Source organism: Orbicella franksi, chromosome 9 (assembly GCF_964199315.1).
Source record: "Orbicella franksi chromosome 9, jaOrbFran1.1, whole genome shotgun sequence".
Taxonomy (NCBI): Eukaryota; Metazoa; Cnidaria; class Anthozoa; order Scleractinia; family Merulinidae; genus Orbicella; species Orbicella franksi.
In genome coordinates, this window is record NC_138153.1 from 11,506,079 (window position 1) to 11,794,436 (window position 288,358).

Genomic DNA, 288,358 nt, shown 5'->3' on the forward strand with positions numbered 1-288,358 from the left:
TTATTCCTCTTTCTAACATAAAATTCTGACCAACAACTCGAATATGTCTTTCAGTTTTTGGAAAACATTTTTCCACTTGTTAAAAGCGTTACAGATCTTTTTATTTCATGATTTTACAGTTTGAGGACCATTCCTCTTTCCAACAATACCAACAAAAGAGTTTAAAACCTTTTATCACTCCATGTCGGGATAGGGAATAAAATCTTGATACAGATGATACTCACATGATGTTATTATGTTGCTTATTGTTGTGGGAGAGCTTTCATGCAAGGCAGATATCATGTCTATTCAGATCAAGAACGTCTTAACAGTAATTTCTTAAGTTTACGATACGAACTTGATATCAGACTTGCCAAGATGCATTTTAAGCTTGCGAAAATAGCCAACTTTTGAACTTTCACATTAAGCTAGTTAAAACTGATGATAGCACTTCTTCAAAGGACACAGAAACCATTTATACAACTGCAGAACTCTCAACAGTGCCATTGGTGGAAGGTAGAAGAGTTGCAATTTTTTTTCAGAGTTAATGTATGTGTTTTTCCTAGCCTTGCAAAGTGTTTTAACACAAGCGAGTAGAATTTGGCCAATTTTCATATTAATTTCAGTGTGCATAATCAATGAGACAAAACTTGTCTTTTGCATTTCTGTTTTTTTTTTTTTTTTCGGAATAAAAAAATAAAGTTTCGCAAAGTGGCAATAGTATATTCGAAGATACTTCACTAAAAGGGTTACTTAGGCAAAGTATCACTGAGGATTTTCAATTTTTGCGAGCCCGACCGACGATTCTAAGCGGCGATTCTTTATAGCTAAGCGTATGTTCAACGTTAAATAAGTAGTGTATTTTGTTGTATTTCAGTGAGGAATGTACCTCCGAAAGTCGTATCCAAACAAAATGTGTATGAATAGGCCATTTCCGAGTTACCTTGTGCCTCTGTTTCAAAATGAGTCCTCGTGCAAAACCTGTCATATGAAAACGAGTTTGATTCGCTTGGAAATGAAACACATTCTCATATGAATGATTTCGCCCAAAGACTCGGTTTGACACCGAGGCAAAAGGAAACTCGGAAATCTCCTATTGAGGTTTCTGTAGCGTGAGATGTGAAATGGACCAGAAGCCCGTTTCTCGAAAGCCCCGAAAACTTTTCGGGCCCGGAAAGCCATAGCAAAACCTCGAACGCTACGATTATAGAGCTGTTTTAGACACATATTGTTAATATGAACAGAGGTTCAATTCATACAAGAAGTTTCAGGCCTATACACTTCTCCGTTTTTACCTACAGATGAACTAAAAACGGCTTTACGGGCCCGAAAAGTTTCCGGGGCTTTTGAGAAACGGTCACCAGGACGCATAAAGAGTGTGGCCTACAGAGCAGAGTAATACCGGAAAATGTTCATTTCACTTGTCAAACGCATTGTTGTGTTGCAATTCAAGTTTAAAAGAGTTTCTGCGAGTATTACTACTTGTGCTGCATTTTGCCGCGACAAATTGTGCGAAGAATGCACGAGTTCAGCCTTGTTGAGGCATGTCTGTACAACTTGAAAATAACGAAACAACGTTGTGCTATCTGTTGAAAGAAAATGTTACCTAATATTAAGGCTTTAATTTAATACTCAACAAGATTCTTAAACGGTGAAAAACAACAAGTCTAATTATTATGACATAGAACTGTTTCCAGTTGGTCAGTTTCTGAATAGACCATATACGGACCTCGGTATTGGACTGGAACTAGCCTACAACTGAGGCTACTGTGGGGAGTCTTTTCAATTGCAAATGAGCCTCCATTGCAAGCTCGTTCCATTCCAATACCGAGAATACGAATATGGTCCATTAGAATTCACCTACATGATTCACTTAACTGTAATGTCACTTAAATGTTATTCATTTCCTTTTCAAAGGAAAACCATAAATTAAAATATTGATTTAATATTTATCAGTTGTTTGGTGTATAATCTTACAAAGTATACTCTCGTAAGTCAACAAATTGTTTAAACATAAAATACAACAACAGTATACTAATAAAGCTATCGCTTCTCTTTGGTCTCTTATGAAATACAAAAAAGGTTAAGAAAGAATTCACCAGAGCAACAACTGGACAAAAACTTTGTACGGAGCCGGATTAATTACATTGTATTACAAACTTCTGTGCGACTGTTTTAAATACCGTCTCAAAAAATATCATTTCCAACAACACCAAATCTCGAAAAGAAATTTGAACTTCGTATGAAGCACTTGAAATATGTACTGTTAAAATGAAACTGATGATGAAATTTTATCTGCGTTTGCACAGTTTCTCTGAACTTTGAAATTTATTTTCTCGAGTTCCTATAAGAAATCGTTCTCGGTGTTATTTCAGGAAACTATTTATATCTTTACCGTTAAGAAGAAGTAAAACGAATTCTAAAATACCCCAAATTATTCTGGTACCAGGTTTTGTCCACTAAATACTGAAATTGCTCGATTTCATATTGTACTTCGTCCTAATTTTTTTTTTTTAATTTCTATACTATGCGGCTTCATCTAACTTTTACTAACGACGTATACAAATAAATAGTCAGAAATTGACAAGGAAAGCCAACGAGAGCGTAAAATATTAGGCTATATTCTAATGAACTAGCCAAGAACGTTTAGACTCAAAGATAGAAGACAGTTTCTATATGTCAGGTTGCTGTGTAAGTTACTGTTTGTTGTCGTGGCCCTGACTTATTATACCTGGCGAACAAAACAGCTGCTTAGGACCATTCTGCTAAAGGGCTTATATTTGTAGTCTGTCCATTATATACCAACCCTAAAGAGGATGAAAGAAAAAGGAGTTTAAAATCCCTCATATAAGACTTTGGTGAGGAGGTCATCAGGGGGGAATGAGACTCGGTTTCGAATACGGCAGAGGGAGGGTAGTCGGACACCGGAGGGCAGCCGTAAGCGGGGCAGACCGATAAATACACGGCGACGCACTGTCGAGAGAGAATGAGAGGCTAATGCCACAGCTGGAGCTCCATCCACAGGCTAGCCGGGGACAGATAGCTGTGAGGTCCTTTGTTGCTGCCCTGTGTCCCAGTGGGCATCACGGGAAGTGAGTGAGTGAGTGAGTGATATAAGACTTAGTCCCCAGTTAATCTCTCAAGTTATTTTTATAGGAGAATCTTTGTTTATAATATTTGTCTCATTAGCCTAAGCAATAGAGTTTCTGTTATAGCTACAAAAATGTCAGTTCTAGACGTTGAAAGGGGACAACACGAGTAATTGTCACAAGGAATTTGAGCTGGCCCGATGTATTAAAAACTTTTTTGAGCGACGCGGGTTTAAAACCTCAAATTTTGCGAAGAATGTGTGAGCTCATTAGCACTTTTGCCACCCAGAGATTTTGCAGTTTTTGAAAGCCAATTTTTCCTCGAATGTTACATCCAAAGAGCAACAAATTTCACCAGTCACGAAGTTTCACAAGCTCTTTCAATGTTTGTATTCAATTCGTGGTGGTATGTTAAAGAGGAAAAATACAAACAATGACGTCAGCAAAAGACTGTCCTATTAGGCTATATCCAGCTGGTATCTTGTTCCCACGCGGATGTTAGCGCGCGCGTTGCGTAGATTTTAACTTGGTGGATGAAAATGCGTGTAGAGCCGCGTACGTGTAAATTCTTGTCTAAGGACTAGCTATGTCTAAATCCTCCTGAGATTTAAAAAGTCGGGTGTAATCTTGGAATTGATAACGCGAGAGGAACTACCATGATTCGGAATAAGCCCTGCGTGAGGGACTACCTCTCTTAACGTTCGTCCTTTACTGATAGTAACTGAAGATCATTTGTATCTTTCTGTTACAGATCTGCTAAATGGTGGATTTTGTTTAATTCCAATATTCATGTAGGATAAAAATAAAATCAAACAAAAACAATGGAAATTAAAAAACAATGCAAAGCAAAACAATGATAATAATAGACCTTCTATTACCTTTACACACAGTGGCAGTTATAATTCAGGGCAAGATAAATATTACAACCTTCTCGAAAAACATTCTGAACTCAGTGGATTTATGAAATAAGTGCACTGCTTTTTATTCCCTCGACATTACTGTTACCGTGACGATTTTTTTTATAGCCACCAGGACTGTACTACTTTTCTTTGTTTCTTATCCGCTAGTTAGATGCCCACAATTCATTAAGTGATACACTGAATAGTTTAAACCAGTTTTATTCGTTTCATACCCTCAATACATGCCACATTTCAGGAGTTTTTAATTCATCTTTGATTTCATCAAAATCAGCCGAAAATATCCATGTATTTGCAAACAGCGCTTTCACAGCTACAAAGACAACAGGAACTGAGTGTATTGCAGATGGCACCTTGGCATATATTATACTGGCCGCAGTGTTCTGGGTGTATGCATTCACAGTTCCCTGCAGAGAGTGATAAAGTTGAGACATGTATAAATATTAACAGTCATGTTAAAACTACGGATGGAAATTTACTAAAGAAAGTGATAACAACAATAAAAAAAATATTGATTGAAAATCGTGTCAGGGAAGGATGAATGATTCGCCATTCCTATTCATTCCGATTTCCAAAGGCAAGACAGGATTAAGGGTAAAAGAGTTAACCCTCCCCCCCCCCCCCTCCCCAACCCTTATTCCTAAAGGACTCCCTCTCAAGTTATTTTAGGGCGCGTTCCTTTGGGTGATCTGTATCAGGATCATTGATCCAAGATCGCTCAGATCATGGTGCATCAAAAGAACCAGTAAATTCACTCTGGTAATGGATTCATCGGTTCCTTTGATGCATCACGATCCGAGCGATCTTGGATCACTGATCCTGATCCAGATCACCCCAAAGGAAGGCACCCTTAGATAACTCCCGGCTTCAAAAGTAGTTTAAAAGTAGGTAATTCTGTCACGAGAACTTTCCTCACGTGGACTGCCGAAGCTGCTTTGCACGCATATTTCATCTAACGGTTGGTTCTCACTGCGATAGTGTAGCAGCTCTCGTAAGCTTGTAATTCTATTTGTCGTTTGGGGCTAGGGGGAATTGTTTCTGTTTTTGTTTTACTGTCCTCTCAAGGGGTTTCAAGCCATTCATGTCAGACCTCACGCCCTCTATATCAAAATGAGAATCACTGTTGAACTTAAACGTCATTATAGAGGGTCTTACATCTGATAAAACATAAACTTCAGAAGGATTGTTAATTTTAACTTTTAACCAGCAATACGAAATCAACGTGGTAGAGAATTGGATGCAATATCTAAAAGTAACTTGAGAAAAATTACCTTGAGAATAAGGTCTTTAAAAGGGATTAACTCTAGTTAATTAACCTCCATGCTCACTTAAGAAAGGTTATTTCCCTATTGTGGGAGAGCTTGACTCTAATTTCCAACCAATGTTCACCTTTGCACAACATTTCTGTGAAATGCATTGCTCTATCATTTCCTTTATGAGGGATTAACTCTCTTCAGTTAACCTTTAATTAACCTTCATCCCTTCCTGGTTCTATTTCCCTATCCTGGTTCTAGCTTGACAATAATCTCCAACCAATTTTCGCCTTTGCATACTGATAACCTTAAAATAGAATAACTTTGTCAACTGTTGGGAGTGATATGAGTGGAGAGTTCAAGACGGATTCCGACTAAAGTTCGAGCAGTAAGTGCAAAAATTATTTACCAAAAATCTACTCATAGCAAGGTAACTTTTGGAATACTATTTAAAACAACTCACTTTAGTTAATTTCTCTAAGTGACCCCGTGATTAAATTCTCTAGCGTTTTCGAGAAAGTTAAAGCCAAACCTCGTAGGAATGCTTAAAGCGTGTGTTATTGTGTTAACGCGAAACGTCTGTTTTAATTGAAATATGGATAACTTTAACTTAAGGTCAATTTTCTCTTGCGGGGTCAGCTTGAGAGCTTTATTCTCGATAAGTTCTTCTTTGCTGTGTTTCAAATATTACCATGCTAAGAGGTCTTTTGGTAACTTTATTTTTGCCATTTTGCTCGAATGTTCTGCAGAAATCATCCTAATAAAAGATTGAAATGACTGAAACAAGTGTCTAGCCTAACCTAAATCAAGAAATTATACAGCCTTAACTTACCAATTGGTGGTTGGAATAAAAACTGCGGATTGAAGTGAAAACAACAGTTGGTTAACTAAGAAAAAACATGTAATTCTGAATTACAGTTTGACCCAGCCAATTCGTACTCTGTTAATTCGAATTCCCTGTTATTTTGAACTTCAAAACCATTTGCCTTGGATTTGCCCCTCAGTCGTATACTATCGGCTATTTTGAACTCCCACTATTTTGAACAATTTTTCTTTTCCCCTGCAAGTTCGAAATAGCGGGATTCAACTGAATTTAATGCGTTGATTGTAGACTAAAATCTAATAAATATTATAACAACACTCGTTAAGGGGGAAATATGATGTAATATATGAAATAAATAAAAGAAATTCAAAGCAAATCTCAATGAAAGTTTGTGCTTGCCGTAATTTGTTGGGTAAAACGGAGAAAGAAGAAGAAGAAAAAAAGAGCCCGCTCGCAGGCTAACTAAATTGTTTCCGAATTATTACAAGAAATGATTTGTACTTCTCCCGAGCAACAAACTAGGTAATATTTTCTCTCAAGCTAAACACGGTTATATGTCCATGTCGTATTTAATTTCTCCTTCCTGGTTTTCTTCCTGGCTTTCACCACTAACTGCACCTTTAATGATCTTTAGAGAAATTTAAGGAAAATAAAGGCAGCACAACGTTAACATGAAAGCGTTTTTATAGTGTGAATTCTTACCGGGGAACTGTACACAGATGCGAAGCATACGATCATCAATACAAGCAATATCTTGGACATTTCGGTTCTGGTCTGTTAGAATGCTAAAAATAATATAAATGAATGCCACAGTCAGTTGTCTGTGAACAAGAAAAGAAGTAAGAAAGCAAGAAGCAAGAGAGCAAGAGAGCAAGAGAGCAAGAGAGCAAGAGAGCAAGAGAGCAAGAGAGCAAGAGAGCAAGAGAGCAAGAGAGCAAGAGAGCAAGAGAGCAAGAGAGCAAGAGAGCAAGAGAGCAAGAGAGCAAGAGAGCAAGAGAGCAAGAGAGCAAGAGAGCAAGAGAGCAAGAGAGCAAGAGAGCAAGAGAGCAAGAGAGCAAGAGAGCAAGAGAGCAAGAGAGCAAGAGAGCAAGAGAGCAAGAGAGCAAGAGAGCAAGAGAGCAAGAGAGCAAGAGAGCAAGAGGGCAAGAGAGCAAGAGAGCAAGAGAGCAAGAGAGCAAGAGAGCAAGAGAGCAAGAGAGCAAGAGAGCAAGAGAGCAAGAGAGCAAGAGAGCAAGAGAGCAAGAGAGCAAGAGAGCAAGAGAGCAAGAGAGCAAGAGAGCAAGAGAGCAAGAGAGCAAGAGAGCAAGAGGGCAAGAGGGCAAGAGAGCAAGAGAGCAAGAGGGCAAGAGAGCAAGAGAGCAAGAGAGCAAGAGAGCAAGAGAGCAAGAGAGCAAGAGAGCAAGAGAGCAAGAGAGCAAGAGAGCAAGAGAGCAAGAGAGCAAGAGAGCAAGAGAGCAAGAGAGCAAGAGAGCAAGAGAGCAAGAGAGCAAGAGAGCAAGAGAGCAAGAGAGCAAGAGAGCAAGAGAGCAAGAGAGCAAGAGAGCAAGAGAGCAAGAGAGCAAGAGAGCAAGAGAGCAAGAGAGCAAGAGAGCAAGAGAGCAAGAGAGCAAGAGAGCAAGAGAGCAAGAGAGCAAGAGAGCAAGAGAGCAAGAGAGCAAGAGAGCAAGAGAGCAAGAGAGCAAGAGAGCAAGAGAGCAAGAGAGCAAGAGAGCAAGAGAGCAAGAGAGCAAGAGAGCAAGAGAGCAAGAGAGCAAGAGAGCAAGAGAGCAAGAGAGCAAGAGAGCAAGAGAGCAAGAGAGCAAGAGAGCAAGAGAGCAAGAGAGCAAGACAGCAAGAGAGCAAGACAGCAAGACAGCAAGAGAGCAAGAAAGCAAGAGAGTAAGAGAGCAAGAAAGCAAGAAAGCAAGAAAGCAAGAAAGTAAGAAAGCAAGAAAGCAAGAAAGCAAGAAAGCAAGAAAGCAAGAAAGCAAGAAAGCAAGAAAGCAAGAAAGCAAGAAAGCAAGAAAGCAAGAAAGCAAGAAAGCAAGAAAGCAAGAAAGCAAGAAAGCAAGAAAGCAAGAAAGCAAGAAAGCAAGAAAGCAAGAAAGCAAGAAAGCAAGAAAGCAAGAAAGCAAGAAAGCGAGTTTATTTCGTATAATTATAGGGAAAATATAATCTGTAGACATTTTACTGATGTGACAATAACTCTACGTTCTACGAACACAAGTTTAAACTTAAAGGGCTGATTTTTCCAAATCACAGATACAAATTTACGAAATAATCATGCCACGTGTCGTCAGGCCGCATTGTCGAATAAGACGACTTTTATACCTGAATCTTGTTATTTAGCACCTCATATTTGTATTGAAGGTCTCCGGCGAATTACAAAAGTTTTAAAAGAAATAAAACCCTTTTGATATTGAAAACAGAACAAAACAAAACAAAACGTTAAACGTGGTGTTCGACTTACCAGCTTTTAATGCTTAATGTGAGTCTCCGTCACGGAACAGTTCTCACCGCCGGCTATTATTACTAACTGTTGAAGACTGCGCAGCAAGGCATTCTTATCTTGAATTCGCATTCCGCGCTCGCGGATAATCACCATTGGCATCTCAAAGCAGCTGAGAACATATTCTAATGTTCGATAGAGATGGAAATGTTTTATACTTTTGCATGGCACCTTATAATTGGTCTTTCGCACTCTTGGAGTTAGCAGGGTGCAGCTAGGGTGCATGACTAGTGGTTCAGGCGTTGTGGGTTGCAAGATTTATTATGGTGATTTGCAAATTAAACCACGTGCTGTGTTTTCTGGGTAACTTGCCCATAATGTTCGAAAATTTTAAGTTGAAATAGAATTAAAGTTATATCTCTTTATTTTACCTCATGAGTGAATATGACTTGCTAATGAACTTATTCAACCCGATATATAAGATTTGTCAACTCTGTGTTCGTTATATTTTTGACTTCATTTTTTAATTCTTCATTCAAAAAACGAATGAATAATCAAACAAAAGCACGAACGAGAAAACGAACGAAGAAATAAATCATATTCTCATTTTTATTCGTCCCATGGCACGACAAGGACGGACGATTCTCATTTAGCTCACACTTCACAATCGACTCCTTTCTCCTTAAATACATCTGAACAAGGCCTTGATTCAGATAATCAATTTTATTGCTGCTTGTCTGATCTTCTTCTAGACATAGCATGCTATAACATTTCAGGCACGACTTTCCCTTTTTGAAATAATATCGAGTCGAGATGCCTAATACATTGTTTGTAAACACATGTTCTGTTGCAAGCAATGATTATTAAAACGTTCCCAGATCATTTGTGACGTGTGTAAAATTCTATTAGCTAGAAAAGCAAATTTACCTTTTGGTGACAAAGGAGGCGACGAGTCGTCGAGGCTCATTGATTTAGGGCGTGAATTCTGAACTAATTTCCTTCCACCACTTACGAATAAATCAAAATGTGATGAATTTCTTTTTAAAAAAACACCCTCCTAAGTTACTTACATGTTTTTTATCATATGCTTTCACTGTTGCTATACAGCGACCAGTAATGAGTGGAAATTGGGCAGTGCTTCTATGTTTTCAAATAAATCGTGAGTAGTAAATATATAATAAGGGTTGAGTGGTTAAAGGACTTATCCTCCTATACTCAACCATGCCACTTTACTATTTGGTATGCCCTTTTCGGTCAGCAACAAAATCTTGAGAGAAGAAGAAAAAGAAATCTATGGAAATTTCAATGTTGCGAATCAACTGTACGTTTAACGAAAATTTCTGTAGTCTTCGAGTGTTTTTAGGAATGTTTCATTGTACTTACATATCAACAAAAAATAGCTACTTAAATCTGATGACAGCAAAATCCAAAGAGTTTTACTTGTTCTCGGCAGATTTTCTGATCACAAACACAAGTTATATTTTACTAAATTACAACATGCCACGTGTTGGCGCTATTGTCGAAAAAGACGAAATTTTCTTGTAAAGAATATCTGATATTACTTGAAACTTATTATTTAAAATCGTTTTCCGGCGAATTACAAACCTTTTAAAAGAAAAGAAAAGAAACCATATACAATGATATCGCAAAACGGTTGCCCACTTTTCAACTCACCAGTTTTTGGTACTCAAAGTGTGTCAACTTCACGGAACAGTGCTCAACAAAGGTTATGACTGACTTTGGAAGAATACGAAGTAAAACATTCTTGTCATAAATTCTAATTCCGTGCTCGTGGTTAATATGTTTGGCAGCTTAAAGCAGCTGAGTACAGTGTTACCCAGCCCTAGGTCACCTCATTACAACAGCCATTTTCGTACTGGATATAAGAATATTTCTTATAAGAAAACCCTGTTAATGCGGTCGCCATAAAATACGGCTAACGGTCTTATTTTGAAATGTCAACCTATATAATAATCCTGTACAATTTTACCTCTTTCATACAGCCACTCGAACCAAATACGCATTGATAATTCATCAAACAAAACAAATGTTGAAAAACAATATCATGTCATTTACCTCTGTTGTTAACTTTAAGAGGTCACTTAAAAGAATAGACCTGTCATGAAATTTGACTCCACCCAGTAAATTCACAGTAAAATTTTCACGGCCCATTGGTGACCGAATTGATAGAGTTCCATAATAATGTACGCATAATGTGAAACACTTATTGTTGATTTAAGCTTACTGACTGTGTCCCTTTAAGTGGTAAATATATGATAAGATTTGAGTGGTTAAAGGCTAGTCTTCTTATACTAAATCCCGCCACCGTCCTATTTCGTATGCCTTTCATGGTAAGAAAGAAAACCTTGAGAAAAGAAGAAAGAAAAAAAGTTGGGCATTTCTATGTTGCGAATATAACTCTACGATTAACGGAAATTCTGTAGTCTTCAATCGTTTTCAGGAATGTTTCATTGTACTTTCATATCAACAAAAAAATAGCTACTTAGATGTGATGATCTGATTGGCCTTCCGTGGTCTGCAAGTCATCAGAGTAGGGGATGGAGCGCCAAATCGCATGGGTGAGTGGGCCCTGCATATGGGTCGTGGTTCTGGTGATTTATTATGGCGATATGCAAATCCAACAATATTTTTCAAAGGCGCGCTGTGTTTTCAGTGTAATATGTCCATAATTTTCAGATATTTCATGTTCAAATCGCTATTTAGCACTATTTCATGAGATACAAGGGAATTTAAAGACAGGTCTCTCGGCTTACAACTTGGTAAATATGACTCAGTCTTAATGAAGTTATTCAACTAGCTAAATGGGACCATTTAACTGTCTGTTTGGAATGTTTCTGGCTTCCAATTTTTTAACTCCTCATTAGAGCCTTCTACAGAATAGGTCAGTGAGATTTTATGAGAAAGAAGATCGAACGAACGAATATATGAATTCTGTTCTTATTTAGCTAAAAAAAAAACGCGATCGACTCATAGCGCCTTAAATGCAAAGTTTAAGATAACGTGCAACGGTCGTGATTCAGAGAATCGTTTTTCTTGCTGTTTCTGATCTTCTTGACATAGCTTAATCGAAATTTGATCAAGTTGACACACCTTATGCATTGTTTGTTAACACCTGCTCTGTTACAAGAATTGATTATTAAAATATTCATAGAGCTTTTGTGATGATGATGCACGTAAAGGCTATTACCTAAAACAACAACATCTTAAAGAACGATGACACAGGAAGCTACGAGGCGGCGCTATTGGACTTAGAGCGCTCAATACTGAATCACTTTACTCACAGTTCTTTATTGGGAGAATATATTTAAAGGAGCATTGAATTATTATTATTTTTTTGCAGTGTACAAAATCGCCTTGAAATTGAAGGGAACCTCAAAATAACACTTGGATAAATTAGAAATACACCAACTTCTTGCTCCTGTTTTGTTTCGATTAAAAAAAAAATAATCAGTTCTCTACAACTAGTAAGATACGGATTTGGTGACGTCAAGAGAATATGATCATAGTAATCTCTTGGTGACGTACGTTTGGAGTGCAATTTCAGGCTTTCGCATATAGCGTCAAGGATACAATCAGTCCGTGCATTGATGTAACACGTTCTGGTTTTCTCTTCTTCTTCTTTTTTTTTTACTCGTTTTCGCCGGATACTTTCACTCTTTATCCAAAATTAAATCTGGGTTATCACTGCGGTGAAAATTCAACAGAGCTTCCAGTTCCCACGTCCATTTTTAAGTGCCGAATATAGAGCATATCTTCAAAAAGAGAGAGAGAGAGAGACATTGTTTTCCATGGATGTACAAATCCCCTCCTCTAAAAATTTTTTTTAACAGAATGTCAAGAATCTACGAAAAGTGCTAAAGAATCGGAAGAAATAAGTTGCACATCGTCTCAGTCTTCGAAGAGCTCGTTTTGCAAAATACAGATCTTCGAATTTACAAATTATACACTTCCGTTGTGTTTTTTTTTTTTTTTGTCTTGTTTAGGTTATCACACGGAGGAATCTGACTGTTCTGATACTTGACATGTTCATTTCAGTACAGGTTTACTGTTTTCGTTTCGCTTCATTTCTTTTCGCAAAATACAGTAAGCCAAATTAATAGCTTCATTGCGAGTTTTCGTTTATGCCAGTACGAATATCGATTGCCCAGATTTTTTATTTCATAATTTTACAGTTTAAGGACCATTCCTCTTTCCAACAATACCAATGAAAGAATTTAAAAGATTTTATCACTGTATGCCGGGAGAGGGAACAAAATCTTGATACAGATAATACTCACATGATGTTATTATGTTGCTTAGTGTTGTGGGAGAGCTTTCATGTCAGGCAGATATCATGTCTATTCAGATCAAGAACGTCTTAACAGTAATTTCTTTATGATACGAACTTGATATCAGACTTGCCAAGATACATTTTAAGCTTGCGAAAATAGCCAATTTTTGAACTATCACATTAAGCTAGTTAAAACTGAAGATAGAACTTCAAAGGACACAGAAACCATTTAAACAACTGCAGTACTTTCAACAGTGCCATTGGTGGAAGGTAGAAGAGTTGCAATCTTTTTCAGAGTTATGTGTTTTTCCTAGCCTTGCAAAGTGTTTTAACACAAGCGAGTAGAATTTGGCTAATTTTCATATTAAGTTCAGTGTGCATAATTAATGAGACAAAACTAGTCTTTTCCATTTTTGTGTATTTTTTTTTTCGGAATAAAACATAAAGTTTTGCAAAGTGGCAATAGTATATTCGAAGATACTTCACTAAAAGGGTTACTTGGGCAAAGTATCAGGATTTTCAATTTTTGCGAGCCTGACCGGCGATTCTAAGCGGCGATTCTTTATAGCTAAGCGTATGTTGCACGTTAAATAGGTGTTGTATTTTGTTGTATTTCAGCGAGGAGTGTACCTCCGAAAGTCGTATCTAAACAAAATGTGTATGAATAGGCCATTTCCGAGTTACCTTGTGCCTCTGTTTCAAAATGAGTCCGTGCAAAACCTGTCATGTGAAAACGAGTTTGATTCGCATGGAAAAGAAACACATTCTCATAAGAATGATTTCGCCCAAAGACCCGGTTTGATACCGAGGCAAAAGACAACTCGGAAATATCCCATTGAAATTTCTGTGGCGTGAGATGTGAAATGGACCAGGAAGCATAAAGAGTGTGACCTATAGAGCCGAGTAATACCGGAAAGTGTTCATTTCACTTGTCGCGCGCGCTGTTGTGTTGCACTTCAAGTTTTAAAGAGTTTCTGCGGGTGTTACTACCTGTGCTGCATTTTGCCGCGACAAGTTTTGTTGAAATTTTGTGGAAGAGACTACCTTCAGACTCACGGCACTGCGATGGGCACTAAAATGGCAGTTCCTTTTGCCAATATCTTTGTGTCCGCAGTTGAAACCGAAATCATCAACAAGAGCAAAACGAAACCACTCGAGTGGAAAAGATACATCGATGATATATTTTCTTTGTGGGATACAACAAAAGAAGAGATTGATCTCTTTATCTTAGAAGCCAACAGGCATCATACTACCATTAAATTCACGGCTAATGTATCAGAGAAAGATACAAACTTCCTAGACACTGCAGTATTTAAAGGCGAAAGATTCTACGAGGAGTCAATCCTAGACCTTCGCACACATTTCAAACCTACTGAAACCTTTCAGTACACGTATTTCTCTTCTTGTAACGCCCCCGGTGTGGCGAAGGGCTTCATCAAAGGGGAAGTCCTCAGACTTCTTAGAACTAATTCTTCAAAGGCACTTTTTGAAGAAAGCATTAATAATTTCAATTAAGCAATTACACGACAGAGGCTATCTAAACAACATAGTTGAAAAGACCCTCGCAGAAGTCAAATTCTTAGAGAGAAAATACGCGCTACAGGAAAAACAGAAGGTGCAAAAAATCATATTGCCTTTCGTCACAAAATACAACCCATTAGTGCTCAAAAAGATTTTAATGAGCAAATGGCATATCATTGAGAAACAACCCCTGCTTCGAGAGATTTTTCGGGAACCACCCATTATCTCTTACAAGAGAGGCAGCTCTCTAAAAGATATACTCGTTAGAACAAAACTATAAAGGTCAAACTAATTATATACAACATCACGAAACCCGCAGGAGTCGTGTCAGGCCTGTCACACTTTTAACAACATCGAAGAATACACGAGTTCAGCCTTGTGAAACATGTCTGTACAACTTGAAAATAATGAAACATATGTTGTGCGATCTGTTGAAAGAAAATGTTACCTAATATTAAGGCTTTAATGTAATGTTCAAAAAGATTCTTAAACGGTGAAAAAAAAAAACAACAAACAAACAAACAAACAAACAAACAAAAAACAAGTCTTATTATGATGATATAGAACTGATTCCAGTTGGCAAGTTTCTGAATGGACCATATTCATACTCTGGTATAGGACTGGAACTAACCTACAATTGAGGCTAATTTGGAGTCTTTTCAACTGCAAATGAAATTTATCCCTTTTTTTAAATTTCATTTCCTTCATGAGCCTCCATCGGAACCTAGCTGGTTCCAGTCCAATGCTGAGAGTAGGATCCCTCATATAAGACTTAGGTTAGGAGGTCATCAGGAGGGAATGAGACTCGGTTTCGAAAACGGCACTCCACTGGACACCGGAGGGTAGGAACAAGCGGGGCAGACAGAAAACAACATGGCGATGTACTGTCGAGACAGAGATGAAAGACTAATGCCATAGCTGGAGCTCCATCCAAAAGCTGGCCGAAGACAGACGGCTATGGAGGTCCTTTGTTGCTGTCCTGTGTGCCAGTGGGCATAACGGGCAGTGAGTGAGTGAGTGAGTGATATAAGACTTAATCCCCAGTTAATCTCTCAAGTTATTTTTGTAGGAGAATATTTGTATATAATATTTGCCTCATTAGCCTAAGCGATACAGTTTCTGTTATAGCTACAAAAATATCAGTTCTGGATATTTACACACACACACACACACACGCACACGACAGGTTTAATTGTCCCAAGGAATTTGAGCCCAATGTATTAAAAACTTTTTCAGCGACGCGGGTTTAAAACCTCAAATTTTGCAAAGAATGTATGAGCTCATTAGCGCTTTTGCCACCCAGAAATTTTGCAGTTTTTGAAAGCTTATTTATCCTCAAATATTACACCCAAAGAGCGACAAATTTCACCAATCACGAAGTTTCACAAGCTCTTTCAATGTTTGAAGTTAATTCGTAGTCGTATGTTAAAGAGGAAAAATGTAAACAATCACGTCAGCAAAGATTCTCCTATACCCGGTACCTTGCTCCCACGAGGATGTTAGCGCGCGCGTTGCGTATATTTTAACTTGGAGGATGTAATATAAATGCGTGTAGAGCCGGGTACGTGTAAATTCTCGTCTAAAAATTAACTAGATCCTCCTGGGACTTAAAAAGTCGGGTGTAATCTAGGAATTGATAACGCGAGAAGAACTACAGTCGGAATAAGGCCTGCAAGAGGGACTACCTCTCTTAACATTCGTCCTCAGTTTTTATCATTCTGTTACAGATCTGCTAAATGGTGGATTTTGTTCAATTCTAATATTCGTGTAGGATAAAAACAAAACAAACAAAAACAATGGAAATTTAAAACACACTGCAAAACAAAACAATTATAAAGTATTGAGACCTTCTATTACCCTTACACACAGTGGCAGTTATAATGCATAGACAAGATAAATATTACAACTACTCTTGACTCAATGGTGTTATGAAATAAGTGTCCTGTTTTCTATTCCCTCGACATTACTGTTACCGTGACGATTTTTTATAGCCATCAGGACTGTACTACATTTCTTTGTTTCTTATCCGCTAGTAAGATACCCACAACTCATCTAGTGATACAAATGGTTTAACCCAGTTTTATTCGTTTTATACGTTCAATACATGCCACATTTCATGAATTAGTTCAATTCATCTTTGATTTCATCAAAATCAGCCGAAAATATCCTCGGCTTTGCAAACAGCTGTTTCACAACTACAAAGACAACAGGATCTGATTAGAGAGCAGATGGCACCTTGGCATTTGTTATAATGGCCACAGTGCTCTGGGTGTATGCATTCACAGTTCCCTGCGGAGAGTGATAAAATTGAGCCATGTATGAATATTAACAGTCAGAACTATGGACGGAAATGTACTAAAGAAAATTATAACAACAATAAAAAAAATTGATTGAAATCGTATCAGGAAAGGATGAATGATTCGCCATTCCTATTCCTTCCGCTTTCCAAAGGCGAGACAGGATGAAGGGCGAAAGATTTACCCCCCCCCCCCATTCCTAAGGGACTCCCTCTCAGGTTATTTTAGGGTGCGTTCCTTTGGGTGATCTGGATCAGGATCATTGATCCAGGGTCGCTCAGATTATGGTGCATCAAAGGAACTAATAAATCCACTCTGGTCATGGATTCCTCGATTCTTTTGATGCATCATGATCCGAGCGATCTTGGATCACTGATCCTGATCCAGATCACCCCAAAGGAAAGAACCCTTAGATAATTCCCGGATTCAAAAGTAGTTTAAAAGTAGCCAATCCTGTGACGAGATCTTTATTAACGTGGACTGCCGAAGCTGCTTCGCACGCATATTTCATCCAATGGTTGGTTTTGACTGTGGTAGAGTAGCAGCTCTGGTAAGCTTGTAATTATATTTGTCGTTTGGTGCTAGGAGGAATTGTTTCTGTTTTTTGTTTTATTGTCCTCTCAAAGGGTTTCAAGCCATTCATATGACACCTCACGTCCTCTATAACAAACTGAGGATCGCTGTCGAGCTTAAACGTTATTATAGAGGGTCTTACATCTGATAAAACTTAAACTTCGATTTCAGAGGGATTGTTAATTTTAATTTTTAACCGGCAATACGAAATCCACCTGGTAGAGAACTGGACGCCATATCTAAAAATAACGTGAGAAGAATTACCCAGAGAATAAGGTCTAAAAGGGATTAACGCTCGTTAGTTAACCTCATGCTCAATTAAGAAAGGTTATCTCCCTATGATGGCAGAACTTGACTCTATAATTTTTACCAATGTTGACCTTTGCCCAACACTACTGTGAAAATGCATTGCTCTATCAAGGCCTTTATGAAGGGATTAACTCTCTTAAGTTAACCTTTTTAAATTGACCTTCAGCCTTTCCTGGTGCTATTTCCCTATCCTGGTTCTAGCTTCTGAATAATCTCCAACCAATTTTCGCCTTTGCATACTGATTAGCGTAAAGATGTATAACTCTGTCAACTGTTAGGAGTGATATAAGTGGAGAGTTTAATAAAAGATTAAAATGACTGAAACACCTGTTTAACCTAACCTAAATCAGGAAATCATATAGCCTTAACTTACCATTTGGCGGTTGATATAAAAACTGCGGATTGAAGTGAAAACAAAAGTTGGTTAGCCGAGAAAGAACATTTAATTCTGAATTACAGTTAGACCCAGCCAAGTCGTACTCTGTTATTTCAAACTTCAAAACCATTTTAATTGGATTTGCCCCTTAATTAATCATATACTATCAGCTATTTTGAACTCCCGCCATTTCGAACAATTTTTCGTTTCCCCTGCAAGTTCTGAATAGCGGGGTTCAACTGTATTTTAATCCATTGATTGTAAACTAAAATCTAATAAATATTGTAACAACACTCCTAAGTTAAGGGAGAAATATGATGTAATATATGAAATAGGTAAGAGAAATTCAAAGCACATCTGAATAAACCTGGTAAAATTACGTGCTCGCCGCAATTTGTTGGGTAAAACGGAGAAAGAAAGAAAGAAAAAAGAACCCGCTCGCAGGCTAACTAAATTGTTTCAGAATTATTTCAGTAAGGATCTGTACTTCTCCCGAGCAGCAAACTAGGTAATTTTTCTCTCAAGCTAAACACGGTTACATGTCCATATTGTAGTTAATTTCTCCTTCCTGGCGTCTCCCACTAACTGCTCCTTAAATAATCTTTAAAGTAATTAAGAGGATAATAAAGACAAGACACCATGAAAGTGTTTTTATAGCGTGAATTCTTACCGGGGAACTGTATACAGATGCGAAGCATACGATCATCAAGACAAGCAATATCTTGAACATGTCGGTTCTGGTCTGTCAGAATGCTAAAAATAATATATATGAATGCCACGGTCAGTTGTCTGTGAACAGGAAGAAGAAGCAAGAAAGCAAGAAAGCAAGAAAGCAAGCGAACAACCTAGGGTTATTTGACGACCTTTTAAAATTAATCATGGTAAGTGTTCAATTAATCACACATCATTTTTATTCGTTAAATCACTGATATGATGGTCGGTTCCAGTCAAGTGGCCAAAAAAAAAATAAAAAATAAAAAAACGTTGACAAGTTAAAGATACCAAATCACAAATACAATTTTACGAAATTACAATCATGCCAAGGGGCAGGCCGTATTGTCGAATAAGGCGATTTTTTCTCGTACATATGGAAGTAGTATATCATTTCTGTATTACTTGAATTTTAATGTTGTGAATATGATTGTACGTTTAACGAAAATCTATAGTCTTCAAAGGTGTCCAGGAAATGATTTGAAAAAGGTTGGACTTTTCTAGACCAGAATTACAATTTTAGGAACTTACAATCATGCCTCGTTCAGAAGAAGTTACTTAGAACCTAACCTTTTGATGGACGGTTTAATATCCGGCGAATTACAAACCTTTAGAAAGACGTGATGCTCTATCGAATTATATTGAAAAACGGTTTCCTAGAGAATCATTTTTCGTGCTGATTCTGATCTTTCCCTTAATGACTGCTCCCTCGAGAAATAGTGAGTTTTGTTTCACCTCGATCTCGATGTTCACCGCGGCGAAGGAGAACAGGACTTAGTTGAATCGTGTTATTTAACACCTCATGTTTCTATGGACGGTCTCCGGCGGATTCCAAAAGTTTTAAAAGAAATGAAACCCTTTTGAATGATATTGAAAAAAAAAAAACGAAAATCGTTTACCTACTTTACAACCGATGCTTAAAGTGAGTCTCCGACAAGGAACAGTTCTCACTGCAAAGGCTATTATTACTGACTGTTGAAGTTTGCGAAGCGTTCTTATCATAAATTCGCATTCTGTGCTCGTGGTTAATTAAATTTGGCAGCTCCAAACAGCTGAGAACATATTGTATTGTTTGATAGCGATGAAAATGTTTTATACTTTTTTTATGGCGCCTTATAATTGGTCTTTCGCAGGCTGGGAGTTATCAGAGTGCGGCTGGGGTGCGTGACTAGTGGTTCATGCGTTGTGGGTCGCAAGATTTATTATGGTGATTTGCAAATTAAACCACGTGCTGTGTTTCTAAGGTAACTTACCCATAATTTTCGAAAATTTTATGTTGAAGTAGAATTAAAGTTATATCTCTTTGTTTCACCTAACGGGTAAATACGACTTGCTAATGAACTTATTCAACTCGATAAATGAGATTTGTCAACTCCGTATTCGCTATATTTTTGACTTCATTTTTTAATTCTTTATTGAAAGAAAGAATGAACAATCAAACGAAAGAATGAGCGAAAAAACGAACGAAGAAATAAATCATATTCTCATTCTAATTTAGCTCACACTTGACGCCTTTCTCCTTAAATACATCTGAACAAGGCCTTGATTCAGAGAATCAATTTTATTGCTGCTTGTCTGATCTTCTTCTAGACATAGCATGCTATAACATTTCAGGTACGACTTTCCCTTTTTGAAATAATATCGAGTCGAGATGCCTTATACATTGTTTGTAAACACATGTTCTGTTGCAAGCGATGATTATTAAAACGTTCCCAGATCATTTGTGACGTGTGTAAAATTCTATTAGCTAAGAAAACAAATTTACCTTTTGGTGACAAAGGAGGCGAATTTCCCTCCGCCACTTAAGAATAAATCAAAATGTTATGAATTTCTTTTTAAAAAAACCCTCCCGAGTTACTTACATGTTTTTATCATATGCTTTCACTGTTGCTATACAGCAACCAGTAATGAGTGGAAATTGAGCAGTGCTTCTATGTTTTCTAACAAATCTTGAGTGGTAAATATCTAATAAGCTAAGAGTTGAGCGGTTGAAGGACTTATCCTCCTATACTCAACCATGACCTTACCATTTCGTATGCCCTTTTCGGTCAGAAACAAAATCTTGAGAGAAGAAGAAAAAGAAATCTATGGAAATTTCAATGTTGCGAATCAACTGTACGTTTAACGAAAATTCTATAGCCTTCGAGCGTTTTTAGGAATGTTTCATTGTTTAGCTCTTATTAACCGAGCTGGAGGTCTGTATGGGAGAATCTTGACCGAGGTCGTGAGTACAGACCGAACGCAGTGAGGTCTGCTCACACGACCGAGGTCAAGACTCTCCCATACAGACCGACTTAGCTCGGTTAATAAGATGTTTATCATATGGCAAAGAAGAAAACTTCAATTCGTTTAATGTAACTGGTTTGCAGACATTTCGCTTGCGAACGACGATGAGCTTAACTTAAACCTGCCGAAATTTGCTCGTTCTCTTTACTTTTTTTTTTTTTTTTTTTGTCATCAGGCTTTTCGGCACTTCCATAAATGATTGAGAAGAATAAAAAAAATATGGTGACCATTTTTGTACTTCAGTTTGCCACTTTTTCAACGCAAAATAAAACCGGTCTAGATGCCGGTCTAGATGGGAAAATCTAGACCGCGGTCAATATCGATTTCAGCCAATCAAATTCGTGAATCCGGTAGTTCCCAGGCCTTGTGAGACACAGCTATATAATAAACTTTCATATCAACAAAAAATAGCTACTTAGATCTGATGAAAGCAAAATCGAAAGAGTTTTACTGGTTCTCGGCGGATTTTTCTAGATCACAAACGCAAGTTATATTTTACTAAATTACAATATGCCACGTGTTGGCGCTATTGTCGGAAAAGACGAAATTTTCTTGTACAGAATATCTGATATTACTTAGAATCGTTTTCCGGCGAATTACAAACCTTTTAAAAGAAATGAAACCATATACAATGATATCGGAAAACGGTTGCCTACATTTCAACTCACCAGTTTTTGATACTTAAAGTGTGTCAACTTCAAGGACCAGTGCTCAACAAAGGTTATGACTGACTTTGGAAGAATACGAAGTAAAACATTCTTATCATAAATTCAAATTCCGTGCTCGTGGTTAATATGTTTGGCAGGTTAAAGCAGCTGAGTACAGTGTAACCCAGCCCTAGGTCACCTCATTACTACAGCCATTTTCGTACTGGATATAAGAATATATGTTATAAGAAAACCCTGTTATTGCGGTCGCAATAAAATACGGCTAACGGCCTCATTTTGAAGTGTCAAGCTGTGTTATCCTGTACAATTTTACTTCTTTCATACGGCCACTCGAACCAAATACGCATTCATAATTGACCGAACAAAACGAATATATAAAAACAATATTGAACGATGTTCTTGTTCTTTTTAAAGCACCCGTAACATCTCATGTCATCGACCTCTGTTGTTAACTTTAAGAGGTAACTTAAAAAATAGACCTGTCATGAAATTTGACCCTACCCAGTTAATTCATGGTAAAAGTTTCATGGCCCATTGGTGACCGAATTGATAGAGTTCCATAATAATGTACGCATAATGTGAAACACTTATTGTTGATTTAAGCTTACTGACTGTGTCCCTTTAAGTGGTAAATATACGATAAGAGTTGGGTGGTTAAAGGCTAGTCTTCCTATACTAAATCCCGCCACCGTCCTATTTCGTATGTCTTTCATGGTAAGAAAGAAAACCTTGAGAATAGAAGAAAGAAAACAAATATGGGCATTTCTATGTTGCGAATATAACTCTACGATTAACGAAAATTCTGTAGTCTTCAATCGTTTTCAGGAATGTTTCATTGTACTTTCATATCAACAAAAAAATAGCTACTTAGATCTGATGAAAGCAAAAGCGAAAGATTTTTACTGGCTCTCGGCGGACTTTTCTAGATCAAAAACACAATTTGCATTTTACGAAATCACAATCATGCCACGTGTTGGTGCTATTGTCACAAAAACAAAAGAAGAAATTTTCTTGTTCAGAGTACGTTCAAATTCCGCGCTCTTGGTTAATGTGTTTGGCAACTTAAAGCAGGTGAGAAGATATTGTGACTTTGTGATGGAGCTGAGAATATTTTAGACTTTTTTTGAATGGCGCGTCATAATGGGCCTTCCGTGGTCTGCAAGTCATCAGAGTAGGGGATGGAGCGCCAAATCGCATTGGTGAGTGGGCCCTACATATGGGTCGTGGTTCTGGTGATTTTTTATGGCGATATGCAAATCCAATAATATTTTTCAAAGGCGCGCTGTGTTTTCAGTGTAATATGTCCATAATTTTCAGATATTTCATGTTCAAATCGCTATTTAGCTCTATTTCATGAGATACAAGGGAATTTAAAGAAAGGCCTCTCAGCTTACAACTTGGTAAATATGACTCAGTCTTAATGAAGTTGTTCAACTAGCTAAATGGGACTATTTAACTGCTGTTTCTGATCTTCTTTACATAGCTTAATCGAAATTTGATCAAGTTGACACACCTTATGCATTGTTTGTTAACACCTGTTCTGTTACAAGAATTGATTATTAAAATATTCCTAGAGCTTTTGTGACGATCACGTAAAGGTTATTACCTAAAACAACAACATCTTAAAGAATGATGACACAGGAAGCTACGAGTCGGCGCTAATGGACTTAGAGCGCTCAATACCGAATCAATTTACTCACAGTTCTTTAATGGGAGAATATATTTAAAGGAGCATTGACCAATTTCTTTGCAGTGTAGAAATCACTTCGAAATTGTAGGGAACCTCAAAATAATACTTAGATAAGTTAGAAATACACCAACTTCTTCCTCCCGTTTTGCTTCGCGTAAGAAAAAAAAGAAGATAATTAGTTCTGTACAACTAGTAAGATACAGATTTGGTGACGTCAAGAGAATATGATCATAGTAATCTCTTGGTGACGTACGTTTGGAGTGCAATTTCAGGCTTTCGCATATAGCGTCATGGATACAATTAGTCCGTGCATTGATGTAACACGTTCTGGTTTTCTTTTCTTTGTGTTCTACTCGTTTTTGCCGGATACTTTTACTGCTTTTTCCAAATTTAAATCGGGGTTATATATCACTGCGGTGAAAATTCAACAGAGCTTTCAGTTCCCACGTCCTTTTTTAATGTTAAGTGCCAAATATATAGAGGATACCTCCGAAAAGAGAGAGAAACATTATTTTCCATGGATGTACAAATCCCCTCCTCCAAAGATTTTTTTAACAGAATGTCAAGAAATATAAATCGCCATTCTAGTAATTCTGGTCTAAGCTTGAATTTTCTGGTCATTAGTCACTGTTCAAACAAATTGATACATCTTTGCATTCACCAGCTGTTGTTCATCATGTTAGTCCATGAATATGCACTGGTATTTCTGCCAAATGTCACCAATGGGAACAGGATTGGGCAAAAAATAGGTTCGGAAATGGGATTTTGGCAAAATTTAGGCTGAGCATTAGGATTTTGTATCCTTCACCTTTCTTTCACGAACGTTAACCCGTTGACAATGATTCTTTTAATGTTATAGTTCAGCAATGCTTGTGAAGACAATATGTCGTGGAAATGCCAATACCTCAAAAAAGCATACACAAGATCGAGGCATGCGACTTGTAAGCTAGATAAAATCTACGACATTTTCTGGAGTACGTCTGAAGTGACTGCTCGTGCCATGGATTATAAAAAAAATGTCAATAATTCATTTAACGTCTTAATTTCTGTTTTAGTTTTTAATCCTTGTAACATTTCTGACAATGTTTGTCTCCAGTTCCACAAACATCTATCCATTTGGCACTTTCTGTAAGCTCAGGATGATGTCGTTTGGTTTTATGATCAAATGCTATTCGCATAGGAATGTATTTAGCTGTTAAGACACCATTCCTGGAGAGAGAGAGGAAGAAAATAATGTTATTTATGAACTAACCAGTGCGGCCATAACAATGATTCAATACTGCGTTTTATTTAAAAGTATCCAATAACAATAATAATAATAATAATAATAATAATGATAATAATACTAATAATAATGATAAGGATAATGATAATAATAGTAAATTTAATAAAATAATGTTTGTTAAGAATAGTTAGTTTTTTTTTTCATGTCATTGTAGGTAGCATACGAACAGTGTCTGATTCCTAAACTTCAGCCAGTATTTCATAAAATACAGAATATAGGCAATATTCGTATTCCTAGTTTTGGACTGGATCTACCTTGCAGCTGAGGCCAATGCGAGGATTCTTTTAAAAAGCAAATGATTTTTTATCTCTTTTTAGTAATATTCTCCCGCCTCCTTTGCAGGCTAGTTCCAGGTCAATACGGAGAATACGAATATGGTCTATTCAGAGAACCATGGAAAAGACTCTATTGATTCTTTGGACATGGCTTGAGATATTTAAAATCTACCCGCCTACTTTCACAACACATATGGCTCTGTGTTGTTAGAATAACCTGGTCTGTGTTGTACTATTATCTCATCCACTGAGAGTGATAATTTGATAAGTCGTTTCATATCACAGGGGCGGGATATTGGCACCAGCGTAAAAGGGTCACAGGGTTCAGAAGCAGACTTTGCCTGGTGATGTTCACCTAACTATGGCAAAGGATCCTTAGAGCTAGAAACTGAATAAACAATGGAGCGAATCACTACACCTTGAAACTGTAACTTGAAGCATCCGACTTAACTTGAAATTTTCACAGTGTTCAAGGGTATAGCTCTCGTATGCTTTAATCCGCTGTACATCAGGTTTCACTCCAGGTGCTCCATACAGTTTCTGTATTGAAAGACATACCAAATTACGTCGTGTGACGTTCCGTGAAATAATGATCAGATGTTGATCAGCTTGATACGACCTTAGGACAATCGGAAAAGCCATCCCCAATGACAGATCAAGTCCCCGATATAGCAACCCAAACCTTTGCTAGTTAGTACTAAGGATGCGTTTGATTGAGTTCATTCCTGAATGAGTACAGTTGCTTCAGATTATTTCATTAAAGACATGCCTCCTCTAACTGTATCCCAGAAAATGGTATCTGGATTCTCGGGTAATTCAGAATGGCTTGCATTGTTGGTTGAGCTACGTTATTCATACCTTTTTTTCGCATTTCTTAATTCCGTAACACCTCGCGAATTTTACACACGCAACAATTCATAACTCCGCAATGACTTAATTTGCAAAATCAAACAGCTGCATTAAAAATCGTTCTTTTACAGGAAAATGGTGCCTGAAAAAAGTAGCAAATTTCGTTTCTTTCGCTTTCCTAGCTACAGTATCTTCCTCTGAATCGCTTTCTTCTGTTGTAATCTTCAAATTAAAATGCCTGTATTTAACTGGGTCCTTGTGGTTATCATTAAAAAGCTGCCAGGCCGTCCCTTAGCGGTGCAGTGACAACTACAGTTGCTCCATGGCATTGCAATTGTTATGGACTTCAGTTGTGCCGGATTTATTTGATGAATTCGCTCTGAGGGCCATCGATCCCATCGATCATTTTAAGTTTTTTCTCCATTCACTTTTCACAGTAAGATTCATTAAATAAAGCAATTCAATACTTTTAAGCTATCTAGCCACCAGTCGAAATACCATCTACGGAAAGATCCTAGAACTAGTAGAACACTTTCCCTATCTTGGAGTCGAGCCTCAGTCAGACCTGAAGTGGGACCGCCACATAAAAAACATGACAATACGCTCACTGGCATTCCTGAGAAGGAACCTCTCAAAATGTCCACAACAGATCAAGGAGCAAGCATGTATAGCCCTGGTAAGACCAAATGTAGAATACGCACCAGCTGTGTGGGATCCCCATCTTAAGAAAGACGTGAAGAGTGTGCAAACCATCCAGAGCCGGACAGCCAGATTCGTTAAGGGGGGAAATAGAAGGGAATATGGAATTGTGACCCAAACGATCTTGAATGTCTCCCCTTGAATTAAGAAGGGAATGTCACCGAATAGAAGTTTTTCACGAATAGTTGCATAGGAGGAACACGAATTCCATCGCAGCTCACCTAGTGAAGGTGCCTTCAAGTTACAACACAAGATCACAAGCAACATACATCAACTCAGGGAAATGAGGAGAAATCTGCAAGAACAGCTTCTTCCTAAGAACAATGACAGAATACAACAGCTTGCCATGCAACATACGCCAGTTCAAACCAGAGACTCTTTTCAGACTGGCCCCACGGCCACATTTTAACATTAAACAATTTTTTTCATTATATTGTTTTTGGAAGAGCACCGTGCACAGCAAAGTATTACTTTGCACTACAATAAATTGATCACATACACCTGCCCCAGCACTCTGTGCGGGATGGGCAACCCATTCCTTGTAAAAATGTAAAATGTAAATTTATTTAATTTTCTCTAGGAAAATTCCATCCTATTCCCTGCTTTTGTTTATGCAAGATCATTTGCGGTATTGGCATCAATTCTGGCATGCGAATCATTTGTTTAGTCGGGATCATTTGCGGTGCCGTGCAAGTTTGAAAGTGAGATGGCGATGGAGTTTGTGGATAAAGACAAGTCTGGTATAGGGTAGGGATGTTTGCTAAATAATCCAGCACAAGGTAGTAAAATGCAATTTAACATGACCTACTATAGGTTAAGATTTCGGATTCGAAGGGCGCACCCCTCAACAAAATGCTTACCGAGCATCCCCCTTTCCCACCAATTCTACAAACGTTCTTTGTTTTTTGAAAAAGTCGGGATGCAAAGAGGAAGTGACATTATTATTATATTCTTCCGGTTTATTTCGAGTATCCTGTTCACTGAACCTCGGCTGAAAGAAATCTCGCGAATTGCGGAATCGAAGCAGTAACTCAATCGAAATATCGTTATATCACTTGACATTCAGTTGTTGCTGTTTTGTATAAAAAATGCGGGAAGACGATTTTTGTCTACTCAAGAATAAAATCGATCAAAAACATTCTCAATTTGCACACCTTACCGGATCATTTCCACCTGGTGTGCGGCTCGGAGGAAACAGAAAATTTCCCAAACTGTATGCTATAAGCTTGTTTCCGTGGATACAATGTGGCTGCAGCACATGAGGATGTGATCCAATGATAACTTGTACACCAAGGGACACAAGATGTTTAGTTATATGAAGCTGGTAAGGCCGTGGTTGTAAGGAAAGTTCTTTACCCCAGTGCATGTACACCACTATAACGTCGACGTTGGCCTTGAAAAATAAAAATAGGCAAAAAGGTCGCGTTACTATCTGAGAGACAGGTCGGTGAGGACTGGTAAACACGACCCAGTTTTTATCAAAATATTCACGATAATAATCCATCAAATATTTTCCCTCGCGCGCGATTGGTCTAAACGCGTCACGTGACCGAATATTCCCCAGCTAAAACTGGGAAAAATCCGAGAATATTCCCCAATTTTCATTACTGCGCGTGTTGCGTAAAATATATGAAGGATAATAAATACAATAGTCTCTAGCTGACTTTGAAAATATGTTCGGATATTTGTCTGCTTCTCGGAACAGATAATGTCCGCGGAGAAATATCCGAGCATATTTTTGCGCTAAATGGAAGCTATTGTTTATATAATTCAGTTATCTTTTCAGAAAGCATTAAGCTTTTTTTTCTGCATTGGATGTTTTCAATGGATGTTAGATATTGATGTCAGATAGTTCAAGAGAAAACTGTTTGTGGAATAACTTTGTCCCAATTTTTGTTTGTATTTTCAACCATTTCCTCAAGTCTGTCCCCTCCTTTAGCGGTTGGAGTTGCACTCCGTAGGGCTGCTAAAACGGAACTGAATTTCCGCGATTTTCTACGGGTTTGCCAAGACAAGAGTCAATGGATTTTGGCGAAACAGCCTTATTGCGCTTCTGTTCCAAAGAAAGGATCTTTCAATGAATAAGAAAGGGTTCAAATCTCAGCTATGCTGGCAAAAATTATTTAAAACTTTGAATAAAAATACCTCCTTGAGCTTTTTGACGTCCCTGGTGGCAATGTCATCTCGATAAACGGCAGGGCCAGCGTTAAACAACAACCGCATCTCGCTACAATTTTTAAACTTGTAATCGGTTTCAAATTCACAATAACCTAGGAACCCAATTCTGATGCCGTTTTTGGTCATGATCAGAGGCTCCTATAAAAGAACAACAACGACAACAACAACAACAACAAAGAAATTGTTTGCTCGACGTCTGTCGATTTGAGAAAGGTTTTCACAAATAATGCATCGCTTAAGTTTGTAGGTAGAGTCTGCGCTGGACCACGTTATCCGCACAACGACGACGGCGACGGCGACGGCGACGGAGTCGCGCAAGATGACGGCCATACTCCACCTAATAGGCTGACAGAGACATGCAACCTTGGTTTATAGCGTCCTTCTTTGATATTAGACATCCATGTTATGGTCAATTGACACCTGTCAAAACAAGGTATCCACCGACCAGTATCATGTGATCATATCGCGGGCTCAAGTTTAGAGCTTATCGAGGTCACGTGTTTTCTGATTTTTGACCGCTGACCAGGTGCAGGTTTTTGACTGGATGGCGGGCTCATGTCAGGTTAATTTGTTGCAAACAGGGTCGCATTGTTCGGAAGCCGGTTAACGCTAACCAAGAATTATAAAAGTTCACAGAAGTACAATTTTTTCTCATACACAAATGTTTTTTACTGCTTTTGTTTTGTGTATTTTGAGGACCTTAAGATTATTCAAACTCAAAACAGAAGGCCAAACAGCATAAACAGAAAACCTCACAGCAAAACTCAAATCAAAATTCTCGCTTATCGTAGGTTAGCTTAAAGTGTCCATACGGCCAACAGGGTTTTTTTTGGCTTTAGTATCTCTATAACATCTAAAAATGTAAATTAAATCCGGTGCTTTTTTGCCATGAAATCAAGCTTTAAATTTCCCGCTTCGACCATGCCCAATGAAGTTGACTGCGCAATGAAAGATTGGTGACGAATGACGCAACTTCAGGAGCATTTCAAAGCCTCATGTTTTTATTTTGCTTGATTGACGACCGCATTGTTTCACCAACTTTGGTTCGTTTGCTTTTTGTCGACGAAAACTCCTAACCACCACTGAAACAGCAGTGACCTGAACTAGCAGGCTTTGGCAATTCCTGACTTGACGTCACGACGCATTCAGAAACCCAGACTCCTTTTTGCACTGACTCACGGTCAACTTCATTGGGCGTGGCTGAAGCAGGAACTTTAAAGTTAAATCTTTGGGTGCCAATTTTCTTTCTTAGAATACCTTTTTACACATTATAGAGATACCAAAACCACAAAAAACCCTGTTGGCCGTATAGAAACTTTAATCGGGCTTTGAACAACCCGACCCAGGGGCTCCGCTGTTAGGCCTGACTAAATCTATATATTACTTATGTTGAGCTAGAGTCACTGTGAGAGTAAAGTGCCTTGCCCAAGAACACCACACAATGACCTTGGGCAGGGCTCGAACCAACAGGGCTCTACATGGTTCAAGGTTCACTGCCCTAACCATTAGGCCACCACGTGTAGGTCTCGTGAACAGCCTGATCCTAATTGGAATTACAGTGTCAATTGTATTCTTAGCAGAATTATAATGTTCGGTACTCGCCTGAGAGGAATTCAATGTCCCATAATTGACACCAAAATATTTTATGCCTACTCTCTTGAGAACTTGTACAGTAAAGTTTGCTCCTTTAGATGCAAAGTCATATAGGTGATTGTTAGCCAGTGTAACCACGTCAAATCCTGCAAAACTAACAAACCACACAAGCAGAATTTGCTGTCATCACGATTGGCAAAGGATGAAATAGGCAGTAAAGTTCGTAGCAAGCGCCCCTGCGTGTGTTGGTAAGTATAGTATATGCTGCAATTTCCTCGGGTAATGTTGCAAAGACACGTCGCCTCGTTTCCACTTATACTTCGAGGTAGTTGAACTCGAACTTCGATATTTGATAATTAACATTTGATAGTGAGATCCATTGAAATGTACAGTTACTGTCTGTTATTTTCAAGAAGGTGGATAGAGGTTCAGAATGGGGGTGCTAGGGCCTCAGCTTTCATCATCAGTCAACATTACAAACTCAGTCATCATAATCAGGAAATTTTGCAGGTTTGAGACCTAGCCTATCAGATTAAAAACGCGATGTGTACCGGCCACTTGTTACTAAGAACAACTGACAAAATTTTTCTGATGGAGAGAAAAAAACCTGCGATGGACTTCCAGTCGTTTCAGTCTTGTTTTCTTTCAAGTCATTTTCCTGCAGCATGATGCAGCTGAAAAATCATTAACAGCCGACAATTTGTGATTGGCGGCTGTGATTGTTGTGATTGTCTTAATCTTTCTCCCGAAGTTTGAATAATCGATTTTTGTGTAGATTGCCTTTACATGCTCAGCATTGTGTTGTATTATTCTCTACGGATATATTGCAAAGTCAAAAAATGAACAGCTCCCACTTGTTTGGTAACAAAATTGGGAGAAGAATGCATCGGTATCGCAAAGGTCATGACTTCAAATCCCGTTCGGGTCTGTTTTTATTTTTCATTTTTTTTCCCCCAGGGTTTATTTAACTGCCTACATCGTAACTACCTACATCGCTTACTGCTAACTGCTGAGATCCCTCATTTCTTTCAAATTTTCTCCCACAGATCAAAATATTTGGTGTATCATTTATTTCTTACAGTTTATGCTGTCTAAGAAAATTCAACTGTTATGATTAATAACTGCTGATCTATCGAGGAGATGGATCCACGACCGAAATTACTAATTGTGGCTACTGTACCTCAACGCCGAGGCCGCTTCAGGACTTGAATACAGGTAAGCACCCTTTTTTCCTTTGTACTTGTAGCGATACACGTCTTTGCTGACAAAAGGAGACTCCAGATTTGCGACTGAAATGTCCGCGTCTCTGATGAAAGGAGCCACATCTCTGAACGAGTCGTTATATGACTGGTAATTATGTTCCACGTAATATTTCACCGGACCACAGAAGGAGATGTCACCAACAAACAACAGGGTGACTTGCTCTGAAAGAAAAGAAAAAGGTAACCTTTTTTTTTCAATTTCCTGAATTCGTGCGCTTTAACCAGCTGAAGGTTTGAGTACGAAGTGGTTCAAAATGGAATCATTAAGACTCGATAGATGACATGCAGAGACTAAACAAAAAGAGAACAAAGAACTACACCTGAAGAATAGACAAAGGACATCAGCATGGAGTAAAGACATAAACTTTACCTTTCCGAGCGGTGACGGTTAAAAAGGACAGAGCTGCATGTAAGATATACGTTACGTAAATCATCGCGAAATGGCACAAAACCAGTGCCGAGTTATTTGGCAAACACACACAAAAATAAATAAAATTACCTGGTCACTGTGTGCCACCGGTGAAATGAATGGCGAGGCATGAGTAACAGGTAAACAACAATGCGCCACCAAAGTGTCATTTCTCAGCAATTTGAACTTACGGTGAACGTTGTGAAAAAAAGAAAATAGTATGATATATTGTAACGTCTAAAGGATCACGATTTCAAGCACTTTGCCTCATTTGGATCTGCGACTGAATCCCTTTGGTGAAGAGTTTAGGAAGACAAACAACAATTTTATACAAGTCTTCAAGGTACAAGTAAGTGACGCAAAAGACAACACGTTACATGTATTTTTTTTTAGATTGGATTTTTTAAAATTCCCGTTATTTTATAATTTCACTGAGTTATAACAAGGTAAGTCCGATGCCAGGTGAAATTTTACTCGTTTTACAAGTCTGTAATAATCGCAATCTTTCCGCCCCTCCACCTCGTCAGAATACGCTCACCATAAAATAACCAGTAGGAAATTCAAAAGCTATTTGGTCTTCACTCGACATTTAACAATAAACCTGCTCCTCCCCCGAAAGGGGAGCGGGCAACATTACAATATCTATGACTTCTTAGGGTAATAGTGCACTGTTGCCCGAGAATAGGGAGCATAAGCAATGAAGACATTGAGGTCAGGGAGGAAGGCTAGCAAAAAATGGATTTATATATTATCCTCGAATTTCGTAACCATCTGAACCTGTTTAGTTCTCAAATCTGTCTAAAGAACTGCTCAAACTAAATATACAATGCCAGCGATCAATTCAAAACCGAATTTTGCCATCGTGGTCTGAGTTCTCCTAAAGGAACAGAACTTGGTCTTTTCACGTTGCATTGCTGTTTTGCAAAGGGTGGCTACGAAATGGACTAAAATTTATAATGCGCGTGCAAAGCTATTGATCCGCTCATGAAACCTTCTATTTGGTGACGACGAGTGCCATTGCATGTGAGTTATTTTCACGTGTTCGTAAGGTTGTTTCCATATAATCGCTTCGATCGCTGCAAAAAATGAAATAAAATAAAGGTTTAGCGATCATAGCGGTCGATAAGGGACACTAGGGAGTTTCAGAAGCCAAGACGCATGACGACGCCGAGGACAACGTCGATTAAAAAGTACAGTTATGTTTTGCCTATGAATCTTGGAATACTCTAAAGTCATTTTGTTTGTTTCTCTCTGTTAAAACTACGGCACGAAACTAAATGAACACGGCGATACATTTGAACTAGAAACTTAAAAAAAATAGCCACCGTCGTTCACGTTCTCCAGACAACAAAGAATTTGGTCATTTCACGTTTTTTTTTTTTTTTTGGAGGACGGCAAAGAAATGTACTAAGAATTATAACGTGCTTGCGCAGCCATTGTTTTGCTCATTAAACCTTTCGTTTAACAACGTTCCCGTTGCTGTTGCCGTTGCCGTCGTGAGATTTTTTCAACTTCCTACTCCGTGGCAATCAGAGATAGTAACTGAGATAGCCTGGAGATTTCGGTTGCAGACAGGATGATGTCCTTGTTCAGTTCATTTGATGTCAGGCCATTTCCTACTTTTTTAACATTTTCTTTTGTAAAGCATCGGATTAAAAGCAAAAGGCCTACCAAGAAAATCAAAAGGAATCTGGAACTAGGAGGCCCGGTACCTCAGCATCATTGCCGTGGAGTCTGGGAACAAGAAGATTAACTTAGTGGCGGTGGGAAAGTGGCACTAGACAAGTTATAAGCGTGTTCTGTTCTTCTCGAGTTTCGCCACGTACAAATCAACTTGTTTCTTGGAAACATCAAACAAAGCTGAGAGACCAACATGAAATCAAAACAACCTGGTGTTTTTCAAATAACGTTGTCAAGTGCCAATGTGGCAATACTTCGTGAAATCCGTTGAAAAAACGCTCGATCTTTCCCTTCTCAGTTAGTTTAGGAAACAACACAGGTAATAATAGTAAAAAAAAAAACGAAAAAAAGAAAACCTCATTATTTACGCCTTCCTTGAGCTGCCGGACCGAATAGAAAATTCTAAGACTATTTTTTTTTTCATAAACCCTTGAATACCTGGATAATGTTTCTTCCTTCGATGGCCGCAAAGACATGCGCTTCTGGATGTGTTTTGAGTAGACTTTTCTCGATTTAAGGCAGCTTTTGAGACTTCAGGAAACAAAATCAGTGGTTTTGTGCGGGATTGCTTTCAAGCTGGATTCGATCTTTTAACGAAATGGTTATTAAGCTACGACCAAGAAAACGACTGGAAAGCCTTTAGCAATGAAATTCAAATTAGGCTTAATCGTAAATAAGTAACTTGAACACGCTGAATGCAATACCGCACGTTTTTAATACTGTGGACGTTTTCCTGATTCTGAATGCATTTTTTGGCTTTACCTTGAATGGTGATTATTCTTAAATAAGTTTCTTTAACAATTCTTTCATTCGGTCACCTTTCGTTAAAGTCGACAGGAAATTCTAGTAGACACTCACACGTGGTGATTTGCATGTAGTGTGTATAGCAATTTCCTTGGTTTGCTCGTTCAATTCATTTGGTTTGGTGAAATGTTTATTATTGAATTTCTTTAACCAGAAATGCATATGCTCGATTATCGGCCCAAATTTTGCTCGTTAGCGACTTAGATAGGTCAATCAGGCAGAATTATCGAGAAAACAGAAAGTTTTGGAAAAATGTGCTTTTCTCTAAACCTCATTGTTTAGGGAAAATGATTGATTACTTTTTTAGTGGAGCGCCGCTTTTAGGCTTAGCTAAATCTATACATTTTCCTCCAAATCAATTGGCAGGCCGCTAAAGGTCGTAAGGAAAGAATCAGCAATAACAGAGAAAGTGGAATATTAGGAGTTTCCAGTATATATTTCATTCGATAAAACAAACAGAATGAAAGTCCCATAGAGATGTCAAGCAATAGAATATTCTTTAATATTTAATCTCTTATTGCTAAGAGGAAACGACAAGTACTCAAAGTGAATTGTTTGAGTAGGTACGGAGAGCATTATTGCGCTGTTCCTAAGCAAGTACGCACCTGACCACTTTGACTAATTCACATTCGATTCTGATTTCTCCCAAAAATCTCGATTCTTGGCGCTAAGAAAAAGGATACCAGCCTCAGAGAACAATATTGTAAACATAGCTCAACAGAGAAGCGATTTCCTCCACTTATCTTATTACAAAAATTTTTATAAAAAGAAGCAATGTTCTTCATTATGTAACACGTCGGATCCGCCTCTGGCACTGCCGTTGCTACAGCCACTGCCACCGCCGCCACCACCGCCAGCACCACCAGCACCACCACCGCCACTGCCACCGCCACTGCCACTGCCACCGCCACTGCCACTGCCACTGCCACTGCCACTGCCACTGCCACTGCCACTGCCACTGCCACTGCCACTGCCACTGCCACTGCCACTGCCACTGCCACTGCCACTGCCACTGCCACTGCCACTGCCACTGCCGCCGCCACCGCCACTGCCACTGCCACTGCCACCGCCACTGCCACTGCCACCACCACCACCACTGCCATTGCCACTGCCTCCACCACCACCACTGCCACCACCACTGCCACCACCACTGCCACTGCCACTGCCACTGCCTCCACCACCACCACTGCTACTGCCACTGCCACTTCCACTGCCACTGCCACTGCCACTGCCACCGCCACTGCCACTGCCACTGCCACCGCCACCGCCACCACCACCACCACCACTGCCACTGCCACTGCCTCCACCACCACCACTGCCACTGCCACTGCCACTACCTCCACCACCACCACTTCCACTGCCACTGCCACTGCCTCCACCACCACCACTGCCACTGCCACTGCCAATGCCACTGCCACTGCCACCGCCACCACCACCACCACCACCACCACCATCACCGCCACCGCCACCACCGCCACTGCCACTGCCACTGCCTCCACCACCACCACTGCCACTGCCACTGCCACTACCACTACCACTACCACCGCCACCGCCACTGCCACCACCACCGCCGCCACCACCACCACCACCACTGCCACTGCCACTGCCACTGCCGCTGCCGCTACCACTGCCGCTACCACTGCCACCGCCACCTCCACCGCCACCGCTGCCACCACCACCGTCGCCACCGCCACCACCACCGCCGCCACCACCACTGCCACTGCCGCTGCCGCTACCACTGCCACTGCCACCTCCACCGCCACCGCTGCCACCACCACTGCCGCCACCGCCACCACCACCACCGCCACCGCCACCACCACCACCCCCTCCACTGCCACTGCCACTGCCAGCACCACTACCAATGCCACTGCCACTGCCACTAACACCTATGCTGCCACTGCCAATACCACTAACACTGACACTGCCACTGCCACTGCCATCACCACTGCCACTGCCGCTGCCACTGCCACCACCACCGCTACTGCCCCCACCACCGCCACTGCCACTGCCACTGCCACTGCCACTAACACTGACACTGAGACTAACACTTCCACTGTCACTGATACTGATACTGCCACAGCCACTGCCACTGCCACTGCCACTGCCACTGCCACTGCCACTGCCACTGCCACTGCCACTGCCACTGCCACTGCCACTGCCACTGCCACTGCCACTGCCACTACCACTACCACTGCCACTACCACTTCCACTGCCACTAAAGCTGATACTGCCACCGCCAGTGCTACTAACACTTGCACTGCCACTGCCCTTGCCACTGCCACTGCCACTGCCACTGCCCTTGCCACTGCCATTGCCATTGCCACTGCTACTGCCACTGCCACTGCCGCTGCCACTGCCACTGCCACTGCCACTGCCACTGCCACTGCCACTGCCACTGCCACTGCCACTGCCACTGCCGTTGCTATTGCAAGGCATAAGTAACTTCTAAAATTAAGAAGTAATTAATACAGGTAAACAGCAATGTTCCAGCAAAATAGTAAAGATGTAATGATATATTGTGACATCTAACTGATCAAGATTTCAAGTACTTTGGTTCATTTAGATTTGCGACTGATTCCCTTTGGTGAAGAGTTTAAGAGGAGAAACAACAATTTTATACACTGTCTTTAAGGTGCAAGTAAGTGACGCAGAAGGTATCACGTTACATTTACTTAATAGGAATGTTTTTTTTTGTAATTCGCGTCCTTTAATAATTTCATCGAGATAAGTTTAAATGTACGTTTTACACGTAGAAGTCTATGATAATGACAGTCTTTCTGCCACCCACCTCGTCAGAATAGGCTCACCATAAATCAGCCAGTGAGACATTCCATGGCTACTTGGTATCACTTGACATTTCACAATAAATTTGCTTACGGTCATTTAATCATGAGCTCTGAAGCGGCAAATTCGAATGCGAACTCACTATGAATAACCGACAATAAGAAAGAACGTGAAAGCCGTTATTGGCCTGTGGATCACTGACGAAAATGGCTTTTCTGACCTTCTTGAACACCGGAATTTCCAAGAGGAAAGTCGTATCTACAATTATAGCCCCCAAAAGATACATTTTTAGGAAGCGTTCTACCGTTTCCAAATTCATTTTGGCTTGAGGCCATGCCGTTCTCAAATTTGTTGTGAACGGCAATTCGGCAATTCAATTGAGCGATCAGTTCCAAAAGGAATTACTAATTAGGAATTAGAAATTTGTTGGTTAATGCTATATTTCTTCTCTTTACATTGACTGTTTGGAAACGACAACGTGCTTCGCAATCTCGAAAACATGAAATTCCTCCACGTTAACCCGTTTTGTAACAAGCTATCTTGATCTAAGTTTCGCTGAGCATTTTCAGTGGCTGTAGTTACCTGGTTATTGTCGTTGCTTTCCATTATAGCTTCCTTCTGTCTTTCTCGAGTTCCTCCACGTTCGTTATGGAGTATTGGACCTACTGGATTAAGTTGCTGTTCAAATTAAACAAATCAACCTTTCCCTTACAGACATCACACAAAACTGAGAGAAAATATGAAATCAAAACTACCTCGTGTTATTTAAATAACTTTGTCAAGTTGCAATGTGGCAATACCTCGTGAAACCCGTTGAAAGCGCTCGATCTTGCATTTTTAGGAAACAACACACCGTTAACAAGAGTAAAACAAAACAAACACCTCATTGATAAAAAGTGACAAAAGTTCAAATGAGGCCTGAAACTACTGTAAAATTGATTGATGTTAAAACCTTCTAAAATCCAAGCTTTCGCCGATCCACGGCATCATCGGGGATAAGGAAAATATTCCGCGTAAGGCTTAATTACAAACGTAATGTAAAAACGTGTGAAAAGCGAAAGAATGCCGAGAGTAAAATGTATAAGATAAATAATAAGGTACAAATATGAATAAAAAACGGATAAAATCATCTAATAGGCGGGTGGTATTGTACAAAGAGCCTCTCTAGATATGATAAAACAGTCATTAGAACAAAAGGTCCACGAATTTGCTGCATTCCTCTCGGGAACTGAGGGTATGTGTGTACTTTCGTATGTAAAATGCTTCGAACAGGCGTAAGTTTGCGGGGTCGTTTTCCAGTACATGGTATTGATTTCGATGCCTTTGTGGACTTCGTTTTGGCACTTAGAAATATGTTTCTTTACAGAGGAGTTTTTTGTTGTTTAGGTGGCTTCCTCTAGTTTTACGATCGCACGTGCGCATAGGACGAAAGCTCAAGTAATCTGCGCGCTCTCAAAGGAAAACGTCAGTGTTTTTTCGATATTTAATGACGTCAACATGAGCACAAAAAGCAAAACTGACAGTGAATTTTGTCGCGTTTCCTACTGTGAAATTTCGTAAAATTTGGCAGATTGGTAATAAATATTTTACTTTAGTTAGAGCTCGTTTTTCAGCGGAATCTATCCGACCAGTTTTTCTGCAGCGGTAAAAGACATAAATCTGCAAAAATCTAAAAAAAAAGCTGTCCGCACAGACCCTACTTTTTTCGTGTTTAAAATTCGTATCCCGCCGTATTCAATGTACCGTAAAAATTTTGGACAACTTCACAGAAGGAAATTCAACCAAATCATAAATAAACCATAAAAACGGTGAAAAACGCATTTGTTTCGGTATTTATAATTCAACAATTAAAGCCAAAAAAATCTAAATCCAAGATTTTAACAGAGATGATAGTGAATCAACATATCATCATTGCTTAATACATTTAATAGGTTTGAAAAGACTGGGTGTGAAAACGAATGCAAAAACAGCATTCAAAACATAACACTAGCGCGCGCAACGTGATGAATGATTACCCTATGGAGCCACCTTAACACGATCGTGGATAAAGCGTGTAGTGCTCCCGATGTAGTGTTGATTGCAGTTGTTACACGTGATTTGATAAACACCGTTTCTATTTTAGTAAGCACAATTTAGTGTTGGAGGTAGGGCAGTTGTCCCTCGTGCATGTCCGTTCCGTGGTGTTGTGGGAGAGAGCTTGTCTGAGGGTGTATGACTTGTGCGTGAAAAGTACTGGTATTTCCTCTTTTCGGAAAATATGCTAGTGATCCTGTAGTCGAGTAGTTCAGAAATATATGGAATCTTGAGGTACGACCATTCTGTTTTGAAAGGTCGATTGTCTTTCGGATAGCTCTGGGGGTGTTTCGTTTGTTCTATGCTGATATCTGAATACCCATGAAGACGGAGGATGTCCTCAAACATGTTTAGATGCTTTGTGGTTGTCGTTTTTGTAGAACGTTTATCTTGGATATGTTTCCGTTCATTACTAATGAAGTTGATCCTTGATTTTCTTGGCCGGGTATTGCTGATTGATGGTGATTGAATAGTGGTTTCTTTGCTGTCTTTTTTTTTTTGTAAAATTCGAAAGAGCTTTTGCCGTCTTTAGAGACGGTGACTTTGAAATCAAGTAGTGACAGTGAGAGGCCGTTGGGTGTTATTTCTAATTTCTCAATTTTAAACGTCAATTTAGGCTATAGATTGTTCATTGTATGGTGTAATTGGTCTGCCATTCCCTCTGATCTTTCGAATTGTACCATTATACTGGAAAACAATCCTGTAAACCTACGCCTGTTCGAAGCATTTTACGCACGAAAGTACAAACCTACCCTCAATTCCCGAGAGAAATGCAGCGAATTCGCATATCTAGAGAGACTCTTCGTGCAATGACACTCGTTCATTAAATCATTTTATCCAAAAATAAACTCTCGCACTTAGAGGTCGTGAAAAATTCGACAGTTCATTTTATTCCAAAATTCTTGGTACAGTTTGATAGCCAGGTCTGAAATCTTTAATTTGATATAGGGGTTAAGGTATCTACAGCTTAAAACGAACGCGCGCGCTACATCGCTTGGTCACGAGAAACTTCTAAAGGTATACGGTAACCTTACAAAGGTTTCACGTCCAATCGTGTTTTTCACAAAATTCCGTAATTATATTATAATTTCACCAGTCTACGTTGCATAACGTTGGCCATATGTAAGAAAGACTTTATTGTCTTTTTTATTCTTTTGATGTTTAATTTTTGTGTTAGTTTTTAATTCTTGTAACATCTCTGACAGTGTTTGTCTTCATTTCCACAAACATCTATCCACGTGGCGTTTTCTGTAGGCTTAGGGTGATGTCGTTTGGTTTTATGATCAAATACTATTCGCACAGGAATATATTTAGCTGCCAAGACACCATTCCTAGTAAAAAATAAGAGACAACAAAAGGGTGTTACTGTAGAATTCAATAATTTAGTTTGCAAGTCAGGCTTTCAAACTAACCAGTGTTGTCATAACAACAACCAAATTTTGCATTTTATTCAAAAGTAACAAAAAATAAGTAAAGAGATAAATTAAAAATTCGCGATCTTTTTGTCATAGTAGGGAGCATACCAACAATGTCTGGATTCTAAACTCCAGCTAGTATTTTATTTAAAATACAGAATTATGATCCTAACAGCACTGCGACCCCTTCCCCATCCCCTTCTTAAGGTAGTGACTTGGAATATTGAAAACCTTCCCAATTACTTTCCTAATTACTGAAGGTTTAGTTCTGTGTTGTTAGAAATACGTGGCCTGTTGCACTAAGATCCCATACAGGTAAATGAAAATTCCATAATACGTTTCATATCACAGGAGCGGGAGGTGCCAAAGGATCCTTGAAACTACAAACTGATTAAACAATGGTCAATTCATTACACCTTGTAACTGTAACTTGAAGAATCTGGCTTAACTTGAAATTTTCACAGTTTCCAAGAGTGTAGCTTTCGTACTCTTTGATCCGCTGTTCATCAGGTTTCACTCCCGGTGCTCCATACAGCTTCTGTTGAAAGATAATATCGATATCGAATTAAACCCGGGATGAAATCATGGCAAATATGAAGGTCGCTAAAATACACGACAAAGAGGGTCGTTCAGGGGTATTCTCGTGATGTGTTGAATTTATTTTCTGTGAAACGTGAATTTAAGAACGTTTTCTTCGGGATCCGTTGCCTCAAGGTTTTGCATGACCCGCAAAGAACTTGATTTACTAGCCGATATTCGTGATTTCACCTCTCTGTTCTACGTGATATTGATAACTGAGTCCTCCGAATGGTTAGAGTCGTCTGTTGAAAGTGATTTGGGTATGCGATTTGCAATAAGGAGCCTTTACTTAGTCTTTCACCATTTTGCTTTCTCTAAACACTCTTTCTAGCGTGAGAGCAGGACGTTAAAAAGACACCTTACCTGCTCAAGTTCGTAATTCGGGAAAATGAGATTTTGACATTCCTTATCCGTGATTCGCTATTTTTTCCATTCGTGAGCCGTGCCAGAGACCTCCCCCCACCCCCCCCCCCCCCCCACGCCCTGTTCGACCTTCTGACAAGATGCTGATCAGCTTGACACAAGCGTGGATTAAAAAAATGCGTCAGATTGGAGATCAAGTACCTGATAGGAATCAAACTATAATATTATCTAGAAGTGTAAGCTATGTTACTCAGTAACAAGGGTGCATTCAGTTGACTTTATTCGTGAGTAACAAATTATTTTCCGGATTAGTCCATGAACGCCGTGCCTGTTCTGACTTTGTCAAATAAAATAGTTTCCTTCATAGTCGGGATTCTCAGGTTATGCTTTGTTAAGTGAGCTACTTCCCATAGTATCATATCTTAAGTACCCGACGGCTCCTGCCGATATACCGTAGAATTCCGAAAGTAACGGGCCCCGTTACTTTCGGATTTAGCAGGCAAAAGGGGCCGCTACTTTCGGGTAGCCGTTACTTTTGGCTGTATTCCTAAATGGTCGTTTGTCCCGTCTTTCCTATGTTATTCTTATGTTATTTCCATTGTTGTAATTAGTTGTTCCGCTCTTGATGTATTATGTTTGTAACATTTATTTACAAACATAATACATACAGCAACGACATGTATAGTTAAGAGTTCGAGTTCTCCACAATTAAACCTCTTTACGACCTAAAATTATTGCTGGTGCGTTGGTTATAGACGTTATCCCGGGGCACTTTGGAGGTTATGTCTGCATTTGGGACTTGTGATTCATGACATAAAAGTCTTCGCCTTTAATCAGTCCTGTACACCCTCATGGAAAAATTAATAAAGAAGAGTCCTTGAGCGCGAGTCAAACGCAAGAAGAAACGTAGCCCCTAAAAATCAAACACAAAGTCAGAAAAGCGGACAGCGAGGAATTATGTTTTTTAAAAATGATTAATTCGCTGGAAGAGTCATCGACCGATCATTGTAGTTTTTACCCCGTCCTCTTTTCACAATATTATGCAATAAAATGTATCATTCAATATTGCTCGTACGCGTTTCCCTGCGAGATCATTTGCGGCTCAGTTTTGACAACAATTCTGGTCTGAGAATCATTTGACCGGTCGGGATCATTTGCGGCGCTGTGCAAAACTTTGAAAGTCACTGGGTTCATAGAATAGAGTGTAGGAGTATAGAGTAAAGTGAAATGCAACTGAATATTATCTAGTGTAGGATAAAAGTTCAGATTATAGGGCACTCCCTATCAAAATGTTCATCAAGTAGTTCCCCACCCCCCCAATTCTACCGATATTCTTTTTGTTTTGAAAAGACGAGAAGCAAAAGAGGAAGTGACGTTATTATTCCTGTTTATTCCGGGTACCTGCTACCTAAGCCACGCTTGAAATGCATCTCACGAATTTCGAAATCGGAGTAGACCCTTGTAATAAATGGCTGCAATACTCACAAAAGAATTTTTATTTAGTAGCCAGCGAGTTTTAAAAGCTTCTATAGTCACTCAATCGAATGGGTGTTGAACAATCATCGCACAATCGTGCGCTGGATATGAGATTTTGGATGATCAACGAGTGATTTAGCGCCAAGTTGGCGGGGATCAACCCTTATGCAAAAAGTAAAACAAACTTTTTTCTTGAAAATATTTACGAAATATCACTAAATCTTTTTTTTTTTTAAATTTGTTTTGGATAGAAAAATACCGGAAGACGATTTCTGTTTATTCACGAATAAGTCCAATCGAACGCAGCCTTTGGCAGTGCACATTACCGGATCATTTCCACCCGGTGTGCGGCTCGGAGGAAACATAAAATTCCCTAAACTGTACGCAATAAGCTTGTTTCCATGGATACAGTGTGGCTGCAGCACATGGGGATGTGATCCAATGAGAACTTGTACACCAAGGGACACAAGATGTTTAGTTATATGAAGCTGGTAAGGCCGTGGTTGTAAGGAAAGTTCTTTACCCCAATGCATGTACACCACTATAACGTCGACGTTGGCCTTGGAAAAGTAAAAAAAACAAACAAACAAACAAAAAAACAAAACAAAACAAAAAAAACAAAAAACAAAACAAAACAAAACAAAACACAACAGCAAAATAAGCAGAATGTGTTACCATCTGTGAGGTAGGGCGGTGTGAATATATTATGTTAACTGCTACACACCGCCCCCTTTTATATTTATCATTCCATTTATAATTTAGCTTCATTAATTTTTATCCTGGATGCGATTGAGGGCCGGGAGGGGTTGGGTGGTGCAGTTTGGCACAAGCTAATATTTGAGGCTTCTAATGCAAGAAATGAGGGACATGCAGTGACTTCATACTGATCACCATCAATCCTATTACAAGAAGAGATTAGGTCATCTTTTCCATCTGGAAGAACATAACTTTTTTCTTGCATAAGATATTAGTGGTGAAAGAAGAAACTATTTGCGGTATAACTTTGTTTCATTTGTTTTTTTTTGAAGGGGGGAAAGGGGGGGGGGGGAGTTCGACTATACCCTCAGCTGAATTTAGCTCTCTCCTATTGCAGTTGGAGATGTCCTTCGGTGTGTTGCCGTATCGAAAAGGAATTGCTTCAGTTTTTTATGGGTTTCCTAGGGCAATAGTCAATGGGTTTTGACCAATTGGAGCACCTGTATTATTTATGATAATGATAATTATTCTTTTACAAAGATATGATTTTTTCAATAAATGAATTAGGCATTCGTACAAATCTTAGCTATGTTGACTAAGATTCTTGAATATTTTAAATAAAAATACCTCCTTAAGCGTTTTGACGTCCCGGGTGGCAATGTCATCTCGGTAAACAGCAGGGCCAGCGTTAAACAACAACCGTATCCCGCCACATTTTTTCAACTTGTAATCGGTTTCCAATTTACAATATCCTAGGAATCCAATTCTGATACCGTTTTTGGTCATGATCAGAGGCTCCTGTACAATAACAAAACAAGAAAGAAAAACGAAATGACAAAGATAGCATTAAGGGGGCTTACTATAGTTTTGATGGATTATAACAGCCCAACTTCTAACTCTTTTGAAAAATGTCCCAAGATGTTTTTCCTTTCTATATTTACTGTTTACTTAAGTCTTTTACCATTCTATGTGAAACTTGAACAATTAAACGTCAACAAATGGCCAAAATGGACGACTGAGTACCTAAGGAAAGACTGGGCACTAGTAGGTTAAATCACGTTTTTCGCAAAATCTACCTGTATGACCCCACCTCAAAATTTCAGGAATAAGAAATTGGCTCTGATTTAACATTCATGCAAAGTAAAATATAAATCTGAGCTATTTTGGATTTCACATTTTCTTAGTTTGCAAAAAATCTGTCTTGCAGATTTTCATTTTACTTTGCATGAATGTTAAATCAGAGCCAATTTCTTATTCCTGAAATTTTGAGTTACGGTCATACGGGTAGATTTTGCGAAAAACGTGATTTAACCTACTAGTGCCCAGTCTCTCCTTAGGTACTCGGTCGCTTATTTTGGCCATTTGTTGACGTTTAATTGTTCAAGTTTCACATAGAATGGTAAAAGACTTAAGTAAACAGTAAATATCGAAAGGAAAAACAGCTTGGAACATTTTTCAAAAGAGTTAGAGGTTGGGCTGTTATAATCCATCAAAACTGTAGTAAGCCACCTTAAGCGATTCGGAGTATATCTAGTTCTCCTTGCACGGATTTTTAGTTGTCTATCGCGGGTTTACTTCGCTGGTACCCATTTATACACCTGGGTGTCTTGCTCAAGAACACAACGCCGCAGTGACCCTGGGTAGGGCTACGAAGTTCAACCATTAGGCCAGCACATCTCCAATGGAGCTTGTAGGTCCCGAGAAGAGCCTTATCACGAATTGAATTAAATAACAGTTATATCCTAAGCCGAATTAGAATGGTCTCTACCTGCCTGAGAGGAATTTAATGTCCCATAATTGACACCAAAATATTTTATGCCTACTCCCTTGAGAACTTGCACCGTAAAGTTTGCTCCTTTAGATCCAAAGTCATTGAGGTGATTGTTAGCCAGTGTAACCACGTCAAATCCTGCAAAACTAACAAGCAATACAACACAATATTTGCTGTCATGGAAAATGGCAAAGAATGAAATTGGCGGTAAACATAGCTGCCTGGAGGCCATTGTTAACAACAGAAAAACAGAAGTGTTAAAACTGTTCTAAAATCCGACAAAACGGTAAACTTAATCACGTAGCGAAATATACAAATTCTCAAACTAGCGAGCGCTTCGAAAAAAGACATTATATTTCTTACGAAGACAGAAATTATACTTCAGAAGTAACAGGACAGAAACACCACTTGAGCCGTGTCTGTTTATGATAAGAAGTCTTATTTTTGAAAAATACTCAAACAACACTGACATGCATGCGCAGTGTAGTAACGCATATTCGCTAAATTAAATAGCGATCTCCAGTCATCTCAGCGAAGTAAAACTCAGCAATTACAACGCTCACTACCCGACAAGCGATCAGTTGAAAGCGTCCTGTGACATTCTCGGATTAGAACCAGTGGAAGTAGTTTAGTCTCTCCAACTTTGACGCTAGTTCGGACAATCTTGCTTACCGCTGTGAGCCGTAAATATATCTAGCTCCTTTCAAACACAGCTCAGTATTTCGCATTTTCACTGTTTTTGTTTCGTAACTTCCATTTGAAAAGTGTGCGTTTTCATGAGCCACAATGCGGCGGCATTCCTCTGAACTAGAATCTTTTAGATCCCTATTTTCAAATCAAACTAAAAAGAGAACATTGAAGCGATCGTATTTCCCATCTTAAAAGCAACTCGAAACCAAAAGTCCAGCTTTTGATTGACAGCTTTTGTCTCGATAGCTAATCATCTTATTTGAACAATTCTAACAAGGATTGTGATTGGCTCATTTTAGCGTGTTTTATCAGAGAACAGATGCACGCTGACGCCACGTTTCCTCGTTTGGAAAATAACGTTTTTAGACTTTGAGAAAGCCTTTGACACCGTGGAGAGGCCCTTAATTTAAGAAAAAAAAAAAGAAAAAAAGAAAAAGAAACTTTCAACAGTTTGATTTTGGTCCCTCAATGATCAAATGGATTAATATCTGTTATAACAACATCAAGAGCTGCTCTCTAAACAACGGGTAGTCCACTGATTTTTTTAAACTTAAAAGGGGAGATAGGCAGGGCTGCCACCTTCCGCCTTACCTCTTCGTTCTTGGCGTCGAAGTTCTTGCTGAAAAAATTCGGAAAACGAAAACATAAAAGGAATAATGGTATCCAAAAACGAAATTAATTTAGCCAGTACGCCGATGATACAATACTTATTCTTGACGGCTCGAAGTAATCTCCGATATCTGCTTTAGAAGTTCTAGAGAGTTTTAGTAAGGTTTCAGGCCTAAGATTAAACAACAAAAAGGGAAGTTCTTTGGATCGGGGCCAATAAAGATAGAGGTGACAAACTACGCCTTGAAAAAAACTTAAAATGGAAATGGAAAAGCATTAGATGTATGGTTTTCTACAAGCCCAGAAGAAACTTTGGGGCGAGTTATACTGATAAATTGCAAAAGAGTCCAACTCTTTAGGTCGTTGGGAACTTCGAAGACTGTCCTTGCTTGGAAAAACAACGGTACTTAAGAACCTGATAGCTTCTCAACTAGTTTACATCTTGTCGCCCCTTCCAACAAATCAACGCCGGTGTGATGGGAGAAATAAATACTCTATTTTTCAACTTTTTTATGGAGCGCCAAGGGAGACAAGGTCAAACGAAACACAATGATTAGCGATTACCCAGAAGGTGGTCTGAGAATGATAGAATTAATAAGCTTTAACAAAGCTCTTAAATCCACGTCAGTAAAGAAGTACCTTGATTTACAAAATCACGGCAAATGGAAGTACTTACTTGACTGGCAGCTGCAACATTATGGTGGCCCTGCCGTTTTCGCTAGAGGGCACCTTAACAAACATGACTTCTCTAATTTTATCAGCACAACACATGCCTTAACGACGGAAATTTTACAAATTTGGTCAGAGACAAGCTACGAGGTGAATGTGAGCTCTACCAAACTTTTTTTTTTTTCATGACCTCTATGGAATAACTCTCTGATACGAATCGACAAGAGACCCGTATATTGTAAATCGTGGAGCGGTAAAGGTATCCAGAACGTTACAGACCTGTTTTAAGACCCGAATACCTTTTTATCTTCTCATGAACAATGTTACAGCAAACTTTCTAGTTCTTAATGGTCTAAAATCTTCTTTAAAATCTCTCGAGAGAAATAAGCAAAGACAGCCGGTTGCATAGTACCACCACCTCTCAAAGATTTCATCAAAGTTTCTTAGAAGCCAAAAAGTCTACCAAGGTTCTTTTTTTATAAAAGACTGGTTACTACAAAGAAAAAAAAAAAAAAATGCCCTTTTCGAAGTCAGGAAAAATGGTTGGCTGAATGTGAATTAAAAAATAGCGAAACAATCGACTGGAAATCGGTTTACCTACTCCCGTTTAATGTTCGAAAATTAGTAAACTAATCATTTTTCAAGTTAGACTTTTATATAGCAGACTTGCCGCGAATTCTTTTCTCAAGAAAGTATGAATAAAACATAGCGACCTATGCACCTTCTGCAAAACTGAGGTGGAAAGTTTGATTCATTTATTTTGGTCCTGCAGTGTAACCTCGCTTTTTGGCAAGAATTTAAACAATGGATAAAAACCAAAGCATGTAAACGTAACCAGTAATTTTAGTTCAGCAATAGTATGACGCTTTAAACCATTTTTCTTTAGCAAGAAAACTCGTCTTTTCTGCTTACTTGCCAGATATTACATATGGATCTGTAGAACTCGAGAGAAGATTCTTAGATTAGAGAATTTCTTAACTTTTCAACTTAACAAATTGACGTCAGTTTATCATGCCTCTGTCCTGTTATTGATGATGAATTTCGTCATAACATTGTCAAAGTAGCTGTGGATCCGCAGACTACCTTGACAATTTTATGACGAAATTCATTGTCAATAACAGGACAGACGTATGAAAAACTGACATCAATTTCTTTTTTACGATAACAGACTATCAAGTTGTCCGCTCTCGCTCGTTGACGCATAGCACAAATTATAAATTCATGTGTCAGTCCACATATTGACGATGAAAATTAGCCAATGAGCGCGAGAGAATTTCTGCAGTTATCGTAAAACTCGTTTGTTACCTGTTAATTTGTCACCTATGCCTCTTGTCAACTTAATAACACCAAAACGTTATTCACAAGGCAGTGTGGCTGCTCTATTGTTATAAGTAAATATCATATAAGTAGGAGGGTATTCTAATTTACGCATTAAAATGCAATTGTAGCGGACTGTAATATCACCTCTTGTTATTAATGTATTGTATTGTACTTTAATGTAAAGTCATGTCATATAATACAATGTAGTGCATTGCATTGTAGCGTAATGCAACGAAATGTAAGCAGAGTAAGTATTGTTTGGCAAAGAATAGAGTTAATCTTGTATCTTATCAGTAGCATAAAAATCGTGCCGTATTGCAAAAGAAAAAAAAACGTTTGGTTGAAAATATTAGCTGAATGTATATGGAAATTAATGGATTCTTTATCATAAAACAAATAAAGAAGCCTCCAGTGTGCTCTGTTCCGTTGTCAAGCACTTGGAAAAAGGGTACAGCACTCAAGAAATAGAAAGAAACACTCGACTACGTCTCGTGTTTTCTCCTAAACTTCTTTCGTGCTCTAACGCTTCCTGTGTGCTTTACAACAGGGCAGAGCACAGACGAGGCTTCCTTATTAGTTAAATACAGCTCAAAATCGATTTACAGCTGACAATTTATGATCTTTCCTGTCTGTTGATCTTTCTCCCGCAGTTCGAATATATGATGCATCAAAACGTTTCTTTACATCTTTTCAATATACGGCGGGTATATTACGAACTCCAACATACCTAGCAACATTACTTTTCTCTTTTCTTATTTTCCTCTCACAGTTAAAAGATAATTAACAATTATTCCATGAGCGCACGTTGGATATGAGTTGGCCATAACCAATCTCATATCCAACAAGCGCGAATGGAATAATTGTTTTATTAAATTCGGTGCGTTTGTATGCTTGGAAATTATAGCTTAATTTTATTGGATTTTAATTTTACAAAGCGACCGGAAGTCGATGTGGCAAAAACAACAACAAGTGGGAAATCACATGACATGCGCGTCGTTTGTAAAATAGCCCTTTTCACGGTTAATTTTTCTCATTTGCATTACAATGTAATCCAACGTGGATGCGAGGCAATCTCGGGCTAAAACTACAAAATAGCCCGAAATTGCCTCACATACATGCTAGATTTTATTGTAATGCAAATGAGCAAAGGTAACCGTGATAAGGGCTATTAGTTGAATGAAAAATTTGAAAGCGAAGCAAGCGAATTTGTGAGTGAAATTACAATCAAGTAGAATTCAAGGAACGTCTATCAAATGAAGGAAATATATCCCTGGACAGAAAGTTTGAAAAGTGTTCAAGCTCGAGTCATGGAGAAGAGCCGAATAATTGTCCACTTGCACATTGCCGTTGTAATAATGCTGCGGAAAACTTTGATCGCCCTGTGACAAAGACGTTGAGCCAAAATTATCCTCGACAAGACCTCTTTCAGAATTCTCTTACTTTGAAAGCCTTGGCATTTCGAGCTGTATGTGTGGAGCTCATTGTTGGCCAGATTCAGAGTCAGGGACAGAAACTCAGCGTCAGGTTCATCTTCAGAATCTCCGAGGCCGCCCTGATGGTTTTTCGTGGCTGGTAAAGAACCGGGCTTACTTCGGTTCACTTCAAAACACTCAACTCCTTGAGGTGTTTTTCGCAAGGACAGAATTGTTGGCGCAGCTGTCGTCGATTCTCCCGTCCTCTCGGCCAAAAAAGAGAGCGAGTTAAAACTCGGGTCGTCCTCTGTAACCGCGCGGGATTTTTGCTCTCGGCCGATCCGAGCTCGCTCTAGTCGAACAGTTTCCTCATCTGCTCATTGGAAATTGGTTTCTTATGGACTACACCGGCAATTATGCCTGTTTTCCTGAGACCTTTTACAAATGCTCTAATAATTTATTTGCCTGGTCAGAGAAAATGGAAAACGGTTTGTTGTGCGGCGGCGTGCGAAGGAAATGATCAATGGCGGCTCTAAGGGATTTCGCAATACGTGCCATCTTTCTTCCTCGCGGACGTGTAAAAACATTTCAAACAAACATTCAGTCCTACCTTTGACGTTTCTTATATCGGTTTCGAAATTTGGTGCCACCAGGACTAACAAGCCATTTTGTTAAGGTAAACATTGTTTTTGTTACATAATCTTCATGAATGTGTAAAATCTCGACGGTCATATTTTAATTTTGCAACTTTTAAAGGAAACTTAACGTGCACGTACCGTTAAATAAGCTAATCTCGAACTTTGTGGCTTTTTTGTTGTTACTGGGATGGCATTGTCCATAATTTTCTGTATTTCTTCGGTAGATAGCTTACCGAATCTGCTTTTTTTCATCCATTTTTTTTGTCGACGAAACTTGGCTTCCAGCGAAAAAGTTTATGCCGAGCGACATTTACCGCATTCATTTCCATATAAGATCAAACGTAGGTATACTGGCTGGTAACCGAGATCCAGCGAACCAATCAGAAAGCTAGAATTGCATTATCCGAGGTTTAGAATTTAATAATGTATGATATCTTCCCTTACAGTTTGTGCCGTCTAAGAAAATCCACTTGTTATAATTGATAATTACAGCTGGTCTATCGAGGAGATGCATATATTCACGACCGAAACTACTAAGTGTGGTTACTGTACCTCAAGGCCGAGGCCGCTTCAGGACTTGAATACAGGTAAACCCCGTTTTTTCCTTTGTACTTGTAGCGATACACGTCTTTGCTGACAAAAGGAGACTCCAAATTTGCGACTGAAATGTCCGCGTCTCTGATGAAAGGAGCCACATCTCTGAACGAGTCGTTATACGAGTGGTAATTATGTTCTACGTAATACTTCACAGGACCAGAGAAAGAGATGTCACCAACGAACAGCAAGGTGACTTGCTCTGAAAGAAAAGAAATGGCAAAACCTCACTTTTTTCATTTTACTGATTTCGTGTGTTTTAATTACCCAGCTGACTTTTCTCGTACAATATGGTTAAAATAAAAATAAGGATAGAAATAAGAAAAAAATAAGAACAAAAATAATCCGCCACAGGGACTCAGTAGAAGACAGGACAGAAACGGCACAAAAAGAGAACACGGAATTACAACTGCAAAATAGATACTGAACATTAACATGACTCTACCTCCTCGAGCAGTGACTGTTAAGAAGGACAAAGCCAGGATGTGCGCAGCGAAAATCATTATTAGATGGCACTAATGGCTGAATTACTTGGCTACAAAAAACTAAAATGATCGAGTGCAATGCCATGCAGGTGATATTTTTCACGGCCAAGTCAATGAAAGGGATAGTTTTTCCGCCCCCTACGCCACCGCCACATACGGTCACCAAAACATAACCCGTAAGACATTCAGATTTTACTGCCCTTTGTTGTCTGATTATTTGTCAAAACTGTCCCAGACTGGAAATGTTTCAAACAACATATGAAAAACTAGGGCGTTTGCGGTGCTTCAGGGCGGGTTTTCGTATCGTTGATGGCGATCGCTGCGGAAGAAGTTAAGCGATTCATATGCTAGCCATTCTCCATACAGATGATCGCCACGTTATGATCGTAGCGATCATTAAACTCGTACGGAAATCAGCTTGTATAGAGACTATGCATTATAAATATGTGTGGTTTCCACGACAGAAATTTGTAAAATGGGGTAAGTTCTGTGAAATAAATATTCTCTGTTTTGTAATTTAATCGGCGAAAACTGTCATAAATTGTTGTCAACGAATGGACTTTAATTGAAAGCTATAAGGGACCACTTTTTCCATTGTTAAAGTCAGAATTTAAGAAAATAATTCTTCTTCACTTACGCCTAACAACCTCACACAGTTTGCAAACTAGTAACAATAATAATAATAAATCGATTCATTAAAATTCGCGTCCAAGGTCATTTCCAAACTATTTGTCAAGGGACAGGGCGATCGGTTGTTTGCTACTATAGTTTTTAACAAGAAATAATATATAGATTTAGCCAAGTCTAAAAGCGGAGCTCCTGGGCTGGGTTGTTCAAAGCCCGATTAAGCTAACCCAGGATGAGCGAGAGTTTTGATTTGAGGTTTGGAAATTTGGGGTGAGGTTTTCTGTATATTGTTTGCCCTTCTGTTTTGAGTTTGAATAATCTCAAAATACACAAAACAAAAGCATGAAAAATATTTGAACAAATGAAACATTTACACCTTGGTTAACATTTAATCCTGGGTTAGCGTTAACCGGCTTCCGAACAACCCAGCACTGTTTACAACAAGTTAACCTGACAAGAACCTCGCGGCGATCCAATCGAAAACCAGCACTTGGACATTAGTCAACTTCAAAAAAAAAAAAAAAAAACCGTGAACGTAACGAGCTCTAAACTTGAGCCCTCAATGTGTTTGTTAAAAGTTTGTTAAACGCCAAAGTTTTCTTAAAGAGTTGAATATCATTACATGGTATTCCAATCTACATGTTATGATTCAAATGTACTAAACATTATTAAATAATTTCGGCCCAATTGAATCTGATTGTTATTGCGATTGTTCAAGATCTTAAGGATGTTCGCGCTCATTGTTACTGCGCATCCTTTCTGCGCACGAAATTCCTGTCCATGGTCACCGATGTCATACATCAAGCGCGCGCACTAAGGAATAGATATAAGCGCGTATGGGGCTTGGCACCGGGAGCGCTAACTTCGCCTGCAATTTAATCTCTTGGATGCCCGTTGAACCCCATTTTTCTTTCCGTAGATCAATTCTTTTCCCGATTTTATCCATTTTTACAAAACAACAAGAAAAGTCAATTCGTGAGAAGTTATAATTATTTTACTTTTTCTGTTCTTGCGTGAGAGGAGTTTTCTTGGAATGTGGCGGGACAAGGCTAATATTTCCTATTCGACCTCAAACAAAGGGATTAGCTCCAAAAGTAAACTTAATATACTTAGTTGTGTTTAACTGAGTACGTTTACCTGATCTAAATTTCACTAATGGAGCTCTTTTTTATGTCTGATAGTTGTAAGCTAACTTCGTCTTAAAATTAACAAAACCTCTGAAACGCATGGTCTTTAACGAGCATGGTAACCCCATAGTTTTGTTTTTGTTTTTTTTTTTTTTGGCAAAAGTTGACCTTTACCTTAGTTCATGACAAGTTAAAAAAGATATATTCGTTGAAACATTTTGAGCGCGAACGACCTTAAGCTGGCATGTACGGGCGTACGTTGATATAGGTGCCGATTTGTGAAACCGGTACAGTCCATTTTGCTCAGACTACACTTGAATAATATGCCAGGCATTGTCCGTTTACGATCTTCGGTTTTTGTTACATAGTCTTGAAGACTATGTCGATTATGTCGGACCGCCAAGTAAAAAGGGTGAATGTGGTGCATTCATCTGTACTGGCCGACGACTGCGGAATTTCTTGTAGAAGCTGACTGGACATCTCTCCGTATGGGTGGCATGAAGTTTAGGCTGGAATGCTCTTTGGTGTTCTTGTTTCTGACCATGTCGGGTCTTCGTACCTCGCTCGGCTAACAAACCAAGATATTTCTTGACCGTCATTCTGCTGTTAAAGCTGAACGTCTCCCCAGCGTAACTTACGACCTTCATTTCTTGCTCGGAAACCAAAGTGTAGGGTTAAAAAACACCATACAGTTCTTTCAAGTGCAACTGGATTGAAGTCACCGAGTTCTCCCGCTTCAAAAATAGCATCTTCTTCGTTATCGTCAATCGCCTGAGCGGCTTTTTTCCTTTCCCGTGCTCGTGAACCAGTGACTTGCACTTCGCAGCTAGTATGCTTCTCGATTTTTCAAACTCATTGTCCTTGTGTATCTTGAATGGATATTTCTTCTGAAAATGGGAAATTGCTGCTGGCTCGTACTCTTCTCCATTTTTCCTGCGTACGTTCATAAAACATTTGGACAAAAGGTGGTCAAGCTCCGATACAGGAAGGCTTTCAATTTATTTGCCATACCGTTAGTTTCCATGTAGCGGAGAAGAGTTTTCATATCAGAAGCTGTCTTCTTATTTGTTTTTACACTTTTCTGTTTGTTTATAAAATCGTCTATGACCTCCTGACTTTCGCTGATGCCTCTTTCAATTTCTACATCAGACTTTTCCAGATCTTCAGGATAATAAAATTCGCTAGGTGAATATTCGTCTTCCTCTTCGATGTTGTAAGCTCTGTAAAATATCAATCTTTTAGGCAATTTCTTCGCGAAATCCCGACCAAGAAAGAACCAATCAGTAGGCACCGATTTACCCCAAGACTACCTTGCCATATAATAAATACTAATATCGTGATTTTTGGCTTTTTTAAAGTTAAAGTATTAGGGAATTAGTGCTTATTTAAATGTTTGCTTACTCAGTTCAGAACATCAGTCGCATAGATTTCCATAGTAAGTTCCAGATATTTACGCTATTTTCTGGTCGCCATGTATGTGTACAACGGAGGTACACCGAAATTGGCGGCTCCATATTTGGCTTTGTAAGTTTGTGCAAAATATTTCGACGAATATCTCTCACAATGCCTTGAACTTATACACTGAATGGTCTTCGAAATATTTTTCTTATTGCGTGACAGTGCAAACGAAGAATATATTGAATTTATTTAAAGGTCATTGTTTACAGTAAATGATTGATTAGTATTTTACTGGTGTTACGCTTTTAGGCTTGGCTAAATGTATATATTTCCCTCCAAATCACCTGGCAGGCCGTTAAAGGTCGTCAGTAAAGAATTGGCAATTACAGAGAATTTGAACTATTAGGAGTTTCCACTAAATTCCATTCGTTGAAAACAAGCATAATGTAAGTACCATGAAGATGTCAAGCAATAGAATATTCTTTTAATATTTAATCTCTCATTGCTAATTTCTGTCGAGGAAACGACAAGTACTTAGAGTGAATTGCTTGAGTAAGAACAGAGAGCATTATTACATCGTACGTAACCACGTACGCACCTGACCACTGATACTAACTCACATTCTAATTTCGCCCAGAGGTCTCGATTCTTGGTGTAAACAAAAAAGATCGCTGCCTCAAAGACGAGATTTAAAAAACAAACAAACAAACAAAAAATCGCAGCGGGTGTCCATACGCATATGCACAAACACATCTGGTATATCAAAAGTGATTTCCTTGAATTATCTTGATTTATTAAAAAAGAAAACAAACTCTTCCACTGCCACTGCCACCACTACTACCACTGCCGCAACCACTGCTGCTGTCTCTGCCGCTGCGACTATCGCTGCCGCTGGAACGGCCGCTGCTATTACCACTGTAACCGCCACTGCCACTGCCACTGCCACTGCCACTGCCACTGCCACTGCCACTGCCACTGCCACTGCCACCACTACTACCACCACCACCACTACTACCACCAGCACAGCCATCACCTCCACCAAAACTTAAAATATCGATGCCACCAACAACGACGCTGCCACTGCCACTGCCACAGTCACAGCCACAGCCACCAACACCGCCACCACCACTGCCACTAACACTTAAAATGTCAATGCCGCAAAAACTGATACTGCCACTGCCACTGGCACTAGCATTGGCACTGGCACTACCACTGCCACTACCAATGCCACCAACACCGCCACCACCACTGCCCCCACCACTTCCACTAACACTAACACTTAAAATGCCACAAACACTAATACTTCCACGGCCACTGCCACTGCCACCACCAGTGCCACCGACACTGCCACTGTCACTGCCACTGTCACTAATACCACCATCGCCACCACCAACACCTCCACCACTGCCACTAACACTTAATATCTCAATGCCACCAACACTGATATTGCCACTGCCACTTCCTCTACCCTTTCCCCTACCACTTCCACTTTCATTGTCACTGTCACTTTCACCACCAACACCACCCCCACCACTGCCTCCTCCACTTCCACTGCCCCTGCCACTGCCGCTAACACTTAAAATGCCACCAACACTAATACTGCCAAGGCCACTGCCACTGCCACCACCAGTGCCACCGACACTGCCACTGCCACTGTCACTGCCACTGCCACTGTCACTGATACCACCATCGCCACCACCAACACCTCCACCACTGCCACTAACATCTAATATCTTAATGCCACCAACACTGATACTGCCACCGCCACTTCCTCTACCCTTTCCCCTGCCACTTCCACTTTCATTGTCACTGTCACTTTCACCACCAACACCACCCCCACCACTGCCTCCTCCACTTCCACTGCCCCTGCCACTGCCGCTAACACTTAAAATGCCACCAACACTAATACTGCCAAGACCACTGCCACCGCCACCGCCACCGCCAACGACACTGCCACTGCCACTGCCACTGTCACTATCACTGTCACTGTCACTGTCATTGCCACTGTCACTGTCACTAATACCACCATCACCACCACCACCGCCTCCACCACTGCCACTGCCACTTAATATTTCAATGCCACCAACACTGATACTGCCACTGCCACTTCCTCTACCTTTGCCCCTGCCACTTCCACTTTCACTGTCACTGTGACCACCACCAACACTGCCCCCACCACTGCCCCTGCCGCTTCCACTGCCCCTGCCGCTTCCACTGCCCCTGCCGCTTCCACTGCCCCTGCCACTGCAACTAACACTTAAAATGCCACCAACACTTATACTGCCACTGCCAACACCACAGCCACCGCCACTGCCCCCAAAACTGCCACCGTCATCATCACGGCCACTACCAATAACAACGCCACTGCCACTGCCACGGCCACTGCCACCAACACTTAAACTGACACTGCCACTGCCAACACCACCGCCACCGCCACTGCCCCCACCACTGCCACCGTCATCGTCACCGCCACTGCCAATACCAATGCCACTGACACTACCACGGCCACTGCAACTAACACTTAAAAGGCAACCTACACTAATACCGCCCATGCCACTGCCACTGTCACTGCCACTGTCACTGCCACTGTCACCGCCAGCAGCACTGCCACTGCCACTGCCACTGCCATCCCGACTGCAACCATCACGGTCGCTAGCACTTAGAATGTAACCGTCAATGCCACCAACACTGATACTGCCACCTCCACTGCCACTTCCACTGACACTGCCACTGTCACCACCACCGCCACTGCCCCCACCACCACCCCTGCCACTTCCACTGCCTCTGCCACTGCCACTAAGAGTTAAAATGCTATCAACAGTGATACTGCTACTGCCATTGCCATTGCCATTGCCATTGCCCTTGCCATTGCCATTGCGATTGCCACTACCACTACCACTACCACAACCACTGCCACTGTCACTGCCTCTGCCACTGCCACTGCCACTGCTACTACCATCGTTACCACCACTGCAACCACCACCTCCACCACCACCAACACTGATACCGCCACTTCCACCACCATTGCTACTTCCACTTCCACTGCCACTTCCAATCCTACTGCCACTGCCACTGTCACTGTCAATGCCACCAACACTGATACTGCTTCTGCCAATGCCACTGCCACCGGTACTACCCACAACACCATCACCGTCACCACCACCACCACCACCACCACCACCACCAGTTCCACTTCCACCGCCACTGCCACTGCCACTGAAAATGACACGGCCAGTGCTACCAACACTGATACTGCCACCACCAGTACCACTGCCACTGCAACTTCCACTTCCACTGCCACTGTCACTGTTGCTGTCGCTGTCACTGCCACCACCAGTGTCACTGCTGCTGTCACGGCCACAGTCAGCAGCGCCGGCACTGCCACTGCCATTGCTATTGTAGGGCACGAGTAACTTCTAAAGAAACAATGAAAACAGGTAATTAATGAACCATCAGTAGTAAATATATGTATGATATATTGAAACATCCAAAGGATCGTGATTTCTACCACTGCTTCTTTTAGATTTGCGATTCATTCCCTTTGGTGAAGAGTCTCGGTGGATAAACAACATTTTTTTACTGTGTACAAGGTACAAGTTAGTGACGCAGAAGGTAACACGTTACATGTACTTAATTAAGAGTATTTATTTGTAATTCACGTTACTCAGATATAATAAGGTGGGTCCGATGCGAGTTAAAATTTTAAGCCTTTTACAAGTCTATGATAATGAATATCTTTCCGTCACTCACCTAATCAGAATACGCTCACCATAAAATGACTAGTTAGACATTCAATGGGTATTTGAATGTCACATGATAGTTTACAATAAAACCGCTTCACCCCCCCCCCCCCCACCCCGAAAGGCTCTGGGTAGACAACATTGCAAAATCCAGGACTTCAGAGGGTATTACAACAGCGCACTGTTGTCCGCGAATAGGGAGCTTAAACAATGACGACATTGACGCTAGGGAGGAAGCCCAGCAGAAAAACAAAGATTTATATTTTACCCAGGAATTTCGTCACTCTCTGAACCTGTCCGGGACTCAATTCTGTATAAAAATCTGCTCAAACTAAGTATGTAATGCCAGCGATCAATTCGCAACCGAATTTTGCCGTCGTGGCCTAATTTCTCTAAAACACGCAGAACTCGGTCATTTCACGTTGCTGTTTTGCAAAGGGGGACTACGAAATGGACGAAGATTCATAATGCACATGCATAACTATAGGTCGGTTCTACGTGGTGTCACGGCAGCCATATGGATGTTCCAAAACAATGAAGCGGCGACCATGTTGGTGTACCAAACGAATGCCGTCCGAGTTGAACTCGTCTTTTTGTAAACACTTCCTGTTTTCCAATAAATATTCATGTCTACAGGCCACGTGAGTGGAAACGCTTTATTGCTCTGTTCATGAAACCTTTTGTCTGGTGACGACGGGCACACCTGAATTCTTTTAACTTGGTAAGGCTGTTCCCGATCGTAGCGAAATTATACATACTTGTAATCTTAATAATAATAATGATAATAATAATAATAATAATTAATGGTAGTAGGACTGAGTAGAGTCCAATTCTGTCGGTTATCATAAGAGTGATAACAAAATCGGACGACCGCGCAGCGGGAGTCCGATTTGTTTAGCACGAATATGATTACAGACCGAATTGGACGACACGAAGTCTTATTACCAATTAATCATAAAAATTACAATTTCCGAGAAAAGAAGAATAGCCAAGTTATGAATGAAAGGGAAAATTGGCATCAAAATACCTAAACAGGAGATGTAAACATTCTAAAGCCACCGCGCCTCCTACCGGGAATTAGGCACCAAAAACGCAAACGCAAGCGCAAGCGCGCGCATACACGCACGTAACTACAACATTGAATGTATTTGGTTGATTTAAACTACAACTTTGAATGTGATTGGCTTATTGAACTGTCCGATAGCAAACTGTCCAATAACGAAATGTCCAATAACAAACTGTCCGATGACAACTTGGCAAGTGAATTAGTGGAAAATAGGTGTTATTTAAACCAAGCACAATCGAGGACATGGTAATTTTTTTATGATTAGAATAATGATGATGATGATGATGATGATAATAATAATAAACTTTTATTGAGGGTAGCACGCAACAGTGATAACTGAAAAACCAATGGCCCTTATATAAACATTTACAGAATAAAAAAGATGACTTGTTAAGAGGCTGTCTCTGTAAAAACCGACCACTGATTTTACTTCGAAAATTCGATTTTTCTCATTAGCCGGGATTTCGAAGCCCTTACCTAGTCAATCACTAAAATGAGTTTTATTTGATTAAAAATTCGCATTGAACTTTTCTACGATTGACTGAAGTTCGGTCCGCTCGACACAAGTTGCATGGCTGCCGAAACTGAAAAAATAGCACATATTGCCGGCGCTGTAAAAAATTACTATTCGCTCAAAAGTCCCAATTCTTTTTTTTAACTATAGATATATCACAGCAGTTTGTTTAGCCATGTTGCAATTATAATTCAATGTTGTTCCTTCAACGCTTAAAAGAGGATTTTCTACCCGTTAAATCGAGTTTTGAACCAAACACAAAAATAACTCTACTTTGAAGGCACGTTTTAAAAATGTGACACCTGTTTGAAACTGCTGAACTACATCAATAGAAATTATAAATGGCCCTTAATTTAAAACAATAATAAAATTTGTCTGCTCACTAAGTCAGTTTTCAAAACTAACGACCGCTCAAAGTTCACGAAATTTTGAAAATATTCCAGTGAGTAACTAACATACTCGCCTTCGTAAAGTGCTCCGATAAATTCACGTAAATCTCTTACCTGGCTTCAAGATTTAAGTATGTGATACTCACGGGAACTAGAATACCTGTTGTAAACACCAAAAGGCCGTGGCATTTATCAATCCTTCCTTGGATCCCCGGATCACTGTTTGCTGTTCATACATGTAGGTGTACCGAGAGTTGTCCAAAAGAGTGCTTCTACAAACCTTACAAGAGGACTCTACATGATTAAACCGGCTTCGAGGAAAACAATGGTCAGAAATACAACGAACATCGAAGTATGTGACCGTCACGCTCGACACAGATGAGAACGTATAAATGCACCTTGCATACAAACCTACCGCTGGAAGGAAAAGCCGGCAGTTTTAATGCTACCTAGGTTTCAAGGATCGCTACAAAGGATGAAAACTTTAATCTTTAAAAAAGAATTGGGACTTTTGAGCGAATTGTATTTTTTTTACAGCGCCGGCAGTATTTGCTATTTTTTCAGTTTCGGCAGCCATGCAACTTGTGTCGAGCGGACCGAACTTCAATCAATCCTAGAAAAGTTCAATTAGAATTTTTAATCAAATAAAACTTATTTTAGTGATTGACTAGGTAAGGGCTTCGAAATCCCAGCTTATGAGAAAAATCGAATTTTCGAGGTACAATCAGTGGCCGGTTTTTACAGAGACAGCCTATTAAAAATTAAAAATTAAGAAACTGATTCTCAAATATGCAACGATTATATAAAAAAACTGAGATATTAAAAAGCAAAGCATTGGATCAAGTCTAACAATTAAAATACGAAAATTGAAAAATTAAAAATTTACGTGATAAAATGGCCCAATTCCTTATATTTGTCCATAAAATGTTCAAAAATGGATTATTTTTTAACGATCATAGAATGTTTTCTATAGTACTGTTATGGCAAAGATCGTAGCGATTATTTAACAATTATTCGCCAAAGGCTCAGTTAACATTGGTGAATATTCACCAAGACAAAGTCGAGGTGAATATTCGCCAATGTTTACTGAGCCTGAGGCGAATAATTGTTTTAGTATAATTTTCAGAGGTGAATATTAAGGACTAGAAAATAACGGACTAAAACATAAAAACACAGACGCAATTGTTCGTGCGCCTACGCGTATGCAGCCGTAGTTTTAATGATAAGCTTACATGTACTTCGATAGTCAATCAATTTAATCATCGAGTTCGGCACTAAAACAAACGAGTGAAACACTGCGAAAAACAAATTGATCCGGTACCTTTGTTTTATCGTTATTGACTTCATTCACAGTTGTCATCATCACCTAAAAATGAGTCGCTTTAGTTTGAAGGAAAATAAATTTCGGTCGATCGATCTGACCTGCTGGCGACCGACGCAACTACTGCGTTCACGATTCTTAAAAGCCTTGAATGCGAGTTCTTGAAAAGATTTTTGGTCCAAGGGCGACAGTAGTCATTTTGAAAATTCTCCATCCTTTCGATTAAATATCCTGTACTTGGAGTGATGTCTTTCGAATAAATGAAAACTTCATTCAGCAACTTTCCGCCATGTTAACTTGCCGAGTTGGCAATTAAAAGATGGCGAGCTTAGTAACGAAGCTCTAGCGAGGTGAATATAGCGTCATATGATGAGCTTTTCGACCAATCAGAATGTTCAATTCTTATATTCATCCCTGGAAATTATACTAAATCCGGATTTGTTGAAGACGGGATGATGCCCTTGTTTCATATGATTTCAGGCCATTTTCTACATTTTTTTATTTTGTTTTTTCGCAAGACATTGAATTTAAAACAAAAATGCCAAAAAATCAAAAGGAATATTGATCTAAGAGGCCCGGTACCCCAGCATCATTGTCGTGGAGCCTGGAAACCACAGGATTAACATGGAGACGGTGAGAAAGTGGAACTGGCGTTTTATTAACGGGATCATTTTCGTGCCATTATATAAGAAGTAATATTAAAGTAGTAATTACTCGTACAACAAACTTGCTGTCGTATTTTTTTTTTTCTGTAGCACTGTTTATTTCTCAAATTGAAGGTATAAAATGCATTCATTACCTTCCTCGTAATGATTAATTTTTTGTAAAATGCTGAACATTTACATCCATCGAACGGCGTTAAACGGAGCAAGTGGGAAAGCGGCTAAAATCGAACCTGATAATATCAGGGAGCTTATGCAAACCACGGCGAAAAAGGCAACGAAAACGTCGCCAAACTGAGCAGAAAAATGGCTATATACGTGCGTTCTAAGTAACTGTACATTTCGTAGCCGTCCTTTGCAAAACAACAACGTGAAATGAACAACAGTGTATTTTTGGAGAATGTAGCAGGGAAGATCGGGATAGATTGAGTTTGTCATTTGAAATGAAGGACTTACGCATTTACCCTGAAACGAAGGATCTATGTTTATAAGGAATCACATTCTTACGCTGGACCAGTTGAAAACTAAGAGAAACTGAGAAAACTAGGCAGGAAGTCACATAGCTCAAATAATCAATTTTGCTCAAACTTGGCACAAAGGTTGGGTTGGGGACTGAATGATTATAGCAAAAACAGAAGATCAAAATATTTTATTCCCTTGCAAAAATGGCAAATCTGGCACTAATTTATGCATATTTAATTAGCTTTCTTTAATTTAGTATTTCAATGACAAGAAAGGCAATGTGAAAATGAAATCCACTGGATCATGTTCTACAATTATCAGTCTCAAAACACAGATATTCATTTAAACTAGGCAATTTGATTTGCACATCTTTTAAAGTAAGGTTCATATTTCGTAGTGTTTTGAATAGCTTTTAATTAATGGCAGATATCTACAATGGGAAACAGCAAATACACATCATTCTAACATGGCTAGTGAGAGCAATCACCAAAGAAGTTCCTAAACAAGCCACAAAATGTTTGGGGACTTTAATACCTTTTTTCTGTGCTGGCGTACCGTTAACATAGGAATTAACGATTTATAGTCATTTTATATCCTCAAAATCCACAAAGAGCAAACATTGCTGCTATAACACTGATACAGACCTCTTTCAAAACCCACCACAAAACTCCGTCATCTTTGACGTCATGTATAATGATGCAAATTGTACCGCATAATATCGTCAAAAATGGCGAAATGTTTTGTGGTGGGCTTTGAAAGAATTCTGTATGTTACAGCAGCAGTTATGGTTCTCTCTGAATTTTAAGCGGCCGTTTTAAAGAGCTTTTTCGACAACCTGCTCATATCTCTGACGATGAAAGCGGGATGGTAATGGCTATCCTTTTTTGAAAAAGAAAAAAAAACAACGTGCGCCGAGGTTTGTTACGAAGGCACGACACAAAACTGAACATTTTGAAAGAGAATCAAGTTGAGGGAACTCGTGAGTTGAATCTTCTGCTGCAGTATTTACATTGATATCGTGAGAATGCCAGATATTATAGCTCCGAAAATATTTGAAAGCAATCTCAAGCAGTTAAAGGCCTGGGCAGGAAAGTAAAGTGGGCAGCTATCTCTCTTGTTATATTTGTTTCTTCAAGCTGAAATTTGCCTTGATTATAAAACTCGGCCTCTTGCCTTGCCTTAACATATTGTTTTGATCACGTGACGAGTGTGTGTGCTAAATGGCTCACGTGTCAAAGGCATCCGTCTCGATCGATACCTCGATCAGCATCTCGATGGATACTTGTTCGAGATCCCGATCGATGCTCGGTCGGAACTTGATCATCATTCTGTCGATAGACAGCTGAGTGTCGACCGACTCATATGCATTGATCGAAAATTAGTCGACTCTCGAGCGCCGATTGTCGACCTAGATGTCGATCGAGAATATCGATCGATCGAGGAATCGATCGACACTCGACCGCGGATGCCTTTAGTTAACACGTTTGTTCTTGGTTAATACTCTAATCCTCCGTAGGAAAAAATATGGCGGCTGAACATTTTACCTCAGTACCATGCGAACCTAATACAGCCCATTAGGTACAGGGTAAGCCATATTTTTGCAATATTTGTCTCTGTACTTAAGATATAAAGTATACTAGATTTGAAGATGTTGAGACTTTTCTGTAAGTTTTTATGAGTGTTGTAAAGGTTTTCGTGCGCTTAGAGTTATGGGTAAATGTACCAGTCGGCATCTTTTTTCCTGCGGAGGATTCTTCTCTTTACATGGACTGTTTGGGAACGAAAACGCGTACGCGCTTCGTAATCTCGAAAACATGAAATTACACCTGAACAGTTTCAGTGGCTGTAGTTACCTGGATGTTGTCGTTGCTGTCCATTATAGTTTCTTTCTGTTTCTCTCGAGTTTCTCCACGAACGTTTTGGTCTGTTCTACTGGATTAAGTCGCTGTTCAAAACAAATCAACTTGTTTCTTGTACGGCAATACGCAAAGCTGAGCGAACAACATGAAATCAAAACCTTCTGTTATTCAAATGATGACTTCACCATTAATACGCCATTTTACTAATGCTAGCTCCAGTCCATTGTGATCTATTGTATTGTATTGTATTGTATTGTATCTGTTTAATAAATTAATGAGGCCATTCTTGGCCGAGTGATCACTTCTTGCCCCAACAAAGGAAAGGAACTAGGAAATATTTGCATTAGCAAAATGGCCTATTTATGTCAAGGCATTATTTTCACATTATTTTCCGTTCTTGAAGGTTGCACCAGGTAAAAAGCTAAATAGACCAATTTCGATATATTAAAATTCAGCCTAACACAATAGACCTCAGCACGAGGCTCTGGGGAATAAACCCCGCAAACTCTGTAGTTATTCCCCAGAGCCTCGTACTGAGGTCTATTGTTTTAGGCTGAATTTTAACATACCGAAATTGGTCTGACAGGAGGCGACCTCAAAGGAGAGCCTGTCGCGTACGTTGAATATTCCATCAGTATACGAAACGGCGTGCTTTTGTTACAAAACTAGGACAATTGTTCCGTTTACGAACTCGACTTTGAATCGCCTTGGCTTTGGGACGTTAACCGTGGAAACAGCTATATTTCACTAGCTGTATTTTGATTGCATTTGTTGATTAGTTCCAGTGGCGACAAATAATACAGTATCCAGCCAAGGTTGAAATTGTTTGGAATTGATGAAAAGTACTCTGAAGCCAAGATTTATTAGAGTAAGCCGGAACCAAAGAACGGCAATGTAAATGCTGCCTATTTTGTTTTTTAATTAGTTACCAGTGGAAATATTGGAATCAGTCGCCAGAACCGCGGAGTTTGTTTACGATCATGAACGAGCACGCAATATCAAATGTTAGCTAATATTCGCGCTTCCAGCCTTAATCTGTAACATTTAATAGAATACTGTATGCAAAAATATTCATATTCTTTAACAAATGCTTAAACATTGCCATTAAAAGTACAATGGTTAGCATGAAGTTTGAAGGTAAATGTAAATGTTTTGGTCTACAGAAACTGGCGCTGTCACGCAACGAACGTATCGTTCAATCCCCCTAGCTTTTTATTCGCTCACTCCAGGCGCGTTCCTTCGCTCGCCCGCTTTCTCGCTAGACGTTGTTCGATCTCTCCGCCTAGAAAAGGAAAGGAAACGGCTGCTACGCAGGCTACGTCCATGCTCATTTACGGTCATACACTTTTCATCGCTGTTTATTTTATGTTTCTTGTTACAACGAAAATAATATTGTCGAGAAGAATTCTTTATGCTTCGGGGATCCTAATCCATTTATAGCCCCCGCAGAGGCCAAAACCCGAGGAGGCACCCTAGGATTCCCCGCGTGTATACATACAAGGAATTTCAAAAAAAGTAAGAAATGTGTTGGTAGTATGCGTAGCGTTCTCGATTTGACGAAACTAGGCGCGCACGGTGGTCTTGGGTAATGTGGGGCAAGGAACGCGGGCTCTTGCTACCACGAGTTCGCGTTTCGCCATCTTCTAGCAGCATTTCAAGGTTCTTGTAACCACGAGTTCGCGTTTTGCCATGTTCGAGCAGCAGCATTTCAAGGTCAAAAATACACTCCAATTACAATATGACCTGCACGACGATTTTAGCGCGATCAAATAAATTCGCTTCGAAATGGGCGAGATTCTCAACTAGGACAAATTGAAGACGATTTCAAAGATCCTGAAGATGGATTTTTGGAGAAAAATTAAACAACTCAGAAGGCATCGTAAGAAATTCTGAAGAACACTAGAAATTCGAGGCCAGTGTGGTTCAATTGTAACTAAATAGCTAAATGGGATAAATACCCTTCCGATCGCCAGTTTTACCTTTGACTACCTTTGGTACCTCGTTTATTCCGATCGCTTATTTGTATTGAGTAATCCTACGTTGCGTAGAGCTCATTTGATGGCTGGGTGACTTTGCAGGGATCCAAATGAAAATGGAAATGTTTTGCAGCGTTTTCGTTGAGGTAAAAAAGCTCGACTCTAATTTGCATATATGGTGAATGTAACGCGATACTTCTGCTTACGTCGCGGAAAAAAATTCGACTTCCGTTCTGCTTTCAAGATACGTTTGCTCGTATATCAAGACAAATGGTTTGTTTCAGCATCAAATTGGAACAGCAGAGTAGTTTGACTTAATTTTTTGTTTCGCTATAACTTTTTAACCTTTTTTCCCCTATAAAGTTCTACTGAGTGAATTTTTTGTAAAAGAAATATTAGTTTCCATGAAGGCAACCTATTTTTTTTTTCCAGAAAGTACTTTTTGCGTCCTTTCTAACGAGATATGGTAAACTGCTCTGCTGTAAATGCTTCGTGAGAGTATTATGTAAAGAATATCATGTGATAGAATGAGTTAAACAGAATGTGTTGGTTTAGTTAACTTAGTCGATTGTTTGGATCATATTCATGGTAAGAGGCCTAAGTTAGTGATATAGCTTACAAAAAAAAAATAAAATTTTTAGTTCATACAATAATGATCAATACTATTGTTTTCAATCAGCAGAAATAAAAGAAAACGGGGGCAGATTTAGTGATAACTATTACTAGTAATATCAAAGAACGGAAACACATACACCTTATTCTAAAATGGCGGCCAATTTATTATTATTTTGTTTGCAAGTCAATTAGCCCTCTTTGCCTCATTTTCACTTCAAAATTCTTTTGTATTTTGTACATGTTGACGAGGCAAAGAGGACTAATCGCCATGCATGTAAACAAAAGAATAATAAACTGGCTGCTATTCTCGAATGAGGTGTATACTGAACTTAAAAACGCAAAGCAAGATACGGCATTTCGCCTCGTTGGTACTTGTCGGAGGGTACAACTAGTTAACTGTTTAAACTTGAGAACTCATGTAGTTTCAAGTGATTTTCCCTCTTCGGGGCTTTTGCCATCTTATGGGGCTGGCGAAACATGCTTCGGCATCCGTCAGTTCCCACGGTGGCTTTCTAGGCCATGTTATCCCTTTTATTTTTCTTGTTGATTAAGTGCTTTCGAGACGTATTTTTCCTCTTGCCGTGCTGGTTGTGGGCAAGATGTAAGTCAAGTTCATAGGCTTTCATGGTTTGCACCTTGCGTGCTAAACATCGGACATCAATCGGACAGGCTTTATGGGTTGACAGCTTACAACGTTTCATCATGCACGATTAATGGACAATGGATTTTTTCTTTAATCAGGTTTGTTTATAGGAGATCACCTGAAACATTGGTAAACCTTTTAATTGCACGCTTTATTTTTTGCTACATCACACGTCTGCGCTAAAACGTGGAACTTCAAGGAATTAAACTGGAGCTGGTCTTGGACAAGATTAATGGACGCGGATTTTAAAAACATTTAGAGCTCAAACATCTTTGGCAAGGATTTTATCCTCCAGACCTTTTTGGCTCAATTTACCTGTTATTGCCAGGTTATAGACCATTCACAGCCTCTCCATTTTTGAACGCACGCGAAAAAGAAAGCGAGCAAAACAAGTGCGAAGCATGAGGGGGCGGGGACGGAGAGGCGAGCGAAGCGAAACAAACGAAGTCCCCACCTCCTACCCTACCCACCCCCTTACCCTGTCAATGATGAAATAAAAATACGAGAATAAAGGGCTATGAACAGTCTACCAGGCTATGGATAACCAGATAATTTAATTAACTTTGGAGCTGTTTACTCATTAATTTTGGTTACACTCATTGTAAACCGGACTAGACTTGTTAGAAATATTTAAAAACTCCCATTGAATATTGTATAAATACTTTATCAATTGTGGAACCCAGAAAAGATATTTAAAAGGCTACAAAAGCTGCGGCCCAAAAAAAAAAACAACCTTCCCGCCTCCTCTCCTGTCGCTACTAGTGGATTATTAGTTTCTCGCTCCGATATATTGTAGCTTTTGGTGGACTTTTTGTCACCCCATTGTTTATTCGTTAGATTTATCTGCCGTGTTGTGATTCTCTTGACTTTGTTACATTAAACCTGCCACTAAGATGACGAAATTCATCTAACACAGTTGACTGGTTTATTTAGACCTCGCCTATCGGCAATTAAACTAGATTTCAAGCAAAGCTCGCGCTTGAGGGCGTCCTTGCGATATGACCCTGTGTTTTGGCAAAACACTATGTTACGAGTAGTTCCCTCTTTCGCTTAGTCCGTCGAGCGTGACGCGAAAGAAAACTGCGCGAAAAAAATGGCCGCTCGAAATCCTACGCGAAAGAGGGACTACTTGTAGTCAAGCAAGCACACGCCTTGACATAAATAACTTTGTCAAGTAGCAATGTGGCAATCAAGACTTCGTGAAATCCGTTGAAAATATTCCATCTTACCATTTTTAGGAAACAAAACACCGACCGAACAATAGTAAAAGAAAACAAAAACCTCGCCATTTGCGCTTTTCTTGAGCTGCCGGGTTTGTAAAGTTAGTTACTATTTGTATCCAACAAGGTTAAGAAAACTACCAAGTATTTTAAGGGAAAAAATGCTCTTAGTTTGATCTTGAGTAGACGTATTCACAATAAAACAATGTAAATTCTTCAGAAATGCCTTATTGCCACCGCCACCGCCACCGCCACCGCCACCGCCACCGCCACCGCCACCGCCACCGCCACCGCCACCGCCACCGCCACCGCCACCGCCACCGCCACCGCCACCGCCACTGCCACCGCCACTGCCGACTGCTACGGCCACTACCGACTGCTACGGCCACTACCGACTGCTACGGCCACTACCGACTGCTACGGCCACTGCCGACTGCCATGGCCACGGCCACTGCCACTGTCCCTGCCCCTGCCCCTGTCCCTGTCCCTGTCCCTACCATTGTCCATGCAACTGCTACTACCGAGCGAGAATCGCATTACGAAAATTTGTCAACCATCTTGAGAGGGAACGCCAGCCATTACAGCTTAAACAATTTCCTTCAATTGAAGAAAACAGACAACGTATGGAACTTACTTATCAAATCACAATTCTTTTACTTTTTCCTTGCTTACCATCTACAAGTAGTTTACAGACAACTTATAACTAACACTTTTTAGTCCCTATCTTCCGTGTTGAGAAAAGTTACCAGTAAATGCGAAACATTTAGTAATGCTTTCCATAGGGAACGGCCTCGTTAGCTAGGTTTGCACACTGCTTTATTGCAGTTACAACGGCAGCAGAAGTTTCCCACTAGGCAGGTTGTGAAGAGACACGGGTTAACGTTGCTACATTTTTCAGGATTCTTTAAACACTTGCAATTTTTCATTCCTGGGGAGTAAAATTATAGTAAATAACAATAGTTAGCTTTTGCTCAAGGAAGAATATTTTATACTGCATGATTGACTTATGAAAAATCGCGCCACTTTTTCATCCATTCATAAGTAAAACCAAAGGCAAACGTAACTTTTTCGCGAATGTTCTCCCGTGCATTGCGTCAGCTACATGTAATTACCTCAAGTTTTGATTGGCTCAATATATTGTCTGTGTCCTTCGTGATTGGATAGAGTGATCTGACTTTGGTTTTGGTCTTCGACACTTAATTGAAAATCGTTCTACCACGGGAAGAGTTAAGTCTTCATTGCTCGAGCCTTCATAGATAAGACATTTGTTACATGACTGACAAAATTAAGAACGCGTTCATTGGCACTGAGAGCAAATTAGAAAAATTTAACATGATAATTTTGCCTACTGAAGTAATTTATGTCATGAGAAACGCAGAAATTATTCAAGGTGCATGGCATATTACTGAAGCGGATACTAACTCTCCCGCTCCCTCCATGGGGAAATTTGGTCTTTGCCGGTACCACATTCATGTATGCTCAATTTATTTAGGATGACCACAATCTCTTAGATAATTCTTACCTTTCGACGGCGTTTTGAACTGCGAGGAAAGGAAAAAAGGAAATTAAAAGGTGTTGTTATTTATGAAGGTATATTTAACTAATTTTTTAAATGGTTTATCAAGATGATTGAAGATAAAATCAATTCTAAAAAATCTAAAAAGAACCATTTATTGATGCGTAGGGTATGTTCAAAAGATGTTATCTTCAAAATTTCTCGAATTGTTTTAGTTTACGGGGGTTTTTTAGGAGTCTATACGCATATATATCTGTCCCAAAAGTCACTGTAATTTCGATTCCAATTTCTCTGCCCCCCCCCCCCCTAGAAAATTGATTTTGTAACTCTCCTCTTGATGCTTTATTCCCTTGGAAGTAGTATTCCTTCCTCACAAAAAAGGAAAAAAACAAAAAACAAAAAAAAAAACAAAAATAAAATAAAAGGAAAAATGTCCAGCCCCAAATATTTCAGGCAAATGTCATATCGATCTAGAAATAGATCCTCTCCATCAATTATTGGTAAACTTCCTCAATGACTAGTCTTTACAGTTATTTGGATTTTGTTCTTAAGGAAGCAACCCTTTCCTTCGATTATACAGCTACATCGTTGCTGACTTGCTTCCATTGTGGGTCATATGTCAAAGATTTTGACACATATTTATTTTCATATACGAAGATTCTTCCAAATAATAATAATAAAAAAAAAAAAATTATGTAAATGCCTATTCTGGAAATAAGCCCGCTTAGAAAAGTCTTTTCCAAAGAAAAGAACAACAACAACAAAAAACGAAAAAACAAAACAAAAACAAAACTAAACAAGCGTTAAACAAATGAGGCTGGTTTTGCCATAAGCATTTTGTGGTATTGTTCGATAAGAGCCCTTACCGGTGATCCAAGAACAAATGCAAGATTTACGATCAGTAGGACGATTAAGATCTTCGACATGTCGGCTCTCATCAGATAACAGGACTCTGAAGGTAAAAGGTATTCCTCGGTCATTAGAATTAGGACTCGCGGGGCAATTCATTTGTGTCTTATTTCAGTTTATCATGGAAACATTTTGTGCCACTTTAAAATTTGGTCGCGTAAATCACAATAAGTAAGATTTGCATATCTCAGCGGTATTGTTCTTTGACGCAACCAGCCAAAGATAACGTTGCATATACATGCCAGTAAATTAAATATGATGCCTCAAATCCTTTCGAGTTTTCTGACGCTTTCTTCAACGACAGAATCAAAACAAAAACAACCACCCACAATGCATGTCGTTCGAGAGAGTCTTTAAATCTTTTTTCTAGAAGGTACCTATTGGTTGTACATGCGCATGGCGTTGAAAACTTCCTGTCATGTTGGCACTTTTCGTGCAGGCACATTGTTCATCTACAAAAAGACCTGATGTGCTTCTAACTGAGCACGGATTTGTCTGAAACATGATAAAGCTCAACAGTACAGTCCCTCCTAACCTGAAATCTCGTTTAAAAAAAAGTTAAAATCCGACGTACTTTCTCTATGTCACAGACTTATTTGCCAAAGCAAGATGGCAGATCGCAAAAAAGCCAACTACCATTTCCCAAGCTCCTGGGCTCAATTGAAGGATCAATCTAAACCACTCGTTCCGTCGCTTACCAGCATAAAGCGATTGACTTACGTCAACGCCCTAAAGTTAAATTTCCTCATAATAGTAATTACTTCAAGAGCTACTTTATATGAATGACTGATATGAGCCCTCTAACTTCGTTCTCGGGCTAATATTTTATTTTTTCAGAACATAGAATTTCCACTGGCAACTATCAGATAATAGGCTCCAGACCAAAAAACACTAGTGTTTATAAAGGAATCGAGAACGAACAATCTAATTGTTTTTGTACATAATTTCCTTCGTATTACGCTACAGTTGAGCAAAACCTGAATACGCGTCACTAAATGAAAAAAAGAAAAAGAAAAAAGAGAGAGAGAGAGAGAGAGAGAGAGAGAGAGAGAGAGAGAGAGAGAGAGAGAGATAATGATTTATGAACCAAGGAAGCTTTTTGCTAAACATAAATTGTTCTCTGGTATTAAATCGGCTCGGACAAGCGTACCTAGCATTTATATTACCGACTGCTCGAAGCAAAACGGACTGCTTGTAGTCTTGAGCCGATATCGATCACGTCATTGATGGATAATTAGAATTCCGGTACCACACGAAAAATTAGAATAGGAAAGAAAAAAGGGTTTGAAACCAGATTAATAAGGAATTCACCACAAGCTCGCGTAAGAGGCGGACAAAAACTTTCTACCGAGGTTATTCAGATTGTATTGCAAACTTCTGTGCGACTGTTTTAGATATCTTCTCAAAAAAAATCATTTCTAACGACACCAAATGTCGAAAAGAAATACGGAAGTTCATATGAAACACTTGAAAGTACTGGGGAAATGAACCTGATGATGAAATTTTACCTGTGTTTGCACAATTTCTCTGAACTTTGAAACTTATCTTCTCGAGTTCTCATAGGAAATTGCTTTTGGTACAATTTCAGGCAACTATTTAGCCTTTAGAAATCCAGAAAGGACTGTAATATACTTAAAGTTATTTTGGTACATGGCTTTCATCCATTTAATAATGAAATTGCTCGATTTCCTATCGGATTTCGTCTTAATTTGTCTAATACATTTCAATATGTATCGGGCGATTTAAGACTTGATCATGAATAATTCTAAGTTTCCTAGTGATTTAGTAGCAAGGTCCTATGGTGAATTGCTGTACAATAAACTGTTCTATAATAATAACATAGCATTAACTGGTGATTAAAATCGAATGCAAACAATTCCGCCGTGTTTGTACATCCAGATTATACTAACTGAAACTCGTTACTGACCACTTTCACTCTTAACCACCATACAGAGAATAAACTGTGATACATAAAAACAATTCTTACCGTCTGATGTTCTCCGCGAAAGACAAATGAATGAGCTTCTGACAAATGAATGATTAATTTTAAATTTTGATATTTATATGATTTAATTGAGTCTTTGAGCAATATTTCTATGACGTTCGAGATCTTCAGTGACCTTTAACAGTTTTCAAAAAAAAAATTTCTTCTGGCGTGCACAATAGCTGATCGAAGCGGAATAACTAGATATTGAATTGGTTGTAAGTCTCGGTTTTAAAAGGTATATATATTCCGTGGTTTACTGTATACTAGAGGCGCTCTGGCACGCGAAGAGAGCCAGCTGATCACCATACTTAGATCATACGAACCCATGAATTGCTTTTCTCATGGTCATCGTGGCTAACGGAATTGCTCATGGGCACGTGCGCGCGACGACGAAGACGACGACGACGACGACGACTTTAACGAGATCGCGCCACACGGCGGCCATACTCAGGCTAATAGGTTGACCGAGGCAAGCAGCCTTGGTTTATAGCTTCGATACATTTAATTTGCCGTATAACGTTTTCACCTAGTTTTCATTATTTTTGTCTGGGACTCTGGGGCTCGTCTGAAAGGAATATTCAGATGGCTGCAAGCTTATCATCCCAAAGTCTTATACTAAGGTTAGAAAAAATATTCAAGCCATGAAAATCTCTAGGTTTTTATAGCAGCAACGAACCCGAGGTCGAAGAACTCCTTGATGGCTCCCTCTTCACACATGTCAGCACACTTCTTTCGTCTTCTTCTCGCTTCTGGACGAGCGTCATCGAGACAGAGGTGTGGGATGAAGAGCCTCTTCTAAGCTTGTTGTATTGCTACAGCCTCCAGCAACACAACTTCTTTGTATTCTGCAACAATTTGGAATCACGCTATCGCATGTTCGCACTTATTCTTCTCAGAAGCATAACATTGTTACTCCTGGGATGACGTCCCCGAATAACCTGCTCATTTTTCGCTATTCCACGGTCTTGGCCGTGGAAAACGCCAATTTTACAAAATTTGATAATTCATAGAAAATTAAAGAGCTACAACTAGCTACATCAAATTTTTTTTTCGCACTGGTGATCAGGAAAACAAGGAGATTCACATTAGGGAATAAAAATTTGGGGGTTAGTTGCACTTTAAGTTTTTAACTAGAAAAAAGAAACAGAGAAACCGCAAGCCAAAGAACTACATACTCACAATCGATCAGTTGTTGAGTCTCTGGCCCAAGAAAAACAAATGCTTTTTTTCCCTTTATGGTTAATTTATTAAAGTAATCAGGAAATCCGCTTTTAGGCTTGGCTAACTCTATATATTACTCGCTGGCCTCCAAAACACACTACAGCTGCCCGAGAGTTGCTCACGTATAATTTTTCGCTCCGCTATGAATCGCGTTATCGACGGTTTTGATACGCGATTTTATTTTCAATGCCATTTAAATCAGCCAGGAAAAACAAGCAGACATTCAGCTAAAGGTATACAGGCTATGTTAAAGCAATATTTCGATTCAGTCTAAACACCATTAGACCATTGATACAAGAAAGCAGCTCCCACGGGGGGATGGTGGCAACTGAACGAGCGAACTTGCCGAGAAACACAGTAAAATTGGCCAGGAGGAAAAAAAAAACGTCGTCAATTGTATCGAGGCCAAACAATATTTATTTTGAGCTGTTACATAAACAGTCTGATTCATTTGCAGTAAATTTAGCTGCAACTTCACAAACAAACTGACCGGCTCGGTTGCTGCCCTTGGCGTAACGCAATAAGGCTTCAATTATGGTAGAGAGAACGGCGAAGCTGTTGGATTTTAATCCTCCACATTCCTTTCGGGACCCTCCCAGCAAGACCAATTTGTTTATTGTGGTAAACGTGAATTATGCGAGTGAAAACAATCTGGTGAGGAAATGATATGTCAGTACCACAAAAACTCATACACAAAATTAAATCGGAAAAAGTAAGCTGCGAAACAATCTTCGACATAATCGGCGAAAGAATGCATGGTAACTAAGGAAAGTATTTATGAATGAGTTTCAAAATGGCCATGGTTGCACTTCCAATCGAGTTTGTCACAAAATTCGCGTGATTTTATTTCTATTTTACCCGTCAACGTTGCATTGCGTTGGTCAGATGTACTTCTTTTAAGGTTTTAATTTCCGTTGTAGTTTTTAATTCTTGTAACAATTTCTGACAGTGTTTGTCTCCATTTCCACAAACTTCTATCCACTTGGCGTTTTATGTAAGCTCAGGGTGAAGCCGTTTGGTTTTATGATCAAATGCTATTCGCAGAGGAATATATTTAGCCGCCAAGACAACTTTCAAACTTTCAAACATTAATCTCGTGTGACCATAAGAATAATTTAATGTTGCATTTTATTCAAAAGTAGCAAAAAATAAGCAAATAAATAAAATAAAGTTCATTAAGTACAATTCGTGATTTTTCTGTCATTGTAGGGAGCATGTGAACAATGTCTCTTTTCTAAACTTCAGCCAGTGTTTTATATACAATACAGAATTGTGATTCTAAATGGAGGGTTCTCCCTTAAATGTGCTATATAAGTATGTGCGTGTATGGTTTTTAACCGTTTTGATCAGAGATGGGTATCGATTTTGGTCTCCAATTGGGTATGGTTTTAGCACCCTAGTCTTGAGTTGTATTAGGTATGTTTATTAAAAGAAGCTACTTTTTCATCACTATCAATACGACCATCAACAAAAGCCCTTCTCGGTCTGAACTAGGGAGCTAATTCTAAGCGGGTCTAAAACAGGGTGTTCATTTAAGGTGGCCGAACACAAGTGCCTATGCCTAATTCACCATTACTTTTAAACTATTTATGCTTTGGCGCCCGCTTTTTGCATGAGTCAAGGTTAACCACAGGAGGGTTTATTTTCGCATTTGGCTAAGGTGTGTGCTGTTGCAATGGCAACGGGGCTGGTTAAAAACAAGGCTTAAAAAATGTTTTTTGTTCATTTAAAAAAAATCCAGTCGTTAGATTTTTTTCATCATTTGCCCACCACGAATTGATATCAAATCCCTTCTGCCAACACTGCTCTAATAAAATTTTGACATAGATGATTTTCGTCATGATCTCTCTCATTTCATTCGAACTTTCTCCCTCAGTTCAAATACATGATGTTTTATATATTTCGTTACAATCTATGCCAGCTAAGACAATTTCCTTATTACAACTGATGGAAATTGATCTTTCTTGAAATTAGATTGCAGCAGAAATTCCTATTGTGGTTATTGCACCTCAACACTGAGACCGCTTCAGGACTTGAATTCAGTTTAACAAACTTCCTTCCTCTGTATTTGTAGCGATACACGTCTTTACGGACAAATGGAGACTCCAAATGTGACGTAGATCGGAAGAAACTGCGTTGAATTACTTCTCACTGCGCGTTACAGGTATTAAAAAGGTATTAAAAATGCTAAGTGATCGCATCTGTTGTCCTTGTAACGCATCGTTTTGGCAATTGTTTTCCAGGTTGTCAGTGAATTCGAGGGAGTTTTTTCTCGAACAGAGCTTATTTACTGTGTAGTCTGATGTCACGTGCTTTTTTTTTTATCTAAGACTGCGAAAATTATTTTTAAAATCGATATTTTTTTAATTTTATTATTATTTTAATCCTTATAATTTCTTTATGAAATAATTTGTGGTCATCTTTAACCATGAGTGAGCAAGTATAGTCACGAGTGATTCAAATGATAAGCGTTTCTACACTTTGCCACTCGTTTCACATTCACTTGATAACGTTCGTGAAGGTAATAGAAGAGCAAACCGTTAGCAGTCGTACATGATGTAGAATTTATTTGCAAAATGGTAATAATAACGGAGAAAGTGGACAATTAGGACTTTCTTTGATAATATTACTAAAAGTCCCACAAGGGAATGTTTGACTACCTCTCTTTGTGCTAATTTCTGTCGAAGAAACCACCAAGTAGTTACAGTGAATTGTTTCGGTAAGTAACAAATGCACCTGACCATATCGAAGGCCTTTCTCGAAAAAAAAAAAAAAAAAGAAAAAAAAGACAGTTTTAAATGGTGAACGCACGAAAAGCGCTGTAGACGTTTTCGCTCAAAAGAAGTTCTCAAAAGATATTTTTAATTCCGAAATTTGTTATAGATACGATTAATTAGTAATTGGACCTCGTGTCGTACAATTAAGAGAGTAATCGTGCTCGTAATTTCATATCGCCCCCCCCGGGGGGGGGGGAGGGTGTACTTAACAAAGTTTAATACGGGGAGGCTCCGCCCCGAGGTCCAACCACCCCTTACCCTTTTATATACCATTTTGGCGGAAAAGGTACGCCTTTTATATACCTTGTATTGAAAAAAGGTACTCCTTTCACACACCCACTTTGGAACACTGCACCCCCTTTCTAAACTCTTGTAACTTCCACTCGAAAAAGGCCCTTTTAAATACCTAAATGACAGATTTCCCTACCCTTTTATCTACCTCAACTTGTGAAATCCCCACCCTGTTATATACCTGAAGCCTGAAAAAGGCACCCGTTTTGGGCGGAGCCTCCCCGTATAGGCCATTATAGGGAGTACCCCCCCCCCCTCCCTCCCGTATCGGCCTCGCGCTTCGCACTCGTCCGATTTTGAAATTAGTCGCGCGATTACTCCCTGGATTGAACTCCACTCGGTCCAATTACTATTTATTATTATTATTATTATTATTATTATTATTATTATTATTATTATTATTTTCAATCCGTTAGAAAACAAAGGACGGTAAAATCTGATTGTCTAATTGAAACGGATGCCGTATATGGTAATGTGTTAAGGTTATTTTAAGGTGAGTGTGTTATCTGACTCAGCGGGTGTCGCAAACGGTCGCCGTCATTGTTCTTGTTCAAGCACGTTTGGCACATGGGAAGGGATCTCTTTAAATATAATCAGTTATTACGACAAACTAACGCTTCATAAAATTAAATTCGCTTTAGTGGATAAACATAAGAAAATTTGCACCGTTTCGAGGTCTTTACCATGATGACTACTCGATTGTTTACATCAAGAGGCACCCTTTCACCTGTAGAACGTGGCTTACGCGACGCCATCTTGGATTGGCTATGCACGCGCCTAAGGCTTGCAGTCTCCTATGGGACAAATATAACACCAGAACGAGTGCTCTTCCGTCTTTAAAATGATACTGTTGCCAGTTTTCGTACCAAGATGATATTGTGTTCATTGTCAAACCAGAGACGGGATTCAGAGGCGGCCTTGCAAAGGGCAGACACCTGTTTTAAAAAATGCACTTAACTTGTGGCCCAGTGATTGAACAGTTATTCAAAGCTACGACCTTGGCAGTTATCGTGACAGATGATTTTGGCTGGGTACATCCTAGCTCTGTCATTTTCGATACTTGTCGCTCAAAAAGGTAAGTAAAGTAAAGTAAAGTAAAATCCTTTATTTAAAACACGATTATCGTTTAAGCACTACGTGCTTGAGGGGTAGTATATCTAGTTAATTTTCTAATTATCTAATTGCCTACTGATAAAAGGAATGAAATATAAGAAATTAACTTACTTTATCGCAAATCTGATTTCCCTAAATATCGGACTAGATTTTGCCTTTGGATAAAATTGTTTAAAATTACAAGAATCATTGAAATATTCTGAAACACAGTTCCACAGTACAGCTCCTCTGTAACAAACAGAATTTTTCATGAAATAAGTGGAAAATCGTGGAACGACGGCCTTATTATGTCCTCTTAAGTTATACTTAGCTCTTATTAACCGAGCTGGAGGTCTGTATGGGAGAATCTTGACCGAGGTCGTGAGTACAGACCGAACGCAGTGAGGTCTGTACACACGACCGAGGTCAAGATTCTCCCATACAGACCGACTTAGCTCGGTTAATAAGATGTTTAATATATGGCAAAGAAGAAAACTTTAATTCGTTAAATGTAATTGGCTTGCCGACAGTTTGCTTGCGAACGGCGATGAGCTTAACTTAAACCTGCCGAAATTTGCTCGTTCTCTTTACTTGTTTGTTTTGTCATCAGGCTTTTTGGCAGTGCCATAAATGATTGAGAAGAAAATAAAAGAAAATGGTGAACATTTTTGTATTTTAGTTTGCTACTTTGTCAACGCAAAATGAAACCGGTCTAGCTAGATGCCGGTCTAGATGGGAAAATCTAGACCGCGGTCAATATCGATTTCAGCCAATCATATTCGTGAATTCGGTAGTTCCCAGTCTTTGTGAGACGCAGCCATATAATAAGGACTATTACGCCATACAACTAAATCTGAAATCATTGCGGGCATATTATCGCTAAAAGGTGGAGTAGCCATGTACATCTTGACTTCAAAACGATGTTTGATTTGTAGTTCTGATCGTATTTTATTTGCATGTCGTCTGGTGGCTCCTCGCGCTGTTAGACTGGTTTAATTTCAACAATGTTGTGTACGAAATTAAACCACTTGAAAAGTTAATATTCCGGAATTTGAGAAGAAAGTTTGATCTTATTCTCTTCTTTCAGAGCAAGTCAGCTTGCTGTTCGTTGGTGACATCTCCTTCTCTGGTCCGGTGAAATATTACGTGGAACATAATTACCACTCATATAACGATTCGTTCAGAGATGTGGCTCCTTTCATCAGAGAGGCGGACATTTCAGTCACAAATTTGGAGTCTCCGTTTGTCAGCAATGATGTGTATTGTTGCCAGGATAAGGAAAAGAAGGTTGTTTTGGATTTCAGTCCTGAAGCTGTCTCAGCCTTGAGGTAGTATTGGAAATGTCCCTTAATTTTGCATGATGTTTATTTGAATTCCTCAGTAAGCAGCCTTTGGTCAGTTCTTCAATTTTTTTCTACAATGAACTTCGTTTTTTCATCATCATTCTGGATTTTAACAGATTCTATTAATCTACGTTATTAAAGAATTAACGTTTATTTAACAATGGTGTTTACGACAAAGGCAAAAATTGCCTCTGATTTTGTTTTGTTTTCCACCAATCCGTAAATCAGGGCAACAAATAAGTGCAAAAAGTCTTATTTACGCTAAAAGCTATACATATATATTCTTACTGCAGTGCAGAAATTTGAGGTTAAATCAGGTGCGGCAAAAGTTTGTCGTTTGCCAAAAATCGCTAAATCCAAGATGGTGAATTCCATATCGCGTCTTTCCATGCAAAACAACCTCATTTTGTAGACCAAGTTGAGTATTATTTACTCAGGCCCCGTCCGTACTATGCCGGAGGGATCTGAAAACGGAGGTTTCATTCTGAAAACGCATCAAATGTTTTCTGTCCACATTATGCCGGAGGAATTTTGCATTATTTCATGTTTGAGTAAAACTCGGGCAGGGGGAAATCAAGATTATTGTAACGTCATCGTTTTCAGAGAACTTCGTTTTCAAAATGTTTTTCGTCCACGCTAAAGTTCACTAAAACGGAAACCCGGCGTTTCCAAATTCCCCGGTTTGAAGAGCGTTTTCGTAAAGCCCCGTTTTCGTGACGGATTAGTGTGGACGGAAGGCCTAACGGAGAAATAAAGCTCCGTTTTCAAATTTCTCAAGTGTGGTGTGGACGGGCCTCAGCATGAAATAAGTTTGACATCTCTAACTAGAGCAAAGAACCGGCTCTGATTATATAACAAACTATCATTTGCTTCGCTTTTTTCAAAGGCAAGCAGCACGTGACAATTTGATTCTCAGTTGTACATTGCGAACTGCGGTACGTTAACTACGCGGAGTGAACACAGTAAATTGATAATGAACTAGTATGCAATAGCACCTCGTGAACATATTTACATTCATTGACTAGTTCATGGTCACATGACATCTAACAATGAAACTGTTCCCCGCCAAATGCCATGAGCGGGCAACATTGCGAAAACTATGACGTCAAACGGGAAACAGTTCACTGTTTCCCGCGAAATGTTGACCGCTGTTGCACGTCATTTGTCAATAAAGTGATTGTTTCGACCTCGTCTCGGGAAACATTGAGATTCTCGGGGAACAAAATTCACTGTTCCCCTCGGGACCAGTCATTAAGTGTTAAGTATACCCGTAGTGGTAGGTCGAAGAAGAAAAGGCTGGCGACGACATTCGTTATTTTTGAACACGTCTTCCTGGATTTATTAGGGAGTTTGAGTAACCACGACGGCTACGTCGAGGACAACGTCGCCTAAAAAATGACTTTATATTTTACCTACGAATCTCGCGATACTCTGAAGTAATTTTCTAATCACTGTCAAGACTATCACAAACCTAAATCTGGAACTCAGCGAGAAATTCTAATAAAATTAGCCGTCGCGGCTCACGTTCTCCAGACAACGCAAAATGTAGTCATTTCACGTTGTCGTTTTGCAGAGGACAGTAAAGAAATGTACCAAGAATTATAACGTACGTGCACAGCCATTATTCTGCTCATTAAATCTTTTGTTTAGCGACGTTCCCGTTGCCGTTGCCGTCGAAGTTTTCTGAAACTCCCTCTGAATGTCTATGTTTGTTCAGAACCCGGCGTTCAGTCGAGGAAATGCGTCTGTCATTGTTTATTTTTGTTATATATGGGCCTTTCGGATTCAAATTTCTAGTGACTTTCTTTATACTAGGCCACTTCTTCGGCAAGAAAATCACCCATCAGTTATTCACAATTGCAACCATGCATTGCATGTTAGTTTTGCAGGATTTGACGTGGTTTCACTGGCTAACAGTCACCTGAATGACTTTGGTTCTAAAGGAGCAAACCTTGCCGTTCAAGTTCTCAAACAAGCAGGCTTAAAATACTTCGGCGTCAGTTACGGGAAATTCTCTTCCTCTCAAGTGAGTAGCTTAGACAGACACAAACGACACTAATATCCTCTTTACGTTTTTTCTTTCTTTCCTCCTAACTCTCTTTCTTTCCGCCAAATTCGGATTTCCGCGGCGGCGGCGGCGGCGGATCCAAAGCATTGTTAGGCTCAGGTCAAAGGTAGTACTTCACATAAGACGAACTAAATTTCAAATTGAGTCAGTCCAAACGGGTAAAGCTCGAGGACCAACACGGTCTATCCGTCTAAAGCAGACGGATACATGTGCATGAACGTGTTGGTCAATCTAACTTTAGTCGGACAAACTCAGTTGAGTAAAACGTCGAACTTATCATGAACTCATTTCGCTCAGTTTAGTTCGTCTCATGTGAAGTCCGACGTTTGACCTGGGCTTTAGTGCTCTCATTTCGGATTACCTGCGAACAATCGGTAGATAATACTTTGCAAATCTTCTTCGAAATTCTCAGACAAAAACATGCAAAGAAGCAACTCCATAAATCCAAGGTTGGATTTTAATCGCAATCCAGAGACCCTGTGCATAAATGGCGCCTATTTTTGAACTACAATACTTATACACTCTAAGCCTCACATTCATGTGAAAAATCTTTTGTCTTGAAACATGAGTACGAGGCTAAGGATGTATTAAGTATTGTTATTCAAATTTAGGCACCATTTATGCAAAAGGCCTATGTTTTATTGAGAAATCCGAAATCCGATTTTCAAAGTCAAAATCGAAGGTTGCCTTAATTGTTCAAATAATTTCTTTGTTTTCATTTTTTTCATATAGGAACCTCTCATTATGGAAACAAAAGGACTCAAAATTGGGTTTTTAGGTTACTGTGACGACGTTCTACACAGCGGCAAAAATAATTGTACTGGGATTAGATTATTGTCCACTTCTGGTCCAGCTATTTATCAAGACGCAATTGCCACCAAGGACATAGCCAAGCTAAAAACGGTATAACTCAAATTAAGCTAAATAAGTATAATATGACTTGGTAAAAGTCCCTTCAAACTATCATGAGTTCTCGGTAGCTTCTTCTCATCCGCCGACCACCTGTTCCGAGCATGACACGCCGTAAATTTCTGGAAAACGTATTTTTACAGCCAGTTAGTTAGCGTGCATTATTGACCATTTCCGAGTTGCCTTAGGCCTCTCTATCAAAGCGAGGCGCGGTGCACAACCATTCATATGAAAATGAGTTTAATTTGCATGTGACTGAAATTTCATTTTCATATGAAAGAAAAGAGGCTAAAGGTAATTCGGGAATGAGCCATTAAGAACGGCTGCATCATTAATCTGTTTGTTAAATAAGAAATTGTTTCTATTGATTCACAAATTAGGTACAGGAGTGCATTTGGGAAGGATTAAGCCTCTAACCGAGGGTAGAGAAAGTTAGGACCCTCAGACGTTTCGTTTAACAACATGCTTGAAATCCAGTCTTGACGCTGTAAGTCAGTGGTCGCCTTCACACTATAAGGTGTCACTCACAAATATGTTTCTCGTTCTTCCAAGGTTAATGTCGACATTATAGTCGCATTTATGCACTGAGGTAAAGAACTTCTTTTTGAACCACTTCCTTATCAACGTCATATAACCATACACCTGCTGTCTCTTGGTGTGCATGTTATAATTGGATCACATCCCCACGTGTTGCAGCCGCATTGTATCCTTGGCAACAAGCTTATAGCATACAGTCTAGGAAAATTTTTGTTTCCTCCAACCCGACTTCTTGGAGGCAACGACCCTGTAAGTAAGCACGTTTCGAAAATACATTGTAATTTTACTGCAAATTAAATATGGAACATTACCATACCTTGAAGAATACAGCCAATCAGAAGGTTAGTGAACCGTTACATATTTGCATGCAGTTTCCGATGAGTCGCATCCCCAAACTTTTACCGGCGCTCATCGCGGCGTCTAGATTTTCCCCAGAAGACGTAGCTGGCGGAGAGCTTCAGCATTTCGACTTTCTAGACAGAGAAGTTTATTTTAAAAAAGCTTTCAGAAAACCCGATAAGAAAATGTTTATTACTCTGATAGCAAATTAATTTCGCTTGTCTTGCAATCCTACTTTCAGAACTTGTACGGGAGACTAGGCAGGAAACCTGATAAAGACATGATGCGATTTTATGAGAGAGATAGTCTTGGAAATAAGATATTCAGAGATTTGAATCACAGCCAGATGTTTAAAGTAACTGTGACTAGGTATGGTTCATTCCTAGCTGCTTGTTTAATTTTAATTATAATCCATATCTAAGTCCCTCGGTGGAAACAGAAGTGTTTTTCATGCCTCCCATCCCTCACCTGACTCTTTTTAGACCTCAACCTAGGATGGTACGTAGGCATCTTTTAGGACCATCGCCCTTACTGGATTAGGAAAAGTTATTCGTAGATATTAATAATGAATGAAAATTTGAGACTTTGCGAAGACGGCTATGGGCTTTCGTTCATGCACATTTTCATTCCACTCACTGTGCTTAAATTACTGTAATGAGTCCATTTAACAAGCTTCAGGCTATGTATCATGGATTTGTAGCGGACAGAAGAGAAGAAAAACATAAAATACTCCCGAGCTGTGTTGTCTCTTGAAAAACGTGCAATTTGTATTTCCGTGTCACCTACCGACACAAATTTCATTGTTTTATATTTTTTTGTAGAGTTTAGGTTTCTTATCTTTTTTCACTAAACCCGGACTTGGCTATTACCATTTTCTCCTGTGTTGTCCCAGTTTTGTTATTTACAAACTATTTAGCAATTATTCACCGAAGGCGAATATGCACCGAAAGCATTATGCACCAATGTTCACTGAGCCCGAGGCGAATAGTTGGTTTAGCTATGATAATTTTCAGAGGCAAATATTAAGAACTACAAAATTGTTTGGTATATTGGTATGCAGCCGTCGTAAGCTCAAATGTACATCGATTGCGAACAAACGAAACTTAACGAAAAATAAATTGATCCGGTTCCTTCGTTATATCGTTGTTGACTTCATTCACAGTTGTGCTCAACGTCTAAACATGAGTAGCTCCAGTTTAAAGAAAATTAATTTCGGTCTCTTGATCTGACCCGCTGGCGATCAACGAAACCAGAAAAACGCGAGAAGCGCCTCCAGGATTTAGCGCGGCCAGTTTTTTTTTCTCGAGGTTTTCTTTCGCGTCTCTCTCGACGGACTAAGCCAAAGAGAGACTAGTCGTGGTCAATTGCTAAATTTATAATGTATATTTATTTCTTTTCAGGAATGGCGTCATCGAAGCTAAGTACTTCCCTATGGATATGAAATTCGATCCAACAACCAAGCGACTTCACCCCGAACCTACAGAAAACGCTAAATGGAAAAATGTTTTTGGAGAAACGGACAAGGAGTGTCAGAATTGCTTCTAAATCATAAATTAATTTATGTTTAAAAGCAACCGTGGGGTATTTCATTATAAAATATATGTATCTATCTTCAAGTTCTCGCACCGAACTAAAATATGCTTGACGTATCAACTTTTTTTATATCACAAGTTTCAATAAAAAAAAAAACAACAAAAAAAATAGGATCGCAATGCGTGCGTGTGCGCCTTGAAAGTCAGAAAAATTTCCCGCTAGCACCAGAAACCCTCTTCACAAAACGGTTGAAATAAATAAACTCTAGCCTGGGCTACCCGTGTCAAGTATGACGTCATATTACACCTAAATGAGATCAATTTTCGAAACGATCGCTATCCTGGATCTGCCATCTTCGGTGGAATTTGGAGTTTTACATCTTTTTTTTTTTTTTTTTTTTCAGTTCTAATATTGATTCAAAGAATCTTCAAATATATATATCAAAAAAATGGGAAAGATCGCAAATTATTTTATTCCCAATTTCTCAAGCCCTCGATGACTCGAAACTTCCCAGCTGCAAATTAAATTAAACCAACCCTTGGCCGTCGTACAAAAACTGACTCTTGATCCATGTAGCTTGAACCTCTGAACGCTTTACACCTTGAATAAATGTTGTTATTAATATATATATATATTTTTTTGGTAAACGTCCTTTAGGCCATGGAAATGTATAGATTCAAGTGAGAATACGAAAAATAAAATAGATCTTCAACTACGAATTGTTATGTATAGTCACTAGTATTCCAAATAATAGACGTGTCTACACATTGCCACCCGTTTCGCATTCCCTTGATCACGTTCGTGAAAGTTTTAGAAGAGCAAACCGTTAGTGGTCGTACATGATGTAGAATTTATACGTAAAAATGTTAATAATAACGGAGAAAGTGGACAATTAGGGCTTTCTTTGATGATGTTACTGAAAGTCCCATAAAGGAGAAGAAGTTTGACTACCTCTTTTTGGGCTAATTGCTGTCGGGGAAACCATCAAGTGATTATAGTGAAATGATTCGGTAAGTAACGATTGCACCTGACCATAACAAAAGCCTGTTTGGCCTGCTGATTGTTTTTTAAATTATAATCTGACATTTTTATTTTTATTTTTTCAGTTCACCAGAAAACAAAGGTATGTTAAATGTGATTGTCTAATTGGCGCTGATAGTGAAAACTGAAACGGACGGAACGCATGGTAATGAGTCAAGGTTATTTTATGGTGAGTGTATTATCTGACTCAGATGGCCTCTAAAGGAATGTCATCGTTATTTTTTAAGCGTATTTGGCTGGTATATGGAAAGGGGTCTCTTATAATGACAAACTAAACCCTCATGAAGTTAAAATTCGCTTTAGGGGGTGTTCAAGGAGCTCAGTCACGGCATTTTGAGTTAGTTTGGCCATGTACAAAATCACTTTAAAATTCAAGAAAACTTAAAAAAAAAACTGTAATCCACCAAGAGAGATTAACACCCAAGTGATGATAATATGCCATAAAGGAAAAAGGAGGGTCAAGGATGAAGAAGATTAACACGGATTACAAACGACGAACTTGAAAAATTTAGGCTAAACGTTTCAAGATGAGCAAACCGCGACGTAGCTCCTTTAACATGAGAAAAACCCACACTGGTGCGAGTTCTTTACCGGGATGACTCTTCATTTCGTACCTCGTTTACATGATGAGACACCTGTCGTGTCAAACCTGTCAAACCTGTCGTAGCTTACACGACGCCATTTTTGATTGAGTGATAAAAGCTGCGCATGCGCCATCCGGTTCAAGCCTCCCATGAGACCAATGTCACACCGAAACGAGTGGTCGTTGTTCGTTGCGAGATTTCGTACCGGAATGATTTAATTCTCGCTCCGGTATAGTACGGTAGCGACTGTACGACCTGTTTCGGTGTGACACTTGATGGTGCTATGATGTAAACAAATACAAAGCCACGAGAGGGAACTGGGGTGAACTCGCCCCGGTATGCCCTTGTTAGGTGTTACTCTCCACAAGAATTACATTATGTTATTTTGAACGTCACGGTTTCCTAACTAGACCTTCTAAAAGTACCTTCCAATAATTCTTCCCTGTTGGTTTCCCCGTTGAAAAGGACTTTTCCCACTTGCAGCGCGCCAAATTTTACCGGTGGATTTTCCACCGGTGACAAAAATACACATTAACAAATAAACAAACAAGCACTGAGTGTACGTCATGGCGTCGCGCGCGATCAACGACACAAGTCGCAGAGTAAAATAAGTGTCTGCTGAGCTCAAGTACTATAAAAATCTTTTTCGTTTAGCTTTTGTTGTCGGATATGCTTAAGGCTATGAATTGTATGGAAGCAATTGAATATGGTCCATCCAACTTAATTTCAAGTCTTTGAAAGAAGAACAGGGAAAAGCAATGGAAGGCTATTTATCCGACCAATACGTGTTTGTTTACGGACGCGATCTTAGCTCCTGCGTGATCCGGATCATTTGAGAGAATTAAGTTTGAACCTTTGCAATTTGTAAAAAACCTATTACTCTGACAGCAAATTCATTTCGCTTGTCTTGTCTTTCAGAACTTGTACGGAAGACTGGGCAAAAAACCTGATGAAGATATGATAAGAGTTTACGAGAAATATAGTCTTTGAAATAGAATATTTAGAGATTTGAATCTCAGCCAGATGTTTAAAGTAACTGTGACTAGGTATGTTTCATTCCTGCTTGTGTCTTAGAGTACTTATTTTAATTTCCGAATAATTTGTTGTTTTATTTAATTATTACTACTTTTTATCACGTGCACCTTATTCGCATTACTCTTCTTAGGATTTGTAGCTTGTTTATCGTCTGATGTAGATGTAGCTCTTTTAATACGGGAGAAGTAAATAAAATATTTGCTCGCGAATAGAGTTTTATGCTTTTTTTTTTTTTACTGGCTGTGGTATTCAGTAATTATTTTGTGATGCCTATAGTGTGAGAGCATTCGGGTATATGCCAAGGGGTCATCGCGTATTCAGTAAGATGATGCCCCCTATGCCCCTTATCTCTGTTCCTCCATGGAGACAAAATGAAAAACGTGCGAATGAAAAACCACACAGCAACAACAACAACAACAACAACCACAGCAATCTCTATTTGAACTCTCTCTCTCTCTCTCATGTGTACTAATTACAGAAAGTATACATAAGAACATTAGAGTACTGGCTGCCTAGAACAACCATAGGGGCTAGTGGAGCCAAGCAGTCAGTTGACATGAGACATCAAGAGACCTAAATCTTGGCGAGGTTGTTTTTTCATCAACAGTCAATCATATCACAGATTCTTGTCTTTTTCATTGAAAGGTCACGATTTGAATTAGCAATTACAATTTCTGTCTTAGCAATTACGATTTGTATTAGGAGTATTTGCAATTAGCGAATTTCAAGTTTCACGTTAGTTTTTCTTTCCGAACGCATGCAATAATATCGAGTTTCTGGTTTTTGTTCGAACAAAAAGCCTTCGAGCGAAACAAATCACCCTAGATTTCTTTGTCCTCTACTATATCAAAATTTAAACGTGACAAATAAAGTAAATTCTGTGCCTAATGCTCGAATAAAATTCCTGACTTTTTTTAACGATTCCAGCCTCTAGCTTCACAATAGACCATTTTACAGTTGCCTGCTCAGTGACCTGGCCTTTGAATGGCAGCGAGGCTGGAGGTGACCTTGTTTTGATACAGATCTCACTGCTGTTGTTGTGTCAATCAAATTGTTCTAATGCTAACTAGGGCATTTACGTGACCAAACCAGAGAGGTGTGAATCAAAGCAAGGTCACCTGCAGCCTCGCTGCCATTCAAAGGCCAGGTGAGCGAGCAGAGAACTGTAAAATGGTCTATCCTTACCCGCTTGTACAACACATTGTCTTATTAATAAGTGTTTTATTTTCTTTCCAGGAATGGCGTCAACGAAGCCGAGTACTTCCCTTTGGATTTGAAATTCGATACGACAACCAAGCGACTTCACCCGGGGCCTATAAACAACGCCAAATGGAAAAATGTTTGTGGAGAAGAGGTGAAGAAGTGTTACAAGTGCTTCTAAATCGTAAATTAATTTACCCAAGCATGCAGTCTTGGGAGAATATCTTTAAGTTATCGCACCGAAATGAAATTTCCTTGATGTATCACAGAAATAGGCTCGCAATGCGTACACGTGCGACTTGACAGTCACCTATTTTTCTTGAAATAAATACCGCCAGCACCAGAAATCATCTTCAATAAAAGTGTGAAATAGAAATGCGTGCTAGCCTGGGTTAACCCTCGTTAAAGATGGCGTCATATTACGCCTAAATGACGTCACATTTTGAAATGTCCGCCATCTTGGATCCGCCATCTTCACATGAATTTCAATCATTATTTTAGGGGCTCTAAAATGGTTCAAAGAATCGGAAAAAAGGTGCAACAGATCGCAAAATTATGTTATATCCAAATGTCAAGTTTTAAATAACTTGGAACTCCCCAGCTTAAATCAACTCTTGGCCCTCGTGGGAAAAGTGACCCTCGATTGACGATGTAACTTGAACATGTGAACGTTTCGCACCTTGATGTAAATTAACATTTCCTACGTATCCTTATTTTTTGCATGACATGACGAGATTCATGAGACTTTGAAATACCCAGCAGAACATGGGTTCTAATTTCTGGTGACGTCATTGTGGTTTTGCTTATCAGATTACAAATCTGTCATTAAACACAATTTGGGAGTGTTTGTGGTATATAAGCCGTTTGGCATTTGACAGAATAACTTAATGTGGTAAACCAACCATATATAGCCTAGTTAAAAGAATCTTAAAATAGTTATATTACAACCAGAGGCTTCGTTGTATATGCATTACGCGAAATTCGATCAAAAATCGTGTGGCGCGATCTAGAACATGGCGGCAAATTCATGTTCTGTTCGCCTCTATCGATCAAATTCGCGGACCGTCGCTCGATCCGAGCCAAATTTGATTCACCGTGTCGAGCGAATGGTTCATAAGCCACGAGAGTTCACCGAAAGTGATTCCTTTTCGTTTTTCAAAAACTAACATCGCGGAAGTTTATATTTTTTAACTGTCTGATACAAATGGCTGGTTCGTGGATCCATCGTGGTCGTCAACATTTCAATCTTCAAGAAAAAAGACACAGTCATTGTTACTGATGCTGCTCGGAATAGTTTGAAGAGCGTTACAAAGAAAGACCCTGAAAACCCATAAAATACAGAATTTCAAGTGACCGAAGCTCGAGATATTTTTCAGCGAAGATAAGCGACAGTCAGAAATACGTCTGCGTTCGCAGGCTAAGTGATACGCGGATTTTTGTGAGACGTGCTTGAGCAAAATTGCCACCAAACACAAAAAAATGGGTTACATATGGAAAAATGACTCGCACTTGGAAAAATAAATAATACTGCTTGGAAAAACTGGTCAAACTTGGAAAAAAAAGTCACACTGGAAAAAATGGGTCACACTTGGAAAAATGGGCCACACTTGAAAGAGAGTCAAACTTGGAAAAATGGGACACACTAGAAAAAATAGGTCACACTTGGAAAAACGGTCACACTTAAAAAATGGGTCACACTTGGAAAAAAAGGGGGTGACAATTGGAAAAAAGGGTCACACTTGGAAATTTGGGTCACACTTGGAAAAATGTATCACACTTTGACAAAAGGGTCACAGTTGGTAAAATGGGTCACAGTTGGAAAAATGGGTCACCCCTGGAAAAATGGGTCACATTTGGAAAAAAATGGGTCACACTTACAAAATTGGGCCGGACTTGGAAAAATGGGTCACAGTTAGATAAACGAATCATACTTCGAAAAAAGAGTCACACTTGGAAAAATAGGTCACACCTGGAAAAATGGGTCACACTTGGAAAAAAGGGTCACACTTGGAAAATTGAAAAATGGGTCAAACTTGGAAAATGGCTTACATTTGAGAAAACGGTCACGCTTAGAAAAAAGAGTCAGATCTAAATGGAAAAATGGGTCACTTTTGAAAAAAAATGAGCCACACTTGGAAATAAGGGTGAAACTTGGAAAAATGGATCACACTTGGAAAAATGAAACATAATTGGAAAAACTGGTCACAGTTAGATTGAAGGGTCACACTTGAAAAAATGGGTCACACTTGGAAAAACGACCTTTTGAGGCCAGGAAGACTAGTTTCACCGTCTTTTCTTTGAATCAGGAATTGTACAATTTAATTAAGAGTGCTTTTAACATGAAATTGGAATCTAAATCAACACGATCGTACAGATATCAAAACCGCGGCGGAGAGCTGATCTATAGCTTTCTAAAACCTGCATCGTCCTAAATGGACTGAACAAAAGCTTCCTACATGGAGAATCGATTGAGCTTCAAACAAAGTAGGCCATAATTATGAGTTAGGGAGCACTCAACATGTTGTCGTTATGTCAATTATCGCCCGGAAGCCAGGCAAATAACTTTCTTCCGCGCTTGCGAATCACAGACAGTTCTGATAGTTAGCTAGGCCGAGAACGCCTAAAATTGATAAAACAAGGATATTATACTCACGATCAGCGCTTGACCTCATGTTCTTCACTCTGCTCGTGGCCATGTTTTGCTCGCAAATAGCAATTAATGTTCCGGATGTACTTGAATTTTGTCGAGCGCCAAATGTGTTTAGCCACGTCAAAGTTCAGAGCAAATAACGCCAACAGCAGCTAGGAATGTCTAGTCCATTGCACGTCTAAGCCCTAAATTGATGTGGCTAAAGCTCTTTGCTGTCTAAAGGAAATGATCAGAGAACGCTTAAGTTTTGAGATTTACAGGCTGCTGCCACAGGGAAAGCACAATAAATAAATAAATAAATAAATAAGTAAATAATACTGTTTTCATAAATCCATACATATATTTCAACAGATTATGACTGGATGACCCAGAAAGGCCGAAAAATGAGCGTTTCTACTTACTGTCGATCGTTCTGAAGCATCTGGAGTCAAACTAGCGCATCCCCTGATCATTTGGGACATTCTGTGCGAATATACTGATGACTGGATTTATCAAAACCGAATTAAGACTTTGCACCAAAAGAGCGAGCATGTATATTTTGAAAAATCGGTCAGATATATATAGATATACTTTGAAATCTCGCGTATTCACGAAATGATTTTTTCTTCGTGTAGGAAATTTCGAGAAATTAGAATTCAATGTAAAACAAAGACGGATTCATCAAACACAAATGCTCACCCACATCTTGGCAGATGATTTTCTTAATTCTACCGACCTGTCCGTGTGACATTGTATTGTTGTTAATGAGAAATTTGATGTTAACCACCCATTCACTCTATCGTGTCTCCGACACAAAAGTATTCCCAGTATAGTGAAATTTAAAAGTATTCCCTGTATAGTGAAATTTAAAATTGGTGAAATTAAAAATGCAAGAAGTGTGAGGAATTTGAAATAATTCGTTATAAAATCTAAATTTGATCTCAAACATGCAAAATGATAAGCTTAAAACACCAAATTTGTTTAAAGAACTCTTTGAAAAAATTGTTGTGATAGACACCTCAAGTGACGTGACCAAACAGTTGACACACCAAAATGTTCCCTGATAACGTTTACTGGAGAAAAGTCAAAAATATTGACTGCTATAGCCTGAGCTGAAAGCTGTTTTTATAATAAAAGACTAAAATCAGCTAGGTAAAGCACATTGTGACTGCCCCTTCTCACCCACCCAGGCTAAATAAGGTTAACGTTTGCAATTTACACAGCTGTTTGTAAAAGTAAAGCAATTAAGATAAATATCTGATGAAACTAAGATTTAAGTGTTTTCTGGAATGAGCTTTAACGTATGACATTTATACAGCTGTTTGCTAAAGTAAATTCATTAAGATCGTGATCTGACTGACTGAGTTTGAAATATTCTCCCGAAAATCAACATTTTCATTGCAAGCTTCCTTTTGCTGCACCAACAGGTATGTGTACTGATAAATTTGTGATTTAACAAATGATCACTTCAACTAGAAAACTATTAATGGACTCTATAAGATTAAGTCGTGTTGAAGAAAGGACAAGCGCCGAGTTGGATTGATTTCAGTAGATTGAATTGCTTGCATGATATTCTTGCCACATGCTCATACAATTTGTCTTTCTCGTTTTAATATTTTGTTTTGTTCTCGGAGAGATCCAGCAAACACTCTCTCCTATTTTATGATTATGAGGAAAATCTCGCTTTTCAAAAAAGTTTAATGCTACGCTGCTTTTCTAACACGACAGTTTATCTAAATCACGACAGTTATGGGGTATCCAATCGACCTAATTAACTTGTATATATTTTCATCGACTTCTACAGGTTGCGGAATGTGAGAAAAATGCTTTACTTGAAAAAATAGAAAATAAAGAATAAGAACTTCTTTCGTTTGACAACGAATTGATCATTTGAATCGCACACATTGCAACTGAACTACAAATTACAGTAGCTTCTGAATAAAATTATGAACTAAAGACGCAGTATTCTGTCCAGCCACAAATTTCTGCAGTACTTTGACTCTATCAAAATACATTTTTATCAACTGGTAGATGCATAAAGTCAGTATCGGTTGCTGCGGTAGCAATCTTTAGAAATCATTTTACCAGTAAAAACTATCAGAACATGACTTCTTACAAAAGCAATATTTGCACGTTTGGTACACAAGCCAATTTAATTAAACATAACTACGTCATCACTTAATGATTACTTTCAGTTCAAAGGGATTTTGTTTTTAATAGAGCGTTGATGTTTTAGAAATAAATTGATCTCCTCCACGAACTCACGTTTCAGAGACGTCTCAGCATTCTTACCATAAAAGCACTTTTAATCAATCTCCCCAGTGCCATCTTAGCGAAAACTTCCACAGTTGCGATCCAGTTCTACTGAAATTCTCTACAGCAACTTTTAGAAGCAGTCTTACTATTTTATGCTTAGTATCTTACGGTAGAAGGGTATTGGGTTTTTCACGGCGAAAGAAAGTGCATTTCGTCATGTGGGAACGTAAGAAACTTAGGAACTCCATGTGGACCAATGTTCCCGGCAAAGAGGTGGGACTCCTATATGAAAAGGTCGGGATGTTCGTCAGAAAATTTGAATTAAACACCTAAAGGAGATCAATCTGGGCGTGGCTCAGGCTTTATTTGACCACTAAAAGATACCACTTAAAACGGAAAAGACTAGATTAACAGACACTGCTCAGGTAACCAGCCCGCGCTAGTAAGTGCTCGTTTGGATGACAATCTTCTGAAATTGGCGAATGTCTTGGTCAAAGAGTTTTCAAATTGAAATCTTCAGAAACTTAAAGGAAATCGATCAAAAATTTGTTGAATTTCCGTTCAACTTATCTCGGAACAATTTAGTATGAAATGTTATTGGTTTAAGATTTCGATGTTTCCATGGCAATCTTATTTTCAAGATTATTATGATTTTTTCTTTTTGACGAAAATCTTTTTTTAACTTTGTTTTTGAATTTCGGTTCACTCTTAATTGTTGTTTTTATTGCTAGCTATCTTAACAGATAAGTTTTGAACTGACGTTTATGAAGATGATGAGGACGGTCTTTGAAGCACTTTTCATTGCAGCCTTCGTCAGCAGTATTTCTGTTACCCTTGCCACATGTGCAAATGAAGACTCGAACGAGGTTTCTTCAAGTACGTCTTGCGACCTAAAGACTTATTGTCTGGTAAGTGATTGATAAATTGACTGATTGATTGACTGACTGATTGATTGATTGATTAATTTACTGACTGACTGATTGCCATTTGTATCGGTCAGGTCCCCGAACCAGATTTGGGTAGATCGCTAATATGCGAAATTTTTAGAAACTTATTCGGAAGGTTTACAATACGACTACTCTAACAAAGGCCGCCAGACAAAATTTTCTACAAATTTAACGAATAAAAATCGTGGAGGTTAACAACAGTTTTCCAACAAATTATCCATGTAATCAAGCTGTACATTAGAAAGGCAACAGATTTCAGGTCGGTTTGATTAGTAACTATTTTAAAACTTTTAAAATACCAGTGGTCAATTTGTAAAGAATGTGTATAAGTGGCCTTACTGGGAGTATTCAGAGCAGTCCCACTGTAATTCATGTTGAAACTCGTAGCTTTTGTCGCAACTGGACGGAGGACAACAAAGAGGTGTACTATAGTTTGACCAAATATCAACCTTGCTCCCTCTCTCTCGGCTAGTAGAGTATGGCCGGTACGTCATCATGTTTATTTTATGCAGTTCTCTAGTATCCTAGTTAGTTCCTTACCGGGTTCAGCTTTCAAATATGCTAAGTAGTATTTGTAGCCGGGGTTTAAATCACTCAAGCATCCAGGATATAAAAGTAATTTTAACGATGATCTCGGTAGTGAAATCCGAGTTACTTAAGTAACAACTTTGGAAATAAAGCAATCAGTAATCGAGTGACTTTGACAATGGTGTTTAGATAGGCAATGGTTTCCTTTTCAAAACACAAAGATGGACGCGTTCTATAAGAGGAGAGACAAAAATAATTAACGTACTCAGCTCAGCGACGCTTTTATAAATTATTAAATCGCGGCTTATTTCTTCTTTTCCCGCATAGAATGAAGCCATTTCTTGTCTTACTGGTAAGGGTGTCGTTAATCAAAGCCAAACAGGTAATATCCATCCCTTGTATCTATACATTCTCTTTCCCCTTATATGAGGCACAGAAATAAGTTTTTCAATTGATTCAGTGACTCACGATTAACAACATAGCTTTGCATAGACTCTATTCGCCATGGGTCATGTGCTCAAATGACAGAGGGCGCCTGCCATCGACCAATCATTAGAATCGATATATAGTTGACGTTAATTTCACTTCTATTTAACTAGTTGAAATCATGGACAAAATGTCACGGGACAAATGTGTACTTTTGGCCCTTTTGCACACACACACTAGACACGAATGCAACTTCACCTGCCTAGCCTCTTCCCCCACCACAATATACCATGTTGAAAACTAGTACCTGCACTATCCTGAGTTTCAACATTGTATTGGTTGGGGAGGGGGGAACAGCAACGCGTTTTTAAAAGGAATAGAAGCGTTTATTCGAACTTCAGCTGTAAAACACAGAAAATTGGTTACATTACATCAGTATTCCAAAGATTTTTGCATAAGAGTTACTAAAAAAACAGAAACGGGAGAGAAAAACCAGTACCCATGAAAATTATGCGCGGTTGAAACTGCCTTAATCTCCTGTCGTTTTTCTACTGTTTTGAATGTATTCAGGTAATGGTATTTACTAATGATGTTTGTATTACATCTTAGTCAATGGCGATAAATTAAAGGAGCTGGAAAACGAGGTGAATGTTCTTTCAAGTTATATTGTTCTTGTTCATCCTTTTTCGTTGATATTCATTCGTTTTGTGTTTTTTTTAATTGATTATTAAGTAGTTTCGTGTTTCTCGAGCAAAGGTGATAATGAACCATTAAAGACCAATACATTCAGAACTGGCTCAATATTAGTGTCAGCGCATAAGGTTTGTTATAATTTCTCATATGATGCCATGTGGAGGAAATTTCAACTCTGGCATTCGTGTTTTAGGTTTAAAAGAGATCCTGCAGTAAAGTTTGTTTGGATAATATTACTATATTTTACATTTTTAGGTTGCCAAACTTAAAGCTCAGCTGGCCAATGCTGGTAAACCAGATGGATTTGCAAAGCTCGACCAAAACGGCCGTTTTCCACAAAATCTGCTTCCGGCCGGCTTTGATCAATACTCGGCATTCGACCTGGCGTGGCAGTCTCTTCATATGGCAGCAGCAGCAGCCTGCAGAGGCAGCACCACCACAGGAGGAAGCGGTTGCTGCGGAAACATGGTCATGGTAAGGAACACCGCCAATTTGAAAACCTGCGCAGAGATTTGCTCCCAGAGTTCGTATCCTAACTGCGACGGAGAGGTTTCCATCTACGGAAGAGAGCGCAAGGCCACTCAGAATGGAGAAATAGTGGGGTCGTTCTACAACTACCATTGCAACAGCCCGCAGAATGGGGGCAGTGAGGTTTCAAGTGCTGACGAAGGTGTCATGAGCTCCTCAAATTATTTCAGCTTTTGTTGCTGCCGAAAGTAGTTTCAAAAACTACTGATAAGGCATTTTTGTGCTCTGTAAGAGAAGGAAGTTTTGTTTTACCGGCACAACACGTAGTTTTAGAAATAGTTTACAAATCTGCATAATAAAAAGAGCAAGAAATGCTTTAATCGAGTTCATTATTGCAATACTTCTCAAAGAAGTTCTATTTGAGCTAAATCACACCGGATCAACGCCGAAGTCAAAACAATAGCAGTTATGTCAATACAAACTGGACTCGTTACAGACATAAGATATCTTAGCATACTGTCTGTACTGCACAAACTATCCACAAACTAGGGAAACAGAGAAATCACAACATGCACATGCACAAAGAATTGTAGCGCAGAGGCCCTGGAAAGATCACCTGCGTCCAGGATTAACCTCAGTGCTGATAATTAGCAATAGACCACTCTATCTATGGGTTATCGCCGCAATGAACCCACGGGGTATGTTGGGAAAACGCGAGAAAAACTAGCAAACCACGAGTGTGGGTTTATTGCGCCGGTAAACCCATAGAAAGAGTGGCCTTTTGCTTTTCTAAACATGAAACTTAAATATATTGCAAACGTTTGTCAAAGAGTGGGAAATTTATTGTACGTTCGTGATCAAGTTTCGTATTCTCAACAAATTCATGAGATGACGTGGCCAACCATGTAGGATTCCACGTGCAAATTTTTATTTTAGCTTGCCATTTATGTATGCAAATTAGGACTATTTAAACGCTACGGTTTCCTAGCGCGCCAATCTTTTCAACGTTTTCTCTAGCTTCAAGTTAATATTGTTGCGGAATCTATTCTACCTAGCTTCACCGTCTTCGCTCCAGTCAGGAAACATTTGTGAGTCTTTATATTCTGTCCTGTATTTCTCATATCGCTCGGCTCTTCTTCACATGTATTTTTATTTATTTTTCTAGTCGAACCTCGCTCGCTCTATCTTTCAACTCCCAACGGGCTCCGCGAGTCTCTTCAACAGAGCGTGAGTTCGAAATCTCTAGACGTAGCGTCAACAAGAACTGTAAGCTACAAATCAGCCACAGCGACTGAATGAAGAAAAGCCTGAGAGGTTTAGCTCCACACCGGAAATCCACAGAGCAAAGCGAGGAAATCTTTATTTGCTCTTTAAAAGTTTTAAGAAAGGAAGTGACAAGGCCATCGGTTAGAAACAGAAAGTGTATTAAATAATTGAAAAGTAATTTGCGGGTGAAAGTCGTCTTGTTTTCGCGTAGTGCTGTCATGTCGGGAACTTTGTGTTTTCTGGTACAATACAGCTTAGTTTCGGCAACTCTATTGACCAATCAGAACGCGCGTAGTATCTCCGTTATTTTGAGATGTTAAAAAAAAAAAAAAATAGCGTTGTAGAGAATTGCTGGATTTTGAGTTGCCGGATTTTGTCCCAGCTGTCAGTGTCTCATGAAAGTCAACAATAATCAATTGCCAAGTTATAAACTTGCAAAATGTCAACGTGGACAGGTTCTCTTTCGCCAGTGGAAATTTCCGAAAATCTATATCGGAGTGTTTGGTCGAATGGATTGCACCCCAAGTTTCGTTACCCCCAAAAGGTAAACTACCCGTGAGGAATGTGACAGAAACGCCAGACTCATCTTGAATATATTACTAGGTAAAACGTTTTCATTTCGGTAAGGATTTCAAAATTATGATGGCCATATCTTGTAAAAATAAAGTTTTCCACATTTGCTGATTTCTCAAACGTTTTCACTCCGACGAATAAAATAAAGTCCTAAATATCAAAAATTCGAATAACTATTCTTACCAAAAAGCGTGACTCAAAATTTTGACCAAAGCTTGGTTCGGAGATAGTCAACAATGACATAACAATCAAGCTAAATACATCAAAAAAGATTAATTAACGGCTTTAATTTTTTATTTTCAATGCTGAAAGCAACAGCTACTCAGGGTGTTACAGCGAGGAATTACACGCAGGAAAGACGTTTTATTTTCTCTAGTAACTATTTTACTTTCGGCAACAGCAAAAGCTGTAATAGGGATATGGGCCTTGGAACCGAGTGATGTCACTAACAGAGCGTGACAGCCCAGTCCCCGCGTGGCCGCATCCATAGTTGTAGAACGCGCCAATCATTTCTCCCATTTTTGTGGCTTTTCCTGTTTTTCCATGAATGGAAACTTCTGCGTCACAGTTGCTGTACCGAGTCGCGGCACAAATCTGAGCGCAAGTCTTCTTATCAGCCGCGTAATGCGCAAGGACGGCGTTTGCACAGCAACCAGTCCCCCCTGAACCGGTGCTCCCTCTGCAGGCAGCAGCGGCTGCCATGTGAAGAGACTGCCAGCCTAAGTCGTACAAAGAATACTTGTCGTAACCCGCCACAAGGAGACTTTGGGACAAGCGGCCATTGCTATCGAGCACAGCGAATCCAGAAGGTTTCCCCGCTTTGTCGAGTACAGCTTTCAGTTTGGCAACCTTAAGAGACAACATAAACTAAATATCACTACATTAGGATAAATGATCAATCTTTTTTTTTTTCGCAAAAATCATGTCGCCCAGAAGATTCCCATTTTCTGGCTGGAATCAAGGAATAGACCCGCCTCGAGGAGAATAAATGGAAGTACAGACTGATCAACAGTTTTAATGGTCGCAAATTACTTTTCTGTCTTCAAACGTTAAAACCACAATAATTTAGTCAATCTGGTTTGACTCTGTGCGTTAGTGTCTTAAAGTACATTAAACGAAACTGAAAGGATAACGTATACGTAATACGATTCCCGCTTGTGAGAAAACCTGAGCGAAGTATCAATAATGACAATATACGCAGTCATTAAAACCTGACCTCTTCTTCCAAAGCTTTTATCCGTTTTCCCTCGCCTGATCCTAAAATGATACACAAGAAGCACATGATGGTCGGTCAAACTGTAGATTAATTAAGTGTCTAGTCGAATAGTTGTGCAAGCAAGTTCGCCTATTGAATAAAAAATGTATCTGTCCTGATTAGACTATCGACAGAAATCTTTTTTCCACTTTTCAGGGACTGTACACAAAAGGCCGATTTCGCGATTTTGAACTCTTTTTTTGGCCGTACACTGGATGTGTCTCAGTGAGAGCGTGCTTTGGTGCCACAGACATTTTTCTCACTCCGCGCTCGGCTATTGCAGTTTAATTTGGCTTGTGGGCAAGTCTAGGTTCGAGCAGTGCGTCTAGTGAAAGAATGGATTTGTTATCGGTTACAGTGACATCATGGGCTCTGCGTATCTCTACAGAAGTTACCTATAGCCTTTTCTGAGAGCCTCTGGCCAAGTCCTAACATAATTATCATTACCTGAACTTCCCTCGTCATTGACGCTTCCTTCAGAAAGACAGGCGATGGCTTCGGTCTGACCACACAACCAAATTCAAAAACACATGAAGTTAGTGACGCGAAGCAAATCATAATTTGCGAAAACAACTTTTACATCTAGTGCTAGAAATTCAGTCAACATTTAACCCTACGATAAACTTTAAATTAGGAAAAACGGCAATTTGAAGATCGAAGAAATGGACTTAAATAAGGTATACTCACGAGGCACTGAGTCTTCGGACATTTCCTCAGCAAAGAGGTCGTTTTATTGTCCGCTGAAGTGTTCGCTGCCAACGCCTCGGAAAATAGGGCTCCAATGAGCAAAACTTTGAAAACAGTGTAATTCATTTTTCTTTTTTTTTCATCAGGCTCGACTGTGTCACCCTGTCCAATACTCCGACGAGTGAATTTTATTTGGTTAAACTATACTTAGTACAAAGGTGTAATAATAATGAAATCTTCCCGAAAAATCATGTTGAGGGAACAATGTAAGTTTTGATAGGGGTCACAAGCTAATGTTATGACAGATTTAATGGTACGTGTAGCTAGTTAACGCTATTTGAATTTTCAATCTTGATAATTTAGTGAAGCTAACCATTAATAATTATAAACGTTTCGCATCTCCAGGAGCGCTATTAACACCTTCGTTTGAACACGCCGAATATGATAGAAAACAAATTCGAAACCAAACGACTTCATTCTGCAACATCATATTTTGATTCACGATTTGTGATCATAACAGTAAACACGTTGGAAAGGAGAATTTAAACAGTCATCAAGGAAGGAATAATAGATTTTAAAAATATATATTGGCGTCGTTGCGAAATGTATCGACAAAGCTGGAAAGAACATATTAAAATATAAATAAATACATGGATGGCCAAGCTTGAGGGTCACATTTTTCCCAGTTACAAAAAATTCTCATTTCAGAGACGTTGCTATGCTTGAACACATATACATGCCCCCAACATAAATTAAACCGCATGTAGTCTCTGAATTTGCAGAGCTATGACTGTGATTTTACAAATGACGACTAACAAATTGAGCTCAATTAAATCTGAATTGCTCTTTTCAGCAGTATGCAAAGATTTTTGTAGGGACACCTGTTTAAGAAGAGGCTATTGTGTGGAATAATCTTAGGGATATGGGTCTTTAGACAAAAATTGTATTCAGGAATGGGGGCACTATAGGTACACAGAACGAACATTTACGCAAGCACTACAAATAACACGCAGCAAGTTTTAATTCGCTTTTTAATAAATGGAGAATAAATAAATACCACCCTAATAATGTAAACTATTTCTCCAAACCACACTTGAATAAGTTATGCTACGTAAAACGATCTAGTATCGAAAACATACAATTTTCAACTGCCGGTTAATTTCACTGAAAGCGACTTGCACTAATAACCTGCTGAACATCGAAATCACGGTTTGAAACATAGAAAGCAACCTCACACATATAAAGAGCTACCTTTGACGACAGCATGTCGAGAAGGTGCATTTCAATTTGGAGATAATACTCGCGACAAACTGTACGCGTTGACTTAACGGCGCTTAAAAAAAAAAAAAAAAACTGGATCAACTTGATTGAGGGATGCGTAGGGTAATATCGTCGCTTATCATGCACGGCGTAAAAAGTTGGATTTTCCAGTCGAGTAAGTCAGGGTCTTACAATATATATATAACATAATATATTATCAATGCGGAAGACTAGAATGACGTTTAAATTAAATTAAGAGATAGCAGGGACTTTCGTGTGGGCAAACGTAAGAGATGTTGCCATTCACTAAAATGGAAATACCCAACAAATATCTCATACATTCGTCCTTCCTTTTGCTGTCGGTATAAACTAATCTTATCAAAAGCCTCCGACATTTAACCGTGGTATTCGCCAAGGTTCTGCTGCAATAAAACCCTTATCTGGCTTGGAAACATGCTTAAACATACCTCGAGTGACGTGCATGGTCTTTACGAAACTAGTAATTTCCTGCCAGTTAGCAAATATTTTTCTACCAAAATGGAACCAGCAAACTATGCTGGAGTACTTTCGTGTTTGCAGAACGCCACACATAAGCCTAGAACTGCTCGAGTCTTTCTCCAGTGAACACACCAGAAAACACCATGCAAAGAGAAAAAAGATCGAATTCACCATGGCGTACACCGTCAAAATAACCAGTGCTTTGGCTTTAAACATTTTAAAAAGATTTTGAAGTCGAGGGAGATTTTGTAGTGTAGTTCATTTATCTGGATCACCATGCAAACCGTTCAGCGGTCTCTCGGATGACTCTGCAAGTAAGAAAGTAAAGAACTACTAGTCAGAGAAGAACCAACTTGATGCAAAGAGCCCTTAATTCTAAAAATTCCAAGTCCAGAAATAATCTTTTTCGGGAATAATTTTACAGAACTGTTTCAGACTTTTTCAAGAAAACTGCAAATTTATCTTCTCGAAATTCACAAGGTACTTCAGTTTTCTTCAACACATTCTGTCTTTTCAGCATGTTGCAATGTGTAAGAATTTACTCAATCCCGAGTCAAGTTATTTCGTGAAATTTCTTTTCCAAGATATGTCCCGTTGTTTCGGACAAGATATCGCGACAATTTTCTATCATTGATGCTAGAACACGGAAAACTGCGAAAACGGCGATTGTTCGGTCCACTGCCTTGAACGAACCAAATAATTACTGACAATAACAAACGATAATGACGTAGTTACCTGGCTCGCGAAGGGCCTCAGGATCACCAGCAAGTTCTGAATCAAAGTAAAAAGATTTGTTCATATTATATGGGCTGCTCTTGAAAGGAAACTGAATAACATGAGAAGCGCCCAGGCCACATCATCACACAAGCATTAGTCTACAGCGTTCACCTTCCCTGAAGACAAATTACTAAAATTGCCGCTACGCTTGGATTAGTCGTAACACGAAGAGGCGGATTGTGGCGATGTAAACGTGGGAAGGGACATAGGGGAGGGAAGTGGGAGGGGGGGGGGGTGAAACGGAAAAAGGGACAGGAAAAGAGGGAGGGAGGAGAGGGGGGAAGAAACGAGGGAAAGGCGAGATAAGAAGGAGTGTAGCTGTTTTTCTTATTGATCAGTTTCGCAGGGGATCTTGTGTTGAACGGGAAGAAAAGCTCGCGAGCACTTGCAAGACAACACCACCACCGACATCACTCCAAAAAGTATAGAAAAGATACACTGATATTTGGTGTTGTGCTTTATCTTTTCTCTAACACCCGCAGTAGTCCTTAGCTATCACTTGCGTAAATCTGTTCACTTGACTTCTAATTAAAGGTGGCTTATTGCAGTTTTCCGCATTCGAGGGACTAATAGAGCCCAGCATTTACTCGTCTAAGACGTTCCACGAAGTTTCTTACTTCTCTAATTACTGTTTGCTAAAGTCTTTATCATCATATTCTGGTCATTTATTCACGTTTGCATTGTTCAAGTGTTGCACATGATGGCCAAGGGCTTAAGCAAAAAGTAATCAGAGAAAGAAAAACATCACGAACATTTAACAAAACAGTCCGCCAAAAGTTGGCAAAAGAGTCGGAAGCTCGCCCAGGAGGTTTCTTGGTGATACCATACCTGGAAATCCGTCTAGATGAGCGAGGACACCTGAGGATCCTTCTGTCCGGCTTTGCTCTTCTGCAATTCGAGCCTGCAAGTCTGCCTGGGAAAACCAAAGACGCGCGTATGTTAGAAGGTTTTACCGTCATCCTCTTTGTAATTCATTTATTTTCAAATGTCGCGTCCGGGTAATTTCCTTCCAGTTAATTAAGAACCCCGTGCGCAGACGTCTACTATTGCCTGTGTTCAACTTTGTAGCTTGAAACAATGACAGTAGATGTCTGCATCCAGGCTATTAATTGAGTTGATTGGTCAGGTGCTGTATTCTCATGATGTATCTTCTAAAATCTGATGTTAAATTGTAAAGGGAATTGTAATGAATCACTCCTCGACGAGGAAAATACTGACTGAAGGAGCGAATGACGCGTTGTAAGTCGTTCGTAATCCTTCAAGATTTTCCTCAGTTTTGGGTTTGTATCATTCTCAGGGCTCTTTCAATTTGAAGTTCTGTTCATGTAGTGAAAGCCAACAACCTCAGTCACAGTCAGTCGTTACCTCCGTTAATCCAGTAAGTTTGGTAGGAAGGTCATCCAGAATAACTTCGTTGTCATCTTGACCATTGGCGATCTGTAAAACAAACACAAACATAAAAAAAAGATTTGAGTATAAACTCTCGGTATGAGAGTGTCCGTCAAGAACTATATTTTAAAGCCGAAGGAGATAGAGAAGAGTGAACGGGAAATTTAAAGAATTTGCCCTTTCGACAGACTGGCTAAGTGGTTCTTTGCTTCCAAGGACCGGGCGAAAGTAAGTTAAGTTCTACTGTAAATTCATTAACCTATCCGTCACGTATTTAGAAATCATCAAGACAGGAAGAGGAAATGAGAAAATTAGCAGCGAGGAGACGTTATTTTAATTTAGTTCCGCATTCTTGGAACGACGGTTTAAATGAACAAGTTAAGGATATTTCACGCTAAGGAATTAACAATTAACAAGACACTGGTTCTAACAGTTTCTTGGCTTGTTCTCAAAACCTGCCTACTTGGTATAGTGTGGATAAATTAAGGAAACACCAGCCGTTGATCCTACTGACCTGTCCGTTTTGCAAATACCCAGATATTCCTGCTGCAGCAGCTGCTTCAGCCGCAGCCTCCACGGCCTGCCGCTGCTCATCCTGGGGTGCACCGTTATCGTCGCTGTCGCTGGGCCCGTCTCTGTTGTTTCCACGGTCTCTGTTGGCGGATGCTGCCGCTGCTGTACTTCCTTGATATTCCTCTAGCTTCCGCCTGGCATCAGAGTCATCAAACGACTCCTCTCCGTCTTCTTCTCCACTTCCAAAACTATAATAAATGGTCAAAGAAAAACGTTATAACACAGTTGGAAGGTTAGAACTGATATCAAAGGATTGTAAATTAGCCGTTTGAAAACCGTATTTTTGTTTTCGCGGTTTACTCGAACCTCAACAACCACCTCTCTATAACAGCTACCTGACTTTAACTGCTATCGCGATCGTATGTCAGTCCATATATTTCTCACTTACTAAAACCTCCGTACAATAGTTAATTAATTCTACCCTAGATTGGCCGTTGTATAGCTCACAGCGGTCAAACGTACGGCGCGCGCGTAATTCTCTCTTCGTTTCCGCGCGCGCGTAGTTCCCTCTTCGTTCCCACCAATACTGCCGCTCGACGTCTCAAATTTACTAAAAATCCTAAGCTAAAAGTTAAGATAACGTTAACTTTTCTTACAAACTTCAAGGCCATGAAAATCGTAGGTGTATAGAGGTTTGACGTATTGTAAACCACATTGATCACAACTGTTATATCCATTAGACAGTAAATTTAACGTTACCTTGAAAAAGGCTTTGATTCACTTGCTGACAGCTCCAACTTTACGCAATTCTAAAATAAAACAGAACGGAAAGTACGCTCTTGAGTGAAAATGCTGCATTACTAACGAATTGACAAAAGGGAAAGAGAGTGATTTTGACAATTCAGGTGAAAAAAAGTTCTCTGGAAAGTAAAACAATACAGACAACTGATGAGACAACGCCGACAGCGACAACAACAACAGCGACAGCAATAAACAACAGCACCAGAACCAGCACCAGGAACAACAACAACAACAACAACAACAACAACAACAAAAACAAAAACAAGAGCGGCACCAGCAACAACAGCAACAACAGCAACAACAGCAACAACAAAGGGTCATCAGTAACAACAACAATAGCAGCGGCAACAAGTCAACAGCAGAAACAGCCGCAATAACAACAACACCTCCAAAAACAATTTACCTGTGGAGAATCTAGGATGCTATTATCTTGTAAACTGGAGGAAAAAAAAAAAAGAAAAGGTAACATTGTTGACAATTTAACTGAAGTTACAATTGAAGTTGCACAGCGAATGCAGGCTAAATACTGTAAAGGCAATTTTATTTGAGATTAGTTTTGTGAGTTTTTACAGCTGTTACCTTGACGTTCTTTCTTCAAACTGACTTGCCATTACGTCATCTCTTGCCTTCAAAAAAAAAAAAACAGTTTAAAGAACGTTTAAAATGAAAGTAATGACACTGCAAAAGATAAGCTCAAACATTTCGCACATCAAACAAGAGCAATAGAAACAACTAAGACGTATAGTGATGAGACAAAAGAAACAAAATTTATTTAATCCAAACTCGAGGTTCTACCACACTTGTTGACAGGCACAAAGACCTTTGTGCGATTGCCAATTAAATAAATATGCGTCGTTCGGTGACAAACCTTATCAAATTAACAGCCTTGTGATAGAGGTATTTAGAGGCCCTGCCTAACGAAGCGAAAGGAATTTGAAGGAGAGTTGCGCAAACATTTAGTTCTTATCAATCGTAAGTCAAAGAAGAAAAACAAAAACTTGACGACCCTCAAGAAGCGCAAACGAACAAACAAAACAACAACAACAGCACATGAGTGAGTTCAAATTCTCCGTCAGTGCAAAGAAGTTGACGAAAGTCACCAAGAACGTAAGAGCGTTCCAGGCCAAACAAGAATTAAAGTTTGAACTGCTGATTTCGTTTAGAAAATTAAATTAACAAACCTTTCCCAGATCTTCCTCCTCAGCTTCTTGCTGCTCTTTGGAGATTGGCAAGGCAGCTCCACCTTCCTCACCCTCTTCATCTTCTGGTCCTTCGTCATCTGCACCCTCGTCTTCAGCTCCTGACTCTTCTGATGAGGAGGACTCCTCGCTGCTTTCTTCATCTTCTTCATCTCCCTCATCTTCCTCCACTTCTTCACCTTCTGCCTCCTCAGGTTCATCAGCAGCGCCGACTCCTTCTTCCTCCACAGCACTAAACACAAATGTGAAGCACCAAGTCAGCCATCTGCTAGCAAAAGCTAAGAGTGTAGAAGTACTTGCACAGGTAAGTTTTTCCTAACCTGTCTTCGGGGGGATTCTCGTCCTTCTCCTCCGTATCATCGCCATCTTCTTTGTCTCCGTCCTGACCTGTCCCAGTGTCAGTGCTGGCAGAATCAAATCCCTAAACACATAGCAACAAGCGTTAAGTTTGTTTACTACGCACACCAAGACCGGCGTTTTCTTATATAGCTTTTGTAATAACTAAAAGAGCAATCATTTTCGCGTGAGAAAGACTATGGAATCCTGGCATACCACAATGACAATCGTATCGGACAATAACTCAAGATTATTACCAGGAGTCAATATTCTATTCTTTTATGAACCCCATTTTAGCATTTTATTTCCTCCCAAGTATCTTTTTGTTCCCATTGTAATTTTTTCTACTTCACACTTGTAACGGTATACATTTCAACGATCGCGTTTTTTATTCACTATCTGTCAAAGATTGCAGACTGGCAATCGAAAGCTCCGAATTTTAAACTATTTTAACCAGAGACCGTTTTAAAACTTTAACAATATCTAATGCTAAACTACAAGGCTTGGCAAACACAGCAACTGAACTAACCTGTCTCCAAGTTGGTCTCTGACTTGTTCCTCGACTGATATATAAAACAGAAGGACACACCTTGTTTCAACCCTTTTAATCTCTATATAAGCACCGAATCACTCCTTATTTACTCTTGTACACTTTGCCTCGCACTACTAAGGAAACTGTGGTTTTGAATCAAGAGGTTTTACCGAGATGACCAACTCATTCATTATCATCACTTGCACACAATTAAGGTGAATGTTTCTTTTAATCTCTTTTTTAAAACTAATTGTTTCTGAAAAGCCCCAATGAGGAGGAGCAATAAGGTATTATGCACGTAATTTTCCATACACCAAAGGTTAAGAGAGGTTAGGAATTCATCTCCATTAACTGAACTGTATTTAAGGTCATTCCACTTTTTTGGGAAACTTTGCCTATTCATTGTTTATAATGTAGGAAATTAAATTTTGAAATACAAATGAGGGGTCTCCATATTCGTTTAGGAACAACAGCACCTTGTTTATAGCCATTAAACCCTTATAATAGCACCATGATTGTAGTCACGATTGCTTGCAAAATTCACCTTTCCGACGATTGTTTTTTGTTCTACACTGGGAATTGGTCCATATTCATTTTACACAGGGAAATTTATTACTCCATTCAAAACAACAGGAGAAAAAAAAAAATGATAGGTGACACACTCGTTCGCGAGAAAATGACGATTTACCTCTATGGCGAGGTCCAGCCGTAAAGAAAAAGCCGCCATTTTTTAATGAGGAGCTCTTACCCGTCCAAGTCCTGCATGAGTCTAAAAAACGCCAGCTCGTTGAACAGAATCTCGGACATGTCTACCAGCATATCCTCTCCACAGTCTTTCATTCTAGTGAGATAGATACATTTGACATTCACCAATAGTTACCATCTTGTTGCTTATTTTGTCGTAAAAAGCTAACAAAGATTACTTTCGCTGTTTTCTTCTTTCATTGGAGCGGTGTCGAAAGTAATCAAGCAATTACTTTGGTTTTGGTTTTACTACGGTTTGGTAAGTACCTAGTTCGCATTTGGTTTAAAGGCACTTAAAAACGCTTCTCGTTAGAGACTGGCTGAAAAGCAAACGAAAAATCTCTTTATAACCAAAACGGTACAACGATAAAAAATAGCAGACACACAGTAAGAACAACGATGTGGCGGCGTTCAAAAGTCACTAAAATCAACGAAAGGACATACTTTCTATCTGTGAATCTAGAGAGTGAGTCCTGGAGAATGGAAGCCAGCTGTTTATGGAAGAATCTGCCAAATTCCTGACAAAACAAGTAAACAAGGATGTTATAGAAACGACTATCTAATTAAGGGGGTATTACATACCTGTAATAATTTCGTTACTTTTTTCCTCCAGGTCAAGTTTCATAAGTTTAGGAGGTAGCAAATGGAATTTTAGCCTTTAGGTGTATGGAACAATCATTTTCATGATGCGGATTCTGCAAATTGCTGTCATGTCGTCAAGAAAGAACAAAAACAAACAAGCAAACAAACAAGAGAAATTAGAAAACCCAAAATTGTACCTGGTCTTCATTGACTTGAATCCTTGATAACACGAGGTTTCTGATGTAACCAAGCAGGTCAGAGGTGCAGTTATCTTCCATGTGTTCATTCAGATAAGGAATCACTTCCTAAAAAAAGAAAAGAAAATAGACCAAGAAGAATATTTTCAAATAACAAAAACCTGCCACGGTCCTTCAAAGCTGCAGGAAAGAGAACAAGTTTTAGTTCAACAAATAGGCAAGTTTCCTATTCTTATCCTCAATCAAAAATAAAATACTGGTTATGTCAACACTGCACCACACTGCAAGGTTGACGTTAAATGCCACGGTGCCCATATATTGTCGGAAAAGGCTTGTTATTTGCTAATCGTTCAACACAACTATCCAACGTTGTACGTCGAGTGCTCAGGAAGCGCTTTCGCTGGACAATGGCAAAGCAGCAGTCGGTTTCGAAGATAGACTATTGCTTAATTTGCGACTTGTTTGATGAGCAGGCACTCACGTTTCAGTTTCAAATGTACTCTCTTCCTAGAAATTTAGTGGAACTTACCGACATGATGGACTTGATAAGATGATCCAGGGCTTGAGTGTCAATCCTTGGGTACTGTCGAATAAGTGAGGAATCGTCTGCATGTAACACGAAATTCTCAGAACTAAAAAATGAGAAGAGAATCACTACCGAGAATTAAAACACTTACCTGCACATCTGATATGGAGGATTCGCTCCCCACGTCACCAGCAGAGCTTGTGGTGACGTCATCTTTGACGATCTTGTCCTTTAACACGGAAGGACCGGTCATCAATTCACCCAGTTTCCCTTCAGTTCTCAGTCTTTCATACTCCCGCATCCTGCTCAGCGCCTGTAAAGACAAGTTCAGCAATCTAGGAAGCCTTTTCCTAGTACACTAATTGACCCTGTTAGAAGTTTGCCAGATTTTAATTGATCAGTAGAAGAGCTCCATTTGACCAGGTTCACATCACCTAGCCTGGATATTCCTGCACGTCTTTTGTTCGTTAAGGCTGGTTCACACGTTTGTTTGAGATAAGCACAAGCGTTAACACAAGCACAAGCACAAGGATGTTCACACTAGCAACAAACGCACGTGCAGTGCGAATTACATCGCTGAAGAAGGAAGATGGCGATGGTTGAATTCTTGCGCTTATGCTTGTGGTTATTTCACCCAGTTCCCACTTGTGAAATAAGCCGGCATTTAACACTAGTGAAATAAGCATGAGCGCCAGCGCATGAAAAAGGAAAATATTTCTTTTTCTTATGCTTACATGCTTGTGCTTATTTCACCTAGGTGCGCTCTAGCGTTTTCTTGTGCTTATGCTTGCGCTTATGCTTGTGCTTCTCTCGCAAATGTGAACCAGGCTTTACGTCTTACACAGTTTGAAGTTCCTTACCTTGTCGAGGTGTATAACAGTGTCTCCCAGGCCTTCAGAGGCGAATGGTGCCTCCCCCGTGTGACTGGATGTAGGAGTGGACAGGGTGCTTCCAGACTCCACATTTTCTACATAGTCATAGATTCCTTCCGTGACGGTTTCTGCAGGAACCGCGCCCTCCCTGGTCTGTAGAGTATGAAAATCACAGTTAGCACTGGGAACGTTTTCAAGATAACCTTATACTACCGTAATCAACATGCTAATAAGATCTTTCGTCTCTCGAGCCGACGTTTCCTCAGGATATAACATGAATGAAAAAAAAAAAAAAAAAAAATTGTTGTTCCCCACCTCTGACTCGTCGTCTTCAAATGTCTCCACTGTTTCACTTGGAGTCAGTTCAGAGTTAGAGTTCAACCATTCCTGGAATCGCTACAATGAAAGGAACAATCCAAAAAATATAAACAAAACAGACAAAGGAAATAACAACCAAACCAAAAACGAGAACCACGACGACATAAAAAGGGGGGAAAGATACAAATGAACAACCCATGTTCAGCGAATTTTCTTTGGACCACTTTCCAGAACGGGTAAATTCAAAATTGAGAAGTTTTCGATCAAGTAAACAAGGGCACAGCCGTTCAAAACGAGACGGCAATTCAACATAAAACCATTTGAAAGGTTGATTTAAATTAAGCAGTTTACCGTGGTGAAGAGAATTTTGTGCTTTGGAACATTGTAAGATTAAGTAGTAGCATCTACATGGAAAACATTTTAAGTCTATTTTAGGAAACCGCGTAAATATAATTATGTGTACAACGTTAACAGTCTTACTGCCTGTTGCAGAGGCGCTCCTTCTGCACCGACGGAATCCTCCGTTAAAAATCTCGTCACCAGGTCCTGTAACGCATACAGGGCGCGCTGCCTCAGGTAGTCTGAAGTCAACAGCTGCAGTTCCCTGAACAACTCGAGCTGGAAAGAAATTCCAAACGAAACCCATGTCAGTCTCGATGCCCAGGTCAATCAATTATTGGGAGATTCTGACAAGGACGAAACCGGTTGTACAAACATAAATGGAGTTCCCTTGAAATAACTGCGTCAAGTTCAGCCATCTGCTCCAATCTTGGTCATCCTTGTTTCCTTTGCCTTCATTTGTAATCCTTTGGTGACTTTCTACATAAGAAAACGTTTTCGAGGTTCCCTACAATTCGAGGACAATTTAAGCGCCTGCCAAACTGTCTTGGTACTTTAACGCTGGGCTTAACTGCCAACGAGCTCCATCATGATAACAGATTCCCCTTCTATGTAACTACTTCTTCCTACGAGTTCTATGCCAGAAAAAACGAATAAGCAATGGGAAACCGTACCAGAAAATGTGGCCTGGACTCATTTAAAGAAATGAGGGTTGCAACTTCGGAATAGATGGAATCTCTGAGTGCCTCAAAAAGCGAAAACTCACTTCCAGCTTCTGAGGCTCTGTAACAAAAATGGGAAAAGGTAAACGATTAGCACGGTCGAGAGAAAGAAAATGCATTGGTCGTAGTAGAAAGTATTCGAGTCAAGGAAAACCTACCTATCTGCTTCTTGCCAAGAGCTAAAGAAAAAATAAAATGAAATTAACATTCCAAAAAGAGAATCACATCTTGTTATCGTACCCAAATGCTCTGTTCTCCAATCAGTACTTTATCAGAACTGTATCAGAAACCCTGTCTACTGTCCTGACTTTCTACCATAGCAAGTCAATGACCTAATATCGCCGAATCTTTCGAAGGGCGAATTTAGGTATGATGAATGAGTGTATGTACCATGGGTTTGGTACGCTTAGGTAACATATCAGGCTCGTACGTAGGCTCGCCATGGACATTTTAACTCAACTGCCTCCCGCCAAAATATGAATCATGGCTCGACCAAACTCGCCAGGCATACCACCGAAGCGTACCAAAAAAAGTAAGGTTAGCTATAATAACGAAAACAGCAAAGATTTATGCTTGGATAAGCTTTACGAACGAATATGTAATGTCGTAAACTTTGAATCAAGCTATGAAGCACTTTTCCTACATGCAAACTGTCTTTCGCTGCCACTACAAAGAGTTTAACGCAGAATGGCTCTGAGATTAGGACTCGGTATCATTCCCTAACGTACCCTCTTGCCACATCATGCGCGTCTCCCGGTACACTGGACGCTCTTGAAGACGTTTCCACTGATTCAACTGCGAGCTTCTGTGCCAAATTAACCGCTGCGCTCTTCTGTGATTTATCCTTCTGTGCAAGGTTGGCTACAGCTGACGCCCTCAGAGGTGTGTTAAACGTGCGACCGATCACATCCGCGCTGCTGTCTGTTTTAGTTGCATTTGCACTTGTGGATGCCAGTTCTGAAGAACAGAAAGAGTACACCATTATATTATGATACATACCAGTTATGCCACGCTTTCAAGTGTATACCATGGAATATATCACGAATCACTTGTATTTTCTCGGCAAACTCACGATCCTTTAAGCGAGTGTGTATACCAAGAAAGTACAAGAGGGATATCCCATGGTATACCACGAGAGAGTGTTGGGTAACTATTTTACATCATTTCATAGATTAAATCAATCTTAGGGACCGTTCATTTTTTATAAGGTAGGGGGGGCTGGTGGGATTTGGGGGGGGGGGCATGCGAAAAAAAATGGCTTTCGAGGGGGGGCCATCCCAAAAAAATAAGGGAAAAAGGGGGGGTCACGTGAAATATTTTAGTAAAACTTTAAAATGGCATAATGTTTGAATATCAAAAAAATTGCTATAGAATAAACATAGAAGGCAGGATATAAATTTATTACAAACTTTCCTTCTGCTTTAAAAAAACGTTTCGCGACAAAAAGCATTTGTAGCTACTGAAAAGAAGTATTTAACACTGTTATTTTCGAATGCAACTTTCACTGGCACTCATCTTCATCTCCGCTGTCGTCGAGTTCTTCGTCGCCGCTTGTGCTGCTATGGGAGTCTCTTTCAGCAATGCTGCAAGAAGCAGCAATGCTTTCCGTCAGAGTGTACTCTTCAGGGTACATGAAGGTGTAAACATAATCTCTGACTTCCCGGTCAAGGTTGGTGGTGATTCTGCTTCTTGCAGCATTGGTGAAATAATTCCCTTCCAAAAGCTGTGCGATGTATGGCCCATCTCTTCTAAATATCGACGTGGCAACATCCTCAACTTTAAGACCCTCTTCCGGGACGGCCGTTCTAGGAGGGTACACAAGGCATTGTGGAAGATCATTTCCTAGCGGGTTTCCAACACAGATTCCATAAACTCGTTGGACGTTGTTTTCAGTCCGCTTCCTCTTTCTTTCATTTGGCTTTCTGCGGTTTTCTTTTTTCCTTCTCCTTTTGTTGATGTGCTGTTTGAGTATGCCTTTGAATATGCTGTTATAATTGCTCTTCTTATTTTCTAGTGCTTCCATGTCCTGCGTGACCTTCGTCAACTTAGCTTCTGTACATTTGATCTGTTTTACATTAAAACTGTGGCCAAATTCTTCGCCCTGCTTTAAAGCAAGCCCATTGGACTGAAAGAGTGTGGAAAGAGAGCAGAAGAAAAGGCAACGTTAAGTAGGGAGGAGGATTATCCTTGGACTGAGTTGTGCGAAGATCTAACCAAGCTTAAAAAGCTCCGTGTTCCAGAACTAAACAAGTACTCAAACCACCACGGGCTGAAGCAGCATTTGAAAAGCAGCAAGAGTGAGAAAGTAAAGGCAATTGTAAGACATTCATGCTTGCAGCAGAAGAGTCCTCTCAGAGCTGGCCAGCCAACACTGAGAAATGCCAGGACATTGACACAAAATGACAACAGGGCAAGTGCTGACAGCAGTGAAATGGATGAAAGTGACAATGATGAGTATGACAGTAATGCCATTGACTCTGGGGGAGAAGATGACTCAAGTGACGTCATTCTTGCATTCATCAATTCAGATGAGGAAGATGCCAATGAGAGGCCAAATGCCACACGCTCAGGGCGAGCCATAACTAGGAGATCCGAAATTGACTTTTCTTTCTTTTGATTTGTTTTTTAAACAACAGCTCTCTGTCGTATAGAGATTGTAAATATTGTCTTCATAGTGAGCACAATAACGTGAAGTAGGGGGATAATAGAGAAATATTAAAAAAGTTGAAATCTAAATATTGTTTGTTCAATTTTTTTTTGGGGGGAGGGGTCATCCCAAAAAATGACCGCTATAAGGGGGGGCCATGTGAAAAAATTGGTAAGCTGAGGGGGGGTCATGCGATTTTTAAATGGTGCTTCCTAAATCCCACCAGCCCCTCCTCCCTCATAAAAAATGAACGGTCCCTTAGGTTTTGTAATTTTTGTAATTTTAGGTAGGTGTCCTCTATCACTAGTGGGTTATCCCTGGGCTAAAACAATTCGACACGTTAGTCAAGTTATTGTTATTCTAGTTTCCAACACAATCAATGGAACATACATATACGAGCGGCGCACGATGGAAAGGTTGGTTGTAATATCAGAGTATAACACGGATTTCTTGTATTCTGATTGGCTGTATTTTCTTTGGCATGGTATAAAGGTAACTACATACATTATTTCAGTGTTAACTGATTATTTGTAGACAGTAGTGTCTTTTTCGAGTCTGGTAATCCAAGGCAGTTTTCACCGACGTTGTTATCAGGATAAACACTAATCAAGGCCTCGCTTGGTGTTCTATTCCACGAATACGTCACGTTTACTTCTTTGTACCAACAAGACAAACGTCTTAAACTAAACGTCTCGTTTGTTTGCATTAATCCTGTCAATTTATATTGCATCATTAACACTGGCCACTGTGTTGCCAAAGCAAAGAGCTAGGGACTGTTTCTACATAGTTTTTTACAAGGGACGAAAAAAGCACTTCTTCGAGCACTAGAAATTCTAACTTCAGGGTTCATAAAACTCAGCTTTGTACATTCAAATCGGTTGCAACATATTGCTTTTGTTTCTCTATTAAGAGTTTGCAATTTTGCATTTGCCTTTTTGAAGACGGAGACACGGTGGCTTCATGGTTAGTGCGCTCGATTCCGGATCTAGCGGTCGGGGTTCGAGCCCGGGCCGGGGAGATTGTGTTGTGTTCTTACGCAAGACACTTTACTCTCACAGTGCCTCCCTCCACCCAGGGTTTTTTTTCAATGCTGGGGGCAACCCCACGACGGACTAGCATCCCATCCAGGGAGGAGAAGTACTCCTAGTCGCTTCATGCTACAGAAGCTAGGATAAGCTCCGGCGTGATGGGCCACTTGGCCCGTATGCAGACTTTTCACCTTTACCTTTCTTGCAGGCGTGTTGTACTCTAAACAATTATAATTACATGGATGTTTTGAAAGCATCAAGAATTCACGTCGAACATTCATACAATTGTAAACAGTTTCCAATAAGTTTTTTATAGCAGTTAGTTGTATGAAATTGTAAGACCAGACGTATGAATCTGGGCATGTTTCTTTCGGCATTTACTATTTATTAATAAAGAATTCTTAAGGCTTCACCTACCTTGGTATGAACTGGGATCGTATTTTCGTTCCTGCCTGATGTTACCAGGAGACAGACCCACTCCTATCACACTAGGGCCAACCTCCCGAACCACCATTACTGGGTTGGCTATTCCTGATGAGGTAGGGGGAGGCGCAGGTTCAACAGGATGCCCATGATGAGTAGTAGATCTTGGACTTGGTATGCCTGTGTCTGGGTTTACACTGAAAGACTCTTGAGTTGGCTTTGTTCTGTTGCCAGATGCTTGCTCGCTTGATTGAGGAGGCTCGTTAGCTGCTGCTGGCTGCAGAATAAAATGACAATTTACTAGCAATTCACCTTTGTTTAAAGGTCTATACGCTGCTCCTTCATGACGTGACAATTATCTCAACTCCTCCTTTGTCAGGTGGTGTCAAGGGTCGTTATATCAATAATATTTTACTGAGACACAGAATACACGTACTTAACAGCCAAATGCCAGTAAATCCTTGTTTCTTCCCAAAATGATGCAGAAATGTGCGCCGCTACGAAGACGTTCCTGAGGACCTGATCATCCTCTTCAAACACGACTGCTGCACTAGGTGGGCAACACCCAGCTTTGATAATCCGCCTGAAATGGTGTCACCCCTTGTTCTAAGAACTTAGTTGATAACACTGATAATAATTCACTGATAATAATTCTGATACGGATTCACTGATAATAATTCTGATAATAATTCTGATAATAATTCACTGATAATGATTCACTATAAAAGACCTAAAAACGTCGTCAGTGCGAAACAGCCTTCCTTCACCTGTATGCTTATTCTAAGAATTTTGTGCACAAGAAGACAGCAAGACTCCTAGCTCAAAACAACCATCCCCACTAATCTCCTAAATAAAAAGAGCACTTAAATGCTTAACGCACATGGTAATTCAAATATCAGCTTCGTAATTCTAGCTGTACACATACTCAACTTGTAAAAATTACCCACCTGCTGGCCGAACTGAGGATGCCAAGCAGTTCTAAACATTGGAGCTGATGAAGGTGGCTGATATGTACTCGTAAAAGGGGCCTGACTAAACAGAGGAGCTGAGAAAGGTGGCTGCAATACACTGTGGGACGGCAGACTCATAAACGATGGAGATGTGTTGTTGATAACGCTTGGAGTCGCAGTCTGGGGTCTATGTGGGGACGGATTGCTATCACCAAGAGCGGAAGGATTGTAAGAAAACAGCTGCTGGAATTGTTGCTGAAGGGTCGCCATGTCTTGGTGTTGTTGCTGAAGCTGTGCATAGCACTGATTAAGGCTTTGAAGAATCTGATGTTGCTGCTGCATGTAGCGCTGTTGATCGAAGAAACTCTGGAGTCCTTGGTAGGCTTCTTGTTGTCTCTGTTGATACTGCTCGAATGGATTCCCACCTAAACCACAGAACGAAAAACCCATTTATATACCACTGATGCTAAGGTAAAAATTTAAACGACTATATGCAGATGTTTGTCAGTAAAGGTCAACAAATGCTGTCGCTATACGAGGTTTGCCCTTCTAAGGTCCGAACTCTTGCTTGAAAGCATTCACGACTGGGCAGTAGTTAATACACTTTCATTTAAAGGTTATAAATGCCACATGAATAAATCCATAGTCAAGTACATTGTTCGTACCAATACAAGAAAGTAAGTCAGTAACACTATTTCAGCTCAGGTTGATGAGGCTGATTAGGCCCCTAGCAATACAGTCATGCTAATATACCACGAAAAATATATAAAAAATATCAAAAAAAAAAAAAAAAAAAAGATATACATAAAATACTTTAAAGAGTTATTCAACGTTGTATTAGGCAATACAGACACAATGTGGACAATGCTAGAGCCATTTTAATAATGAGAGTGTTGTTATTGCCTTTTGCTCTCTCGCACATGAAGAGGAAAGAAAGAAAACAATGGATCACAAAGTGTAACAACGTACATAACACGTATTTTTAATGTAGCGGCTGAAGTGCAAACCACTTTACCACTTGTCAGCGCAAATTTGTATCAAATCAGCTTTGTTAACTTACCCAGACCTGGTACTGGGCTAGGAAAGTTCTGAAAACCGGGACCTGAAGCAGGCCCACTGGGAACATTTCTGCCAATCACTGTGGACACCAGCATTTGTTGATCCCTGAGGAGCCCATTGCACAGGGTGGTGAGGGTGGTGACTTCCTGGTGAAGACGCTCGCAGTGCTGCTCCCATGCTTGGCGTTCCATGTTAAACTGTTCCTGTTCCCGTTCCTTGATAAGCTGCTCAGCTGGTGTAAAGTTCTGTGGAACAAAGAGATAGTTTAACAGTAGCTATTCAACAAGTCACCTTTAAGTATAGCCTCCTACACAGGTATTCCGTTGGTTCAACAACCAAGCAGCTAAAAGGATGTCTAGAGCGTGAAAGACTATAGCAAGCCATGTTAAGTTGTTCCTGTTATTAGTTCAGCAGCTCAGCTAGAGCAAAGTTCTGTGACATCATTTGAGTACAGGAGCTAATCAACGATTTAGAAAGCCATCTTTAGATCAAGTTTAACTGCTTCTGACCTCAGTTTAGCTGATCAGCTAAAATCAAGTTCTGTGACAGAAAACTAGGAGGTATTCAACAATAGACAACATAAAATACTTTACAAAGGTACATAACTGTCGAAAAGGCAATAATACATGTAAACACAGACGGTTACGACTGGAGAAGATTGAAACCGATGACGAATGGACTAACTTATAAAATAACTTCCTGTCAGCCTGTCAACAACTGATAAAAGGATGGACCCATCCAGAAGTATTTTCTTTTGCAAAGTACAATAATACCATTATATTGGAACGTAGTTTGTCCTACATACTTCTTGTCTGATTCTTCCTCTTGAATTCCTATCAAAGTAGAATGTTCTAGGCCAGTCTTCAAATGTAAGTCCTCTTTCTCGTTCCCTTTTTCGGGCCCCACCTATGACGACAGAATACATTACACATTACTGATCTTCTCTCGTAAACACCCGATCAGCTTTGATTTCATATAAGTAAAAAAGAAAATTATGTGGAGAAGCACTACAAGAGTTGTACTGGAATGTCTTTGAGCATTCAAAGGATTCCACGTCCATAAATATTTCTGGTAAATTTTTGATAAAAAGACTAGTAAAAAAGTGTGTTCATTTTGTGACTGTGTTCTATGCTCAACGGGTTTACTCTCAAGTGTAGAACTACAGAAAGAAGTTTAACTTTCAAGTCAGGATGCTTTCGTCAAACACTTTCAAAAATTATGTGTATTTACAATGAAGCTCATCATCACAAAATTTCTCGTCTCGTTTTGCTGTGTCGCCTTGCTTTGCTTTGCCTCGCCTCGCCTTATCTAGTTGCATTATGAAGACTACGCACATGTCCCAAGTGAGGAACACGAACTCAGACTACCTGATAGGGCGCTTCCATCAAGCTTGCGTTTCTTGCCGCTACTGGGCTGTGAGGCGCTGTCTACACTGCCTCTGAAGGCTGTCATACGAGGCACTCTTTCTCTACTCCTGAACACTGCCTGAGCTCCTCCAGAGAAAGCTTCTGGTTCAAGACGCTCTTCTTCTTCCTCTTCTGCTTGAACTATTCCATCAGGATAATCATCTTCTACCTCCACCGCGATCTGTAATGGCAAAATAACCATCAAAATAAGCATCAGTAAACAACAAGCTACAAAATAAATTGAGGTTCTACTGTTCTATCAAACTGTATTACCCCAGTGTAATTGCTAAAGAGCAAGCTGTAACAAAATATTTCCACTCTTTGCGACTTTTCCTAGAGTCAAACTTTCATGTAGTATGCAGCAAAAAAGCGCTGTTACACCGGGGAATTCCTCTTGCTACTTGTCTCGCAAGTTTGATGCAACACAAGTTGTAAGAAAAATTGCCCTATATTATACCCTGAAGTACAAATCATGTCTCGAAACGTTTCATTGCAGCAAGGGTTTTACAAAAAATCATGTTCTACTTTTCGCAACGCTTAATGTAGCGGAAACATTGCAAGACATGTACATTTCAAGAGGTGTTACACAACGTAAACACCCGTGCAATTTGTCCCGCAACTGCCCCCCTCCCCCCTCCCCCCTTCCCCCCCCCCCCGCAAAAAAATACTGGGCAATAATGCAAGTATATGACGTAGCATTGCGTAGTGTAACAGCGCGTAAAGGTTTACAGTCTGAATCAGTCATGGGGTTTACTAGGTTATCGCCATATTGGTTTTTCATTCTGATAGAAATACCCACACCATCTATAACCTCCTATTGATGCACATTATTTTCTCTGTTACCTCTGCTCCTTGGTTCTCCTCATCCGACTCATCTGCTGACACTGCTGAGTCGTTCTGTGTACTGCTGGGCTGGGTAGAACCTCCCCACGTAGCTGTGGTGATATCAGCACTCATCATGCTCACACCAAACCCTTCATCTATGTCTCCACTTCTGCCGCTCCTCACAGAGTATGTTCCACCTTCCGAAACATCGTCCAGGCCAGCCTTCTTTCGTTTTTCCAAAAACTTCTGCTTTCGTTTCTTCAGCTTTTCCTCGTGAAGTTCCCTCTGACGTCTAAGTTCTGACCAAACCAATGCACTTGGACGAGCTGCAACGACAGTCAAACTAAATGAAGTTCTTGAACGTTTCATCTCAAGTCTTGGATTCACGCCAACCCACAGCTGTAATGAAAATGCCCTCTCCTGGGGCGTAGCCAGAATTTTTTAAAGTGGGGGGAGGGGGGCGGAGGGGGATCACACTCTGTCAAAGTGAGGGTACTCACCAGATTGTCATGTCGTTTTCGCCACCTGTTGTAGGTTGTTTGCTTAAAAAAGGGCTTACAAAAGGGGGGTTCACGGGCAACTCAGGACCACCCCCCCTAGCTACGCCCCTGCTCTCCTCCGCAGAGGCCTCAGCAGTTCCCTGCGCGCTTTTTTTTTCTTATGGAAGACTACTGCATTTGCATTTCACTTTGATTTTTGAGAGTCGGTCCAAAAAATAAAGTATTGTGTACTATTGCATCGTATAATAAAAGTCTAGGCCAGCATCTCACAATGATGCACACGTAATTCCAGCCTGCTGTGCACGCGTTTTCCGTGTGCACGGTGTGCTCGGTATTAGCTCATGATCGAGTACGTTCGCCGCCATGTTGGATTTCAGCCTCACTCCCACGCCCTAGGACCCCTTTTTGTCTCTCCCCAAGCCTCTTCCGAGTTTGATTCCGCTCGCTTGATAAAAACGCGCTCGCTCGCCAAAATACGCCTGCATTGCAGGCTAACGTAATGCTTCTAAGATCTAACTATATCTAACAAAAACTATAAACACATTTTTAAAGATTCACCTCTTGGGGGCTCGCTGGAGTCTATAGATCTGGCTGCCCTCAAATCAATGCCATAAAACGGTGTCTGGGTTGAGATTTCTCGATTAACAGGCTGATGAATGATTGGTCTCTTAGAGTCAGCTGATCTACCAATGGTGAAAGTATCATGCCTGAGTAATCCAGCTGACTCAGGTTTTTGTGGCTGTGTTCGCGTCTAAAGAAAAGAATTCATAGTCGTTAGCAACACATTTTAGCCTGGGAAAAGGCTAAAATTCAATATAGAGATCAACCTTTGCATCTTTTCCCCAGTTTTATCACCGGTGTGTCAATTTTTACTTTATTAAGATTATGGCGTTTACAAAGATCTAACAATATACATTTTTACAGTGTTTGTTTGATTGTCTTTTTGATATTTTCAATGAATTTTGCAGCTGCTTTGGCATCTGAGAGATCTCTGAACAATTTTGAAGTCCAAGATGGCGGCTTTACATACCATGCGGAGATACATTGAGAGTGAGGGGGGAGGGGGGGGGGAGAGGCACGAAGAGCCTTCCCCCGGCCCATGAGCAAAATAAATGCTGAATGTGTTAGACAGGTGGTAACTGTAACTTCCAAACATTTTTCTTAACTCTCTTTGAACAAACAACCTCGTCCAAAGTCATGGTTTTGTCGTCATTTAATTGAACGAGGTGTAGCTTGTACATGTACATGGGCAAACACAACAAATTAATTCCACAACACGAGTACGTACACGCACGTATACATTCATTTATACGCTGTGTTAGAGTAAGGATAAGAATAATCTGCAATGCACAATGTTCATACCTGTGTTGAAACTGTCTTGTGAGCTTCAGAATGTTGGCTCATTCTTGCTAGTTCCTGTTGTACCTCCAGTAATCTTTGTCTCTCTTGCTGCAGCTGTTCAAGCTCTGCAGTCTGTTTCTGTAAGTATCTTTGGTACATCGCCTCTTGGTCACTCCCTATTACACAAGCAAGGCATGTCCTCTTATATCACTCCAGACAAGTACGTGTATGTTTGAATTACAGAATGCAAAGAGACAGACATGTCAACATAAGCACCTAAATGTACGTGGTACAACCATGTTACATGACGATTTCTATAAACGTTCTCCTCTCTCTCCAATCTCTTGCAAAGTAATTGTTGAACAACAGTTAATTCTTTTTTCCCTGTTTGACAAACAAGTGCTATTATATTTCATATTCTACGAGAAGTTTGAAAATCGGAATTTGCTAGAGCTCAGACGAAACTTGACAACCGTGTTGAACGAATCTGAAATGAGATTGGCCGATTGCTTGGAGCAGCTGTCTAGCAACATTGGAACATTGTGCCACAACGCTGGAAAGTTTCCCCCGAAAGAACAACCTGTTTGACGGTGAAAGGAAAGAGCTCTGGCATCTTAACTGCCCGTATGTTATCTTACACTTAGCAAACGCTTATGTACCTCAGAGCTAATTGAAAGCCCTTGCACAAAAATAAGTGGGTAAAATGAAGTAGCATTAGTTGAATTAAAGACCAACCATCAAGATCCAGCATTCTGTTCCTGTTCAAAGCAGCAGCTGCAGCGGAAGCCACAGTAACCACTGCTGCATCTCCACCAGCCCCTTCATCCTCAGTACCTGTAGTGACTTCATCGTCCTCATTCTGCCTGTCTTCTTCCTCATTGTCACCTGAAGTCTCTGATCTGTTGCTTTCGTCTCTTTCCTCCTCGTCCTCCTCTTCTTCCTCCTCCTCCTCATCACCATCATCATCATCGTCATCATCAAGATCGTCCTCGTCAAAGCTCAACTCTGCCAACTCCGCTGGTAGAGCTGGTGATGTTTCTGGAAACTAAATCCAATAGCTATTGTCAACACTTTAATCACTAGTTAATTTATTGATGGGTTTGTTGGTTTGTTGCAGTGTTAAGTACCGTTCAGAGATAAGCGAACCATCAAACGCGTTTTAAACTCGTTGACAAAAAGAAGAAAACGCGCTGGTGCGTTTTCACTAACGCATTTGGAGACTCGTTTTTCATCAAAGCGTCTTGCTTTTGTTATTCATGTCCTCGCCTCCAATTTGTTCTCTTTTGTGCACTTTCTCAGCCAACTCCAAAGATTTTTTTTAACTGAATTGAAGATGGATGTGATTGTAAGATAAACATTAAAGTAACTGTGTCGCGGATTTTACCCAAATTAAGACAAAAGAAAACGGCCACCAAACTGAGTGAAATATAAAAAATAGCCCCTTTAAACAGTAAAAGAACATTTAATAAAACAACAAATACAAAAGGCTGAACAATTTTCGAAGTTAATCTCGTTTCTTTGTCACCTTTAATTACAATGCCCGAGAGACGTTTCTGTTTGTAATGAAGCTATATGTATGGTTTGGTCATTTAGATTCATAAAAGTAATTTCTTTGCTAATATTAAGTTACACTGCAAAACTTCATAACCAGACTAAACTCAGCCCTGACACAGTCTCCTTACGAATGTAAGTTGTAGAAAGCAAGCTGCTTCTAATGGTGGAGTTTTGGAGTACAAATACGCTCGAGCAAAACATGAAACAATGCGTGATTGCTATTCAAAAACATCTTGGACAAAAGAGTTCGGTCCAGGATTTCAATGAACGTAGCAATTACTCAATTACTTTGAGATTGAAAGTAAAAGGTCTCTATCCTACACTAACACACCTGTTGTATCTTCTTCACAAGTTCTTGAAGTTGTCTCAGTTTCTGTTTTGCAGAGTTGAGCTTCCTGTAACAGAATAACAACAGACCATACTGAGCAGATGACGCCAAAAGTAATTTCATGAAGGACAGTAAGTAGCCGCTGCAGTACATGTATAATTGTAAGTGGACCCTTATCAATTTTATAGATTGAAGTGGACAGCTCTTGTACACTGGCTTTGGCATGTAAAGTGCATTGGACATTCTTTCATCACGGTGGTTTATACACATAGGTTTACTCTCTTTGAAAGTTGTAGGGACCCATATCAAAATTTTAGTGTCAGCAATGATCAAAACTCACTTTTGTACACGAAACTAATTGCAGTATTCATTTCAAGATGAAGCTACACCAAATCTTGTTGCCTTTCATGTAGGTCCCCTGTACTGTCAACTTTATACAATGAAAAAAAAAAGCAGGATCTGAATTCACCCTGGATTCATAAAGCATCTTAGCAAAGCACCTGCATCCTGATTTATGTATTTAATTGTGACAGTTGAAAAAATAAATCAGTCAGTCCCATATGTTACTCTGAAAAAAATAAACAAAACAAGATTGAGTTTTTCAGGTTGTCATTACAGGAATCAAACTCGTATGGGCAGGAATTTTTTGAGTACCTTGCGACAGTGATTGATTGGTGTCCCTCTCACATTTGCACCAGCCTCAGCATTTACAGTTACACGAACCTTAACTTTTCCCTACACATAGAATAACTTTAGAATAATACAATTTCTACATGTAGAAGTAATTCTCAACCCACCGGACTTTGGCTTGGAATTCGGGATCATCCTGCCAAGCCATAGTATTCACGCTTGAACTGCCGGCGCTAACTGCACTCTCTGCATCAGTGTCTGTCTGTGTCTCGGCTTCAGATTCCTCCTCTGTTGCTTGTATTGGTACAACTTCGTTGTTCACTCTTGAAGGAGACACCTACAAAGAAAACTGAACTAAGCAATCATTCTATTAAAAAATTGTATCGTGTTTATCATTCAATATAAAGTGTTGCACTTCCAATGTTCCGTACATATTTCCATGAAATTATAACAAACCTGAGCACTTTCATTTGTCTGTTTAAAAAGATGAGCAACCCTTGTTCTTGCTTCCTGAAGTTGTCTTTGTAAAAGAAATCAACAAATTACATGATGTATAACAACTTACTTTTAAGAATCTATCAGAGTTTCTTACAAAACAAAGGCATTTGGGACATTAAGGATAAGCCAATAAAGAGGGAGCTGAGGCTACCATAGGAACATACAATGTACATGTAGGTGTGGTCCAAGCACACACCAAGCCACCAAATAACAGTCGGTCATCGGACAATTGTCCGGTAAATTTGAGGTTTTGACAGGTACAAGCTTAACCTGGTCGGACACTCTGACCGGGCATTTCTGCTAAAGTGAAAAATAGTTTCACTGAAAATTTGTGGCCGAATATGGGACAAGTTATTTTGTTATACTGCCACACAATACTACGCAAAAAAGCTTTGTTATCGGTTTTGTTTTTATTCCAATTCTGAGAATTTTATCACGCGCAGTGCGTCGTCTCAAATGTTATGTCAGATTGTAAACACATCACATCAGCACCACTATTCCTACGAGTTAATTTACGCATTTTGCGGTGACGTTGTGAAAGATCGCGAAGCCCCACTTAGTCTGAATTACGTTCGTCTGAAAACTACTTAAAACTGAGGTCTTATGTCATTACTCGTTGTTTGTTACCACCAAGTGTTGTGGAATTAATTTTCAGTCGTAATACATTGATCCGATTAAAATATTATAGAAACTGAATACACGGCCCAAATACTCACGTTTCGTTTATCTGAATGCAATCGCTTTCAAAAACTGTAAAACCTCTAAAACGTAACCAAATATTTTTCTAGTCCGTATTATCAAAAATCAGTTTAATTTTTAACTCTTTATAGTTTTTTTTTTTACGTCTGTCAGTGTGGTTGAAATATAGTTTCCGTTCCACAGACATGTCTTTGTGAAAAGCGTGAATGTACAAATTAGTCACGCTTTATTGTCACGAACATCTCCAATTCCACATTTTAAATAACTACACAAATTTTTTATTCAATTGACCCCGAAAACTTTCAGAGGAAACTTGCTTTCACAAAAAGTCGAAGAATTCATTTCAGCCAATTTTCAAGTCTCCGAATGTTATTGTGAGGTTTTATACTGAAAAGCTGTCCACACGGGAGACTGTTTCATCGCTTTTCCCGTCTTCCTTAGACGTCGTGGGAAACTTGTTACGTTGGAAACGTTTGTGTGACTAGGGGTATAAACGTTTGTAAATTTGTCAATTTTCGACAGGTAAAATAATACCAGACGTGATGTAAAGGTCCCCTTGCTGGTGCTAGTAGCGATTTTACACTCAGTTGACTTTAAAGCTATTCGAATTTGCAACCAATATTTTGGCGAAGAGTCTACACTGAAATATCAAAATGTCTCAAATATCTCTTTTTAATTTAATTTCTAACGACAAACAATTTTTTTTGTCCGGCCAGACTGGCTTTTTGTCAGGTCAAAACTTGTCCTTGTCCTGACAAATGACCTGCCTAAGGACGAAAATTATTTGCAGGCTTGCACACGGTAATTTTTTTTCAGCTAGAAAGAACAGCTTATAGGTAAAAGTAGGTACTATAGTTCGGTGATGTTATAATATAAATATCTATACCGACGTATTTTCCCAACTCCTAGACAAGGTTAAAGTAATACTTCAATAATGGACAACATGCCATCAAATCGAAAAAGACTTTTCATGACATGCAATCACACCTTATTTTTCCCATCAGGTCGGGATCTTCAACCCCAGCACTTAACATCCATTCAATACTGCTGAAGTCCTGGTCTGTACCAGTAGTAGCTCCTCCCACAGCACCTTCCAGCTCCTCAGGCTCATCGCTGCTTTGAACAGGCACACTGAGTGGCTCAGTCCCAGTGTGGGTTTGTGGAACACTTTCTGGTCTATCTGCCTCATTCAGGGAAGGCTGGAAGACATCCAAAAATAATATACAAGTGTAACAATCTAAATTTATATCTAAATGATTTTTCCCCTCTCCCACTTACTTTACACAGTACATGCGACAAACATGTTATGCTTAGAACTGCATCATGCCTAAGCTTAAACTCATAAATTCATATTTTCACTCCTTCCCCGAACTCTCAAGTCTAAAACAAGGGTTACAATGTAGATTGAGACCACAAGCACTGTAGGGGAATATGATGCTTTTCCGAAGTGCAAAAAAACATGAAAAACCAAGAACAAGAATTTAATTTTCCCTACCATATTCCTGAACTACATGTAACAAGAAGAATGATTTGCCACTACAAAGTTTCAAGTAAAAATTAAAGAAGCTATGTACATCAACAATTATTGGGAGAAGCCTGCTTTATATCAGCAAATTCATAATGTTAATCTGTCTCTTTTATTTTAATTTTTCAGCACCTTTTTTCTGCATTTGCATTTGATTCCCATATTTTATTCACACTATGTAAGTTATTCTAGCTAACACCTACATATTGTACAAAACCTGTATATTATTATTAACTTGTATAATTATTCAAATTCATTCCAGTTGTAACTGACAGTGACAGAAGTTTGACTGTCGAAACATGTATTTAAATCTGAAAAGTGTTGTCCTTTTTCTAAAAGGACAATTTTCCAATGAAATACAGAGGCAAAGGTTTCTTTTTCAAATGCACTGCTGTCTTCACAAATACAGCTTGGTGTATGTTTACAGAGTAAACCATTAATTTTTTTCCTACCTGATAATGGCCAATCAGGTCTCTTAACTGATTCAGTCTATCCCTCACTTCTTGCAGCTTCCTGTTTATAAAAGGATTACTGTTATTGTATTGTACTGTATGTACACGACCTGATGTGATGACTGAATATAGTAACAAGTCTTAAATTCTAAATCACTTGGCTTAGTACTTTAGAATAGGTTTAAGAAAGGAAGCACAGTATTTTTAATTGTCCTTGTCAGCAAAAGTTGACCATTACTTGAGTTTTTCATGGACCTCCAGAGCCTCCAAGATCCGTTCATCATCAAGCTTCTGCGATGTAGTGGCTAGCGGTTCATCCTCCTCTTGCTTAGACTCATTGACACTGGGATTAGCCACACCACCAGCCTCTAAGGTTTCTATGAAGGATAGTGAAGTGAATATCATTCATGTTTGATGGTAATTCAAATGGATATCGCATCCCTCTGAATATTTTAATTGTTTTCCAAATTCAGCATTTAGACTGCACAAAACAGTGCTTCAATCATTTGGAACAATGTGGGCATGATACCTTTTCTAAGTTGCGCTTCTTTCAGTGACTGCAATTCTCTCAACAAGGTGTCCATCTGCTCTTTCTTTGCCTCTAAAACCATCAGCTTGTTCTCAAGCTCCAATCTCTCTTGAGTGGCATTTGCAAGAGCTAAGGCTGCCTCCTAGGATTGAAATTTAGTACTGTCATAACCCTTTGTCAAATAACCCAGTAACGCACGTCACTTGCCAGTACCCTTGCATATACAGAACTTGCTTAGGTACAAAGTGACAAAAGAAGGTTAACAAAATTAAACCAAACCTCATTATCTGCAACCTCTGCACCAGTCTCAGGATTCACAGCCTACACGTATATGAACCAGAAAGAAAAAAGTATATTAAATTCCATGACAACATACATAAACACTGTATGCATATGTACATGTACATGAACCAAGAACAACATAAGTTTAACACCACATTGATATAAAAATAATGCCAAACTAACTTTACTACTTTTAGCTGTATTGCACATTCATATAAATCACCAAAATGTACATGTACATTGACTTGATCTGCTGATGTTGGCAGAGGCTGGTTTGTCCTCTTTGCTCTATGGTTCTCTCTTTCATCTGTCTCTTTTTCATCACCAGAATCAGCAGCCCTCCACTAGAAACATCCAAAAGAATGGAGTTCAGCTTACATGTTTTCAGAGATATTTCACTGACACTTGATCAGACAGACTTAGTTTATTGTCGACAAGACTGAACTGTACAATGATAATGTAGTAATTAGTTACTTAGCAATCTGTGACGTAACATAAGTGATTGATAGATCATAGATGTTCATGACACATGTAGAATGTAAACATATGATCTAGACTAAAGCAATGATAAATACAATTACTTGACAACCCAAACCTATAGGAGGAGAGAGGAGGGAAAGGAAAGGGAGGGAACATGGAGGGAGGAGAGGGGCAGAGGTACATGTGGTATGTACTCTAATTACCTTAGGTGGTCCCAAAAAGGGGTGGGCAATTACCATCTCTGAAAAATGTCTGGGCCTGTAGTTTGTATTACCAAAGCTAAAAGATCTGCTATCACCAGGTAATGCTCACAGGACAACTTTTTGGATTCTACAAATGCATGTGCACTTACTTGCCAGTGCCCATCAAGATGCAGTATCTTTGATATAATTTACATGCACCAGAAATTTTTTGAGGCCAAAAGACTACAGTCATCCCCCTACCCCAACTGATATGCACTGTATCATAAAGAAGTGATAAAGAAAACTGCATAGACAATCTCTCACAAAACTACTCTTGAGGGGAGATTGGTCTCAGAAGGACAGGTTTATTCAGTTTGATGATTTCATTGTGAATTTCAGACTATAGAAAGACGGAGAAAAGATGAAGCATCACCCTTGAACTACTACATATCATCTTGCTGCATCATGCCGCAGACTCAACACACTATGAACTATAAACACATCATCAAACCATCACAGCGATAACTAGGAAAGGAAAGAACCTATGAAGGGAAAAAAATGTAGTAGACTGTATGCAACCAAACTCTCACTCACTAGGCACAGCAAGTACATGATAGACTTTCAATGAGCAGAAAGAAATACATGTAAATGAAACAAAACTGTACATCTATATATACATACATGTATAGACTGTACATCCTACCTTCTCTTTATGCATCCTAAGAAGGTTCACGAGTTCCATTTCTTCTGGTGTAAATCGGCTGTCATCTGAGAACAAACTAGCACCTGCTCTCTAAAACAAACATACACATGCATGTGATTATAAGTTAAAATTTAATCCATTTCAATAAATTATTTACAAAATAGTAATAAACCTTTAGGGGCATTACAAAGATAAAATTAAAAACATAATCTGTACCTTGGGTATTGTATCGGGATGTGATGATGTTTGAGAAGTTGCAACTACACTTCTGCTTTGATCATCATCTTCCCCACCTATAGCTCCAGCTTCACCAGACACTTGTCGGCCCTTGGAAAATTAAAACAAAAAATGCTCTTGAGGGGAGATGGCAAACAAAAGATTAGTCTGATCTCAAGACTGGGTTTGCGTCAGCAACAAAAGTAAGATCATTGTATTTGTACCAAAAATTAGCCACGACTACAATGTAGCCATCGAAAATGTATTATGACAAGTAACTGTCATCTTTTATCATCAATTACGGAAAGTTTGAGAATATTGCATTAATTTCAAGGGGAGTATATTTTCTATAATCCAGTATTGGATCCTTCTTGAACTGTGGGAACCATTCATTATTTGCAGAACAAGGTGCCTGCTTTGGTTGAGTCTGGAATTTCAACTCTTATTCATTTTCAAATTTTGCATAGACATACCTCTTCCTCAGCTTCAGCTAAACGTATCTCTGCATCACGCTGCAAAGTCAGCAGAGCAGCTTGTCTAGTCTGTAGCTCCTTTAGCTGTCAAAACAATCAATCACCACAGCTTTAAGGACATTCTATTCTATTCTATTCTATTCTATTCTAATAGAGTATAAGAAGTTTTTAATATGTGCTTTGAACTCAAAAAGATCTTAAACTTCTTAAACAATGTCCACACACATGTATAATATATTTTAACCATAAAATAATTATTTTTACAGGGCCTATACAAATTTCCATCACACTGAATAAGGATGAAGGAAATTGTCAATTAAAATAAAACATTAAAACCAGTATGGTAAATATATTTACTGTACTACTTTGAACTTTTAAGTCCAAACGACAAAAAAAATACATTGTACACAACTGTAAATACATATATATGTATACACACATCTTTTGCTTGTGCAATTCCTTATAGGTGAATAAAGTGTGCATGGAGTGTTCCTTGGAGTTTTGGAGACAGCACCACGTAGTGGTGACAACTACTGGTAATTTGGATAATTTATGTACATGTAGCAGAACACAAACAACTGTACATGTAATTTATGAGTCATAGACCCTTTTCATAAATGGCTACTAATTATAAATTCTTTTGTAAGTATTAAAATTAGCCTGACTGACCTCATTTTTGAGTTCATAATTCAATTTTAGAATTGTTACTCAAAAACGAGTTTACTGAGGTTAATTTAAATGCATACAAAAGAATTTTAAATTGGCAGCCATTTATGAAAAGGGTCTATACATGCATGTTTTTGTGTGAGTACTGTTCAATATCTAACACTAAATTTGGTTGTACACAGTACAGCTAAACAGTAATTTGTGACCTTCCATGGGAAAACATACATCAATGCTTTTCCGTTAAACGGCTAAAAACTAATGCTTAAACAACAGGAGAGCAAACGACTTTTCAGAGCGTTTGAACGACTTGGTTAATGCTTTGAACAGGCAAGTGAAAATTTCTAACGGTTTCTGAAAACGTTCAAACGACTGGCTTGAATTTTCTCAATGTTTCTTCCGAACATTTTTTACAGGTAGCTTAACGATTTTTTGCAAACGGATAAACGATTGAATGGAGCATCTAACAGTTTATGAAAATGTTAAAGCGAATTATCTACAAGGTAACGAACGCTTCAATTTTCCAAAAGCAAGCAGACGACGTTTTAACTGGGTAAAATTAATATAAGCTTACGCTGTACCTGTATCGAGATAACACTTGGAAATGATAAGGCTGAAGCACTTGTGCAACTGGAATAGTTTATACTAAGTTAACTTAAATAGAGTTCACATGGTTGTTAATAGCGTTTTATTACTTACCATGACTTCCATTCACAAAGCTCAAAGCTGAGCAAAACTCAGGGGGCAGAGACAGTATGACAAGTCCATTGTTTACAAAACCAAATTGACGAAGTAAGCACACCAAATTCACTCCAGTTACAACCTTAATACTGCCATAAAATTTGACTCTTCGATCAGTATGACATTCAATAACTTAAAGGAACATTTCCGGAATTCAATTTCCTTCTCAAAGTCTTGCCGAAACTCATAAAGAAAACAAGATTCGTCCATTGAAGTTTACATTCAGAGCAGTTAGGAATGATGACGAATGAATTTGTGCCCAGGCTACTCTGTGCATCATATTGTCATAGCAACCGCACTCTCCCCAGGCTTCACTTGCCATTGATCGAAAACATGCGAGCATTATTCAGATTATTTTCATTCAGACGTTCACGCTAAGATATAATTTCTACATTGGAACAAAATTCTCCAATGCTGAGACAAAAAAAAAAATGTCTTTGTTTACTGAAATGCTGATAACAAATGCACAAAAAGGAATTACGCAATGTGACTTACAACATACTGTGGCTATTGTGTTTCTTATGAATGATTTTCCATCAATGTGCAAATGGTTCGAGTACAAACGTGCCAGAAGTTTTGGCGAACGGCCATTCCAGGGAAAACAAGGTATGTTTGTAATTATTCATCAAAAATAAACTGGATCTGAACAAAAACAATTCATGAAGTGCTATCTGCTTGTTTGCTTGCTCGGAATACGTTGAAACTCTGAATTGCATGTTATTAATTTTATAGAAACTCTTCTTTTGAAAGATCAGATATTTCACATCTCGCCTCGTAGATAAACTACGCCGCATGATTGAAAAACATAGCTTACTCACAACTGCTTTACAGTTGAGCGTTTAACTTAAACAGTCAACGTTTCCATTTAATGACTTTTCAAACACTTACAAGATCTTTAAATGTGGCTAAATGTAATTTAGGCTAAGTTAAACACGAGACAATGCTGGCCAGCAGTATCTCCCAGGGTCTTGGTGCGGGGTGGCCGGGGGTTTCATGCAGGGGCACCACATGGTTTACAGTCAAGCTTCGATTGTCAAGTCATTCCGCGTTTGTTATCGCTATCAGATAGTTCTCACAGTGCTTTTATTCCCGGCCCATCCCTCCCTCTAGTCATGGTAAGCATGTGGTAAGTATCCGTGTTTCCACTGTTTTCCAGTGTGACGGTGCTGGTTGGGTGGTTGCCGCTCACAGGGTTGTCATGGTTACCCTATGCGTTCGGCTTGGTGGCACTCGTGGCTTCACCCTCCTTTTAGGCACCACTCCCCAAGCTCATCTATTGTTGATGAGTTTAAACACCATTAAAGGGAAATTTGAACGGTTTTTACCAACGCTTTTAATGGACGGTGAAAACACTTCTAATGACTTTTCCAACACTGTAAACAGCTAGAGTGAAAATTTTAATGGACGTTCTAACACTTCTAACGATTTTCTAAACCGTTTAAGAGTAAACAAACGACTAACAAAATTAATGCTTTGAACCAATAAATGGAAAAGCGTTAATGCACATTTTCCCGTGGAAGGTCACATTTGAGGGGAAATAGTCTTGCCTTGAGAGACGATAGTCTTGTTTAATAGAGAAAACCAGAAAAGTGAATATTTTGGCATAAATTAAACAGTTAGCTCACAAGAACATTGACTGAAATTTATGTATTCTTGGGTTCTGTACCTGCTGTTGTTGCTCTAACATCTTTTTCAATAAGGCATGCTGTTGACGTAGTCCTTGAAGTTCTTCATCTCGTATAGATGCTGATTCACTCTATCAAAAAAGAGAAAACAACGTGTCTGCTATAGTTCAAATTATAGCTCTAGACAAAATGATTTATGCGAATGTCGCTGAAATTTAATTGTTATTTTAAGATTGTAATGTTTTCTGTAAATAAATTGTAGTATTTCTATCAATGGCATCTACCTTCTCTTCCTCTGTCAAAGACTGCAGACTCAGGGAAGGTGTGTTATCTAATGTTGAATCATGTTCCACTGCCTTGAAAAATAACAAAGAATATTAAAAAAATCACTTGATGTTAAACATAACAAAGCTACAGTGAGCTGCATGTAGATGACTATGAAAACATGCAAAGTGAAACCTTAAAGGTATTTTGCATCTTTCATTGCAACATGTTATGTAATCCATGTAATTCTATCCAACTTAGTACCAAGAGCTCTGACTACATGTATCTGGGATACAACTAGTACTGCAGTATTCAAACTTGCCTATACTATTAGAGCCACAGTGTCATCAGTCCTCCAAAAGATATATGTGGATGAAACTGAAGTGATTTGGATGACATACATGGTTAGGTTATAATGCCTGGGTGCAACTCACCACTGATCGCTCAAGAAGTTCCACATAAGCCCTTTCCTGTTGTTTTAACTGTCTGATTAATCTTGCAATCTTAGTTGACTGTTCATTCAGTTCACTAGACTGTGTGAAAAATAACAGGAAATGTATTACATGTACATGTACAATGTATGTTCCTTGCTTTCACATTACCTCTCTCCACACAGGTGTCTAAATGAGTAGGTAAAAGTAAAGGGTAAAAAGTCTGTTTACCAGCCAAGCCAGAGCTTATTCCAGTTTCTGTAGCATGAAGCAACAAGGAATATTCGATCTGGTGTTGAACACACTAATCATAAGACCACCGCACCTCCAGAAATGAGTACTGGTGAATTAAATGCTGGGGGTAACACTACAATAGAATAGCATTCTATGGGAAGTAGAAAAATTCCTAGTATTGTCACTGAGTTCTTCACAAGCCAGGTTGAGCTCAGGAAGATGGGACACATTGGTCCATTGCAGACCTTATCTATTCAAAATTCCTGTTATACACACTAACAGAAAGAGAACAGATGTACTGTACACATACAATAACATAACATTAATACAGTAACTTACCCGCTGTTCACTGACACTCGTTGTTTGCAATGTTATAAACATAGCCGTAGCTTGCTTAAGAAAACCCTTGATCATAAAATAAACAAACAAACAATAACAAAACAAAAAGAAAGAAAGAAAAAGAAAAACAGAAAAACAACAATGAGCACTATGCAAAAAGCTACAGCTGTACATGTAACTGTAATGTATGTAGGTACACCAGCCCTATTGATTTGTTTTGTACAGTAGCTTGTAGCAGGAATGATAACAGTGAAGGCCAGAGATGCATTTGTTGTAAGGCAGGATAAGTGAACAGGCTGTTTAGTCAGACTAGAGACTGGAAGAAACTGAAAAAGCTCAAATCTTTTAGCCTTGACATCTGACAGCACAATGAACTTGTCAATTGCTCCCCTTGTTCATACATGTATGTTCATCCATGAAATACTTTTAAGAGATAATTGGAGGTTTGTTCTCAGACTCAAGGACACATGGATATTACAGCTAGTGTCTTCTCACTTAGGGGGTACAATGTTGCTTTTTTAACAAAATCATTGTCAGGAGAAGATGACAAAACATTTTTGACATGACTGCACGTGTCTTACCCTAACTTGGTTTAGTCTTGCAATTATCAACGGTGTGTTGGCCTTCAAAAACGAAAAGAAAAGATCAGACTTGTGAACATGCATGCAATTTGTACATGTAGGTTCTGTAGTCCAGTAGTAACACGTAGGATAAAAAAAGTATGTATAACATGGTAAAAATAAACAAAAGTATACTATTTTGTAACCATTATATCATGTTAGGAGATGTTTATAATATTATGTGAATTAAATTTGCATACAAAATAGATAACTAAATATAGACAATGCTGGGTTAGTAAAAATATTAACAGTATATGTAATACTTACTGTACCCCAATTTGCAATTGGCCAATTGGGGGACGTGTCTACTGCCCTGATATCCTGCAATATCAAGTCACTGACCTGATATGACCACGATATCATGGTTACCTGGCCAAATTTGGGTACAGTAAATACCTAATCGTACCATGCCATCGTGCCATGCCGAAGTGTACCAAAAAGGTAAAACTAGGTATAAGTATCAGATCTACATGTATATTCATTACATTTTACACAAACATGCTTGTTGATCAATGTATGAACATAATTTATTACATCATTGCACATTATTGTATTTTCTGACACGTTTAATTTTCTGTACCTTAGAGCTTGTTGAATTAATGGCACCTTCTGTGGAAACTCTTGTTGTTTCTGTTTCATTCATCTCCAACACTGGTAAACTAGCAGATGCTGAAGTTCTTGCTTGTGTAGGTAGGGTTCGCTCATTGTTTGCAGTACTAGAGGATGGATTTTGTGAAGTTCGCGACGCTCTGCTTCTGGAACTCTGGTCAACAGGCTGTGTATAGATTAAACAACAACAGATTTGTACTTTACTGCACATCCTAACAACTGACAATCAATAATGTTGTTTGGTTGCTGCAATGAGGAAAGTTTTATAAGCAATATACACCTCATTTTGCTCAGATTTTCCATAAGCACTTTTAAACATACCTCAGCCTCTTCTTCAAAAGACAACTGCTGCCTCAAACTTTCCATTGCTAGCCTTTCAGCCATAGGGGTACCAGCTGGAAGTCGTGTCCTAGGAACAGTATGAGGTGTTTGATGACGTTTCCGGGTAAAACCAACAGCATCAGAAGGAGGTGAATCCATGCTGCTCTTTGCTGGCAGCTTCACTTGTTCAAAGTGCTTTCCTTTTTTCTTATTTGCACCACTTGGACTCTGCTGAGCAGTCCCTCTTGATGACCATCCCTATTATCCGCAGATGGCAATCAACATCAAATACACTTTTCTACAATCATTTCCAACAATACTGTTATATCAACAAGTACATTATCGAGTACATGTAGGCAAATTATTAGGAAAAAAGACATCATTGATCAAGTTACAACAAACCTAAAGGTAGGCAACTTCATGCACTGTACATGTACATAAGGCCAAAAAAACTCTTACAAATGTCAAATAAATCATGTAAACTATAAATTTCAAGCTTAGCCCTTCTTCACTGTGTTGTAATGCTGAGGAAGGGATACCCTAAAACGTCTAGTTAACAATTTATTTGACAGTTTAAAGAGCTTTTTAACATTTATGGTACTTATATTCTGTCAGAGTATAAAGCATCGTATGGGTTTTTGGCTAATTTGTACATGCTGTATTGTATCTTGTTGGAGTACAAGGCTTCTCTTCTAAAATATAAAGCACAAAGCACATACACTGTACACAAGGCATCATAATTTCTTTCTACGTCTCTAATATACACAAGAAAACACTTGTTACCAGATTATTAGGCAAGGATCTTTGTCCAGCAGCTTGCTCTTCAGACCTGCGTAACTCTGTAACCAGGCTTAAATCAGTATCCAGACTAGCAGGATATTGCCGTGGTGCCCGCCGTTGTGACCTTGGCTCTGAAAATGGTCCATGAAATGCTTGTGAAGATCGACTTGCCTCGTCTGGTGGGATTCTTCCAGCCATTGTTAAACCAAAGACTTCCTAAATCCTTTTAGTTGCAAAAGTTAAGAATACTTGATCGGTGAAAGAGGTTAATAATAAATGCTTAGCAAACAGATGACTATATCACGCACTTACTGTACATGATTGTATGAATATATTCGTATTCCTTCCCACTTGAGAGAAAAAGACCCCAGATGGTCAGCACCAAGAATGCAGCCTGTATGCTATTCCCATTTTGAAAACATGCACAGAGTGGACATTTTCAATCATTGCAGGCCAATCAGATTTGAGCTGAATTACAACTTTTTATTAGGTAAATCCACGCAGTCTGATTGTTTCTTTCTTGGATGGGATTTTTCCATATAGTCCATTTCTGTAGAAATGGTCATAAGCTGTGTATTTCAAATTCAAAATTCAAAGCAAGTATGGAACGAGCACCATATAATAAAATACTCGCTAACCTCGCTGGCTCAAGCTGTACTGGGGAATATTGACCTCAGGCCAGTGTTCCCAGTACGGCTCTTGCACTCAGTTAGTAAGAGGTTATTATCACAGATTCTGAAGTAAAAACTGACCAGAGTTTGCATTCGTGCTGACCAGAAAAAAGGGCTTTGGGTGACATTGGTGTTATAAACGTACATATTCACGATAAACATGTATGAATGCACATATATGGTGTGTTGCTTTTCTACATTTACCCAGTTTACTATCGCATATCTTAATTATGATCTAGCAGTTGATTATTACGTACATGTACACAAAGGGCACTCATGATCGAAAGGATGAATTTACAGTGCCTGTAGTTACATGTATATGGATTCGTAGATTCTCTTAATTTGGTCAAGTACTTGTACACTTCCGCAATAACTGACAGAAAAAAACCTGAACCTTTTTCCCATTACATAAATTATGCTGGTAATAATGTGACAATTCATGAGTACTGACATACAGTGGACTGTAAGAACATTGTTTGGATAGGTCGTGCTGTCAGTCTGTAGTTTCTGCCATGGAAATATCGTTTTTCCGCTTTTCCGGGAACACCTACAAGGCTTCGATATTAATTAATTACAACCAAAGAGAAACAGCAACAAAATGATCCAGGCAAGAAAGACGACGGATGTTTGCTAAATAAAAGCCCTTTTTTATGTTCGACAAACGTTTTCTACGGAGTCTTCAGTCCTTTCCAACTGTGTTTGTGGTCGTATTGAACTACAAGCTTTAGCTACATTCGTTAATAAGCTTAAGCTTATATACTTTCGCCAAGAAATAACAGAGAGATTTTTTTTCTTAATCAGAGATAAAAGGGGGACAATATACAAATAAAGTAAAATAGTAAATTAGATCAAAGAAGCCAACATTGCACCGCTATTGCTTTAGCAACCTTAATTGAATGCATGTACAGCGGGATTTTATGTTTACGAGTGCTAGGAAACTGGACGTCTTTCCATAAGGGGCCCTGAAACTTGACAATCTTTCCCAATTTCCCCAAGAAACTACTCCTTTTACCTGCAAGGTCGTTACCTCGTTCCAAAACGTTGATTTCCTTGCTTGCTGAAGAACTTTTAAGCCATAATTTGTCCAAAATCTGCAAATTGAACTTGAAGAAGTTTGCACAAATTTCTCTGCGCGCCACACTGTTCTTTCCTGGGAAGGCCATTGGCGGAAAAATTCGCCCCGCAATGATGTTTGGGATGGAACTAGTAGCCATCTTGGATTTCAACGCGAAGACCCTGGATACGAGTAACATGACGTCATTGCTTTCCCCAGTCTTTGCAGTCCAGTTAATTAACGCCTGGTAGAAATTTGTCTCCAGGAAATGATGGCGGTAGGACAAACTGAGTCAATGATTTAGATTTAGAATTAGCCGTGGGATTGCTCGACTTTCAGCATTACAATGCTAGGAAATTATTACTTTGCTATCGTTGGTCCTCGCGACAATCCAGTCTTTGAAACGGAGTTTAGTCCGCAGATGAAATCTATGGATTCCTCGCAAAGCCGCGACCAAAGTTACAAGGTAAGCATTAGTGCCCGTGGTACATGATGGCATAAGAAATACTAGACTTAATATTGATGCCTCGATTGTTTTTTAACCTGTAGAATCACGTACCTGATATCTTATTTACTGCTTATTTGACACTGAAGTTCCAGGGATTCATATAACTATTGTCAGTAAAAATTAACGCTTTGATTCTTCAGAGAGATGATCACAGACATCTCAACCAGTTTATTGCACATGCTGCTTTAGATCTTGTTGATGAGTCCATGTGGACCACAACTGGAATGTAAGTGGATGATATTTCGAATTCATTGTCAATGCTACTTTTTGTACTGCTCATTATTTTTTCTGTGGCTGTTTCTGTTATTATTACATGTACTAGTAGAAAATTTTTTCATCTAAATATGCTGTACACAAGATATCAGATAATGATCAGTTCAGTTCAGCTCCAAGACTTGTATAAGAGTATAAAGCAAATGTTTCCCTACTCCGTCTAACTTTTTATGGACTTTCAGATTTGAAATCACCTTTAAAGAGTTTTGTAGGTTGCACAATCCTATTTTTTTTTAAGTCTTACAGTATTGATTACAAACTAGTTTCTTTTTTTTCTTTTTTTTTCTTTAATCCGTTTGTTTTTTATAAAACAGGTATCTCAAAAATGTTGACAAATTCAATGAATGGTTTGTGTCTGCCTTTGTGACAGCCTCTGATATCCTTCATTTTAATTTATCACAAGCTATTATAATAATTATTTATCCTGTGTACCTCAGTTTTGGGGAGGTGTAGTGGCCTAATGAGTAGTGCACTGGACTCTGGATGTTGATTGAGCAGTTCAGGGTCAAGCTATGGCTGGGGACATTGTGTTGTTTTCTTAGGCAAGACAACGTTACTCTTACAGTGTCTCTCTCTCTCTCCACTCAGAAGTATATTAATGGGTACTGTGCTGTAAATTGTTGGGGCAGCCTGCCAGAATTCTGGGAAGTAACTGTACTGCAATAAACTGCAGGGTATGCCCTGCAGAGGGGAAGGGAGTAGCAATACCAGGGGAAGTAGCAATACTCTTTGCCATTTCATGCTGTGAAACCCAGAGTTAAGTTCTGCAAGCTATGAACCAGGCGGGCATAAGAGGCTTATACTTTTCCACTCACTGAAGTGGAGACTAGGGAGTGAGATGGGAGTGAAGAAGATTAGAAAGAGGAACCTATAAACTTCTATCCTGTAAATGTACCTGTTATTATAATTTTTGTCAATAAAGATTCAGCACATGTCAGCTCGTTGACCCACGAAAAAATACAGTCAATGTATGATTGTGATGATTCATACAGAATAATGTCTTCCTTGACTGGTTTTTACGAAAGAGATTTATGATGCTTCACGATGTGAAAAATGATGATGGGATAAAGAATTTCTTCACTGATGTCTATGAAACATATATAAAGGTACTTTTGAATTTCTTCATTCATAATTAATAAATAGACCATTTTACAGTTGTCTGCTCAGTGACCTGGCCTTTGGATGGCAGTGAGGCTGGAGTTGACCTAGTTTTGATACAAACCTCACTGCTTTTGTCATGTAAATGCACCTACATGTAGTTAGAACAGTTATCAGAACAACTTGTCTTACACAACAAAAGCAGTGAGGTCTGTATCAAAACAAGGTCAACTCCAGCCTCAGTACCATCCAAAGGCCAGGTCACTGAGCAGACAACTGTAAAATGGTCAATTTAAAGGCTGAGGGCTGAGTGCAGCTCTAAACATTCTAGCTGAAATTTCAAGCAAATTTTCAAATTTCAAATCTTTTGGGAATAAAATGAAACAATTTATGATGATGTTTTGTTTTCAGTAATGTCCTTGACTTGAATAAGAACCTCTCCCATATATTAAAACTAGCCCAAAATGTAGGTCCTGCTCTTTTTCCGTTTAGCTCTTCAATAATATTAAATTGCAAAGAAATGAAATACAGTCAGTGGAACCCGAGCTGTAAATCCCATCACCGATGGGCCACAAAAATCCAGCCATATTAACGGGGTGGCTCTGTAAAAGATGTTCTTTGGGCCAAAAAATGACTGACTGAGCTTCTCTTTTGGACCAGAATAAGGTGGCCATATCAATGGGGTGGCTGTAAGGCAGGGTTCCTGAGATCTGGATAATGAAGTTTTCTGTACGCATTGCAGGCCTATGATGGTAGAGGATAATTCTCTTTGCAGCTGATTATTAATGCTAACCCACAATAATTATTATTGTGGGTGAGCATTAATAATCAGCACTTATCCTAACTATTAAATACACCAGAGATGCAACTTTTTCTTTGTTTCTTCCGTGTATTACCACTTCTTTGAAGTGCATGTTTACATTAGTTGCTGTTTCATTTCAGGTCATAATGAATCCATTTTATGACATGAACAGCAAGATTGAGTCACCCAACTTTGAGAGGAAGGTCAATAATGCTGCAAAGAAACATCTTAATTTAGGATAGCAAATAGTCACACTGTGGGACCAAAAATACAATGTAATACAATTAATACATACGTGTATAAGAAACTTTTAAAATGTAAATAATATTCACTTTGCTACTTTGCCAGTACATGTAATTATTTTTATTTTTATTTTTCCTCTCCCTATCTTTTGTTTTATTTTGTTTGTTTGTTTGTTTTTGTCACAAGAGAGTGATGATAAGACATTTATGCCATTTTCATTGTTTTTCTAAACTAAGATAAATGTGTGAAATTGAAAAAAGTTTGCTTGAGATTAGTATCTCTGTGGCCTTCATCTCAGCTCTGGTTCACATGCATCTGTGTTTATTGTTAGTCTTGTTATGGACCATTTTGATATGATTTAGAGAGGTGGGGTTTAGAGAGGGGCAGAAAGGGGTGATCTTTACAGCAGTGACCATCAAATAGCTATGTACAGCATGATACTTCCAGTGGTAGTTATTTTCTGTTACTCTTTGTGGACATGATTTAGTAAGCACTAGTTGACAGCTTCCCAACAGACCTGGTGAAACCTTGATGTTTACCTGAGATTATGTTTAGCCCTCACCAGAGTAGCTAAAAATAACCAGTGTTACCTGAGCCTAACTGTAAGGTAGATGTTAAGAGAATCCATGTAGTTTTAAAATATTAATTAAACCATAATAACCACGAAATAGCATTATTTTTGCGGCTTGTCTAAAACACAGGTCACGGGTCATTGTTTTACCAATACTGGAACAACCCTAACCCCTTCCTAATGCTAACCGTAGGCCTAGGAACTTCACTAAGACAATGTTTTAGGCCTAAATACTACACTAAGACAATGTTTAGGCTTAAGGTTAGTATTAGTAAAGGTTTAAGGCTGTTCCAGTATTGGTAAAACAATGACTCGTGACCTGTGTTTTAGACCCGCCATTATTTTTGTCAACATTTTTCCCTTAGTGAAAACTCCCTGCCTGCCAGGAATTGGGTATCTTATCATTGACTTGAGGCTGATATTAAACACTTCCGCACACATTACAAATGACACAGAAATTATAGCCTGTAATGCAGGCATACATGTATTTTGACGAGTGAGCACATTTTGATCAAGCAAGCGCCATCTTGGATTCAAACTCAGCTCAGGGGGAGACAAAAAGGCGTTCCAGGGAGTAGGAGTGAGATTGAAAGCCTCCATCCCATCCCTGCCCACTTTACCTTAGCTAACATAACAGTTACACATGGAAATCACCTGCACTGCTGGCTACAAAATTATTTTTGTCCACTTAAAATAATAATTATACATGCAACTTCCCTCATTTTTTTGCAGGGTTCTTCTGTATCATTTAATAGTAAACAATTCCATGTACTGTATCACTGAAAGCATATTATTTAACCATATTATTTTCATACATCAAAACCAGTCAAGAATTCACTGCATGGCGAGAATGAATTTTATTACAATGGTAATGAGAAATCAAATTAATATTTCCCTAAACATAAAAAAAAATGTAATGCAGAGCCGTTTTTGGCCTTCAGAGGGCACAATGGGTGATTCCAGAAAATATCCATACCCTACCACGGGTGGCATGAACATTTTAACCCCCCCCCCCTCCCCCCTTACCTTCAGAAATTCCAAAATGCTCTACCCCCCATGCCCTCTGAATTCCAAAATCGTTAACCCCTACCGCCCCCCCCCCCTCCAGAATTTCCGATTTTTTTTTCAGACCCTTTGGAATTCCTGTTTGACGGCCCAAAACTTCCACTGAACGGGAAACTTGTCCTTTTTCCCCCTCCAAGAAAATTCTGCTCACAATTTACAGTCAAGCAAACAAGCAACTCAAGTTTGTAAACAATTTTATGAACAATTTTCAACTTGGAAGTAAAGCGAAAAGACTGTTATAACTTTCGTAGCGACTAAAATCAATCTTTTGCCACATCTCAGGCCCCCAGAATCATCAATCAATGAAACGTGTAAACTCCATGTCAAACCAAGATAATATATAAACTGAAAATTCTCTGTTGTTGTAAGAGTTTAGATTTTCACCTACATTCTCAAAATTTCCCTTATTCCCTAGCTTTTTGGACTGATTGCTCCTATGCATTTACTCGTTAAAAGCACCTCTTTGCTGGATGTGTTTGGTTTCCGCAGTGTACTTATGTGCAACAGACCGAATTCCGTTTATGGAGACATCGTAGGAGCGAAAACGGACTTCTTTTTACAAAATATGGTACAATAGCTACCTTATTTCCTTTTATACAGATGTTAATTTTAGTACAGTATTTTTCTGACAATAATTTCGGGACTTCGATATGTGGCCACTTAACAGAGGGCTGGCCGCTTAATAGGGAAGATATCTGTTTGCAAACATTGTTTTTGTTATTTAAATGTCCAACACGTTAAACAAAAGAATCCTTTGTTTCACCAGCCAATAGTTCTCTGGTTGGCATTTTAATAATAATAGGTGACGTCACTGACATTTGCTATAGGGGTTCGACTGTGATCATAGACTGTTCACAGTCTCTCTATTTTTCAATACACGCGCAAGAAAACGCGAGCGAATCGAGCGCCGAACACGCGGGGGTGGGAGCGGGGAGGCGAGCGAAGCGAGCCAAACGAAGAATTTCTCGGTCCCCACCCTCCACCCTGTTAAGTCTCCCGTTTTGCGTTGGCGGCCAGTTCTCTCGCGATTCTATGCGCGCGTTCAACAATCGAATAGAAATACGAGAAAATAGAGGGCTGTTAACAGTCTTCTGTATTCACAAACTCGTTTACGTGAAACACAACAGGTGAATGTTTTACTGCCTATTTTTCTTTGAAAAGAAAGAGGCTAAAACGCCCTAAAATGAACTTTCATGATCAAACACTAAAGACTTTAGCATTCACTTGTGGGTAGTTAATAAACTATCGTCAGAGAGAATGAAACGAAATGTTTTTCGTGCATAAACTGTAAGTAAGTCGTGCATTTAACTACCAATTCCCGTTGTTGATTAACTTTCTGGACAGAATTGTTAACATTGGATCGGATTTACTCGTTACAAGTATTTGTGTTGAATTGCTGGCTTTCACCTGTACGTTCAAAAAGTATTCCAGTTTTTAGAGTTCAAGAATAATTGGCCAAAGTCAAAGTTAATACTTACCGGCAACATGTTCAAAATGTGATACAATAGCTTACTTACTAATTCTACTCGATAAAATAGTCATAGATTTATTTAGCTGAAACACACACCGCAATTCAGAAGTCAAAATGTCCACACGACCAGCTTCTTATTCGCAAGGAGCAACACGACCAAGCGAAAAGGTTTGAGTTAATCCAGAAAACAAGACTTACACCGAGACTTACACCGAGACTTACGGCAGCCGCGATCATCTTCTGGCCAGCAAGCATACAATTCGCCGTTAGTTGGTTATTTTAATGTCTCTGTATACAAGGAGGTCGGCCCCAACGAAAAACAAATTATTGCCAATCAAGTTTCCTTAGAAGTAAAGAAAAAGTACTCAAGGATATGAAAGCTTTTTACTGCACAATTATTGTACTTCTCACAGTTTTCCTGTGGTATTTTCCGGTAAATATCTGTGTTATCATCTTGATATCTTTGGAAGACACTAGCCTTATAAATGTAAGCATTTTTATTTCATGAACTGTACTGTGCTGTTCATTCACTGTTTAATCCACTGACTTAAGCTGCTAGAATGAGATGTTTCCGCGTAGCCTTCATTCAGTTGTTGTCGAGGAAAACTATTGCACAAGCCGAAGAGCTTGACTAGAATATTTTTGGACCAAATCAAAAAGGAGTTGTAGCTACTGCTGAGCAAGGAGAAAACAAGGTTAGCCGAGAAGATGAAATGCTGGAAGAAATGAGACGGTATATTGAACTGATAATGGCAACTGCCTTCGAGATGCAGTCGGAAGAGTCTTTTCGTCATTTTCTCAATCTTACCTATTTACTGTAATACCTAAACTGAGACAAGACAATTTTAAAATTAGAGCCAGGTAGAGTTTTTATTTAAAGATTTAAAGCACACAAGTTAGAACAACAACTAACTTAACGCTTAGGCTTCTACCTTGATTAAAAACAATAAAAGGCTACCCTTAATCTTCTTTATATTACATTACGGCTCCCTGGCAAATTACAAGACGATCTAAAATTTAGAATCTTTAGTGCCATCTCTCAATACCCCCCCCCCCAACCCGAAAGCCCTCCACCCGGAAATCTCCTCCAGGAAACCCCCCCCCCGCCTCCAACCCGAAAGCCCTCCACCCGGAAATCGCCTTCCGGAAGCCCCCCTCCGGTCGCTGTTTAACCGTCCAAAACAAGACAAAATATAAAGGAAACTAGTCCGAGTTACCTTGTGCCTCTGTTTCAAAACGAGTCTTCGTGCAAACCTTTGTTTATGAAAATGAGTTTGATTGGCATGAAAATGAACCTGTAGGGGGAACACATTTTCATATGAATGGTTTCGCACGTAGACTCGTTTTGACACAGAGGAAATGGCCTATTCTGTGTTGTGCCAACTCCAAGTTTCCGCTGTGGCTTTAACTTTTTGGACGAATTGTTTCCATACAGTTTCTCTTGATCAAATTTTTGTTCTGTTGGTTGTTACTGCTCGACAAGTACAAGCACGAACTGTTCCCATTTTTTGTCCCCGATTGCGTTGATGATTACGATGATTGCGCACAAAATTAATCTTAGAATAGATCAGATTAGTATTCTCGGTATAGGACGGGAACTAGCTTGCAACTGAGGCTAAAGCGGGAAGTTTTTTCAAATGTAAATGGCATTAATCTCTTTTTAATGATATTTCCCCGCATGAGCCTCGATTGCAAGCTAGTTGCAGTCCAACACCGAGAATACGAATGTGGCCTAGTGTTTTCCTCCAAGTACATGTAATAACAAAGTAAAAGCTCAATTATTTGAGTGTGTGTTGAGTGTTGTTTTCGGGGGAGATTTTCAATCACTGTATTCAAGCCCGTTCCTTTTCTTAAGTAAGTGGTAAAAAAGTCCAGCTTCTTTTCAAATTTGGCAAATTTTGGTTGTTCTCTTACTATACCGGTAAGTACATTTCAAATATATGTATATAATTTTTTTATAAAATCCAGATTAAATTGATTGGTTATGTAAAATGATATACCCATAACGCTATAAAAACCTTTCTCATGATTAAAACGAGAAAAAAATCATGAACTTTATAAAAACTATGAAATAACATCATATGATATAAATGAAGTGTTTTCAATAAACATTGGATCAAGCATAACAATAAAACGAGAAAAATTACTGAAGTTATTACATTTTATTAAGTTAAAGGTATTAGTTTTGATTCCCCCTTTAACCTTCGCTTCGGTTGATTCGGTTTGCCGGCATGTTTCCTTAACACCGTATTATCCTCCTGCCATCGTATATTCTTATGCAACCTGTATGTTACCCGTATGTATCCGTAGGTACTCGTATTTCACTCGTATGTATTCGTATGTTACTCGTATGTATCCTTATGTTACTCGTATCTATTCGTATGTATCCGTATGTATCCGTATGTTACTCGTGTGTATCCGTATGTTACTCGTATCTATTCGTATGTTACTCGTATGTATCCGTATGTTACTCGTATCTATTCGTATGTATCCGTATGTATTTGTATGTTACTCGTATGTATCCGTATGTTACTCGTGTATATCCGTATGTTACTTGTGTGTATCCGTATGATGTTACCCATAGTGCTCGAATGGTGTTTTAGTCATGATCCCGCCCATCCAAGCTATACCCATATTTTCAAAACTTTCTTACCGCGAATTTTCGTTCCAGTTGGTAAATGGTCCACATTTAGGAATTTTAATAATTTTCTGATTTTCCGACGAAAACTATACCCTCAGATTTCCGTAGACCATTTGTTCCCATTTCGAAAGCTCCGTATTTTGGGGTTGCACAGAAAACGCCCCCGATAAAGTGGTCGAGATTCTAGACATGGTAGCCTCCCACCCAGACTCTCTTTGGGCTCGTAAAGCAATCTTCCTCCACCAACGAGAGACTGCGTAGGACCTTAAAGTCATCGCAGCTGGCTGAACACACGCGTGATCACCACGTTACGCTGTTCGTAATCGTTTGACGTTTCGCGTTTAACACTTTGTAACACTTAGAATTTGCGTTTGGCGGCTGATCAAGCGGCCGACAAGACTCTCTTATGAGACCACTTTTATTAGATGCTGTCGTACAATAGATTTAATAATTGCTTTCGTTGTGAGTCGGCAAATTTTCCTGTTTTGGACATCTGGTATTCCATTTGGGCGAAACCTGATAAAACCAAAATAAACTGTTATCTTTTTTTACAATCCGAAATATATTCTAATATTCATTCTTGAACAAAAATTGTAATATAGGGGCGGAAAAAAAAGGTTTCATATTTTTAAAAAAAAATAAGTTTTTTTTTCTTCTTCTATTTTTAGTGTTTCTTTTCTTTTCTTTTCTTTTCTTTTTCTTTTTTGGTAAATTAGTAAGATTTACATTTAGCAAAATTAACTTGTTTCAAAATGAAACAACAAGGTCACACAAATCAGAGAAGTAATAAAAGCGACATATCTGTTAAGGGTCTGTTAAGCTTACGTTGTTTTCAGGTTACAAATTTGCTTTCTTTTATACATTTGCAATTATTTTAGTAACATCTGTAGCAAGAAATTCAAGTCACGTATTATATTATTAACTTATATTCCAGTGAATCACTTCTGCTATAATTCTTGAATTTTAAAATTCAAGAATGGTTTCAATACAGACTCAACGATGTCAAAAACGCAGAGATATCTGCCATTTCTCAAAATGAACAAGGTTTCTGTAGACAATCGACATTAACAGGGGATTAACATGGGAGAAAAGCGACAATCCAGCGCGTCAAACATTTGAGAAAACAAAATATGCTACTAAATTCATCTTGAGAATTTAAAAACCTGAGCAAAATACTGAAAACGTGGAACCTGCTCAGTTCCAGTTTAATTTAACATGTTACCTAACGACATCTCTTGCAAGGGCAGCATCAGTCGAAAAGAATTCATTTTTTTTGCGCAGATAATTTGATTTTTTCTACACAAGGTACTTTTAATCACGTTCAACGAACCTTCGGAATTACTTAGCGTGTTTGCTTTTGATTTACCGACAACCTTTTTCCGGAAGCGATATTGTAAAAAATGCAATTATATCTCGGAAATTTTGGAAATTTCTGATAAAAGAAAAAAAAAAAAAAAAAAAAAAAAAAAAAAAATATATATATATATATATATATTGACAAACTGCAAACAGCTTAGGTGATTTTTAAAGATCCCTAAAGGTTTGCTGTTTCTCTTTTATACCCAGAACTGATCGAATAAGAAAAAAATAGGTTTATTAAAGGAGACGACAGAATAAGTGGTTTGTTGTAGGCTGATTTGCCCTGTTTTTCTTTCTTTTCTTTTCGTGAAATCGCTCTGCAAAATACCGTGATTTCTAACTTAGTTTTTGACATAAATAGCCAATAGATGTACCAGTCAATCAAAAAATGAGATGAATATAAACCTTTTAGTCTAAATCATTGACAAAGCACGTTTAAATGCAAAACTAACTTAATGAGCACCATTAATATAAAAAAAAATCTTAAAAGCTGACAATTAAACATTATGTTTTCCTTAAGCAAAGATGGTAATTTCATCTAAAATTCGCCTTTAGGCTTTATCGATTTTACAGGTTATCAATTTTATAGCTGTTTTTCTCAAACCTGCTAACTGATTTTAGGACTTGATTATGAATTTTTTAACTGAATGCAACGATCATAATTATAATTTCCACTACTTTGTTTTGATCAAGTTAATGGCCATTTCTTTGATGTGATTGTAAATAAATTTGATTGATTTTCATCACAAATTTTAACTGTTTACTGATAACAAACTAACCACATTTTTGACTATATCTTCAACCGATCCAATTTAGAATAATTATTATCAAGCAAATATAAGAAAATACTATAAAATAAGTCATTGAATATGCTTGAATATCACGCGTAGTGAATGAAATAATTTTCTTTTTATGTCAGGCCAACTGTTCAAAAAGCGTTTCCAATTTTTCTCCATTAAGTTTTCGTTCTGTGGCCTGACATGCATGTCGTGGAAACCTAAACACACAACTCCTGTTTTTGCCAGACGGATCAAAATAACCGGAGTTGTAAAAAGCATATATAGGCTTTCATTTGACAAAGATTCAAAATTCTCCCACTTATATATATCGACAGGAAATCGGCGAAAAGCAATTTTCGATAAAATTTAAGGCCTTCAATAAGCGTTAAATTCTTACCAAGAGAATAATATGTAGCGACGAGGAAGATTTGGTCGTAAACTTTGACGAGCATTGAATCTGGTCTTTGGTTCCACAAAACAAAGTATCATATAAAATAATAAGGCACTTTTCTTTTTCTGGTTTATGCAAAGAGAACTGTAATGTCGGCTTCGCAAAGATTAACGCATGGTTTAAAATGTCACCTTTCATTTAATGTTATGATAAAAACGTTGAAATCTGTTTGGCCTTTTCGGATTTCCCGAACCAACCTTTCCTTAAATGGATCATTGTGTCACTATACAATTATGAGTCGAAATAAAGCTTAGCGACGCCGAAAAAAAATTTTAAATGTATTTTAGGGGAGTAAGGGATTTAGCGGTATCGAACAAATTGAAATGGGCTAATTCTCTATGTGCCACATCACTATTAATTAATTCCAACATTTTTAATGTCAATATTTATTCAAGGCCATATATTGCTAATTCACCAAACGCTTCTAAACACACGCCCAGCGACCGTAAATGTTTTATTTTTTTGTTAATCCATTGGCGAATCGTGTCCAAAATTAATTAACTTCTATTAACGACGCAGCATCGGTGATTTTTCTGCTTTGATTTTTCTCATAAAAACAACAACAACAAAAAATTATTAAAAGCAAACACGAGGCTTCTTTGTGCGAGACACTTCCTACGTCACTTTTGAAAAAAATCTTTTGTAAAAAGTAAAGCTTCTGTACAATTTCTTTCAGAAAAGCCACATGCATTTCTCTTTTATCTTCTGGTTCTCCCAAGGCCCTCCTGCGCGAAACGAAATTTGAAATATTGATCGAGAGATTACTCTATCTATTTGACATATAACGTTCTTCAATTTGCACAAACTGCGTTTTAACCGAGCATCTGTACAGGCTTCTTTCTTGCTTCTCTTTTCTCTTTGAATGTGATTTTCGTGAACCGTAGTTACTTTCGAAGAATAACCGCATACTTCTTTCATATGCTTTCCACGTTTTCGCTTCCTCTCGCACAATTACCGAATATTTTGGACGTGTATTTAAATTTTAATGCCTGGAATTGATTTGGCCTCCCTCAGGGGAACAAAGACGTCTTAAAAACATACTTTGCATGTCCACATGTAGACGCCGCGTGGAAATGAACGAAAAAAACGAAACGGTGTTGCTTGAAGGCCATAACAAAAGCGCAACAAATTATGTGAAGCGAGCTTCCACGGAAGCTGTAAAAGAAGCTCCTTTAAGCGTAAATTTGTCTTAAAGAGTATTTCACGCAACGGTTCTTCCTTTTTATTGTCAATTACTAGTAAAAGCGACTTGAAAGCGCGATTATCTACACTTGATTTACCGTTTTTAGAACTAAACAAGCAACGTTTACGGCTTGTAATACACGCCTCCTCTACATGTAGTTCTATAAAATAAACTTATACTATCGATAGCACAAATACTCGACACCAAAAGTAAAAGTTGTTTTCCAGGTGGTCAGATTGTTGTGTGTTTTCAAGCAGCAAAGAAAGGATTCAGTTGACTATGAGCTAAAAAACTGGAACTGGTATGACTATCTAAACATTATCCAACGCGGACATATCAGTCAGTACCAAACCCTCTGACAAACCGCGATTTTCTCGCCAAAATTCTTATCGGTTTGAGATTGCTTAAGTGGTGAGTGAGTTTTTTTTTTTTCCTCATTGAAAAAAAAAATACTCGGATTCCGAAAACAAAAGCCATACATCATCAATGGTCTGCATACAAAAACTCCATCATTTAATTTGGTGGAAAGTTTTCAATTTCTTCTCGTCAGCGAAATGCTTGTCTTGAAATTGGATTAAACTGAACATTTAAGCATTACTGTGACGAAAAAAGAAGGTGGCTCTGGTCTTATTTTCGCCTCATTTGGTTTCCGTGCAGAAGACTAATGCTAATCGTCTAGAATTAAGCACAAACGATATACAACTTTTGTTTAAGCCTTTTTTTGTGCGATCCTTTGAATGTCTATACATGTCAAACTAATATTGGCACATTCTCTTTGATGTGCGGGTTTTTGTTACTTTCAAGCTTTAAGTGAGCTTCTAAACCATCAAATGTTCTCAATCAGCGTACATATTAACGTGTTTAAGGTGTAAATGCACACCCGAAAGCAACCAAGCGTTTTATGAACACACATAACTTATGTTTACGTTGGACTGGAACTTAGTGAGGAACCTTTCAAACAGACGAAGCTTTTCAAATCATGTGTAACTTTGAAAGCTGGCTTTCTGCTATTGTAAACCAGCTCAATTGGACCGATAAAAAAAGAGAAACCTTTCATTTTAGCGGACTTGCGGCAAGCTAAAACCAATTAACAATAATCCCACGTGCTGTATTGTTTTGGACAAAGATTTTTGACACCAACGTTTACTCAATAGGTTTGTAAGATAAAAGTTCTCACGGTCGGTGACGATTTTCGCACATTGAAAACGCAAATGTGGCAAATGAAATGATGTGATATTTTGCCCGAATAATCAGCTGGTGCTTGTTCCAAGCAGGGAAAACGTACCATTTACTGATGCAAAATATTTAGAAAAGTTAATCTCGCGGAATAAGTTGATATTATTTTCGTCAAGTAATGAACACACTCCGAGGGATGTCTACAAGGGATTTCGCACAGATTACATTAATTCTATCGAAAATTAACACTGCCATTCTAAATCTGTAGCAAGTGCAATGCAAATAGAAAATGTGTACACTTTTCATTTCAGTAAAACTCATTTCAAGTTTTATTATCAAAACAAACACAGATCAACAAAGAAATTACAATATTTGAACAGCGTATTTGCACTGTACTAGAAAGTTCAAGTTAAAAACTCAAATAAATGACATCGCACAACTTTGAAAAATAATTTGACAAAAAAAATTATGTATAAGAAAAAAAGTATGTAGTACACGTCTTTTTTGTCCTTGATGGCGTTAGAGTCACTTAAGAAAACTCCTCGTGTTTGCGTTGAACAAAAGAGAAAAGTGTGTTTAGGTGTATTGTAGTTCAGCCTTGAGGGCAAAATACGGCCAGCTAGTATGGTTCCTGGCCATGCTTGGGCTTCCAGGGCTGGGCAACTTCTCTTTAACTTGAGGAATGCTCCCTGGGTGGATTGCTCGAACAGGACTTTCGCAAGGTATGGTGAAGCGAGGTGTTTCGAAGTAATATGGTGATGTGGCGGGGGACAGGTAGCCATTCCAAGACGGGACCTCTGATGGCCGAACTGAAAAAGGCGACAGGTAACTGGTGGAAACGTTGCTGGTCTTGGAAACGTGCTCGCTTGCGTAACCGTGCTTCTCGTGATGGGAATACCTCGGTGGAAACATTGCCGATTTGTAATCCTGTGGCAAGGAATGGGCCAGGAAACCGGCGGACGGCGGCGCGCCAGAGTTCGGGTACAGAGCGAACGGTTGACGGAATCCGTCACCTTGCACGATCTCGCCGTTGCCTTCCATGCGGTTCTTTCGTCGTGGCCTGTATCTGTAGTTTGGGTGGTCGATCTTGTGCTGGCGTCGAAGGCGAATGGCCTCTTCAACGAAAGGCTTTTTCACCTCGTCAGATAACTGCCGCCACTCCTCGCCCAGGATTTTGCTGATTTCTGCGTTGCGCATTTTGGGGTTGTCTCGGTTCATTTCCCGTCTTCTCCCTTTGGCCCACACCATGAACGAATTGAGCGGCCGCTTGATGTGGCGATCGTCGTGCACTGCCAAATGGAGTTCCATGTTGGTGTTCCTGGTAGTCTGTACTGTACGCTCAATTCAGGGGCGAATGGAGCATTTGACAAGCATATTAGCCCTTTTATCGGGGGCCAGTTGATTGTTTTCTGACAGATTCGAATTAACAATAGACTAATGCATATGTTAGTTAGTTTCTTTGTTTTGGCACATTCACTTATTGCATTGAAAGGCGATGTTTTTTTTTTTTCTTTTCCGCAATTTATTTTCTGACTCATCTAATAGAGAACATCTCCGGGCGTAGATCAGGACTAAATTGATTTGCCGATAAATGAAAGCGAGCGGAGAATGATCATATCGCATTTTCCACTGGATATGCGGTAGCGCCAAGACAGACTACCATGGTCTTGAAACGACTTTTTCCGTCACAGAAAAACAAAAGTACTTCCTGCCGCGGTTCGCCACGATTTTCCAACAATGAGACAAAAAAAGAATAATAATAATAATACCGACAAGCCACTCTCTTTACTAGAATGTAAACAAGACATCGGCAGAAAATTAGTACAAATGCGCTTTTTGAAATATGCGTCAAAAACAGACTGCGCACGGTCGACAACCTGGTGTTTTCTTGGTAACTAACGTTCCTGAACTTAATTAACCATCTTCTCAAAATGTTACCTAAACTGCATTTTAAATGTAATTTGAATGTAATCTCTTGTTTAATTGCACAGACATGATTGTTTGTCGTCTTAATTGGACCACAAGGAATCACTGAGCGATGAACACGGTTTTCTTTTTGTTTGGAATTATTTTTAAGACTTTAGTCCCGAATCTTGCGCAATTTCTTTTTCTTTCGATTTTACGGTTTAAGATTTCTTTATCAAAGCGATATAGTGCAAATTATTTGCCATCGTTTCCTTCTACAGTCTGCATTGGAGAGCTTGTTTTGACGGTGGAGTCGCTTGAGTGGTACAAACCAAAATCTTGTCAATTGTTTGTCAGTACAATGGAACTTATGTGCCATGCTCAGTTTGTGAGCTGAACGCGTGTTTGCTAAATTCGCTTTCACTTGTCCTCGCACGATGCCCGCCGTTGACGCGCGTGTGGTTTGAGCCTTGCGTAATTGTTTCAAAGCACGTGCATGGAATCCCTCATGGTATTCTCAAGAGTGACATGCATTCTTCGTTTAAAATATCCCGCATATGTGTGTAACCATTCCCAGCAGAAGCGCCTTATGAAGGAGCGGAAATCATCTTGTAGCACATGTAAATGGTGGAAGTCATTATGTTTTTGATTTAAAAAAAAAAAAGGTAGAAATAAAAATAGGAACGTTTTTGGATCTGGAGACGTTGCAAAACACTGCTGTAAACAGACTATCGCTTTGTTTAACAGAAACCTATCTTTCGCGCGTACACACAGGGCACAGAAACCTGTTTGGATGTAATATTGAGCAATGCACCCTCACTTGCTTTGAAATCTGGTACTGTTGACATTGGATTGAGTGACCATATGCTAATTTACACAATTTTTAACAAAAAGTTATTGAAGCCGAAAGCCCGCCTAATAAAAGGAAGGTGTTTTAAAAAGTTCAACGATGAGGAATTTAACAAAGATCTGCAGCTCGCTCCTTTTCATCCGACTTACGTATTTGAGGATATAGATGACATCTACTGGGCATGGGAAGAGTTATATAAAAATGTATTGGATGACCGTGCCCCCATCAAATGCAGAAAAGTTAGGGATAGCTTCCGTCGATCGAAATTTATCACCCCAGAAATACATACCATTAGTCACAGGAAGTTCAGGAATGCTCTGAAGCGTAAATATAACAAGCCAAGAACGCCTGACAACTGGGAGGCCTACAGGATAACGTGTAACCGTATCGTAACCGTGCGACGCAGGTCCGTGGTTAATCACTTTGAACATTTATACATAAGTTCCGCCGGGAAACCTAATGAACTCTGGAACTCACTTCGTCCTCTGATGCATTCAAAGAGATGCGCACCAAGTGAATATATCACGCTCAAAGAGAACAATAAAATAATTAAAGATAAGAATCACGGATACTGAATAGTTATTTTAAAACTACAGAAAGACTGGACATCCAACAGTACACTTCTTTTGAAAATCAACCGCACTGGTCAAATATTCCAAGGAACTGGAATCAAGATGAACAGTTTGAGTTCAATTTAATTAATCACGAGTTGGTCTAGACTGCTATACAAAGAATGAAAGCAAACAAAGCAACTGGTCATGACCACCTACCACCATGTGCACTCAAGGCGTCCATTCCATCAATTACACGGCCTCTTAGTCATCTAATGAACGCTATCATTACTTTGAGAGCTGTCCCTGACTCCTGGAAACGAGGAGAGATCGTACCACATCATAAAAAGGAGTCACAATTAGAGAAAGAGAACTTCCGACCAGTCACATTTCTTCCAACAATGTCCAAGATCTTTGAACATCTTATTCATCAACAATTGACAGTTCATTTAGAGAAGATTCTTCACAATTCTATGTTTGGATACAGTAAATATCATGGGTACCCGACGGCACTCCTTGCACTCACTGAACCGTGGAAGGAAGATCTTGATAATCATAATATAATTGGCACAGTAGCCATTGATTTAAGTAAGGCCTTTGACTGCCTATTACATGACTTAATTCTAGAAAAACTTAAATTCTATGGCTTAGGTGATCATGTGCTATTTCTTCTCGCCATCAAAGAGTGAAGCTCGGTACCGCCTTCTCCACGTGAGGGAAGAGGTGTTAAGAGGAGTCCCTCAAGGCTCTGTCTTGGGACCTACATTGTTTAATATTCTTATAAATGACTTGGCGTATGTAATATCACAATGTAAGATTATCATTTATGCGGATGATACAAATATCCATTGTTCCAACAAGAACGTACGTGCTGTTGAAGACAGCCTCCATTGTGATCTTGAGAACGCAACTACATGGTTTATTCAAAATGGCATGAAACCAAATCCGATAAAGTACCAGGCTATGGTCCTTGGCAGAACAGAAGATCAGCTACTCCTTAAATTGGGTAATATTGATATTAGGACCACAGAAAAGACTAACCTCTTGGGGGTTGTACTCGACAGTAAGCTAAAATTTGACGATCATGTATCGAGTATTTGCCGCAAAGTGAGTGTTCAAATAAACGCCCTTAATAGACTGAAAAACATTTAACCACTTAAAACCAAGGAATCGTTATATCGTTCGTTCGTTCATTCATTCATACCCCGTACAGTGTGGCAGCAACCCCGTGATCAATCAAGAACAAGGATTTTCTGGTTTCGGTTTTCGGCCCCATTCAGTCACCGACCACCGAAATCGCGCTGGCTAGCCTCGCACGCATGCTTAAAGGGTATTAACCGAGGTAGCTATTTACAGGTACGTCAGCGTTAAGTAACATAGTGTGAAGTTGACCCGGGCGATTGTCATTTTCCGATTGTACTCGTGACGTCACCTCCCGATTCAACGAGACTTTCGGAAATAAACAAAAACGATGGCGGCGATCGAGTAAGTTGCACGTTCATCCTGTATGTGCGTAGAGTGTTTTCTGACAAGGCCTAGAAGTTTATAAGTTGGTGGAATCACGGACTGGGGAAGAGTTCTTTCGACAAGCCGATGCCTTCATTCTTAGAGTCTTCACGACAAAAACACCAGAAGTGTCGGCCTGCCTCACCCGATGTTCCGCCTACAAATGGAAGGGAAGGTAACATAGGGTGGAGACCTTACCCAAGAGATGCAGTTCAGCATTTTATTGTGAATTCTGTATCTTTCTCCCCCTCGAAACGTTGTGCTCTATTTTATATATTAGCGGAATCATTTTAAAAAAGCACCTGTAGTTTTGTGTCACATACTGCAGTTATAAACTTCAGCTTCGACTAAAATTTACTTGGCAATGCTTTTTTTATTGACCGCCCGGGATCTCTATCATGTTTTTTACACTGTTTTTAAGACTGGAAACTTGACCTGTATATTATCAGTTTTTGCCAATTAGCAACCCTTTTTGTCGAGGAAGGCTGATTGGTCGAGAAACTCTGCTTATGCTGGTAGTAATTGACATTTTCAATATAAACTCGGGCATTATGTAATACTAGATAGCCTACCCAATGCTTGCTTAACCTTTTGAAACAAATATTGTAGTATTTTAAAATGCAAATTTTGATGGCTTACCCCTGGGGTTGACATGGCATTGACCACCTGGTGGTGGGGGTGGGGCCCATCCCCACCACCGGGGGGTCAATACCATGTCAATACAATATTTGTTTCAAAAGATTAAGCAAGCTGCGGTGGCCGAGTGGTTTAAGGCGCTAGATGCCGGCGATAACTGGGTCACGTTTCGCGCGCTGAACGCCGTTCGCATTAAAATTTAAAAAAATAATAACTCCTCGCATTGTGAGCTTGGGCCTTCCTGTGGTATGACGTCCTCCGGGATTACGTGATTAGCATGACAGTTACAGGGCCAAATAAACCAACAACCACGAGATGTCAAAAGCTCATGCTTGAGTTGTGCATATTGTATTTTCTCGATTAAACACCCCCAGCGTTAATTTCAAATTTGTCTTCGTGAATCTGGCGTTTATTTGGCTTTTGCAATTTATTCGACCCAGGAGCACAGGGAACCCGAGCACTATAGCAGCAGTAAAAATAAATGTGCTGTTATTTACCTGTGTTCTCGTGTCTTTTTGAGTTGTTTTGAGTTGTTAAGAAGGTCTAGAAGGGATCTGAATGAAGCGACGGCGGTTTACATCTCCGAATATTATCTCGCCTACCGCTTAGTTTCGATTAACATCGTTAACTATTAACTCTCCCGATGAGAGTTAATAGTTAACGAGGATAATAGAAACTTGAGACGTAATAGGAAGGTCATAATTACAAAGTGGCAGACGAGATAATATTCGGAAATATAAACAGCCTTCACTTCATTCAAATGTCTTCTAAACGACTCGAAAAGACACAGGAACACAGGTAAATATAAACAGCACATTTATTTTTACTGCTGATATAGTGTTCGGGTCCCCTGTGCCTGGAGTTTGTTAGAGTTTTTACTCATAAGTTTTGAGAGCTAAGTATCATATAATTTAGCCTGTTCCGGGCTCTCGCTTAGTGGGGACGACCGAAAGAGCGGGCGGGCGACTATAACTTCCAGTATAAATAACTGGGTGGTCTTATTTCCCTATTTATCTAGTAGACCCGGCATTTATTCGGAACCCGGCGTTTAATCGAGAAAATACGGTATGAGGTCATGCTGTGAAATGTGGCGGAAAAGCGAAAAGCTCCCCAAATTTGCTAATTGCTGATGTTATGCAAGATATCGAAACTTCCTATTGGATTTTTGCTGCCTAGTTCATCTATAACAGGCTCTGTGCTATATATGTTTGCCACGTGACCTTCTGGCGGGGGTGTTTGACGTGATCCAAGATGGTGGAACACAAAATACCAGGAAATGTCAAAATGGATAATAAGAGAGGGTTTGAAGAAAATGATAAGTTTTTAGCTGAAATCACTGTGACGTTTGTCGTGATATGTAAACATGCTACAGTTGTTTTGAAATAAAATTAAAACAAAAGATACAAGATAGTAAAGAAATCAGTCATCCAAGAACTACTCTTATTTGCAGTACAGCATTGTTTAGCATTGTCTGTATTTATTCAATAAAAGTTGTATTAAAAGATATAGGTAACTTAATAAGAAACTTTATGTACTAAAACTTCCAAAAAGCTACTAAATATTCTACATCATCAAAACGAAGAAACAAATCTAAACCTGCTAGAATTCTTTTCGAAACATTTTGGTGTTCAATATATTAAAGCCCTTGCTTGACTTCAAAATTGTACGCATAATTACCTTTTTCAGGAACATTGCACATGTTTCAACTGTTTATAGGCGAGCTGGTAAACGACCTTATAAGGTCCACAGAAGCAAACCACAGTATTTGTTTTCACTACATGATCAGGGACAAATTTGAAAGCCAAACAGGCGAACATCTGAACACGAAAAGTGCTTGAGAGAGACTTCAGGCAGATTACCTAAAACAAACAGTTTTTCCTTTCTTGAAGGCTTCGAATTCCCACTATCACACCCCAACATATATTCTTAACTTATCTTTTTTTTTTTAAAGGTTAAACTACCCTTGTTTTACACACGTTTAACACGGATTCGTTTTTATACATGATTTATCATGAAAATCCCCTCCTCTGTCGGCGTTTCTTGTTAATGGTGAACAGCTCACTCTCCGAAAGTTGTCTTGGAGTAGGGGAAATCTTCACAGTGGTGCGAGTGGTGCGTTCGTCACCACCTAAAAAGGATGAAGATTAAAAAGTGAATCAAATTCATCTTGTTTGTGCGCCTTTTAAATCAAAAACTTGGGAAAGAACTCAAATGTGTAGCTTGGCTTTTAGCTGGCTAATCTCTGTGCGGGAAGAAAAAGCCCATGTACTTAGTGGTTGGTCTGCAGCGAGACCGTAACTTTGATATCTCCACAGCTCATGACAATAACTGTGTCAAAGACGACTGTTCTTTTTTTTATCCCATGAGTACATCGCGGAAGGATAAAAAAAGTAGAAAACCATAACAAGATAAAACCCCTGCTCGGGGAATGTAATGAAGGGTAAGATTGGTTACAGTTTGCCGTCTGGCCTAAAGAACGAGTATCACACTGATGATGAACAGACCATTTAACAGTTGTCTGCTCAGTGACCTGGCCTTAGAATGGCAGCGAGGTCGAAGGTGATCTTGGGTTTGATACAGACCCCACTGCTTTTGTTGTGCAAATCAAGTTGTTCTTATGCTAATTAGTTTTCATTTACATGATAAAAGCAGAGAGGTCTGTATCAAAGCAAGGTCACCTCCAGCCTCGCTTGCATTCATGGGCCAGGTTACTGAGCACACAACTGTGACTACGACGACGAGCCCATAGTTTTGGGCTCGAGGTTGCTAAGCCACTTATGGCGCCAAGATGACATGGAAACTAGCAAAGTACTCTCGAGTGTTTGGGCTATGTTTTTGAACGGAATTTACGATTGTTTTAGCGAACATTTATTAAAAGTAGCACTTGTCCCCCCAACTTATGTGATCTGGCATGACTCGTCGGACAAAAAAAAAACAAACAAAAACAAAAAACAAAAAACAAAAACAAAAACTGGACGGGCTATTCTATGGAAGATTGTCAAAGACGTCATTAGTAGCCGTGATCATGCTCATATAAATTACAGACATTTCTTACTTGAAGTAGCATCTTCCTCGTCGTCGTCATCATCATTGTCATCAGTAATCATCACGCTTTCTTCTGTACTGGGGGATGGAGTCGTGTTGTCTAATTAAGTGACAATTTGAAGGAAGACTGTCAAATGTTGCAGCAAAAGTCCTATGTCCTTTATTGCGAATAGATATGGGCGAAGAGGAAATAGTCTGGGGTGGGGAGGGTGGGTGGTGGAAAAGAAGTTCTTAACGTTATTATTATTTCTGTTGTTGTTGCTGCTGCTGCTGCTGTTGTTGTTGTTGCTGCTGCTGCTGTTGTTGTTGTTGTTGTTGTTTTTGTTGTTGTTGTTGTTGTTAGATGCTCACGCGCTGTTCTGAATATCTCAGCGCTGGTTTCACTGACTGGTATAAAGCCCCGCCCACACTACGCCGGAGGAATTTCAAAACGGAGATTTCACTCTGAAAACGCATCAAATGTTTTCTGTCTACACTACGCTGGAGAAATTTAAAAACGCAACAATAACCGGTCATTTCGGATTTCTGTTTGAGGAAAACTCGGTAAGGGAGATCACATGATTATCGTGACACCATCGTTTCCGAAAAGCCCCCGTTTTCAAAATGTCCGTCCAAACGAAAACGCAAAGCCAGCGTTTTCAAATTCCTCTGGTTTGAAGAGCGTTTACGAAAAGCTCCGTTTTCGTGACGGATTAGTGTGGATAGCAGACCTAACCGCAGAAACAAAGGTGCGTTTTCAAATTTCTACGGCGTAGGGTGACGGGACCTAAGCTACATTAAGACGTTGATAATTAGCATCGTTTGTTATAACATTTTCCCAACAAAGGGCACTAATTATCGTTACTGCGTCTGCTCATTGTTATGCTTACGCGCTAGTTAAAGCCAGCCTTTGAAGATAATACACTAACTCTAGGAGCAACCAAATAATCAGACATCAAACAAACAAACAAACAGACAAACAAACAAACAGCTAAATCAACTGTTTTCAGTTGTAATTACTTACCCGTACAACCAGAAATAGCTTCACAGCGAGTCTGGTTTCCCTAAAGAAAACAAAAGAGCTGTGTAAGCCTCGATGGAGGTGAAGACAAAAGTAATCCCTAAATGTTTAAGACCAATCATGATAAGTTAGCTGACAAGAGACCACCTTGCAGATAACCGAAGAACCATGATTACGAAGCAAGGCAAGCTACTGCTCCATCAAGACTGAACAATAACACTGTTGAACCTCGAGGAAAGTTGAAAGCGGCCCCGTTAGAGTATCGTGGTCCCACTTCTCTGCGCAAGAAAATATTCCTCCATTAACCAAGCTTGTTCAGTCAAGAAGACTGGATATCGGCCATGTTCTTTTTTTCCATTTTTATTGACCTCGACTACGTCTTGGTACTTGAACACGAGAAAAAAATCATCCAGCCATCTTGACCTCACTCGTGGTGAATAAACCATACAATTAATGTGTAAACCAACCTGGCAATGACAAATTTCACAGGGAGTTTTCCTCCAGGATGTTCCATCGGGCTTGAACTCCAATCCAAAGATGCATCCTTGACTACTAATACTCTGCTTCCAGACCTCAATGGAAGCGAGCTTAAATGAGAAAACAGTAAACATTTTAAGCAGATGTCTTTATAGATTGCGAGCAGTCTCTCTTTTCCTCAAAAATCCGTTGGGAAGAACGCAAAACAAGTAAGCGCGCGAGCGTGACTGTGAGCGTGACGTATGAGCGGCGATGCCGAAGGCCGATAGTAGCGCGGGCGTCGGAAGACCCCCGTGCTACTGGCGGCTCGTGGCATCGCCGCTCGCATGTCACTGTCACAGTCACGCTCGGTTTTCGAGGAAGAGAGAGCCTGCTCGCAGTCTAATGTCTTTAGAATACGTAAACTGCGCCAAGACAAGGCCTAACAATAGTCTCCTTCGGAGCTGTCATTGAGGTCGTCACGCAACTCTTCTCCCCATCAACTCCACTATAAACCACTTACGTGGGAAAAGGCGTTGCGTGACGACGTTAATAACGGCTGGGAAGGAGACTAGCCTGATAAGAGCCAGAGTTTAGATGCTAAATGAATGGTTGTAACACCGTGACATAACTTAAGCCCTGACTGTTCTTCAACTGAGGTATTTCTGGTATTCTTACTTTAGAACTACGAATCAAAACGTAGACCAGTTAATAATTTAACAATGGACCTCCGGCTCAGTAGAACAAAAATACGCCAAACATGTGTGTTGTGATATTTTTTCATCTATTCATTTGTTCGTTCATTCGTTGCTTTGCAGGTTCGTTGGTTCGTTGGTTCGGTCGGTCGGTCGGTCGGTCGGTCGGTCGGTCGGTCGGTCGTTCGCTCGCCCGTTCGTCCGTCCGTCCGTCCGTCCGTTGGTCTGTTCGTTCGCTCGATATCTCGCTATCTCTCTCCCTCCCTCCCTCGACCGATCGCTCCGGTTCGTTCATTCGTTCGTTCGTTGTTTGTTCATTAATCATTATTTTTTTAACCACGTACCTTATTTTTTAGGTCTTCAACGGTCACTAACAAGGCCTCAAAATCATCACACGTGGGGCAATCTAAATACGATGTAAGAAGACCCAATTTGTAAACGTAAGTGACTTTGAAGGCAAAGACCATGAAAATACCGAGACAGCATACTAAAAACATGATAGGTTTTCATCATCCCTTTGTAAACTAAAAAAAAGAAGGAATTTCGGAGCTGTAGATGAAATATACATCAAGCTTCCAGTGGCTGGTAACGAGATTAGTGAGATCGTCTAATTCTGGAGAGTCAGGCTAGAAACAGATGAAAATATTGCCTCCTAGATTGCCTATAGAACTTGCGTTTTAAGCTTCAAACAAGGCTTAATTATGAAGAAGTCCAATAAAGTTTCACTTACGTCCACAAGTTTTTCTGTCTATCTGTAGCTTGTACGTTGGATGGCAAGTACATTGAAACGAACCAGGATTATTGGTGCAGTTATGATGGCAACCTCCATTGTCCTGAAACAGACGCCAGTCATAGTTAGGAAACCTGGGATTGTTACGTCTCTCTTCACCAGTGAAATACTCCAAGCAGTATAGGGTTAATGTACTTGAGGTCCAATACCTTAACCCCTTAATGTTTCTGCTTGCAGAGCCTATCAATTTGCAAGAAATCCTCGAAATTTTGTCTACAGTCAACTTTCCGCTGACGAACACTCTCGTAAGCGGACCGCTCTACTTACAGACACTGTTTTCAATTCCCCATTTTACCTCCCAGTCAAACTCTGTATTTACACATTCCCGTGAGCGGACTGACACTCTCTCGTAAGCGTGCGCGGACACTTTTGAAAATAAAAAGTTGAATTTTTCTGTTGCTTACGCACTCTCGTAAGCGGATACCTCATATATAATAATTGACTCATGGAAATGAAATTTGTCTTTGATTAACACTCGCTAATGTAACTCTCCGGTAAGCGGACATCTGTCATATTTTTCTTGGGTGTCCGCTTATGGGAATACGTCTCGTAACCGGACAGTTCTATTAACGGACACTTTTTCCAGTTCCCGAGGGTGTCCTCTTACGAGAGAGTTGACTGTATTTTGAAAGTTTCTCAGACATTGCATTTCTCAGGTTTCAAGAATCCAAATAACTGCCAAGTCAAATCGTTCAACATCTCTCCATGTTGAAACTCTTCTTCCCCAGTCTCCTACGCAGCCGTTATTTGAACCTTACTTAGCAGCCGCAGAGGAGACTAGCATTGTCCTAAGGCGGAAACTGGTAGCTGCATGTGCACTGCATGCGCCCGGTGATATTATTTCTCCTGACGGCTCTATTCTCCCAGAGGAGAGTTAGGAACTAAGAAGAAGGAAGAAGTTGTTGAAAACTTTAAATCCATTAGATGTTGGCCGGTTTCTGTTCAAGGCCCAACTGCTACTTTGCATTTCTTTTGCCCTGAATATGCATGCAAGGAAGGTTAGACACTAAGAATTACGGAACGAAACAAAAAGCGGTCATCTTTTAGCTACGAATCTTTCAAGGCTGCATTATCTCAACTTCCTTTTTTCTTACCGTAAGACACTCGTTTATGTCCACACAACGCGTGGAATCACTACTGTCCATCACAAAGCCCGAGTTGCAGGAGCATCTGAGGAAAAAAAATATTAGTAAGTGACCCACGACGGAAGAGGATGGTTTCCATACGATGCAAGTTATAATATTCAATTAAACAATATAGAGCAGTTTTTCGTGGTTACATAGCCACGTCTAAACTCGAAGGGGGTCTGGAGAATTCAAGTCAGTCATGCAAACCAGAGACGCAGTTAAGGGTGTGCATAAGTTTCGAGAGTTCTCCAATCTACCCAAGTGTCTGGATAAGGTTATGTAGAGGGTCATACAGGGGTATTCTCGTGACGAGTGATTAGCTGATGTTTTATTTTCTGAAACGTGAATTTACAAAATTATTCTTCGTGATCCGTGACCTGAACGTTTTGCGTGACCCGTGAAGAACTTGAATTACTAAACCGATATTCACCACTCAAGTTTACTTCTCGGTGTTTGGATATCTCGATGAAACACTGTCTCTTGTGTTTGATATATTACTTGAAGGGCTATAATACATGTACAAGTCACTTACGCATAACTTCCAGGGTTGTTTGTGCAGACCTGTTCACATCCTCCGTTATTTGTCTGACACTCGTTTATATCTGAAAACGAAGATCGAATAGCAGATGATATTATTGGCTCTTATTTGTTATTAGAAGTTTTTATCGAACGTTAAGTTAACATTTCTTCACCTCATTTTCCCTCTAGTTAAGTTTGAGTTGAATAAAATATCAAAATAAATTATCTGCAAGTACAGTGGAATCCACCCTAACAACCATCCTGTTTTATACGGTCTTTTTGTTTTGTTTTGTTTTTTTCGGAGCTTTTCGAAAACGCTCTTCAAACCGGAGGAGTTAGAAAACACGGGCTTTACGTTTTCGTGTGGACGGATAACATCTTGAAAACGGAGTTTTTCGAACACGATGACGCCACGATAATCATGTGATTTCCCTGATCGAGTTTTAATTTCCTCAAACACAAATCCAAAATGACCGCTGATCATGGCGTTTCGAAATTTCTCCGGCGTAGTGTGAACGGAAAACATTTGACACGTTTTCAGATTGAAAACGCTGATTTCAAATTTTTCTGACGTAGCGTGGACGGGGCCTTTACGGCCCATATTTGGTCTTATTGACAGGATTTCATTGCAAGTTAAGAGGTCTGTTGGGAACCTTGCACATCTCTTGCTGTGGGACTTACCTAAACAGGTGCAGTTACTAATGGCCGCGTATCCCTGGTAACAAGTGCAGTTGTAACCTCCTTCTGTGTTGGCACAGTCTTGGTTACAACACGCAGTGTTTAGCAGACATTCGTCGATATCTGATGGCAAAGGAATGAAGAGACGATTACTCATCTTTCAACGATCAGATCAGGAACTGGATCGGACTTAGAGCATCGTTTCTCAGATCACTAGGTGTCGTTGCGCATATAATTGTAAGGTGTAAGGTGTTCAATACGACATTGACCAGCCGAAAAATTTGCTTAGAAAACCAATCCAGTTTCGTTTCAATTTCCGATATTCACTTTTTTTTGAAGTAGAGCTAGATCTGTTGTTACTGTTTTCTAGACCCTAACAATCAAAAGGCTTCTTGCCATTTGACGAAACCCACTTATAATACTTATAACTTGGAATAGAAGGGTTTTCAATTGACTGTCGAAAGTAATCAGGCGATTACTTTGGTTTTGGTTTCACTACGGTTTGAGATTGGCTGAGCAGCCCAATTGGTAAGGAATTGGTTTGGTTTTGGTTTTAAGACACTCAATTGAAAACAGCTCTAAGGCCAATGATAAACAAGAATAGCTGAGTCCATTGCAAACCTCTGCATGTTGATCCATCCCGTAGCAGCTTGAATCCATGACGACAGGCACATGAATAGCTAATAAAGAAAGACAAAACCCGAAACGTAAAAGGCTGAGAGAATTAAAATAAATAGGAATTTGAACTGGCTCATCCCACAGAGAGGCTCTTCGTCCACTGTGTCCAGAATGAATTGGAATTTTAAAGTGGTGGTTTCTATGTAGGGAGGAAACCGGCCGGAGAACCCGAAAAAAATCCTTGGAAAAAAGCGAGAATCAGCAACAACTTAACCTACTAATGATGCCAGTTCCAGGATTCGAACACAGGCCATATTGAAGGGAGGCGAGCGCTTTCACCACTGAACCACCCCTGCTCCCCAAGAAAGATTCTAGTGAAGTATATATGAAATAATTCATATTTGAACTGTAGTTATGGATGAAAGTGAAGAATGATCATCGCAGTAAATTTTCCAATTTTAGCAATTGGAAAGAAGAAGCCTGAAAAAAAAATCAGGCTTCTTCTCTCCAATTGCTAAAATTGGAAAATTTACTGCGATGATCATTCTTCACTTTCAAAGATTCTGGTCTTACAAAAAGATATCGTTATTGGAGTTAGGGTTTACATCCACGGGACAGGGAGAGAGAGCAAAGCATGGAAAATTTCACACTAACAAGTGATTATAGCTAAAGCGGTTTTCATTGGTCAAGTGTACACCAGCACACGCGAACACTATGTTGAGTTCTAATGAGACGCTGATGACTTGTTAACTTTCCATGGGCTGGCAAGCTTTCTTCATCCGATGAAATAAAAAAGCACTCTCGAAACTTAATCATGAAATATCAATGATGCGGTTCAATGTTATTTCCCTTGGGACGATTTGGTAATCTCCGTTGTTCTGTTGTATGGTAATATATTATGATGTAAAGGAAACAATAGGATAATATTATATTGAACCACCACAGCACGTTACCTGCCATTTTCATTAAAACATCTGTGATCGCATCCGCCATTGTTGTCCAAACACTCGTCAATGTCTAATAACATAAGGAAAAATATAGAGGCTAACGAAACCATTTTCAAACTGGTGGATTTTTGACGACAGGGAAAGCGGACCTCTAAAGTAAAGCGCAAACTTGCTATTCTTCCAAGTCACAGTTTCTGCAACACTTCTTTCCAACACCACACACTATTTTAATGTATATTATATGGTTCTCATCTATGTTATCTAATTTATTTCAATTTGAACTTTAACTACACCAACAAGTTTATAACTCCACGTATTTTACCTTCGCAGTGGTGGCCATCCGATGCCAGTTGATAACCAGCAGGACATGAGCACTGATAACTTCCGACCGAGTTGGCGCAACCTCTTTCGCATTTGCTCAGTTTACATTCGTCGATATCTGAAGATAAGCAGGAATAAATATTTTATTATATCTCTCAGTTAGTACGCGCGCTGTGATTGGTTAATTTAGCGGACCGTATTCTACTGTACGGCCTGCTAAAATTTGAAGCTGTTTTTGTTGCCAAATTGTTTCGTGAAAATCGATGGGGAAAAATTCGGTCCGTAACTTACAGTACGGCCCTTGAACTCGGTTAGTAAGAGGTATTTTTTTCTTTAATCTGTATTGAGCAAATAAACAGAGCAAATTACACGTACAATATAACCACTAGAGTGCATTACAGAGAAACAAAAAAGTACAACTGACGAAAATCAAAGCAGAAAGATGAAGAAAGGTTGGGGCGAAACAAGATACTTAAATTATGATAGTTTATTAATTTGAAGAGGAAAGACATCAAGTTAATTAATTACAATATTTCGTATAGAGTGATCGTCCGGGTGAGTGTAGTTCTGAAAAGAACTGTTGTTGGTGACTGACGTTTCGACAACCTGAGCGGAAGTCATCTTCAGAGTCAAGTGAATAGTGTTTGTCAGTCGATGATGTTATAAGTCTGGTCCGTTGAACGTAATTGGTCAGTATAGCCATGATGGTATTAGCTGAAAGACTCGTGTTAAGTTTGTCATCAGTCATTGGTGGGTTTCGATCCGTCTATTGTTAGTCAAATAGGTCGGGTTTTGGTCCGTGTATTTTTAAGTCGGTCTGTTAGAAGTCCGTTTGTCGGTTTCGTTTCCGTCATGGATAAGTCGTTTGTAAGGCGCCGGTAGTTGTTGACATCTGTTAAGAGGCGTTTGTTCTAGGTTAGCCATCATGGCTATACTGACCAATTACGTTCAACGGACCAGACTTATAACATCATCGACTGACAAACACTATTCACTTGACTCTGAAGATGACTTCCGCTCAGGTTGTCGAAACGTCAGTCACCAACAACAGTTCTTTTCAGAACTACACTCACCCGAACGATCACTCTATACGAACTACTGATACTCCTGGGTTCAAACCATTTACTATGTTAATTACAATATTTTAGGGAATTACATCATATCTTCACATAAATTATTGGCGATTATTCTGGTGGTCAAGTGGACTGGAAATAGCAACTTGTACACCATCTGCAAAAGGAATCCATTTTTTGGTGTCGCCCGCTTTTGCTTCTAGTTTAAGTCTTGATTTTACAAGACGTAAGAATAATCCAAATGACTCAAAGTCGTCTAAAATGCAGTGCCACAGATCTTTCAGGGGATAAATCCACCATTTTGAAGCCGTAAGCTAATATTACTCGAGACAGCGTTTGATTTAGAGATCTCCAGTCAAGTGAATGATCTGATTTTTCAAATATTATATTCAAATTCAGTTCGGGGGGACAAAGGAACATACGCAAGCAAATAGTGGATTGTTTGAAACTATTTATTAAAAATAATATTAGGATTATTATTAAAAATTGTAAAATCATAAAAAAACCTTGCTATAGATTCGTCAAATTCCGTTGTCAATTGTCATAGCTTTGATGCACTACGATTTACAAGATCATGACCTAAAATCCCCTCTTTTCCCGAAGACCGCAAAAGCCCGGATAATTTCAACAATTTGATCAATGGCCTATTATAGATGGACAAATTATTATATGACAGGTTGCCATTAGAAGTGAATAGAATGACGACTTGGTCAACAAAAAAATCAGTCCAGACAAAGGCCTCTTGGTAACTGATTAGTAATGATATCAACCTGGGCTTGGCTAATAGAGCACAGCGAAAAATAGTGGGCCAGAAAAGCTGTCCTGAACTTCTGTGTGAATCAGTTTATTCTACGCAGTAACACAAAATCATATTCTATTTAGTAATTTCAGCTTGCTCATGTATGTTTTCGTGTGTGTTCAGCTGCCATGATAGAACTCTTAAAGTACTAGGTATTAGCCAAACCAGTTTTCACAACAACAACAACAACAACAGTAACAACAACAGTAACGACAACATTTATCTATACAAAAAACAAGAAAAGAGATAATTGTAAGCCTATGAATAAGGTATTAGCTGACTAAAACCTTCGGCAGCTGTTTTTCATTGATGTAACTCTTAACTTTATTTGCTGATGTTTAGTTGTGTTGCGTCGCGTTGAATGCTTTCCAATTCCCTCATAACACCATAAACATACTTAACAATACTAAACTTTTAACAAGTTCTCTACTTCGGTCCCTAAGTGTTATTCATTTTCTTTCATTTAAACGAAATGTTTGTCCAACAAAATGCCTGTCTGTTCTGATAACAGATGGCGCATGTTTCAGTTTGCCGGCCTAAGCATCACTAACAACGTTTCTCGACCGGCAAACACATCTGCCAAAAACTGCCAAGAATGCTCGTTTGTATTTTGGAATTCTCCATGCATAGATGAAAGGATTCAACGTACAATTCAGAAAGACGAATTTGTTAGATGCATAAAGAAAAAACCTGAAACTGGATGTCTCTGCCAAAGACGGAGACAGAAGATAAATGTTTTGTGCAATGTACTGAGGCACAAAAGTTAGGTAAAACGAGATAAGAACCAAAAGAAAAGCGGACACCATTTTGCGTTCTCTTCTCCGGTGAACCAAGTCGATTTGCTCTCTCCCATCAGCCAAATTTCGTACTTGATTGTTGTGCAAGCGAAGAGCGCGGTATGTTTTCCAGTATACCACAGGCAGAATGACAAGGGGAACCGACACGTGAATATGGCAATACAGAATAACAACAACAGTTACTGATACTCCCATCCGCCCAAGACTTGAGAAAAGAAGAGAATAAGTCCAAACAACGGCGATGAAAACTTTAACTTTGGCTTTGGTCACACGTGCGGTGTACTGATGCGGAGAAGACACTGCAAACAAACGGTCCAAAGACATCGCCGCGATTGTGCAAGATGACACGATGTTTGTCACAACGGCAGCAACAATCATTACCGTCTGTAGGCCAAACAGTTCTTGTTCTGGTTGACCTGTTATTATGGCAATATCGTAGTAAAGACTGAAATATCCAGGAATAGCGCCTGTGAGCAAGTCGCACATGGCCAGGTTTACAACCAAGAGTGTTACGGGCAACCCCCATAATGGCTGATTTCGGCTCGGATCTCGAAAGACAGTGACCAGTAAAAGGACGTTTGTAACGACGGCCGGTGTGGACACCAAGATAGCCAGAATGGCGTGGGACAAAAGGAAGAAATCGCTGTTCTCCAATTCTGAATCAGAAGTCGACATTGTGAGGACCTCGCGAGTCGTTTGAGCCTTTCCTATGCTGAGCGAAAAGTAACTGAATAGTTTTGACGAGGCTCTCTTAAAAACAATTGTATTGGTTCGGTGATTGATACTTCTTTAATGAAAAAAAAAAAAAAAAGAAGGCACTTGCACAAAAGAAATTTAAGTACTCATTTGTTTCTCTTGACATGATGTGAAAACCACAGCTGCATGGTCTTGAGCCTATAACACTATAGCGATATATGAAAACGACAGGAAATGACAAGAAATCAGCTTGTTCAAAAGTTGACTTGAAGGTAATCACCACAAAACAATAGCAAGAGCTCATTACAAAAGGGACAGTTAAGGTGGCTTACTACAGTTTATCCGAGACTCAGTAACGCGCGTCACAATTGCATGGCAGAGGTCAGTATTACTCGCGCGTGCAGAAATGACGCAAGTAACCCTAAGAAGAAACGAAAACAAATTTAGCATTTGAAACGCGTTAAACCACTTTGGTATTCATAGCGATAACTTCAAACTGCTTTCATACACGTGTTTAAGCCCAGGACCGATAAACCACGGCAAAAAAGAAAGATAAATACCGGTAAAAGAGTTCTAATTCACCTTGCTTTTTCGCGCGCGATACGTGGCGTCACATGAGCGCACGCTTAAATAAAAGGCATACGCGGCAGAATTTTCATACAAGATCGTAAAACCAGTCTTTTATCCAAGATTACTCGAGAACCTATCATATGACCTATAATGAAATTTTCACAGTTGATTTGTAGAGGTGAGTCGCATTAAAAGGCAAAATGTTAAAAAAAAATCTGTGAGACATTTTAGAAATAGGCAAAAGATCACATTTTCTTAGTTTGCGAAAAATCTGTCTCACAGATTTTTATTATACTTCTCATCAATGTTTAATTACAACGAATCTCTAATTCCTGAAATTTTGAGGTGGCGTCAAACAAGTAGATTTTGAGAAAAACGTTATTAAACCTACTAGTGCCCAGTCTCTCCTTAGGTACTCGGTCGTTCATTGTGGCCTTTTTATTTAGGTTTAAATTGTTCAAATGTCACATATAATGGTAAATAACTTAAGCAAACAGTAAAAAGAGAAAAGAAAAACAACTTGGAACATGTTTTAAAATAGTTAAAAGTTGTGCCCTTAAACTCCATCAAGACTGTAGTAAGCCACCTCAAAGACTTGAGAGGTCATCGCAGTTATAGGAAAATACGTTTCATGAGAAGGAAAAAACCTTCGTTCAATTCAATATTTTATTTGCAATCATTTAAAACTGACTTAAGTTAAAGTTTGAGAACGGAGACTTTTTTAACTGAAAAATAATTTAGAACTGCTTATGATATCAACCTACTCCTGGCTAACAGACCACAGCAAAATTGAGGGGAAAATAGTGGTTTAAGAAAGACTGTCTTCAACTTCTGTGCATGATATTTCTATTTCATGCGGTAAAACAAATTCTATTTCTAATGTTCTCCGATGTGTTCAGCTGCCATGTTAGGAAGTAATCATAGTTTTTTCACCGACCTTTCATCGAAGTAACTTTTTACATTTTTTTGTCAACGTGGAGGAGCAATAGGGGCATTTTTTAGTACCCAAGCGATTACCAAATATATTTCTTTCCTTTATTTGCTGATGCTGAATTGTGTTGTGTCGTCTTGCTCTTCCATCCCTCATAAAACTAAAGTAGCATAGCTTTTTTAACGACGATCGTAACACAAGGTTATAAAGCCAAGAAGATAAACATACTTCACGATGCTAATATTTGAACAAATTCTTTGCTTCGGTCGCTAAGTCTGTTATTTATTGTCTTTCATTACATGACATTTTTCTACCATAAATCAAACTTTTTGAATGCCCGTCTATTCTGAGAACAGATGGCACGTGTTTGCCGGCCTATGCATCACCAACAACGTTTCTCGACCGGCAAACACGCCTGCCAAAGACCGCCAAGAATGCTCGTTTGTACTTGGGAACTCTCCAAAAAAGGATTCAACGTACCATTAAAAACAACGAATTTGTTAGATGCATAAAGAAAAAACCTAAAACTGGATCTCTCTACCAAAGACGGAGACAGTAGGTGAATATTCTGTGCGATGTACAGAGGCAAAAAAGTTACGTAAAACGAGATAAGAACCAAAAGAAAAGCGGACATCATTTTGCGTTCTCTTCTCCTGTGAACAAGCTCGATTTGCTCTCTCCCATCAGCCAAATTTCGTACTTGTTGGTTGTGCAAGCGAAGAGCGCGGTATGTTTTCCAGTATACCACAGGCAGAATGACAAGGGGAACCGACACGTGAATATGGCAATACAGAACAACAACCACAGCTACTGATACTCCTATCCGACCAAGACTTGAGAAAAGAAGAGAATAAATCCAAGCAGCGGCGATGAAAACTCTAATCTTGGCTTTGGTCACACGTGCGGCGTACTGATGCGAAGAAGACACTGCAAACAAAAGGTCCAAAGACATCGCCGCGATCGTACAAGATGACACGATGTTTGTTACAACGGCTGCAACAGTCCATCCCGTCCTTAGGCCAGAGAGTTCTTGTTTTGGTTGACCTGTTAATAAGGCGATGTTGTAGTAAAAACTGCAGTAACCAGGAATAGCGCCTGTGAGCAAGTCGCACATGGCCAGGGTTACAACCAAGAGAGTGACAGGCGACCCCCATAATGGCTGATTTCGGCTCGGATCCCGAAAGACAGTGGCAAGTAAAATAACATTTGTAACGACTGCTGGTGTGGACACCAAGAAACTTAGAATGGCTTGGGAAAGCAAGAAGGAATCGCTGTTCTCCAATTCTAAATCTAAAAGAGAAAAGCAACTGACGAGGCTCTCTTAAAAACAATTGTATTGGTTCGACGATTGATGCTTCTTTAAAGAAAAAAAAAAAAAGACAACATAAACAAAAAAGAAATTTAAGTGCTCATTTGTTTCTCTTGACATGATGTGAAAACCACAGCTGCATAGTCTTGAGCCTATAACACTGAGAGGATATATAAAAACGACAGGAAATGGCAAGAAATCAGCTTGCTCAAAGTTGACTTGAAGATAATCAACACAAGACAATAGCAAAAGTTCATTACAAAAGGGACAGTTAAAGAATTAAGAGATCATCGCGGTTATAGGAAAATATGTTTCATTAAACGAAAAAAACAACTCCTTTGTTCAATTCCTTATTTTCTTTGCAAACATTAAAAATGGCCTTTATTCAAATTTCCAAACGGGAGGTTTTTTAACCGAAAAAGAACTTAAAACTGCTTATGATATCAACCTACTCCTGGCTAACAGACCACAGCGGAAGTGAAAAATAGTGAGTAACAAACGCTGTCTTCAACCTCTGTGCATGTCAATTCTATTCCGTGCAGTAAAACAAATTCTAATTCTCATGTTCTCGAATGCGTTCAGCTGCAATGAAAGGAAGTAATCTTAGCCAAAGTTTTTCCACCGACCTCCTCATCGAAGTAACTTTTTACATTTTATGGTCAACGTGGAGGAACAATAGGAGCAGTTTTTATTACCAAAGCGAATATATTTCTTTCCTTTATTTGCTGATGTTTAATTGCGCTATGTCGTCTTGTTTTTCAATTCCCTCATAAAACTAAAGTAGTATAGCTTTTTTAAAAGACGATCATGACACAAGGTTATAAAGCCAAAAAGATAAACATGCTTCACAATACTAAAATTTTAACAAATTATTTTCTTCGGTCGCTAAGTGCGTCATTTATTGCCTTTTATTACACGACGTTTTGCTACCATACATCAAACTTTTTGAATGCCCGTCGGCACTGAGAACAGATGGAACGTGTTTGCCGACCTATGCATCACCAACAACGTTTCTCGACCGGTAAACACGCCTGCCAAAAACCGCCATGAATGCCCGTTTGTACTTGGGAACTCTCCAAGCATAGATAAAAGGATTCAACGTACAATTCAAAAAGACGAATTTGTTAGATGCATAAAGAAAAACCTTAAAATTAGATCTCTCTGCCAAAGATGGAGAAAGAATGTAAATATTCTGTGCAATGTACTGAGGCACAAAAGTTAGGTAAAACGAGATAAGAACCAAAAGAAAAGCGGACACCATTTTGCGTTCTCTTCTCCTGTGAACCAAGTCGATTTGCTCTCTCCCATTAGCCAAATTTCGTACTTGATTGTTGTGCAAGCGAAGAGCGCGGTATGTTTTCCAGTATACCACAGGCAGAATGACAAGGGGAACCGACACGTGAATATGGCAATACAGAACCACAAACACAGCTACTGATACTCCCATCCGACCAAGACTTGAGAAAAGAAGAGAATAAGTCCAAACAACGGCGATGAAAACTTTAATTTTGGCTTTGGTCACACGTGCCGTGTACTGATGCGGAGAAGACACTGCAAACAAACGGTCCAAAGACATCGCTGCGATCGTGCAAGATGATACGATGTTTGTTACAACGGCAGCAGCGGTCATTCCCGTCCCTAGGTCGACAAGTTCTTGTTTTGGTTGACCTGTAAATATTGCGATGTTGTAGTAAAGACTGCAGTAACCAGGAATAGCGCCTGTGAGCAAGTCGCACATGGCCAGATTTACTACCAAGAGAGTAACAGGCGACCCCCATAATGGCTGATTTCGGCTCGGATCTCGAAAGACAGTGACCAGTAAAAGAAAATTTGTGACGACTGCTGGTGTGGAAAGCAAGATGCTTACAATGGCTTGGGAAAGCAAGAAGGGATCGCTGTTCTCCAATTCTGAATCAGAGGTCGACATTGTGAGGATCTTTCGTGTTGTTTGAGCTTTTCCTATGCTGAGCGAAATGCAAAGGAATAGTTTTGACGAGGCTCTCTTAAAAAAAATTCTATTGGTTCGGCGGTCGATGCCTCTTTAAAGAAAAAAAAGAAGACATTTACTGACAAAAAAGAAATTTAAGAACTAATTTTTTTCTCTTGACATGATGAGAAAATCACAGCTGCATATTCTTAATGAAACCTGGTTCCTGTACAATAAGCTTTGTGTCTTTTGTTATATAATGACTGTTTGTGGAGGAAAAATAAATTTGCACTTTGGTTAATTTGGCAAACCACTCAACTGCTAACAATTGTAGGTCTCACTTTAAGCTCGAAGAAATAATTTACCGCACTTCAATCGTAGTTACGGGCAGAAGGCAGTTCATGAAAGCGTTCTGAGAACAAAACTTGCATTCTGACTTGCACGATCAAACAATGTTTAGTGACCAAACATGCTGTTGTTAAATTGAGTGGCCAAACGGTATCAAACATGTTTGAACGAACAAAATGTTTTAAGCCCTGTCTAAACCGGAAATGTTTGGCGACTAAACACGATGAGCATTGTTTGGTGAGCAAACATGCTGATCAAATGTTTATCGAACACGATCCAACACAATCAAACAAGGTGTCTAAAAGAGAAAATGTTTGATCGTGTTTGATCGCCAAACATTTCCCGTTTGGACAGAACTTAACAATGTTTGATCAAATGTCTGACGTGGCTCAAATTTTATTAATCGCGATCAAACACCATCCAGCACGATCAAACAAGGTGTCAAAACGGGAAAATGTTTGGTCACTAAACAATGTTTGATCGCCGGTTGTTGTCGAACAAGGAGCGCGGGCTCGCAACACGGCCGGAAATTGATTTCGACTAGCACGCGACAGCATAGGGGTGCTTCCATTATGCCAAACCGACCGGTCAGAGATCCGTGTGAATACCCGAGGAAAATGGAACGACTTTTTTCGGTTAAACCGTGCCAACCGATAGGAATGGCTCTTCCCATTTCCGTAATTAGGGCAAAGAGCCAGTTTGTCAAAAATTGAACCTGACGGCGAATTTCGGTAGGAATATTCCGACCGAAATAATGGACCACCTCCGGAGATGATCCCGAATATTCCGGGCGGAAGAATCTGAAACGGACCTTTCCATTTGAATCCCGACCGAAATTTCTGGAATCTTTGGCATAATGGAAAGCACCCTTGGAGTACTGAGAAAAGCGAGCAATGGCGAATAAAATGTGAGGAACTTTTCGAGCAAAGTTCAAATCGCTTTTTTTTTCGCTGATCACTGAAAAAAAATATATATATATAAACCTTACTTCTTATACAATTCTAATTTATGCTTTTTGTCAAGCTCTCAAGTTATGTTTACAGAATTCTCCCAAGCCCCCGAATGCTTAGATGAGGCTAGGTAAACATGGACAAAATGCTCTATTGCTTTTCTAAAATAATTCTCAAAAATACGCTTGAATCTTAAACGTCACACTCTCATCTAAACACACCTATCGACCAATGAGAGCGCGCGTAGTAGCTCAGTTATTTTATTTATATATATATATATATATATATATATATATATATATATATATATATATAAATCTTCACAAACACCAGCCACACATAAACGATCTTCATGAACTCATATATACTGAGGAAGACTGTTGTAGGCAGTCGAAATATAGGTGTGCAACTAAATTGTGCAGTTTGTCTTCATTTGTGATAGTATGTATGTATGTAGGTATGTAGGTATGTAGGTATGTAGGTATGTAGGTATGTAGGTATGTAGGTATGTAGGTATGTAGGTATGTAGGTATGTAGGTATGTAGGTATGTAGGTATGTAGGTATGTAGGTATGTAGGTATGTAGGTATGTAGGTATGTAGGTATGTAGGTATGTAGGTATGTAGGTATGTAGGTATGTAGGTATGTAGGTATGTAGGTATGTAGGTATGTAGGTATGTAGGTATGTAGGTATGTAGGTATGTAGGTATGTAGGTATGTAGGTATGTAGGTATGTAGGTATGTAGGTATGTAGGTATGTAGGTATGTAGGTATGTAGGTATGTAGGTATGTAGGTATGTAGGTATGTAGGTATGTAGGTATGTAGGTATGTAGGTATGTAGGTAGTAGGTATGTAGGTATGTAGATATGTAGGTATGTAGGTATGTAGGTAGGTAGGTAGGTAGGTAGGTAGGTAGGTATGTAGGTATGTAGGTATGTAGGTATGTAGGTATGTAGGTATGTAGGTATGTAGGTATGTAGGTATGTAGGTATGTAGATATGTAGGTATGTAGGTATGTAGGTAGGTAGGTAGGTAGGTAGCTAGGTAGGTATGTATGTATTTATGAAAACGGTGTTAAAGACTGAATCAGGTGTTTTTTGATTTTTTTTTTTTTTCATTTCTCTGTTTTTTTTTTTCTGCTTTCGCTATGACAGCAGCTTGTAAATCTTACCTAGCATGAAATGTAGAAACTCCTTGCCGCATGTTTCATTTATTTAGGTATTTTTTTCATTATTTATCGACCCCCCCCCCCCCCCCTTTTTTTAATTTGCGTTAAGTTTAGCCCAGGCTACACTCGTCTGAATTCAGTTCGCGCGGTGACTCTGACAAGGAGCGACCGATTAGCGTTCTGTATTTGCTGTCTAAAGGAAGTTTGCCCGAGGACATCATTAAGTCCAATGAAGGCCCAAGTCTAACGATTTGCTAGCAAGCGTCGTCCATTATCGTACCTGAGGCGGACCTGAGGACATGTGTAAACTGTACGGGTCACATTTAGTCCTGTAACAGAAGGCCGTTTGCCCTGTGGCGATAATGTTGTGCTTGCTTTAGACAGCAAAAATCTTTCGCCACATCAATTTAGGGCTTAGACGTGCAATGGACTAGACATTTCTAGCTGCGGTTGGCGTCATTTGCTTTGAACTTTGATGTAGCTAAAGACTTAGAAAAAAAGTCTGTTGGATGTGCCATCCCGCGCTCGACAAAATTGAAGTACATCCGGGACATTGCTATTTGCCAACAAAACATGGCCACGAGGAGAGAGAAGAACATGAGTTTAAGCGCTGATCGTGAGTAGAATTTCCTTGTTTTATCAATTTTAGGCGTTCTCGGCTTAGCTAAGTATCAGAACTGTCTGTGATTCGCTAGCGCGGAAGAAATTTATTTGCGTGGCTTCCGGGCGATAATTGACGTAACGACAACATGTTGAGTGTTCGCTTACTGCTAACTATGGCCTAGTTTGTCTGAAGTTCAATCGATTCTCGATGTAGGAAGCTCTTGTTCAGTCCATTTAGGACGATGCAGGCCTTTAGAAAGCGATAGATTAGCTCTCCGCCGCGGTTTTGATATCTGTACGTTCGTGTTGATTTAGACTCCAATTTCATGTTAAAAGCACTCTTAATTAAATTGTACAATTCGTGATTCAACGAAAAGACGGTGAATTTAGTCTTCCTGGCCTCAAAAGGCATACAGGAGAGTTATTTGCTGCTATTTGAGCTACGATAAGCCTCGTGGAAAGCTAGCTCTAGGACAGAATTGTAGCAAGTTAGATTATCAGTGACAAGTCAAATTCTATGGCTATGTTTTTGCGAATCCGGTCAGATATTGAAATGAAATGTCACGTAACGGCTACTTTTTGGCTGAAATATAGAGGTAAATAACCGATTCCACTGCTTACCATGCTCTTGTTAGCGTGACTGGCTAATTTAACCCACAGTAAAGACATAGTGAGGTCATTTAGGTGAAATCGCAGAGGTTAAGCATGTCTAAATTAGTGCCGCGGCGAACCAAATGATCAATTTAAGCTCTAATTTAGTTTTGTTTGGCTCGTTCGACTCATTTGCAGCGACTTTAAAGGCTTGTATTGGCATGGTATGGACTCTATTAAGAGTACACGAGGTAGATAGCACTCTCGGTGCGACATGGCCATATTTATGTACATTTTCTAACCGTTTTTTCAAAAACATGCCCGCTATTTTGGTGCAAAGTCTTTAACACGGTTTTCATAAATTCAGACATATATATATATATATATATATATATATATATATATATATATATATATATATATATCATATCATATATTAATAATCAATAATTATAAGTTATTATAGATACAATAAACTCAGAAAGCAAATCACAGTCAAACGTCTACTTACAGACATCTCCGTAACATGGACACACTATATTATCGACAGTTAACTTAGTCCCAGCGAAACCAGAATTCATATAATCTCTTCCTCTATGCTAAATACGAACACCTCTATAATAAAGACACTCAGATCTGCTCCTTTGGTGACCGTACTAGAGAGGTTAGGCCGTAAACAATTCAGTTAGTGACTATACATACCACCGCAGGTTTTGTTGTCGTCTTTCAGGAAAAAGCCCTCTCTACATTCACAATGGAAGCTAAAAGATAAGATGAAATATGGCCAATTATGGAGATGTGCATTCATCGCTATCTTTTCTCACAGTCCTTAATAGACCAACAACAAAACAAACAATCAAACAAACAAACAACAAACAATCAAGCCAGCAAAAAAATCAGTTACCTTCCAGCGGTGTTGTTACAAACTTGCTGGCATTGATGTACTTCGGGTTTGGTGCATTCGTCAACATCTAAAAAGAAAGCAGACAAATGTTAAAAAACAAAAATCACGTAACGATACCATTTGTGTCGTTAAATAGCTGCGAATTTAATTGACTTGCCTAAAATCTTAGTTAGTAACTAAATTATAAACTGTTCCTTCAATGTCGCGCGTTTGATCTGTTAGAATGCCACTCGCCCTCTTACAACTAAATATATTATAATGGTACAGGAGAGTACAGATTGAGAAACGTTCATTTAACACGCGTACTCCACCCATAGCGTAATTACATCTTAACTAGCAAATCTTGAGGGTATCAGTTTCCATGGTGATGAAAGATAGTATCAGTTTCACATTGATCTGTTTGGTGAATCCTGAGTTCAAGATCTAAGAGACGATAAATTTCAACACCTTGAAGTTAGACGTAAATGAAGCTTTGAGCACACAAAATCTTTGGCATCGCACTAACCTAAATTTGCATCTTAGCGAATGAGAAACTCGACTCTTACAGAGTAAGGATATCCTACGGAAATTTAAACTTTTCTTTATGTAATTGCTTTCAAACAATTTCCACTTAGGTAACATGATTTATAGCCCTGTTCCATTACCCCTTACCGATACAATCCTTCCACTGCGAAGTGTAACCGTCAGGGCACTGGCACGAGTAGTTACCAGGTGTGTTATGGCATTCGGCGCGCGAGTCACACTTGTGTATGTCGTCAAAGCATTCATCTATCGTGAGAAAATACAGAAAGAAGATTGAGTATCGCCTTCATTAATGTATTCCTCCGTAATGTATATTTGTTCTCCGCATTTCGCTTAACATGGCGGTAACCAGGTCGAAAGCCAATGGCTATTCTGGTTACCACGCACTTATATATATTTTTTATTCTTTTCATAGCCATATGCAACATTTATTTCTCTTCTCGCTTTTTATTTTATATTACTGATGTAAATTAACTCTTTAAAAGGTGAGCAATAAAAAGTTGAAGTTGAAGTCGAAGTTGCGCACCTCAGAAACCAGAGAGGAAAAGGTTACTGACAACTGTGAAGACAAACCGTTGACTGGCCGAACAGTTAAAATCGGATGCCTCATGCTTTGTTTTTGTTTGCTGGTTCTCATTGTTTCTTAGTGTTCGCTTGATTTCTTTAACTTAACAGTCTTTTGCGGACCAGGATTTTGTTTTGTTGAATGTGGGCCTTTCTCCAGTAGAAATTGTACCCTAAAATGATTTGAAATTAGCTTGATTTAATTTCTTAATTCAAGATGGGTCTTAAGACAAAAACTTTTAAAATTCTGCTGTGACTCTTGAATTATAGACGGATCGATGGCAGAATCATCTGACAATGATCCTGATAGGACAAATACAATAAAACTGAACGAACAAACAAAATAAAAAAGAACCAAACAAATAGCCAAAAAGGACACACACCCAAAAAGGAAAGGATAGGAAAACACAAGTGACATCCTCTGCGTGAAGGTCTTACCAATGTCAATGCAAATAACGTCTGTTCCATTTGGCCCAGAGTTGACGTAACCATCAAAACATGAACACGAATGGTTCCCAGGCGTGTTCACGCACTTCTGAGAACAGTTTCCATTGTGTGTTTGACATTCATCTATATCATAGCATGTTAAACCGTCCGTGTCTAAGTAGAAGCCCGCGGCACATGAACAGCGGAATGATCCGGCAGAGTTTGCACACGCGTAGTCGCAGTCTCCTTTCCCATTGTTCTTAGCGCATTCGTCGATGTCTTCACAGTCTATTGACCTGCAGGAAAGAAGTTGCTCGCATGATTCGGAAATCGTTTTGATCGGTTACCATGTTTTAAACATAGGTCCGCAATGCGTACTTGTGGTCTTATGCTATGTTTTAAAAAGTAATTGGTAGTTTGAGACGTTTCACGAAGTCCTTATAATGCGTGAACAGAAATTAGCCGTTCGGGCAAATGGTTTCACTTTTACGAAGCTTGGATGACTACATAACATAGCAATTCCGTCTCCAGTAAATGAGAAAATTTGGGGAATGGCTGAAAACGGTAAAATGGCATTGTGTTTCCACTCTCGGTGAATCTTTTTGTATGACGACTCTCTCTTTCAGGAGCTAACCTGAGTTGGTCATTTGGTTTGCCAAAATTAAAGAATATAAATAGGGCTGTTGTACTCAAAAGTGCCCATACAATTGTGGTACCCTTTTCCTCGAACGCCATTGTATAAGTAAGTTTGTTGCGACGATCAATTTACTGGATCAAACGCTTATCAATCAACCAATCAACTAAACTTTATTTAACGAAGGTAGCACATAATAGTTTGTAGAGCTAATGAACCTGGGGCCCTCTGAAGGAAAATGCATAACCCGATATGAAATGAATTAATTGGCTGCTGAAAACTGACGAAATATTGGGTGCAAAGCAAGAAAACCAAACGTACACAGGAAGAAGCTAGGTATTTTCAGTTCAGTTCTATCAATATAGCGTGAGAAAACAACTTATGGACAAAGAATTCTGATACTCACTCAGAGTCAGTGGCATTGTATCCAGGGCTGCACTCACACATATAACCACCGTCGGTATTGACACAAATCTGAGAGCATCCGCCATTGTCAACAGCACATTCATCAATGTCTGCGCAGCGCGTCCCATTGTCGGCTGAAACATAACCCTCGTCGCACTCACAACGAAAACTGGTGAGGAAATAAGTAACAAAAGGATTAGTCAAGACAAGGAATATGAAATCTAAGCATACTTAATAGAGGGAAATGGTTAGGAAGGCTGTTAAACGTCAAAGAAGGAAACAAACAGATTAAGATTTATGTTGGAAGGCCCTTGACACTGCACTTCTTTTGTTTTATGCTCATTGACTATGCATGAATTACATGATCACAATGCTTCTATTGGTTGGTTGTATGAGCACACGTAACCACCTTTTGTATTTTGCCAGTTTTTGTGCAGGTTCAACCCCCCAAAAGGAAACAAAAACGCATAACAAACCATTTCCCTCAATTAACTATGATCTAAGAGACTAAAAATGCACATTTATTATACGTAGCTAGATAAACAGAGGTATTTCACAGTCCAACTCTAACACCAGTCCAGTCCACCTTAGTGCAATCTATAATTCATCTCTAACTCTGTTAACAGAATTCCTTAGCGTAGTTGTAATGTTGGCAGTCTGTCGTGAACACATGGTCTATGCTAAATTATTGTCGACAAAATGAATCAGAACATCTTTTGAGAAATCGTCAAATCGGAAAATATTCTTCTTAGCTTGGATAGTATTCAAATGGATTAGCCGTCCTTTTCTGTCAGTTCGCTCCCATTAACTGCCCATATCGGCTCATTTGTCGGTTTTCTTCACAACTCGAGACCTTGAAACAAGTTGCATGAAATGGAAAGACAGCGAGATAGTCAAGCGAGAAGAGAGGGGAAATGCTTGGTACTGTAAAACGGATACACAAAACTGAAGTCTTGTTACCTTCCTTCAGAATTAAAGCACGTATGGCAATCAGGTCTGCCTTCGAGACACTCGTCAGTATCCACACACTTGTGAGGCAGCTTGGCGTCAAGGTGGTAACCTTGGTAACAGTCACAGTAGAAGCTGCCAGGGATATTGACACATTGCTGCTCACATTTCGCTCCTCCCATCAAACATTCGTCTTCATCTGCAGATAAAGAATCGTCACCGCTATAAGCAATGGGGAATCTCCTGCGTTATCACATTACTATAGTGTGTTAGTACTTTTTGTTGGGGAAAACAAGTGCAACTCGAGGGTTAGTCAATTTTCTTGGAACTATATAGATTTTGTGCGAGAAAAAAAATAATGCGATGCATGCCATTCGGTCGTTTCTGCAGTACTTCTTTGATGATAACGCTCAACACGATGCATGAATCACATGTCTGGAGTGTTTCTATCTGTAAGTAGCTCAGACAGAATGAAACACCTTTATAATTATACCCCCTCGATAAAATATGTGAATATCAATTATTTATAATGAAAAGCGGATGATCCCAGATCGCAACTTAAGATGGACAGATAAATGCGTGTCCGTTATGTTCAATACATAAAAAGAAATGCACAAGAAGTTTGAAAGAGTTTTAATGTCAAAAGAATACTTCAGTCTATTATCTTAGATAATTAGAAACGGGATCATCATTGGATAACGCAATTCGAGAGTTTTCATTAGCTAAGCCATTATACTGTACCACGCTCTACAAATACGATGAGCATACGCTTAATTTTTTGGGGGCGTTCTTAGTTTTATTTTAATTGAATTTTCTATATTCTGTATTGTTCTGTATCCAACGTGCGCTCATGGAATAATTGTTAAATATGTTATTTTTCATGCAATTGAGGTTTTTGTTCGAATTTGCGATATTACTTAGTTATGTACGAAATTCTCTTTCCCCTTAGCCTCATTTGCAGCCGTTGCATTATCTAGAATGAAGACTAATGTAAATCTAGTACTACAACAAGCAGAAACTCTAACCTCTGCATATTTTCCCGTTAGCGCTGAGCCTGAATCCTTTCCTACACGTACAGTAATAACTGCCGGGTGTGTTAACACATGTATGCTGGCAATGATGAAAGTTCTTCGGCAGCTTGCACTCATCCACATCTGAAAACGATTACGAACACTTTGGTTACTCAGTCGCTTACGTACATTACAGTTTCCATACTCATTTTGCTACTATTAGTACCCACAGTCCAACGCTTGCTGTGTCCTGAAAAAAATTGAGCCAACTGCCACTAACAAATTATCAAAAAAGGACGGAGGTGTTATGGTTACACCCTGGTATCCTTCTAGTCTGCTCTCAGACCGTCTGTTTTGTCTAGTTCGTCGGCATCGCAAGCAAAAGTATTTTAAGCGCAGGGGACTTGAAAAAGCCTGAACGCAAGCGGTGGTCCTGAGGAAAGACAAATTCTTGAATCGCGAATTTTCGAACCTCCCGATAACTTGATCTACAATTCGTTTCCCTCTCCTCAGTCCAACACAGTAATTTTAACTCGTAGCAAAACCAATAAACGCGGCCTGTGGACAGAATATTATCCTTCTCGAATACTTCACCCTCAAAGCGTCTCTTTCAACCTCAAAGTACACTTATACTTAGTTGTAAGGCAAATGAACGTTGAAAGTTCCCAACAATTTTTAAATAAACAGTAATCCTAGTTACTTAATGGTATAGCAACAGGAGGTTATAATTGAGTACACTCCATACTTGCTTATAAACAGTAGTTACTTCATAAAAGTTGCACTAGAGTAAAGCGGTTTCCCTTTACCTTGACACGTGATCCTATCAGCGCCGACTCTGTATCCCTTGTGACACTCGCAGTAATAACTACCTTCTGTGTCACGACACAGCTGTTCGCAGTTGTGATTACCTGTCGCGCATTCGTTCTCGTCTGGAGAGAGAAACTTGAAATTAAATTTCACAGGCCTAACACGTACATTGGTTAAATTTTAGTCCAATTCACATAACAAACAATGGGACAACCGCTATTAAGAAGTTCACCAGCCCTCGCCTGTTTATGAACATTTCGCTAAACGTTCTCGACTCCTAAGTTTTCGTCGCCTAACGATTCAGCAGAGAACGCCAGTTGTCCTGGTGAAGTGGGCTCATGAATAAAAGTGACAGAGGTGTCCGTCCTTCCATTAAGGGGTTAAAATTTTTGGTATTCCAATGTAAATAATCATTAATTGTTTGACCTCCTTTAAAATTTTTGTGGTACCTTAAGGATAATAAGCAGGAAAACATACCATGGAAATTGACACATAAATCAATCAATCAATCAATCAATCAATCAATCAATCAATCATCAATTAATCTCGGAAAGAATTGGCGAAAATGGTGACATGAATTTAAGTCGAGCTCACATACGTCACCAAAGGCTCCTCAGGCACTTTTTTTCCCGCGGTTTTTCCCGCGGTTTGGCATGACTTTCCCTGATCGTAGGCTACCACAAAACGCCATTTTGGTACATGTTAGGGGTTTCTTTGAAAATCACTACGAGCACCCCGTCAATTTTGTTTCCGAGGTCCCCCCCCCCCCCTCCCCTCCTGGAATATTACCCTGGACCGTGAAAGAATACGGCAAGAACTGAGACAATTTACACAATTTTAGACTTACTGATACAAGTCTTGTTGTCGGTGTCGATAACGTAACCATCGCGACAATTGCACTGAAATCCACCAACCGTGTTAACACAAGTTTCCTGACAGCCGCCATTGTTGATTATGCATTCATCTGTATCTGATGAGCAATGGTAGGAACGGCAGATTAAATACCATTAAACCTTTTTCTTTTCTTTCTCATTTTCGCTAGGCAATAATACATAGAAGGAAAAAAAATATTTCGTAGAGGTGGCATTGCCAATCGTAAATTGCGCGCTAGAGGAACGATTCTAATGCCCAAGGAGAAGACCAAAATTAATACTTCGATTCACTTGGACCAAGTTCGCTTCGCTTTCCATCCATTTTTACCTTTTTCCGAATCACGAGGGATGTCATTAAAAAGTTCAAATCAGTTCGATAATTTTAAACCCGCAAAATCTCTCAAGTTGGATTTGTGAAGTGAGGATAGACTTCTTTTACAGAACGTACCACTGATTTTTGCATGATCACTTCACCTTTACAAAAGAGGACGGTAAACTGGAGCCTGTTCCACGCATTCGGTCAGAACAATGCTCCAACAAAATTTGAATAGTAATGCTATCATTTATTACAAAATCATTCAGCATTATTTACCAGGTTTGCTGTTTTTCCCACTTTAAAATAAACTCAAAATAGCTGTCAGGATGTAACTCGAAAACAATGCGGTGAATAATTACTTTCGTTGTGTTTGCCTTTAGTCAACATGTAATGCATATAATACTTCTTCTGTAGTTAATCTAGTGTGAGCCAAATTCTGCGGCGGACTTAGGAGGGGTTCGAACGGCTCCGTCGAACCCCCTAAATATGGAAAAAAAAATGAGACATTATAACACGCTGACTTGGCCTCAGAATGCCGGAAATTTCACTTCCGAGGACCTCATTTTCAAAAACTTTCTGGGGGAGGATTCCTTTAGACGCTCCCTATAGGGGACCGCCTTCGGCATTCGAATCTCGAACCCCCTTCTCTAAAATCCTGTATCCGCCCTACCCAATAAAGATTATTGTTATTGTTTACTATTATTGTACCAAGAACGACGAGCGAAAAAGGTATGGGTACCAGGCATTCGTACAGCGCCCTAAGCAACTTTACGTCCGCAAGATGCTGTAAATAGCAGGAGAAAAACAGCTGGTGGAGGAAGGGGGAAGAGGAGAGATAGAATTCCGTACCTACACAAGTAACCCCGTCAAAATCGAGCGAGAATCCTGGATTACAAGAGCAAACCCGTCCACCGCTCATCACTGAACATATATCACTGCATCCTCCATTGTTTTCAAGACAAGGATTAGCCACAGCTACGTAAAAACAAATAAAAACCAACATATAAATGCTACGATATAACCACGTTCTAAAATTTAACGCCCTGTCCACACTAGCGGTTTCTAAACGTCTGCACTGTCATTTCCGTATAACGAAAGCAACGCTTTCGAGTGTTATACCGTGGAATATCCCACGAGTTACTTGTATTTTCTTGGTAAACTCACGAGCCTTTAGGCGAGTGTGCACACCAAGAAAATACAAGTGACAAGTGGGATACTGCATGATATACCACGGGAGAGCGTTGGATAACTATTTTATACCATGCCAAAGAAAATACAGTGGCCAACACAATCAATGCGACATACGCCGGGCGCCTGATGGGAAGGTTGGATGTCACACCGTCGAATATGCAACGGCTTTCCTGTATTCTGATTGGCTGTATTTTCTGTGGTTCCAGACGTCTTAAAATGCGAAAGATACTCACCCTTAGGCTCGGCAGTATACGAGGCGACGAAGCCAGTGTGCGATATAGTCTGATCCGAGATGAATCTCAGGAAGAGTTCATTGGTGGAAGAGCGGATTGGGCTGGGCATATTGCCACCACAGTATCTGCCAAGGTTTGGAGCATTTGCCGACTTACCATCGAAAATTTCCACATAATCATACTGACAACCTGTAGAATCTAGAGCGGACAAATTACTACGATAAACAAAAGCTGAAAAAGAGAGTGTACATTATGTATCTTTCTCGTTAAGAATATAAAATGTTCTCAAATGGATAGGATTCTTCGTTTTAGAAGTGTAAAACACGTTGAAAATTTTGATTAGCCAAAAGAACAATGATTTTATGTCTCTATGAAAATACCCTAAAAGATACATTATACCCAACTTCAATATATTTCCAGTAACTGGTTTGATTTTCATATCGATCCTATCGGGGCTGAGATAGATGGTAAGAAGCCGATTGAAATACATGGTATGGTCCGGAAAAAAACTGTATCGAGATAAAAAGACTACTAAAAATCGGTGAAACGCTCTTTGAAAGCAGGGTTGCCATATAAAGGTCACGTCTGACCTGAAATGTCAATCATCTCCCGCCCTCAGTCACGTGACCAAATAATTGACAAGCCGAAGTGTTCCCTGATAATTGTTAGGAAAATGCATAGAAGGTAATCTGCCCTATAGTTTCAATGTTGTTTAAAAAGTTTGAAATCAGCGCAGCCACTTTTTGCCTCCCTCCTTCCCTCCCATAGCTTCTCTGGGCTCGTCACGCAATCTCCCTCCGTGACGAGCCCAGAGAACGTCTGGGCAGGAGGCTATCTCTCCCAAGGCCAAGTAAGGTCAATAAAACACACGTCGTATCGACTCACTTTCTGGAGCCTCCAGGTCAAAGTGAGTAAAACGCAGCGTCACAAGTTTGTCCCTGGCGACACAGATAAGGTAAGAGCAATCCAGGGACTCGGGGTGCTTATCGGGATGGTTCGGTGATTTGATCTCGCCGCTCTCTCCATTGAAAGTGCGGCCACAACCTGGCACGGAACAAGCAAAAACATGTTATATTAGTTTGCAGGGTTTTGCAGTAAGAAATAGAATTGCTGACTTCTTGCTTGGAAAAAGGGATTTTTAATGTTAGCGGAAAGAATTAAAAACATGGTTATCGTTTAAACCAATCTGTCAGAGAAAACATGGCCATAATATCTTCGGAATTATCTCTTTATATGCGCAGCACAAATACTATTTTTTCAATGTAACCCTATATTTCAACGTTTGGATTGAAAGAGCAGGTTTTCAGAAAAGTGAATCGTTTGCAAGTGATGGTTTTGACGGGAACTGCACACGCGCAGTACGTTTGACCAATCTAGATTACTGTCTAAAACTTTCTAGGCCATGAAGTTCGTCACACAGGCTTCCTGTAAAAAATATAACCACGTGTCAATTCGCTGATCATCATAATTTTTTAATTGGCGCAGACGTTTGCATAGCTTTTAGAAATAGTGTGACCCGGGATTGGCTAAGTTATTCGGCGCAATTATTACTTTGTGTATTTCGAAGAATGGGGCTCCCCTTTGGCTTCCAAGTATCGTTTATCAAGAAGTATGAATTACCGATCGACTCGCGAAATTTCACATTAAAATAGAGGTGGTTCATCATCTGTATCTCATTTGCTGTAATCCATTATATTACAATTTTACAGTATATCCGTTTTGTTTCTATCATCTACCAGCATCTGTCTAGCATCTGACATGACCGAGAATAAGGTTGACGACCCATTTCGTGGAATCCGCGCTCAGGCTGATGCTTAAGTTACACTGGGCTTCGTTCCAAATGCCATACCTGACTTGGTGAACTCCAATTTGAAGCCTTTGTACGAAACGGAGAAATCTGAGTGGAACCTAAGGAGGAGACGTGAACCGGTAGACACGATAGGATCGGGTACCTCATCACCACATAGCTTGTTCAATAGGTTGGTTGTTTCTCTTGTTTCACCGTTGTAAATTTCCAACGAGTCATACTCGCAGTTATTGCTCGTTTCCAACTAAAAAATGCACAAAACGGTCAGCGTGTTAGTTTTGATGGAAGTTCAAAACTGACATAAACAAAGATGTTCAATATGATCGAGCCCAAAGACAAAAGTTTGGCACACAATATATATATATATATATAGGATTATCATTCAAGGGAACTGATGTGATATACGAATAGATTTTCTTTTGATCATTTTCAGTATAAAAAAAAAAAAAAAAAAAAAAAATGCGTTGGCTATAAGTTTTTTTCTTTCCATATCCAAAGTAAGGAATTCCAGCAACCGAAAATGTGGGTATAATTACAACACTTTTGTATCCATCAATACATTTATGATACAGTCGACTCCCGATAATTCGAACCTTCAAAGGAAATTGAAAAAGGTTCGAGTTATCGGGAGTTTAGAACAAATAACTGGAAAGAAGGAAAGAAAAAACGGGTGTTAAATGTTTTTCTATTCATGCAGTGTACAAGTTAATCAAAGTTAATTACAGAGTAGAGAAGTCGAGTGAGAATAAAACAATATATCCTAAATTACTTTATAAATCGGGACGAAACGTAATGTGAAAAATATAACAAAGGAAAGCAGCAGGGAGAAGTCCAGGAACTGTGAACGGTACAGGTTTTTTCACACGGCTGCTTCAAAATAAATTTAATCTTTTGGACTACATTACACTGTTTGTTTTGATTTGTCATGTATTGACAGATATGGTTCGAGTTATCAAAGGTAAAATTATACAGAAAATGACCTTAAGGGAAACGAAAATTGCTTCGAGTTAGCGGGAGGTTCGAGTTATCGAGGGTTCGAGTTACCGAGGGTAAAATTAAAGTAAATGTACGACGGAAATGCAGGGGAAATCGATTTTGGTTAGAGTTAGCGAGGATTGAGTTATCGGGAGTCGACTATACGTATTTCCACTCATAATATTTATCTCTACTTTATAATCAGTATTTCTATTTCAATATGAATAACAAAAACAACGAAGTGGCCTATAGTCAAACATTGGTTACTCACAAATTGACATCATAATCATTTCAGTTTCGGTTTGACTAGGACAAAAGACATTACGTATGATACGTCTCTCCCTTTCTAGCAGAAGGTCAGACATGAATTTATAAACTGATAATGATAGTTTGTTTCAGGAGAGGCTGAAGGTGTAAAATGGGAAATGCAATTTTCCTATATTTTCACCAGGAAAACGGGTTTTGGGTCAATGGGAACGAAAATGGGAATGGAAATGGGATATGGGCAAAAAATAGGCTTGCACACCCATAAATGGGCTTCCCCTCTCCCCCTGCCCCCCTGCATCAGGGCCGTCTTTCAGAGAGTAATGAGGACTTGGGTCTTAAAACGCCCAGTTCACATATAATTATAAGAAACATTTAAAATTTTTCTGGTGAAAAAGAATGTTAGTTGTGTATCACATTTAATTTCTTAGAGGAGCTATGCCTACAACTGTCAATAATATAAAGAAAAATAAAGCAATAAAAAAGCATAACTTTAACGGCAAACTTGCTTGATTTTGGTAAATTTGTTGAGACATATTTTCCGTTTGTTGACGAAATAAGTTGAGTCGATATGGCTGATATACATTGACCATTTTCATCGTAATACAACACTGCTGTAGCAAAAAAAAAAAAAAAAAAAAAAAAGTAACAGAAACACACGAGTTTTTCTCACACCTGAAAGTCGACAAAAGTCAGTGTGATGCGTGAGCCATCGTCGGCGATAATTTTCCATTCGCAGTTGGCGTTATTAGGGTAGCGCGTGGGAAAACCAGGACTTTGAATTACACCAGAGTCAGCTGTCAGATCTCCACCACACTGACCTGAAACAGAAGAGCAAAATATATAAACCCAGCTGTTGTTGCTTCTCGAATTTGATAAAGTGAACCATTATGTTTCTTACTAAATGCTTCTTCTTTTTTCCTTGAGAAGAAAAAGAAAAAGAGCTATTATGGCTTTAACATCCCATTCAGTTGGAGTGAATCGTTCCCGCTTTAGTTAAACGTCAACGCCATCTATTATATCCTAAATTACTGCTGTTGTTCTATGTACAGTTATGTGGTTGTTGTCTTTCAAAACGGACTCCAACAACTAATGGCTAATTTTTTATTTATTTGTTTTTGGTTTTCTATTTTACTGACGGTATTATCCAATATTATTATTGTTCCTTATTTTGTTTATAAGTTATGACATGACAGGGACAAAAACAAAATCATAATACTTGACCAAGGACAACTTCCACCTAACCCTGGAATAAGTACAGTGGAATCCCGAATTCTCAAACCCTCATTTTTTCAAATCTCCCGATAACTCGAACCAAAAGTCGTTTCCCTATTGTCACTGTAATTTTACCCCCGATTTTTCGATTTTGCGATTTTTCGAACCAATTTTCGTTTCCCTTCGATGTTCGAAAAATCGGGATACCACTGTACTTCAAGCGCAGCTTCTCCTATATAGTGGCGCTGCTTTAAGGAATTTTCAAGGTTTTCGACAATGCAAGAAGATCAAAACCCACTTTTCTTTCTCGGCGTCCCACGCGGCAATCATGAGGCCCCAATTTTTTTTTAGTGGGGCTGGGGGTGGGGGGGGGGGGGGAAGGGAGGGGGATCCCATATACCGTTAATTTTTGGTTTAAATATCCTATATCCCGTTAATTTCAATTTGAACTATTCACAATTTTCCTACTCGATATCCCAGTAAATATATAGATAAATAAGTATTTTAATTTTGCACCTTGAAGAAGCTCTTTTTATTTCTTTATCGATTTGGTGTGGTTTGTGTAGCCACGAGATTATTCATCGATTACCCAATGATCATCGATAATAATCAATGTCTAATCAACTGATATCCCATCGATTACCCATTTGTTGTTTTTTGATGCCAGTGATGTCATCGATTAGTACTGTCTGGTTAGAATTTCCCAGTACAGCATCGATCAAGGATCACTGAACACTTTCGAAGACAGTCACGACCAAAGAGATTCGTGCAACATATAAACAGAACGTTTTATCATAGTTAACTATGGTTAACTATGGTTTTATTGGCAGATGTACAGTTGAACCCCGCTATTTCGCACACTCGTGATCAGGGGAAACGAAACAAAACAAAAAAAAAAAATCGAAATAGCGGGAGTTCGAAGACGCTGATGGCGATAGTAAAGGCTGGTAAAGTGAAATGGTTTGGATTTCGAAATAGCGAGGAATTCGTAATAACCGAGTTCGAATTAACGAGGTCCAACTGTATAGTTCTGTTATGAACATACAGCAGTACGTTAAGACTTATTTTCCTTACAGTTGTTATCTGCATAATTTCTTTAGGATGGCACTGCCGAACGACTCAGTACCGTAGCACTGAAACCCTTCCAACGTGCTTCAGCAACAAGGACATTGCTGAGGAAGGAAGACCGTGAAGAAGGAACAAATTCACACTGATCTGGGAAGTCCACAACGCAGAAATGTCGAAACTGTGTACGAGCTCTTTTAATGCGGTTATATTCACGAAAAGCCTCTAAGAATCATTCGAAACCTACAAGTTCTCGTCTTCGTTTCTGTATCATCCTCACTTCCTTTAGTTTGTCTATCTTATAAGACTTCTTGACAAACAGAGCTCTGACTTCTGTGACAATCAGATCTTTCGTCTAAAAGATGTGATTAATCTACGAGGTTGATTTCAAGGATAAGAATGTAGTAAAGAGACGCGGTAAAAGTCATTTCAATCGTCCCACTTACCGTCTCTCCATCTTTGGTGAGACGAACGTCGATGGGTTCTTGGTAGGATCGCGTTAGAAGCCAAAATCAAACTCGTAAAAAACCTACCAAAATACAAATACATTTACATCCGTTAACAAATGAAGAGATAAATGTATCGACTGATTTTCTGTCAATGACTTACGTGCACCAGAGCAACGAGGCAGCCATATTTCAGCCTGCTTCAAAGACAGGAAGATCGAAGCTTACTTCACTGTTATTTTTGACGCGGTTATCAGGGGTAACCCTATACCTTATTGACCAGCTTTAGTTACTTCTGGAACGGATCCACGATTTTTGCCACATTTTTGTCGAGATTACTACTCAAAGCTGTGTTGAGCTCAAACGTTATCAGCTCAAGTTTTCAGATTTAATAAATAAGTACTTGCTTATCAGCTGATAGGCCAAAAAGAGCCTTGGGACTTTGAAATTGCTATCGGTGTAAGAAATTTTGTTGATGTTTGGGAGGAAATCCCTGGGGAATTGATGGATTATTATAAAAATATGTCTTGTCTCAAGTATCATCTGACAATGGGCCAAATGAGAAACTGACACCATACTACAGCTAGCGCATTGGGTCTCGATTCACTGCTGTTGATCGGTGTGCGTTGAAAACCTTTTCTCGTTTTCGTCTGTGAATTTTGTCTTCTTCAAGGCACAGATATGATAGGCAATCGCGGATTGTTCACCTTTGGGTAAGACTGATTATTCCTAAAGTCCTAACGCACATGCTGTAGTGCAAATCAGTGCTGCGTGAGCGTCTGTTAGAAGTTCAGTAAAACGACAGGATCGGAAGTGCGAAATTGTAGCCGCAATCTAGAAAAAAATAAGACTCTAATTGTGTTTTTATACTTCTGTTGGCATTCTACAGGCTCCAGTTATCGCTTTTTTCCATAACCGTAGCAAGACAAGGGCAGGGATCGCGTACATGTAAGTCAAATATCTTTGCCAGCATTGATTTTAATCAGATCGCATAATTTAATGTGCGATTAAGATCGATATCAATGTGTTTTCGTCACATTCTTTCTCTTAAATTATCAGTGAGACTGAGCAAATTATGTGGGTACACTAAATATAACGAGTCCTTACTCTGTCAATTACAAATGTTGTTTGAACGGTTATATGACGCACGCGAAATGGAAAATCCTGCGTGAGACACAGGTCAAGTTGTCAGAAGCATCCTTTTGTCCTCTTTCTTGAAGGATGTTCCGGTCTCAGACTAAGGAGACAAAAAAAAAAAACTATATCACAAAAATTAAAGGTGAAATTGTTCAATAGTCTTTGCGGTTCAAAATCGATCAATCGGAGAACACTACTAAGATTAGAACTTAAGAAACCAGTCAAGTCTTCTTTTCTATTCGGGACAATTTATAGACAATTCTTATGAAATTATTCCGGAAACAGAACTTTCTCAGCACGTCTTCGAATAAACATTTTCTTTTGTATCTAGTTAAGTGGAGTTGGACACGAACACAGTCCTGACTGCCCCACTGCTTTGATTTACAAGCGCCACCGATAACATTAATGCAAAAGTTTTTTTTTAACATTCACCGACGTTACTAATCGAACTGTTCGAGCGATTGTGTTCGATTAGTTCGATAATTGATGACAATCGAACCAAGAAATTTCAGAAATGTGTGCGAGGAAGTTCGGATAGCGGTCAATTTCCGAACACAATCAAAAAATCTAAAATTTAGCCTAAATACCACCAGATATTTGAACAGCCTGTCTTAGTCTGAACCGCTACGAATAAAGAATTAATTATATGACGTAATATATTTATTGAAATAATGTTTGGGCATGCATGGGAAATACACTGATTTTACAAATGAAAAGATAGACCGACAGCAAAATCGAAAAATCTTGAGAGTGACGCTGTAGGTCCATTCCATTTTATGATTTGTGTTTTATCAGCCTAGGTAGTTTTAATAACCCAACCAGCCTGCGTAGCGGGTGACTTTATTGGTGAGCACGAGTGCGAGCTGACAGCGAAGATTAGCCTCCTCCAATTTTCCTCCGCTGGTCTGTGGTCGACGGTTGTTTTTTCAATCACAATGTCTCAACGTGATCGAACTCAATCATGCAAACTACATGTATGCGACCTCAATCGAACACAATCGAGAGCAAGCGAACATGTGATTGTTAGAGTTCGATTGTGTTCGATTACCGAACTCAATCGAACTCAACTGGGTTCGATTTCGTTCCATTAGTAACGTCGAAATATTCCCACCGGGATTATAGGCAGGAATAGATCAACAGTGTCTTTAAGCAATTCCGGTATGTATTCGTAATCTTCAGAAAATTACGGAAAATCTAAAACCGCATTCGCACGTGACAGCTCTGAACTATTTCGTATAATTTCTCACAGTTTTATACAAGCAAATGAAGGTTGCGCTAAATTTTACCGCATTTATCAAAGATTGGTCAAATGGTGTTTCCACGAACATAACCCAACGCCAAACATCATTCTGAAATTATTTTGAGCTGTCAGCGGTGCTCGATTTGGGCTGAAGAGTGAACGTAATGTTTAACTCACTAGCAGCCTCTCCTTCGAGTGAAAAACCGGCAGTAACAAGCGTGAGGAAAATCAAAAAGCTTTTGAGATAACTCGTGATAATCACCATAAATAGGTAACATCATAATGGCCACTAAAACAAGTTATTTGGTGGGCAAATTGAGTGTTTTCCATCAGTAAATGACTGCAATTTGACTGTAAGCCGCTGTGCGAATCATTTGTGCCCGCGGTGACCGTCAAACAAAACGGTGGGCGACTGTGAGTTCTTCATGAATAATTCATCAGCTGCAGGTTGGCGAAGTGGTAGACTGAGTGCCAGCAGTCTCTCTTTAGCTCGAAAATCCGTTGGGAAGAACGTAAACCGAACAGGGCCGGGAGCTGGAGTAGCGCGGGCGTCGGAAGACTGGCGGCAACCTGAGACCAGCTTATTTTAAGAATGTGCACAAATATGTGTCAAATGGCCATTTTTGCAGGGGGTCCTCCTTTCTGCCATAATCATTCACTCACTCAGTAAACTCAACATTTTTGCCAAGTTTCAGGGAAATCGGTCATTTGAGCTGTATCACCTCCTGCCTGGTTCTCTCATGGACACGCTCAGCTTTTATTGTAGAACTTATTTTCTGTAATTTTCAAGTTTAATGAATGTTTGTTTTAATTCATTTTTAGCATGCGGGGGAACGTACGGCGGAAGGGAAGGGAAAATCAAGTCACCAGGCTATCCCGGTAATAATTACCCCGGAAGGTCCAACTGCCTGTACAAGATCACAGTTCCCAGAGGCTTGAGAGTCAAAGTAAAATTCCAGAATTTTAGCGTTGAACCTGCTGGATCAAACCCAGGTAAGTTTAAAATTAGTTGTACATGCCGTGATGAAAAACTATCCTTTGTTGCTACCGCGAGGTACAGGACAATCCTGAGATATAAATATTTATAAACGTGCTGTTCAGCTTTCCAGTATTTTGACAAAATGCTGCCCCGTCTCCATTCCTTAATCACCACTTAGCTCTCTCTATTATCCTTAGCTCCCCGTCTCTTTCCTGACCAAGTATTAAAGATGACCGTCAGCTTGTCTCTTCTAAGCCTGCACCAAACAATTTTCTGTAATATATCTTCTCCTGAATTGAGAGAGGCATTGTGAGATAGATGTCTTGCCAAAGAACACAATGGAACGACTAAGATCAGTTGCTGGACTCACCCCCCTTCCCCCTTGGAAAAGTTCAATAAAAATATTTCCTGTATTTCATGTGAGCTCGATAATGTATCTAGACTTAAAGTAGCTCAATCACGGTCTTTTGGCGACGTACAAATTAAAATTACCTTAAGTTGAAGGAAACCTGAAAATAGTAGGTTACCAAGTTAGAAAAACACCAAAGAGATAATAATAAATCATAAAGGAAAAAGGATGGTAAACGATTGAAAAGATTAACGCGGATTACAAACGACGAATTTAAATCATTCTGGCTAACTTTTTCAAGATGCGCTAGCCGTGACGTAGCTCCTTTAAAAACGATTCCTGGTTGTACATGGGATTAAAATTAGATCAGTGTCCAAGGAAAAAGTAGACGGCTTCAGGTGGGCTAATCGACGTTAATCCTGGGTCGATAGTTAATCAACCTTTCTAAAAATGTATCTGTTGTGTAAAACTGTTTTCATTGCTAATATTTCGAGCAGTTTGACATATACGATAAAAACAAAATTGAAAGGCCAAAAAAAGACTATTAACAGACTAACGAAAAAATAAGAAGTCAGAAAAGTAGCAGAATTACAATCAAAATGCAGGCTTACCTTGGATTAGCTCAATCGTCCTTTGAACAACTGGATCCAGAATACAAAATTTTTCCTTCCCTTTGATTCATTGCAGTGGGATATTGCTACGACTACGTTGAAGTCCACGATGGTCCGTTGATCCAGAACCGTTCGCTTGGAAAGTTCTGCGGATATCTGAGACCCTTCAGCATCTTTTCTACAAGCAACGCTGTGCTCATTCGATTTTACTCTGATCAGTCAAAAAATTACAAGGGTTTCCAATTTGTCTATCACGCTAAACGTAAGTGGTGACAAGATACAAGTAATAGTTTTTGTAATTCTTTGGGTGTTGTATTGTAACGACTCGCGCGACGCTGCTAAGCGTCCTTGCAGCGCATTGCTGGTGAGGCTACGTTCGGAGCGCTTATGGGCTCTCGAGCTTTATTAAACAGATTGCAATTTGAAAGTCGCAAACGCTTTGATTATTACTTTTGCGGTATTCAGTTTCTTTGCCTTTTCCCTGTACTGTGCGTCAGCTTCCATGGAGTCCGACGTGTAAGTTTGACGCTTGATGGAGGAAAGGATAGTACTGGCTACGAAAAGCATACCTTGTCCCCCCCCCCCCCCCCCTCCCCCCATTTTTTTCGCTTTTTAGATTTTGCGCTCGCGGTGATTTATTGATGCGACTTTCCTGCGTTTTCCATTACATCCATTGTTTCAACTACCATCAATATTTCCACTCTCAACAGCACTACCAAGGAACCAACAACGGACACTACCATCTACCACAGACCCCCCAACTGCAGCTCGAGTGGTGACCACCACCAAGCCTTCATGTCCTTCAGGGAAATTTCAGTGCAGAAATGGCAAATGCATTGATACGAAATGGCGGTGTGACAGTTACGACGACTGCAGAGACATGTCCGATGAACTAAACTGTCCTTGCCACAGCAACCAAATGACCTGTGCTAATGGGGCGTGTGTGAATAAGATATGGATATGTGATGGCAGCGATGACTGTGGAGATAACTCGGACGAAAAGAACTGCAGCGTACCCACATCTTCTCCATGTAAGGGACGGACCATTATTTTTCTTCAGGGAGCGGGGAGAAGGGTTGGGCAATTGCCAAAAAAATGTCCTGCTGAGCAAAAACTACTGGGAAAAAAATCGTCATTATCGTTAAAAAAATTTTCTTATACAAGCTATTGCCCACCAATTAAAATAATGCACAACATAAAGGTGAGAATAAAATTTCATTTCCCAGAAATGCCGCAAGAAAACAGTGTTCTTTTTCCATAAAATAAATCCTTTAGTGACGGAGCTTTTCCGATCAAGATGGCTGGATATTGGCGTCGTTTTTTTTTTTTTTTTTTTTTGCGTGTTTATGGAACTCGACTCTAATGGTCTCAGTCCATGAACATACACAAAAAAAATCGGCCACTATCCGGCCATTTTGACCTCACGCTTGGGCAGCAACCTAGAATCTTTTTTATTGACGGAGGTGACGTTTAGAAGCAATCAATTAAAACTAAGAACGAAATAATTTCAGTAACTTTAATCTTTGTGTTGTGTTGCATCGTCAGTGAAGTGTTCTGTAAACAACGGAGGATGTGAACACAAATGCACGGAGGTCTACGTTGGAAAAAGAAAGACCATATCGTGCACTTGCAAGCGAGGTTACAGGCTACAGCCAGACGGCAAAAACTGCGCTGGTGAGGTTATAACATTCTGCGATTTTGCAAATTTTGAACAATGTGATATCATGTAGGTGGTAATTCTGGGACGTGACCTTGCAAAAGACTGTTGGCTGTGGCACAATGACCATCAACCCGGGGAGGTATACGTATTGATCGATATGCAGTCAATGTACACAGTGACACCGGCTGACCAAACGATTTTTCCCCGATCTATGAAGATGACTTGCCCTTGGATTGTAGAAATATCACTCATAAACGACAGCCTTTTCTGATTTCAGATTTTTTATTGTTTTGTACCGTTGCCATTACTTTTAACAATCAATCTATAAATAAATATTACATAATATTACCAACAAAAACACAGAAACAAAAAACACATTACAATAAATGGAAAATAAATTTGCGCAGTATCCAAAGTAGCTAAGGCTTTCGGGTTGGTCACTGCCACGTTAAGTTAAGTAGCGTAGACAAAATGCGAATATAATTAAAAAACAGTGCAAGCAATTGTTAAAAAGGCAACTTAAAACTGCTAAGCCTCTACATTCAAAGATATGAAGGTATTCATTATGTTTCCAGGATAGCCGTTTTAGTAGTTCTATGATCATCTTTAAGAAATACATCAAGTACAAGAGATGATCAAGGTACCTTGAACTTCTCTTGATCAAGTAGTAATTTCTTTCTTTCTCCTGCAGACATCGACGAATGCAGAGTGAGTAATGGAGGATGCCATCAACTGTGCATGAATGTTCGTGGTGGTCGCGTGTGCGCATGCAGGAAAGGCTACTTTCTTACTCGCAACAAGATCAAGTGTGAAGGTACAACGAGCAATGAGTAACTGTAACTTTGGTCATTTTGGCTTTCTTGAAACAACAACAAGAAAATATGTGGCAATAACGATGACATAAAGGAGCTAAGTCACGGTTTACGCATCTTGAAAAGCTTGGCCTAAGGTTTTCAAGATCGTTGTTTGTTATTGTTATCACGTCTTATTATTGCTATCTCTTTATTGCTTCTCTATCGTAGTAAGTTATTATTTTCAGGTTTCCTTCAATTTAAAGGTAATTTTGCATGTGCCCAAAATAGCTCAAAATAACGTGTCTGAGCTTCTTTGAAAACACGATGTATCGCGCAGAACGGGCGATTCAGCCAGGCTTAGCGTAAATCGCTATACACGAACATGGAGGGCGAGACGAGTTATTCCGATCTCCAGCGCGCTTCACGCTCGGTCTCGTGGTCGGCGCTCGTTTATTTTGTTCGGCACTTTGCTCTGCAAAACCGCCTTTCTATTCTGCGCGATTTAAGCAATAGGGCACAACACGAGGTGGGTTGAGAGAATTCGAGACAGTTATGCAAACCCTCGACTAAATCTCGGGTTTGCATAACTTTCCAGAATTCTCCCAGTCTCCCGAGTGTTAAGATGAGGCTATGTAAATGCGGAAAAAGGCCTCTATTGCTTTTATAAAATGATTCTCAAAAATACGCCCGAATCTAAAACGTCACAACCGTGTTTACGTACTCTCAACTAAACACACCTATCGACCAATGAGGGCGCGCGTAGTAGTTTAGTTATTTTATAAAACGCAATCTCGTTTGCATTCCAAGTTTTCCTTCATGGAAGCTTACATTTCCACGTACCTTGCCATATCCTGAAATTTTTTCCGTGTAACCGTTCGAAGGAGATGATCTGATTGGTTCAAATAAAAATTCATAATAACTAGGTAATGTACGGAATAAAAGTCTGTAGTATAAACTTCGCGGTTTATGCGCCTTGAAAAACAATACGTCATTTCAATATGTTTGCGCCATCGATTTGTTTTATAACTCAGATATAAATGAATGCACTAGCAACAATGGCGGCTGCAATCACGACTGCATCAACACAGCTGGAGGCTTCCGCTGCAGATGTTACCCTGGATTTGAATTCGAGAGCAGTAACAACAAGAAATGCCGAGGTGTGATGTTCCGTTAAGCGTATTTTTTCCCCTAATTTATTATTCTATTTGGTTATTCGGTTTTTTTTTTAATATGCCTCGAGTAAATCCCCATGAATACTTAGTACAAATGCTCTTTGATCATTTGATTTGGTTTTGTTGATTCTATTGTTTTATTTAGCTGCATCGAAACTAAGCAAATACTGTCTAAGTTACGTACATAACTACAATGATCTCTCGGGTCTTTTAATCTTTCTCTCGCAGTTCAAATTTATGGTTTAAATGTTCACTAGAGTAAAAACAACAACAAGAAAACAAACAAACAAACAAGCACTAACTTAGAAGTTAAACATTGTCACCCCTATAATTGCTCCAAGGCTCTTTGAGCGTTCGCGACTGGAAGCGATAAGGGAAACTGCTTTAGCAGGCTTGGTTTTGTTGCCAAATTGATTGATCGGTCGATTGATCGACTGATTGCTTGATTGATTGTTGTTGGATTGAATGATTTTTGATCATTAGATATCAACGAATGTGATATCAACAACGGAGGGTGTAGTCACAGTTGTTTGAATTCAGCTGGAAGTTACCAATGTCAGTGCCCTGCAGGCTATCGGCTTCTGAGTGACACCAAGACGTGTGTAGGTAAGACAAAGGTATCTCCTTAATACACGAACCTCATTGCAACAAAATAATTGGGCACTGAAGGTCTCACCTCGACCTGTTCGCGCTTCGCAATCTGTATTCGATCGCGTTCTACGCTCTCCAACAGAGCGTACGGGCTGGGCGGAGGGGAAATTCTGAATGTTTCCGGGCAAAACGTTCGTGGTTCAGGCAACAGCACTTGGAAGAAGACATTCCAACCGGTGTCAAGCTTTGTGGACTACTTCCACTTCCTCTAACGTTTGCATTGCGGACGGACTTAGGCAAATGATACGAGGGATCCAGGTATTATGTTTGGAAAAGCCACATATCGGTTAAGCTTAAATGCGTTTGTTGAAAATCCACATAAAAGACGGGCACCATACTGGGGTGAGAATAAGACATCTCAAGAATGAGCGCAGACACTGTCAATATCAACTTTGCTAGTTTCAAACTTAGATACACCAAATACTCGTCTATTTCAAACATTTTCGTCAACATTTTAAGTCTTTGATCAGTGGCATTGACCTCTTCATCCGAGTCATTGAATAGAAATATGTTATGGTTTCGCCAGAACTTACATGTATCTGTGAAACAATATAAGCGCAGTCAACAAATCTTGCATTTCCTCTTCATACAGATATCGATGAATGTGCAGTAAATAACGGCGGATGTCAGCATGAATGCACAAACACTCTAGGGAGCTTTATTTGTAGATGCTCTGATGGTTACTACGAGGACATCATGGATCCCTCCAAGTGCATTGACATTGATGAGTGTGCTTTAGGAGTGCCTGCCTGTTTTGACTGTGTCAACACACCAGGAAGGTAAATTGCGCGTTGTCGATGTCGCAAGTAGTATCATCAAAAGCGAACACCAATCAGCTGTCCATTGGAGTGGGGTGGGGGCAGAGGGGGGGGGGGGGGAGACGGCAGGGCGTCTCATTTCCATTTTCTTTCGGTAGAACGCTTTGAATAGTGACGTTTGCGATGGGACACATCCGGGAATTTCCGAACATTCACGGTCGTTCCTGTCCAGTTTGACTGAGCATCAGGTGACCGTGTGTTTTGGCCTCTACACTAACATGAACAGAACAGCACAAGCGAGATTGAATTAAACTTAACTCGTTTGTTAATGTGAGCAACCCGTCTAAGTCTGCCTTCCAAACGCCCACTTATTTCGGCTTGCTTTAGAGGAGTATCACTTAATTGGTCTGTTGGTTCCAGATTCAACTCCTCCACGCTTTGTAAATGGCCACTGACTGGTCAGCCTAACAGCAGTTGGGATTTTTAACAAGTTTATGTTCAATTTACAACATTTGTTTACTTGTTTCGGTGTCCCCAATTTAGTACAGTAGTGCTAAACACTTCCACACTTGAATAAAGTGATTAAAGAAAATTAATTATTTACAAGCTAATTTTTTGTTCCTTTTCTCTGTTTCCATTTAGTTACGAATGTGACTGTGATTCTGGCTTCAAACCAAACATCAACAAAACACAATGTTTGGATTTCGATGAATGTGCTTCGCAAAATGGAGGCTGCGGAGAACACAAATGCTTCAATAATTATGGAAGCTATACTTGCCAATGTAACCCTGGTTACCAGCTTGATCCCAAGTAAGCAAACGGCTGTTTTTAGAAAGGTTGCCTTACAAAACCATAAACGCGAACGCGTATGTCGAAAGGTATCATGGTTAATGGGGGTCTACGTTTGCTTGAGTGTAACTCAAGGTGTTTCAGCGTGGTAGAAAGAAATAGCGCAAACGCCTGTGCTTATCCTTTCTCTTTCCTTCGTGCTGAAACACTGTGAACCTCAATGAAGTAACGCTAAACTATTACTATCCATAGTACCAATCGTTTTTGCGGTTTTCGTGAGCGACATTTGTCGAAAGAGCTGTACGGAGGGCATTGCCGACCATTATGTTGTTACAACTCAAGATTGTTAGTTTTAGGAAGCATCCAGTCACGAATATTAACTACTCGTTAAATTTAAATGCCGATCACTGATAAGAGTTTGTGAACGATCGAACAAAGTTTTATCTACAACTATTTCTAATGGCTACCAGGGGTGACAGGAAAGACTTTTAGATCCACGTTTACCGCAAACGGCGAACGGCTTGGGGTCACGTGACCAGAGCTAGACGTCACGTTTGAGGTTTTCGACTCGCATTTTGAACGTCAACAGGTAGGTTTTCACTTGAGTCATTTACCTCAAGCGTTACTGCCTTGAATTTTATTTTATGCCACGTACAAATGCTGAAATCAAATAAAGTGACCCTTTTTTTACAAATTGGTTTTAATTTTTAGGCAAATAATCAATTGCCTAGCGTTTTGTTGTTGTTTGTAGAAAAGCACTGATCCTAAGTGGAAATCCAATATGGCGGCGGCTTAAGTTGAATGTGTGATTTATGATCGATGCTTTATTTCTTTAGAAAGCTACACATGTTATAAAACATACTATTTTGTGTCAATTTTTTTAATTTTGACAATTTCCAATGCATTGACAAGATGATTTCTATTCGTAAGAACTTACTCCAATCTAACTCGAAGAACGTCTGAACGGGAACGGCACACGTCTAACCTCAAACCGCAGTTAGACGTTTTAGGTAAATGTGGATCTAAAGATCTCTAATAAAATAGCATGCATGTAACTTGTGGTTAGCGCAGTAAAACCGAGTCAAGATCTAACCAGTGCGTAGTGGCTCTGGCCACTGCAGTCAAGTGAATAACAGGGAGAACCTAGGCAAAAAAAAAAAAATGTTAATGACAAGGAAATATCTAGATAAGAGGGTGAATCCCACATATATATAGACCTCAAACCCAAGGTAATCCCTCGTGTTATTTTTAGACATACATGTAGTACCCAGTTCTTCCAAGGATGTTACTCGCGCGACGCGTGGACACTCTCGCAACTACCTGAGACGAAATGGCGGGAATTGCGAAAAGTCATTTTATGTTTTGATTTTCAAAAGACGTTTCATAGCATAGACGCTTTCTGCACTCTCAGCCCTCTTTATGTTCGGCTGGGTTTTCGTGTGCTTTGTGCTTGTTTGACTGGTCATTCTTTTGCCGTTCATTCCATTTCAGGGAGTTAAATAAGGAAACCGCAATGGCAACGGCAAGCGTACAATGGCTGTGTAAGCGTGCGTTTTAATTCTTTGTTCATTTGTTGGCCGTTCTTCACAAGAACAACAACTTGAAATGGTCAAATTCTGCCTATGTAAGAGAACATGAACTACGACGGCCAAACTTTTTCAAATTTTGACACTGTCTTACTATATTCTGTTTGGGATATCTCCGACAGTGATTGACAAACTGAATTAATCTAAATTCTTGCGAGATTCGTAGGTTGAAAACTGTTTGTGCAGGGGACATCTGTCTCTTATTTAAACTCCTATCAAAGTTTCGAAATGTATTCAAAACATAGCGAGGGCCGAAGCTCCTTTGCTTCTTTGATATTAATATGTCAAAGAAGACATCCCCACGACGTGGGAGGTTTTCCTTCGCTTTGAAACGAAATGAAACATAAAAAAAAAATCCTCCACGAAAACATCCACGCAACGCGCGAGTAACATTCGCGGAAGAACTGGGTACCATGTCTAAAAATAACAGATAAGGGATTACCATGGGTATAAGGCTGTTAGTGGGGATTCACTCTCTTACCTTGATCATCTCTTGGTAATGATCGACCCTTGCTGATTTAACAAAGCACGACGCAGGAGATTTTTGTTGTAATAACCTGCTCACAGGTCGTATTTTATATGCCTGTGACAGGACGTGATTGGTGCAAATCAAACCCGTAACTTGCTTCCGATTGTTGGAAGGTGAAAGTTGTATGCGAATTCGTATTGGGAGAGCAGCGCGCGCCTCAAAGGAGGGTCTTAAAGTGCCACTGAAACGAAATTTTTGCATGTGAGATTTTTGCTTAGTAATAAAGTTTCAACCTTACTTGGAAACACTGCAAACTTTTTTTTCGCATACGGTAAGCGAAAACTGCTTTTTCAGCCATTCGAAGTTTTCGGCGGCCATTTTGGCGCGGCCAAAACAGTCTAGTGACGTCACTGGTTGTATTACTCTCATGCTGTGCTGAAAATTTAGAGTGATTATGGGAGAAGAGATTACTGTTCGAAGCCCCCCAAAAAACATCTTAAGGACATCTCAGAGCTGTAAAGCAGATAATAACAGTAGCTTTAGACATGAAGAGGTCGAGAGTCGATCCTGGGGCTTTCCAGTCTATTTAATTGGATATTTGCAGGATATTTTATGTGAGCAAGCAAACGAGTGGGAGCTCTTAGATCGCGAAATGATCGGGACTCTTGGTGAAATGGCCAGCACTCAATTAAACAATATCTACACTCATAAAGTAAAAAAGACATGAAAACAAGAGAAAGCGGCTTTTGAAAATATTATCCGGACTGCTGCTGCACGAATCGCAGCGAAAACGCTTCGAGTTTTCGAGTCGCTTCGCTTCGAGGAAACCGGACGCATTGTGAGTTTCACAGCGGACGAGATTGTGCCACAGTGACCTTTAGTCCAGTTATGTCTGCTACATCCTACAAGTTATCACAACAGCAACAATTTAAGGAACCCTCTTCTTTTATATGAGGGAGGGAATTTAAACTATAAAGGTAAACTAAGCTGCCATGACCCCACAGGTATGTTTTCAGGAAACGAGAGAAAGCGTGACAATGTCGGCGGCGAAAGGTCACATATGCAAATTAGTTCAAATTCTGTTTAATGAACCTTCGAAAGGTGTGTAAACTAGTGACGTTTTAACGAATTGTTTTGAGCTTGGATACTATTAAATGAAGATCATAGACATAAGTATGTGCTAAAGAAGTCAAAGTAATCCATCGGCCGTGAAATATTGCAATTGGGAGATACGTGTAAAAGAGAAGCGAAATTCCCGTTTGTTTACACTGATACGTATGCGGCGATAAAGCAAACCCTGCTGCGGATCACAATTTTCAATGATACATTTTGGCTACCACAAGAACTCTCACTCATTAGTATCATGAAAAGATGCCCTCTGTGTGCAAAGAAGTACTCAACTCAAAGCTTGTGGACCGTTAATAACTTCGTGATTGTGCGGATGGCTGATGCGCTTACGGCTTTTAATGCAGTAAAGTTGCCGAGGATATATTCGAACCTTGTTAATAGACCTTAGATAAACGTGAGAATCCAAATTTCAGAACCAGGCTGAAAACAGACGACGAAATATCGTGTTTAGGCTTCAGGACGTGATATAAAAGTTGCCACACTCGTGTTCGAAATCTCCAATCGAGTACTCAAGATGTTCGAAAAGTTTACTGAGCTGTTCTCATCTGTAGCATTTATTTTGGTGAATCTACACTCTCTGGCGCCCTCCAACGTTTATGATGTGTATTTCCTGTCAAGGCTGGACAGAAATTACAACGTAGAAAACTAGTAGGTATCGACAATATGAAGAATAAACTTGAATAAATCAAGTAAAAACAAGAGAGAATTTATAGCGCTTCTTGCGTGAATACAACCAGTGACGTCACAAGGTCCTTAAACTCGGTACCAGAGCCCGGACACAGTTTTGCTCCAAAAAGTCGATTTCAACAGCTAAAAAATGCACTTTCCGTTAGGATTTGACAGAAATAAAGTTCACCATTACTTTAAGCACGTTTGAAACTACAGATTGGGATAATAAAAGAGAGTACGAAAATTTCGTTTCAGTGGCACTTTAAAGCCACATGCGACAACTTTGTTCCATGGCTAAACTCGGCCCTGCGACGTGATGTGCTAATCTAGGAAAGTTGGGAAAGGTGAATCATTCTATTGATTCTTTGTCTTATTTTTAACAACCGCAGTACCAATCGTTGTGTAGACATTAACGAGTGTGCAACTAGTGACTACAAAGGAGACTGCGATCACATTTGCAAGAACACGTTAGGATCATACAAGTGTGCGTGTAGAGATGGTTACAAACTGAGACAGAGGACAATGTGTTTTGATATCAATGAGTGCGAGGAGGGTGCTCACCAATGCCAACACAACTGCACAAACACTGATGGAAGGTAATTATCTGTCACGCTCGTTTTCTTCGCCCGGTGTCCTTTGTGGCCCTTAATTTGTCACGTCGCGTAACGCACTCCATTAAATTGTGTTGCGTGACAAGCAAAGGTCTACTTGCAATTTGAAATATAGCGCGTAAAAACTGTTTTGGTTAATAGGTAAGTACATAACGGAAACAAAGTTTTGCCTCCGGTTTTTAGATTCAATACAATGCTGACAATTGTTTTGCGTACGTACAAAGCTTAGCCCGCACTGAATAAAGAGAGAAAACAGGCAAAGAAACAAACAAACAAAAACACGTTTAACGAAGACCTGTCTTTTCCTCACTTGTTGTTGTTCTTAAAACTTTCTCTCGGCAGTTATACTTGTTCCTGCAAGAAGGGATTATTTCTGTCTATTGATGGTCACTCATGTGGCAAAAAGAAAGATCTACAAGGTGAGCAAAAACAGCTATGATGTCCAGTAAGTCCTTGCTATATATTGGAGAGAGATGTGCAACACTCAAGTCAACCTCAGGTAGATTTACTACCGTCAATTGCCCGTGCATTCCATCTAGCTCCTAGTTGTAGTTATCACAGGACCTTTTAAGAGCATAAACCTGATTTAATAACGTTAATACAAAAAATTGACTGTCCTGGACTTTGTTCGAGAGGCTGTTTTAGTGGGTTTACTTTTTGGCGACGGGTAAGAGGTAATGTGGCTTTAAATGTCAGTCATCTCCCGGTCTCAGCCTAATCCTCAGGCGAGAGAAGCCTGAAGTCGCAGCGTTTTAATTGCGTTCCGTCACGGCAAGTCATCATTTCTGACATTTTATTTATTTATTTATTTTTTTTGTATTTTGTATTTTGTAAGTATTTTCCAAACAGACACCTTCCATTCTTACGTTAATGCGTGTTATCTATGCTACCCCATCGCGCGTCTTGGCTTTACTTATCTTGTTACTTTTTCTTACTATTCACATTTGTAGAGTGCGGCATCGCACCCCTTGCGAGTAAAACATTCCCAGGGAGATGGCATCGAAAGCAGGAATCAACTTGGCCTTGGACTGCCCTGCTTTACTTCAGCGTGTTTGGAGACATCGAGGGTTGTATGGCCACACTCATAGACAAGGAATGGCTCATCACCACCGCCCATTGTCTGTATCTTGGACAAAGAGTCATCCCTGCCAAGTATATCAAGGTAGAGCTAGGCGCGTTCACACGAGGCAATTCACATCATAAGCTGGTATTGCACGATGTGTCGCAAATCGTAGTCCACAAAGACTTCCAACAAAGTCTCACCTTAGATCGGAAGGTTCTCTCTGGGAACATTGCTCTCGTCCGCTTGGCGAAGCCGATCGAAATCACCGAGAAAGTAAGACCGATCTGTATGCCAACTAGAATGGAAGTCGATCATCTCCTAGGACCTGGAACTTCAAGAGACGGTGTGGTTGTGGGCTGGGGTAAGACCTCAGAACACCGAGTCCGGAGTACACTGCATGAGGTAGCCGTCTCCGTCGAACACAGATCACGCTGCAGATGGACGAAGATCAACTACGACCCTCTGAACATGATCTGCGCCGGGTTCAAGGAATACCAAAAAACTCCCTGCGTCGGAGACAGCGGCTCTCCACTGATGTTTCCTGTAAGCAGCCCCAACCATAGCAAACCGAAGTGGGTGCTAGGGGGTGTGATGAGCTGGGGGCTGAGTGTGCTTCCTGACGGCTGCCACCGTGATTATCGCTACACCGTTTATACGAGTGTCGGACGTTACTTGAAGTGGATCAAGTTCAGGGGAAACCGAGGAAACACTAAATGAACAGACTATCGATGTTACAATAACCCGCTGTTTATAAATCAGAGTATTTTAGTTGCGTTCCTATTACGCACTGGGACACTGTTACAAAGTGATGCTCAGTAAACCTTACTTGATGTTCTCCTAATAAGAGCTTTATTTTTTTATTAAGTTGTGGTCTAGCTCGTTTTCTTAGCCACAAGAAATCGCAAGAGCATCAAAATGTTAGTAAGCATAAAGAGATTCTCAGATCAAAATACAGAACGAAGAAAAGGGAACTTTCTCAACGTGCTCCCTTTTTTCTGGTGGCCATTTTGAATTTTAATAATACTGTCATCCCTTACGATGCCGAGGTGTGGAGCCAGAAAATTAACGGGCGCTTGAACGGCCTAGAGAATTCGGAAATTCCGATGGCACAACAAGTTAACGAACATTTATCAGTTCCAGACCTCCTACCAGATTACCGCGTATTTAAAATTAAATATGGTCGCCACGAAGAAAGAATGCGTTGATCTATGTTATTCTCCCTTTAGTTGGTTGCTAGGGTCCCCTGTGTAAGTAGTGCCAGACATTTTTAGCTTATCATCGAAAACCCCCAATTTCAAAGTGGTCATTATGCTGCTGCTCCCGTCCACTGGCGAGTAAGCATTTTACCGCGGGATTTTCACATGAGAAATGGATAGCGTTTACATCTTCTGTAACATATTAATTTGCCAGTAATGTGGAGAGCAGTGTGAAATAAAAGAGGTTTTGTTATTACAAATTTAAAGTTTTTCCTCGGCCATTGATCTGCTGCTTGTTCCTTAATTTTTTTGTTAGCACAGGCTGGAATATTTAGGGGATAAAGGTCGGGTAACATGATTAGTGTTAGCCTGTTCCAGGCTCTTGGTTTGTGAGGGCGAGCGAAAGGGCAACGAGGCTAGCGCGAGAAGAGGGGATCTGCTCAACCCCTCGCCTTTTTCCACTCCTTCGCGCCGCACCAACCAAACGCCGGGAACAGGTTAGCTTGGTGTTAACCTCTTAGCACTGAGGCCTTATACGTGTTCAGTCAGGAGGAACTGTCCTTCTTGGAATGGACTCCATATGGCTAATCGAGCAGTAAGCGCGTAAGATGGATTTTCATTTCCCTGATTAACACCTCGTTGTTAACTCTGAATGATCGAAGTGATCGCGGAACAATGAGTGAACAAGCAAATGGCCTGCGAATAGGCTCCCGGCGAGGACGGAAAAAAAACATTTGCCGAGCGTGAAACAGAATAATTCCGAGAGCGAAGCGATCGGGGCGGGACGGGCTCACCGGGAGCTTGTTCGCAGGCTGAGAAGCAAACGAGTGACTTAGCGAGTGTACGAACGAACGAACGAGCGAGCGAACGATTGGAACAAACGAGCAATCGACCGACCGACCGACCGAACGAACGAACGAACAAACGAACAAACGAAAATGCTAATCGTAAATTCACTAAAAGATATGGGAAGTGTACACAATTCAGAAGGTGAAAGGTGGAACATCCTACATATCAAGGTTAGTTGAACATAAGTTAAGGAACGACTCAGTTAACAACCAAGCGTGTAATTTTCTTTTCTACTCAGTTTTATTTTAGCAAGGTTACATGTGTAGTCGGTACAATTTGGATACCCAGTAACACAACTTCCTTTTGGTTATCAGTTGCTCTATTCTTCTGATCAAGGTGTACCTTCTTTACCGTTTCTTGATAATTGTGGAAAAAAAAAAAAAAAAAAACGATCAATACAAGTTACCTTGCTAATAAAGAGTAAATTCTCGGTTGTTGCTCTCCACGTCAATATCTGCATGGATGCACTTCAAATAGAACAGCGCCGGAGTATTACATGTATTAGTACGATGTACAGTTGAACCACCTGTCAAAGTGAGCGCTAACAAGAACTGCTGTCATCTATGTCTTGTCCTCTTAGCAGCCAATTTGTTCTGTCGCCGCACCGCATCTTTTCGTTTTCTCTTGTAGTCCTGCGTGAGATCAGATCTCACCTTCACCCAGTATTCGCTGACTTCCTCTTCGCTCCCTGTTCTCATAAACTGCGATTCTTGATCTGCAACGGAACATTCAGTGTGTCTATATCACAGTGTTGCGTGACATACTGTTGCTTCTTAACAAGGAGTTGATTAACTTCTGACAACATTTTGACATCTTTTGGCAAACGTTTGATGTCTTTCCTATGAACTGGCTTATCAAAGCGCAAGAACTGTTGGAGAGTTGTCACAAGTTTCACGTTCGTGTTTGGACAATTGTTAATGTCACCTCCATTACTCTTACTAAGGTTACTCAGCTGAACAGGAGCCTTCAAAAAAGTGACGAGCGGCTACAGCACGCCGTATCCTGAACCCGCAGTGAGTGCCGTAGCGCGACGTTTTCCCACTTTCGGATTTAAATTCCAAATAATTGCAATTTAAACTATTTGCTTGTTTTCAAAACCACACAGCAACCTACAGTTGAAGATCATAAGGTGAAGAAAGTCATTGAAGCTCATGCCTTCAGATATCAAGAATATGTCATCCGGAATACGGCCGGTATTTCAGTTTATATGGAGACCTGTTGTCTCCAATGGGAGCATTTGTATGAAAGAAAGGTTATCCCCAATAACCGAGCCAGTAATGGGTTGTCTGGGGTTTGCAAAGGCTCTGTATGTCTCGAGTTGTCACTACAAAGAGAGGCAAACTAACCAACGAATTTACATGGAAGATAGTTGGCTCGCTCCCAAGCGTCACCCAACTGTCAGAGAGAGTGAGATTCCACCCGGGGCCACCCGGTCAGTCCAGGCATAATACCATCATTTATGAAAGCTACGTATGTTGGTATCGACGCATACATGTCGCACAGTATATGCAAAACCTCCCTGAAACCGCAACTACATGTACACCACCCTGACAAATAACCAAAGCAATTCAACAGGTAGAGTCACCTTAGTTTGGCTTACCATTGATACGATTTGCCAGTTCAGGGTCATCTGGATGAAAGAAGAACAATTCGTCAAGTTGTGACGTGGCTTTACCAGACTGACGACCAGTACCCCCAAAGTCCACATCATCACCATCGTCATCGTCGTTATCGTCACTACTGTCATATGGAAGTTTAGTTGCAGGCTGCCAAGGATTTGTCTTAATCTGCTCAACTGTTCCAACTTGACTGTGTTCGTCACGAGTGGAATCTGCATCGTCCTCTGGCTCTTGGGAAAGGAACGTGAAAGTTGTACCCTGCACAGGAGGAGACAAATGGAAATGTAAGATACTTGTTTAATGAGCTATGTTCAGTACAAGAAGACATATGTACCCCTTGTTATTTTTGGGGGTTTAATGATGCCATTTTTCCTTGAGAGTATTGCCTGTAGCTATAGCTAACCGTAAAACCGAGAGCAGTAAATTCACATGGCACAATATTGTTTGATAACGGTTAATTATGACAACAGTTGCTAATGGGCAATACGTGCACCAATAAGGCAACATCGAATCTACAGAGTCCCTGAAACTCGCCGGCTCTTTCTTGCTCCAAAAATAGGCCGAGGAAGAGACGTTTCGTTTTCAATTCTCGAAGCAAAAGGACCGGCTGTCCCAGATCTGCCACCTCCAGGACACAAAATAGATTTTATGAACATCGTTCCTCTCACCTGTTTCTTGTTTCCAAAGAGCTCCGCCAACGAAGACGTGTTAGCATCGTAATACTTGTCTTGGGAAACTTCGGGTAATACAGGGTCCTCTGGTTGCTTTTCATCAACAAATGCAGGTTCTGGTTCCTGGTCTGTTTCCTCTGACGCGGTCTGTTCAAATTGCTTGTGGTCCTCTCGAGCCGGATCGTAATGGACTAAACTGGAGTTCCAACAGAAAATAAAAATAAATAGATAAATAAACAAATAAACAACCAGCTCACTAACAAAGAAAAGGAAACAACAAAAACAACAAAATAGAGTACTAAAACCTCACATGAATTGTAGGAACACTTTTACCCCAGCAATATTACGCTCTCCGATACACTTTACCCCGTTCGTATTAAGCAAGACACGTAAATGCATCATGATTCAAATTGACCAACAAGCCCCTGTCAAAGTCAATTCTAATTTCCCTATGCATGTGATGACAAATTTCCATCTTTTGAGTCAAGTTGTGAGTACGTGTTGCCACCCCTGAGCCCCGGCCTATACGGCACAGATAAAGGTTCAATAACGGAATTTCGGTAGAATGGGAAAACAACAAAAAGACTTTTTCAATCGGATCATCCCCTGCCGTTCTGCTAACTCTACTGCTCAATGGTGCGGTCCAGTTATAATTACTATTCATTTCACAAACACAAGTTCGGTCAAACACCAGACTATAGATACCTGAATTCCGGGTTCTTTTCCTGACTTTCTCGACTGCTGTGATCAGCCCTGAAATTCCCACCAAAAATATTGCTGAGAACTTTCATGGCAACCGCCTTTTCTTCGGCAAGACTCCTGCTAATCTCATCATCGTTTTGTGAGGAGATAGTCACTGAATTCCTTTCTGACAATAAATGTTTTGCATCAGAGTAGGCAGCTTCTTCATCTTTGTCTCTACTATTGCTGACTTCTTCATCTTCACTTTCTAAGAAACGCGAGTCAAGCTCAAAGCGTCTATCCCCTCCAAACGTCCTTTGCAATTTGAAAAGCTACAAAGAAGTTACAGGAATTTTGCATTACAGTGTACATGTAAGCTTGTTTAATATACTGCGATACAACACATCTCTGCAAGATTTACATACGGTTGCAAGTTCCATGTAGCAACAAAGTCTACAAAAAGTACAAGAAATACGTGTACCTCTTCTCCAGCTTTTCCTTCAAAATGCGATTTCACTGTGACAAGATGACCAGATTTGTCATGGCCGTCATCACCTTCCTGCTCATGGCTTTCATCACTGTCACTTTCCAATCCTAGCCACGAACTGGCTTTGGAACCTGAAATCTGAAGTGCAGAGACATGCTTAAGTTAAAGATACATTATGTACAGATACGCATGGTTTCAATGTTCTTACACTCAGAGAGGTTTTGCTAGTCTATAACGCTTCTACTTACCGACTTACAAGATCAATAAACTTGGACAAAAGGATGACAATACTTACGCGAATACAAACAATTCTAAGCCCCTTCATGCCACAAAATAGGAGTCAAGAAGGAGCCTGACGGAACGCGAAGGCCAGGAAAAAAAAAATGGGCTTCTTGAGTCAAAATGAGTCAAACGCTTCAACCATAAAAACGATCTCTGGATATAATCTGCAGTACACAATAGTCAAATATTCTAACCTTGTCTCCAATAGAATAAGCAGCTTTCTCCATTACTTTATCACCGCTTGCATCATCATCATTATCAAAAAACACAATATGCTTCTTTCCATCATGGCTTTGTGTCCCAGGGTCCAGATCCTTTAAGGCATCCTTGATTAAATTTCTCTGAGCAAGCAAAGTCTTCTTTTTGTCTTTTAAGGCATCTAGTCGTTTCTCGTTTGAATGCTTCTGTTTATGTGGACTATCTGTGACCTTTGATTCATCTTTTGTTTTCGGAGATCGTATCAGGAGTCTGTCGGAATTGTCCAAAGGGCTAACTTCGCCAACTAACTTCGAAGCAATCTCTGGAGATAGCTGATCTCTACTACTTTTGATTACAATTTCACTTCCACTCGATTCCATATCTGATGTTTCAACAGAACCGTCTGAAGAATTCCTGTCACTTGTTATTGAGCTGTTTTCATCTGACAAATTCTTATCATTCTCAAGCTGTACTCTACCAATGTTAGGTGATACCAAACTGCCACTGACATCATTATTCTCATTCTGAATTTTTGTGCACGAAGCACTTTTTACTTCACTTTTACATGAAAGTACATCTGTCTTCTTCTTTTCTACTGGAACAATGTTCATTTTTGAAGGTGTAGAAACTGAAAGGGCATCACGAGAGGGTGACATACTGGAAGTTGAACTATCAAATGTATTCGAGCCATGTCTCTCTGTGTTGCGCAATGTATATCCCTTAAGCTCTACAGAGCGATGATAATGATCTGTATCTGATTCTGAATGTGACGCACTGGAATCAGACTCCAAATCACCACTACCATAAGCTGACAGCTTTTTTGTATGAGAAGCAGATGGGGATGGTACAAAGTTACCCTTCAGTGTTTCAGCACTCGCTTTCTTTTCATACCTTTCTAAACCATTACCAACATCAAAATCCGCCTTGGTAGAATCGACATCCTTTGACTTCGATTTCTGCTGTTTCTTCCCTTTCAGTTGCATTAACTTTCCTGGAGTTCCACTTGGTATCTCCTTTTCTGATTCCAAGTGCCATGTCAATTCAGATACAGTAGTGTTCAGATCCTCAGGTTTAATTTTTTTCAAGCAGTGTGTTGTCTTACTGGGATCAAACTTGGCTATCTTCTTCCTGTCTCTACGCCTCAAGTACACAACTGGTAACACACGTCCAAATTTACCAACAACCCAGTTTTTCTTTCCTGGAAGGGGGGTACCTGGGACAGCCTTTGGAAGTGTTTCAGGAATTGCATTTTGCTTCTGTGTTTCCCATTCATGATATACTTTCCCAACAATTTCTGTGTCGTCTTTGGTGCCATTTTTCAGTGATGGTAAAATATTGGTTTGATCTTTTTGTTGTCTCTCCCTTTCTAGCCTGCAAGTTTACATGCAGTTAAAGGGTATACACATGTACAGTAACACACAAGGTCATATGTACACATTGCTCATAATAAGGAAAATAGTTTTCCATCATTGTTAATGAGCACATGTACATGTATGTGTGACAAGCCATTCTTTGTTTAAGAAATGGAGAACATTTACTGTTTTTATCGAATTATAAAAACATGAGTGGAAGTTTGGGAGAACGAGAAATGCTGTGGGAACACGAGCTGCAGATGAGTGTTTCCACAGCTTTTTCGAGTTCTCCCAAACTATCACAAGTGTTTCTATAACTTGATAGAAACACAGAGAACATGTTTTCTATTTCTTTTAGAAAAAACCACAACATAAAAGGAAAACAACTTGTTAACTTTGATTATCAAAATGTAAATTCTCTTTGCTCGCGCCATCATTATATCAACAGCTCGTGCTAGTTCGGTCTGTGTTTCTATTGAGTTATACATGTAGAAACACAATTTTTAACCAATCAGCACGTGCATTTTCTTAAGACTGTTTTCTAAATACCCGTAATGATCTCTATGCAAATGTAAATTCTGACTTCTGCACACTGCACTATAAAGGTAGCATATCTGTGATGGAACTCAATAAGGTGTGCAGAGGGCTCAGATAACTCCTCTTTTGCTACAGATTCTTTATAAGCTTGGCTCCCAACATTAAAACACCACCACAGCATATTTAGGGAAAAGCTGTGTATCATGGCTAGGTAGATTGTGAAATGAGAGACCAAGCTACATTGTACATGCATGTCTAGACTGTTTATTACACATCTCAGTTCTTCTCAATTTAGACAAATAGAGAAGCTGTGAACAATCTGTAAAATGGCTGGGTTTTAAATCAAGCCATTAGAAAAGGAAAGAGAAATTGTTTAACTCCATTGTTTTAGTTTTCCCAAAGTTTAACCTTTGATCAGGGTTTGTGTTGTGTAAGGTGCCTGTGTCTTATGATTTTGGAGTAAAAAAAAAAAAATCGATTTCAGGTCTTGTGTTTAAATTAAAACAGCACTTTTTCAAGCATGAAAAAAAAAACCAAAATCATAAAATGACGTTAGGAGAACTCGGAGGAATAATGATCCAGACTACATGTATAGCAATGGATACTTGGTACACATGTACATTATGTAGTAGCCTTCACATGTTCAAGTACATGGATGTATTTATATATACAGTGGTACCTTGTAACAAAGCTTTCTTTGGCAGCTTGAATCTTCAAACAACAACCTTTCCACTTTGAGTTAGTCAGCAATGAAACACCTACAAAGGAACAGGTACATGTAGTTGAACATATACAATCATGTAGAACAAGGTATAAATCACAGTGAAATTTGTCAAGTTTTTGATGCAGCATATATTTAGGTGTAGTGTCTTATGGGTGGTCAGGCAGTTATTAAGCCCTCATATATACAGTAAAAGATCAACATTTTAGAGTACATGTAGGAGAGTAAATATTATTTTCCTTAAAATAACAACTGCAACTCTCTCTCCTTTCCAGTGAGGTTTAAGTACATAAAAAGCTGCAGTGCAGGCTTCTTGAATAAAGACCAGTCTTGCTAGAGCTCATCAAGTATTTCAATTAAGTGACCCTTACAACACATGCTGTTGAGAGATGTGACACTTTTTAAGTTTATGTATGTGAAGGGGAAAGCACAAAGCTGTTTCATGTGCCTTGTTAGAGCTCACAAGCACACTGCTGCAACTGGAAGATGTTCTGGAGATAAAAGTTTTCTGGATTTGGAAATCTATACAATGTATCATCTACTGTATATGTTGTTATTACACTGAATTTGGTACCATGTAAGTGCATGCAACATTGGTATTATAACAACTGTTGTTTTCAGTAGGCAAAAAGACATGTAGGGATATAAACCAAGTTGCCTAATTTGAATATTTACTACTCTCAGACTATGTTTATGTACATGACACTTTTTATTCACAAACACTACTAACAATACTTACACCTTCTGAAGTCAATTTCTGTCTGCAGCATGTCAATGTAGGCAAATGTCTTAATAGGGCAACCTGTGGATAAAACATTGTAATTTTATAGTTAACAACTGATGACCCATCAAAAAATTATGCTGTTTAATAAAACACATGTAACTGACTGTCCACAGTTACATGTAATTAGTATTATTAATGGAAGGAGTAAAGGGTTAATGGGAATTAACATTGTCCCAGCCTATAAACTGGTGTTCATATTAAGCAGGCCTTTTGCAAGAAAACATGCTTTGAGCTTTTCATTGCAACTGACAAAACTGTCCATAATACAGAACAAAACTATGTAATCATCTGTATTAATCAACCATGTCAGTGGCGGATCCAGATCTTGAGCTAAGGGGTGGGGGGTAGTATCCAGACCTTGAGCTAAGGAAGGGGGGGGGGGGTGGGGACAGTGTTTTTTTTGCTTGCCCTGCTGGCTTTTCTTTCTTCTGCAATTTTTTTACCCAAAATAAGGCCCCCCTCCGTTAGATCCGGCAATGCATGTGATCCTAGAGAAGGGTTCCACTCTAGATATGTGTAATTAACTTCATTCATACCAGTATGCATTGACGTAGGAGAAACTGACTGCTCACAGTCTTTTTTACATGTACAAGTAGCTGTACAATAAAATTCTCAAAACTCTATGCATATTTATTATATGGCTGAACTGCTCTGGGGTGAAATGGAGAATTCTGATTGGTTGCCTAAGTGGTCTGAATTTTGCCATACAGACCATTAAGATGGACCACTCCCGAACTGATTTCAACAAAGTGCATTTTTAATCCACCACACAAAATAAACAGTTTTTTCTTAAGTAGAAATCATTTCACCTGCAACTTCATGTTTGGAGGGCCATTTCAAAGAGAGAGGGTAGGTGATTTAATGCAACTGAAGGATGCCATTGGTTGAGAAATAAACTACTAAAGCATTAAGCACTGATACTACAATCGAGTGAGTTTATTTGTATATCGTGACCCCATAAATTCAGTCTTATTCTACTACATTTACATGTACCGTAGTACGACCGTTGTACTAAGGGACTTTGTAATGAAGTTTGTACACATTCTTTTCAAATAAGCTGAGTGTTGAAATTCTTAAACATTATTTTTTAACTCTGTAAAGTGTTAGAAATGATTTTTTTTATTCATGTCTGGTGCGCATAAAATTTGACAGTAGTATTAACTACAGTCTGTGTCTGTCTTACACAAAACCCAGCATTACATGTATTATCAATTTAAAGAGTAAAATGAGTAAATTTTGTAACATACTGTCAGGGAAGCTGTGATTTACCAAACCACAGTTTGAGCATAAGGCAATTAATAGCTGAAACAAAAATTATGCAATCATCCAAACAACAACTGCGAACTTGGCAACTACACTGAACTTCACTGAATAGCCACGAATAGATATATAATGTACCTTTTTCATCTGTTCTTCTTATAATCTCAACTGATGATACAGTTCCAAAAGTCTTGAAACGATCCCTATAAAATTAACAATAACTCATCCATCAAATGCCACCACTACAGAACTGTGCAAAGGTATACATGTAAATAACACTGCAAAACATAATTTTTGGCAAATTTTACGTGGCTACATGTAATTTAAGCTAAGTTAAACATGAGACAATATTGCTGGCCAGGGTTGGTGTGTGGGATGGCTGGTAGTTTTATGCAGGGCTTCCTTGTAGTTTACAACTTGGCTTAGAATGTCAAGTCGTTCTCCATGTTTTTTTACTGCCAGACTGTTCTCCTAGGGCTTTTCTCCCAGCTCACCCCTCCCTCTTCTCATGGTAAGTATGTGGTAAGTATTATTGATTCCACCATGTGCTCTGTGTGATGGTACCTGGTGGTTGCTGCTCACAAGGTTGTCATGGATACCCTCCGAGCTCCGCTCAGATTACTTGAGGCTACACCATCTTTTTAGGCTCCCCAAGCTCATCCATTGTTTATGAGTTTCACCAACATTTGCAATATTTTGGCACATTATGATTTGAATAATATTTTATTTAAACAGAGACATCATGCAATATTTCAAAATGTATTGCAAATAAGTGAGCGAAAAATCAATTCCCCAACAAGGGAAAATATGGTCCCTACTACACTGTAGGTAAAATATTGTTGCTACTCAGCAACATATCGCTGCAGCTGAGCGAAAAGTCATTTACGTTTAATCTTAGACGCAAGATTTCGATAACATCGATTGTTGGCGCAAACAGACTTGGTCGTCACGTCAACGAATTACTTGTCCCCTCGTGCACAGCAATATTTAATAACAAACCTTGATTATCATGTTACCTTTCACTAGAACATACCTTAAATCCACTTCTTTGATATCACTGTATAACCCACCAATAAATAATCGCTTCATTTCCATGTTCTCCTCAGAAAAAAACCATGTAAGCTAATAAAGTTAGGTTTTCAGTGTTGATGGCCGGCATGAATGATCAAGGAACACTGAGGAACAACATGTACATGTAGTCCATTTTAGCGACGTGCGACAAAAATTCAAAGCAAAACCCAGCCATGCTGGCGAATAAACGTTACGAAATTCAGTTAGGTACCTTAAATATTAAATTATTCCCCAACTTTGGACATCTCAACGACGAAAAAGAACGAAGAGTATAACGCGAGCACATGCAAGCTTTGGCCCGCCATTTTTATTTCTCGGCTTGAGGAGAACTGGGAGCTACTGTTCAGTCCTCTCGATGCCATTCTCGTCCCCAGAGCCTCCGTTTCTTTTGGTCACGTGGTCGGAGAAACGGAGGGCTCAGGTAGCAGCCATTACCGGATGTCCGTAAATCACGGACATCCGGTAACGCATGCGTAATTTTGGCCTGTATATCTGCTCATGCTCACAAACTAATCCTGAGGGAGGGGAGAGAGGAATAGAGAGTATTCTTCAGATGTAAACAGATCGGAACGCTGACATGTGTTTTCACTTCGCTGAAGTTAGGTGATTTAGAGTTAAAAAGAGAGTAGAAAGCGGCCTTAAATGCCGTCGCCGCTTCAAACACGATTGCCAGCTTGTGTAATATTTTACCAACGGGTTTCGCGGTGCATTTTGTGGTGGACCGTCTAGATAAATTCAGGAATCGATAGCTGTGTTCTTGTTGTTTCTTCTCTTCATATTCGATAAAAAGGAGAAGTTTAAAGAGCGAGGTGCAGTTGTGAAAGCTTTCAAGCAACGTAATCAGGATACGGCATGTATTACGTCTATCGATGACACGGTAAAATTTGTTTATGGACACACGGAAGCGTTTGTGGAAATCAGCCGTGGAAATTGCATCACTGACCAGAGGATTTAATTATAAGCCGTGCTGATAGATGAAGGGAAATTTTTTTTAATGGTAAGAACTATTTACTTCCTGGTTATTTACATAGGTTTGTAAGCTGCAGCAGAATAAAATCTTTTGAACTCAGGAAAGTTTTGTTGTATTGGAGTTTTGCTCATGTTTTCTTGCAAGGAATGTAATAAAGGTGCTCACTTTCATATGATCTTTCATGTCCTCATTTTTTCAAGTAACCCCATTCTGTTCTATTTTTTTTTTTTTTACAAAAAAGGGTCTTACACAATCAACAGATCATTAAACTGTCAAATTAAATCAATCGATCAACTTTTATTGTGCATTATTTACAGAATTAATTTACATCAGTATTATAATGAAATAAATATGAGAAGAGAAATCTATTTTGCATATGGCTATGGAAAGAATAAAAAAAATATGTGTGTGGTAACCAGGGTATAGGGTAGCAATTGGCCTTTTGAAGTGGTTACTGCCTTGTTAAGAAAAACGCCAAGAAAAAAATAAAAGTCCTATGCCAGTTGTTATCGAGTGGTTATATATGTGTGCTGGGGGCTTCCATAATGGCTCTGCAGCAATTTTAATTAGCTTATCTGGAACATCTAATGATGACTTTTGTACATTCAGGCTTAAGAAAAGTCTGTAGACATTACAAAACTAGATATAGGGCTATTCCACCATTTTGTCCCCCATCCCCCACTGCTTTTGTTGATGTAATTGTTTTTGTTCATTTTATACCTTTCAACCAGCTTATATAAAGCTTAATCTTTTGGGTGCTTTCAACAACAACAACAACACCAATTTATTTCAGTATTCCCATATGAGTACATGGTGTTACCAAAAATATACTACAGCTAAAATGATGTAACTATAACATTGGTATCTGGCATTGGTATACAGGTAGAGGTTCCTGATGTGAAGAGAGGGATTCATATTGGTGTGCCTCAATGTACATTAAGGAAGATTTTTTTTTAGGAAACTGCATGAACAAAATGAATGGGAAACAATGCAATGTCATTGCTCTTTTACAATTCATGTTACTTCATGGTAATAAGGCTCTTCAGCCTGTTATACAACCATGTGCAACAACAAATCTCAATGTATACTTTCTACGTCTTGTGGTTGATCAGAACATCAGCCACATAGCTTTACTATCAACAGTGGTTCTTTCTCTATCTCCTTTTTTTTCAGTATTATTTATTGAACTGCAAGAGCAACATTCCTATTTGAACTATCCATAAATGGTCATCCTACTCGTCAAATTTGATCTTCCGGTGAATTACGCATTTCCGGTTACGTATTAAAATCCAGTGTAAACAAGATAAAATCCCGTACCGCGAAGTTTGAAAACAAAAAGTAAGAGTTAGCAAAAGAAAGTAGGGGAAAGGTTTGTCTCGTTGAAAAGTTTATTTTTCATTTAAGTTTCAAGCGCTTGCACCCAGGGGTTTGGTGTTTGCACCAACAACAAAATATGAGAGAATTTCGGGCGCTTCGCGCTCGACAAGAGCAATTTTTGATTTTACGTAGTTCTCGTTGTTGCGTTGGTTTGGTTGTGCGGTTCCTTCGCAGAAAAATGTGGGAAAGCGAACAAAAGCAGCCGTAAATGTGCCGGCAAAAAATATTTTCTGTCTGAAGATTTAACCAGAGCTGCCGAAATCAAGTGGGTTCAACAGTTTGCCGTGTTCACCGGGACGAAATACGGACGAGCAACAACAGATGTTCGGTTCCTAGAGAAAACCATTCGCGAGGCGTCAGGAAACAGCGGATTCCTGCGAGACTTTTTGCAGTCCTGGATGCCATAGGAGCAACATGTCATGGGTACAAGCCAGGTGCAAGGTGGTGCTACAAATGCTGTACCAGAGTGGACGAAGAAACAAGGTTTACCTCGCATCCTGAATAGAAGCCGCCGGTGTTACGAACTACTGGCAGGTCAGTTAATTAGACATCGGTTAATTATAATAGACACGCAGGTTCGCACTGCCTTGGATTGCTGCAAGGATTTTCGGAATCTCCTTACCAGCAAGTTAAATGAAATTAAGGAAAAGGAAAGCATACTCTTTCAAAGATTTTTGTTGCAACAATAAACAAGTTGTTTGTATCAAATTTTGTAAAATTTGCGGCAAAATAGACATGATACCAAAAAAAATTCATTTTAAATTTAATTATATTTCGTGTTAAATGATCCAAGTCTTACGCATGTATGGTTCTCCACTAAGATGGAAATAAACAGACCTCAGATGACAAACTTCAAAAGGTACCTATAAAATTATATCACACTACTGATTTTGGAGTGTTATTTGCAGTTAATACACCTCACATTTTTATTCTACTATTCTTGACTACAGCACAGTACGGTCAATTGCTTCACTAAAATTCATTGTTAGGGTGCAGGTAGCAAAAAGCCACCTCAGGCGGTTCAGTCTAAAATTGGTATATTTTGGAAAGAAAAAGGTAGCACAGAAGCTGGGAAATATTATTTTGAAAAATTAATTGCCAAACGAATTTAAAGAAAAATAATAATTTTAAAGACAGCAAAACAAGAACTTTATGCCACTTGACAAACATATTTTTCCTAAGACCAAACCCATAAAATTGCACCAATAATATCGTCTAAAATTAATGTCAGTTTCACATATACTTATTGAAATTCAGTAGTACTGCAATGTTGTCTCCACACCGAGGATTCAGTTAGAGGGGTGTCCAGGAACCCTATGGGCACCCACTTCATGAAAAATTTCATTAAAAATTTACCTACTCCATTTTTCATTAGTGGGGGGATATGCTTTTTGGACATCCATTTTCAGTATCTGGATACAAACAAACTCATCACTAATATGTTTATTTCTTTTTTTTTTTTAATTTTTTATTTAGATCTTGCAATTTACCAATTTTAGGACTACACAAGAACTTAAAGCAGCAACACAGCAGTAGTGAAGGCCTCCAAAAAGTTCAGAACCATTTCCAATTGCTGTTCTAAAGACTTAAATTTCTAGAGGAGGCTTGTGGAATAGACCTGCAGTATCCAAAAAGCCAGCAAACATCCATGGCAGAAATACAAACATCATTTGGGGTGGTAAAAATAAATTGCTATTGTGAATTTACAATGGATAAAACAGTTTGTAACAGGATGGCAACAGAAATCCATGACTTAACTCAACTATCAGGTTAGTATCACTTACCTGAAATGTAAAGATACAAGACATACAAGATACAAGTATTTTGAAGGATAATTGTTTGACATCATGATAATCCATGGCACACTATAATAACACCATCTGACCAAAACTCATTCAAACAGATTATCATTATTTACATGTATTGCACATGGTCAATGACAATATCATAAATTTTATCATTCAGTTGAAGTCATAAGCACTAATGAGAAGGATTTAGAGGACTTCTCAATTATTATGGCAATGATTTGGAAGAGTTATCTGAGGAGTCTCTTGGCCAAGAAAAAAATGCTGCGTCAGAGTTGCCACAAACTTTTCAAGTCTCATATTTTCAATGATTTGGAAAACTGATAATTATTTTTGTTTGAATATTGACTAGTGACTTAGGTAACAATCAAAATAACATGTTGTTTAGGTGACCAGTAAGGGTAACAGACACCATTTCAAGATTATATTTCTGATACAGGTATTGCATTTCTGCAATCCAATAAGTAAGAGGATGTGTTAAGACCAACACATGACAGTGATTGACACAAGCAGAGAATCAAATATTTAAATTTAATAAATAAAATTATTTCAATAATTTATTTAAATTAGTAAAATAGATATAATTAACCTTTTCTATTAATTTCAGAAAATTCATTTGACCAGCTGATCAGAAAATTTTAAATATCATTGCAACATCATTATGAAAGCAGTGATGCTGTGCCACTGTATGCTCCTGGACAGATGAAAGAGTTTGCTGACAAAACTGCACCTGGTCTTTTCAGTGTCATTTTGCAGTCTATTCTCTGGGAAGATCCAAGATTGAGTGAAGAACACCGTGTATTAGAGGAAAAAAGAACTCTTGTTTTGTTGTGCACAATAGCATATTTCACGTATTTTGCCCTGTTTTTTTCTTATTTGTATTTAAAATACAGGTCTCCTTGGAAGACCATAAGGCCACTCAGTTTAAAAAGTCTGTTTAATTAATGATTGCATATTTCTTAACTACAACAGCAGGCACAGCTTTACCCCAATATAAATGTCAGTTCTATTATATAATGAAGTAAAATTACTAGATATTTTACCGTTCTTCACATTTAACCCCTTGAAAGGTAAGGACATCAAAGTAGTTCCAGTGAACTAACTTGCAACAATGCCATTCTTTTTATAGATCTCAGAAAACAAATACACTTCAAAGAGAAGAGGGATTATTTATCCAGCAACATGGGGCATTCTGAGATGTTATCAATTCTGGAAGAATTTGAGGTTTCAGCACAAGCCGAAGGGATGTGGATGGTCAAAAAAGCAGGCTCCTCAGGGAGCAGCCAATGTTTGCAAACTTTCAGATTTCAAATGTACTTCAAGTGAGTTTAAAGTACGGTAGTTCAAAATCTGAAAGCTATAACTTTAAAATACTGTGAATTAAAAACTTGTCCGGTTAGTTGAACAGTCGTTTTGTGTACATAGGCTAGCAAAACAGTGGCGCATAAAGGAAACATATTATTGTAACATAGAAAATCATATAAGTCACTGAAATGATTTTAAATTTTAATAAATTTATTGTTTCAAATGAGTGAGTTACTACACAGTTCTGTAATGGTGTTCCGCCTCTTATTACTGGCAATGTACAACTTGAAGACTCCTTTGATCTATCCATCCTGAATGAAAATCCAATGGTACCTCAAAGTTCTCTGGCATTTTATTTAGAATGGTTGACCAAAGAAGGCAATCTTGCTGCTGTTGTAATCATGAAATTCTGAAAGTAAAATTGAAATTTATTTCCAAACCGAAAATTTGTATTTTCATGCAGGTGCTTGACTATTACATGTAGCTTGAGTTTTAAGTGAACTTCCCATGATCAGCTCAACAAGTTGAAATCGTGAGATCACTTCCATTATGAAATTCGTAGTATTATAGGCTAAATAAAATCGATAAACAACGAATAGACTTACGAACCTTCTCTGTCACCATGAAAAAAATTTTCAACGGATATAATCTTGTAGCAGTCCAAGCAACAAATTGAAAAAAAAAAAAAATAAATAAAACAGGCATAAATAAGAAGAAGAACCCTCACTTTAGATATTTTTAAATTATTTGATCCCTCTTTTTAACCATTATTGTACACTATTTTTAGTATTATGACGATTGCATTGTAAATTTCTGTTTTCCTTATCCAGACTTAGTAGTAGTAGGTCCACATCAGCTGTACAGTTGCATACTTTTAAAACCTACTTATCAAATAAATATATGTATGTACAACACGAACTGACAAAAGGCTAACTAATCAGTAATGACGGCCACTGCGGAGCATTTCCTAAAGGGTCCAACGAACATTTCCAGGACCAGTAATTGCAACAAGTTATTGTCTACATACCTTTTTTGTATTTGTGGTCCTTTCTTCTTTCATCTGTGGCTGCTGATTCACAACAACAAGATTAAACACCGCGAGGCGAACAGCAAAATTAATCTGAAGCACCGAACAACACGGGCAAACCGGAAATGCTGAACTTGACGCATGCGGATACGTTTTGCCGGGGTGTTGTCGCTGTGGACAGTCGTGTCGAGCGAGGTGTTCGATGAGCGGATTTCTACGTCTGGTGGCAAAAATATGTGTTTCTCGTCGAAGAAACAAGAAATCATATAATCAAGGTGCAGGACGTTATCACTATGTACAGTATCTGCATGTTTTTACTAGGTAGCCTGGTATTCCAAACAAACTATCGCCTTTGATATTCCAGGAACTAGTTCGTATTGCAAAACAATGGCGAAAGACAACAATGACGGCGGTTCACTTCGAGATTGGTAAGTTAAAGCATCTGACTGTTGCCTAAACTTGTAAGCTAATAGAAATTGTAACTGAAATGGCGGGTGCATGTACAACACTCAAAATTTAGGAAATATTTAGACTGCAAATGGTTTTGTCCTGTTCCAAATTGTGCAGCTATCAATGTTATGCTGTTATGCCCGAGAGGGGGTGGGGAAGGGGGAACCACGGGATGAGGTGGGGATTTTGAACGTCCGTCCGCAGCCCACGTGGGGAATTTTAGCAAACTTTGAAAATAAATGTTGGCCTCGAAATCGGGAAGTTTGAACAATGTAACGAAAGCGACCAGGGTTTTGAACGCGGGGAGCTTGGATACGAGTGTTCCGCCATTTTGAAAGCACCCAGAATTCCCAGAAGTTCTAACATTCCAGTTGGAATAAAGGGAGAAACGAAAGGTAAGATAAATCTTTTTAAATTCATTGCTTTAACAAACCATCGGTTCTTTTTATTCATGTACTTGTCAACAAATACTTTGTTTCCGTTGTTCTCACCGAATTTTTTTTCATGTAATTGCATATTCATGCTATTCTTTTGTCTTTTTGTGATGCTTGGTTAATCAAGCGCAGCAGTTAATTGTTTTTGCTTTTTTATATAAACAGCAGGTCCTTGTGGAGTTTGAACTGGATTTCACTTTGCACATTGAAAGGTGAATCTCATTCTTTTTGGACATGGGACGAAAATAGAGCTGGATTTTACAATAACCCTAATAAAGTGTTTGGCTAAGCTTATTACAGAAGAAAAATGTTAGATTTTGTTGTGTTGTCCAAAATCGAATTTAAAAGTATAGAATATGTCCAAGAAGAAAAGATTTTTTTAGTATTTAGAAGAGCACTGCACTTTAGTGAAACTACAGCAAGAGGGCCAATAATAACTTGAAGAAAGAACCAAGATAAACTTTAACGTTCATAATTGAAATTTTTCGATTCTATGAAAAACTGAAATGATTGTACACGTTGACTCTAGAATAGTGAGTGGTAATATTTTGGGGTTTGTGAATTCATCAGCTGAGAACAAATTATTAAAGAGGACAAAGTCAAATGAAGCTTGTTTTCCGGCGAGGCTTTATTAGTATATAAATTTTCTATAAAGAGAGCAGAACCTCCCCACTGCCTTTCACTGGAGCAGCACGATCTATGAAAAAGTCTTGTCAAATGCAGGCACATATTCTTTACTTCAGATGGCTTGAAATTCTCCGTCTGGTGGGTAACTTTGAACTCAAAACCTTTTCGCAAGGTTGGGAACATTGAATTGAAATCTTATCCCAAGGGTTAGGAAGTTTGACTCCAAATTTTTATTTCTGATCAAAGTCCCCACCCAATCCCGTGGCATAACGTTGATAGCTTGATAAGCTTAAATGATAGTGGAAAATTCGAGAGCTGAGCGGGCCACCTTCTTGATGTGGTCTGATTTGCGTATTGAAATATTACGTTGAATACACATTACTGTGTTAGAAATGTAAACTGCTAAGGACACTGGGTTTGGTTTGCTTTGTTTGTCTTTCTTTAATCTTTCACACAAATTAACATGGTAAACCTGATGGCATTAGAACCATGTTTCCGTATTTGTATGAATGCGAATGCAATTGAGGAGTTACACTACGAGTAATATTTGAAAATTCTCTCAAAATTCCACGAGCCTTTAGGCGAGTGCATTTAAAAGAATTTTTGAAATATCACGAGTAGCGTAAATCCTTAATTGGTCGAGCTTTCATACGATTACTCATTTATTATGTGATTGAAAAAATTGCGAACGCGCGCGCGTTAATTTGCACTGCTGTACAAAATTAACGATAAATTGGCCTGCTCTCAGCCAATCACAACAAAGTAGTTTTCTCAGTCATAAACATGTAATAACCTAGACAGATTAAACGAGGAAGTTTCTTTCCATAATTTACCCCAATTTTGTAGGCCTTTGTCGAGAATGGCCATTACATGTATAATCGAGATTGGCTTGAGGGGGTCGAAAGACTCTATGTATCTCTCTTAATATGCAACTTACAGCAAACTGATTGTGCCCTGTTTATCTTCAACTGCACTTGGAATCAGCGTTCAATACTCTTTCCTTTTAATTATATGTAAACAAATTCTGAACATGTATTCTTTCATTCACTAGAGTTACAAATATAATAATCTTCCTCCTGTCAATTTTACAATTATAAACAATAAGATGTGAGCATACTTTATTACCTTGAGACGCCTACTATAGGCAAACACATACACACACACACACACAAAAAAAAAACTTTTCAAGAAAAAATGGTCGACTCCCTGTTCCAACAGGAAAACAAAATATAGGAGAAATAACTGAAAAAAACTGAAAAATAAAAAAAGGCAACGAAAGTAATATACAAGATTTCTGGACTAAGTTTGACTGAACTAATTTTGAGGATGAACTAATTTTTAGTTGACTGTAAAGGAAATTTAATTTTGTACACGACATGTACAGTTTTAAGAGTATGGTCAACAAAGGAAATTATCCCGCTGTTTCCACAGTAGGTCAGTTTAAAAACTTGATATTTTGCTAATTGTATTAAAACTCAAAATGAATATAAGACATTATTTCCTCGGTTCTCCTTGGACACACCAAATACAGCAATGTATACGCCGTGTCGAATACATGTATGTCAGTCACAGGCCATATTGAATTGATCAGTTGCTAACCAAATTACGTAATATGGTGTCTGACTAAGGAGGCTTGATATCATATTAAGCGATGTAAAATAAAACATTATTTCCAGTGGAAATAATAATACACGTATTGTGCCCAACGATTTTAATATTTCACTAACTCTTTCCGGTCTATAGGCAAACACATGGTCTTAAAAGGTATTACTTCATTGCAAGTCAACTTTTAAGATAATATTCTTGCAACAGATGATGGGCAAAATGTGTTAAATTGCCACAAGCAGATTTTTCAAAGTACTAGCATACGATACAAGCGGGAAAAAACACAACTTGCACAGACGAGACAACCTGACAAGCGGTAACGTCTCCATCATCAGGGCACCTGAGCTACCAAGTTCGACTCTGACTTTAAATAGTTAATATATAGCACAATGTAAGCAAAGTTACTTAGTCTCGGAAGACCTACGGCTAATTCCCTTCTGGGCTCGTGGCTCAATCGTTAGAGCCTAAACCATGATATATTCTGGATTCCCCGCCAAGGTCGAAATAAGTTTTGTTCGCGTGGTCTTCAATTTCCCAAATTTCCTGTCTAACGCTCAGAAGGAAATTTCTAGATTATTTTCAACGCTTACAATTACTTTTGAGTTAAACCTACTTAAAACTACAACTTGGAGTTAATTCCATAACTTCGCCTAGTCTTGGAATAGCACCCTTGTTTTGACTGGTTTGACATCTTTCAACTAAAAGCTTCTAAATACAACGAACAGGATTCTAAGGAAAAAAAAAAAAAAAAAAAGGGAGAAGAAGAAGAAAGCGAAAACACTGACAGAAAATGTACGCACGTTTCAGGTTAAGTTATACGTACATTTCGTAACGTATCATTTGGATAAACCGATATTTGCCGCATCAGCTCGACGTACAAGTAACGAACATTTCAGCCTATGAATTAAAATGATATACAAACACAGCCACTGAAAGAAGACTGGAATCCGGAGAGCTGGAATATAAATCCAAGACCAACAATATGCGGAGAAGGTATTAAAATTTTTTTTCAAGTTTTGACAATGGCAGAGAGACTAAAATATTAGGGAGTACCGCAATCAAAGGCGATCAATAGATAGATGTCAAAGCAGCCATCCGAGTATTCAAGTAAGCCTATTGGTAATCTACATACGAAGAAAAGGGAAAATTGTTCATCTACATACCAAAAAAAGTAAAAAGAGAACAGAAGAAAGCTCACTTAGCCAGTTCTTGAATTGAAGTGGTTTCTTTCGAAAACATCGCCGCTTTAATGTCTTTTACGTGCAGTCCAAATAGTAAAATTCATTTAAAGTTTGATTCGAGTCCTTGCCATTAGACATACGATCCATTAGTTTAAATGCATCATGGTGAGATAATTGCGAAAAAGACGTTAGTTTGGCAGGGATAGCCTTTTCCAATGCTACAATTAATCATCGTGTCTATTAGTGTTCAAATATTTTACGTTCTAAGTAAACCAAAAAAAAATCTTCGTTTGATGTACCAGGCTTTTATTTTTTCGAGTTTCGCAGAACGAAACTAGAGCTCAGATTACAGGAAAACGTATCTCAGACTGGATTCACCTCGCTTATCAGTTCCAGTCAGATATGATTTATTTTCACTGAAAAACTGAAATAAAAGGAAAAAAAGTGGGAAAATTCGGTCGATACTAACAGCATTGTATGTACAAAAAGTGATAGTAATAATTGGCGTCAAGTTTAAAGCCGTAGCTATCGGAACTGGACAAATGCCGGCCTCGCGGTGCGTAATTTGCGTGTTGACTCATGCCGCGTTGTCGACTTGATGCCGTCTAAACTTGAAGAGGCGTTTAAATGATCTACGATAAATCGGTAGGCGCAGGCTGTAGATTAGGGGATCAAGGGTGATCTTCAAGAAAAATATGGTGATTGTAATAGACTGCGAAGTTCGCAAACCCGCCTCTGAGGAAAATATTTTCTGTCCGTACATTGAAATATGCCATGCTATTATTATTGGTACACTGAGAACTGTAACTGACGCTAGCAACAGCAGGTTGGCCCTGGTGAAATGTCTGTCCCTGACACGAACACAGCTTGCAGTGGCTTTAATGTTATCCATAGCGCGTTTCACCTGCCGCAGATACTCCTTTCCAAGTGTCGCATATACTGCACAGAGAAGAACGTTGCTGAGTTGAAATGCTAAGTGCAGCTGTAGCTTTTCGACTAATGAGGGGGAGACTCCCACAAAAAGCAGGGAAGGTACTAACAAGGAGATGCACACAATGATTACAAGAGAAGTTGCTGTGGTCTTTCTGGTGACCAACCCTTGCTGTTTGTGCGGCATTTTTACGCCAACGTACTGACACAGTGATAAGCCAAGCATCGACAAGTAAGACACGCTTGTGGTCCAATACAGGAGGAAGCTAGCGGCGTTAGACAATGTTTCGAAGCCTGAGAGGTTCAAAATCGTATAACTGAGACTAATCCGAAGAATTAGCAGAGGGCCTGCGCATAAACCACTCAGAAAATTGGCGAAAACCATTCCAAAAACGAAAATTGTGGCTGCAGTTCGAAAGCGCTTGAAAGGATCTTTCCACAATACAATCAGCATCAAAGTATGACCAACAACGATCAATACTGATAATAAAGATAGTATAAGGGTCACAGCAAGGCATTCGGCTTCTCCATCCATAATAGGACATAAGATTTAGTCTGCTCATGAAATACTAATCACAGAACTAATATTCCGCCGTTATCGTGTCTGTTGTGAATTTTCACTGATCGTGGACTACCAGTTCAATATTGCCATTTTCGATTGTCGTTCAGTCGCAGTAATGGTCGCTCTCCCTTATAGACCTTCATTTTTCTTGAAACCATCGTTGCCAGGCAACTGAGCGCAGACAATAAGGACAAGGTTATTAGAAATTCAAATTTTATAAGTTTCTGGTAGGAAGACAGGTGTCGATTGACTAATTGAAGAGATCTGCAGACCTTACACCCACTTCAAAGCAAACAAAACACGAGTTATTTCACGAGCTTCTGAACAACTGTATTTTAGATAAATAATACTTAGCTCCTGCTGAACAAAAATAAACGCAACCAGAAATATTGTATTAGAAACGAAGCAGAGGATGGAAAAATATATATTTAATTGATGGCTGGAGTCGCCCGTCCATTAAAAAACTCTATGTAGTTAGTATTTCAGCGTACGGTAATGGAATTAGTTGCACAGAGTGTAAGTGATTTTTTTTTTTACAATCTCAAAGGATTATAATGCTTCATCAGCGACAGTATTCCTCCCGCAATGAGTTACAGTGAATGGAAGATGCTATGATTCTGACAATCGAGAATTAATTAAATATTTGCTTTGCTAATATGAAGCATCTTATGAGTGCACAGTATATTTATCAGTGAATTTTTCTAAATCACAAATTTTACAATTGGTAACTGGGACAAGTAGATGTGATTGGTAAGTATTTTTCAGGAGTTTGATATTTTTTCTTTTTTTTTTTCAAGATTTAATCTTGCAATTCCCTTATTACCATTTCCCTCTCGACAAGGTGTAATAATATGATTGGTTAGCATTTCTTTCGATTTGGTTCTTTTTTTAGTCATACTTTTTCTCGTTGTATTTAAGATAAATTCGTCATCATAAAAGACATTTGCATAAAGAGATTCACCGTAATGGCAGTAAATCAATACTGCCGTGATATACTATCTTTTATCTCTTGGTTAATTTCGCTATCTCTTATCACTCAAGCGTGCGATCAAACCACGAATTATTGATATACACAACACAATTTTGTATAAAAATCATGTTTTTCTTGGTAGATTCTTTTCCAACGCTCCCGGTCTCCCTGCAGTCGACACATGCATTATTTGAATCCAGTTTAGATATCAGTTACAAGCTAAACTAAGACAGCTGTTTGCTTTTAGCATGATTTGTTCGCTATTCTTACATTACTGTTTTCAAAATTTACACGGCCTTTTTCTTTTAGTGCCGGCGTGATTTTAAACACTAATGGTGCAAGACCCTATTTTAGTCAGTTAAGCGTTTATTTCGGTAAAGGCTTGTTGTTAGGTGAGTAGGCACCATTCACTTAGGTTTACAAGTATAATTAAACCGTTTCTTTTGGAAATATAATGCTCGAAAGCAAACTGAATATCGTACGTCAGGGAACAAAAAATGCATATGTTTGAATGCTGATTTCCCCATGACAAATTGCGATCATCAGGATTTAAATATTTGTTTGTTACTCGAGAGCTTATACTTTAAGTTAAATCAACGACTTTTAGAACTTCTGATCTTATGGTCAGGGAGAATATAAAAAATATTTGTAGATCCGTCATTCAAGCTAAGAGTGAACAAACTATTTCGCTTTTATCACTGAACACTATTGTGCATGCAATAAAAAAAAAGGAAGAAAAGAATGACATATTTTAATTACTGCATGTAAGGGGAGGTGGGGGCGGGAGGAATTGAGCTTTACTGCGTTGGAGGTGTTTACCTAACGGAACACTTGATAATAAATCAGTTAATTATAAACGCAGAAGTCTGCCATAGTTTGAACCGTAATTTCGACGTTAACAGTTGCAATTACTGCAAATTGTGGCCCAAAACTGTTATGGTGGCTTTTTGTGACAATACGTAATCAACTCTTTTAAAAGAATCCTCACAGCGGAAGGTTCAACTCACGATACACGGTCAGAACCACCATCTTTCAGTTGTATACCTCAGCAGAATACGTGCAGAACTTCATTGACAAAAACCCAAAATATAATTTAGTACTCAGTGCTGATCCGAGATTTCATTGCAGTGGTCGGTGATCGACACGCAAGACAGTGTAGAAGGAGTGATAAACCACTACGGATTGAATAGTGGTGGAGTCGCACAGTTATACGTTTCTAAAATGTGATTAAACATCCCCAAAGACTTTAATGTGTAAGAATAATTATCACCTTTACTTTTGCCGGCAGCTCACCTAACACTTTGATATTATTCTCGAAAAGAAAAAAATAAGGTGCCTACGGTGCAAGCTCAGCTGGATAAGACGAAGAAAATGAAGCCTCAGTTCTCTAGTTATACACTACTACAAATCGAGAACAAATCATTCTGGTATCTTGTTTATTAATAGTCCGAGATTCAAAAATAGAAGTTACAAACTCACAATTATCTAATTTTTCTAGTGGTTATAAAACTGCGAAAGACTAGAATTTAACTTAGGGTATGCATGCAAACTTGCCGGTATTCCGTTTACAAATAGCCCACTTTACAGGGGCTCATTTGAAATATGATGTTAGAAACTGTGAATCGTTTCCTACCTTTTTTTTTTCACTAAAAAAACTAACCGTAAGACTTCAACAATTAAGCAGCTACACTTACACTCAGGGCTGTGCACACCATTAGAAAGCAAAATAGTCCGTAAACGAGACGAAACGCTAAGGAAAGAGCTTAAACTGTGACTGTTTCACTGGAGAGAGGCAGAACAAATAAATCTATAAACCTATCGTTTTTGCGTTTCTTGCCTCGCTTGCCTTCGCGGGCTGGCAAGAAATCATTTTGCCCACTGTTACTTTTTGCAATCGCGAAGTGATAGAGCGGTTTTCACTTGATTGTCGAAAGTGATGCACATCTGCCTTGGTTTTGCATTGTTATGCAAAGCAATTGGTTTAAAATAAATTCGCCCCAGACTGTCATTGAATCAGAAGGAAAAACCAAAGCTGATAGATGACTTGATTGGTCGCACACGTTTTCTCTAGCTTCATGTCGACAGCGACATGTACTTGCTACAAGTTTTAATTGGTCCGCTGAATTTTATGTGTCCTTTGTGATTGGCAAGAGTGATTACTTTGGTTTTACAACCTGATTGAAAACCGCTTTATGCCGAACAAAAAACAAAAATTGTACTCCTTCCTTTTGTTTGTTAGACTAAGGTGCCTCCAAGCAAGTGACGCCACCTAGGAACCATTATTCTACTTTTATGTTGTTATTTATTTACTTATTTACTACCTTGGGACTACGCTAAAGATATATATGTATGACAGAGATTCCAACATGAGTTTAAGCGTATGGCTCAAACCCCGCCTTACAATGGGACATCAGTATTAAGACTGAAACGTTATGACATGTTCTCAGGTCCTTCACGCTAAAAAAAAAAGCACTCAATAAAACCCCCTATATGCTGAGTAGGAATGAAATATATAGATTCTGCAAGTCCTCAATGATTTACATCCGATTTACGTATGAAAATGCATTACAGCACGTGGGCGCAGATTACATGTAATTTTATCTCAGCTGTTTAATTACTAGCAAGTACTTCATAGTAAACCTCTATTTCATCTGGGCAGACACTGCTGCTTCCTGTCCAGAGAGAACTGTCGCAGTAGGGACTGGTGTACGAGTAACAGTTAAAGTAAGAGTTGTAATTAGTATTTGCATAGTCTGCAATGTAAATATCGTGTCCCCCACCAAAGGTTGGACCATAGTTATCATGACTGTATGTGGAGTATTGATAATAGTTGTTAATGTCGTTTTTAAAGTAACCATATCCATAATAGTTTCTGAGTGAGAATATGAAGGTGTTTGTCGAGTACTGATATCCATGTGACCCTGTTAAAAAAGACAACAAGCAAAAACATTCATGAGTCAAGAAATATCAAAAGTAACGTTATTCGACGTTTCGAGTTAAAAGAGTCGCGATTTGAATATATTGATGAACCTGTAGCGTGAATTTATGCAAAAATGCTAGCTTCGCGCGAATCGAGTCCAATTGCACGTCTAGTGATGGTTTGAGTTCTCAAGTTTGTTTCAGGACTTTTGAGGACCGAGAAATTCTCCGTGATGGTTGGTTTTGGACCCCATATTGTTTGGCACCTGTTCTAATATCGAAGATCTTGAGCTTGTGTTCTCTTTAATGTGCTGATATAGGTATCGATTTGAGAAGCTAGCATAGTCCATGTTGCATAGACCACGTTTAAAATGATACACCACGCTATAGTCCGTAACTGGAATGGAAAGCTCGGAAAACATCAAAGGACAAACAAAGATGCCAAGGTTTATGTTAGAAGGTCCACCTACGTATACCGTGCACGGTCTTTTGTTTTGTGTTCATACACCTTGCATGAATTACGTAACCAAAACGTTTCTATTGGTTGGTTCCTCAGTTAGAAGTACGCAGCAATCTTGTTTTGTGCACGTTCAAGGCCAAAAAAGAGAACAAAAACATACAACAAAAAACTGGGGTTTCATAACCATTTTTGTGACCACGTATTATTAGTTTGCCGTATTCAGTTTTGGCTCTCTTGTTTTCAAGATGTTACAGACTTTCGAAGAAGACTTTCTAGCTGTATCCTTGTGTTCTGTGTAGTTTTCTGGTCAACGAAACTAAGGGACACATGACCTTAGGAAGAGTGTCGCTGTTGTTGTCTGTTGCGTCAATATGTACACTGTCCGCTACAAAACATGGTAATAAATTAATTGATAGTGGCATCAATCAACTTTGCCGACTTTGCATAAAGTCATGCACATAGTAATGCCATTTAATGATATTCAACAAATTCAAATCTCAACTCTTTTAACAACTTTGACGTTTAACGAACTTTCATTCTTGATTATGATGTTGGAAACATCGAAACGTGGAATAATATAACTTTCGACATTCCTATTTAACAGACAACTGACCATCCGATAGTCATTGAGTCGATTCAAATATATTATATCTTAATTTACACAGGTCAAATTTGGCGGCTCAGGTTTAAAGCTAATAGAGGAAAATAATCTAGATTTTTATGATTCGCGTGAGAAGAGCACGACCCTGTACGTTTTAAATTTATATGGAAATTTTGTGAGGAGCGAGCCTAGCATGACCTAAAACAGAATTATACTTCAAGTAGCCTACTTGACCTATCCATTTAATAACAGAAAAAAACGTTTCAAAATGATATTTTATGCATACATTTCCATGACTGGTCAGTGTAGCCTCCAAATATGTAGCCATTGGCGCGAACGATAGTCACGGTGGGTCCGAGATCATCACAGAGTTGGTGAAAGGTCTTTGCGTGCCAGCCATCAACAGAGCCTCTCCAACACCGTTTCCAATAACTTCTGTCCGAATTCTGCAGGCGAGAACTAAGCCAAGAGTTCAGCTGTGACATTTTGCTGCTATCAGTGCCAACAATTAACGAGTCTTCGAAGCCTCCTACAAATACAGCAAAATTTTAATATTCTTAGGTAACAAACTATGAAAGCTGATTTACACTATTCTACAAATCCAGAGACTTTCATCCGTTTTGTCAGTTGTATGGTTAATCCATTCAGGAATCAACCTCCACAGTAAATTGACCCTTGTCTAATGTGTATCGATACAGTGGAGATCGCCTGACGGCGACCTTGTCACTGCCACCTCGTTATTTCGACCACTTCGTGTCATTATTCCGGGCTCTTTCTTTCCGGCCAGGAGGCAAACTCAGTCAGTCAGTTCTATGAAATTATGAACAAGCCCTTGTTATGTTCTCGACCATATAGTGGTGGCCGTTATGTACGATTCAATTTCTACCATATTAGTCTCCCCTTTCTGACTACACTAACACGAGACATTCAATGTGAAGAGTTTGTTTAGGATGCGTCAGTTAGTGACCTGATGCAGATGTATTCCGTTTAATATTGTTGCAAATTATAACTATTAGTTCTAACAATAAGACTCTGTGCTACGCCAGATACGAAAACATAATAAAAACAACAACCTTATTGATGTGGCCAAAAAATAATTGGTTAGATAAACGGGAATCTAATTTAACGAAATTACAAATGAATTAAAAAAGGGAAATTAAAGTTATAAAATGAAAGTTTTATAACTGAACTGGGACGCTTTATAATAATAATAATAATAATAATAATAATAATAATAATAGTACTAATAATACTAATAATATTAATAACCTGTTATTATATATTATTATTATAATTACCGAAAACTTAAGGAACAACAAAATTTCTGAATTTTTTACCAGATGCATGTAAGATTCAAGTTTGTATGGAAAAGTGCTCAATAAAGTTTGTTTTTTTTTTATAATAATTGTTATTATTATTATTAAATAAAATAATATTTAAGAATAGTACATACTGTAAACAAAGCATACAGTGCCGTTGCCATAGTAGCCACTCGCGTAGTTACATTGGCAAGTGAAAGATCCAGGAATGTTGTTGCATTGTGCATTGCTGTCACAGTTATGACTGCCGAGTGAACACTCATCCACATCTGAAAACATGTACAATTTACGTCAAGCAATGTGTTAATTTTAAATTTGCATGTTGTATTACAGATTTTAGTCATTTTGTAATGATGACCGGGAAGTAACTTGCCCACTGCTTTCCGTACAATTTTACTGGAATATTCTTTAAATCCTTTGTGATGCTCAAAGTATGACAAGCGAATTGTGCCTAAAATACAAACTAAGGTTGACGCAGGTGCAGTAGTTGTTTGGCCATAACTCTACGAGCAATGTTATCATTTGCTAATTGGGATTGAAGATGTCTTTGAATCGTGTTTGGTTAAATTCAAATAACAACAATTTCCGCTGTCAAGGCCCCATTAGGTTTCAATGGAAGGAGGGTTCTGGATAGTAAGAAAGTGGAGGATTTAGGCCGGCAGAAACGACAAGTGTCGGATAATTTTCCATAATAGTTAGATATACAGACACAGAGTCATATATAGAGTGAAGGAACAGAAAAAAAAGCAATACACAGCAGAAATATCAAATAAACTCATACCTCGACAAGTGTGCCCGTCGCCTGTATATCCTCCATCACAGGTACATACATATGATCCATCCATATTCTGACATGATGCACTGCTATCACATGTGTGACCAGAAAAACATTCATCGATATCTGCAATGAAGTTTGCAGTGGACAGAGCGTCATAAACATAACTGACCATGTTATGTTTTAAGAAAGAGAATGGGAATACATGAATGTATTCGTATCTGGCAAAAAGCGGTCAAAATTTGTCCTCTTTTGAACTGAGATAATCAAACATTTAAACCATTTACCTGGCCATGGTGTTTATCTTCTCATGCATCAGAACCTGGTCCTTACACTAGGCTATTGATACATAAACATTTGAAATCTGTAAACGTAGCATTTGTATGAAGTTTACCTATGCAAGTTCGACCGTCGCCTCTGTATCCGTTGGCACACTGACAGCTATAACCTCCATATGTATTTGAACATACTCCATTTTGGTGACAGTTATGACCGTTGCTTCCGCATTCGTCCAGGTCTTATCACATAGTCAAAGGAGAAAATGAATTGGATAAACGAATGATTAAACAATACAATGTTTCCTGTTATTATATATCGCTCTTAAATAAACCACATCCATGAATGCAGCGATGACCTTACTAAAAATCACTGGTGAAAGTAAGAAAAGCCATCCGTATGTGCATGAATGCAGGCATGCGTGCTAAAAAATGTTTTCCAATCTTATTTGCCATCACCGCGTAGAAACCGGTAAGTTAGTCGAGGCGTCGTTAAACTACCCAACGCCACTGGAATGGAGCGAGTTGGTTACGAAAATGATGTAGTTAATTTCTGTTCTTAGATGTGGTTCGTTTTCTTTTATAGTTGGTTACTTTTTTTCAGTTGGTCGCTAACAAAGCACTGTCATCTTTTTTACCCCGTTTGCTTTCCCTTCTTCCCTTCTTGTGTGTTTACAAGGACTTCAGTGAGTATTATTACTGACCCTGTGCTTTAAATTGGCCTAGCTTTTGAGGACTAGCTTAATCGGGTGTAATACTAAACATCTCAAACCCCGGTATTTACTGACTGTGGCCACCTATACACACCTTCTGAACAAGTGTAGTTATTACACCTCGCACAGCTCACGTCATTCCACATAAAGCTATGTCTAATTCCTAAGGTATGGACGCAGTCTTCATTGTTGAAGTCATTGGGTTGACTCTGAGCCCAATATGTAAAGTTGTTGGATCGACTATCCGCCCAGACAAATGTGCCCTCGCTGTTTCTGTCGTTCAATCCAATCCAACCCCTGGCTCCATTCAAACGATGCTGCACGAAAACATTTTCTTCTTGATTTCGGACGCTCACGAGGTTGGCGTTGTAGTTTTGGCAGGTCTTCTGAGCTTCAGTCCAGTTTTTGCAAGATTGACTGGTTGAGTAGCAAACACCAGAAAAGTATGACCACCCTGGTTTACAAATGTCTGCAAGAACGAAAAGAAAAACCATTACTTGTGCCGTGAAAGTGGTAATCTAAAAGCTGTAAAGATTAAAAGTTCTTAGCTTTTTCAGACTTTGGACATAATCAATTGTGTATCTGTTGTTCGTGTAGTCCGGCCAGTCATTTGATGTCGCTTTTGGCACTCAGGTTATTGTTACTATAGTAAATACTATCGTAAAACAACATCAACTACAAACAAACAAACAAAAGATATGGCTTGAGCTACCTGTTGTCGCACTCACCTGCAAGTACAACGTAAGACACCGCAGTGGGATCATGCTGGTTACCGAACAACTCCTTGAGACAAATACGGAATTCAGATGCCTTGATATGCTGTTAAATAAAGATATGGCTTATTAGTAATAGCCCAATATTGAAAAAAAGAACAGAGACTATTCTAGGTTTTATCTTCCCAATGAAAACAAATGGAACGGCAATGATACTGAGAAGATATATTCAGTTAGGATAAAATTGGTAACCGGACTTCGTGTGGCCAAATTGGCTCTGTAATCATGCTCGTAATAAAAAATAAATTGCGAGGTCGTCCGAGTTGGACTCCGTTCGATTCGTTCACTGTAAACAGGAAAAGAAAACAAACATCTCAAAATGTCAGATTTCATTGAAACTTTCCTACTGGTAAGTTTATGTATACACTCTGCAGAAATTTATATATTTCATATCTAGGACGAATATTCTTATTTTTTTTTCTGTTAACTCAGGGCTGAAAAAATAAGAGATTATCTCAGTGATCACCATCACATGCCTTGTACAGGGCATTTAACTGAAATGCATTCATGAATGAGGTTAACTGTGTCATTTCAATCGTTTTGTTAACCAAGACTTTCAAGTAAAAAAAAAAACAAAAAAAAAAACAACTTACTTTTCTACTGTGCGTTAATTTTAAATTTCATTTCAAACACTACGCGCCAGTCCTATTGTATTTTGTTTTTCATCAGCATGCAAAAAATTATTTTAACTAAATTTTGGATATATTCTCTTTAAATTTCGCCTGTTTCAGCCTAATTCAACTTTCATAAAAAGTTGATCTGAGTATTTATATTTGTCTGATCAAACCTACAGAACATGTATTCCACAAAAGTATGCAGTTCGAAACACACTGCCTTACACTAACAGCGAGACATGATTAGTTACATTTATCCCAATTCCCATTTATGTGGGGTCCAAAGAGCTTGACTCCCAAATGATCCTACTTTGAAACTGGCATCTGGCATTTGTTTATAAATCCCTTCATGATCCACTGAGAGTTAGTAATTCCTACCTCTATCCATGCAGCAACAGACATGAATGCTGGCTTTAAGTTGTTGCTCGACGAATTATGACTGGCTGTTATTATTATGTTAGGTTCTTTGTCGTAAGCTCTTTCAAACTGCACGTCCTGTAAATATAGGTCAAAATCATATTATTTCAGTGTAACAGACATCATAGGGGCCTTCAGCCTTGAATTTCATTCATTTTAACAACAAATATTGTTTTCGTATTTTTCAAACTCTCCGAGTTTAATTTACGAAGGCTACTTGTAAGCATCAGTGCCAAGCAAGTTTGCAAACTTGAATGTGAAATTCAAAGGCCCTCTTTTAATGAAGTGCTCCCACAATTATTCATGGTTATATTAGTAATATTAGAGACAGCAAAGGTTATTGTTCTTTTCCAAAGGAAGATAAAGAGACTCGAATATAATGTTGTATGTTAATTTTCCAAAAAGGTATTTACAATTACATACCTGACAAAATGCTCCATTGTCATTAGCAGAAACTGGCTTGTCGTTTGGAAAGAGGACTTTTTTACTCTCGGTAAAAAGGGGACGATGGATTGTTTCGAAAGCCAGCCAGTTCTAAAAACGAGAAATAAACATATTCATTCAATTACTAACGATACCTAAACGCTTATAAGGATCAACAATTAAACAAACGTAGCGTCTGCGAAATAATTTCTTGAAAGCACCTTTACATCAGTTATTAAACTAAAACAAGTTAAATTAACGATTGTGTCAGAGATAACCAGAACATGCAAGGCCCATGCCTGTTCTCGTTCGACAATGGCAAATATTCTTTTGAACAACGTCTTTAGCATTTTGTAGGCTTCGAAGATTTCAGACAGGCAATCGAAAGCTAAGGGTTGTAGACGAAGTAAACGTTTACATTTGGCATTATGACCCATCTTTATTTTCAAAAGACTAAACAAACAAGCAGAGAAACCAAACACGTAATCTTAACAGAAAACCATGCGGCTTTTTGAAATGACACCAAGAACTTTCTTTGTAATTCTGAATTGAACGGAGTTGCATGATCAAAACTATTGTTTTATTTCACAGTTACAAGAATCAACTACACGACTGGGCATGCCAATAAACCCGGCACTGTTCGGTATTCTTTCAAATTGATTGAATGAATGAATGAAACTTTATTGTACACTCCCAAAATTTTTTTTTTTCAGTGAACAATACAAATACAATAAAAAAAAAATAAACAAAAAACTGCAATAAAAATACAATGAATTTAAAAGTGTAATACTATTCTTGTTTACTTTTCTATACTGAATTTAAATATAAGCACTGAGAACAGTTTTAAATTTCACGTACCACAAAAATGTCTTCATGAACGCCATCGTAATTCTGTAACTCGCGTAGACAGATGTAGAAGTTAGAGCTGGTGGCGTTTTCTATCCACAGACTAGCAGCATCGTGCTTGAAAGCTGAGCTCATGTGATCTGCTGTTGCTAGAATGGTGGGTGTAACGGAAAATTTACCCTATTGAAAAAAAAAAAAATACTAGTACACTAGTTAGCAGTTGAATTTTGAAAGAAATATCTTTTAAGTGGGCTTGGTACAACGAAAAACTCAGCTACGATAAACATTCTTTAGGCTAATTATATGTTTTTTCCTATTTATCAGGAGCTGAGCAGCAAAACTGTGAAGCTATTTTAAAGAAAAGGTTTTATATATATATATATATATATATATATATATATATATGTAGTTAATGAAAGAACCAAGGACGGACAACTTCTGAATGATATATATATATATATATATATATATATATATATATATATATATATATATATATATATATATATATATATATATATATAAAACCCTACGCGGGTCCCTTCACACTTTCGGCTGACTCGACGAATCGCGTTACTTTTTTGATATTAATCTTATTTGTATTATATTCGATTATTTATTCTTATTTGGTTTGTGTCTTTTGAGTTTTGTACCGCATTGTCATAGTATCTCGCTTAGTAATCACCGATTGTTTATCATTGGTTAATTTTTTCGTTTTCATGTGTTACCACGCCCTGTTATGTAATCATCTTTGTAATATGATGTCATTTTTTATACTGTAAACTTATTTAAGGTTATTGTAATTTATTATTCACTTGCACTGCAACTGATGAAGGTCTTTGACCGAAACGTTTATTTTTATTAAATTTTTAAACTTTTTTTTAGATTTCTTAGATTTTTTACTGTATATATATATTTTTTTCGCTCGAAGTTGTCCGTCCTCGTTTTCCACAATTGCCTACAAATTTCATTACTCGAGGTTTGGACTACGAATCCTTTTGGATCCTTCTGGCGCGTGGCATCCCTGTTGGCTCGAAGCATCTTAACTTATATATATATATATATATATATATATATATATATATATATATATATATATATATATATATATATAGGCAATTGTGGAAAACGAGGACGGACAACTTCGAGCGAAAAAAATATATATATATACAGTAAAAAATCTAAGAAATCTAAAAAAAAAAGTTTAAAAATTTAATAAAAATAAACGTTTCGGTCAAAGACCTTCATCAGTTGCAGTGCAAGTGAATAATAAATTACAATAACCTTAAATAAGTTTACAGTATAAAAAATGACATCATATTACAAAGATGATTACATAACAGGGCGTGGTAACACATGAAAACGAAAAAATTAACCAATGATAAACAATCGGTGATTACTAAGCGAGATACTATGACAATGCGGTACAAAACTCAAAAGACACAAACCAAATAAGAATAAATAATCGAATATAATACAAATAAGATTAATATCAAAAAAGTAACGCGATTCGTCGAGTCAGCCGAAAGTGTGAAGGGACCCGCGTGTAAAATATTCAATGTTCAAAAAAGGCGGTCCCAAAATCCCCAAACAAAGCCCTTGAAACTATGCCGCGGCAAGGCACAACAGCCGCCCTAAACAGGGCCCTTAAACAACAATAATGTAATAAATTCCCCGATGGGGGCCCCTGAGAAAACCTAGCGCTAACAAAGCTAACAAGATCCAAGGTCAGGGCCTTTGAACACCTGAACTAAGATAACCGCCAAATTTGCAAGTTATTTTTGCGCTAATTGTAGTTTATTCTTTTTTTCGAGTGGAATTCCTGACGTTTGTTCAAGCCAAAAGGTGCCAGAGAGAACAGCTGTGCACTCCAATATGCCTCTTTAGTGATTAAAAGCTTTTCGATGTTACTTGTATTGTTTGCATTTATCTGCACTTGATCAATACACTGGAAAGAAAAGTCGTTTAAGTCGTGCGGTGTTCTGTTGAAATGCACCGCTACCTCACAAGTCTTTTTCTTGGTCAGCATAGCAGACTTGTGGTTGCGAAATCTAACTCTAAAATCTGTTGTTGTAGAGCCAACAATTAGCGCAAAAATAACTTGCAAATTTGGCGGTTATCTTAGTTCAGGTGTTCAAAGGCCCTGACCTTGGATCTTGTTAGCTTTGTTAGCGCTAGGTTTTCTCAGGGGCCCCCATCGGGGAATTTATTACATTATTGTTGTTTAAGGGCCCTGTTTAGGGCGGCTGTTGTGCCTTGCCGCGGCATAGTTTCAAGGGCTTTGTTTGGGGATTTTGGGACCGCCTTTTTTGAACATTGAATATTTTACACGCGGGTCCCTTCACACTTTCGGCTGACTCGACGAATCGCGTTACTTTTTTGATATTAATCTTATTTGTATTATATTCGATTATTTATTCTTATTTGGTTTGTGTCTTTTGAGTTTTGTACCGCATTGTCATAGTATCTCGCTTAGTAATCACCGATTGTTTATCATTGGTTAATTTTTTCGTTTTCATGTGTTACCACGCCCTGTTATGTAATCATCTTTGTAATATGATGTCATTTTTTATACTGTAAACTTATTTAAGGTTATTGTAATTTATTATTCACTTGCACTGCAACTGATGAAGGTCTTTGACCGAAACGTTTATTTTTATTAAATTTTTAAACTTTTTTTTTTAGATTTCTTAGATTTTTTACTGTATATATATATATTTTTTTCGCTCGAAGTTGTCCGTCCTCGTTTTCCACAATTGCCTACAAATTTCATTACTCGAGGTTTGGACTACGAATCCTTTTGGATCCTTCTGGCGCGTGGCATCCCTGTTGGCTCGAAGCATCTTAACTTTATATATATATATATATATATATATATATATATATATATATATATATATATATATATATATAGCTGAAAGACACATAATAACTTACATTATACGGGCTACTTGCCACGCTAACAATACTCTACCTACAATACAATACTTTAACTTACATTGACTAACTTTAAATGTGGGTTGCTTACGCTATTGACAATACAAGATGTTTGGTTACGTTTGTAAGTTTGTTTGAGTGGAACCGAGAAACCTAGTGCCTGCTAGAATGTGTTTATGTACACTCACATTAGGTAGTGTAATTTCTTCGCATTTTGTCCCAGTCCACCATTGCGGAATACGGGTATTTCCCGCCACCCCTCCGTTCGGTGCTCCCTGGTAAGCCATCCAGTCGACGGTTGCGAACTCTCTTGTTTGTCGGTCATTTCTTCCTGCTATTGTCACGCAAACCTCAAAGAAAAAAGTTTTTTAATCGTGACAACAAAATTATTCATGGAGTGCTTCTCGCTTGCTGGAGGTGGCTGAACGTATATGGTCTCAGGACGCATTTATTCTTAATATACGACTGAAAAAATTACTTCATTGTGATTTTCTAAGAGCAGGCCAATTTATCGTTAATTTTTAATTTGCACTGCAGTGCATATTAACGCGCGCGCTTTCGGGATTTTCCCAGTCATATAATAAACGAGTAATCGGATGAAGGTTCGAGCAATTAAAGATTTACACTACCAGTGATACTTGAAAATTCTTTCTAATTGCACTTGCCTAAAGGTTCGTGCAATTTTGAGAGAATTGTGAATCCTTAACTACACTCACATTCACACGATTACCTCTACTTATTATATGACTGAAAAAAACTATTTCATTGTCATGATTGTGACTGGCTGAGAACAGGCCAATTTATCCTTAATTTTTAATTTGCACTGCAATGCTAATTAGCGCGCGTGCGTTCATAATTTTGTCAGTCATAATAAATGAGCCTTGAGGCTCGTGTAATTTTGCGAGAATTTTCAAAATCACTCTAAGTGCAAATCCTAATTTTCACTCGTATTCATGCGATTACCTATACAAATTTGCCAAAGGTGCAACCATGAGAGGTTAAGCATTTCGATACCTCAATGATGGTTACTTGTTCTTGTTTACCTTAAAGTTCTGGTAGTTTACATTTTCCGCCCAGGAGACAGTAGCCTCATGCACGTAATTACTCCTGGTTGAGTTCCAGTGATTAGTGGTGATCTGCACGTGCACTTCCTTGTCCGGATAGAATGAAAACGGCGGGAAAATCACCGTTTCGCAGGCCGTCTCAGCAGAGGAGACATCTCGTTTTAATGTCACTCGTCCTCTCCGTACAGGAAAACCTGAAGAATCAGAAAGATGCTGTAAATCAAATATGATGTATACACATATCACAATGCAGTAGATTTACTTATTGATCCGATCCCGAAATTTTCATATAATCATCTCTTCACGACACCGATTTATTACCAAACATAAATAAATCTTGAAATAAAACTGCAAGTTCCACCAGATACTCAACAATTATTCCACGGGCCAATTTCTATATGAAGTGAGAAATAACGCCTAGTTTGTCATAAGCATCTCGTACCTCACCAGGGAAATGGAGTAATTGCTTTATTAAATTCTTCAATCGACCAAGCGTTGTGAACATTTCACTGTGATTTAAACGAAGTGATAGTATGAAGAGGCGGCAAATGTTTTCCCATTGGTATGATGGATAATAACCGAGATTCAGTGGGCCAATCAGATAGCTGGAAATGCATTGTTACCGAAGTTCCGTGCCTTTGCAACTAAATCAACCAAGCAATTGATCTTTTTAAGTTATAATCTGGAAAATATTTTAAGGGCGGAAGTTAAACAAATTATGTCTAACCGGTACAACTTCCTGGATGATACAGAGTGTGGTTGCTCTTCAGCCTACACATCTCCAGTTCAAAAATGCACTTGTTTTTGAAGGTGGTTGAGTTGGATGAGCACACTTGCTCCTCGTATGAAGGGCAGTCTTCCTCACAGACACAACGGGCGTCAAATGCGTCGAACGCCTTGCAGACAGCAAAGTACTCACAAGTCACGTTTATGCACGGGTCAAGTTCTGTGGAATAAAGTCAATTGTACAAACGTCAAAAAGCTAATAATAATAATAATAATAATAATAATAATAATAATAATAAACAAAACGAAACGAAAAAACGATCAGTCTAACGTCAAACAGAATTCGTAGCAGAAACATGTAACCGATACCATCTGCAGGAAGCGACGCAGACCTTTGAAAAACGTCTTGGTTTGTTTTTGTTTTGCATCAAATACGCCCTATGAAATGGGCTCCTGCTGATAAATAATTACGTTGGTTGCTCAAATTTAGCCCAAAACCTCTTTTAGACGAAATTCTTCCTTCACTCTCTGTTGCCACGTGGGCGTTACTTCGTCGTTGTACCACGGGGATTCTTTCATGATAACATGTTCAAATTGGCTCCTCGAAATGTGCCACCGAGGTAAAATAGAAATATAAACATGCATAGCGGCTACTGCCTAAGACGAACAACAGTTATCTGAGATTAAAGTTCCGTTGAAGAGCGGAGAAGATAATTACAAAGACAAAGCATCGTTCGTTTATGACTGACTAAAGCGCTGGGCAGTAAGTACCTCCTACGACAGCATACTCCACGGTTATTGGGTCGTGATTTCTGCTTATTCCCTGAGTGTCCTTAACGCAAACTTTAAAAGACGATTGAGTTATCCCCTATGAAAGTTAATGAGCAGATTCCTTGGTTAGTTTGTATAGAAACTTTGGAAAAAAAAAGTTACCACGAAGCTAAACCGTATTCAGTTAAAGAAAAAAAAAAAAAAATTGAACTATCATTTAAGTGAATCTTTAAAAAATGACTTGCAAGACCTCATACTAGCTTTGAGATAATTTCCTGCAATCGAAGATTACAATCGGCTTTGAAGGGCTGGGTGACGATATTGAGAAACTATCTTGACACTATACGTCTTTAATAATAAGGTTTTTTAAGGGCCTTTAATTTCAAACTGGCGCATCTCGACAAACTAAGTTTCAGGAAAAAGACAAAGACGTCGACAACGTAGACCAGCAACAACAACAATCACAGCAACGGCTAGTTATGATCACAATACCTCCATCCAAACATTTAAAGCATTGCTGTAGCGACCATCTGAGTTATACCACAGTGTGCTGGTTGAATTGTCGTGACTAGCAGATACAAGGATTATTGGCGCTTTGTAAAACGGGTTGTCAAATTTCAAATCCTATATTGGAGAGAAAAAATAACATTGCTATATCTGTAGGCGTAGCTATCAAGAAATCAGAAGAAAACATCGTTGTCACTACCGTTTTAAGAATTCGGTGCATACAAAGGTAACTCGAATTCTTCAAAGGCCTTATCTAAACAATTTTTAAGAAAAATCCTCAAAACTTCAGGCTATAACGGCCTTTTCTAGGGGAACGTTTATGCGGTGTATCCATAAGATTCCATTTTCTTACCTGGCAAAAAGCGTAATTATTTTCTTGCGATGGAGCTCCATATCCAGCGAAATTAATCTTTCCTCGTTCAGTAAAGTTCCAATAGGCGGGGAGCTCGTCATAAGCAAACCAATGCTGAAGAGGTCAGGAAAACAAAAAGAGACAAACAATACGATTATCAAAAGCAAAGTGGCCAGGTGAAGCGGTCGCACATAATTAAAAAGAAAATAACAAAATTAAAGCAAATGTGCAATACTGTCTACTCGATTGTTAATTGAAATGAACCTGTATTTATTATAATAATAATATTATTATTTCAGTCCCATGATGAAACTATGTAGAGCTTACCAGATTCATGGACCTGTTTTCGATCGGAATTTTCCTTAGACTGAACTTAATCATGTCTTTTTATCACTATGGCAAGAAAAGAAAGAAGCGATCTACCTTTTGAACTTCCAAACCGACCTGCACCAGTTGCCACCACGGGATTAAAGTAATTTTTCAGTAGAACCTCTTTCTTCGCGTGAAAATCGTGTAGATCTATACTGAGAGTTTCCTCTTCATTCTCGTCCACTTACCACCTTTAGGTCCGAGTGAATTCCATCAAACGTCATCAACTCTCTCATGCACACGTAAAAGTCGTTCTTTCCGACATCTTCGAGCCAAAGGTTCATGGAATCAAATGGTCGATCAGAATGCTCATGTTGAAGAGTGATAAATACTTGAGGCTTGATCTTGAAACCCTGAAAAACAAACGAAAACACAAACTCTACATGATATTTCAGTGATTTCAGTCAGAGCCGATGGAGAGTTGGGTTGAATGACCTCGAGCTTGAAATGACGTGACAGCTGTGCTCTTTTAAAAATCCGATTGCGTGAGTCGCGAAAGAATATTTGCAAATATGAAACGATTTCGACTAGCAGGCGATAGAAAAAAGAATAATGTTCATTGCAAATAAGGGTCAGAACTTACATTACTCTGACTGTTGATCAATACTCGCTTGCACTGCGTTGTCGTAGTCCATTCATCGAAATCCACCATGCCTGACTGGATACCTTGATGAGATCCTTGGAATGCGAGCCAATTGATGACAGATGTACCCCCTGAACCACTTCCGGCTTCACGTGCACAGACCTCAAAACCTGTTGTGGAAACCGACTTAACCCACAGTGCTGCTGGGTCGTGGATTTTGACGTAGGTGTTGCCATGACTAAGGGAAGCGAACACTCTGACGTCACTGCCCTGAAACTGAGTTTTGAAAGAGACGGACTGGCAACCATGGTTGTTTTGGGACGTGTCAGTAATGTTGACTTTTCCAGCTTGAAATACAATCGCTAGTAAGGAAATGTAAGAAATAAAGTCAATAGATTTATGGGACTAGGGAATATACTGCACTGAAGTCTGAAACCAAATTTACGCTTCCAGCGGAGTCGACAGTCGCCTGCAAACCAGCTGTTTCGTTTACCCTAGAACAAGATCTCCCTAAGATGTCTCTCACATAAACACAGAAAATGTTTTCGCCTTTTATTAATTTATTTTTATTTTTATTTTTTTATTTTTTTATTTTTTGGAGATTGACGAGTGACGATCCGAACATAATATACGGTTTTGACCGTAGAAACCCTATACTTTTGATTGATTTTGTGTAACGCAGTACCTCATGACAGAATCGGCACTTAAACCTCAAACTTCACTTTAACGGTGAGAAGGTTGACTCGCGCTTATTTCAAATGTTGCAAATTATTATAGCAGTGTCAGGTCTTAAAATTTATTCCTTTTGGAGATTATGGAGAAAGAAGGATGATGAAATCATGATTTCGACACTATTAGGTTTTCAGTATTTTTTTCGTTTTGTAATGACTGCAATTTGCATTGAGTTAATTGTGAAACCAAACGAAAAAGCCAAAAAAGCCACAACGGGCTTCCTTTCTGCAAAATTTAAATTGTATATATGATATTCTGCTGCACTTCCATTCATTTTAAATACATTCGAGATAAATGTAGAACTCACCATTAGAGGAATGCAGTTGTAGCGAAAGCAGCTGAAAAGCAAAGAGAGTAAATATCTGCTTTGCTTCCATTCTTCTTTGTGGATTGCAACCCTCTTGGAACGCCTATCGATCAGGGAGTCCAATTTGGAATGGTGGTTAAGGTGTTTGCACCTTTAATTTATACCCGGCAAACGCAATGAGGAAGATATCAGATGATACTTCATTTGGGTAAGAGCGGTTAAGGGTGAAGTACTTATGGGAGTCATTTCAGCTCTCTGGAGCTAACTCCTTAGTTACAATAAACAACACAGATGGACTTGATTGATTTGATTACTTCGCTTTCCAATGCTTCCTTCTTGCAGACGTTCTATTTTTTTTTTTTTTTTTTTTTTTGTTTCTTTTTTTTTAACCTTATCTTTCTTTCATGCCGGCAGAAATGGTATTTTAGACCTAACTTTTGCGAAGAATTCTTCAGTACGATTGTCTGTTTGTATTTTGTTATGCTTATATATATATATATATATATATATATATATATATATATATATATATATATATATATATATATATATATATATGAATGATACTGAGGATCAATCAATGCTCGGAATAAGGAAGAATGACAAGTCGGCAGTTATCAAGCAGTCGGCTCAAACGGAATGAGGAAGATATCAGATGATACCGCTTCATTTGGGTAAGAGAGGTTAAAGGTGAAGTACTTATGGGAATCGTTTCAGCTCCCTGGGGTTAGCTCCTTAATTACAATAAACAACACAGATGTCTTTGATTGATTTGATTACTTCGCTTTCCAATGCTTCCTTCTTGCAGACGTTCTATTTGTTTTTTTTTTTTTTTAATCTTATCTTTCTTTCATGCCGGCAGAAATGGTGTTTTTAGACCTAATTTTTACGATCTTTAGTGCGATTGTCTGTTTGTATTTTGTTATGCTTATTTATATATATAAAAATATGATACTGAGGATCAATCAATGCTCGGAATAAGGAAGAATAACAAGTCGGCAATTATCAAGTAGTCGGCTCAAACGAAAAAAGGCACTGTCATCATTGTCGAATGTAGCGTGATGGGATCAAACAATTCATTAACCAGTACTGATCCTGACGCATATTCGCCTTTCTGTTTCAAATCTCCAGCCTTTGCCTTTGCACTAAAAATCTTCCTACGGGGGCAGTTAGAAATGTATGCATTAATTTCAAGGCTCTTGGAAAGTCAGACAGAGTTTTAAAAAGTGTCGAGGGGCCTGCACGACTCCTGCAGGTCGCAATAAAAAGACTGCATAGCCTTTATAGCTTAGCCTTGACAAGAATGTCTTTTAGGGATTTTCCTTTGCGATATGATAGAAGGGGCGGCCCCTTGAAGATATTTCTTGGTTGTGCTTGGTTCTGTATCAAGTGCCATTTCCCCATGAGTTGGAAAGTATAGATTTCTAAAACCTTCCAGGAGACATCAGTGCAATCTGCAAGCGCTCCTGCGAGGTTAAAAGGCAAACGAAATACGATAAGTATAATACTTATCCTAAAATCCTGAATTTTTAAGTCAATTGATATTCTCATGAAAGATTTCTTTACGAAAGGTTTTAAAGTAAATATTTAGCGCCGTACGTGAGTAGTTTTACATGTAAACCTTACAATAAAAACCCCAGCTTTGCCATTGTTTGTCGTTCCTACTTGCGGTATCTTTGTTTGGATCCTAAGTATTGATTACGAGAATATCGCTTCGTTGCTGCAGCAACCGCCACCTTGAAAGCCCAGGTGGATGTGCCGTGATGTTATCTGAGGAGAAAATGTTCTGATTTACTTATTCGTTACAAACATCGTTTTAGTTAACTAGTTAATAGGCAAGGGATCCAGCGCGGCATTGCTGATCTATTCTTAGGAGATCGCAGCTTAAAAGGGACATTTTTGATACTTTATAGTAAAATGCTATTCTGAGGAACAATTTGCCATCAGTTTTTTTTTTTTTTTTTTTTTGAAAAGGTTCTCGGTTTGGGTTCAGACAATTCTACACCCATAATCCTTCTTTTTTTACTATTACTCTGCTCTGAGACAACTGCACTGAACGTTGAGCCAATTCGGAATTCAGTAAGATAAAGTCAAATATTTTCATTTTTAGTATGATATTTGTTGTTTACTATTTCGAACGTTTTTTTTTTTTAATTTTAAACATATGTGCAAGAGTATTGTATTGTGTGTCATCTGTCTCTCCATGTGTCGAAAGGAGGAAACGACTTCTGAACTACATAATAAATTACGTGTTAACTCCATTTAGACTCTCAAAGCTTCCCTCCCAAAGCTGGCGCGGCTTCCAGAAGTCATGTCACTCACGCGTGATGCGTTTCAGAGTGACATGCTTCTTACCTCTGGAAACTATAAGTTGAGACGTTTGCTCAGACAAGGTCAAAGGGTAATGTAATACTTAATTTAGAGATATGCTTTAAGCTGTTTGAATTGCTCAAATGGGGTCAAAGATAAGCAATGACGGAAGATATAAGCAATCTACGTGAGGTTTACTTCCCGCTACTTGAAACTTTTAGAAAAAGAAAATTTCAAGAAAATTTCTTCCCAACTCAGACTACCTATTAGAAAAGTGGGTCTGAGCACATTACGGTTGAGGAAGAGTCGTTTACACAAAACACAAAACGTTTATTCGTGATTTATATCGGAACCATGTCAACAACTCTCTTTCGCGTAAATGTATGGGCCTTAAGTAATTCTATCTTCATGTTTGCTCTGACAGGGACAAGGAAGGTTTTAGTTGTTTCTGAATTTACTCTACAGTTACTTGACGACGATATCTTCAGAAAACAAACGCTTGCTCAAGCGGGGTCAGGGAGGGAAAATCCTGAACAAACATGGTGGATTCATATTTGGTCAATCGAAACTAATTCTCAAGATCTACATTCCTCATCCTTAAGCTGTACTACATGTATGCAAACAAACTGTACATGAAGATATCTGGAGGCAAACGCTCACTTAATCACAGTGGTTGTGGCCAGAATTTGCAGTATGATGCGCTAATATGTATTCTTTTCGTAGCTATCCGCCACCTTAGCTTTAGTTATTATTAATAATAAATGACAATTAATAATATTATATCTAATAGTTGACTCGTTTTTTAACCGATAGCTCGAATTTGAGGTCTGTAAAATTTACTGATAGCCGAGAATTGTCAGAATTTAATGGATTCCAGTCAAACGCGGACTCAGGGTCGGGTTTCTTTCATGTCTGCTTTTTCTTTTTCTATCTATTTGCCAGGCATGGTTTAAAAATTTAGTCCCTAATGTGAAGGACTGCGCAAAGATCATTCCCGTTGCTTTTAACAGCGTTTAATTTGTTGACCTGGTTTGATTACACCCTTTGCATAAATGGCGCCTTAATTTGAGTAACCGATGCTTTATACATCCTCAGCCTCGTAGTTAAGTTTCCTTGCAGACAGGATTTTTGACATGAATTCGAGGTTTAGGATGTATCAATGTTGTTATTCAAATATCAGCGCTATTATTGCAAAGTGTCTATCATCAGATCCCGGGGCATGCAATCGATGGAAATCGATGATCGAAAAACCAATCGATCAATCGATATCAATCGATAAAATTAGTTAATTGGTATCGATTGGTATCGCTCAATCGATGATCAATCGATAACCACACAAAAACCGTTCATCGATTGCTATCGATTGGCACAGCAACCTCGAACCTGTCCGATCATCCGCCATTTTTAGAAAGCCCAGGGGACGAAATATTGTTAAAATAATCCCGACCCAGTCTTTTCAACGCAAAGAATATACCCCATTGCACGTGTACTCGAATTACCCACTTGCCCGTCATCGCCTTTCCGTGTCATTATATATGTCTACGCAAGAAGTCCGGGAAGGGGCTTTACTGAATATAAGGTGCATTGCCGTTTTGAGGTGAACGTCCGTGAAGTGTTTACTGCTGACAAGAAGAGGGGAGAACGCGGAAACGCGTTTAAAGTTGTTAACCAAGCAAGAACGGGAACAAACTTTTGAGCTCCCAAAAGAAGATGGAACTTGTGGACGGGGCGTTGAACAGAAAGAAGAGTCTTGTTCTCCTGTCAACGTTCTAAGGATTAAACTGAAATGTGTTTACAATTACTGCGTACAAAGATGGGATATTTATACGCCGATTCCTTCAATCTGCGACCAATCTGCAACCAATCGATATCAATTTATCTATCGATTGTTATTGAAAATCGATACCAATCGATAACCACACGAATCTTCTCCATCGATTGGTCATCAATTACCAATATCAATGGATTAATTGATATCGATTGGTACTGCTTGATATCGATTGTCATCGATTATCGATTTCATCGATTGGATACCCCGGGTCAGATACATTACCTTGTATATTTCAATCTCTCTGACTTTTCAATGACCTACCTGGAAATTCATTATCCCTTGTAACGACCGCAGAACTTCAGGTAAACCAAACAGCCACGAATTCAATTCCGTACCCGAAGTCAGTATCTTACTCAGTTGGTTTGCACCTTAAATACCCTCGTTAAAGTGTTTCAAAAGAGACGCTCGTTTCAGGCATCCGTTTTTTATCTTGTCGCCTTCTGCAAGACGAAATTGGCGCTGAACTAGAAAAGAAATTTGAGCAGCTTCCATATTCGACTGTCTTGACTGAAATGTGACGAGGATTGTTTGCGGTGATGTACCTGGCGAATCATGAGCTCCACCACATTTAATTTCCTTCATATGCGAAGATATGGCAATGATGCACTGCTGATGCAAATCGCGAGAAATCGGCCTTTGGGTTTAAAAAAAGAGGGAAAGAGAAAAAATATTTAAAAAAGAAAAAAAAATTATAACAAAAAAGAGGCCTCAGCTTGCAGCTGACAGTCGCAGTGTTAATTATTTATTCTTTAATATGCGAAACAAAAGCCAACGGAACTCGTTGTTTCGAGTGCCAAATGATGTTTGCTTTCACTTAGGTAGACAAGGGACAAATTAAATAAAATAACATTTGTTGTGAATAAAATAATCACTTCGTTGCTACAACAGACGACCTCCATTTTTCTTCCCACTGTGTTACTTCGACAAAATCATTTGTAAAATTCGGACTTGTTTTGGTGATATTTTTTTCTTACGTTTTTACACCAAAAGCCAGCAGATGACTAGGCTTAACACTGATGCACCTGTCACAGCATATCAAAACCCAAATTGTAGCTGACAATCATTAATGTTAATTCGCTACAGAAATAAGTTGAATATATTGGTTCAGTTCTTTGCTTTCTGTCAATCATATAATTTGTAAGAAGCAACTACTTATCTTACGCGGCACTTATTTTCACAAGCTGCAATATCCAGAGCTTTCGACTATTTTTCACCTTTATACAGCCAGGACAATTTGATTCAGAAATCTGGAATCCATCGCCAGTCCGTCGCTTTTCGTTCGCCAATCATCACTAAATCAATATGACGAGAGTTTAGAAATGGTTTCTAGTTAGTTCGAAGGTTAAATCTAGAGATTATATACGATAACTAATGGAGAAAAAAAATAAATGACTCATTCTTAGTAAAGGTAATACAAGGTAGTAGGATAGCCTACAGAGCAGGCGGATTAACGGGGCAGAGCGAAGCGCGATACACGAGCGCGGAGCGCGACCACTTGCGCGAGGCGCTCGTTTATCACACTTCGCCGGCTGCTACGCTAATCCCCCTGTTCAGCAGGCTAGAAACGAGCGCACTTACTTGTAGGCCATTTCCGAATTACCATGTGCCTCTGTTTCAAAATGAGTCCTCGTACAATACCTTTCACTGGATATGAAGATGAGTTTGATTTGCATGAAAATGAACCTTTTGGGGACACATTTTCATATAAATGCTTTCGCACGAAGACTCGAATTGACAAATTATGGTCAATGACAATAAGATAGGCAGCAAGAGATAAAAAGTGGCTGAAATGAATTTTTCCCCCTCTTGTTTGACATGCACAGCAAAAATGAAAAATGTTTAGGGCTCTTGCGAGAATTTCATTTGTTTCGCCGGAAGTATAATTTTTATCTTTGCAAGTAAAATTGCTTTCGGTTGTTATGTTTCTGTTCATTCTCATCACATCCGGTTCAGGATGCTCATGAAAATTCATCACATTATTTAAAATTCTGTCCATTTTCTCCCAAATTATCCCCAACCAAATGTGTATACCGTTTATTAAAATGAATTTTAAGGCGAGACTGCCCAACTCGATAACATATTCTGCTCTGAAAACAGATAGCCTCGCCCGCGTTTCATTGATATTCATGACGTTTGTCAAGGTGTTAAGAGTCTGAAGCCAAGATTAGATGATCGAGAATATTACGAACCTAATCAGAGAAAAAAGTAAAAGAAATAATAACATTGCTGTAGTGAAAAATGGGTTTCACGCTGAACCTTGCTGCAAAAAAAAAAAAAAGGAAAAAAAATCGAATTGTTAATCTACAGACCAACCGCAGTCAATTTTTTTTTCCTTTCAAGCAGGTGTTTCCTAAGCCTTGGATTCGCCAACCTAAGTGATTTGTAAACATATAACATCGCTTTTTCAAGTGCCACTATCACCAATCTACCATATTAGCATGCGTGAATGACAGAACCTGAACGATAAAGCGAATGGTATTACCTTATATAGAAAGTTAATTTTGGTTTCCTCAAGAGCACGTTTCTTTTTTTATGAGACATAAGGAAACGGAAAGTTATTCTTGCAGTGGCTTCATCCCTGTATTATGGTCATTCCACCTGCGGAAGTCAATATGTTTAGCGAAGCAGGAAACTTGACTGACTCTTGCTCTCCTAATTTATCACACGACTGGCGTGTAATATTTATCTTTCTTAATGCTGTTTCCAGTGTGATTGCTCTCGGCGGAAACTCGATCATTTTGTTATCTATATACAAGGTGCGTTCCTTGAGATTAAGGGCTTCTAACATCTTCATCGCCTCCCTGGCAACTTCTGATGCCTTGGTTGGTCTGCTGGTGTACCCAACGTACATCGCATTAACTGTAGAGAACTTGTGGTTCCAATCAAATGTTGTCTACAAAATGGAGAACTTTCTGTGGATTCAAAGTTTAGTCACATCAACATTTACTCTGTGTGCGATTAGCATCGACAGGCTCATCGCCGTTATACTGGCTATCCGGTACAGACAGCTTGTGACCAAAAGACGCAGTTGGTGCGTTGTCGCCTTCATTTGGATCACTTCCTTGGCGTTCGCCTGTTCCGCGCTGTTCGTTCACGCTCATGACAATGCCTCCATATTGTGGATCGTGTGTCTTGCCTTGACTTTCGTTCTACCCTTTGCTATCATTATCTACTGTTACGCTCACATATTTCGATCAGCTAATGAACAAAAAACCAAGATCTGCTGCTTGAATCCCGCTGAAGCAGCCGAGATGCTGCGGAATAGTAAGGCCGCATGGACGGCAGCGATTGTCATAGGTATATTTTTCGTTACATTTTTTCCAAACGTCGTCTTTTCTTGTATTGATGTGGCGACCAAGGCTTATTGTGGCAAGACTCAGGTGTACCGCCACTGGTTATGGGGGATTTTCTTGGCCTTCAGTAGCGCAGCTTGGAATCCTTTCGTATATGCAGCCAGGATTAGAGAATTCAGGCATGCATTCAAAAAACTTTTACTTTTTCGCTGATAGTGTTCCTCCATATAAAAGTAGTGACTTGTTTCAAAAATAAATTAATTAGAACTAACAAAAAGCGCGTTCGCTTTTGAAATCACTTAACTGTTTGAAGAAAAATACAATATAAAGCTGTTTAATTCTCTCATTTTACCTTATTTGAATAATGGGAACTACATGTAGGTTCACCTTCAAGAACCTGTCATCGAAAACAAACGATAAGTAGTGGAAATGCGTAAAGTTTCAAGCAACTTGGTCAACATACTACGCTCTAAATATGTAGCCACGAAGAGACAGTCTACCGTGAGAAAATTGTATGGCCACGATTCAGGAAAAAACCCTTCAAGTCATTAAGTAAAATGTGTCTACATAACAATCCGGTCGAACCCTTAATAAGATAGAGTTTTGATTATTTTTAACATTATAACAAGTATTATTTTCAACTGACAATTTTCTGGTAATAAATTATGACTTTTCGGGTGTCTCAAATTTGCTTTCAAGTCTCAATTTCACCGTTTTGTTTATTCGCCTCACATATCCACTTCACAGCACGGTTTCTTTCATTTTCAATGTCCTCAACGAAATAGCTTGTATTATAAGCATTATTCTAAGAATCACTCCATATAACATCTCAATCTATTTTGAGGGACTGCCACACTGCGATTTAGTGTAACCAGTAAAACAGGATGGTTCGGAAAAAATTAAAAAAGGACATCAGTGTGGCGCCGGGGGGGGGGGGGGGAGGAAGGGAGGGAGGGGACACGGTAGGTCAGAGCCTCCCGCTTCCCGTATCCTGGTCTCCTGCTTCCTGTACCTTTATTTCCCAGTCCGTTTTGCTCCACTCCCCTATAGATAAAGAGACTCAAAATACATCCTTGTCATTTAGCTGCGCTTTCCTTTTCCTTTCCTTTCCCTTTTTTTCCCCTTTGTTTTCTGCCTTGCTCCTCTTACTTACGTCTTTTGACAGCTTAAGTGACAACATTTCATGATCTATTTTACCAGAAGTAACCCTCCGTTTTTTAGCCTAAGGGCGAATTTTCGTTTTTCCGTCGGCCCAGAAGTCTCAGAATAACCTAAATGTAAGTCAAATGGATATTTTGGGTTCTTGTGTTTGAAAGTATGTGGTATTTTCACAGAGATGATACGATTAAGTAATAAAGCAAGTACAGTCTAGTTATAAATCGAGAGTGAATGATCTTGTTTCAGTATAAATTAAATCTACTAGTCGTTAAAAACTTTATCTAAATCCTCTCCACGGGCACTTCGAAAACGCAAAGAAGTGGCCGCCAGTTTGCTAACAAGCCCTCATTGCTACGTTACGCAGTATCTCTAACGGAATAGTGATTAGCATAGCCAATCAGAGAACGCAATTCGTGATAGAATTAGAACGCTTCTAGATTTATACGAAAACTCGAGAGAAACAGAACTAGCACGAGCTGTTGACGCAAAGAAAATTTATATTTTGATGAACTATACAAGGCTTCTTTTTCTTGTCCAACAGAATTAGAAAACATGTTATCCGTGTTCCTATCGAGTTTTAGTAGCATTCTACCAGTATACTAATGCAAATGCAGTTATCTTATTGGCTGAGCCATTGCACACTATCAGCCATTAGTGTGCAGTGGCTTTGTGAATTTAAAAAAAAAAACATTTTTTTGAAAGCGCGTACACAACTACAAATGTCACATTGAAAATTCAGTCTGCGCAAATGTTCTTAAGCGCGAAGTCTAATACTAAGACTACAAATAATAGGAATCGTTTTTGAAGCAAATTTCAGTCAGAATTCTACTAAAATAATTAAATTATGAGCTCGAGATTTCCATTTAAACAATAGAGTGTTTCTGTCGAGGAACTATCGGCTGATAGTTGCCCCGAGGAAATTTGTTGTTAAAACAAATATTTGCCCGAGAAGCGAAGCTTCGAGGGCAAATATGCTAGTTTTAAGAACATCAAATTTCCAAGGGGCAACTATCAGACCGATAGTTCCGAGACATAAACACTCTGTTGTCTTTATTGTTCACCACTTAATTTTCTTCCGCACGCCAGTTCAAAAATCATATTGAATTATTTTCAACTTTTTTAGATGAAAGCCGTGACAGCCAAATGTAAAATTTGAAAAAGAAAACAAATAAAATCCCTCTTAATACAAATTCAATTGTTTATTTTCTATAAGCCCGCTTGTTTACAGAAATATTTTCACGGACGAGCACTATCCATCCGGGTATTTTCCGCGGACGGGCACTATGGGCTGATAGTGTCTCTCCGCGGATGAACACTATCGCGTCACGTGATCAATTTAAACCAATCAGAATCGGAGAAAATTTGGTGGTGAACTATAAGAGGCGATAGTCGATTTGGCCTTCGGCTTCATCAATTATCGCCTCATAGAAATCGCAAGCTCATAATCTAATTGTTACATAGAAACACTCGTGGAACTTTGGGAGAACTCGAAAAAGCTGTGGAAACACTCGCCTATCGGATCGTGTTCCCACAGCATTTCTCGTTCTTCCGAACTTCCACTCGTGTTTCTATAACTCGGTAGAAACACGGTACATGTTTTCAATTTCTTGACTATTACTATTATTATTAGGGGTGGGTAGGACGGCCTCAAGGTGGCCAGATTTCGAGGGTCCGATGGTGACTGGATACTCCCTAATATGTTTTGCGTCACTGCTCAACAGAGCTCTCTAGTTTCGTTGTTCGAAAAAAGGTCAAATGATCGTAATATTTTCGCGTACACATGAATAGCATTAGATGTCTAGAAACATGAGGGACCACTTCTCCAGAGAACTTCCAGTGCTCTGAAATTTATATACCAAGCTCAGTTGTATAGCTTCCGTTTGATTAGGGAAGGTAAGAGAAAGGTTACACAAGCATCGTTTAATTACGTGTATGATACCCCACAAATGTAAAGCAAGTTTCCCACTCAGAATTCTACTTTGGTCACGGTTCTCTGATTAATCATTTTGTATTCTTATTATTATTCTTATCAACCTGAACATGCTCCTTGTACTTCAAGTCGAAAAACACTTTTCCTGCGACACTTGGCGTTGAGCCGGAACTTCCTGATCATGCAAGGTGATACACCAATTACTGTCATATTGTATAGCTCGAGTTTTTTTTTGTTTTTTTTTTGTTTTTTTTTGTTTTACTTGCTTTACACGTAAATAATATAATGTCATACTTAACGAATCCTACGTCGTTTAAGTCTTTGACTGCAGGGCGTGCATTACTAAATTTGCACAGCGTTACCACTTTCGATCACAAGACAGCTGTGTAACCACCCTTTCAATCCATTTTCTTGTTACAATATCAAAACAATGTAAAGGAGCCCTCAATGAAACAAAGATGTTGATTCACTACAACAAATAAATGTAGTCATCATGTACATTTGTACATGCACACACATGTAATTTTGTATACCGAGAATGTACAACCACATTCATAAAACCAAGGGTATTTTTTTCCTCAACAAGCAATGTACTGTACATGTAATTTGAAGTGACTTCACGCACGAAATTACGGACTTGTTTCATTTTTGTACATGTATATCACAGTCCAATGCGACAAGGTCTTTTTTGGTAAATTGTTCCCGTTCCATTGAAGCAAATGCTACGTTTCTGATTCACCAGTGGTCTGTTTTTGTTGTACATTTTCCTTTTCCTGAATTCTCAACTCCTCGTCTAGTCGTTCTTTTGCTCTCACAACCTATGGCCAACACAAAAATATGTGATAATCAATACTGTGAGAGGACAACAAGAACAAGTCTAAAACAAGGTACATGTGTACAAACATGTAGATCTATGTACACTGTACGCCAATCATACATGTAAAGCACAAGTCTATATACTGCAAATTATGAACAATTGAGGTTCAGAAAAAAAAAGCCTAACATTCTGTCAAGTTGCCTTAATGTACATGTGAGATATAGACAAGGCAAAAAAAAAAGGACCAAAAAGCATAAACAGCAATTTTCTTAAACAAAAACCAAACACTGTGATACAAAGTACACCCGTAACAACCATGCTAAAAACTGTTCCGACAGTAATTTTGTATTGTCCTAAGTGACCACATGTAAACATGCATGTCTCAGGAGTGGAGAATTTTTCCCTATCCAAGACAACTGTGTTGAAACATAAAGTGCAAAATGTAGTCTTACCTTTGACTGTAGGTAAAATGACCCTCCAGCTTTCTTTTCATTGATTTTGAAGAGGTGATCATAGTTCTGACACAGGCAAACAAAGCACTTGTAAGACAACAGATATCTAGTACATGTAAAACAATGGGCAAATTGCATAGGAAAATGTGCAAAAAAAATGACATCATGACCGTAAATACTAACAAAATAAGTGCCAGCACCCCCATTCTCCCTTTCAATATTGGAAAATGATAAAATGCAAACTTCCAACCCTTGTGACAAAGATTGTAGCCATGCTCACTCTTTCAAACTGTAGACATAAATTTTTATCAAACATGTTTAAGACGAAATGCGATAGAAAATCAAGCAATTTCAGTTTTTAATGGATATGAACTTTGTACCAGAATAGCTCTATGGATAATATGGTCCTTTTTGCATTTTCTAAAAGCTAAAGATATAAACAGTTGCCTGAAATAACACCAAAATCGATTTCCGACAGAAACTCAATAAAATAAATGTCAAAGTTCAGAGAAATTGTGAGAACACAGGCAAAATTTCATTATCAGTTTTATTTCACCAACTGGTACTCTCAAGTGTTTCATATGAACTTCAAAATTTGGTTTCCACATTTGGTGTGGTTAGAAAAGATTTCTTTTGAGAAGATAGTTAAAGCAGTCCCACAGAAGTTTGCAACACAATATATAATAACCTCTGAAGAAATTTTGTCAGCTTATAAAAGTATTTAAGCTTGTGGTGGATTCCTTCTTAACTTTCATTATCCACCTGCAATGAATATCGTACAAATAATGCACAAAACAAGTACAAAACTAATATGCATGTATATGAGTTTGTTATCTGTAGAATAGAAAAGCTGTTTGACAGGTCACCTAACATCACACAAAAGTGTTTCACTTTACCCTCTTTTGCTGATAAGTTTAGTTTATTGACTACAGCAGTTAGATAATAAATCTTTTGTTACTGTAGATGTTTTGCTGTGTAGTATTGCTTAATATTTTTACTTGCTGTTGGCCGACTCAAAAAAAAAAACAGTGATACTACACACCAAGACAACTTAGAAAATGATAATTTAAAAAAAAAAAACCAAAAACTAGAAAATAATTCTTTTTACTTTAGGAATAGCCGCTATAGCAACATAATAAGAAATTGCAGTTGTCAGACTACATGCACATAGCTAGCCTCCTCCTCTTGGAATGTCAGAATACATATGGCTGGGAGGTTGATATTTTTCAAGAGTCCCCTGTTTGTCCACATCAAAAATGCCGTTCAGTTGCTCAGACTATACCTGCACTGCAGATCAACATGTACACTCCACACTAAATACTGCATTAAGTGTACATGGAATACTGCATTACCGTCTTAAGCCCTGTCACTAGCTACCAGCCTGACAACTTTTAAAATCTACAAGCCCAAGGGATATATCATTATCTAGTCTGCACAATTTTTTCATTTCTTTTTTGTCTCGTTCTCCAGGCTTATTGTAGATATCATTCTGAAGTTGTTAACCAGTTAAAATCAGTACAGTAATAGCCCACGTATAAGAACCTGGGTTTTAAGAACCTGTTAGGCTAAAATTTTCATTTTAAGCCCCCTCCACATAAGAACCTATTAAAGCTAACATTTTAAGTTAGGTGCTTATCAGTGGGGCTGCTGTAAAAGTGTATAGGTAGAAAATACTGAATTAAGATCATCATCTATTTTAAAGTAACTTGACATAACTTTATTTTTTCTTTCGAGCTTAAGTACCATGTTGTATGTCTATTGTGTTTGCCATCCAAATAATTCCCCAAGTATTTGCAAGTACTGTACTCTACTACAGTATCAGAGAAAGCTTTCTGACCATCTCCAACTCTGTGAGAATCACAAAATATTAAATGTAAAATATCAAAATATATCCCAATGAAATAAAAAACTGCAAAATATCAAAACAAAGTAAGCTCCCAATGGGCAATGCCTCAGCTTCTCAACATGAGTTTCTTTGTTATGTTTTGTTAAGGACATATACTGTACCTGCACCGAACTGCCTATAGGCATTGCTCTATGGTACAAATAAATGATTTATACTGTATTATGAGATGATATTTCTAATATATATAGCGTATTCAGATGAAATTCATATGAAAATATAAGAACCTGTTTTAAGAACCTTGGTAGCCTAAATATGCTTTAAGTACCATTTATATAAGAACCTGTTTAGGCTAAACTGAAAAATTCAGGTTCTTATACGTGGGCTATTACTGTAATCCAAGGATCTGAATACACTGTACCTCAGTCTATACCTTCCACTGATCACTGTCTCCCAGTCTTTTAGTACAATCATTTAAATATTAATTATATATACATGTCTGTTGTTTTCCTTTTCCTTGCTTCCTTTGATTGATTCTTTCTGTTTTCATTCAGTGACCTCTGATAGAGTAATCCTTTCAATTATTTTGTTTTCAAGGCTAGATTTGATAGGATGTGAACCTTTCATGTAAATTCAGTTACCTTTTGAATAAGTTCTGGGTCCACATCTTGAACATTGAGGATTTGCTTTGCCTCCTGTTGAGATAACACAAATCACTACAACACTCAACTGATATGATCGGGCCAGTAATGTTTGAAGCTCCTTGTTGTAATATAAGTTGGCTTTTGACGGTGATTTTTCACGCAGACTGTAGCGCAAACAATATCATAATCACTCTGAAAAGCCCCGTGGGGACAAGCCAATAAAGTATGTATGTATGTATATGGCAAAATGTCTGGATAACAACATTTAAGCTTACTAGTAAGTTCTCCACACAGATTGTTACACAATTTGTGCTTTGTGAACAATGTATGCCTGCGACATAATTCACTATTTGCAGCCCCTCACCCAGTGACATTTTTGCCAAAGACATTACTTTTTAAAATTCCCTGACATTTCTCTGACACAAATACAATTTCTCTGATCAAATAAATACAAAATGTCAGATATAGCAGAGACTTCTCGTGTGAACTTAAATTCATCCTTTCTACTCATTCATTACTCTAAGACTAAAACGTTTTCAGCAAAATTCCCTTCTTCATTAAGGAAAAATATTGTTGAGATCACAGAATACTTCTTCCAGCCTTCAAAGGTATTAAATCAGCCGTGTTAAATTATTTCGATTCTCCCGAATTTTATTCAAATTGTCAATTTTCCTCAACTCAAAATAAAATTCCCTCAATTTCCCTACCTTGAAGAAGTGTTTTTTTTTTTTCCCCTGACCATTTCCTGACCTGTGGCAACCCTGCATGCATGTACATGTACATGTCTTCATTTTCCACATATAAAACTGTATTTAATGTCTAAAGGCTTTGGAAAACTATTATAATTTTGACTGCAAACAGTGACATACATGTATTGTGCTCTGGAAAGGGTCACTCTGGATTTAGTGATCCAAGTGGTACACAAAATTTCACTTCAACGAACCTGTAGACTCACTCCCATAACACTGTTTGTTGCTGCTCTTTTAGCCCCTTCTTGGGCTCCACTGGAAGCTCTCTGAGTAGCTGCTCCACCTAGCGAGGATAAAAAAAGAGGTTCAGCGTCAAAATTATTCAGGTGAAAACATGTGTAGACTTGGCAATTTTGGGCTAAAGAGGGTCAAATCCAGAATTGTATATACACTGTGCAGTGTGTGCTGTACAGGTCAAATTCCTTTTAGGCTACAATAGGACAATCACATGACTTTTGGAGGGCATATAGTTTATTTGTGGCCTGAGTAGCATCATTTGCGCCCAAGCGCGAAGCGCAAGGGTGCAAATGATGCTACGAGGGACACAAATAAACTATATGACCGACAAAAGTCATGCGATTATCATTATTATCAATACACAAGGCCAAATCGTACAAATTCATTTAATAAGAAAAAAATGTTTAACAGATGTGTAGCATGAAACTATGATATGAAAAGTTGTTGCCACAATACGATCAGCTAAACAAGAGCCAAATAAAATTCCTTTCTGTTTACAATAAAAGTCAAATATTATCTAGTTTTAAAAAGATTAATGACAATGATTAGCAAAAATCAAATGACTGCCTTCTAAGCTCCCGCCATTCCTCTCTGCCGCGGCGAACAAAATGAAATTACAACGAAAACCAAATAAACTCAACTCACTTCTCCGCATCTTTCCAAACGCCATCCGTGTTCTGCCCTTCCATGAGGTATCGATTAAATTTCTACCTGTCTCCTGACTGAATAGATGATTTGTGTTCTGGTTTCGCCTCGTTTTCTTTCGTAAATAGCTTGGCCTTCGCTTCAAACATTTTGTTGGTAGACATGAATCCGCTGTTTTGCAAAATGTCTATGTTTCGGCGTGAGTGGAGCACAGGTTAGATGGCGATGAATGGTCACTCTAATTCCAGTCAATGCACTTGGAGTAATGCTTAGCCTTTCTCTGTTTTCACTTCAGCGAAGAACTTTCGCAGAATCTCACTCGAGTCCGTTGACTTACTGTTTTGAGATCCACTGTAATTTTTCTTTTCTTGCACCATTTCTCGAACTTTTTTACTCCCCACTCAGTTGCTCTCTTGGTGTTTTTCGCTTGAGCTTTTTGCTCAATCTCATCCAGTTGCTCATTGTCTAAGTCCGAGTTTTGACTAGAAAAAAGCTGAAAATTTGGGAGTTCTTCCATTTTAAAATGAAATTTCCAAACGGCAAACGTTCACTACGCAAGCTGTTCGCACCTGAATGGTTTTCCCGCGTCAATAAACGTAACCTGATTGGTTAATATTCATCGGATGATGAACCGAGAACCAATCAGCTGCAGGGCCGTTAATACATTAACGGCCCGCTAGGAGTCATTTGCGGCCCGCAAAGCGCGTGTTTTCAAGAGGGCGGTTTTCAATTTGGCCGCGTATATTGATAATAATGTAAGTTATTTCCAACCTGCATAATCCCAGTCAAAATGTCAACTAGAGATAAATTCTCTTGAAGTATGAATTCTGACTCTCTCTCCCACCCCTCGCCCAGCAAAGCACTGTTGGAACCCTGGGCTTACAGCTGTGCAACGTTGGTACAATAGTCTGAGAACTGATATGGGAGAAGGGGAGGAGTAAAGACACTATTTGATAGCCAAGAGACAGAGTATGGCATCAACCAAAAAAACTGACTACTATAGATGAATTTATAATTAAATCAATAAAAGTTGAACAAAGTTGACCTTACACAGAGAAAAACCCTACTGATTAAGCACCATACATCTACATGGGTATTTCAGTTTCTTTTAAAGTCAACATGTAAAGCTAACTTTAGTAAATATGATCTTGACACATGGAAAGTACAGTGTACATGTAATACATGTTCCCATGTATAAATCAAATATAATGCATCAAGTCTCCTGCATCCTTGACAATGTAGCGATTAATGCAAGAGGCAAAAAAAATAGCCCTGATCCCGTTTACTACTTGAAGGGTTAAATATACTCAACAAGGTAAGTTCAAGTAAACTGATTGCATCACTCACTTTGAAACTCTTGACGCAGCGCTTTTGCAAATGCTCTTCCGATAACTTGGCCACCAAGAATTATAATCTGGGCTATGAATCTCGCCTATAAAGGAAATTTATGTTCCGTTACAGGTGCTAAAAGGCATTGAAACTCCTTGGAGAACGAAACCACTCACCATTTTTCAGAAATATTGACCACACTATCCTAGACACGTTTCTTCCGACATCTTTTTTACGCAACTTAGTCCCCAGATCATCACGCGCAGAGGGTATAGTTCCCAGTCTTTCTCTCGTCGATGTTGTTTTACTACGTTATGTAACACAGCGTGGACTATAGTCTTGTCGATTTCGAGTTTTTTTGTTGGTATGCAGTTTGGTTTTAACTTCGGACCACTTCTCTCATTTATTCATATTTCATTGATCAGGGCCAAGTTGTTCAAAGCCCGAGTAAGCTAACCCAGAATAAGCGAAAATTTTGATTTCAGTTTTGTAACCTTTCAGGGTGAAGGTTTTGTTTAAATTGTTCGGTCCTTTGAACAGTTCTGGGTTTGCCGAATAATCTCAAACTACACGAAACATGAGCAGTGAAAAATATAACTTTACAGGATAAATTAATAGCTCGGTTAACTTTATTCGGCTTAATCCTTAATCCTGGGTTAGCTGTAACCACCTTTCGCTGGAACAACCCAGCCCAGTAAAGTTATGTTTAATTCCCCACCGGCGATTAGCCTTTCGACCAAAAAGGACGACAGATGTAAACAGCTAGGATGGGCAAAGTTATCTACCCGTAGAGAATATATATCACTAACTGAATGTTATGAATTAAAATTCGATCCAAGTGTCTCAAGTTTGACGACCTTTTTGAATCAGTACGGCTGACTCAAATCAACAAGAGCAAAGATAATTCTTTTAAGCTTCATGGGCTCCTGATTAAAGGCGAGCAAGTTTACTCACATAATTACTCATTCTTTACTAAGGTAAATTAACACATGGAACGACCTATCACTTATTATTGTGGAAGCAGCCAGTGCCGGACCTGCTTTCAAGAATGAACTCGCAGCTCACCAATAACTTTTAATTTTGCAAATGCCTGTATAAGATTTTTACCACCTTATTGTCATATTGCTGTCGCTTCTCTGTCCGTTTATTTGTGTTTGGAGGGTAGTTTCACACAGGGCTGACCTCATTACTGACATTACTCAGTCCAGTCGCGGTGCCTATTCCTTTTACTTTTGTTCTCGCTGATTATTCGTCGTTGCTTTGCTTTTAGTCTTTCATCTTGTCGCTTTTCATTTAGATCCCGAATAAAGCTTTATTATATTATTGCATTGTATTATCAATTGAAAAGTCCTTTTATGCATCAGTTAATTCCAGTGATACATGTACGAGTACACTGGTGAATTGAACATGTCGAAATAAAATAAATGAATGAATACAAAATGAACATTCCTGGAATTGATTATGTCTCGTTTTAGATGGTAAGGATTGGACATACTGATGAACATTTCTTGTTGTTACTTTTGTTCAATCCCCCTCTCACCCCCTCCCCCCCGGAAAGAAGTCAAGCAATACGAGCGACCAAACGATGCCTGGGGAGAGACACAATTGGGGCGAGGGTTCTGGAAACCTTTTACTCTATAACAGACCAAAACGGTTGCCATTTTCTCAACCCAGTTTCAGAAATCATCCCAAAATCCGTACCCTATTTCATATGCTACCCGGCCAGCACACCTCCTTCAAATTGCATTTACATGAATGCAATTTCTAGGTCCAACCCTGGCTTATAGACTCATTGTGATTTGCTTGGTTTGCACAATGGCTAAGCAACACAAAACAAAACTGGCCCCGTACTTGGCGAGACTTTTCGGTTTTGCCGGAACGTTCTTGGAAGGTGTTAACAGGAAGGCGTTGTTTGACGTTCAAAGTTCAAAGAATATTAATTACCAGTATTAAAGCAACCGACATGATCCACGCATAGCTCGGATCCTACACTATCAACCTTATTAAACAAAATAGTAAGCAACCTACCTTGACTAAAAACCTCGTAAGCAATCCTAATTACGCAAATTAGGCTTCGACGGAAGCACTTACAAGCAGCGCAACCTTGCAACCACAATTTCACATTTACTGGTATATATAATTGTAAGCTCATATTCTTCAGTCGTCCATTTACAAATAACCTGACTCTCCGTTCGGTGTATGGCTGACTGCAAAAGTAGCTGGAGAGAAATTTTCGCGAGGTATTCTAGGGGTGTCGAATGGTCCCTCAAAGTCCTGGAAAAGTATGGATCTCGTAAAATTCTCGTCAGATTTCACTGGTCTTGCAGTCTCGTATTAGCGCGCGGTTGTGTGCGTTTTCGCAGTTTCGATTCCTTTTACAAAGGTTTCCCTGAATCTCGATTTTTTTGTAAGGCTAAGAAAATCTCAGTGGCGAAGTCCCGATTTGATTGTTTGCTTTTATAAATGATGCCTGGACTTGTTATTAGAGTGGTCTGAACGTCTCTCGCTCACATATAAAACGCTTTGTATGTCTCGGTCCCGCAATTAAAAAAGTCGAAATGTCTCGGGCTCGCGCTCGCGATTAGGAAAAATGCTAGTCTCGCGTCGCAAAGTCTCGCATTTACCATCCACCACTCCTTCTCCTGCAGCTTCCAAATGTTTATCCCGCTATTTTGCTTATTATTGCTATTGCCTCTTTTAACAGCTCATTACAGCACTGATAACAAAATAGCATTTATTTCTACATCTCAGGACGAGCGGCCAACTGCAATTCTGGCAAGGGAGGCGGGCCGTACTGGACGAGATTTTCAAGGGCATTCCATTACAAATAATCATGTCAGACGTGTTTAAAGGCTCGTCCAAGAGCTCTGGTTCTTTGTTATCTTTCATACCACAACAAAGCTCTTTGTATGAAGCATCGACCTTTTCAGTAAAACAGCTGAATTAAGATCAATTAACAACAAAAGAGACTTGTTGAAGGAAACGCGTTAATTTGCTGCACTCCGCTCTGAAGTGCAATCTCTCAGCCAAGTCATATTGTGGCATAGACAGTTTACTTTACTTGTGCAGCACACTTAGCTATCGGGTAACGGTGTGTCCCATAGGCTTGATAAGCAGAGTCTACAGGACGCTCTAGCTAGTTTACAGGTGCGCCAAGAAAACAAAATTAAATAACAAAGTAAAATATATGTACAAATTGTTATAAATATTAAACTAAATTACCAAAGAATATATTACTATAAAATGTCTAACAATGTATAAGGATACGAAAAATGTATAAAAATTATACAGATAGAAACTATGATAAGTCGGATAAGAAAAGGGAAAAAAAATGTTGAAATAAGTTTACATACGGCAGCTGATGTCCGCGTCACTTAGTATATTTTAAAAAGCTTCATAGTTTGCCGAGGATCTGATAGAGTCTGGGAGGCTGTTGTTGCTTTATAGGAGGAGTTTGGAAATCAATAGCCGTGTAACTAATCTTTAAATTGAATGTAGGGTTAATGGGGGATTATACTAGGAATGCTGTACTTTACACGGGACAATAACTTTCTTTGTAAACACCCTTGCTACAGAGCGAGTCAATGCTAACATTCCGCGTACATTTTTATGCAATAGAAGTAGCTTCGGTCCAGTCTATCACGGTAAATTAACTAGCTTTTAGGAGTAGTCTGAGATGCCTGATTCTTTTCACATTTTCGCGCAAGTACATTATGCCGCTATAAACCTGCCTTCAGCACAGCTATTGATGATGAGCCCCGAGGGCGGGGGGGGTTACTCAGAAAAATTTGGTGGAGGTGTATTTAAGACCTGACCCTTAAATCAATACCTTGTTTCAGACCTGTCATATAACTAGTTCCCTAGTTTAGAGCGATGTTTAAGGCAGTGTGCAGGGCTTTTTTTGATGGTCTTATGGATAGTGATGAGAAAGTAGCTTCTCCTAAAAAAAATTATCTTATTAACGACTAGAGTGCAAAAACAATACCCTATTTGAGACCAAAATGGCCAAAATCTATACACTATATCTGACCAAAACAGCTAAAAAAGCCATAGCCTTTGGGCCGCACATACCCACATAACCCATATATAAGGAGTAACCCAGCCCCCCCCCGCCCCCCCCCCCACCCCTCCACAGGATGATGAAAGCCCTTTGTTTGGAACTTTCTTTAGAGAAACCATTTCTTGAAACCTGTTCAAAGGTTCGTCTTTTATTATTCAAAACTGCACAATCACACAAAAAACCTTCTCAATAAAAATGACAAAGCAACGGATGATGAATAAAGGAAGACATACACTAGCCGAAACCATGTCGACACGCACTGAATAAATGATCCATCGTTATAGGGCGATTCTCCGTTAAAATCACGGTCGATTTCTCAGCCAATATTGCATTAATTAGCAGAAGAGAATATTAGAAGTTGTAGGCCCAAGTATTAGGCCTGATAGAATTCACAAACAGGAACTGAAATGAATTCGAACTTCAAGGATTAAATAGGGTTTGGGTCTAACACGAGCCATATAGCTACATAGAAGTAAAGAGGAGAATAATACGACGGACGTACAAACGAGACGTATTGTTCGTTTGGCCATAGTTAATAGAGGGGAATGGTTATGAAGCCCGACAAAGTTCTTTGTTGTATGTTTTTGTTCACTTTTTTGGCCTTGACCGTGCACAAAAGGATCCCGTCCATTTAGTTGAGTTGGTAAAAAAAAGAAGGCATGCAGAGGAGTGAACAAGATTCTGTCTTACAAATTCCTGAAAACCGTTTTAAGTTAAAACTAATCCAGTCTTCAGTATTTCGCATCAACATTATCTTTTCTATCAATAGATCTTTTCACTTCAGGTCCAACAACAGCAATTCAAAGAGTATACGCGAAGACGCTGAAGAAGCCTTTTATACTTCGTTAATTGCCTTCTCACAGGCGAGTCTACCTATTGTATTAGGAGGGGAGGAGATTCGAAACTGCCAATTACTGACTTCACTATTCCGCTAAATTAAACTTTGAGGATTAACATGGTACTTTCTAAGGATTGCGGTGCCTTATGCGGTGCCTTATATGGAGCCTTAGGTATGTGTGGCATAAGCAATCAGTTCAGTAAGCTTAAAAGCTTAATTTAAAAAGCATTTAGCGACCAACAAATAACTCATATCGACAAGTCTTCAAACAGAGAGCATTTCCAGAGACAGAGAACAACTCAAAGTTAGCTACTCTAGGCCAGGTAAGATCTTTCAAGTTGAACTATCATTTTCTTTCGCTTTATGCATGCTGCATAAGCGTTCCACAGAAAAGTTAATTTACTAGAAGCTGACGATGTCGACTTTCTCGGGTTGAGCAAGAGGAGTTTAACTTTCACCGTGCGCTGAAGTGCACCTAGTGACCTAAATAAAATTTAAAAAAAAAAACAGATGCTCTCGCAGGGCATGCACCTAGTAGAGTGCAGGAGACGATAGAAAACTAGCCTTCCAGCTTGGAGTTCCAGCTTGTGGATTGTGCATATATGCTGCATGATTATGTTTCTTTTCTCTGCTTATTTTTGACAGACATGAAATTCCTGGTGACTCTTTGTCTCCTGGCTGTCTGTGCGGTTTTAGTGTCCTCCCGCGTTGCTGCCCGAAATCCATTCCGTCAAGGATATTACCGTGATTCAATGGAGGAGGTTTTCCGCGACCCGCCAGGTCAGGGTCCAATAAATCAACCAATAGCGGAGCGTACCGATCAACTGCCAAACTGCAAGCCAAAAGGCGCGTCCTGCACACTAGGGCGCGGAAAGGAATGCTGCTTCTGCCCCACAGAAGGAGGATTTTATGACTGCATGATCTGTAGTTCAATGAACAATAAGTGCTTCTAAGTATCACCTGTAGCCGGGAAACCATATTATGACACGTCTAACTTGTATAGCTTGTTATAAGTCACTATCTGACACTGTGGATTGATTGAGCAGGATTTTATTCGTACATGATTTGTAGTTCAATGGACGCTAAAGGTGTTTTTAAGTTTCCCCTGCAGCAGGGAGACCATAAGGTGATAGGTCCAACTTCTGCTGTGGATTGATGGCATAATGAGTCACTTGAGTCCTGTGTTTGAAAACAATAAAGGAACATTGAAAATTTCATCCTATTCAGCTTCTCTGTGTTTTCGTTGTCCCCTGTTTCTAATCGAGGGGCCTTCTCAGCATTTTCCATTTGCGGAACCAAGTATATGCTTCATTTTTTTCCTCCTAAAAATTACGCCTAGCCCAGTCTGTATTAAGATCTCAGAATAGCTTAGTTGCTCAATCTTGATAATAATTTAAACGGTTCACAGCTAACTTGTATTATGCAAATGTATCGATCTCATGGGCTTACGAAACAATTAGTTACTGGAGTCGTTTAGTGAATGAAAATGCTCATCAGTATTGATGAGGGTAAGCGAGCGTGTTTGATACATATTTTTGTTTTATAAAAAGCTAAGTAGAACGAGTTGGTAGCACTCGCTTCTGTTAGTTTGGTGTTTTTCTGTTTTTTGTTTTTTTTGTTTTTGTTTTTTTTCTTTTCTTTTTTTCTTTTTTTTTTTTTTTTTGTCGTTCCCAACACCGTACGTATTTAGGTGGACCGTAATCGGCATCTTTTATTTATTCTATGTGCAAGGGTAGATTTAGACAACTGATCTGGTTCGGCATGTAGTCAAAATTGACATTTTATTCGGCAACAAAAGACCAACAGAAAAGTTAATCGTGTTCCAGTCAACGTCCACACTTGTAGTCCAAATACTTAACTAGCTTTTTTACACTGACTCGGCTAATCCCAAGATTCCTCTCTCTGTTCAAATGTCAGTTGAGAACATATAAATCGAGTTCTTAGTCTCTCAAAACTCTTTCATACCAAGACCTCTTATTCGTTACTTCCTGTTTTCTCCGCAATCCGAGGCTTGTTGGAGGAACATTGTGTTTTTGCTCGATCATAGTTTGAGATTTCATGTGTTGTTAGTCGACAAAGAGCGGAAAACCTTCCGCAACAGAAGTTTAAAACGAATTGAAGACTTCGCTGGGTTTCACAGCAGAATACCATGATATATATGCAGAATTTTATTTAGACGTGGGAACACTACACACTTGAGTTCTCTTTTTTAATTGTATGTAGAGATAACCCTTGTTCCCTCAAATTGATCGATTCCCCAAAATATTCCTTGTTCCCTTGAAATAAATTATCATGTTCCCTTGTTGCCCAAAGCCCCTGGGAGCTAGGTCCTTAAGATTCTTCTCTCTTCAACTCCAACGTTAATCGTAAATGTAAATCTTCGATGTTAATCGTATAACAAGGCTAAGAGCACTCTATCTATGCTTCAGTATGAAATACACGATTACATTGCATCATCTTAGATGCAATCAAGAAGGCTGAATAAAGTCAGCTTGAACCCTGCAAATAGCGCAAAGGCCAGCTAAAGACTCTCCAAATTCCGCTGACGAATGGCGATCTCAGCAAAGCTAGTTTCTAATGTTCCTCGAAGGATTGCATGCCTATAGCCTAGAAGGCTGTGTAAACACGTAGGGGCCAAACCACCCCCTAATGTTTCATGAAGGCTATATTTGCTTGGTTTATATATTTCTGAACCAAGTTTGGCAGATGAGCTTTCTTTGTTCTCCAGTTTATTTTAATTTGGAAGTTGTGACAAAATGTCAGATTATGACGTCATAATTGATGACGTCACCAAAACGTGCTATGATTTTTTGTAAAATCTGATAAAAAGATTATGTCATTGAAAAGGCCTTGACTTAAGGAGTAAAATGCCGGAAACCGTTTTTTGCTATGATGATTATGTTTTGAGATATGATAAGTTAAATATTTTTTTGTTTTCCCCCCGGAATTTGCTTAACCATACTGTCCTTCTTAAGTCAGTCTCTCTGGGGTTTTTTTTTCAGTTTTATTCTAGGAAGGCTAATAATCTAGAAAAATAGAAAGCTTGATGTTGTCAAAAATCGTATGGTTTTAGAAATTTGATTTTCGGCTTTGTTAGGATGGTATTAACAGTAGAAAAACGGGTGACGTCACAGGTTATGACGTAACAAAACTAATTTTATCGCAATAACAGTAGAGGGATAATTTTTTATTCCGATTTTCTTTATTTTTGCTTTAGTCATCTGGCACATCACATGTGCAACATAGCTGCATTTGCTGGAACAAAATTACGGCTCCAATTTGGGGATTTTTCTCAAGGGGGGGACCCCATATTTTGCAGAGTCATTTTTGATGCTTAAAAATTCCATATTTCATTTAATTTTTGTGATATGGACAAAATTTTTTCAGGTTTCAACTCCCTTTGATGTGCTCTTTCGAACACATTGTAAAAAATATGCATATTAAAAACTTCAAAAGTGGCAAAAAACATGACGTCATTACTGTGACGTCACAACTTTAACATTTACTGACATTTTTCACGTAAATATAACTGGCAATAGGTCTCCTGCTCATCTACCAAGTTTGGTGTACAAAGAGTCAATACTTTTTAAGTAATGCGAAATAATGTGAAATACCCAAGAACTGACGAAACATTTGGGGGGTGGTTTGGCCCCTACGTGAAAGTCAGACTTACTCTACAAAAAAACAATTCAAGACAGGAAGTGAACATGATAGTGGACATTTACTGGAAATGCTGTAAATGAGATGACATATTAAAAAGGAAACAAAATTATACGCTTTTACTTGGTAGCATGTTTGGCTTGTTTTCCGCTAGAGAGCCCAGATGCCGTTTTCTTGGTGTGCTGAACATTGGCCAAACAAACGGGTGACATATATACACTCTACAAAAACACAACAAGCAAAACATTACAAAAAAACGGGAACGAACCTAAGAACAAACTTATACACTTATTTTGATTAAACAATTACTGTAGGAATCCCCGGAGGAGTCAAACCATCAACTCCCGTGAAATGCCCCGAACTTCTGACTACATGTTATTAATAACAGAAAAAGCCCCAAATATGAAGTCTGATTTTGACCGTTAAAACGTCGGGCCCACCTGGGCCCGCCGGAGTTCAACTACACTGATCCGTGTTTCCCAGGAAACGGCCAAAACATTATCCATATCAAGCGCGTGTACTGTACAAACGTTTTCAACACAGCATGACTTCCATTGACGAGTCTTGATACAAAAAAATGCTTACCAGGTATTGAAACTTGGAAAATAACTGACTATGATGTTAAACTAGCACCTTCTAGAAAAAAGTTCGTTTGATTCTTTTAATGAGCGCAGAAATCGGTCGAGAACCAACAGCCGACTCCCAACACACAATTACACATGTGTCCGCCAATGCTCCGGCTAAGTCAAATGGTGTCACGTGAACCATGTCCAACACCGCATGATTTTACAGTTTTCCAACAACATTGCAAAACAGAAAACAGTTTCTTGTCTATCAGTGGAAATATTTTTCCTTTATGCCCAGAGGATAATTTCTATTGACTTACAAGAAAGCGAGCAGAAAAACTCCTCTACATGCTTAATTTTGGTGCGATGAGGTTTTCTGTTTATATCGTTTAGCCTTCTGTTTTGAGTTTGAATAATCTCAAACTACACAAAACATAAGCAGTGAAAGACATTTTTATCCAAGAAAAAATTATACCTCGATTAACTCTTAATCCGGGTTAGCATTAACCGGCTTCCGAACAACCCTGCACTGATTACAACAAGTTAACCTGAGTTGAGCCTGCGATCCAGTCGAAAACCAGCACTTGGGCAGTAGTCAACTTCGAAAAAATGCAACCTCGATAAGCTCTAAACTGATGGTCACGTGATGCTGGTCGGCAGGTCCATGGTTTTAACAGGTAAATTGACCATGAGATGGATGTTCAATATTAAAGATGTACGCTGTAAAGCAAGGCTGCATGTCTCAGTTAACCTTTTAAGCTGGAGTATGGCCGCCATGTTGCCGACTTCGTCGTCGCGCGTGCGCGCCCATGAGCAATACCGCTAGCCATGATGACCACGAGAAAACAATTTACGGGTTCCTATGGTTATGGTGCTAAGATTGACGGTCCTTCGGGTCGCAGGAGCTCCCGTCGCTACAATAAATACTTAATCGAACTAGCTTGTTCGTTCCGTATCGGAGAATATTGATCTCGTTCTTGTTTTGCAAGTTTATGGACCTCACCTGCGGCTCGATCAATAAACTTGCAAGAAATAACTCAAGCAATATTTCCCGAATATACCCACTACAGACCGTACGCTTGCTCAATGAAATACAGTGTACGCGCTCGTGTGACCGTGTGGGCGTTTTAAAAGATTAATGACCGAGAAATTATGTGCACCAAACTAAAGTCGCGCAGTTTTCACATTAAAGTGTCTCAAAAGAAACTTTTAGTCACATCTTAGTGACAAGTCGTTAAGATATGCAACTAAATTACATTGATGCATTAAAAGTGGGGTAACTCCTGCTGCTTGTTTACGACAAAAATGTCATTTATTTCCCTGCCAGGCATCTCATAATATGTTGTACTTTGTAAGCACTGGCGCGGCCGTTTGTTCACTAATTAAATGACTCGACAACTCATGCGCGGAAAATTATGGGTGGCGTGATGCAATTGCATAAAATATTTTTTTCTCTTACTTATTTATAGCACACGCTACTATTAAATTGGGGAAACTATACGCACAACGACCAAGCAAGGTCGCGCAATTCAATTGAATGGAATCACATAATTCAAATTAAAATATCTCAAAAGAGAATTATAGTCGTATCTTCGTCAATCGTTAAAGTATGAGATTCAATTACATTTATACATTTAAAACTGGAGTATCTCTGCTCGTTTAGGAAAAAAGTTCTATTTTCTTCCCTGTTATCCTTAGCTTGAAGGACTGCATAATGTTGTACATGTGTACGAGCTCGTGTGACCGTGTGCGCGCTAACTGATGACTCTGACAAATCACGCGCAGCAAACTAATCTGGCGCAATACAATTGACTGGAATAAACTTATTTATTAATAACATTCTTGTTCTTCGGCCATTTTAATTTCAGAAGTTTGTTTTCTTTTCCTTCTGAAACTTATTTATTGCGTGTGGTATGCAAATGTCTCCCGGCCAAGAAAGCCTCCACATTTCGAATGTCTATTCCGTCTACTACGCTAGTCACTGACTTTAATTTAGAAGCTGATATCTCCCACAAAACGACCGTCATACTTGTGTAAGGATAATTTCAGTAAAATATTTATCATTAAAAGCTGGATCATTGGGTAATGCAATTCTCGAGTTTTCATTTGCCTAGCCACCATGGGTTATGAGCCATTATACCATGCTCTACAAATGTGATAAGCGTATGCGTGATTTTTTCGGGCGTTTTCATTTTCATTTTGATCTAGCTCTCTATATTTTGCGGGCGTTTTTAATCAAACAATTATTCCACAAGCGCCTGTTGGATATCAGATGATTATGGCCAACCCCCTCGTTGGCTATCTACCATCTCATATCCAACGTGCGCTCAAGGAATAATTGCTAAAGAATCTCGGCATCAGAGTTACTTGACTGACTCCATTGTCTCCATTTGCACGACTGAAAGGGCGCAAGAAAGTTTACGTTCTTATTCTGCGAGGTATGAACAATCTATATCACTCACCAATCAAAATCTAAACGATTGAGGTTTATTTAACCGTTACCCCGTTAAAATTTGAGCCTAACAGAAACACAATCAAATCACCAGATATTTTTTACCTGATTTGCCATTAATATCTTAAATTATCTGAGCTCAAAATGGTTCAGTTCTCTTGGCCTTGGGTTAATTTAGCATTCAAAAATGGTGCTTTGAAAAGGAGGCAGGTCATCTATTATTGTCGCGAGGTCGTGGGAAAGCGAAACAGTGTGATTCGCATGGGTAATAAAAGTGATTGACGAGTAATATAAGAAATTAAATTTCACGAGCGTTTTGTCAAAATTCTAATAATTTTCCCAGACTTCAGGCGAGAAAAATTATAAGAATTTTGACAAAGCGCAAGTACAATTATCTCTAAATTTCACCAGCATACCATTTGATTACCTTGGGTGACATATTATGGTGGGTTTCTGACTTGTTTGTTATTGAAAAATCTCGCGCCAAAAGTTGCCATGGTTATTTGTAATTTTATTTGTGAAATTATAAATTATAGTTGAAATTTCGCGCCAAAATTAAGAAGTAATTTGTTACTCACGATATAAAGTGGTTACTTTTTACCTTGGCTTGAAGCCAAATTACAAGTATTTTAAAAGTTTGAGTTTTAATAGCAATATTTGCTCTTTAAAAAGTAGAACGGGGCAGGAGCACGCACTGTTGTTAGTATTGCACATCAAGGTGGACCATAATCGACATCCATTAATATTACTATTATTTTCATATCCTGTCCGCGTGGGAAACTTAAATACTTGACTTACTCTGTTGTCTCCGTTTGTCCGAAAGGGCGTAGTGTAAGTGATTGTTCTGTGAGATACGAACAAGCCATATTACCATATGATAAACATCGAGCCCATTACAATTTATTTAATTAACTGTTACACCTTTATCCTCTCTGAATCATGAATTAACAGCCGGCATCAAATCAAGTTGAATTTTGGTGTAGGAGTAAAACTATTTAGGCGGTTTGATTCGCCCGATTTCCAATTGACTGATTTCTTTCTAGGACACTGAAGGAAGGCGCGTAGTGCGTTTCACACGATTGTGCTCATTTGTAAGAAAATACCAAGCCTGAAAAGTTATAGTTTTCTGATGCCATATGGCGGTTTCAAATTGATTTTCTTTACTGAATAGACCTCTTTAGCTTGGGCGGTTTTTCCCCATTTCAGACCATGTGATATTCTCTAGAGAATTTTTCTTTTAAGTATTTAAACATTATTCATTCATATACACGCGAATATTTGAAAATTTGAAATGATTCTAACACTATAATCACATGGTCTTAAACGGGGCAACAAACCGCCTAAGCTAAAGAGGTCTATTTGAATTTGTCTCATGTGCGTGTAGCTAGACCCCGTTAAAAAAAGAAACGTGAATAGATCGATCGAAATATTTTCGTAGCTTCTGTTGGTTTTCCTCTAGTTAAGGGGGTTTGAAAAACGTTGAGTAAATTGAAATCGGTCCATTTGGCAGTTATCGTGTAAACATTGGAAATATTACGTAAAAAAACATAGGTAATTACAAAGGGAACTATAACTTCGAAAAAAAAAAGTCACTTCTTACATAAAAATATTGCAGCCATTCATAGAAAAAAACTAATAATCTTACACTGAAAAGCTATTTTAGTTGAAAAGCAACAGATTACTTAACGAATTAAAGAATTCGCTGCATGGTATATCCTAGAATTTTCTAAAGACTTGCGCTGATATTAAGGAAGATTATAAAACGAGTTTTTAAAAGTATTTGCTTTTTGCGCACGACCCAGGATTTTCTATCAGAGTTTTCCATACCTTACTCACATTAAAATATCTCAAAGGAGAAATTTCGTCATATTTTTAGTCTATCGTTTACATCTGCAATTTAAATGTATGCATTAAAAAGTGGAGTTATCATGCTCGTTTAGGAGAAAGCAACCATTTATTTCTCTGTCAGGCTTAGCAAGAAGAAAATGTTATAATGCTGTGTATGTGTGTAACGCATCTCGTGCGGCCGGACGCGCTAAAATTCAAGAACTCATCTGCAGCAAGAAAGCTCAATGCACTTCTTAAGTCACTTTAAATACTGCTTGTCGTAGACAAATGTCGTCTGGATAGGAGAATCTCTGCATTTCTTGTAAGTTACTTTAAAACCTGATCTTTACTACTGCACGACTTTCAAATATATTGTATAATTTTTAAGATCGCGGCATCAAAGAATTTACTTGACTTTCTCTATTGTCTCCGTTTGTCCGAAAGGGCGTAAAAAAGCTGAGGGTGTAAGTAATTATTCTGTGAGATAAGAATAAGCCATATCCGGCTCATGCGATAACATTTGTAGCATTGTTGTTTATTTAACTGTTAAACCCTCAATAACATACATACTTAAAAATGAGAACATATCATAAAAACAGTCTCATCGCATGAAATTTTTCACCTGACCTGCCTCTATACAGAAAAAAGAAGAAGAAGAAGAAGAAGAAGAAGAGATAAATATCTAGATCCCGCAGAGATTAAAATGGTTCCGTTCTCTTGACCATGCATTAGGTGAATTGAGCATTCAAAAGCAAAGACCTGAAGAGGCGGTAGGTTATCTATTATCGTCCAGAGGGCGAGCTAATAATAATAATAATAATAATAATAATAATAATAATAATAATTTATTGATTTATAGTGCGTTTTTTAACATACCAGGTGATCAAAAGCTAGAAAGAAAGGGCGTGAAAGGGCGTATGGGCGTTACAAAGTCCAAGTGATTCTTCTGCACCTTGGCTAGAATCGAAACTAGAGGGATTTCAACACTTTTATTCTTTGTTGTTAACCACTTAAAAGCATAAACTAAACAGCTAAGCAGATTCTCTTGAATAATACAATTTAAAATGTGAACGTAGTATAATTACAATCTCATCGCGAAATATTTTGAAATGCCTCTGGGCTTAAAACGGTTGAGTTCCCCTCGCCCAGGCTAAAATAAAGAATTCAAAAACAGTGCTTTGAAGAGGCAGCAAATTATCTGTTGGCATCGTTGGCAACCAAGCGCGAACACGTCACGAAAGGGAAAAAATGTATTTAAATGGAGTTTGCATGACTGGTCATTAGACTTAGTTATAAATCATTTTGAAGCATGGTTTACAATTACATGCTTGATCCCAGCCGACATCAAATGAAGTGGAAGTTAGGTGTAGAAGAAGAACTCCCCAGGCTGTTCGTTTCACCTGATCTCCCATCAATTAATTTCTTTGTACGACACCGAACCGTGACCGTCCAAATAGCTTCACACTGTTGTGTTCACTTGTAGGGAAACACCTAACCTGAAAAGATATGATACCAAATACCGGGTTCATTTTATAATTCCAGATCACTGAATAAACGATTAACCATCGAACTGTTACCTTTCTCCAAAGTATTCCATATTTAACTCAGATTTGTTTCGTGTGCACGTGATCGACATCCGTTAGATCGAGGACGTCAATAGATCAATCAAATCATTTTTGCAGCTTTCTACTGGTTTTGGTCACAAAGGGCATGACAGACGTCAAATGACTATATATACACTACGATTATCAAGCTCATCATTTACTTCTAGCTGCTGCTTCCGATCGGAGAACGAAGACTTATCTGAAGCCTGAACACTTTTGGAAAACCAAGGTATGAAAAGTCCGGTGTATAGTTATACCCTAAACTTATTACCCCGTTTTTTAGGATACACCACGTAGAGTATTCAAGCTCGCTCGAATATACAGTTGTGGGAATCCAAGCGCATCCAAGGGGCCCGCTTTAGGTGATGTACACCGGGGTATTCAATCGAGTATTCACGGAGGTTCAAGTCCACTATTCAAGTCGAATTCGGAGGCTTACCTTTCCCGTGCTTAGGCTTTAAGGCGACCTATCCCGTGCTTTGATGTGATTGCATCGAAAAAGAAGAAGCATCGCTAAAGATGTTTGTAAAACTTGGTCCACTTAATAATTAATTTACATTGAAGAAATTCTGTGAAAACAGGGCTCAATGCTCTTTTCTTATCGCAATATCTATGGCCGTTTTAGTTACCATTTGGGCAACGAGGGTTCCCTTAAGAGCTTCAGTAATCAGGAAGGGAACTGTTAATAACTTCTGAAGAAAGTTCACCATCTTTCGTTAAAATATTGGAGCAGTTAAAAAGGAACAGATTGTGGTACGAATTTAAGTATATGCTGTATGGCACATATCTGGGATTTTGTTAAGACATGTTTTGGAAAAAAAAACAAAAAAACGGAGATAATAAAACGAGTTATAGAATTTGCTGCATACGCACGACCCAGGATTTTCTTAATAGTTATCCTTAATCAACCGTTAAGGCATCCAATTAAGATAACTCGAGGAATTAAGCGCAGCCAGCTAAGGTGGCGCAATGAAATTGAATGGAATAGTCTTGTTCAGTTCTTTTAATATTCAAATGTCCTCTGGCCAAGAAATCCTCTACATTTCTATTCTACTTCTACGTGAATTACTTAAGAACCTGATCTCTCTAACGAAACGAATTCCATACTGGCGTAAAGTTAAATGTCAATTTTAAAATTTTAAAGATCT

The 288,358-nt window shown here is 39.0% G+C and overlaps 19 protein-coding genes, 4 long non-coding RNA genes and 3 pseudogenes across 30 annotated transcripts; 7 read left to right on the top strand and 19 right to left on the bottom strand.

Annotated features, from left to right (window-relative positions):
• Positions 1-3,986: 3,986 nt before the first annotated feature.
• LOC145497386 (uncharacterized) lies at positions 3,987-11,355 on the bottom strand. 3 transcript variants are annotated; one of them, XR_014050689.1, is made up of 4 exons: positions 10,993-11,355; positions 6,764-6,846; positions 6,071-6,092; positions 3,987-4,392 (listed from the first exon to the last, which is right to left on the bottom strand). It is a non-coding gene; the product is annotated as an uncharacterized LOC145497386 (long non-coding RNA). The 3 variants fall into 3 exon arrangements; XR_014050688.1 differs by lacking the exon at positions 10,993-11,355 and adding an exon at positions 10,164-10,294; XR_014050687.1 differs by lacking the exon at positions 10,993-11,355 and having other exon boundaries at positions 6,764-6,977.
• Positions 11,356-15,462: 4,107 nt separating this feature from the next.
• On the bottom strand, positions 15,463-19,719 carry LOC145497506 (uncharacterized). The gene is made up of 4 exons (XR_014050694.1): positions 19,471-19,719; positions 18,527-18,609; positions 17,854-17,875; positions 15,463-16,590 (listed from the first exon to the last, which is right to left on the bottom strand). It is a non-coding gene; the product is annotated as an uncharacterized LOC145497506 (long non-coding RNA).
• A 4,550-nt stretch (positions 19,720-24,269) lies between these two features.
• LOC145497257 (capsule biosynthesis protein CapA-like) lies at positions 24,270-32,846 on the bottom strand. Its single transcript, XM_081477081.1, has 7 exons — positions 31,723-32,846; positions 31,271-31,514; positions 30,100-30,244; positions 28,465-28,635; positions 27,479-27,712; positions 25,190-25,311; positions 24,270-24,420 (listed from the first exon to the last, which is right to left on the bottom strand). Exons 1-7 carry the CDS (start codon positions 31,784-31,786, stop codon positions 24,270-24,272), a joined length of 1,131 nt encoding a protein of 376 aa, XP_081333207.1. The 5' UTR covers positions 31,787-32,846.
• Positions 32,847-34,867: 2,021 nt separating this feature from the next.
• On the bottom strand, positions 34,868-37,708 carry LOC145498466 (uncharacterized). The gene is made up of 2 exons (XM_081478395.1): positions 37,612-37,708; positions 34,868-36,690 (listed from the first exon to the last, which is right to left on the bottom strand). Exons 1-2 carry the CDS (start codon positions 37,633-37,635, stop codon positions 35,005-35,007), a joined length of 1,710 nt encoding a protein of 569 aa, XP_081334521.1. The 5' UTR covers positions 37,636-37,708; the 3' UTR covers positions 34,868-35,004.
• A 2,574-nt stretch (positions 37,709-40,282) lies between these two features.
• On the bottom strand, positions 40,283-47,472 carry LOC145498467 (capsule biosynthesis protein CapA-like). Its single transcript, XM_081478396.1, has 7 exons — positions 47,378-47,472; positions 46,075-46,227; positions 45,404-45,548; positions 44,259-44,429; positions 43,262-43,495; positions 40,934-41,055; positions 40,283-40,433 (listed from the first exon to the last, which is right to left on the bottom strand). The coding sequence occupies exons 1-7, from the start codon at positions 47,470-47,472 to the stop codon at positions 40,283-40,285; spliced, it is 1,071 nt and encodes a 356-aa protein (XP_081334522.1).
• A 6,281-nt stretch (positions 47,473-53,753) lies between these two features.
• On the bottom strand, positions 53,754-55,724 carry LOC145498469 (uncharacterized; annotated as a pseudogene).
• LOC145497714 (uncharacterized) lies at positions 55,604-57,779 on the bottom strand. Its single transcript, XM_081477550.1, has one exon. It carries the CDS (start codon positions 57,521-57,523, stop codon positions 55,766-55,768), a length of 1,758 nt encoding a protein of 585 aa, XP_081333676.1. The 5' UTR covers positions 57,524-57,779; the 3' UTR covers positions 55,604-55,765.
• A 2-nt stretch (positions 57,780-57,781) lies between these two features.
• On the top strand, positions 57,782-58,523 carry LOC145498470 (uncharacterized; the record flags this gene model as incomplete). The annotated part of the gene is made up of 1 exon (XM_081478397.1): positions 57,782-58,523. A coding segment is annotated over one exon (603 nt), but the record flags the coding sequence as incomplete, so codon positions are not given.
• A 20,633-nt stretch (positions 58,524-79,156) lies between these two features.
• LOC145498471 (capsule biosynthesis protein CapA-like) lies at positions 79,157-85,972 on the top strand (annotated as a pseudogene).
• Positions 85,973-95,360: 9,388 nt separating this feature from the next.
• LOC145497591 (uncharacterized) lies at positions 95,361-98,379 on the top strand. The gene is made up of 4 exons (XM_081477410.1): positions 95,361-95,613; positions 96,508-96,562; positions 97,216-97,250; positions 97,555-98,379. Exons 1-4 carry the CDS (start codon positions 95,470-95,472, stop codon positions 98,017-98,019), a joined length of 699 nt encoding a protein of 232 aa, XP_081333536.1. The 5' UTR covers positions 95,361-95,469; the 3' UTR covers positions 98,020-98,379.
• Positions 98,380-99,892: 1,513 nt separating this feature from the next.
• On the bottom strand, positions 99,893-102,458 carry LOC145497140 (uncharacterized). Its single transcript, XM_081476940.1, has 2 exons — positions 100,823-102,458; positions 99,893-100,455 (listed from the first exon to the last, which is right to left on the bottom strand). The coding sequence occupies exons 1-2, from the start codon at positions 100,886-100,888 to the stop codon at positions 99,991-99,993; spliced, it is 531 nt and encodes a 176-aa protein (XP_081333066.1). The 5' UTR covers positions 100,889-102,458; the 3' UTR covers positions 99,893-99,990.
• A 100-nt stretch (positions 102,459-102,558) lies between these two features.
• Positions 102,559-140,329, bottom strand: LOC145497132 (uncharacterized). 4 transcript variants are annotated; one of them, XM_081476929.1, is made up of 52 exons: positions 140,209-140,329; positions 138,514-138,733; positions 137,731-137,988; positions 137,381-137,575; positions 136,762-136,803; positions 136,181-136,246; positions 135,611-135,709; positions 135,197-135,268; positions 134,954-135,043; positions 131,884-131,967; positions 131,411-131,521; positions 131,195-131,284; positions 130,063-130,173; positions 129,827-129,868; positions 129,548-129,689; positions 129,257-129,395; positions 129,019-129,079; positions 128,029-128,240; positions 126,301-126,364; positions 126,012-126,181; positions 125,218-125,281; positions 124,068-124,377; positions 123,354-123,508; positions 122,550-122,742; positions 121,510-121,817; positions 120,628-120,847; positions 120,066-120,166; positions 119,262-119,505; positions 118,199-118,626; positions 117,246-117,528; positions 113,882-114,110; positions 113,312-113,332; positions 113,106-113,214; positions 112,573-112,710; positions 112,090-112,170; positions 111,763-111,927; positions 111,054-111,215; positions 110,906-110,959; positions 110,377-110,484; positions 110,042-110,115; positions 109,602-109,694; positions 108,851-108,884; positions 108,306-108,406; positions 107,968-108,217; positions 107,366-107,412; positions 107,190-107,223; positions 106,745-106,794; positions 105,987-106,233; positions 105,449-105,520; positions 104,912-104,996; positions 104,042-104,077; positions 102,559-103,614 (listed from the first exon to the last, which is right to left on the bottom strand). In XM_081476929.1, exons 2-52 carry the CDS (start codon positions 138,706-138,708, stop codon positions 103,565-103,567), a joined length of 6,789 nt encoding a protein of 2,262 aa, XP_081333055.1. In that variant the 5' UTR covers positions 138,709-138,733; positions 140,209-140,329; the 3' UTR covers positions 102,559-103,564. The 4 variants fall into 4 exon arrangements, with proteins under 4 accessions (XP_081333055.1, XP_081333056.1, XP_081333054.1 ...); XM_081476930.1 differs by having other exon boundaries at positions 129,548-129,686; positions 140,194-140,329; XM_081476928.1 differs by having other exon boundaries at positions 140,194-140,328.
• A 153-nt stretch (positions 140,330-140,482) lies between these two features.
• On the top strand, positions 140,483-143,827 carry LOC145497141 (putative trafficking protein particle complex subunit 2). The gene is made up of 5 exons (XM_081476941.1): positions 140,483-140,701; positions 140,884-140,969; positions 141,331-141,392; positions 142,037-142,122; positions 143,057-143,827. The coding sequence occupies exons 1-5, from the start codon at positions 140,582-140,584 to the stop codon at positions 143,156-143,158; spliced, it is 456 nt and encodes a 151-aa protein (XP_081333067.1). The 5' UTR covers positions 140,483-140,581; the 3' UTR covers positions 143,159-143,827.
• A 10,552-nt stretch (positions 143,828-154,379) lies between these two features.
• Positions 154,380-155,572, bottom strand: LOC145498223 (uncharacterized). The gene has a single exon (XM_081478119.1). The coding sequence runs from the start codon at positions 155,161-155,163 to the stop codon at positions 154,432-154,434; it is 732 nt and encodes a 243-aa protein (XP_081334245.1). The 5' UTR covers positions 155,164-155,572; the 3' UTR covers positions 154,380-154,431.
• A 3,846-nt stretch (positions 155,573-159,418) lies between these two features.
• On the bottom strand, positions 159,419-196,125 carry LOC145497133 (uncharacterized). Its single transcript, XM_081476932.1, has 28 exons — positions 196,029-196,125; positions 195,866-195,948; positions 193,815-193,960; positions 191,943-192,144; positions 190,979-191,137; positions 190,094-190,291; positions 189,519-189,644; positions 188,329-188,451; positions 187,481-187,603; positions 186,690-186,818; positions 185,677-185,863; positions 184,718-184,885; positions 183,690-183,973; positions 182,817-182,933; positions 182,166-182,232; positions 181,964-182,022; positions 169,501-169,617; positions 169,185-169,248; positions 168,235-168,293; positions 167,617-167,736; positions 166,949-167,018; positions 166,384-166,459; positions 165,230-165,332; positions 164,844-164,905; positions 163,816-163,935; positions 163,352-163,391; positions 162,359-162,448; positions 159,419-161,431 (listed from the first exon to the last, which is right to left on the bottom strand). The coding sequence occupies exons 1-28, from the start codon at positions 196,052-196,054 to the stop codon at positions 161,313-161,315; spliced, it is 3,237 nt and encodes a 1,078-aa protein (XP_081333058.1). The 5' UTR covers positions 196,055-196,125; the 3' UTR covers positions 159,419-161,312.
• Positions 169,641-172,844, bottom strand: LOC145497137 (adenosine receptor A1-like). Its single transcript, XM_081476935.1, has one exon. The coding sequence runs from the start codon at positions 172,841-172,843 to the stop codon at positions 171,908-171,910; it is 936 nt and encodes a 311-aa protein (XP_081333061.1). The 5' UTR covers position 172,844; the 3' UTR covers positions 169,641-171,907.
• On the bottom strand, positions 174,741-176,196 carry LOC145497340 (uncharacterized; annotated as a pseudogene).
• Positions 175,674-179,158, bottom strand: LOC145497138 (adenosine receptor A1-like). Its single transcript, XM_081476936.1, has one exon. It carries the CDS (start codon positions 177,599-177,601, stop codon positions 176,666-176,668), a length of 936 nt encoding a protein of 311 aa, XP_081333062.1. The 5' UTR covers positions 177,602-179,158; the 3' UTR covers positions 175,674-176,665.
• Positions 196,126-196,417: 292 nt separating the features above from the next.
• On the top strand, positions 196,418-212,987 carry LOC145497134 (uncharacterized). The gene is made up of 14 exons (XM_081476933.1): positions 196,418-196,578; positions 196,755-196,813; positions 199,065-199,235; positions 200,258-200,443; positions 200,892-201,212; positions 201,727-201,855; positions 202,533-202,655; positions 203,667-203,792; positions 204,291-204,413; positions 205,051-205,237; positions 205,859-206,026; positions 210,247-210,453; positions 210,811-210,887; positions 211,419-212,987. Exons 1-14 carry the CDS (start codon positions 196,547-196,549, stop codon positions 212,246-212,248), a joined length of 2,739 nt encoding a protein of 912 aa, XP_081333059.1. The 5' UTR covers positions 196,418-196,546; the 3' UTR covers positions 212,249-212,987.
• LOC145497135 (uncharacterized) lies at positions 212,864-223,544 on the bottom strand. The gene is made up of 11 exons (XM_081476934.1): positions 223,451-223,544; positions 223,202-223,343; positions 222,307-222,371; positions 220,864-220,926; positions 220,083-220,161; positions 217,511-218,885; positions 217,029-217,172; positions 216,572-216,879; positions 215,864-216,062; positions 215,177-215,453; positions 212,864-214,291 (listed from the first exon to the last, which is right to left on the bottom strand). Exons 2-11 carry the CDS (start codon positions 223,261-223,263, stop codon positions 214,134-214,136), a joined length of 2,730 nt encoding a protein of 909 aa, XP_081333060.1. The 5' UTR covers positions 223,264-223,343; positions 223,451-223,544; the 3' UTR covers positions 212,864-214,133.
• A 1,924-nt stretch (positions 223,545-225,468) lies between these two features.
• On the top strand, positions 225,469-228,237 carry LOC145497057 (uncharacterized). 3 transcript variants are annotated; one of them, XR_014050640.1, is made up of 3 exons: positions 225,469-226,120; positions 227,086-227,355; positions 227,999-228,237. It is a non-coding gene; the product is annotated as an uncharacterized LOC145497057 (long non-coding RNA). The 3 variants fall into 3 exon arrangements; XR_014050641.1 differs by lacking the exon at positions 227,999-228,237 and having other exon boundaries at positions 227,063-227,663; XR_014050639.1 differs by lacking the exon at positions 227,999-228,237 and having other exon boundaries at positions 227,086-227,663.
• Positions 228,238-234,231: 5,994 nt separating this feature from the next.
• LOC145498222 (uncharacterized) lies at positions 234,232-236,075 on the bottom strand. The gene is made up of 2 exons (XM_081478118.1): positions 235,586-236,075; positions 234,232-235,554 (listed from the first exon to the last, which is right to left on the bottom strand). Exon 2 carries the CDS (start codon positions 235,483-235,485, stop codon positions 234,598-234,600), a length of 888 nt encoding a protein of 295 aa, XP_081334244.1. The 5' UTR covers positions 235,486-235,554; positions 235,586-236,075; the 3' UTR covers positions 234,232-234,597.
• A 1,829-nt stretch (positions 236,076-237,904) lies between these two features.
• LOC145496570 (uncharacterized) lies at positions 237,905-255,103 on the bottom strand. Its single transcript, XM_081476269.1, has 19 exons — positions 254,966-255,103; positions 253,927-254,288; positions 253,532-253,696; positions 252,975-253,088; positions 252,608-252,739; positions 252,116-252,212; positions 251,346-251,564; positions 250,598-250,812; positions 249,743-249,904; positions 246,630-246,797; positions 245,772-245,882; positions 245,310-245,426; positions 244,273-244,363; positions 243,639-244,013; positions 242,951-243,073; positions 242,563-242,682; positions 241,916-242,050; positions 240,749-240,991; positions 237,905-239,403 (listed from the first exon to the last, which is right to left on the bottom strand). The coding sequence occupies exons 1-19, from the start codon at positions 255,033-255,035 to the stop codon at positions 239,093-239,095; spliced, it is 3,330 nt and encodes a 1,109-aa protein (XP_081332395.1). The 5' UTR covers positions 255,036-255,103; the 3' UTR covers positions 237,905-239,092.
• A 678-nt stretch (positions 255,104-255,781) lies between these two features.
• LOC145498140 (uncharacterized) lies at positions 255,782-260,129 on the bottom strand. The gene is made up of 2 exons (XR_014050783.1): positions 259,368-260,129; positions 255,782-256,735 (listed from the first exon to the last, which is right to left on the bottom strand). It is a non-coding gene; the product is annotated as an uncharacterized LOC145498140 (long non-coding RNA).
• A 1,263-nt stretch (positions 260,130-261,392) lies between these two features.
• Positions 261,393-263,316, top strand: LOC145497059 (trace amine-associated receptor 7e-like). The gene has a single exon (XM_081476854.1). It carries the CDS (start codon positions 261,692-261,694, stop codon positions 262,610-262,612), a length of 921 nt encoding a protein of 306 aa, XP_081332980.1. The 5' UTR covers positions 261,393-261,691; the 3' UTR covers positions 262,613-263,316.
• Positions 263,317-263,339: 23 nt separating this feature from the next.
• On the bottom strand, positions 263,340-272,592 carry LOC145497060 (mitochondrial import inner membrane translocase subunit TIM16-like). The gene is made up of 6 exons (XM_081476855.1): positions 272,380-272,592; positions 272,222-272,306; positions 270,187-270,275; positions 269,241-269,294; positions 266,757-266,822; positions 263,340-266,305 (listed from the first exon to the last, which is right to left on the bottom strand). The coding sequence occupies exons 1-6, from the start codon at positions 272,380-272,382 to the stop codon at positions 266,210-266,212; spliced, it is 393 nt and encodes a 130-aa protein (XP_081332981.1). The 5' UTR covers positions 272,383-272,592; the 3' UTR covers positions 263,340-266,209.
• Between the last annotated feature and the right edge of the window lie 15,766 nt (positions 272,593-288,358).

Bases quoted from the DNA above. Each gene is read 5' to 3' on its own strand.
- LOC145497257 (XM_081477081.1), bottom strand. From the start codon at position 31,786: ATGATTTACGTAACGTATATCTTACATGCAGCTCTGTCCTTTTTAACC. The intron at 30,245-31,270 runs GTACAGTAGCCA...GTGGTTTGTTAG, and splicing joins GAAGCGGCCTCGGCGTTGAG to TTTTGCAGGATTTGACGTGG. The intron at 27,713-28,464 runs GTATTTTTATTC...TTATTTTTCAAG, and splicing joins ACGTCAAAAAGCTCAAGGAG to GCCAACGTCGACGTTATAGT.
- LOC145498466 (XM_081478395.1), bottom strand. From the start codon at position 37,635: ATGGAAAGCAACGACAATAACCAG. The intron at 36,691-37,611 runs GTAACTACAGCC...TCTTAATTTTAG, and splicing joins AAAGCAACGACAATAACCAG to AAGTTACTTATGCCTTGCAA.
- LOC145498467 (XM_081478396.1), bottom strand. From the start codon at position 47,472: ATGTGTTGTGCTGATAAAATTAGAGAAGTCATGTTTGTTAAGGTGCCC. The intron at 46,228-47,377 runs GTAAGTACTTCC...ATTTGAAAATAG, and splicing joins ATGTTGCAGCTGCCAGTCAA to GGATCTAAAAGATTCTAGTT. The intron at 40,434-40,933 runs GTGTAATGAATT...ATTTTTTACTAG, and splicing joins CTTCAAGTTACAGTTACAAG to GAATGGTGTCTTGGCAGCTA.
- LOC145497714 (XM_081477550.1), bottom strand. From the start codon at position 57,523: ATGGGCGGTATTAGTGTAGGTTGCCTTTTAAGTGTTAGTTGCAGTGGC.
- LOC145497591 (XM_081477410.1), top strand. From the start codon at position 95,470: ATGAAGATGATGAGGACGGTCTTTGAAGCACTTTTCATTGCAGCCTTC. The intron at 95,614-96,507 runs GTAAGTGATTGA...TTTCCCGCATAG, and splicing joins ACCTAAAGACTTATTGTCTG to AATGAAGCCATTTCTTGTCT. The intron at 96,563-97,215 runs GTAATATCCATC...ATTACATCTTAG, and splicing joins CGTTAATCAAAGCCAAACAG to TCAATGGCGATAAATTAAAG.
- LOC145497140 (XM_081476940.1), bottom strand. From the start codon at position 100,888: ATGTGCTTCTTGTGTATCATTTTAGGATCAGGCGAGGGAAAACGGATA. The intron at 100,456-100,822 runs GTCAGGTTTTAA...TTGTCTCTTAAG, and splicing joins TAAAAGCTTTGGAAGAAGAG to GTTGCCAAACTGAAAGCTGT.
- LOC145497132 (XM_081476929.1), bottom strand. From the start codon at position 138,708: ATGGCTGGAAGAATCCCACCAGACGAGGCAAGTCGATCTTCACAAGCA. The intron at 136,247-136,761 runs GTAAGACACGTG...TTTATGATCAAG, and splicing joins CAAGACTAAACCAAGTTAGG to GGTTTTCTTAAGCAAGCTAC. The intron at 111,216-111,762 runs GTAAGGAACTTC...TTGTCTTTACAG, and splicing joins CTGTTATACACCTCGACAAG to GCGCTGAGCAGGATGCGGGA.
- LOC145497141 (XM_081476941.1), top strand. From the start codon at position 140,582: ATGCTAGGAAATTATTACTTTGCTATCGTTGGTCCTCGCGACAATCCA. The intron at 141,393-142,036 runs ATATCCTTCATT...ACTGGTTTTTAC, and splicing joins TGCCTTTGTGACAGCCTCTG to GAAAGAGATTTATGATGCTT. The intron at 142,123-143,056 runs GTACTTTTGAAT...GTTTCATTTCAG, and splicing joins TCTATGAAACATATATAAAG to GTCATAATGAATCCATTTTA.
- LOC145498223 (XM_081478119.1), bottom strand. From the start codon at position 155,163: ATGGAACTCCATTTGGCAGTGCACGACGATCGCCACATCAAGCGGCCG.
- LOC145497137 (XM_081476935.1), bottom strand. From the start codon at position 172,843: ATGTCGACTTCTGATTCAGAATTGGAGAACAGCGATTTCTTCCTTTTG.
- LOC145497138 (XM_081476936.1), bottom strand. From the start codon at position 177,601: ATGTCGACCTCTGATTCAGAATTGGAGAACAGCGATCCCTTCTTGCTT.
- LOC145497133 (XM_081476932.1), bottom strand. From the start codon at position 196,054: ATGGCTGCCTCGTTGCTCTGGTGCAC. The intron at 193,961-195,865 runs GTAAGTGGGACG...CTTCTGTTTCAG, and splicing joins TCACCAAAGATGGAGAGACG to GTCAGTGTGGTGGAGATCTG. The intron at 162,449-163,351 runs GTAAGTAATTAC...TCACTTAATTAG, and splicing joins AGCTATTTCTGGTTGTACGG to ACAACACGACTCCATCCCCC.
- LOC145497134 (XM_081476933.1), top strand. From the start codon at position 196,547: ATGATAGGCAATCGCGGATTGTTCACCTTTGG. The intron at 201,856-202,532 runs GTGAGGTTATAA...TTTCTCCTGCAG, and splicing joins AGACGGCAAAAACTGCGCTG to ACATCGACGAATGCAGAGTG. The intron at 202,656-203,666 runs GTACAACGAGCA...TTTATAACTCAG, and splicing joins CAACAAGATCAAGTGTGAAG to ATATAAATGAATGCACTAGC.
- LOC145497135 (XM_081476934.1), bottom strand. From the start codon at position 223,263: ATGGAAATGAAGCGATTATTTATTGGTGGGTTATACAGTGATATCAAA. The intron at 222,372-223,201 runs GTATGTTCTAGT...TTAATTTTATAG, and splicing joins ATCAAAGAAGTGGATTTAAG to GGATCGTTTCAAGACTTTTG. The intron at 216,880-217,028 runs GTACACGTATTT...ACTTCTTTGTAG, and splicing joins AAGGAAAAGCTGGAGAAGAG to CTTTTCAAATTGCAAAGGAC.
- LOC145498222 (XM_081478118.1), bottom strand. From the start codon at position 235,485: ATGGATGGAGAAGCCGAATGCCTTGCTGTGACCCTTATACTATCTTTA.
- LOC145496570 (XM_081476269.1), bottom strand. From the start codon at position 255,035: ATGGAAGCAAAGCAGATATTTACTCTCTTTGCTTTTCAGCTGCTTTCG. The intron at 249,905-250,597 runs GTAAACAAGAAC...TTTTTCTTTGAG, and splicing joins TAAACTACCAGAACTTTAAG to GTTTGCGTGACAATAGCAGG. The intron at 245,883-246,629 runs GTACGTGAAATT...TCTCGTTTTTAG, and splicing joins TTCATGAAGACATTTTTGTG to AACTGGCTGGCTTTCGAAAC.
- LOC145497059 (XM_081476854.1), top strand. From the start codon at position 261,692: ATGGTCATTCCACCTGCGGAAGTCAATATGTTTAGCGAAGCAGGAAAC.
- LOC145497060 (XM_081476855.1), bottom strand. The intron at 270,276-272,221 runs GTGAGTGATGCA...TATCCTCGCTAG, and splicing joins GCTGCGTCAAGAGTTTCAAA to GTGGAGCAGCTACTCAGAGA. The intron at 266,306-266,756 runs GTAAGACTACAT...TGTTGGCCATAG, and splicing joins CATTTTACCTACAGTCAAAG to GTTGTGAGAGCAAAAGAACG.